The 232,844-nt window shown below is 41.5% G+C and overlaps 12 protein-coding genes across 19 annotated transcripts in view; 4 read left to right on the forward strand and 8 right to left on the reverse strand.

The window, feature by feature from the left end:
- Positions 1-8,874, reverse strand: part of sos2 (son of sevenless homolog 2 (Drosophila)) — a 35,251-nt gene extending 26,377 nt beyond the window's left edge. For both annotated transcript variants that reach the window (XM_063909493.1, XM_063909492.1), the window contains exon 1: positions 8,095-8,874. In XM_063909493.1, coding sequence (XP_063765563.1) covers positions 8,095-8,178 — 84 coding nt within the window. In that variant the 5' untranslated portion in view covers positions 8,179-8,874. The remainder of the gene's footprint in view (positions 1-8,094) is intronic.
- A 1,251-nt stretch (positions 8,875-10,125) lies between these two features.
- Positions 10,126-20,403, reverse strand: l2hgdh (L-2-hydroxyglutarate dehydrogenase). Its single transcript, XM_063908623.1, is given in 11 exon segments — positions 10,126-11,482; positions 11,800-11,931; positions 12,013-12,170; positions 12,849-13,016; positions 13,180-13,214; positions 13,718-13,753; positions 13,756-13,879; positions 13,965-14,096; positions 14,642-14,793; positions 16,997-17,112; positions 20,181-20,403. Coding segments are annotated over 11 exon segments (1,329 nt in total). The 5' UTR covers positions 20,261-20,403; the 3' UTR covers positions 10,126-11,286.
- A 14-nt stretch (positions 20,404-20,417) lies between these two features.
- On the forward strand, positions 20,418-23,856 carry dmac2l (distal membrane arm assembly component 2 like). The gene is given in 6 exon segments (XM_063908625.1): positions 20,418-20,518; positions 20,641-20,737; positions 21,441-21,649; positions 22,787-22,958; positions 23,287-23,312; positions 23,315-23,856. Coding segments are annotated over 5 exon segments (591 nt in total). The 5' UTR covers positions 20,418-20,518; positions 20,641-20,642; the 3' UTR covers positions 23,404-23,856.
- Positions 23,456-36,928, reverse strand: cdkl1 (cyclin dependent kinase like 1 (CDC2 related kinase)). The gene is made up of 12 exons (XM_063908624.1): positions 36,892-36,928; positions 36,288-36,339; positions 36,131-36,187; positions 34,799-35,005; positions 28,413-28,534; positions 27,059-27,131; positions 26,419-26,509; positions 26,045-26,245; positions 25,866-25,948; positions 25,669-25,725; positions 24,989-25,141; positions 23,456-24,754 (listed from the first exon to the last, which is right to left on the reverse strand). The coding sequence occupies exons 4-12, from the start codon at positions 34,964-34,966 to the stop codon at positions 24,653-24,655; spliced, it is 1,050 nt and encodes a 349-aa protein (XP_063764694.1). The 5' UTR covers positions 34,967-35,005; positions 36,131-36,187; positions 36,288-36,339; positions 36,892-36,928; the 3' UTR covers positions 23,456-24,652.
- A 954-nt stretch (positions 36,929-37,882) lies between these two features.
- On the reverse strand, positions 37,883-77,568 carry map4k5 (mitogen-activated protein kinase kinase kinase kinase 5). Of its 5 annotated transcripts, none has more exons than XM_063908109.1 (35): positions 77,388-77,568; positions 75,538-75,765; positions 69,900-69,957; positions 65,551-65,641; positions 62,869-62,933; positions 62,726-62,781; positions 62,601-62,648; positions 60,651-60,693; positions 60,488-60,560; positions 59,333-59,464; positions 59,085-59,147; positions 58,909-58,990; positions 58,495-58,611; positions 56,490-56,568; positions 53,692-53,750; positions 53,508-53,575; positions 52,373-52,411; positions 51,320-51,364; positions 51,196-51,238; positions 49,813-50,026; positions 49,704-49,727; positions 49,537-49,622; positions 48,937-48,978; positions 48,222-48,306; positions 47,839-47,918; positions 47,114-47,174; positions 45,030-45,144; positions 44,759-44,817; positions 44,078-44,181; positions 43,773-43,950; positions 43,599-43,667; positions 42,133-42,225; positions 41,905-41,975; positions 39,792-39,847; positions 37,883-38,566 (listed from the first exon to the last, which is right to left on the reverse strand). In XM_063908109.1, the coding sequence occupies exons 2-35, from the start codon at positions 75,643-75,645 to the stop codon at positions 38,479-38,481; spliced, it is 2,694 nt and encodes an 897-aa protein (XP_063764179.1). In that variant the 5' UTR covers positions 75,646-75,765; positions 77,388-77,568; the 3' UTR covers positions 37,883-38,478. The 5 variants fall into 5 exon arrangements, with proteins under 5 accessions (XP_063764179.1, XP_063764180.1, XP_063764182.1 ...); XM_063908110.1 differs by having other exon boundaries at positions 75,538-75,803; positions 77,388-77,552; XM_063908112.1 differs by lacking the exon at positions 52,373-52,411.
- Positions 77,569-78,837: 1,269 nt separating this feature from the next.
- Positions 78,838-91,408, forward strand: atl1 (atlastin GTPase 1). Of its 2 annotated transcripts, none has more exons than XM_063908115.1 (14): positions 78,838-78,964; positions 81,881-82,131; positions 82,760-82,894; positions 83,335-83,439; positions 83,911-83,961; positions 84,481-84,537; positions 84,728-84,820; positions 85,045-85,183; positions 85,440-85,567; positions 85,759-85,815; positions 86,258-86,329; positions 86,594-87,025; positions 87,568-87,582; positions 88,684-91,408. In XM_063908115.1, the coding sequence occupies exons 1-14, from the start codon at positions 78,931-78,933 to the stop codon at positions 88,798-88,800; spliced, it is 1,686 nt and encodes a 561-aa protein (XP_063764185.1). In that variant the 5' UTR covers positions 78,838-78,930; the 3' UTR covers positions 88,801-91,408. The 2 variants fall into 2 exon arrangements, with proteins under 2 accessions (XP_063764185.1, XP_063764184.1); XM_063908114.1 differs by having other exon boundaries at positions 78,907-78,970.
- Positions 91,409-91,628: 220 nt separating this feature from the next.
- sav1 (salvador family WW domain containing protein 1) lies at positions 91,629-99,731 on the reverse strand. The gene is made up of 5 exons (XM_063908116.1): positions 99,375-99,731; positions 97,403-97,894; positions 94,558-94,828; positions 93,134-93,289; positions 91,629-92,986 (listed from the first exon to the last, which is right to left on the reverse strand). The coding sequence occupies exons 1-5, from the start codon at positions 99,466-99,468 to the stop codon at positions 92,782-92,784; spliced, it is 1,218 nt and encodes a 405-aa protein (XP_063764186.1). The 5' UTR covers positions 99,469-99,731; the 3' UTR covers positions 91,629-92,781.
- A 680-nt stretch (positions 99,732-100,411) lies between these two features.
- Positions 100,412-127,535, reverse strand: nin (ninein (GSK3B interacting protein)). The gene is given in 29 exon segments (XM_063909723.1): positions 100,412-101,272; positions 101,837-101,953; positions 106,955-107,047; positions 107,285-107,386; positions 107,473-107,592; positions 107,717-107,895; positions 107,958-108,117; positions 108,474-108,545; positions 108,926-109,042; positions 109,118-109,285; positions 109,786-109,855; positions 109,936-110,034; positions 113,794-113,885; positions 113,975-115,162; positions 115,574-115,695; positions 116,047-116,182; positions 116,295-116,384; positions 116,821-116,931; positions 117,015-117,189; positions 117,295-117,435; positions 117,518-117,654; positions 117,924-118,088; positions 118,340-118,486; positions 118,820-118,998; positions 119,343-119,388; positions 121,457-121,629; positions 122,192-122,285; positions 123,674-123,877; positions 127,268-127,535. Coding segments are annotated over 28 exon segments (4,677 nt in total). The 5' UTR covers positions 123,857-123,877; positions 127,268-127,535; the 3' UTR covers positions 100,412-101,071.
- An 842-nt stretch (positions 127,536-128,377) lies between these two features.
- Positions 128,378-133,375, forward strand: LOC134882056 (lysophosphatidylserine lipase ABHD12-like). The gene is made up of 12 exons (XM_063909722.1): positions 128,378-128,648; positions 129,524-129,626; positions 129,735-129,854; positions 129,947-129,977; positions 130,564-130,609; positions 130,804-130,933; positions 131,028-131,065; positions 131,171-131,250; positions 131,346-131,428; positions 131,903-131,981; positions 132,070-132,203; positions 132,688-133,375. The coding sequence occupies exons 1-12, from the start codon at positions 128,546-128,548 to the stop codon at positions 132,713-132,715; spliced, it is 975 nt and encodes a 324-aa protein (XP_063765792.1). The 5' UTR covers positions 128,378-128,545; the 3' UTR covers positions 132,716-133,375.
- pygl (phosphorylase, glycogen, liver) lies at positions 132,745-147,862 on the reverse strand. Its single transcript, XM_063909721.1, has 20 exons — positions 147,558-147,862; positions 145,958-146,059; positions 145,757-145,835; positions 145,353-145,456; positions 143,372-143,503; positions 142,605-142,716; positions 140,761-140,843; positions 140,531-140,668; positions 139,534-139,626; positions 138,678-138,824; positions 138,341-138,504; positions 138,014-138,128; positions 137,585-137,686; positions 136,656-136,803; positions 135,916-135,974; positions 135,680-135,821; positions 134,978-135,185; positions 134,644-134,778; positions 134,483-134,549; positions 132,745-134,120 (listed from the first exon to the last, which is right to left on the reverse strand). Exons 1-20 carry the CDS (start codon positions 147,798-147,800, stop codon positions 133,932-133,934), a joined length of 2,562 nt encoding a protein of 853 aa, XP_063765791.1. The 5' UTR covers positions 147,801-147,862; the 3' UTR covers positions 132,745-133,931.
- A 1,874-nt stretch (positions 147,863-149,736) lies between these two features.
- trim9 (tripartite motif containing 9) lies at positions 149,737-187,589 on the reverse strand. 2 transcript variants are annotated; one of them, XM_063908024.1, is made up of 11 exons: positions 186,709-187,589; positions 174,571-174,666; positions 171,569-171,691; positions 162,577-162,687; positions 162,351-162,504; positions 161,635-161,780; positions 160,181-160,319; positions 155,724-155,762; positions 154,275-154,578; positions 153,981-154,143; positions 149,737-153,039 (listed from the first exon to the last, which is right to left on the reverse strand). In XM_063908024.1, the coding sequence occupies exons 1-11, from the start codon at positions 187,579-187,581 to the stop codon at positions 152,962-152,964; spliced, it is 2,226 nt and encodes a 741-aa protein (XP_063764094.1). In that variant the 5' UTR covers positions 187,582-187,589; the 3' UTR covers positions 149,737-152,961. The 2 variants fall into 2 exon arrangements, with proteins under 2 accessions (XP_063764094.1, XP_063764095.1); XM_063908025.1 differs by lacking the exon at positions 155,724-155,762.
- Positions 187,590-200,581: 12,992 nt separating this feature from the next.
- Positions 200,582-207,071, forward strand: tmx1 (thioredoxin-related transmembrane protein 1). The gene is made up of 8 exons (XM_063909052.1): positions 200,582-200,802; positions 201,842-201,957; positions 202,436-202,481; positions 203,311-203,439; positions 203,654-203,699; positions 204,029-204,130; positions 204,216-204,282; positions 205,162-207,071. The coding sequence occupies exons 1-8, from the start codon at positions 200,612-200,614 to the stop codon at positions 205,383-205,385; spliced, it is 921 nt and encodes a 306-aa protein (XP_063765122.1). The 5' UTR covers positions 200,582-200,611; the 3' UTR covers positions 205,386-207,071.
- Positions 207,072-232,844: the final 25,773 nt, after the last annotated feature.

The following is a 232,844-nucleotide window of genomic DNA, read 5'->3' on the forward strand; positions in this document are numbered from 1 at the left end:
TCTGACATTTTATAGACAAAATAATTAACTGAATAACCTGAGGAATAAAAAAGACAATCAACAGATCAAATCAGTAATGAAAATGTAACTGAAGCCGTCTGAAAGTCTGCAGGGAGGAGACCTTCTTTTCTAAAATAGACACTAAACGGTCAGAGGGATAACATGCAGACGTTGCTTAAAAACACCCTCAGAAAGTAGGGTATAAAAAACCCTGGTTATTATCAAGCCATTTATATCATGTTTAAAAACCCCTTTTTTAAACTAATGGAACCGTCACATGAGGGCGTCTGCAGACACTTTGCTCATGAAATAACAAATATTACATGCACACAAGTGCCTTAGTTTGACACTGTATAAGCAAACAGTATCTCAAACATAACACTCTGAAAAAAGGAGATCTGACGGAGGACAAAGAGGCCGACTGAGCAGCTCTAAGTCAATGTTTAGGGAAAAATTCTAAAGTGGAAAAAGTAGATGCAGCATTTTTATAAATCTCCAAACCCACAGATATTTCACCTCAAAAATAAGATTATATTACCCTCAAATTGCAACTTCATCACTAATATTAATCCTGGAAACTGGCACAGATTATTTGACGGCAAGAACATGTAGCAAGGAGCTGAAACTTGCACACAAAGTAGTCCAGATTCTGTAGAAACTCAAAGCATTAAGCAATTAAAAGGTCACAGCTGCAAAAATGTGGCTCTTACAATGCCCTCTATTTATTGATTGAGCTTTTAAATTTCCAATGTACTTCTGAAAACACTGTCCAACTAAGTATTTCAGAATAAAAGCATTGTGTTTACAAATGCAAGGATTCTATCCCAGGAAACGCTAAAGGGCTTTTATTTTGAAAATATTTACATGTCTTTAATAAGTGTGACATTAAAACTGTGGTTATGTTTCTGGGATGAGGGGGGGGCGTCTCCTCTCCTCTGTCTGCAGGACTTCTGCCCCCGTGTACCGGGTGTCTGGAGGATCTGTAAATTAAATCCATCCTTCAGTGTTCTTGGGAGGCCGTCGTATATATCTGTGACTTTGTTATACTTGCTGCTACTCCCGTTAACTTCCAGAAACTTACTATGGCTCGCTCAACCTCTCTCTCGCGCTTACACTTGCACACACGTACCCCCACTCTCTCTCTTAAAGGGATAGGCTGCCTAAATCTGCACTGTGCTACCATTACAGGTTACATAGTAAAACACCGGTATCGGCCGACATTTTTGCAATCGGTGCATCCCCAATAGAAACTAATAAATAAGGAATCACACACACACACACACACACACACACACACACACACACACACACACACACACACACACACACACACACACACACACACACACACACACACACACACACACACACACACACACACACACACACACACACACACACACACACACACACACACACACACACACACACACACACACACACACACACACACACACACACACACACACACACACACACACACAGTAATGGAGGCCGGGCGGTGTTAATACAGGGTTAACGTTTTCTAATTCAATTGATTATTCTCCTGCTTGTGTGCATGGAGCTGCATCAGGCTCAGGTTGCAGGTGTGTGTGTGTGTGTGTGTGTGTGTGTGGGGCTTGTTATTAAACCTGAGCATGTGTCACTGTTTGTGATTCATACCATGACATCATCTGCCATTACAACCAGACTGTCTGGGGAACAACAGGCCAGAGATCAACGCTCAGACAACACACACGCTAACAACACTGCGCAAATGATGCATGGTGCAGACATACAACACACACTGTAAGACAAAGAGGCAGAGGTAATCCTTGGGACACACAGAGAAATATAGAGATACTGTCGACGAAAAACAGACATGTTCACAACAAGGATATAGAAAGGAACACACACTCACGCACACAACATACATGGTGCAACAAACACACTAAGACAACGAGACAGAGGTAATCCTATGGACACACACAAAACTAGTGCACAGAACAACTTAAAGAAAACACACACACACACAGCCCTTCTCATCACAAGCACACCCTGAGTGTTGTGCCGTCAGCAGTGTGTATGTGTGTGTGTGTGTGTGTCTCCTCTCTCCGTGACCCCAGTCTGACCCGACCTGATGACCCCCGCTGCCCTCCCTCCTTTCTCCGTCTGAGGAGACACTGATGTCACACTTGATTTGATATTGTATGTGTGTGTGTGTGTGTGTGTGTGTGTGTGTGTGTGTGTGTGTGTGTGTGTGTGTGTGTGTGTGTGTGTGTGTGCCGGCGGCTGGTGCATAGGAAGTGCAACCTGTTAGAATATCCTGTCCGAACACACAGCTCGACCCGGAGATGAGAGCCAAGCGAGGGGCACTATGTCCCTTTAAGCTGTATTCTTCATTAAAATAGAGTCATTGTTTTATATTCATGATATTTCATGAAAGCTCTCCAATAAACTTCAAATGCTGTCATGTTTTCTGACGTCAACACAATAAAACAAAGGCAAGGAGATAGATTTTTTTGTGTTGTAAATGTAGTTTAGGGTGCTCTTAGTTAATGTGTGTGTGTGTGTGTGTGTGGGGGGGGGGGGGTCAAACAGGAGAGCACACTTTTGTTGACAGCAGTGAAAAAGAGTTTTTTGAACAGCTACTAATTATATTATCTAATTACTTTGAGGCATTTTTCCCAATTTTCTAACACATATTGACTTGACAGATATTTGTCCTGCTTTTTAGGACATTTTTAAAGCCATGTTATGGTATTGTTCTTAGACATTTTTCAGTTGCTTTACAGAGGGTTTGTTTCATTTTTTTTAGGCGTTTTTCAGGTTTTCTTCAAGACTTTTCCTTTTTCTGTTTCAATTCCATGCTTTGTTGCAGGAAAGAGAAAGGCATCCACAGTGAAAATGAACCAAAATATCAAATTTGATAATATTTTGGACCAAATACCTGGGAAGAATTGCTCATATTTACACAATGAGAACTTTGATAAATATTAAGAAGTTAAACACAAATAAAAAGTCTGGTAAATTCAGAATTTAACTGGACTCAACTGCAGCTTTTAAACCCAGTTAATATCTTTAATACAGGATACTGAAAACAGGATTTAGGACATTTTCTAATAAAAAATAATAGTTGAATCCTGTTTCAGAACAGCCGTTGTTTAACTGTATGTCAATCAACTTATTGTTGTAGTTTTAACATCAATCTGTAATGCATTTACTCCATTTTTGATTCAGTATTATTAATGTGCATCTGCAAAGTCAATGCAGTGCGTGTGTTAACAGACTCCTCCTTGCAGCTCCTGTGGTGAACGTCACTTCCTGTCTACCTGTGACTATTCCTTAATCTCGCCTCCGAACATGCATCTAAAATCTTTCTCTGAGGTGGAGTCCAGAGAAACCCCCCCTCCCTTGGTGGACAGCTGTGAGGAACAGCGAGTCAGAGTCTGTGAAAAACCAAAACAAACGTCTCCTGCGTCACCGAGAGGCCGGCTTCCCCTCCGGCGCTGAGCAACATGTTCAGACAGTCAGAGCAGCAACACCTGCTCTCAGTTTCACCTCAATCCTCCACTCTCTGATACCCAGCAGGGAGGGGGGAACACGGGTCATTTAGGAACACACAATGCTGCATAAATAAGTGTATTGTTTACTATTATGAGCAGAAATCTGGTTTCTACATGAATATCCTTTAAAGTAAAACACAACTGTTTATTCAATATGCACTTTTTCTAGAAAAATATAGCATGAGGCGCCAACGTCACCTCTGGTCTAAATTAAGCCCCGCCCACTTTCTGGCAAAAATAACGCTTCAGGGCGAAGCGTTTGTTCACGTCTTAAAGCTGGCGAGTCATATATTGCACCTCCAACAACACATAGATCCAGAGCTCCGGTTCCTTTACTTCCTCTCCAGAAAAAAGGAGAGTAACAGAAAGGATCAGAAATCTCAGTCTCACTGTCAGCCTGCTGCCTGCCACTCGTCCCCCGCAGACCCCCCGGACATCCATCCCATATTTATTCTCCTTAAGCACAAAGAGGTCTCCGTTTGGACTAAACCCTGCAGCGTGCACGTTTTTACTTAATTATGTAAATCAGATCTTCATTTCTTGTTAACATTAAAACATTTTCTAATTGATTTTGTATTTTTAGCCCGTTTTGCTTTACTTCTGTTTAATTGCACATTTTAACTTTACTTTTATTGATCATACAACCATTTTTATATTCTCTTTTTATTGCACACTTTTGATGTAACTTCTTATGTTAATATTCATCTTTTATTCCAATTTCATTTATCTTTCTATTGCATATTTTGACTTCACCCCCTCAGAAAAATGTCAATGTGTTTAATCTTAAATGTTGGTAAAAGTAAAATAAAAACCTGGTTGGTTTTTCATTGAAGTTCGTCAAATGTCGTCATATTTTCTGACGTCAACACAACAAAAGGAAGGGAATAAAACAGATTTGGGTGTTTTGAATATAATTGATGGTGCTGTTGGGTAATACAGGTGCAGGCCTTCCTTTGAGTGCTGTACGTTTGTTTGCTTTTTATAAAAACCCTATAAAAAAAAAGGGAAGGAAGAGCAGATAGTGTGCCAATAACTGATCTCAGAGCAAGAGTTTAAGCACACGCTTCATCAGCTGCAAAAAGGGAGTAGTTTACCCAGCTCAGTGTCAAAGGTTTGTCATCTATTTTGGAGAACAGACGTGCATCTTTCATACTTTAGAAATAAACTAGATGTGCGTGTACTTCTACCTCTATTCGGGGAACTCCTTCACTATTTTTATCAGCATCCTTTTCTAAAATAAGTCCACATGCTGAGACCGAATGAGACCGACTGCATATGTTATTCTTTCATAACACTCAAAGCCACCAAACTGTGGAGGCTTTGAGTGCTATGAAAGAATAACACATGCAGTCTTAAGTTCAGTTTTCAGACTCAATTTGTGAGTAAACAGATTAAAGGACATGTTCTGTGTTTGCATCAGTCAGGGGATAAGGTCAATGTTGGAGGGGATGCTTTCTAAAGGGAGAAACATCAGCAATGTCCCGGTAGGATTTATCACAAATAAATCCATTGCTTTTGTAAATGAACTAATTTTAAAGAGTACTCAGTACTGCCTTTTTGGGACGTTCAGTACACCACTACAAAACAACAAATAGGAACATCAGCAGGAGAGGACTCTTTAAAGTAGAGACGCTACATACTGATATACACCTGAACATCAGCAGGAGAGGACTCTTTAAAGTAGAGACACTACATACTGATATACACCTGAACATCAGCAGGAGAGGACTCTTTAAAGTAGAGACTCTACATACTGATATACACCTGAACATCAGCAGGAGAGGACTCTTTGAAGTAGAGACTCTACATACTGATATACACCTGAACATCAGCAGGAGAGGACTCTTTAAAGTAGAGACACTACATACTGATATACACCTGAACATCAGCAGGAGAGGACTCTTTGAAGTAGAGACTCTACATACTGATATACACCTGAACATCAGCAGGAGAGGACTCTTTAAAGTAGAGACACTACATACTGATATACACCTGAACATCAGCAGGAGAGGACTCTTTAAAGTAGAGACGCTACATACTGATATACACCTGAACATCAGCAGGAGAGGACTCTTTAAAGTAGAGACACTACATACTGATATACACCTGAACATCAGCAGGAGAGGACTCTTTAAAGTAGAGACGCTACATACTGATATACACCTGAACATCAGCAGGAGAGGACTCTTTAAAGTAGAGACACTACATACTGATATACACCTGAACATCAGCAGGAGAGGACTCTTTAAAGTAGAGACTCTACATACTGATATACACCTGAACATCAGCAGGAGAGGACTCTTTAAAGTAGAGACTCTACATACTGATATACACCTGAACATCAGCAGGAGAGGACTCTTTAAAGTAGAGACACTACATACTGATATACACCTGAACATCAGCAGGAGAGGACTCTTTAAAGTAGAGACACTACATACTGATATATACCTGAACATCAGCAGGAGAGGACTCTTTAAAGTAGAGACTCTACATACTGATATACACCTGAACATCAGCAGGAGAGGACTCTTTAAAGTAGAGACACTACATACTGATATACACCTGAACATCAGCAGGAGAGGACTCTTTAAAGTAGAGACTCTACATACTGATATACACCTGAACATCAGCAGGAGAGGACTCTTTAAAGTAGAGACACTACATACTGATATACACCTGAACATCAGCAGGAGAGGACTCTTTAAACTAGAGACACTACATACTGATATACACCTGAACATCAGCAGGAGAGGACTCTTTAAAGTAGAGACTCTACATACTGATATACACCTGAACATCAGCAGGAGAGGACTCTTTAAAGTAGAGACTCTACATACTGATATACACCTGAACATCAGCAGGAGAGGACTCTTTAAAGTAGAGACTCTACATACTGATATACACCTGAACATCAGCAGGAGAGGACTCTTTAAAGCAGTTTCTCAGAGCCCAGCAGAATGGAAACTTAGCAGAAGAAGTCTTGTCTCTACTTTAAACAGAAACCCTGCTTTCCCACAACAGCCTGTGCCCTCCTCTTAACCCATCAGTGACTCTTTTTGAGTTTCCAGGAAACATGAACATTAGAAAGGTCCTTGTGGTTTTACACGCAGACACATGCCAAAGGGAAAGCAGCTTGCAGAGCATTGTGGAGCTTCTGGTATAAAAACAGTACAAGAAAATGCCCAAAACAATGGGGGGGGGGGGGGAAACAAAAAATAAACCTGGTGATGACAGGGAGAAGCCAGGATGATGCAAGAAACAAGAAAGAGGGACAGTCAAAAAGGAACTGATACGCTTAAAATCCTGCTGAGCAAGTACATTCAATTAAAATGTTTCCCGTCTTTAAACTTAGAGAATTAGAAAGTTCCATTTCTTTAGAAAAAAGGGGGGCAATCTGCAGCGATGAGACATATTTACTGTAACACCAAATGAAGGAACACATTTAAAAGAAATGCAGCATAGCCAAGACGTCAAACACGTCTACAGCTCTCTGGCACTCTGAGATTCCCTTGGAATGAAGAGTGCATTACAAATTAAATATATTATTATTATTATTATTATTATTATACAGCTGCACTTTGACTCGCATGTAGCATCATATGTTATCCGTGTAGCTCTCAAAAAGTCTGAAGCACTACCAAAAGATGAAGACATCATACAGACTGAACTCATTGTGGGAGCTTAGGTGAGAGATATTGAGTAAAAACAGCTGCAGAGAAGAGAGCATGGACACTTTACATTACTAATGCTGGATTCAACTGGTAGAAATGTTGGCCCACGGCGCTTTAAAATATCTTAATCAGTGAAGCCTTTTGTTTAAGCTAGTTTGCTCAGTACACAACATTTTAGATTATTTATTTAACCTTCATTCAGCCTTCACCATCCAGTACCTGGTTTACATGTATTTTAAATCATGTCATGAGATATATTGGTTATAATTCACCCCTTTTAGTAGCAGATTGTGCAAAGAAAACCTACCTTTTCATCATAATAATTGTGTATTTGCACTTTTAGCTGTTGATGAGACATTGTTTGGTGACAGGGGTTTGGATAAGCGATGAAACCATCGCCATTCCCTGGTTTGGACGGCATGTGGTGAATCAGATGTACCCGTTTTTAACAGCCTATTTTGCAAATGCAAACCGAAAAACTGAATTGGCTCTTTGCTTGCAAAAGGAAGACAGTAAAGTTATGTAATAATACAGTTGACTTCTATCGCACCAAACCATATCCTTATGTTTTGGCTGTTGAACTTGTATCAGATGTTTGTGTTGGTAAGGGGACACAGTGCCTCCATACCTGGTGCTATGCCATGTCTAGATTTGATATGATGTAAATAATGGCAAACGCAAGCAAGAACAAAACCTACCCTTTGCATGTAGAAGGAAGATATTTCCTGCCGGTGACATTACGATTTAGATGTTGTTACAGATGTTGACTGTTGACGTCTGGGTTAGTAAGAGCTTCATTGAATCAGTGTATCTCCTGTATGTGAGGCAGTTTGGGTGACTTTGTGAGGTTAATATAGAGGTAATAATCACAGTCTTACCTTCCGCAGAGCTTGCACGAAGAGGCCTCTCCATTTGTGACTGTTCTCGTCACTGGAAAAGTCGTATATCTGCTGGGGCTGCATGGCTCCTGGCGTCCGGGCTGAACTGTCAGCATCGGCCCCGGATAGAGAGTCCTGTGGGGGGGGTCAGTCCGGGGCAGAGGCACAGTCGGGAAAAACTCCAACTGCCTCGCTTGCAAACGTGAAGAAAATCACCGAAGTTGACAGTGGAGTCCAGTTAAAGAGCGAAAAATCAGCTACAACATAAAAACAAGCACATGTAGCTATAAAGTTAACTCGTTAGCTTTGGATGCTAAGTGAGGCTAGCTACTGTAAACAGCGGCTCACTGAAAAAGGAGCTAACGGCTAACAACAATGTTTCTAAGTGTTATACTTGCTACTTGGCGTTTGCTTAAAAAAGGCGAATAATAGGCACATTAAGTTCAGTGTTAAGTCATGGGCTTGTTTTCCCAGCTAACTAACAGCTACACGTTGTGTTTGGTTGTTTAATGCCTGAACACCTGTTAGCAGCGTTAGCAGCTAACAAGATGCTAACTAAATGCTAACTAGATGCTACAGGCTGGCCTTGTGTTTTATGTTGCGGACCCGTTTAGCTCCAGAAAAGGCACTCTTTCTCCAGCGCTGGACACCTCACATTCAGGCATCTTTTTCCGCGGTGATCAGACGTTAAAAATCCACCGTAAATCCCCCCAAAAACAGCGGCGAGTCCGAGGCATTTCGTGCGGAGGTCGAGGTGTTTTTTTTGGTTGAGAAGAAGTCAGAGATGTTCGTAACTCCGCTGACAGGCTGCGGAACTGAGCTCTTTATTGGACAGAGGAGAAAAACAAGGCTGGACTTTCTGTCTCTCTGCATATTGGAGTCCCAGCAGGAGACAGAAGACAGTAACAAGAATACAGATTTAGAATCAGAATCCGTTTCCCTGCAAAGTAGGATTTCATAACGAGGAAAGTATTTTCAAAAAACACAAGAAACATAAATAATGATTTTAATTTCTAAATAATATATATTTTTAAAAGGCTGGACTTTTATTCTCTTTGCATATTGGAGTCCCAGGAGGAGAACGAACATAGTAACAGGAATACAGGACTTATTGCAAAGTGGGTTTTTATAACAAGAAAGTATTTCAGAAACCATAAAGATAAAAAGAAAAAAAATACTAAAATCAATAAACTAAAATATGTATGATATATTTTTACATGTGTTTATTATTATTAATATGTATTTCATTTAGGAAATATTGGCAAAATCAAGAAATATTAAAGAAGATTTTTAAAAAAGGACATTAGAAAATGCTGTTGTGGTAGTTATATTAAATTAATACAGTTTATTTTCTATTGCATAAAAAATGACTGTCAAAATGTATTTCAATCAATAAATAAAATAAAGCTGAGTGCTCTCTTTTTTGCGTATTGTAGTCCAAACAGAACCCAAATCATCAAGTTTCATGAATAAAAATCAGAAACAGGTTTGTGTAAAATGTTCACCAGAAAAGAAAAGAACAGCAAAGTTTTGCGAAAAATCAACAATCATGTAAAAAACATTTGAGAAAATAAAAAAAGTGGGAAAATACATACATCTAAAATAAAGTGGTGACTACCAGCTGGGGATTATTTTTATACGTTTCTATTTATTTTATTTTGTCTTGTGTATTTCTCTATACCGATATAGTAATGTATTTTAGAACAGGAGAAATACTGTACCTAATTAAAAATGTAAGGAAGTAATCCGTGATGATCTAACTAACAACGAATTGCACATTTACAAACATCAGCATTAAAATAATTGAAAAGAACACCAAGTTTTAGCATCAAACTTGGAAGTATTTATGCCTCAGATTGTTTGTTACTGTGACTGCCCCGTTGTGGAGAAACTGGAGAAGTGCTTCATTCAGAAGTCCTGATGCAAACAATTACTGAACCAAAAGAACCAAAAAGATAAAGATATATATAACTGAAATAAAGTAAAGTTGTAGTGTATTCAAAAGTCATGAAGCAAAAACACAAACAGGAGTACGTTTGCTCTTCAAAAATATGTATTTATGGTACAAAATACTTTATATTCATTGGCAATAAATCGCATGAAATAAAAGCAATTTCACATTAACATTGTCTGCAATATGTGAAGCTTTTGAAGCTGTAAAAAAGAGCAAATTAGGCACCACAACTCCTTACATTAATATGAATATGACATTGCACTATATTGTTAACTGTTGATATGATTTGAAGATAAGACAGATTAACTTTGCGTTATGACATTCGATAATACAAAAATAAATCCCATTTTCATACAGAGTGTTGACAAAACACTACAAATCATCACCTTTTTTGCAGTGACTGATAAGGGTACATTTTTTAGGACAAAATCCTTCTTTTTCATATTCTTATTAATTTCTGGGTTATCTTTGACAAAAAGCAGAAGGCTTTACAGTATTCAAATATTAAAACACAGAGTGAGAAGTCAGAAATATAAACCGCATGTCATCAAAAGTACCACACAAGATTTACAGTCTTAAAAACCCTCATTTAAAATGCTAAATCTCTTATGTCTAAAACGTTAAACTGATAAGACTTGTTCTCATCTGAAACATGTAGCTTGGATGCTAGCCCGCTGCTACTGTAAAATGGCGGCTAACTAAAATGAGCTAACGGCTAATCACAATGTTGCTAAGTGTTTAACTTGCTACTTGTCATTTGCTTTAAAAACAAAAAAATATGCTAATGAGGGTCAGTGTTAAGTCATGAGAGCTTCAACTTGTTGTCAGCTAACTAAGAGCTAAGTTATGCTTAGTTATTTCCTGCCTGAACACCTGTATTATTAGCATTTGTAGACTAGCGTTAGCAGGCCAGCTAACCAAGTCTAAAGGCTGTACTAGTAGTCCATGTTTTGTTTAACATCACTAAAAGTAACTCCTTTTGCACTTTGTTTTTGACAGACATATAGTGCAGAACAACTATATTTAGCTTGAAATGTGGTAAAGTTAACATGTTAAGCAACTTAAAAACTGTTTTTAAAAAGTGAAATATGTCAATTCCTCCTCACAATTAAGGCTTGAGACAAAAGCATTCTCCACGATGGCAGTAGTGCTGAGGTAGGGACAGTTGGATCACACATATTTTCACCCTGTCAAGATAAGGAGGATTTTTGGTTTTCTATTCATTCTGTGATCTTGCTCTACAGCTCGAAGCGTTTCTCCACCTCGTCAGCCACCATCTCAGCGATGGCGAGTGATGAGGTGGCGGCGGGTGACGGGGCGTTTCTCACGTGGAGAACCCGGCTGCCCACATCCCCGACGCCGCCGTCAAACACAAAGTCGTCCACCAGGTTCCCATCTCTGTCCAGAGCCTGAGCCCGGACCCCTGCAGGACCCCTGCAGAGGAAACAGGAAACAGGATTAAATCATACTTAATCCTAATTACTGGTTCGCCGTTTTTAGTGAATGGTATTCTGCTCAGACGTATTTTTGATTCATTTCATATGTAAATAATCATGATCAGGATATATTTATTAGTCATTTAATTGGGTTAATATTTGACCTAACAGATTACAGGCATTTTCGAGCAGCCCTACATGTGGGTTGTGTTGGTAGATCAACCTCCAGAGTTCATTGCACCTGTTAATAAACCCCTGATACTGGGAATATACTTTAGTGTGCATGTGTTCATTAGGTCTTGCATAACATCCTACCTGAGCACGTCACTCAGTGAGAGTTCGGGGATGTACTTCTGCAGGATCTTCACCTGCGCACCAATGAAGATCCCTCGATACATTTCTCCCATCCCGTACACCACGTTCTTCATCACCAGCTTCTGAAGACCCCTGCACAACAGAGCGATCCAACACTATGAATCACTCTAACCACATTCCTTTACAACAGATAAAATGTTCCTGTTGTTGTACCTGAACGAGAGAGCGTCTGCAAAGTCCCGAGCGTTGAAGTCGTAAACTTTGTAGCCCTCCCGTTTGAAGGCCAGCACGGCGTTCGGACCGAGCCAAACACTCCCGTCCATCCTCGGAGTGAAGTGGACTCCCAGGAAGGGGAACCGGGGGTCAGGGACCTGTACGGATGGGAGCATTTTGCACCTGATTGGTTAATATTTATTCCATATTTATACAGAACTGTCTGTACCTTGCCTCACATTTGCAACAACCGTGACACTGTTATCAAGATGTGAAAATACTGGAACCTGATGCACTTTATCTGCTCTTTGCACGTTCTGGTTCGATGCAAACTGCATGTGCAAGAACAAAAAAGTAGTAGAGATCCTCCAAATTAAGACAGAGGTATATTTACAATTCTCTATGTCAGTTTTACCCAGAAATCTTCACCGGGAGCAGATTACAGTGAAGGGGAACTACAACTAGTACCTTTATGCAGACTGATTGCCCAGTTGCATCAATTTAACTGTAACATCAACATGAATACGTATCCTCAGTCAATGCTCTTGACCTCATGTCAACACCTCCAGGTCAATTCTTAAATCGCCAATAGATTATTTTCTTTAGCAACAGTCCTACAAAAAGCTGGATTCATCTTAAAATGTCAGCAACCTCTACCTAATTCAGATAGAAGAGGATGTAGAGTAAAAGTAAAATGCTCGCTACACTTAAGAACAATATACTGTATGTCCGTTTCTTTCTGCCACTTGGGGTCGCCACAGTTTCCAGATACAGTCCCGGTCTGTGACTCTAAGGACTTATAAATGTAGAAGTTGAATATTCCTGCTCAGACTCACAGGGTAGATGTTCCCCTTCACCAGGTAGTGTTTCTCGGGCTTCAGCACCAGGTAGTCTCCTCTGAAGGGAACGATCCTCGGCTCCCGGCTGCAGCCCGAGATCTGAGAGAGGCGGTCCGAGTAGAGACCCCCGCAGGTCAGCACGTAGCGGCACCGCACCTCCCTGCCCTGGAGAGTAACTGCACTTGTCTTTATGTTTTATTGATTACGATTTTCTTATTTCTGTTTTACTACAACATGCTGAGTATGAGCTGCAACCTGTGCATGATAAACGGTGTAAATAAAGCTTTATTGTCCTTATTATGTGCTGTTACTGATGCCAGTGTCTTACCTTCTTATCCCTGATTGCAATAGGGTATTTCATACCTGCAAGTAAAACCAAAAATAGAATGACTTGTCTTGTTTAATTATGACTGTGTTGCCACTAAAGGTGGAAGAAGTACATTTTTTGGCACATTTATATCGTCTAAATATTTATTTATATATGATTAAAGTATAGCTTATATATTCTGCTGCAGTAGAACAACAGTGGGGAAATATTCAGGTTAAGTCGGCAGCAAATCTCCAGATAAGAGAAGCAGGAGACAGACTTGGATTATCAAAATAATGGTGATTATTTGTCAAATCAACACATTTTTGCAGCTAAATCTTAATCTGCAACAGAATACAAGTTATCAAATAAATTCTGTGCAGGAAAAGTCAAATATCTGCTTCTAGAATGTAGAAAAGTAGTGGATAAATGTGAAAATACGAGCTGAAAATTGGATGAAAGATCAGATTTATTACTTTTCAATGACAGAAGGTCAAAGTAGAACTTTGAGTAGAAGTAGTACTTAGTTACACCCCCCCCCCCCCCCCCATGTTTTTACCCTCAGTGCTCCCGGCCTGGCTCTCCGGCACGAGCACATGTCGTTGACCTCGGACTCCGTCACTACCGTCCCCCCCGCCTCCTCGAAGTCCTGCCCGTACCGCAGAGCCACCATCCTCCAGTCCACGATGCCGGTGTACGGAGAGTCCAGAGCCATGATGCCCTGCAGGGGGGGGGGGGGGAGCATCAGGTCTGTACTCTGACTGAAGGGCAGCAGACAGTGTGTGTGTGTGTGTGTCCTCTCTCACCCTGCAGTACGGCTCTCTCTCACGGATGCCCTTGGCGTCCACGATGCTCAGGTCTCTCACGTTGTTCTTCATGCCGCGCTCGTACAGAGCCTGCAGCCGGGGGATCTCCTCCTGCTCTGTGGCCACGATCAGCTGCATGAACACACACATCAATAACAACACAATGACACACACTGCAGACCCTTAAACACAGCTGGTGTTGCATGCATTTTGTATTTAAGTGTATGGATGTACTAAAAGGTTTTAAGCATCATTAATAACGTTGATATTTTTAAATCTCCATATTTTGAGTTAGAAAGTGGTGGCTGCGCAGGACTGTTTCAGACAATAATTTATCCTTTCAAAAATGTAAAAACTCTACATTTATTGAAAACTCTAAATCATATTTTACACATGTAAAACATTCAAATATATAAAAAAGTTAATACCCATAATTTATAAAATTCTAAAAAGTCAATTTTACTGAAAAAGATAATTTTAATACTTTGTAAAATTCAAGGAAATTCAACATTTATTGAAAAATCATCTAGAAAATGTAGAAATACTATTTTCTATTTATCAAATATTCAGTTTGAATCCATATATATATATATATATATATTAGTATTTAGACAAAGGGACCCTCGCTCCAGCCTCAGTAATGTACAGTTAGTATTTTATCTGGTATCCATACAGACCTTTCCACATTTCTTGTAGGGCAGGCCCTTCTTGTCGCAGTACTCGTATGCTAACGTGGCGCCGCGCACACACAGCCGGGCCTTCAGAGAGCCGGGTGTGTAGTAGATCCCGCTGTGGATCACTCCGCTGTTGTGACCGCTCTGATGAACCGCTGCAGACACAGGATTAAATGAATAAGACATTAATACATCTATGATCAGCCTGTAACAGGAGCGAGCTGAAAAAGAGTCCGAAAAATACCATGAAGCTAAACCCAATACATTTCAAAATGTGGAATTGCTTTAATTAAATAATTAGAAATAGTTTTCCCTCTTTACAGCATCACACATCAAAGTCCTGGGAAGCTAACTCAAGGCGCAAACGATGCATGTTAAATAGTTGTATTTACTTTTTTAAAACAGCATTTTCGGACAATTTTGCATTAAAGAAATCCTTCATTAAAGAGGTATCGAGGGGAAAATGTTGGCATGTATTCTTCTGTGGATGCTTGCATACATGTCATTGCAGATCTACATAATGCATGGATAAATAATGTGAATATTAATCAACACAATATGTTGTGCAAAATGAGAAATGTTCTCTTTGGTACTCTCATTATACAGTGGTATGCAAAAGTTTGGGCACCCCTCTGAGATTTCATGACAATTTGCTTTTCCTTTATAATAGAAGATCACAGCAACAACATTTGTTTTCCTACAAAGATGTAGACGTTTTAGTGTTTTCCAGACCAAAATTCTTAGGGTAGCATTACATAGTTTTATTATAATAAAATAAAATGCAAAAAATGGGATGTGCAAAAGTTTGGGCACCCTTATAAATAGCATTCATTTCAACACCTGTACGGATTTATAGCTGACAGGTTGCTGCACAAAATTGCTTTGATTAGCTCATTAGACCTTCAATTACAAAGACAGGTGGAACCAATCATGAAAAAGGCTATTTAACATAGGTAATAGCTGGCTGTGCCTGGCCTAGGTTCTTTCTTAGGGAGTGGCAAGATGGGGACCTCAAAACAACTCTCCACTGACCTGAAAGCTAAGATAATCCAACATTATAAATTAGGAGAAGGGTACAAAAAATTATCTGACAGGTTTAAACTGTCTGTCTCCACAGTCAGAAACGTAGTTGTGAAATGGAAGGCCACAGGAACAGTCCGTGTGAAGGAAAGATGTGGTAGGCCGACAAAAATAGGGGAAAGGCACAGGCGAAGGATGGTGAAAATGGTCACAGAGAAGCCACAGACCACCTCCAGAGAACTACAACAACATCTGGGTGCTGATGGTGTAGTTGTTCACCGTTCCACAATCCAGCGTACTTTGCACCAGGAAGAGCTCATTGGAAGGGTGATGTGCAAAAAGCCTTTCCTGAGTGTTAATCACAAGAAGAGTCGCATGAGGTATGCAAAAGCACATCTGGACAAGCCAGAAGCATTTTGGAACAAAATACTGTGGTCAGATGAGACCAAGATTGAGTTATTTGGTCATAACATGAACAGGTATGCATGGCGAAAAAAACACACTGCATTCAATGAAAAGAACTTGTTGCCCACTGTAAAATTTGGTGGAGGATCTATCATGTTATGGGGCTGTGTGGCTAGCACAGGTACTGGAAAACTTGTTAAAGTTGAGGGCCACATGAATTCCTTACAGTACCAGGAGATTCTTGACAAGAATGTTCTAGAGTCAGTCACAAAGTTGAAGCTACGCCGGGGTTGGATTTTTCAGCAGGACAATGATCCTAAGCACCGATCAAAATCCACCAAGGAATTCATGCAGAAGCACAGGTACAATGTTCTGGAATGGCCATCCCAGTCCCCAGACCTTAACATCATTGAAAATGTATGGATTTATTTGAAGAAGGCTGTCCATGCACGGAGGCCAAGAAACCTGACTGAACTGGAGACGTTTTGTGTGGAAGAATGGGCCAAAATACCACCTGCCAGGCTTAAGGGACTTGTCTGTGGCTACAGGAGGCGTCTACAGGCCGTTATTGCAGCAAAAGGAGGCAATACTAAATATTAATGGAATTATTTCTTAGGGGTGCCCAAATTTATGCACATGCCTATTTTTGTTTGAATGCACATAAACATGTTTCTGTTTGACCAATAAAAGTTATTTCACTACTGAGATGTTTCTGTTACCATAAGGTATAACATATGTTAAAATGAAGTTGCTGCTTCAAAAGCTCAGCAAGTGACAAACTGATGCAGTGGTTTTCCTAAGGGGTGCCCAAACTTTTGCATACCACTGTAGTTCATTGCCAACACATTTTTTGCTTTTACTGTTAGTATTAATACTCCCTCTCGTGTCTGCCCTGTTTAAACCCTTCTTATCTCCTCCTCTGGACGGACATACCGAGCTCCTTCTCCTTCTCCAGCAGGATGAAGCTGAGCGTCGGGTGTCTCAGGATCAGCTCTCTGACGGTGGCCAGACCCACGATCCCCCCTCCCACCACCGCCACGTCATAGGAGCTGAAACACACACACACACACACACACACACACACACACACACACACACACACACACACACACACACACACACACACACACACACACACACACACACACACACACACACACACACACACACACACACACACACACACACACACACACACACACACACACACACACACACACACACACACACTTTATGATCAGAATAAATACTGATACAGAAACAGGTTACAGGAGGTGAAACAATGAGGTCACTGGATTAATGTCCAACGAGCAGACAGACCTGTGACTCTGATCAGACACAGAGAAATGTTTCAGGAGAAAAATCAGCTGTGTCTGAAACCAATTATTTACTACTTTAGTTTTATAACCATTTATTATTATTAATAATATTTAGAACATTTATTTAAATGTAATAATTTAAATAATTAAATCCTTTAAAAAATTATGTTATTTATTTATGAAAATATTAGATTGAAGTTGTCTTGATGCTTCAAATAAGAATTCTAAACCAATGAAAATTCAACCTTTTTTACACTCCTCTCATACAGTGTATATATGTCCGCCTGCAGCTGGAAGGACAGCAGAGCTCCTTCTCCAACAGACTGCTCCAGCTCCTCACCAGGACAGGTTCAGGAGAACCTTCCTGCCCTCTGCAGTAACTCTGTACTATAACTCCCCTCTGGCTGCAGGACTCTCTGCTCCATAGCCTCTCTGTGAACTGGACTTCACGTGCACTCCTTCACACTGAACATTACACTCTGTTATTATTATTGCCTTTTTGTACATTTGTATATTTCACTTTATTCACTTTATTCATTTAGATTTTTTAGTGCAAATTATTTGTTTTGCTTCTCTTTGTTTTTCGCTGCTGCGACGCAAACATTTCCCAGTTTGGGATAAATAAAGCACTTCTGATTCTGATATAAATCAAAACGTCCTCTAAAGGGAGGCCAAATATGGAATTGTATTCATTTATTTATATAGATTTATTTTCATGCTCATAATCAGCCCTACGAAGCGTCGGCGGCCCCCCCCAGGAGTTATCAAACTTCAGTGAGAGTTCAGACTGTGTTTGGAGAATCTCCAGCTCTGTCACAAGACTGCATCCTCTAAACACTTTATAAAGTTAAAGGCTCATAGTTCTGAGAATAAACAGCAGTTCTAGGGAAAAGGGAACTGGAGATTCCCCACTCTGAAGCTGGATAAACACATTGTTGAAGTCAGGGAGGGAAGGGCTGTAAATCACAGAGCTTCACTCCCACCGGACACTGGGAACAGCTTGTTTCCATATCTGAAAGATGGAACCAAACATGCAGTTCAGGACAAAAAAGCAGCACAGTCCGCTTATCTGACCTTAAGTTTGAATCAGGACAACACAAAGATGCAAGTGGTAATGTGCAGAGCTGTTCCTGCTGAATCCTGAGGGACATCTTATCGGTTCTGAAACTTTTAGCCGGTCTTGATTACGAGGTAAAAGAGAGGGGCCCTTTTTCACAAGCTGCATGCCTATAAGAGAGCCTGCAGCTTTGTGAAGTCTAACAAGAAACACATGCTAGAGACATTCCTTAGTAAAAGGAAGAGTGGGCTCAGAAACAGGGATGGGGCGACTGGTGTAGCACTCAGTATCAGAACAACCTTAAAGGGTTAAATACGTCTCCTCGTTTTGGAAATGAAAAAGCATTGGATTCAGGCGAAGAAGACCCTTATTTACGTCGCGTTTTGATGCAAAGATCTGCAGGAAAGCAGCTCAGCGTGTAAAATGTTGATTTCTTTTGGGGGTAAAAAGATTGAAGAGCATGTAGGAGGAGACGCCCTGTGAGTGAAGAGCAGTTTCATTGTGCTAAACATGCAAGTAGTCTATTGTGTCTATTTCAAATGTGAGTAAACAATATAAATATCCTTAAAATATGAGTATCTTTTTCTTGAAGTATTAATAAGTAACAAATAGTTAAAGGACAACAATGCAGGACAAACAAAAGGGTAAACAATAGACAGGACAGTTTGCACATATCCGTGTTCCCTCACGTGTATTTTATTCCCTTCCCTGTTCCCGTTCATTCATTGTATGTCACTGTGAGCGCATTGTCACCTTCAGGTTCTGCAGAGCGTGCTGCAGGTGTTGTGTAATCTGCAGCTGAATGCCCTTGGCGGTGACGGCATTCATTTAAAGTTAGGTTCTCACTTGTAGTGTTAAAAAACAATGGTAGCAAAGTGCAGGTTATTCCTCCACAGCGTGCACGTTGTCCTGCATTAGTATTTGAGTCGAGTTTTCTGTACAATTTGTTCTGTTTTGCACCGGGAGCGAATGTTCCTCCTCCATCAACTGCATACATTAATGAAGTTTCTCTGATCTTATCTTGGCTTTTTTAACCGTTTTTATTAACTTATGTTATTTAATGTATACTCTTGTTCAATTAAAGGTGCTTTATTTTAAAAACTTTACTTCTCTTCTTGTATTTGAAGCTGCTTTTATTGATCTTTTTGAAGCCTGTCAGTGTTTCCTTGTGACTGAATATAACGACAAAGTTCCTGCGTGCATTGATGTTTGTTTTGTGTTATCTTTATGGTATGTACAGCATTATTATACTAGGGGATCATGATGGAAATAACCATGCAGACAAAGTCTAGCCCTTAAAAAACACTACAAGTAAACAATGACTACAAACAATTACACAATCCTGGCGTTTAAAATCTACGTCTGTGCACCAAAACATTTCAGAGTTTCAATTAAATAAAAGATAAATGGTTTATTATGATAGATAATTATCAAAGGACAAAAACTGTGATAATGAGTTTTTTAAGCTGCCTTGTTTTTGTTCCCCTGGGTGCAATTAAACCTGAAATTTGATACCATTATAAGATAGGTATTACATAAGATTTAGAGCCATAAATGTGCTTTATTTAAATATATGTTTGGTCATTTTGCTTCAAAATATCTCCCTCTAAAAAAGCACGAATCTCTTTATATTACATGTGTTTAAATCATCATAAAAAACACATGCATTATTATCCATGCAGGTAGTCTGCTAATTCTCTATCCTACCTAGTAACACCTGATTAGCATTAGCACGTTGTACCTGTGTAGCCGTCTGACCTCCTTTATGGGCCTCGCCGTCCCGACAGCCTTCACAGTCGCTCCACAAAAAGTCCGGATCATTGTCTCGAAGTTCAGTAACCCTCACAGTGGCGTCTTCATTGTACAACTGCCGGAAACACCTCCAGAGTTTCAGTTTTCTGTTCCCTCCTCCCTCCTGTTTCCTGCTCCCTGCTGTTAGCTCGATGCTACTTCCTGAAATCGGAGACGCAAACACGCCCCCTTACGCCAGCCAATCGGAGAGCACGCTGTTCCTGTACGTAATAGCGTCAGAGGTCACAGCAATGGACGCGCCTCAAATGTAAACAGAGTTGGAGGAAGGTACGATTGTTCTGAGTGTAACGCTTTGCAGCATTTATTTGTGTACCTGGTTAACCAATAGCATTGAAACAGATATATAAGTGTAGTTTGATAATGTCGTTTATTTTCGTTGTGTTCTTCAGATATGAGACTGTTATCTCGGGCAGTGCAGTGCGCAGTGTCTCAGAGGGAGAGCAGCCGCAGACACTTCTGGGGATGGCTCAACGCAGTCTTTAACAAGTAATATATATATGTATATATTATTACAGTATGGGTTAGTGATAGAGCTGCATGTGCTAGCTTACGAACACACAGCAATGCAGTACCCGTTAATATCGACGTTACTATCTACAAACTGACACAGTTAAACGCATAAGTTAACATGAACATACATGTACAAAATAAGAAATAAATAACTTATTACAGCAATAAAATACAACAGAGTAATTCCTTTGAGTATGTGAGAACCTAACACTAGTGCGAAAATAAACCATTACAACAGTAGGATAAATGAAGTTCAAAAGAACCAGTGTATGATATTCAGTTCTTTCACCTGTGCAAAATAGAATATTAAAAAGATGTGAATGTAGTAAAGTAAGTTAATTAAAATAGAAAGAGAGTGATATTGGCATAAATTGAAAAACGAATTAAATAATATTATAAATGGAATATAACCTTCATATGTTTATTAGCATGTTATATTATACACACTCAGTCCTTTCTGTTTTATCAATCAAATATTTGTATTTAGCACATTCCAGACTAATTAAAGGAAATCAAATGCACCAAAGTGCAAAACTCAGAATGTAAAAACCCTATAAAATACAAAGAGAGTCAGAGTTAGTCAGCAGTGCAATAGTAAATACACTAAGTACAAAATAAATAACGATGATGATCGAATAAGAATATCCTGCTCTTGTCTGATACTTTATTCCCCCCTCAGGGTGGACTATGAGCGGATCCAGACGGTGGGTCCGGACCGGGCTGCTGCAGAGTGGCTGCTCCGCTGCGGGGCTAAGGTCCGGTTCCAGGGTTTGGACCGCTGGCAGCACGACTACAACGCGCTGCCGCCCGGACCCCTGGGCCGCTTCAAGATCCAGGGGATCGACGCCACCGAGTCCTGCATCATGTACCGGGGCTTCGAACACCTGGGTCAGTCAGGATACTATATTAATAAAGACGTTTACATTTCCCTCCACAGGGATAGAGTCAACACCACTAAAACCAGAATGAGACATCGACTGAGAAATGAAGTGCTGATCCTAAAGTGTAGAGTAAATATCCTGCATTCAAACTTTTATTTTGGTAAAGGTATTTAAGCTTTTGAAAAAGCATTGCATTCAGGCGAAGAAGAACCTTATTTACGTCTCGTTTTGATGCAAAGATCTGCAGGAAAGCAGCTCAGCGTGTAAAATGTTGATTTCTTTGGGGGTAAAAAGATTGAAGAGCATGTAGGAGGAGACGCCCTGTGAGTGAAGAGCAGTTTCATTGTGCTAAACATGCAAGTAGTCTATTGTGTGGAATGTACTCCCAGTTCCTAAACTAACAGCCCATTTCAAAATAGAAAATGTTAAATACCTTTTATGTTATTACAATAGTAATACTTGTATGGTATTTTTTAAAGTATATATTCATGTTTTTTATATTTTGTATTATTTAATATTTTTATTGCAGTTTTTATTTATTTTTAAATCTATTTTTCTTAAACTTTTTGTATTCATTAAATTTTTCATTATTTAAAACAAAGTATTTATTGTTTCTTTTAAATCTAAATATTTCTTTTATGTTTTATTATATTCCATCCTTATGTTTCTATACATTTATCTTACATATGTTTTTATTGTATTTTCATTTGAGTAAATATTCATGTTGAAAAAATGTCCCAGTTTGGGATGAATGAAGTAGTTCTGACTCCGATGTTGCTGTGAAGCAGAATCTTCCCGCTCGTTTTGACAGAGCCTTACGTTTACCCCCGGGTCCGTTAGCAGCCTAAAGCTCCAGATCACTCAGAGATTAACGCTCCGCTCTGAAAGTCTAAATGTTGCGTTAACCTGAGCTGAGCTTCAACCTGAGAGAGATTCTCTGTTAACAGGAAAGTGAATCTCTCTCTGATCGCCCAGAAGTGACGCACGCCGCCGGCTGTTTTACACCGAGCGTTCAGAGATTTATCAGGTGTTAAATCCCTCTCTGTAAACCTAATCAGTTAAGAGAGAGACTGTGTGTGTGTGTGTGTGTGTGTGTGTGTGTGTGTGTGTGTGTGTGTGTGTGTGTGTGTGTGTGTGTTTGCAGACGGTCTGCAGCACCTGGAGGAGATCAAGCTGAAGCGGTGTATCTACATCGAGGACGCGTGTCTGGAGAGGCTGAGCTGCATCGAGAACCTGCAGCAGAGTCTGCTCAGCATGGAGGTGGTGTCGTGTGGAAACGTCACGGACAAGGGTCTGATCGCGCTGCACAAACTCAGGTGATTACTGCCTGAAACAAAGCAATACTTCCCCCAAAAAATAACCATGTGGGACCATGAATTCCTGAATACAACGTCATGCATCCACAGAGAACGAAGGGTAGAAAAAAAAGTCTTGATCAATAAAGTTTTAACAACAGCAAAACTTTATGAAAACTTGGGTTTACAAACTCTCACACGCCTCCTGCAGATAATACTGACACAGGGTTCGTCATCCATAGACTAGTTCTCCTTTAAACTATCATATCTGCTTCTTTGCAAATAAATATAACTGTTAAATGACCCCATTTTAGTTCCTAATTTAAATGAAAGTATGATTTCCACTCAGGAATCTGGAGCGTCTGCTTCTGAGCGACCTCCGGGGATCAGTGACAAACAGACGACGGTGACCCGGCTGCAGACGGCGCTGCCTAAGCTCGACATCTCTCTGGACCTGAGCGATTAAACCTCTAACAGGCCCTTCAAAATAAAAGACCCAGGCGGCTACACGTTCCTGCTTCAGCTTTAAACGAGCACTTTATTGATGTTTTTTCTTGAACAAATCTGTATTTATTATTATATTTTCAACATTCAAGATATTAAAGGTGACTCTGTGTGTTTGTACAAAGGATTCAACTTGTTCTCTTTACATTAATTTGGCATTTGTATGAAATCTGCGGAGAGATGGCTGTGAACATCCTTAGCACCTTGTAAAAACACAGCATGTAATAAATGCTCATTTCATTCAGCAATAAACAGCCTAAATACATAAATCAAATACACACAGGATTTTTAGTCATTTGTTCCTGATGAGAAATGTATATACTCATGCATTATGTACTAGCCAATCAAATCCAAGCGTTCGTTGATCAAAATACATGTTGTTTTTATGCATTAAAGCATTCATTTAAATAATCAATTCATTCAGAAGATGATCTTTTATTGAGTTTAGGCTTTATTTGTTATATATTTTACTATATTTTATTGGCCAAAACTACACCCAAGTTTCACTGTTTTCCTTCCTAAAAAATACAATCTGTGATTAAGACAAAGATTTTGGTTGTTTACAAAATGCGTGTATTTTTTGCTGAAACCAACAATTATTTTAATATAAATTAAATATTTTTAAGTCAAGAAAATGTCAGAAAATGTGTAAAATGCATCCCTGCTTCTAAAATATAGAGTATTCACTTTATTATGATATGAAACAGAAAAGCAGCAAATATTAAAGTGTTTTAGTTTTCAAATCAGTGAAAGTAAATGGTCTCAATAATTGGCACTTATTTTTCTAATGATCCACTAGTCGTTGAGGTTTTGCAATATGTGATCATTTATTTGTAAAAATGCAGGGGAGTGTATAACATATTGCATCCAGGCTGTTTATTATCAAATGAAGTGTAAATATAGAACAATTCATCAAATGATTACGCAACATTACAGGACTACTCCGTCCTGACGTCAATAAATAGTTTCAGAAATATCAAAGTTTGTGTCAAAAAGTCCCTAGAAACGTTTCTTTATAAAGAGTCCGTCGTTATAAAAATACATTTGGCAAACAAAGGAAAGGCAGCAAACGGACCTTCAGTTCACACGCAGAGCGCCGCTCCTTGTCTTTACAAAAACTACAGAAATGACACGGGAGAATCAGATACAAAACTGAGGACACGTGTCTGGAATAGTGCATAGACTGACATCAGGATCAGAGAATCCTCGGCTCAGATGTTGGGCAGGTGGTAGTTGAACCGGCGCAGGTTGCTGTTGTATTTCTTATTGTCCAGCGACGGGAAGATGCTGCTGCTCGTCAGCTGAGGCAGATACTGCAGAGAGAAGAGAGACAAAGGACAGAGCGTTTCAAAGAGAGGTCCCATTATGCTGTTCTATGTTTTAGTGCATGTAAACGGTCTGCAAAGGCTAACATCCCTGTGTTCCTTCAGATAGAGTTTCTCTCCCAAACGCTTCCCAACAAAACGAGACACAAAATGTGTACAAACATCTGTTGTTTACACTGGAATTCCTTTGAAACACCTTTCTGCTCTACGGAGGTTACTGACCCCGGGGGGGAGGTGCTTGCGGGTCAGTCTGGTCCTCCTGTTCCCGGAGCGTTCCTGAGAGGAGCAGCTCTTCTCCTGCAGGCTGTTGAAGTACGGATGCTGCAGCAGCTGCTCACAGGACAGACGCTCCGAGGGGTCCATCCTCAGACAACCCTGCACCCGGGAACAGTAGAAACTGTGATGACCTTTCCACAACATTCAAACCATCAGCAGGACACACACTCATTTCATTTCCACTGTTCTTTTTATTCAGACTTCTTTTTTATTCAGACTTCTTTTTTATTCAGACTTTTTTTTATTCAGACTTCTTTTTTATTCAGACTTCTTTTTTAATTCAGACTTCTTTTTTTATTCAGACTTTTTTTATTCAGACTTCTCTTTTATTCAGACTTTTTCGTCACAATTTAAACTTTTGATGTAATTTCAACTTTTTTCAGAATTCAGACTTTAATAAAATAATCTTCCTCTTCTCATGTTCCCCTAACACACTACCCTTCAGACTCCGTAACGTTTTCTTTGACCTGCAGCTTCACCAAGACTTTGAGTTTTGCCTCTCAGAGTAAATATGATGTATTGATCTTTAAATACTAACTAAAGCTGTAAAACCTGCAGATTCCACTGGATTAAACTCCAACCCTACATTCCCTAACTTCAGATTTATAACTCAGATATGAGATCACCTTCATGAGACTCAGAGCCTGGTGAGACACGCTGGGGTATTTCTGCTCCAGAGGTTCCTGCACAGAGAAAAATAAAGTGAAGCACTTTCTGAATACCTGAACCAGAACAATGTCCAGACTCTCAGAGCCTTCATTATCCCGTCCAAGCTTTCTGAGTTCAGCTATTTCAGATCAGAGTGTCTCTCCTCCAGACTCACCATCTGCGGGGGCTCTGGGATGGAGACTCCGCAGAAGAACTGGTTGCTGCTGAACACCTGCTGGTGTCGGGGGGTCAGGTCTCCTGCAGGAACACACAGGTCTTAGATTAGTCCTGTGAATGTGAGTCAATATTCTACTCTTTAATCCGTCTGCCATAAAGACTTTCCGGAGCATTTACCGAGGGTTCTGCGGATCAGGTAGAGCTGGTCCATGTCAGACTTCCCGGGCCACAGCGGGACCCCCGACAGCAGCTCTGCGAACACACAGCCCACCGCCCACACGTCCACCGGGGGCCCGTACTGCGTGTCGCCCACCAGCAGCTCGGGGGCCCGGTACCAGCGCGTCGCCACGTAGTCCGTGTAGTAATCACAGGGGCCCGCTGGTGGGGGGGCACAGGATATATACTGTATGTCAGATGTGAAAGTACTTCAGAGTCAAAGACACATTAGTGTATTATATGGGCTTCATATTATCTGCGTCAGCTGACGAGCAGCAGCCTTGACGTCCTGAATGGCATTCTGGGTAATATGTTTCAGTGTTTATTAAACTCACTGAGTATCCGGGCGAACCCGAAGTCGCAGAGTTTGATGACCTGCTGTTTGGTGATCAGGATATTCTCCGGCTTCACGTCTCTGTGGATGCACTGCAGGGAGAGGAGGGGGACATTAATGAGATCACTGAGTAAAAGCACTGACATGATGGAGAGCTGAGAACGCGTCTGATGTTTTCAGAATCAGGAGTTTTAAAATGTTACTATTTTTTCAGATTTTTGGGGATTTCTGACTTTTTGAAGAATTCCAATTTTCCTTCAGAATTCTGACTCAAATTATTATATCGACTATTTGTTTAAAATATTTTTTAGAATTGTTCCTCTATCCAGATAAATACCAAACCATAATGAATGATATTTAAAATGCTTCTCTCAGGTGAAGAAGCAGAAGGGTTTTGAAATGTCTCAATGAACACGATCAGGTCAATGAGAGCAGCTCAGATGGTTGTAAGACACAGAGAAAGGGTCAGTGTTTTAACGGCTGTTGTTCCCTGTGTTTTTGTCTCAGTGAATCCTTAGCTGCTGCTCAGCTGAGGAGGAATTCTTGTTAAAGAAGGAGTCATAAAGCAGGAGGAGGAGAAGCGAGGGTTTAAAGAGGAGCTGTGACACACATTCACTCTCAGAGGAAGGAAAGTTACTCACGTTCTGTTTGTGACAGAAGTTTACAGCTTTCAGAGTCTGCCACGTTATACTCCTCACAAGATGCTCGGGAACTCTGGAGACGAACAGGAAACCAACTTAAAGAATTCATTGATCACCAAAAACACAACAGGGTGTTTTGGCCAGGTTCATATAAATATGTAGTGTCCGTGCTCTAATGTTCAGAAGCTCTTTATGTCTCTCTCTGTGCTGCAGCTCCTCTTTCACCCTCTGTCTGAAACCAGAGCCCAGTCTGCTCTGATTGGTTAGCTGTCTCTAGCGGCTCTGTTGTGATTGCTCAACCGCTTTGAGATGTCCCGCCCCTTAGCCTATCACGTGCAGTGTGTTGGAGCGCTAGCCAATAGGAGCATGAGTGTTCCATAGTGATGTCACTGTTTTCTAGGGATTCTAGCCTCTGCAGACCATTTACATGCACTAAAACCTATAGAACGTGCTATAAGTGCTATAATAGAAAACCTAGTTGGTATCGATCCTGTTTGGAAGTTCCCTGTCCAGAAACCCTGCAGATGATCAGCATGTAGATTCCGTCTGTATTTCCAGAAACGCTGAGGCTTTGTTTCTGGTGTTGCCGGGGAGAAGCTAAATCGAGCCCTTAGAGCGGCCATTAATAACCCCCCACCCCCCCCACCCCCAAAAAAAAACGCTTTCTTTTGAGCCTCTGTGTCCAGCTGCAGCAATGCATTGTGGGAGCACGGTAAACATTGCTCAGTGTGCCGGTCGGCCTCCCGGGAGACGCTGCGGTGCAGACATAGAGCGTGGACCTTAAAAAGAGTTCATTTCTTTACCGCTCTCATGTTCTCTGATTTATCTCAGGCTGCAGACTCAGCTGTGTGTGCTTCTTCAATAATGAACAAAGTCCTAAAATAGAGAAACGTATTCTATGTATTGCATTCATAGCACATGGCTCATGCTTTTTAAGGCTATGATCCTAAACATAAAACTGCCTCCTCTCGATGTCTGCTCTCTTGCTCCTGTTTCTTCTGCTTTCTTTTTGAAGCTGTAACGACAACCTGGTTATGATCCCCTAGTCCTAAGATTGTTTTGAGGAGTTTAAAGAATGAAATGGCATTTTTTACGATTTATTCTTAAATATTTGATTAATTCTTGTAATTTTTTGATCCAATATTATTGTTGTTTGATTTTGCATTGGCTCTTTTTTATAAATAATATCTGGATGCTATTCATTCACTAACTATTCAGTCTTTGCACCCCCGCTCTTTTCTCCAAGTTTCTGCATTCATAAATCTAGCTTAAAGTTAAACATCAAAAATAATCTAATATTTTAGATGTTTTTGAAGTGTGTGATCTTGCTGTGTGTCTGCAGCGCCTCACTGACCCCCGGGGGTGTCGGTCGAGCTCGTTGAGCACCGTGTGGTCGCAGTACTCGAACACCAGGTGGAGTTTCCTCTTCCTCCGGAAAACCTCCAGCAGGTTCACCAGGTTAGCGTGCTTCAGTTGCTGCAGGAAGAAAAAAGGTCTAGTGTTTGTACAACCAGGGCGCTTCAGGGTCAGGAGGGAAATAAAGGCAGACGAGGAGGTTTGTTTCTAGGTTTGTATTTAAAGAATAAAGAGGAATGTTCAGTATTAGGTAAACATATATACGTGTGTTATAATGCAATAAGAAATGAGCTGAAATGTTGACGAAACATTTTCAGTATTTGTCGATTTTCTTCACATTTTCAGTAAAAAGTTGAAAGCTTGAAAAAGATTTCTGTGCAAAATAAAGAACACCCTCCTCTCTCTACTTTTGGCACTAAAACTCTTCCGTGCGTTTGTCTCGTTCTGCATCAGAGACACAGGAGCGACTGAAGCGGCAGGTCTCTCTGATCAAACAGCTGACCGTGATAAACATGCTGTTCCCCCTGACAACCTGCCCCCCCCCCTGCATGACTAATTAAACTGGTTCTGCTCTGATGATCCTGGTCCTGCAGGAGACACACCTGATTGTTTAAATTATGTGGAGATAATCCAAAACTCCTGCGGATGTTTTTGTTGATGTCCACCTTTAAGAAGTCTCTGGGACGCAATAAACTCCCTTTGTTCCAGATTGTTTTTGGGGAGGTCATGTGAGGCTTTAATAGACTTCATATGTAAAATAACTGAGGGACCAAAGAACAAAGTGTAGCTGAAGATTTCTGTTTATCCCCCCGTGTTTCTTCATGCTGTGTGTTTGAATGTGTTTGTTTGTGACTTTTAGTTCATGAATCCTCGCTGTGTGTTTGAAGATAAAGGAAATATGTTTTCTCTTAAATCCTGACTTTAAACTTTAAGGGAAAAAACAAAACCTAAAAAGCTTTTCTTGTTCTAGATCACAGACACTGCAATGTCAGGGCGTCTGTGATTCCTCCCTGCCTGATGCTCTTCTCTGTTGTCTGCAGCAGTTACCCCCCCCCCTGCAGAATTTACTGCATGCTGCCCCCCCCCCCTGCAGAATTTACTGCATGCTGCCCCCCCCCTGCAGAATTTAGTGCATGCTGCCCCCCCCCCCCGCCCCCCCCGGCTGCAGAGAGACACTAAAACAGGATTTGCATTTTAAAAAGGTCAAAATAAAGCGCTTTCAGAGGGTTAGGGTTTCATCTCTTTAATCTCTTTAATCTCTCTGTGTTTTCTTTAATCTCTCTGTGTTTTCTTTAATCTCTTTGTGTTTTCTTTAATCTCTTTGTGTTTTCTTTAATCTCTGTGTGTTTTCTTTAATCTCTTTGTGTTTTCTTTAATCTCTGTGTGTTTTCTTTAATCTCTTTGTGTTTTCTTTAATCTCTTTGTGTTTTCTTTAATCTCTTTGTGTTTTCTTTAATCTCTTTGTGTTTTCTTTAATCTCTTTGTGTTTTCTTTAATCTCTTTGTGTTTTCTTTAATCTCTTTGTGTTTTCTTTAATCTCTTTGTGTTTTCTTTAATCTCTTTGTGTTTTCTTTAATCTCTGTGTGTTTACTTTAATCTCTTTGTGTTTTCTTTAATCTCTCTGTGTGTTTTCTTTAATCTCTTTGTGTTTTCTTTAATCTCTGTGTGTTTTCTTTAATCTCTGTGTGTTTTCTTTAATCTCTCTGTGTTTTCTTTAATCTCTCTGTGTGTTTTCTTTAATCTCTTTGTGTTTTCTTTAATCTCTCTGTGTTTTCTTTAATCTCTCTGTGTGTTTTCTTTAATCTCTTTGTGTTTTCTTTAATCTCTGTGTGTTTTCTTTCATCTCTTTGTGTTTTCTTTAATCTCTCTGTGTTTTCTTTAATCTCTCTGTGTTTTCTTTAATCTCTTTGTGTTTTCTTTCATCTCTTTGTGTTTTCTTTAATCTCTTTGTGTTTTCTTTAATCTCTTTGTGTTTTCTTTAATCTCTTTGTGTTTTCTTTAATCTCTTTGTGTTTTCTTTCATCTCTTTGTGTTTTCTTTAATCTCTCTGTGTTTTCTTTAATCTCTTTGTGTTTTCTTTCATCTCTCTGTGTTTTCTTTCATCTCTTTGTGTTTTCTTTAATCTCTTTGTGTTTTCTTTAATCTCTTTAATCTCTTTAATCTCTTTGTGTTTTCTTTAATCTCTTTAATCTCTGTGTGTTTTCTTTAATCTCTTTGTGTTTTCTTTAATCTCTTTGTGTTTTCTTTCATCTCTTTGTGTTTTCTTTAATCTCTTTGTGTTTTCTTTAATCTCTTTGTGTTTTCTTTAATCTCTCTGTGTTTTCTTTAATCTCTTTGTGTTTTCTTTAATCTCTCTGTGTTTTCTTTAATCTCTCTGTGTTTTCTTTAATCTCTTTGTGTTTTCTTTAATCTCTTTGTGTTTTCTTTAATCTCTTTGTGTTTTCTTTAATCTCTGTGTGTTTTCTTTAATCTCTGTGTGTGTTTTCTTTAATCTCTTTGTGTTTTCTTTCATCTCTGTGTGTTTTCTTTAATCTCTGTGTGTGTTTTCTTTAATCTCTCTGTGTCTTTTCTTTAATCTCTTTGTGTTTTCTTTAATCTCTTTGTGTTTTCTTTAATCTCTGTGTGTTTTCTTTAATCTCTTTGTGTTTTCTTTAATCTCTGTGTGTTTTCTTTAATCTCTTTGTGTTTTCTTTAATCTCTGTGTGTTTTCTTTAATCTCTCTGTGTTTTCTTTAATCTCTTTGTGTTTTCTTTAATCTCTCTGTGTTTTCTTTAATCTCTGTGTGTTTTCTTTAATCTCTTTGTGTTTTCTTTAATCTCTGTGTGTTTTCTTTAATCTCTTTGTGTTTTCTTTAATCTCTGTGTGTTTTCTTTAATCTCTTTGTGTTTTCTTTAATCTCTTTGTGTTTTCTTTAATCTCTTTGTGTTTTCTTTCATCTCTTTGTGTTTTCTTTAATCTCTTTGTGTTTTCTTTAATCTCTGTGTTTTCTTTAATCTCTCTGTGTTTTCTTTAATCTCTTTGTGTTTACTTTAATCTCTTTGTGTTTTCTTTAATCTCTTTGTGTTTTCTTTAATCTCTTTGTGTTTTCTTTAATCTCTTTGTGTTTTCTTTCATCTCTTTGTGTTTTCTTTCATCTCTTTGTGTTTTCTTTCATCTCTTTGTGTTTTCTTTAATCTCTTTGTGTTTTCTTTAATCTCTGTGTGTGTTTTCTTTAATCTCTCTGTGTCTTTTCTTTAATCTCTTTGTGTTTTCTTTAATCTCTTTGTGTTTTCTTTAATCTCTGTGTGTTTTCTTTAATCTCTTTGTGTTTTCTTTAATCTCTGTGTGTTTTCTTTAATCTCTTTGTGTTTTCTTTAATCTCTGTGTGTTTTCTTTAATCTCTCTGTGTTTTCTTTAATCTCTTTGTGTTTTCTTTAATCTCTTTGTGTTTTCTTTAATCTCTGTGTGTTTTCTTTAATCTCTTTGTGTTTTCTTTAATCTCTCTGTGTTTTCTTTAATCTCTTTGTGTTTTCTTTAATCTCTGTGTGTTTTCTTTAATCTCTGTGTGTTTTCTTTAATCTCTTTGTGTTTTCTTTAATCTCTTTGTGTTTTCTTTAATCTCTGTGTGTTTTCTTTAATCTCTTTGTGTTTTCTTTAATCTCTCTGTGTTTTCTTTAATCTCTTTGTGTTTTCTTTAATCTCTGTGTGTTTTCTTTAATCTCTTTGTGTTTTCTTTAATCTCTTTGTGTTTTCTTTAATCTCTGTGTTTTCTTTAATCTCTCTGTGTTTTCTTTAATCTCTTTGTGTTTACTTTAATCTCTCTGTGTTTTCTTTAATCTCTTTGTGTTTACTTTAATCTCTTTGTGTTTTCTTTAATCTCTTTGTGTTTACTTTAATCTCTCTGTGTTTTCTTTAATCTCTTTGTGTTTACTTTAATCTCTTTGTGTTTTCTTTAATCTCTTTGTGTTTTCTTTAATCTCTTTGTGTTTTCTTTAATCTCTCTGTGTTTTCTTTAATCTCTTTGTGTTTTCTTTAATCTCTCTGTGTTTTCTTTAATCTCTTTGTGTTTACTTTAATCTCTTTGTGTTTTCTTTAATCTCTTTGTGTTTTCTTTAATCTCTGTGTGTTCTCTTTAATCTCTTTGTGTTTTCTTTAATCTCTTTGTGTTTTCTTTAATCTCTCTGTGTTTTCTTTAATCTCTTTGTGTTTTCTTTCATCTCTTTGTGTTTTCTTTAATCTCTCTGTGTTTTCTTTAATCTCTTTAATCTCTTTAATCTCTTTGTGTTTTCTTTAATCTCTTTGTGTTTTCTTTAATCTCTCTGTGTTTTCTTTAATCTCTTTGTGTTTTCTTTAATCTCTGTGTGTTTTCTTTAATCTCATTATCAAGTGCATTAGTGTTTCATCATGAACCACCTGTTGATGGCAGAAATGACTTTCCTCTAACTCAGTTTAATGTCAGAGGAAAACAGGGATAGAAAACACTTTGAAGGAGAAGAACTGCAGGATATTAGGGACATTAATGAGGATCACATTAAGGCTAATAAAGAGGGTAATATAGATAATATTAGGGACATTAATGAGGCTAATAAAGAGGGTAATATAGATAATATTAGGGACATTAATGAGGCTAATAAAGAGGGTAATATAGATAATATTAGGGACATTAATGAGGCTAATAAAGAGCGTAATATAGATAATATTAGGGACATTAATGAGGATAATAAAGAGCGTAATATAGATAATATTAGGGACATTAATGAGGCTAATAAAGAGGGTAATATAGATAATATTAGGGACATTAATGAGGCTAATAAAGAGGGTAATATAGATAATATTAGGGACATTAATGAGGATCACATTAAGGCTAATAAAGAGGGTAATATAGATAATATTAGGGACATTAATGAGGATCACATTAAGGCTAATAAAGAGGGTAATATAGATAATATTAGGGACATTAATGAGGCTAATAAAGAGGGTAATATAGATAATATTAGGGACATTAATGAGGATAATAAAGAGCGTAATATAGATAATATTAGGGACATTAATGAGGCTAATAAAGAGGGTAATATAGATAATATTAGGGACATTAATGAGGCTAATAAAGAGGGTAATATAGATAATATTAGGGACATTAATGAGGATAATAAAGAGCGTAATATAGATAATATTAGGGACATTAATGAGGCTAATAAAGAGGGTAATATAGATAATATTAGGGACATTAATGAGGATAATAAAGAGCGTAATATAGATAATATTAGGGACATTAATGAGGCTAATAAAGAGGGTAATATAGATAATATTAGGGACATTAATGAGGATAATAAAGAGGGTAATATAGATCATATTAGGGACATTAATGAGGCTAATAAAGAGGGTAATATAGATAATATTAGGGACATTAATGAGGATCACATTAAGGCTAATAAAGAGGGTAATATAGATAATATTAGGGACATTAATGAGGCTAATAAAGAGCGTAATATAGATAATATTAGGGACATTAATGAGGATAATAAAGAGGGTAATATAGATAATATTAGGGACATTAATGAGGCTAATAAAGAGGGTAATATAGATAATATTAGGGACATTAATGAGGCTAATAAAGAGGGTAATATAGATAATATTAGGGACATTAATGAGGATAATAAAGAGCGTAATATAGATAATATTAGGGACATTAATGAGGCTAATAAAGAGGGTAATATAGATAATATTAGGGACATTAATGAGGCTAATAAAGAGGGTAATATAGATCATATTAGGGACATTAATGAGGCTAATAAAGAGGGTAATATAGATAATATTAGGGACATTAATGAGGATCACATTAAGGCTAATAAAGAGGGTAATATAGATAATATTAGGGACATTAATGAGGCTAATAAAGAGCGTAATATAGATAATATTAGGGACATTAATGAGGATAATAAAGAGGGTAATATAGATAATATTAGGGACATTAATGAGGCTAATAAAGAGGGTAATATAGATAATATTAGGGACATTAATGAGGATAATAAAGAGGGTAATATAGATAATATTAGGGACATTAATGAGGATCACATTAAGGCTAATAAAGAGGGTAATATAGATAATATTAGGGACATTAATGAGGCTAATAAAGAGGGTAATATAGATAATATTAGGGACATTAATGAGGATAATAAAGAGGGTAATATAGATAATATTAGGGACATTAATGAGGCTAATAAAGAGGGTAATATAGATAATATTAGGGACATTAATGAGGATAATAAAGAGCGTAATATAGATAATATTAGGGACATTAATGAGGCTAATAAAGAGGGTAATATAGATAATATTAGGGACATTAATGAGGCTAATAAAGAGCGTAATATAGATAGTCAGGATAATATTTGTGATATTCTTCACCTTGAGCATCCGGATCTCCCGCAGCGCGATCTTCTTGATGATGGGATCGTCTTCAGACTCCACGAACTTCTTGATGGCGACGATTTGTCCCGTGTCTTTGTTCCTGCACTTGAACACAACTCCGTACGACCCCTCCCCGATCTTTGCGATCTTCTCGTACTTCTCCATCACTGAAGAAAACCCAGGAGAGAGGAGGGTCTCTGCAGCCTGGACATAAAACATGTCATGGTTAACTGGGACGGATACCATGACGCTTTGCACCTTTCTACTCCTCTAACTCCTGATGTTTGTACCAATGTTTTTGGAGAAGCCGTCAGAGAAACTGAAAGCTGAATTTTCTTATTGAAATAAACATTTAGTTTTATTTTGAAAATGAATCAGAAAAGGTTTGTATTTATTATTTCCTTTTTTGTTTTTATGTGAACATTATTAAAGCTGGAGATACAAAATTATTTAGTGATTTCTTTTGGTATATTTTCACATTTTAAGAGACTTCATTTTTAGGTTTCATCAGATCATTTCTCTCTTATTCAGTCTTGATTATCTCATAGCTGTGACTCAACAGATGTATTTCTTTTTTGAGACAAACATGTCTTTGCAAAACAATTAAAAAGGAACACAAATCGAATCCTTTAGTGGTTAAATATTATTTGAGTTAAATCACTTTCTTACATCCACACACATTTTGAAGGAAACAGCTTAAAGATGTGAGAACATTATTATATTTCATGTTTGATTATCTTGCACATTTCTGCACAACACTACCACTTTAACCAAATACACTTTGCATTTTTCCAGACTAATTCGTATTTTCTTTCTTGGATATTTAGGTTTGGTACACCTTCTTCACTATTTATAATGTATTATTGATTATGATTTATTTCCCTCACTATTGTTAGACCTCTTCATGAGTTTTAATAAAAAGATGAGAAACTGCTGAGAAGAATCTTCTAATGGCCTCCTGAAATAGATGTGAGTGCTCAGAGGAACAGTACACCTGTCTCTCTACACTTAGATTGCGTAACCAAAACATTTGCAATGCAAAGTACATGCATCTCCCTGAGGGGGGGGGGGAACAGAGAGGGAGGGAAATCAAAAAGAAGCACTTAATGCACATTTAATACCTGCAGGAAGTCTGAAGGAACAGCAGGTACATGCATGCTTTACACTGGCATTTGATGCATAAAAACAGTCACTAAAATCCAAGTCTGAGCAAAGTTCCAACCTGAAAGTCACCGATTATTAAAGCAGGAACATGTCTGAGTTTCTGTGAGAAATATGAAAGTAAAAGAACTTTTAGTCTGCAGCATAAATGTTGAAATAAAAACTTACTTGATTTGTAAATGTTGCAGAGAGATCCAGAGCCTGAGAGGATCCCAGCGAGACTGTCTGCAGAGAGGAGAGACCGAGGCTTATAAGCAGTTATTAGGGGAGTAAGAAACACAAACATCCGGTAGTGCCTTTCAAAATAAAACACAGAATGAGTTACCTCCTCAACTCAAGCGCAGCAACTCTTAGAGCTGTAGAACTCCGTAATCCTCCTGGAAATGAATAAGATAAACATGTTTTTATATATATATATAAATATATATATATATATAAATACAGCCAAGTGTTAATATTCTTTCACGTATGTTTTGTGACGTAAACCCTTTTTATTTATTTATGTTTTGAATTATTTATGTAAAAAAGTAACTTATCCATTAAATCTAATTGAGTCAAATTATAAAATTGTGGAAAATGTAAATATTTAATGAAAGTATAAATACTTCCACATCGTACATGAGAAGATGATCTGTAGAATATGTTTTAATACAACGTGCATTAAATATAACCTTTAAATTCCAGTTTGCAAATTGCACTACATTTATCTTAACTAATTAATATATTTACACATGTATGACTTATTTAATTGTTTACCAACCTGTGATTCATTGATTTGCTTAGGGATTAAATAAAGTAAAAGGTAAAATAACTGATTTTATTGTGAAAATAATTGAAATTTAAATGTAAACAATTTGAGTCAAAATACAGAAATCGAAACAAAGGGAAAGAGACAATGAAAATGAATACAAGTCAAAATCAAGGATTACCTTCTGATGCGCAGAAAAAAACGTCTTGATTTTATTTTGAAGGTGAGACGCCTAACTTCCGGTGTTGTCCTCGCTCTCTCTCCGGGTTCCCATAGGAACAGCGGAGCGGCTCCACCTCCGTAAGGAAGGAAAACAGCCCCCGAGGTTCTGCCGAGTCTCGCTCCTCTCAGTCAGAGTTAAAGAGGTTTTAAATATGGAATAAAAAGGACTGGAGACCCTCCGGGGGCGAACAGGTTTCCCTCAGAGGGCCCCCTTTTATTTTAAAATAAGTAAATCAGTTCGTATGGAAGAAAAAAAACAGATGAAAATGAAGAATTTCTAAAAAGCTAAAAAAAAATCTCAAATCAAAGACTTAAAAAAAGAGTAAAAATGAAGACTCTATAGATGTAATGAAATACTTTCTATAAATGTAATGGAATACTTTCTTTAAATGTAATGAAATACTGATAATAATGAAAACGTGTTTTATGACACAATATTTAGAAACCTCAAAACACACTTTGCTTTCTTTGACTGAGAATCTTTCTAACAATAATAAAAGACTTCCTCAAAATGGAGACACGTTTAATATGTTGACTCCATGTCATCATATAAAAAGCTTCTCCAAACAAGATCACAAATAATGTCAAACTTTACTTTTCTCAAAACTGGAGAAACGTTCGAGAAAAGATGAACCTTTCTTCAAATAAAGACAAACGCTCTCTGACTTACAAAGCTGCTGTTGTTGCTGTTGTTGTTGCTGTTGTTGTTGTTGTGTTGTCATAAATGTGCTCCCTTACTTATTGCTTTAAAGCAGATCATATTTTTAACTTCAGTATTGATTATTTATCCCACCGGGACATTATTATTCATTATGATCTGCAGACGGCTGAGAGGCTGAGCGGATAATCGGAGGACAGACTGAACGGGAGATAATAAAAACTCACCTTTACCTCCCCCCCCTCCCCCCCTCCCTTCAGACTCTCACACACACCCCCCCGAGTCGTCGGTATGTTGTTAACAGCTTTTTTTATTACAAAAAACAGCATACATTAAACATCGAGCGAAAGGGAATGCAGAGATGTTAACAAAGACCGAGCATCGTCCCTCATTTTGTCATTTAATTTTAAATAAAAAAATGTACAAAAGTGCTTACATGGTGCAAATAATGAGGAGGGTCTATAAAAGAGGAGGAATAATGTACACGGTATGTAACTTCTAAAAACGCTGCGGGATATATTACAAAGCGGAGAATAACCTCTCAGGAACACTAGGCAGTTAATCCTCAAACAAACCTATAACATCAGGTTAATAAATACCGCTCAAACTACCCACAATGCACCTGGGTTTGTGTTTAATCCGTTAGTTTGAGTGAACCTAGGCTTTGATTATGACACGGTAACAGAGACTCTCCCGCTGCGCTCTGCTAATACAATCACACTTTGCTGTGAGTAAATGGCACTGTGAGGGCTAGTAACACCTGGAGACACCTTCAGTCTGGGGGGGGGTGTCTCCTGCTGGGGGGGTAAGGCTGCGGATGAATCCACTCGGTAACACGACGCTCCTCCTCCTCCTTCTCCTCCTCCTCACAAGAAGTCAGAGCTCCTCTCAGTAACTGTTCTCGTGTCCCGCCAGGATGTACAGGTTGCTCAGGGAGGTGTGGTTGTCTGTGGGGCGGCTCTGCAGGACCACCACCCTGAAACACAACACAGGACAGTGAGAGGTGTGTGTGTGTGTGTGGGGGGGGGGGGGGATGTTCTGGAGGAGAGCAGCTGCAGCGGCTCCTCTTCAGATGGAATTACAGAGCAGAGACACTGAGCAGCTGGCAGTGCCCGGCAGGTGAATAAAACATGGAGGACACTCTGCTGGCACCGGGGGGGCGAGGGAGAGAGAGTGAGGGAGAGAGAGAGTGTGTGAGTGAGGGAGAGAGAGTTTGAGTGAGGGAGAGAGAGAGTGTGTGTGAGTATGAGAGAGACAGTGAATAAGCAAGTGTGTGTGTGAGTGAGTGAGTGAGTGAGTGAGTGAGTGAGTGAGTGAGTGAGTGAGTGAGTGAGTGAGTGAGTGAGTGAGTGAGTGAGTGAGTGAGTGAGTGAGTGAGTGAGAGGGTGAGTGAGTGAGAGAGTGAGAGGGTGAGTGAGTGAGAGAGGTGGAGCTAAATCACATCCTATTATACTCTCTCCCTCACCTGCAGTGTGTTCTATAGTGCAAGTCAATGGTCTGCAGAGGCTAACATCAGGGAGTTTCTCTCTCACATGTAGTGGTTCCACTCCCAGTCCCACTCCCAGTCCCACTCCCACTCCCAGTCCCACCAATTCTCTCTTTTAATATTATTTACATTTGAGGGTTTTAATAACCAACACTTACTGTTACTACTGGAGTCACAGAAGCTCAAATCTTTGCTCCCTCGTTTTTTCGTGATTTCAGAAAACGTTGGTTTTACTACGATTCTGAATTGGACTCTCACTCATGTATGAGAAGCTTTCAGTTAACGGCCAAACTCCAACAGATCGAGGATTTAAATAACAGCTGGGACTTTTTGTGAGCTGTTTGGACCTTTTGCTGCCCCACCAGCGAGAGGGCATTCAGGGACAAGACCAGCGGTGCGTTCAGGGACAGCAGTAAAGATCAGACTCATTGGAAAGTATAATTTAAAGAGGAGAGGATGGTTCAGGTAATCACACCTGAGGGAGGACTGAGGTCCTGGAGATTATGAATCACACCAATTATAAATAAAGGAGAGTAAACAGGAAGTGAGCTGCGTCTTTATGAGGTGATTCATTTCTGAGATATTTCTCATTACACGAGGAAAGTACGAGCTGCAGAATTCAGGTATATTTTCAAAATAAGAGCACGCTTGAGCGAGTAAAGGAAGTGTGTGTGTGTGTGTGTGTCTCTACAGATCTGAGTCTCTGAGCTCCTACCTGTCAGACCCGAGCAGGCGGAAAACTCGGCTCGGATCACAGATCTCCTGGGTCACCTGAGGAAGAAAACTCAAATAAAATGTCTGACAACAAACAGCCTGCAAGCGTCAACAAGCAGCGCTGTAAACCACACCGCAGATGTTACTCAGATACATATAGAGAAGTATTTACACAGGTATTGCTTTTCAAAACATAAAGTACGTTACGATATTTCATTTAGCCGAGGCTTTAATCCAAAGAGACTTCAGCCTCCTCCTGCAGAAGCACGAGGCTCAAAGACGAACCCTCTAAACTCCAGAAACGGGAAGTCAATATTCAAGACTTAAGGGGCAGTGGGGACAGCAGGGTGAGACTTGGTGCTGTCCTGATATCTCGTCCCACATTTCAGAGCGTGCAGTGAGGGAGCCGGTCAGAGTTCTGACGAGTTCTAAGAAAATAGGACTTGCCTTTTTATTATTTCAGATATCATATTGATGCATTAATAGAACAGCCCTAGAATTATGATGCGTGTCTACCCTTTGCTCTTGTGGGGGGCTCTTATTGTGAAAATCTAACAAATATTGAGCTTTCTGCAAATTGGATTTTGAACCGGTCCATATTTTTACTATGATAGAATTCTGATTAGTGTGCAAAACATTGCGCTCTGATTTACGAGAGGATGCTAAAGGGTCAAATACCTGAAAGGATAACATGAATTGATTTGATGGACAGAAATAATCATTGTGGCCAATTTTAAAACAAAAAGAGTTAATATTTGCTAAAAGAAATGGATTTGATTTTTCATTGTTTAACATAAGATATGAATTGAGGAAATCTAAAAAAAACATGATTTTCTAACCGTCAGGTTTCTCGTGGGGGGGGGGGGCTTTTATTGTGAAAATCTCTCACCGACTGTGTGTTTGAGTATAAAACGTGTATGTTTCTGAAGGTGACCCTCTCTGCAGCGCACACACACACACACACACACACACACACACACACACACACACACACACACACACACACACACACACACACACACACACACACACACACACACACACACACACACACACACACACACACACACACACACACACACACACACACACACACACACACACACACACACACACACACACACACACACACACACACACACACACACACACACACACCTGTGGGGAAAGCATGTGGACAGATGGGAGATAGTGTGGGTGTGTGTGTGTGTGACACCTGCAAGGTGTGAGAGCCTGGCCTCAGGAGATGTGATCTGTCTGAAGGAGCTCTGCGGTGCATTCAGGGCCTCGGCTTTGAGGGGAATCATAACGCTGCATAATTGATGCGCGCCCACTGTCCTGTGACGGCTTTATGATGGAGCATCAATGTTTCATAGCCGCTGACATTTCAGAAATCTCTCCTCAAACGGAGCTTTTGTTGCCTCTGACACTCGGGCTTTCTGCAGCGCTGTATCACTTTCCTCTCACACACACCGCTTCACCTCCCCGCGAACCCTGACACCGTGTTCAGGGCACGGAGGACAAGTCCATTACCCGCAGCGACAGAGTCTAATCTGCAGGATCAGAGACGCCCTGTAGACACCCGCCGCCACTCAGAGGCTTTGTGGACCAGGTGTGTGTGTTGGTGTGTGAAACAAACACACACACCTGTACTCAGAGACCTGACAAACACAGCGTCTCCTCCAGAGAGAACAGCTGGTGTGTGGGGATTTTAAAGAAGCCAAACACTTAGAGACTTATTGAGACTTAGTTTGATGTGTGTATGTATTAAGATGTGTTGTTGCTGACTGACTGACTGTTTACCTGTAGTAAATATACAAAGTAAATATGAGTGTCGTAGGATTCTGATCTTTTTGACGTTAAACCAGAAAACAGCATCCAGTACATGTACTTCTACAGATGATTCAAGAGGTTTTCTCCCCCCTTAACGCCGGTTTCTCTGTGCATTAATTCAGTTCTCTTTAAGACTATTTCAGGACTCAGGAAGCCAGGTAACGCTTTGTGTTGTGAGTCAAATATCCCCTTTAATCCAGAGGGTCTCCTCTTTGTAACGATGCATGTTGACTTGGCAAGTAGACATACTTTTGTGAATTCCAGAATAAACGCCTTTGTACCTCGTTAGACTTGAAGCTCTTCCCCTGCATGCCGTGTTTCCAGAAGGCCAGCACGCTGTCTTGAAGGCACACTGTCAGGAGGGAGAGGGAGGGTAAGTTAGACACAAAGACATTTCAAAAAAAGGTCCAAGTTTGTTCAAACCACGTCTGCAGTCTCCCTCAGGATCAACGGTGCTTCTGTTCCTTCACACAGACTTTAATCTCTGAGCCTTCCCGTCTGAAACGTACCCACAGACCCGATGCAGAAGTCGAAGCTGAGCTCAGACGCCAGCTTCTTGTTGGACTTCAGACGGCCCTGGAGGTTCACGATCTTCAGGTTTTCTGAGGAGACAGGGTGTGAGGATGAGGAGGCAGAGTGTGAGGATGAGGAGGCAGAGTGTGAGGATGAGGAGGCAGAGTGTGAAGATGAGGAGGCAGAGTGTGAGGATGAGGAGGCAGAGTGTGAGGATGAGAGGCAGAGTGAGGAGGATGATGAGGAGGCAGAGTGTGAGGATGAGGAGGCAGAGTGTGAGGATGAGGAGGCAGAGTGTGAGGATGATGAGGAGGCCGAGTGTGAGGATGAGGAGGCAGAGTGTGAGGATGAGGAGGCAGAGTGTGAGGAGAGGAGGCAGGAGGATAGGCATGGGAGAGCAAGTGTGAGGTGGAGAGAGGGACAAGGGGGTGTAATGGTTTAAAATCATTATGGATGAACGGATGTCCCCTGCTCTGGGTTTCTGTGGATGGGAGGAGGTGATGACTTGATGACATGAACCCTGCATGGGCTGTACATGCAGCAGCAGATGCCGACTGCAGGCCAACAGGACTATGGCGGTGTAGGTTCTATGGGAACAGAGTGGAGTGAAGAAGCAGAGATGTGAGAGTTGAATGCATTTTGGTATTTTATGATGTTAATTGATTCAGAGTTTGAATATTATTCGAATTTCGCAAAATAGTAATATATTTGATCGATACCATTTATATGAAGGCCAGGCTTAAGAGGTGAGGAAAATCTATTGAGATCGAGGGTTAAAATCAGATTTCACAGGTAACAGAGTGTTAAAGGATGAGTGTGGTCAGTGTGAGATGATACGTCACAGTAACATGAGTTTATTTGCAGTTGAGCTCGACTTCACACAAGCATGTTTGCAACAATAAAGTAATGCAGAAATTAGAGAATACGAGAGGTCTCTTATTGGGGTGTACTCACATTACCTCAAACGATCCATAAAGCAGCTTAGAGATAACAATACACCCAAGATTCTGGGCAAAAATGTCTAATAGAGCAGTGTATTGAGACAGTGGAAGATTGATGGTGTGGGTGGTGAGGTGAGAGCAGGTTGTGGAAGCATGGTAGGGCAGAGTGTGAGGATGAGGAGCAGAGTGTGAGGATGAGGAGGCAGGGTGGGAGGATGAGGAGGCAGGAGGATGAAGAAGCAGGGTGTGAGGATGAGGAGGCAGGGTGTGAGGATGAGGAGGCAGGAGGATGAAGAAGCAGGGTGTGAGGATGAGGAGCAGGTTGGGAGGATGTGGAGGCAGGAGGATGAAGAAGCAGGGTGTGAGGATGAGGAGGCAGGAGGATGAGGAGGCAGGGTGTGAGGATGAGGAGGCAGGAGGATGAGGAGCAGGGTGTGAGGATGAGGAGGCAGGAGGATGAGGAGGCAGGGTGTGGTGATGAGGAGGCAGGGTGTGAGGATGAGGAGGCAGGTGTAACTCACGGTCCAAACACACCAGCACCGTGTCTCTCTCCAGCTGCGTCACATGGATGGCATCCACCTGCTGATGAGCTGCGGAGGAGAAGAATACCATGAAGCTTCCCTTTGAGTCTTACATCTCCTTCCACCACAGGTCACATGACTCCCTGAGGTGCGCTCCCCCTGTGTTTGACTCACTTGCTCCCATCTCGGTGAACCAGGAGGAGCAGGAGTTCAGGTTGATGGTCTCGAAGCGGACCACCTGGCCCGGCTCGCTGCCCTGACTGATGGCCACGCACACCAGAGGATACTCATGCTCCGGGACCACCAGCATCTCAAACACCTTCAGGGGGGTGGGCAGGGGGAAGTCAAAGTGCTGCAGGGGGGAGAGAGGGACGACACGGGGGTTAATGGTCTTCATAATATATCACTTACTGGATGAACCGGATGTCTCCCCCCTCGCCTCTCTGGGTTTCTGTGGATGCTGGAGGAGGTGAACTGACCTTGATGAGCATGAACCTCTGCATGGGCTCGTACCACTGCAGCAGCACGATGCCCGACTGCAGCGCCCCACACAGGTACTTATGGCCGGTGTACGGGTTCCTCACTGGGAACCAGAGAAGAGATCATGAAGAAGAGCAGAGCAATTTGAAGAGTCTGAATGTCCCATATTTTGTATTTATTTTATTGATGTTTTATTGATTTAAGAATATTGAATACTTTTATTCAGAATGTTCTCAAAACTAGTAATAATATTTGTATCGATAACTCATTTTATTGAAGCGCTCAAAGACGCTTTACAGAGGTGAGAAAACTCTACTTTAAATCGAGTTGAAATCACACATTTATCACACGTTAACAGCTGGTCTAAAAAGGTGAGTGTTGGTCAGTGTGATGAATAATACTCACAATAACACACTGAGTTTATTTAGCGCTTTTCAAGCTCGACTTCACACAAACATTTTATGCAACAAATAAAAACGTAATGCAGAAAATTAGAGAAAATACAGAAGAGGATTACTCTTATTGGGGTGTACTCATCATTACCCTCTCAAACGATCCATAAACCAGCCTTAAGATAACAATATCACCCAAATGATTTCTGGTGCAAAACATCGTCTAACTAGAGCAGTTTATTGACACAGTGTAAGATGTGTGTGTGTGTGTGTGTGTGTGTGTCTCACCGATGCAGCACTTGTGGCAGCCCTTTGTGTCGGGGATCTTGGTCGTCAGGGCGAACCTCCTGAGGAGAGACGTTGAGAGGACAGTTTAATAAAGCTCTGACGTCCGGAGACACGGAGCTCTGCCAGACGTTGTGTGGATTTCACTGAAGTACTTTCACGGTAGTTTGTCGGGAACAGAAAGCCGGCACAGCGTGAGAGAGGAGGAGAGCTCTGACCTTCTGGTGGTTACAGGAGGTCTGGTATAAGACCATGAGCCTGAGTAGAGTCTCACCTGGGCAGGATTCTGTCGGGGAAGCGGTGCGTCTGGAACTGAGCGGCGAGGCCGGGCTTCTTCAGCTGCTCGAAAAGCCCGATGAGGTTATGGGAATACAGCTGGAAGGTTTTCCCTGCAGCACAGAACAGATTCATGAGTGAAAACAGGAAGGAGTGCAGAACATATTCAACATATACTTCCTAAAAGGTGCTTTCTGGTGGGGTTTGTATGGGTTTTAGTGCATGTAAATGGTCTGCAGAGGCTAGAATCCCTGTGATGTTGTGAGGATTGAAGTATTTGGTTATATAAGATATGTTGTGACTTTTGGAGATGATAAATCCATCTTTTTTCAGTTAATGTTGACGTTTTGACTCTAAAATGCTCTGGAGTTATTGGAAATGTTTGGATCATACGAGTCTGAATCAATCCTCGTCCAGCCTCCTCTTTATCTGAGCTGAAGCACTGCCTCTAAACACAAACACACAGAGGAGCTGAAACACCTCCGCGATCTGGCGAAGCAGCTTGTAGAAACGTTAGATGTGAACAGAAGTAAAACAGCAGTGTGACGACGATAATGTGAAGAGGATTACCTTCTGAAGAAGCCGTTAGTAGAAGATCAAATGAAGCCAGGCGAGGAAGAGGAGGAGGAAGAGGAAGAGGAGGAGGAGGAGGAGGAGGAAGAAGAGAGAACAGAGGTTAACGGCTGGAGGTAAAACTGACTCTGTAACAGGATCTGAGTTCCTGACAACAGATCAGAGGTCGAGTTAGACTTTCTCTTTCGGGGTTATTTTAAAGGACAGGGTCGCAACCCTTCCATTCAAATCTGTTACTAACCCTCAACTTTAGATGTGTTTATGTTAATGAGCTTCACTGAAGAGCATTTAAATGTACTAAAGACCTACGTGCACTACCTGATATCTGTAGATATTACTTAGTTCTTTTTACTCCCCCTATTTTTTTCTAGGCTCTTCTCTTTTTAAGTTTTATGTTCTTGTTTTTATTCGCACTGTGGGACTGCCGTATTTCAATGTTCTGTATGTATAACACATGTGGAAACTTTGACCATAAAGTGGACTTTGACTCTGCAATTAATGCATTTTATTTTTAATAATTAGTACAAAACTTTTCATGTCAACCATTTTTATTGTTCAATTGTTATTAAAACATGTATTTACAGTAAAACACTTGGCCCCCTTTTTAAATGATTTAAAATATTATTATTGATAAATAACAATATTAAATAATAATATTATTTAATATTATTAATTAATATTATTATTATTTAATATTGTTATTATTATTTAATATTGTTATTATTTAATATTGTTATTATTTAATATTGTTATTATTTAATATTGTTATTATTTAATATTGTTATTATTATTTAATATTATTATTATTTAATATTGTTATTATTTAATATTGTTATTATTTAATATTGTTATTATTTAATATTATTATTATTTAATATTATTAATTAATATTGTTATTATTTAATATTATTATTATTTAATATTGTTATTATTTAATATTGTTATTATTTAATATTGTTATTATTTAATATTGTTATTATTTAATATTGTTATTATTTAATATTGTTATTATTTTTCTCCCCTTATTTCATTATCATTTTTTTAATTACTAGACTAAATTATTATTTATATATAGATTTTTGTCAACCATTTAAAAAAGGTAGTTATTACATTATACAATATTATTTATCCCTCTTTAAATTTTACTTCGTTTAATGAATCTTTATCTAATAAGTAGAATAATGATTCAGTCTGTTTTCTTATTCCCTGTCTTTTTTTCCTTACTTAAACTGTTTTCGAATTGATGCATACTCTTAATGCAACAAAATAGAATTTGCATTTTGAACAAAGCTAATGTTTTACCAAAATAAGTCACTAAAGGTTTGCAGCTCCTATATAGTGTCTACAGAGACCAGTGTGAATGGAACAGACTGTACAGCCACTGGTCTCCCTCCGGACTCTCTGTGCTGCAGGGACTTCCTATAGAAGCTGCCGGTGTGGAGAGACGGTTCCTCAGAGCAGAGCAGCAGCAGGTATGACAGAGCAGCAGAGGCTGTGACGGTCACTCACCTGACAGAGACATCAGGTCGTTGTTGATGACGTACAGCCATGTGCATTTCCTCGGGAACAGCTGCAGAGGGAAGTAAACAATCAACGTCCCGTTCATGTTAACAATATCAATCCACTTGGTGCATTTGAGGTCTGTAGTGAGAGCAGATCTCTGTATTCAAAGAAGTTAAAGGGACACATTTAGCTCTTATATAAGCTGCAATAATTAGCATGTCTTGCACTTTCCAGAGCGTCTTTATTACCCACAGATTAATTTCAAACACACAGATTTAGTGAAGGAAAACTCTGTCAGTTTGCAAACATGACATGCAATACAGAGAAGATGCATGCAAGCTAAAGACAAAACAGGTATGAACATTTTTAAGAGTTTAAGATCATTTTTTGGGACCAAAATTTAATTTCTTTGTGCAAAAAATGTTAAATAATAATTCAATATTTATAGCGATATTAAATGTAAACCTTTGGGGAAAGTAGAAATCAACCTGAGCAGAGATGAGTTTTTATTTGCTATAAAAAAAACTTTGTCTTGAATCAAAGTTCACATGATTTCTAAAAGGAATTGATTCTATCTTCCGCACAGTTTTGTGTTTCTGTGGCTAAAGTGTGTTTGATTTAAAGGTGTGGAACAACATATACCTCCAGTACACGTGCAAAGTCAAAAGTAAGTATCTTATTGAACAATACGAATCCTAATAAACATTTGGGTTGATTCCAGCCGCTGTTACCTGCTCCATTGTGGCTTCGTGCAGCTCGTTCAGATTCAGCGTGTAGATGCCGTCCTCCGTCCCAAAGATGAGGTATTGATCTAGAAGGAATACATTTAAAGAGGTATTTATTGGCTTTAATTTAACATGGTTTGGGTGCACCTCCTAGGCCCTGCTGTGGTGCCCTTGAGCAAGGCACCGGACACCTCCAATCCCCCCCCTCCCCATTGCTCCCCGGGCGCTGCACGATAGCTGCCCACTGCTCCTAGTACTAGGATGGGTTAAATGCAGAGGACTAATTTCACTGTGTGTGCTCTGCTGTGTGCATGTATGTGACTAATAAAGAGGGTTTCATCCTCCGATTCTATCTATCTATCTATCATTGCTTGATGTTGAATCCGTACCTTTAGTGTCCGGATGAATCCATGACGTGGCACAGTTAATCTTCAGAGGACAACCGTCGAACACTTTGGAGAAACACGCTCCCATCTGAAATACAGAAAGGGAACACGGCTCAGTGTTTGGATCAGTGAGTCAGATATTGCACCTCCAACAACAAATAGATCCAGAACTCCGGTTCCTTTACTTCCTCTCCAGAAAAAGGAGAGTAAAAGAAAGGATCAGGAATCTCAGTCTCAGTGTCAGCCTGCTGCCTGCCACTCGTCCCCTGCAGACCCCCCGGACATCCATCCCCTATTCATTCTCCATAAGCTGTCTCTGCCGTCTGACCAGACATCTGACCCCATCTTCATATCTCTGGACTCAGTAAACCCTTTCTGACCCACAGAGAGATTGATTCCTGGCAGCACTTTCACATTTTACAGGAAGAATCTGTATTTTGGTTTGAGGGCGCACCCAGAGAGAGGAGCAGAGCCCCTGATACTGGCTCAGACTAAACTCTGAGTCAGGATAGATAAGCGTGGTGTGTGCAGGTATGCAGAATTCCCAAATTTGTGCTAATTTTGAAGAAATAAATCTGAATTTTTTAAAAGTCGACATTTAGACAAAAAGTCCAAAGATCTGCATTTTGGTTTGAGGGCGCTCGCCCCCGGAGAGAGGGAGCAGAGACCTGTTACCCGGCTTACACTAAACCCTGGTAATGCAAAGACATCCACTCACCAGGACCTTAGGCGTGGGAGGAAGACCGTTGATGGCTGGTTTCTAACGAGGAGACAGACAGAGATGATTGAGAACACAGACGGAGCAATCACTTTAAATCCAGTAGCTTCATTTAGATCAACAACAACAAAACAAACCATGTTTTCCTTTGTGTGTGTGTTCTAGTTTCACTGTATTCAGCTGAGCGTTTGGATGTTAGGAGGACTTATTGTTGAACATACCCGAGGTTTCAGTGAGAGGAAACCGTCCCCACATTTGATTTATGACGTCTGATTATTCCCTGTGTGTTTATATATAGATTTCCTCTTTATCCTCGTGTCTGCTTTGTTGTAATGTTGTCCTCTCTTTGGGTTGTGTTTCTGCCTCGTTTAAGTGCTTTGTTGTTGTTTGTTTTCTCCTTAAACTAAGGGGAGGTTGGTTGGATCATCATGTGGCTTCTCCTGTCACATTTCTTATTGTATCGTCTGGATATGATGCAGTCGTTTGCGTGAACACCTGAACTATCACCTCCTTACATTTGAGTGAAGCGGCACAGCTCTTGCTACAGTTGCATCACATGCTAAAATACATAAGTCCTATAGACTGGACTGAATCACTCACAGGGAACTCCTTCTTCTCCTTGCGCTGCTGCCTGTTGGGCGGCTGCTTGCTTCCTTCTCCGTTCAGGCTGTCATCCGAGTCATTATCTGCAGAATAAGAGACATGTAAACATCAGATGTGTGCAGTAAACAACAACACCTGCATCCATTTCCATCCAGCTGCCTTACCTTTACACACACGCTTACTGAGAGCTTGTGAAGGCAAAACAGGTTCTTATTTAGAGACGCTTATAAACAGTATGATGACAGATGGGTATATTCAGACGGCGGGACTCACCGGGGTCGGAGGCGTGCGACAGGAGGCCGGGGCTGCTGACGCTGACGGACAGGAAGTCTGGAGGCGAGTGCTCCAGCTTGTTGCCCAGGTGCTCAGGTGTGCTCTGGATGCGGGACACCTGGGTTGGTCCGTTCTCAGACTTGAGGAACCTCTGCACCGTCAGGAAGCACTCGTCATTCAGACCCAGCTCCTCAGACGAGCTGTTTAACCTCGGCTGGGAGGGGGAGACGGGGGGGAGGTCAATCAGAAGTCTAGATACTCTTTCAAAGCTTTTTGTTATTCTTGAGCGAGACACCGCGGTGCTGGCATCCTCAGATAGGCTGCATCTACGAGCATGCACATCAGGGCCGTAGAAAACTAAATCCCCCCCCCCCGGGAAACATGAGTTATACTCCACTGATTACCTGATTAAGGGTACTTCCTAATTGCTCTCTCTTCACTCTGTCTTTGTGGCAGTAACGTCTGAAAAGTTGGTAAATGTTCTGTACTTGTACATCTCTTCATCAGGTCTCTTCGACCCTCAAAGCTTCACGAGTCTGAGCTTTGAATCTGAGCTGTGCACTACGCCCGTTTTATATGAATTATGTATCTGTCCCTCACTAAGAACACAGACCAGTCCGAGCAGCAGGATTAATTGAAAGTGTTGAAGCTAAACACCTCAGCTTCTCCGCTGTGAGGGTTCTTATTTTGTTTTAAATAATAAGAATACTTTTACATTTAGTATCTTTAATGGGATCAAATTAAACATTTAAGACCTACAACTGGCTCAGAGGAAATAAAGAAGAGGGTTAAAATAACAGTTTTAATCGATTTATCCCCAAAAAGGATACATCTGGTTTTAAAATGAATCATTTTATACTAAATATCTTTGAGTTTTAGCCTTTTAAAGAAATCCCCTCTGGTTCAGACACATTTCTTATAATGGTTAATGTTCTGTACTTATACAGCTCTTCATCAGGTCTTCTGGACCCCTCAAAGATTCAAACACTACGAGTCGTTCACACCTCATTCATGCAGCGCAGCCCCAGTTGCTCTAGGGAAGCTAACACACACACACACACACACACACACACACACACACACACACACACACACACACACACACACACACACACACACACACACACACACACACACACACACACACACACACACACACACACACACACACACACACACACACACACACACACACACACACACACACACACACACACACACACACACACACACACACACACACACACACACACACACACACACACACACACACACACACACACACACACACACACACACACACACACACACACACACACACACACACAGGGAGCAGCTCAAGGTTCAGTATCTCGCCCGAGGATAGATCCACATGGCTCTTACCTTGGGGGGCAGAGGAGGAGGAACCCCGGGCTTCAGAGTGGACCTGAAACACAACAATATATCTTTATAAACTACAGTCATGAGATTTAGAGGCGATGATGTAATGTGTGGTGACGTCACTCACAGCTCCACTTCTTCACAGGGGTCCTGCAGGTGAGCGATGTGTCCCCTGCAGAGCAAACAGGGATCAGTGGAAGATATGAGTCACACGGCTCACTGCGGGGGGGGGGGTTAATGGTGGAGATGTTTATGCAAAATCCTCCTGAGATGAACAGAATGACTCTAAGGAGGAGGAGGAGGTCAGGTTGTCTTCCTTTGAGCATCATGGGATGGAAACTACAAGACGTGTCCTGTAAACGTCTCTGAGGTCTGTGTTCACCGCCTGCAGATCGTCTTCAGGATTTAATCCAGTCCTCCATGAAACTCAAAGGATGCAACTTTCACTGCTTTGACTTAAAGGACATTAATATATTTTAAATACATAAAGGTTTAACTCATTAAACTGAGCCTTTAGCTTCGAAAGGATATTTGAACACCTTTTCATATTTACCAAAAACACTGACAGTTTATATTCATTATATTTCAGTTCGATTTGATTATTATTTTATCTAAAATATTCTGCTAAAGTTCATATTTTGGGGAATCTACCAAAAAATATGTTGAGGACGAGTAAGACTCTGACAATCAATATCCAGTATTTCATTTTAAATGCATTTGTTTTACTGTTAATTTATGTTTGATTATTTGAGGGAACACACACATCTTTCAGCTCCATTAATCACGGTTTTGTTGAGGAATTTCTATTTATTTATATTTACTTTTGTGACTTCACAAAAAACATACAACGCTTCATTTTAAATCAAGTAAATTGAAGCGTTGTATGTAGAAAAACATGCCTATCTCAGTCTCAAGTCAGCACACTGACCCTGATAAAGAATTCATCCAAAGAGGAGATTTGATTCTATTTCAAAATATACATTTGGGATTTTTAGGTCAAAAGAAACTGACGACTCTAAAAGCTTTATTTAAAGCTCAATGCCGGTCACACCACACATGGTGAATGAGGGAGGGGCGGGGGGAGTGATTTGTGAGCACTAAACCTCTGTGAAACGATGGGGGGAGCGAGAGGTGGATGACGTGAGGGGGGGGGACTACATCTCTACAGTGTTAGTGTTACCGTTGGAACAACTCGTCCTCAACGCTTTTGAGAAGACTCCTTCGAGGGGGAGAGAGAGAGACAGTGAAAGCAGACAGACAGGTGAGGAGACACTTCAGACTGCAGGAGGGGTGGGAGGGGGGGGCATGCACACAGACAGGTAACACTTCAGACTGCAGGGGGTGGGGGGGGGCATGCTCACAGACAGCTTAGATCAGTAGGTTAAAGTGAGAGAGGGAGGAGCATCGGGGGAGAACAAGGGTCAATAAGGGATATCAGATCAAAGAGATTACCCAACATGCATCTGGAAGTTTTCCTCAATTATTTCAATACTTAATTAGGGGTGCACATCATTCTCACACACCACACTGTTGATGACTCAAAGAATATCTCGCTTCATTTAGGAGCTTCACAGATCCTATAAGCGACCTATAATTCCAAAAAGCAAACGAGCTTTAAATGATATATTTTCTAAAACGTTTTAGTATTTTAAATGATTACCAAAAACACATTCATGTTAAGTTAGGTTTAATTAAGCATTCTACCAAAACTCATGTTTGTTGGAATTTATTGATAAAGAAACAATATTTCATTTCAATGCATTTTTGTTTAAATGTTCATTTATTTAATTATTTGAAGAAAAACAAACTCAATCACGAGGACAAATTTAGCATCTTAATACTGAGATTCAAAATATAAATAAATAGAGGTTTCAGTTATAAATATTATCCTTTAACTGAAATTAAATATTTTCAAACTTTTTTAGATTTTAAATTATTACAAAAACATAATAATCAGCGACTATATTTCCAGAAATCAACCAAGGACCAATTTAGCAACTTCTTAAGAGAAAATGCAAGAAATCAAATTAGAAATCAAATTAGAAGTTCCTTTGATTGTGACTTATATCTGATGGTTTCATTGAATGCGTTTTAAAGTTCTCTATAAACCATTCAGATTTTAAAATATCATCAAATATTTTGTAGTAAATTGTTATTTATTTCCATGCAGCTCCAAAACATCTCTCTCACTCACACACACACACACACACACACACACACACGAAATAGCAGCACACCCTCTGAGTGGAGTCTCTGGAGGAGCGTGGCTCTAATGACTCGGGTACAGAAACAGTGACAACCGTTTCCATGGTTACCTGCTCGTTATTCCTCCGTCTGCAAACGGACTCCAGGGGGACGAGAAGTCGTTCTCCTTGCTCACGTCCTGTGCAGACACACAGGCACAAACACACAGGTTTTTATTGTTAAACTGTCGTCTGTGTTTTTCTACACTTTAAATGAACTGACTCCAAAAGAAGTGTTTAAGAATGAGACCGTCACCATTTCAGAATGAGCCTCGGTCTCTTTCCGGAGCGGGGGCTCGAACTGGAGCTTATCGACTGCAGGAGACATGAAGTGATGTTCATTATTTCATTGTCTTTCTTGCACACACACCTCCAGCACTAGAGGGCATCAGTGCACCACACACACACCCACCCACCCACCCACCCACCCACCCACACACCCACACACACACCCACCCACCCACACACACACACACACACACACACACACACACACACACACACACACACACACACACACACACACACACACACACACACACACACACACACACACACACACACACACACACACACACACACACACACACACACACACACACACACACACACACACACACACACACACACACACACACACACACACACACACCAGTAGCAGCGTTGGAAACAGCTTAACTGCTTCCTGCAGAGTATCTGCCAAACACCACACGACTCCTTTCTTTATTTATGATTCTGCTCTGAGTATTTGGCCTGGAGACGGAAACAGATTCCTCTCAACACTAACCAGACCAGACGCAGGAATAGAAATACATCACGGTTTCCGCTCAGTTTACGTCTGAGGTGCCGCTCTGCTTCAGGATCAGTAAACACGCCGCTGCAGTGATGGAGAAACAACGCTCCGACCGGCCAATAAACACTCCAACATAATCAGCTTTCATTTACAAAAGGACTCAGTATGCAGGGATCAGGATGCAGGCTTGTTCTCCTGCCCGAGGTATGCTGGGGGAGCGGCAGCATTAAGGACATAAAACAGAGATGGAGAAACTAAACGACCCGTTAGGATCTGATTAAAGGGTTTGTGTCCACATAGCGCCTTTAAGCGAGTCCTTTCTCAGCCGTTTCCAATATAAGAGGAAAGCTTCAGGGTCTTTAGCTCAGGTACCGTCATGTGTCGTCCCCTCTGTCCCCCTGAATCTGTCTCTACAATAAAGGCACTAGTTGCCCAAAAACTCTTTAAAAAAACAACAAAACCCCTCATGACGTCACAGGACCAGACCAAGGCTAGACGGCCCAGTTCCAAACCGACCCCCAATACCCTCCTCCTAACCCTCTTCCCAGTCCGCCACAGTAAGTGCTGCTGCAGACCAACAAGTGGGGAGCTGGAGTGTGTCATGCTGACCAGCTGCACGCTGTGTGTGCATGAGCTGAAACACACTGTTAGCAAACAGTTCTGATAATCTGCAAAACAAGACAGATCTTTAATATCCTCACACAGATGTTCACAACTTCAAGGTAACGACGTTCTGTAAACAAGGAATTCAATTAATCAATTAATGCATTGTTTTTCCTCAACTGTTTCTACTGTTTGTCTGTTTCTTTTACAATGTGTGTCACAACTGGATGGTAATGAAGAGAAAGGTTTGAAATAGAGTTATTTGGTCCAGCTTTCACATGTATATTTACAGGGACAGATGCAAATCCAAGAAGCTCTCAAACATCAGATTTAAAAACTAAAAAACAGGTTTTTTACAATTAATATATATTTTTAATTGTCTGTGAGATAAAGTTCTGACTGTCCCATTTCTGCCGGAGAGAGGGGAGTTTGTCCTAAAGCTAGCTGCTGTATTTACACGCCCCCCCTGACAGATGGGAGCCTCGTGAAGCTGAGGGTGAGACTACAGTCAGAGTTTACCCGGCAACAGAGTGGGAGTGTGTACGGGTCAGTTTGGAGTGATGCAGCTGGAGAGTGTGTGACTTTTATGGACCGCCTTCCTCGCTCTAAGGCTCTCAGACTGAGCTCATTCAGACAAAGTGTGAGAGCAGGCCTCTTCACGCTGGGGCTCATGGGGAAAAAACTATTATAGAGCAGCCCCAGTAGCCTTTAAGAAAAAGAGGCTATGAGGACACTGCACTCCTGACAGGAACAGAGATGTCTGAGCTGTAAGTATCCACCCCATGCACCTTATTAGTGACACTACAGTCTCACACACACTCTGTTATGTGCGGGGGTATGGAGCTACTTAAGGGGAGGTAATACAGACACACAGCGTCTCTACACTGACCTGCGTCCCCCCTGTGTCTCTGCGGGAAGCTAGGGCCTGAGCACGGCCTTCCCGGGTCCGTCCCATTGTTCGCTTCAGGAGGGAGAGTCAAGGCGGCATCGTGAGAAATAAAAGATTAAAACCACGTGTGTCATCTCTGGACTGTCACTACATCACACTGAAAGTACATCTGACAACTGACGACACACACGTTACACACAAGCTGCAGCAGCACCACATTTGAATCATTTTTTTATTGTAGTTTCTTCTAAATATTTCTTCTATATTGTTTTATCACATTCCCAACTTCAGTTTCTATACATCCATCTTTCTTATAACTGTAATTATAGTTAATATCCATGTTGCTGTGAAAGTGTTACGTACTGATGAGCAGCCTAAAGCTCCGGATCACTCCACAAGAGGAAGCACAGCCACGTGTGTCACCTCTGGACTGTCACTACATCACACTGAAAGTACATCTAGGACTACTGACGACACACAACGTTACACACAATCCCTTAAGCTGCATCCACACCATGTTCCCCCGTATGAAGACCTCTGTGCAGCTTCACACATCATTCACTCAGTCAAAAGGAGGCAGTTAATGGACGTCCACTTTCTCCCCGGTGAATCCCCGGGTTATTTTTATCCTCATTACAACACGCTGTGGTTTGGAGCAGGGCCAGACTGTGCTGCAGGATTACAGCGAGGAGCGTCTGACCGTCAGCCGCACGTCTATCCACTGACCAATCAGCGGACAGATACACCGGGGGGCAGTGTGTTTACTTACAGTCGATCTCTGAGCGCGTCCTCTCAGCTCGGGCCTGTTTGTTGGTGGAGCGGATCGTGTGTCTGACTGCAGAGATGGGCTGAAAGGAGATTTAGAGAAGGAAAGGAAGGGATTTTATTCAGTTTATGGATTCCAAAGCTCATCAGAAACATGACCTCTGACCTACAGAAAAATGGGAACAATAATGTGCGTTTTTATTAAGAAACACGGGAGTATGCAAAGATTACAAAACCCAATGCAATCATTATAAACGTATAGCTGTTGCAATGCATGCATCACACTAAAGAGGGGTGGTAACACATTTATGTGTCGGCTTGATTAAATATTACTCCCTGCAATAAAACTTTATTCTTTGTTCAAAAATAATCAAGAAATTAAAGCCTGAACCAGCTTTAAAAACACGAATCATTGAAATGATGAAGAATATCTCTTTAATTGATTAATTGATTTGATTTTTAGGCGGCAAATAAACTGAATGCAGATCTTTTGGGCAGAACTGAAGCCAGTGGGAAACATCATGAGAGCATGTCTTGGTGTCCTCTGTTTTCACTAGTTTGATTTCACTTTGGATCATTTTAATATTTAATTTGAGTTTTTGTTTTTATTTATTTGTCTTAATTAATGTAACATCATGAGTTGTATTTTGAGTGAAGTGAATCTGATCCTGCAGTTTTTTCCAGGTGTTTTGGGCAGAATTTACTGATAATTTACATCTATCTTTAATTTTGGGGTTAAATCGGGAATTCAATTAATCAATTAAAGGAAACTATTGATGCCTTTTTCTCCGAGCGAGTTTCACTGTTTCCCCCGTCTTTTCAAATTGGCTTCTCTCTGTCCGTTTGTCACCACTGGATAGGAATGAAAAGGTTTGGAATATCAAAACAACTGTTCAAATAAAGGAACATTTGGATATCACGCTGTCACACAATGCATTGCCTTGAGTGATTTATCCCAGTATTGACTTTGAGATTTAGAATATTCTGTAGAAACCAGTCCTGAAACTGGCATGAGAGGCTGGAGCAGAACTGAGAGCTGCTTTCTGTCCTGCACGGTCCCATTATCATGCAGAGCGGAGGCTGCTGGGTCTCTGGAGCCGCTCCGCTTCAGCTCTCAGGCTGTTCTTCATTCAGAGTGGCCAAGAGACAGAGCTCTGCTGTCAGAGGGAGGGGGGCACAATGGTCTCTGAGAGGCGCTGGTACCACCTCTCTGGCTGCCACATACGTGTGAGCCGGGTCCAGCAGGAATAATGATGTCCATGCACAGAATCCAGAAGAGGGGGAGGGGAGCTTTAGCATGGAAACTGCAGCTGGGATCAGCTTCAATCCTTTATTACAGCCTTTTGTTTGATTCAGTTGCATTTTTATGGACCTTTCTTGGTACAAAGTGTATTTGTTTAATCAGAAAGTTATCTTTACTCTGTCTATGGATAGGGGGGGGAGGGGGGTAATATTGTTTTTATATTGTTCTAGTGTACTTGTACCGATTAATTTAGCCAAACTGCTCCAGAAGTCGTGTGTTTTTAGACATGTTGCTGTATTTCATCATAATGTTCCTGCAAAAACAGTCACATCATTGTTTGTACTTCAAAAAGCTGTCAACATGTCTTTGTAGGCTCGGTAGACTTTCAATTTCCTTCTTGATTTCTTAGGAAAGTTGCATTGGCCTTTCTTCGTACAGTGCATTTTTTTATCAAAAGGTTATGTGTTAATCAGCCTAAGGATTAGGAGGGGGGGTAATATTGTTTTTATATTGCTTGTGTGTGCTTTATTTAGTTTGTGAAGCATCCCGTTACCTTTTGTGTATGAAAAGTGCAATAGATAGTGTTTTTTAACATTTTGCTGTATTTCTGTATCATTTCCCTGCAGAGAGACAGTCGTATCATTGCTTATGCTTCAAAAATCTGTCGATATATCTTTGTAGGCTCGGTAGACTTTCAATTTCCTTCTTAATTTCTCAGGAAAAAGTGAATTTCCCACAATCGTGGTGCTTCCAGATCAGCCGTTACCTCCAGGTAGTCGTCGTCCACCTCGCTGTAGTGCTGGTGGTTGTCGGGGTTGTTCATCTTGTCGAGGAGATCCACAGCGAGCCGCCGGGTCAAACCCGTCTGAGCCACGTACACATGCTGCAGGAAACAGGAAGCATGACAAGTTAGCAAAAACTGTTGCATCATTTAGGAAATAAACTTTATATTTGTGCTCCAGCTTCCTCTGATGTTGGTCTTCACTAAATATTCTGTAGCTGGACTTTATGCATCCTCTCTGAGATCCTCTACTCTGTTTTGAAGGCTGATTCTGAAATGGTTATAATACTAAGAGACTGAACTCAGGCAGGACTTTGGCTTTCATTCATTTACTCTATGAATTCGTTTCTCTGCTCCTAACATTTCCATCTCCCGCTGCATTAGAAGAACAGTGATTACCGATAGCAGCTTCTCTGCAGTGGGTCTCTTCTTCGGGTTCTTCGTCAGAGACACTTTGACAAAGTTATGGAAGGCAGTGGACCTGAGCAACGAGAAGATTTAGATTTAATGCAACGGTTTTAAAAAGCATGAAGCATCATAACGTGAACAGCTCTCTCCTAATGAGCTGCACTCACCACTTGTTTTTGTCTTTTAGCTTCGGAGGCTGGAAGCTGCTCTTGGACATCAGAAACAAAACCCTACAGAAGAAGAACACTTGGATTAAAAGGGGTGTAGACAGACTTAAAAGTGACCATAAAAGAAAGCCTAAAATGTATTTCCTAACAGCAGGATGACTGGGTAGGAAACAGAGAAGATGTGATGAAGTATGGAGCCTCAGCCTCATCAGAGGGAGGTTTATTGGATGAGGTAATGAAGGTCTTGCCTCATGGGGTGCAGGTCGAACATGGGCGGCTGCAGCTCGGCCAGCTCGATGGCCGTGATGCCGACAGCCCAGATGTCACACAGCTGGTTGTAGCCGCCGTTCTTCTCCACCGCGGCCACTTCAGGAGCCATCCTGCACACAATCAGGACCAGGACTCAAAGCTGAGACTAGCTCCATGTGGTATTTGTTTTTATACGCATTCCCAGTACTGTGAGACTTTATGTTGCATGCTGTAAATTACCAGTGTTTGGAGGTTGGAGAGGATTCATCTCTAACTCAAAAACACTCCAGCTAAAGGCAGATCTTTAAATACATGAATATAAGATGCGTTTAAAATGTTCCTCGATATATCACAGTAAGTTTACAGTTTGGAAGCTTAACTTAACGGGAGCTTTATCAACGTCATATTAGAACGTCTTATTCAAAGTTGAATGGAAAGAGACGAATAATGTAGGAGGAGAGGTTAAATGAGAAGCTGGAGAGTAAGTATTACAACTATTGGGAAAAGACGAGTCCACACTATCTGGGGACAGCAGAGGGAGAAGGGAATGGTCTCTGGTGAATATACATCCTGAGTGGGTGATTGGACACTTTAGTTTAAACATACTTTTGTTTTTTTTTATTCATATTCCATTTCCGCCTCTTTTACAAAGATGGTTAAAAGGTGTTGATATAATCTTAGCTTTATAGTATGCTATGCCTCTCTGTGAACATCTAGTCCAAATGTGGGGACAGTCTGATCATTATTTCCGGAGATCAGACGGCCCCCGTCAGAGGAGCCTACATTTTCACTATTTTAGGGTTTGGGAAAGTTCCCAACATTAACCTTATTCTTACACAACCATCCGTTTCATGAACTAGAGTAGGGGCACCTCGACTTTTAGGGGCCTTAGTTCCTCTACTAAACCTTCCTTCTGCTGCTGTGAGAAACTTCTATATTTCAGGGGAAGTTCATCATCACCTCTAAGGAGATCTGTCGGATAGGGAGTGACTCAGACAGTTCACTGGAATCTGATTCAGAGTATGAGCCAACGCTTGACCTGTGATGCCAAATCCTCTTCTTCATGACCTTTATTCATGAATATGTGTCTGTTTGGTGTTGCAGCCAATCAGAGACAAGCTCTGGATATATCAGAGACCTGTCCACACACTCACCAGTAAGGCGTTCCGATGAAGGACTTCCTCTTGGCGATGGTGGCGGTTATTTTGGCGGCGACTCCAAAGTCGGCTGTAAGAAGGATGGACAGGGTTTCAGATTATGTCATCGACTCAGAGCTGCAGACGAGTTCAAGGCCTCTGGATTTAAGATTTCATTTACCTAACTTCACATCCCCGTTGTCTGTGAGAAGTATGTTGGCACCCTGGGAAAAAAAGATCCAATTAATAAGTATTTTACTGCAAGGAATCACATTGAAAAAGAGACCAGTCGCTCCATTTGAGAATATACAATAATTCCTATTTGTTACATTTATTTAATAAAATGTAAAAAAACAGAAGAAGTGAAAATGAACAATAACTTAAAATAAAAAAGTGAATAATAGGTTTATTTAACAAAAGGCAATAGGAGATAAAATAAGTAAAAATATGCAATAATTGTAATTAAATAAGAATAAACTTATTTAAATAAACATTATACATTTAATTAAAACGTGCAATAAGAAGAAGAATAAAACTGAATAAATAAATGTATATAAACATAAGAAAGGTAATAAAATGTGCAATAATAACACACAATTAAATAATAGAGGTTCATTAAAATAGGCATTAAGCAAATACAATTAAATAAAACAAATAAATAAATAACACAAGAAGTTAAAGTAAAACCGTGCACATTGTACTGGAATATATCACAATAACAAATGTCAAACTGTGTATATTATAATATATATAGTGGTGTATAAGTATGAGTATGAGACATAAAAGATATCAATCTGACTGTGGCTTGAAATGCACGCTGGAATACAGAAATAATCCTGAGTGTTTCTGCACAGGTGAGGCTGGGGCTGCAGATACTGAGGGATGTTTGCCTGGTTTATAACAAAGAGCCAATCACGTGCAGCCTAAGGTGACGCATCGACTGCAGCTCTGAGGCTTTCTGACCGTTTCTGTTTCTGCCGGCGGTGACTGGCGGTCTCTCTCATCCTGCGCTGAGCGGAGAGGAAACAGGAAGTGCTCGCTGCGCAGCGCCGAGGAAAGATAACAGGTCCGGCCCTGACCTCCTGCGATAACACCAGAGAGCGAAACAGCGGCCTGATCTCAGCCTCGAAACCCCAGAGTGACACCATTGCTCTAGTGATCACACGCTCTTCCTGTGACTGCAGTTCACACCTCTGAGCATCAGACCTCTAGACAAGCAAAGTCCTTCTCACACCTCTCTGCTGCAAGAGTATCTCCAAAACAAGTAGTGCGGTCCATATTCACATCATAATTATGACTTAAATTATTCTGATGATTGATTTGATTAAGACAACTAGCCCTGCTTTCACTTCCATGTTGTGATTTCTTGCTGCTTTTACACAATGCATCTCCTAAAAGCAAGCTATAGAAAAATGCACCCATATTTTCTATGCAAATCCCAGAGCACTGCTTATACTTTAATGCTGAGCAACATTCCCTCAAATCAGAAGCTTTGCATGAAAATAAGACTTCAAATCAGGTTCTTCTAAATCCAGTGCATTGTGTTTGGTTAGTACTCCTCTTCTCTGGGATGCATTTAAAGTGTCAGTAGTGCAGCTGATTTAAATATGAGAAGCCTGAATAAATATGAGATTAAATGCACAGCCCTCTTCTCGTTTCCCTTCCTGTACTTGCATTTGCAAAGGCTGCAACACCCTCTAATTAAACCCCAGTCTGTTGTTTCCGTGACCTTGGATATAATATTTGGGAACATAAGCTCCTCTTTAAATCCAAAAACCAGAGACAATCTTCAAATCTGGAGCTGCTTCATAAAAACATGTATGTTCATTTATCTACAGACTGTTTGTTTCTTTTCTATACATCAATCATCTTTAGAACACATCCCATAAACTCAGCACACTCCCCTGGGTGCTCTCAGTGTCCACTTCTTATACAAAGTTGAGTTATTTGGGAGAGAGCAGTTCATGATTTCTAACACCTTAGGACTCTCTTAAGGCAGAGGAATACAACAGGAGTTCCCCTTAAATCTGCATGTGTTTGCAGGATGCACCAGGTCTGCATGTGGCACATAACACCGGGATGAGTTAAGGCTTAAAAGACATAAAAAAGCAAAGTACAGACGACATCATACCTTGATGTCACGGTGCATCTTGCCCTTGGTGTGCAGATATCCCAAACCCTGTCAAAGAAACCATAATTAGTCCAAATAAACCCTAAAACATTGAAATATTCTCCTTAATGTTGTCTTTAGTTTACCTGTATGATCTCTCTGGAGACGTACGCTATCTGCATCTCCGACAGAGGTCCCGTCACTATACCAACAGGGTTCATTTAATGTTTGCACAGTGTTTAAAACCCCTTCATGACTGCGATGCATCTCCGATGTATAAAGAGCTCACCGTGATAGATGTCCTGCAGAGATCCTCCGCCGCAGTACTCCATGCAGATCCACAGCTTCTCTCGACTGAGGAGGAACACAGAAAGTTAGGAACGGCTGAGGCACTTCTTACACGGCTTAGTTGAACATTACAGAAGCTGCTAACACTCGCTAACAGACCGCTTCTAACGAGGATCAAGAGACTCTGTGCAGTCATATCAATCCACAGGAAGTCCGGTCAACAAACACTGGTTTTCGCCAACAGAAAACACCAGGAAATACTATTTGTTATATTTTTGGAGGAGGAGGAGGAGGAGGAGGAGGAGGAGGAGGAGGAGGAGGAGGAGAAGAACAAGAAGAAGAACTAGAAGTTGTTTTTTAATTAATGACTGCCTCGTTGCACATAAGTAGTAAAACCTAAGCAGCAGAAGCAAGGCTTGTTGATCGGGTTACAAATAAGTACAACACATTCAATATTAGTACACAGGTAAGGCTGGTCGATATCGGACCATATGCACATCTTCAAAATGACATCAAAGAGTCAACCGCTGTAATATCTATGGAGGAAACAGCAGCAGACTCCCAGCCACTCGGGTCAAAACTGAGGTTACTGAGGTTACTTAAAATCTGTAAGCATGTCTTGAAGTGAAGCTCAGTCACTTTGGGTAAAAGCACATGCTAAATCACATGTAGGGATGCCATAGAGGCGCTGTGTGCTCACAGGGAGAGAACCAGGCGTGCAGGAGCCGTCTCTGACTCAGCCGGCCCAAACAAGAAAAGCTCGTTCAGAAACTCAGACTGAGAAGAGAAGCCCCTCCTGCAGAGACACAAACCTGTCCCAATTACTGCAGGAGACCTTCCCTTCGTCAGTCACCGGCTGTGTGTGTGTGTGTGTGTGTGTGTGTGTGTGTGTGTGTGTGTGTGTGTGTGTGTGTGTGTGTGTGTGTGTGTGTGTGTGTGTGTGTGTGTGTGTGTGTGTGTGTGTGTGTTTGCTTCCTTATGGTAAAGGGGCAAACTATGGTTCACAGAAAGGAAAGGCACTGTTTGTGAGAGGGTAAACATCTCAAAACCCAGATAACACGTCACTAAATATTAAGTACTCAGATCTGTACACACCTGAGAGGGGAAGGGTTTCAGTAAAAGTAGAAGTACTCAGGTCTTATACTTGAGTAAAAGTAGAAGTACTCAGGTCTTGAGTAAAAGTAGAAGTACTCAGATCTTGTACTTGAGTAAAGTAGAAGTACTCAGATCTTGAGTAAAAGTAGAAGTATACTATAGAGTATTTGAGCTGTGAGGTGAGGGTACAATCACAGCTGTGCTACTTCTCACAGCTTCTCAGAGAAACATGGAAGGGGTTTGAGGCAGGGAAACTGGAAATTTCCCCCAATAAAACCTGTGGTTCTTCTAATATAATTAATGTAGTCTCATACATGATGAAGGCGTGTTGGTGGGCTGCTCATTAACCGCTTACAGGAAGCCATTGTGCTCCTGTGAGAGGAGACGGGTCCTGCTGTGATAAGACAGGCGGCTCTGGACGTATAAAACACTTCAGAGGCTGGAGCTCCAGTTAAAGCAGCTGGAAGTCAGAGGCCGTGGTGGGCGGACTGGTGCTGCTTCCTGTCAGCCAAAAAAAACTGAGCTGCTCAGAGGTGGGAGGGACATTTACCCAAGTACTGTAGAGGTACTCTTTGATGCTACTGTGTACTTTCACTCCACTACATTATTGAATCCCTGTAGTTGCTAGGCAGATCTGGATTACTGATGGTAAATATAATCTCCCTTAAATCAGACTGTAGTTCACCTGCAGTAAATCCAGCAGCTACCCTGCAGTATACAAAGCCATTCAAACTAGCTGCACCTTTACCAGCTCTGAGAACACTTTAATGATCAATCATTATAAAACATATCAGAGATATTATTCTGAAATGGACCAATCAGACAATGACTACTTTTACTGTCGCTACTTTAAGTACATTTAGAGGAGAGTACTTTCTACTTTCACTGGAGGAACATTTAGAATACTTTTACTGTGACAGAGTATTCCTACACTCTGGTACTTCTACTTTACTCAAGTACAAGACCTGAGTACTTCTACTTTACTCAAGTACAAGACCTGAGTACTTCTACTTTACTCAAGAACAAGACCTGAGTACTTCTACTTTACTCAAGTACAAGATCTGAGTACTTCTACTTTACTCAAGTACAAGATCTGAGTACTTCTACGTTACTCAAGTACAAGACCTGAGTACTTCTACTTTACTCAAGTACAAGACCTGAGTACTTCTACTTTACTCAAGAACAAGACCTGAGTACTTCTACTTTACTCAAGTACAAGACCTGAGTACTTCTACTTTACTCAAGAACAAGACCTGAGTACTTCTACTTTACTCAAGTACAAGATCTGAGTACTTCTACTTTACTCAAGTACAAGACCTGAGTACTTCTACTTTACTCAAGTACAAGATCTGAGTACTTCTACTTTACTCAAGTACAATATCCGAGTACTGTAACTCAGAATAAGACCTGAGTACTTGTCCCTCTGAAGGTCAGTCGGAGCTCTGACTCACCCTTTCCCTCTCAGGTGTGACTCAGTAATTAAACATCATGTGTTTAAGTCCTCCAGTCAGAAGCGTGTGAGTCTCAAACAGAGGAGAAGCACTGGGAGTAAAATGACAAAGCAGGAGTATTTTCAGCTGGCTCTTACCAGAGGTAGCTGCCGAAGTAGGCCACAATATTGTGGTGCATGCATTCCTTCACCATGAAGATTTCCTGCTGAATGATGGAAAAGTCGTCCCCTGGAAACAGGAGAAATCACAGAGGCACGGACAGAGAGTTAGGTTCAACGTTGGGAACATTTAGAAATAAACACCACATGAAAACGCGTTACAATCCCAAGTATTTGGTTTAAGCTTCACGTGTAAAATCTACAGGGTTGACCACACAGTTATTCTCTGGTGATGGAAAGGTTGTGCACTCTCTTATAAATAATTTTCCGTTTAGTTTGCCAAACTGAAACCCAGAGAACAGACTCGTCCCTCGGACCTTAAATCTCTGAGTAAATACAGCGGATTATTGAACAGCCAATAACAATAGAGAACACCTTGTACTCTGAGCTTCATGGTACCGGCTGATATCCAGCTCAGCACTCTCAGACCCCACCAGCAGGGAGGAGGAGGAGGAGGGGATGTGTGGGGCCAGAGAGAGCTGGGGTACATTAATGTTAGGAAGAAGACGTGCCGGGTTCAGCGCTCTATCGACTGACTGTCATTGAAGGCATCACTCCAGATTAAACTCATTTTCTGGACTCTTAACAGAGTCTTTAACAGAAGCCAAAATTGAGGAACAAAACACCAGTGACGCTTTATAGCTCGGACAATTTTGCACAAAATGAAACGTAATAAAGCAGTTCCTTATTTTGCTGCTAGCAAGCACACAAACTAAATGACATATGTGTTGTTCCACTATCCGGGTTTGAATGAAGTAAACACAAGAAACGTTGGTATATTTTGTTTTAAAAATCCGTGTACAACAACATTTGGTTATTCAGAGTCGAAATGTAATGTTTTATGAGACTTTAGAAAGGCTTGACTTAGGGATAAATAATACCAATTACACACATATTTGTAGATGAGATAAAATCAGTGCTTTTTAAGACTTGTTAAGGATATTAAGGAACGCTGTTAAGTCATCTTGAAGGGTAGTACTACTAAGAACGAGGCAAAGGACTAACTTTAAACTTGGGTTTACCCGAGATGTGCTCATAACTCTCTATGAGATAAGTCAGCATGAAAAAAGCAAAAGGACAAAAACTAAGGGAACTGAGACTGAAACACCTAGACTTCTTTACATAGTGTTTAAGATGCATCACCTCAGACGTAAACAAAGGTCTGTTAATGGATTCAGTCTGTTATAAAACTGTCAGAGCGAGATTTGGCAGCGTCTGTGACTCCAGCCTGTTGTTGAGCTGCTCTTCACTCCGACACAGAGCTCCAGACATCTGAACTCTGGCACAAAAACAACCACAGATACATCCTGGACCGCAGAGCAGTTTCTGAGCACACAAACAACATTTCATTTGTATGAAAAAATGAAAGAGCGGTCGTGTTTTCAGTGGGAGGGGTTTAGACTCTCTGTGAGCGTCTGGATTAAATAATAACCAAATATACAATTATAAGCAACCTTACTCTTGAAGAACGGGAGGAGACATGTCACAAGCTATTTTTAGCCTTTAAACAGCTGTGATGATGATTGTGCATAAGGAGTCATCTGTGGGAGATTATGAGCCCACGATGTACTGTAAATGGGAGGGAACAGCTCCAAAACCTGACATTCAATAGCTTGACTCAACTTCCTCCTTCAATCCTCTTCATGCATGGTCTCTCATGTGTTCAGCAGCCTCCAACAGTTCATCCTACAAGCTCATCAGATCCAGGCTTTAGTCTAAAGCGGGTAACAGGGTCTCTGCTCCCTCTTGCTGTGGGCGTGCGCCCTCAAACCAAAACACAGATTTTCCCCGGAAAATGTTCAAGTGAAATAATAACTCAGACTTTCTTTTCTAAATTTGGACTTTTCAAAATGTCCCTCTATTTTCTCCTTATTCTCCTTCTTCACATGGCCCTGATCATCTTCTTTAACCCATTCAGGCTTAAAACGCCTGGGAAACCTATGGGCGATTTTAGAAGAACCCCTAAAGCCTGAAGTGTTTCTGGAAATTCAGCAATTGTGTGAACGCCTACTAAATAATGGATTTCTCAGCCTCTGTAGCAGATAGAAACAAAATTCTAAAAGTATTTGAGAGCTTACAGCTGTGGCTTTCATGAGTGGCCTCTGCAGGTAAATCGACTTTCACTCCTGGGGTGCGGTTGAAAAAAATCAAACTCATGGTCATCGTCGTCTTCAAACAGATGTCTTAACCATAAATCCCGGTCGATTGGTTCGACGGGTTCAAAGTAGTCAGCAGTAATGTCATCAGCGCTGTGCAGATCGTCAACATCACTACCTTCACTAACTTCAGTATTCTAAGTCGGCCATGATTGTTCGAAAAAAATCCAAACAATGCCACGTGTATATTCTGATGCATTTCATTGGCTAAGAGGCCAAAAATGTATGCAAAAATATACCACAGAGCTCTTGTACCAGAAAACCACTTATCCGCTATCCCGGCTTCAATGGGTTAAAAATCCACACTTTCTGTCTCCCAATTTCTTTCCCTTTTGCTCTTCTTTCAAACTTCAGATTTTTTTCTCCAAATCTTTCTTCAAAATGATCCCTTTTTCCCAAAAGGTTTTTTTCTAAATGTCACTTTATTGAAAGTAATATTTGTAAATTCTGCAAATCGCTTGAGTGCACATTCAATATGGCCATGTAACCAAACATCTAAACTTCTTCTTCTAAGACCTTGTGTGCAGGCAGCCCTACTGCATGCTGGGACGTTGTTCCACACCCAAACGGCTTGCAGCTACCTCTAATACAAACTGCCAAGGGGCCGGTCCCTATCTCCACGACAAAAGGACCCGTCATAGGACTGAATGGAGGCTTAATGACGGTGTTTATAATAATTGACTCCTAGGAGTGTGTAAAGAGCAGGAAGCGAAAGGTGAGTACACACATATTCTCTCCGTCAGTGACCAGCGCTAATTAATCCTAAATGGTTGTTTACCATGCAGCTAATCAGATTATGCTGCAGCCAGAGGGTTTCTCCACTCCCACCTCCTCGCTCCTCCCGTCTAACCGGTTTGATTCTACCTCCGCCCAAAGCTGTTTACCTGAGGAACCGAGGAGTGACTCTGGCTGAACGCGGAGGTAAAGAAAGGAGAGTCCTGCTAAAACAGGATGACCCGGGCTGCGGTAATCCTAAAAAAATTAAGTAAACAGGAATGGAATAAATGTGAGAGCTGTTTGAACTTGGAAGCATTCCAGGACTATGAGGCTGGGATAACTGTACAGGAACAAAGGACCTTGGAATACAACTACTATTAAATGAAGCTGTAACACTGCTTTAAATCTGAGCTGTGCACTACGCCTGTTTCCTATGAATTATTTAAAATGAGTTTAGGATTTAAAGTTTTCACAAATAATACTTACTAAGAATACAGACGAGTCAGTGCAGGAGAACTCATTGTTCTAGTCACTTTTCAACCTAAAAATAATTCAGCTTCTCCCGGGTCAGGCTCCTCTATTTAGTTAAATAACCCCTCCTGCTATTCTCTATGTGTTTAACTACGAGTTAAAGAAGTCTACAGGAAGTCAGATTTCTAATGAATCCTCAGATACAGAACCAGAGGAGACCCCCCCTCCTTTCTCGGACCCCGGCAGAGAGAAAGAGAAACCGGACGGCTGATCATCTGAGCTCAGTCTGGTCTCTGGTGCTGCAAAGCTCATCGTAATCCCACTAATCTGATTCCACTCTGCCAGTAGGTCAGCCTGCTCTCCTGAACCAAACATCTCACACCACTCTCCGTAGGATTTCATGACTTTTATGATGCGTTTCTCCCCAGATTTTTAAGTAAGGGGTTGAATAAGACGACTTAAACTGCTTAAAGTTGAATGAATATGTGAGCGTCACATCAAAGGCAATTTGGCGGGGAATTAAAGCACTTTCGAGGAGCCTGAACGAACACATCGAGCCTTTATGTTCACATCTTAATTGTTGAATTGCAAGAAATATAGTTCATAGAATTCCTTTATAGGAAAACAATCAACGTTTAATAACCAGCTGTTGAATATTATTCTGACAGGGTGTTTTTATCGGGAATATTGAAAGGTTTTGTGCTAAAATACCAGATTATGTATTTCTAATTTATCCAAATTCCTGGTATTCCTCACGTGGAAAACATAAGAACATTTTTACCAACACAACTTTGAACCACTATCATTATTTCACATATTAGAATAAGTCCAGCAAACAGGGTCTGATAGCACATGCATGTTTGAAATCAGAGGAGTATTCGCCCGGTTCTGATGTTTTTGAGTATTCCTTTCAAACCCCAGGAAAAATACCAGACTCTCTCCTGACTTTGATGAGAGACACTGAGATACAGGAAAGACTCTCACCTGGTTCCAGCTTTATGATCTTCACTGCAGCCAGCTCCCCAGTTTGAAGGTTTCGCGCCTGAAATAAACAACAACAGAACGGTCAGCAATACTGCCACTATAACTGCTTTAATCTCCACTTGGGGTCCAACTTCTAAAAAGACAGAACGAGTATTTTAATGAGTGAATGAACAGAACCATAATTGGCAGATATTTTAAAAGCTGAGTTTTCTGTAAAAAATACAAACATTTCAGGGATTCAAATGTGAGGGTTTCATCTCTTTGAAATGGTTTTATTTGATAGCAATTCATATGTTTTAGGTGTTTGACCATCAGCTGACCTCAATGTACGATTGAAGGACAATTTTCCAAATGTTCTGACATTTCTAGACATGAATGATGAATAAATTCAAATGTATTGTTTTCTTTTAACTATTATTCTTGATTAATAAATAACAGATTCATTAATACTGAAAGAGGTTGTCTGTAGCCTTGAGCTTTCATAGAGTGAAACTGTATTCTGACAGTTCATCCCTCACAGTTTTGTCCTACATAAGCATTAAACCAATAAATGTAATTTGGATAATCCTTTCGCCTCGGAGAGAAATGGAGTGGAGATATTGAACTGTGGGACACGACCACATCTCCATCAGTCAAATCATCAGTACATACTCTTGCTAAGCTAAAGGCAGCTAATGTTGGGCTATAAAGGAACTACAGCACGGTCACATGACTTCAGCTCACCACCGCTAAGCTAAAGGAGGCTAATGTTGGGCTATAAAGGAAATACAGCACGGTCACACGACTACACGTCACCACCGCTAAGCTAAAGGCAGCTAATGTTGGGCTATAAAGGAACTACAGCATGGTCACATGACTTCACGTCACCACCGCTAAGCTAAAGGAGGCTAATGTTGGGCTATAAAGGAACTACAGCACGGTCACATGACTTCACGTCACCACCGCTAAGCTAAAGGAGGCTAATGTTGGGCTATAGAGGAACTACAGCACGGTCACATGACTTCACGTCTCCACCGCTAAGCTAAAGGAGGCTAATGTTGGGCTATAAAGGAACTACAGCACGGTCACATGACTTCACGTCACCAACGCTAAGCTAAAGGAGGCTAATGTTGGGCTATAAAGGAACTACAGCACGGTCACATGACTTCACGTCACCACCGCTAAGCTAAAGGAGGCTAATGTTGGGCTATAAAGGAACTACAGCAGGATAACAACCAACAACACATTGAGTTCAAGACAAGGGAACAGTTAGCATTTCTGGGTTTAGGACTCATTCCTGCAGCTCTCTTTGCTGCACGACGCGGGTTAACGGACCCCCATCAGGGTGGCTTTAAGCGTAAACATCATAATAATCCTAAATAAGATCAAATCAGCTTAAACAGGCATCATCCCCAGACATCATGCTGGGCTTTAGAACTCTTTAATATCCCTGTTGTAGATTATGAAAGTCAATCTGAAGAGCAGCAGAGTTTAGTTCCTGTATATCTGTGCAGAAACATCTTCAGAGTTTAATATTAAACTGCACTAACATCTACATCTCAAAGGCTCTAGACAGATAAATCCATCCTTTGTGAACTTTCCATCTTGCAGTAGGCTGCACCGACATAAATCCAGGTCAAGACGGGATGCTCCCTAATCCGTGGGAGTGATGGGACGAGCAGCTAAACCATAAAACCCTCTCAACACGGGGAATGTGCTGCTGATTCAGACACATAAACAGATCGTCCTTCCGCTGACCACCCCGTGCATACACACAACAAAAACAGAAGTAAACTCTAGGAAAGAAGTGTTTTCACGTGGGATATTTGTGCAGCTTTTAACCACGTAAGAGTCGCTCTTGCTTGGAACCTGTTTAAGTGTTGACCACATTCTTTCTGACAACCAGTGGCTATCTGCATTTCCTGAGACCTGAGAATTACCCAGAAAGAGGAAGTTTGTGCAGCTACCGCTCAAATATGTGATGCAGCAGACCACCAAAGCTGTACACAATCTGAGACCGGAGGAAGCAACAGACAGATTCAGCTTTTAACATTTTCATCTTATTCTTCAAACCATAAAGAGTGAGACCAAGTGAAGAGCGAAGGTTAAAAAAACCTTAACCCAAACTGTGTGACCGACAACATGAAGCATGCACTGGTTCCCTTTTTGTCCTTTAGCTTTGACACCAGTGTTAGTACACTTACTTATATTACTCACCTTTTATAGATACTGACACTGGTTTAACTAGCGTGTATTTCTTTAGATTCTGGGGCTTTATGTGTAGGAAACCATTAAATAATACCGATTCAAAACAAATCCAAGCATGTTAAGTAGAGCTGCAGTGAAAAGGTCATTCTTCATGCAAAAATGGCAGGAAAATGCAGATTTCAGCCTCTTAAATATGGAGATATGCTACACATTCAAAGCTATAATATACATACATCTTTTATTAATTATATAGATTATTTGCTTGGTGTATAAATATAAAACCCAAAGATATTCATTTAAATATGACAACAAACAGCAGTAGATCTGCATATTTCAGAGGCTGAAACTCAACAATCAAAACAAAATGTAAATAATTGACTATGTTTTCTGGTAATCGACTAATTGTTGCAGTTCCAGACAAAACAATTTAGAAAATACATTATAAATGAATCAATTGTGGGAATAAATGTTAGTTCCTCTGAGTTTTGGTGTAGAAAATGGGAGAAAATTGTGAAAATGTCCATCTGAGTCTCTAAAAAGTCCTTTAAATGGCTAAATATTCACTTTAATGTAAAATAAACCAATAATAGCAACATATATCCAGATAAGAGAGGCTATTCCTGAATGAAAACTACTTCTATGGACTCATCCCTGCAGCTCCAGCCTGTCAACAGGTCTGATATATTACTACAGAATGAATCATTATGACCATTAGAGCAACACCAGAGTATAATCAGCTGTAATAAATCAAAGCGAGGAATGCTCGTCCCGTTAAAAGTCATCCAAGACAACTTGTCCCTCTCGGAGGTGTTCCTGAACACACCCTCAGTGAACGCGTGTTTGGACAGGGCCGATCGGATTTCAGCCTCCGCCTGCGAGCGGCTGCAGAATACCAGGCGCTGCATTCCTCCTGCTGGAGGGGGGGGGGGGCTGCCACAGAGGCTTTGTATGGGGAGGGACCCTGACAGCATGAACTATCATCAGATCAGACTCTGCTGCACGGTGGCACACGCATCAACAAGGAGATCCTGCAGCCGACACTCAGGAAACACTGCGGACACAGCGCGTGTTTCAGCTGCATTCATACCGTGCACATCCAAAATGCATCCTCAAATTCCTTGTTTTATGCATGACCCCGAGAGGTCAAAGCCCTAAAGTATTTCATATACTCTAATCTAACATACTACTCTCATATATGGCCAAACAAAGAGGCACATTTGAGAAGTGTTAAGGAAATGTTTAACTTGAATAACTAAATGAATGAGTAGCTGCCAATTCCTTTTAAATGTCAGTTCTAGTTTTGTTCGTCAGTCCAAACCCCAAAGACATTCCCTTTGAAGGATTCAAAACTGAGAAAAGACACAACTCTCCAAAGTAGAGAGGATGGAAACACTATTTTCAGTTTATTTTTGCAGAAAAACTGTGATTAAAACAGTCGCCAATTACTTTTCAATGCTGCTCCATTTTGTTTTGGTTAACCTGTAATAGTCTGTCATCTCATAATCAATATTATGTGTGTGTGTTTCAAGCTGGTGTTTGCTGCAGTTTAAGATATATCAGGCTTATATTAACATTCTGCATTATTTGGAATTGTCTTATGCATCCTAACTATTCTGCAGCCATCACATCTTCTTTAGTAATAACATCATCCTTAATGATATCAAACAGTTCTGCATACTTCTTGATACATATACGGTACAACTTGCAGTTATACTCTAACTTCTCCACGTTTATAAAGCCTATATATAAAACAATGTATTTCCAATTTGCTTCAAGCATTAATGAATGGTCTCTTATTCTGAACAACATCGAAACAGAGTCATCTCATTCGTAGATGAAGATGAAACTACACTTTTGGTGTCAGTATTCTAGCATCAGCAGCTTCAGACTCCACTGGTGCTGCGCAGGATTGATTCAGACATGTCCAATAACTCCTGAGCCTGCATTGCTTTCATCGAACCAGATATTCAGCTTCAGCTCATTTTTGTTGACATTAAGGCTCTCAGAATAACAGACTGTAGCGCAGAGACCTAAAAGAGCAGAAGCCCAGTGGCATATTCAGAATAAACACACCCTCCTACAATACTTCTCCTCTGACACTAAAACTCAAGTTGATCAAAAAGACAACAAAGCAATATTTTCTTTGGTTATTAACCGGTCATTCCTCACAAATAAGCTGCTAACCTACAGGTTCTGTGCACAGTTGGGCTGCTATCAGTCAGAAACATCTCACCCCGGGGTCAGTCCAGTTTCGGGCAGCGCCGTCTGACCTTTGAACGGTCGCACATGTTCCTGTCTGAGGGTGAAACTGACTGCACCCTTACCCAATGTCCTCTGAGCTTTCACCTCAAAATGATGTGATGACACACCTGATGCAGCTTCCAGAAGCCCCGGATAAAGACGACCCCTTCTATTTCCTGTTTGGATTAGTAGACCTGCAGACTATGTACCAAAATGTATGCTTAATATCATGTCTCAATAACTGATTGTGAGCCAGATGCTGCTTCTTCACACTCAGGATTGGGACAAAAAGTTATTTGAGTAAAAAGGACAAGCCGGTACAAGCCGTCTCAGACAAACAGGTTCAGGAAGTTGTTTAATTAACTGTAAAGCCGTTGCATAACGAGGGAAACAACTAGACCTGCAAACCAATAATCTGCTGATTTCCTTCTTGCTTAACAGACTGATTAGGTTCAAGGATTTATGGGAATTTCATTGATATCGCAATATGGATTGAAGGGATTCTTCTAGTAAAATAAAGCATGAGGCGTTAACGTCACGCCTGTCTAATTTAAGCCCCGCCCACTTTGTGGTGAAACTGTCACAGGAAAGAGAAAATTCCATATTTCATTTCCTGACATATTTGGTACTATTTTAAAGCTGGAAGCAGCAAATGTTTGGCATTTGACTGAATGAATCAATAACTGTGATTATTCATTTTATTATAAAACACCTTAGTGTATAAAATGTCAGGAAATAGTAAAAAGCTGTCCATCATACTTAACATTCCTAGATGTGGTCTCTAAATGTGTTGTTTTATCAGTCTAAAAGCTCTTCATACTCACTTTTATTTGATATCAAACAGAGCTGCAGGTTTGAGATTCTGGAAACAGCCGTTAAAGACATTTCAGTTGCTCATTACCTTGCATTGCAGCTCTTTTTCTTCTGATCCGCTAATCATTGTGTTATATCTCATGACTAATATGCTTTTAAATGTGACAGTTCTGTATGATGACTTACGGTGTGAAATCCAACCCTCATGTGCAGTTTATCCTGCTAATATCATATATTTTAGTAGCTGCAGACGGCCGTAACAAAGCATGCAGAAACCTGGCACTGGTTCAGCAGCGACTGCCAGATGTGTTCGCCACATGTCATCTCTGAAACCAAGCAGCACTCTAATGAAGCCGTTAGTCACGTGACGGGGGAGTCGGATATCTGCAGACTTTACCTTGTATACGTCTCCATACGTGCCGCTGCCCACCTTCTGGATGAGCTCGAAGTCGTGCTGGGGGTTCCTCCTCTGGATCTCTCCGCTGGGCCGGGGGAAGATATCCATGCTCGCTTTCCACCGGACGCTGCTTCACATTTAGTTAATCCAATCCCCGGGGTTCGATGGAGTCCTGAAGTTCTGAGGGAATCACTGAGAGTCAGACGGACCTCCTCCGTGCTCCATGTCCTGATGGAGAGACGATGTGGGAGGAAAGAGTTACGAACCTGACATTTAAAGGGTGGAAAGCACAGAAAATAATGTCCTGAGTATTTCCTTTAATGCCACTACATTTCAGAGGAAATATATTGTTCTTCTTACTTCAAAACATATTTCCAACAGCTGGAAATGTAATATTAAACTAAACAAGAGGATTCGATTCTGTGCAAGAGACATGGATATTGAAATGTTGTCTGCATCTTTTTGTACTTTTACTTAACTGATATCTTGACTTTTCCTGAGCAGTACTGCAATATTTACTGTATAAAAACATACAAGAACTTCATCCACAACTGTTGACATGAGCATTTCAACTTCATGCTACTCTGTACTTCATCTCAGAGACCATACTGTACATTTTACTCACTACATTTACCTTTCTCACAGCTGGAGTTACTTTGCAAATGCAGATTTTACAAACCAAACATGGTCAACTTCTTAAATATGAAGCTGTGGTATAGATTGAACTGTCAGACATGGATATAGACATGCTTCTTATGTTAAAGCATCAGAAATATGATTTGGATATATAACCCTCTTTAGCACTTAAGGTATATTTGCTGTTAATACTTGTGCACTTTTACTAAAGTTCAAGATGTAATAGTGTACTTTTCCAGAGCTGTAAGTTGAAGATACGAGTACTTGTTTTACAACTGGTTAAACAAGTATTTCAATTGTATTCCACTCAATACTTCATCTCTACTTCTGGAGGTACTGTTTTACCATGAGGAACTTCTAAAACTGGGTGCTGTGTTATAGACTAAACAGAAATGCTGCTTTAGTTTTAGTGAAGCTTCATTAGATGAAACATTAGTAAGTATATCACTTTCTGTGGCTTTAATGCAATACTTAAACTAGGCTGCTGTCCAACTTGTTCATAATACTTTTTGAGAAAATGTTTAAAGCTGGAGTTAATCTAAGAGCAACTGTCACATACCATCCGTTGATGGCAACTGTCACATACCATCCATTTGAGTACATAAGTAGAATATTTGAGGTACTTGTACTTCACTTGAGTATTTTCATACTACTTTTAGAGGCATTTCCTTACTTTTCACTCCCCATTTTTCTCTCGAAATGTAATTATTAGCTTCTCTGCAGGAAGGGCTTTAGATATTACCGAGCATTATATGATGAATAAATAGTAATCCCCCCTTTTACCAAGTTCAGTTAATATTCAGAAAACAACAGTTTAATATGTTTAAATGTGATATGGGCCATAGTGGAAAATGAGTTCTTGTAACAGAGTGTTTTTACTTTGTCTGAAGTAAAATATCTTCGTACTTCTTCCACCTGCATGACATGTCACCCCACAACAACAGCAGAACCTAGGAGTTTGATTTATCGTAAACTCACATTAAAGTTACTAAGAGCTCGTTCTGCCCATTAAAACAACATTAGCTGTAGTTAGCTTTCAATCTGTGGTCACTCCAGTAAATAGCCACATCCAAATATTACTAACAGACAGGCTTGACACTGGGGGACATTCCAGCAAATAGCCTTCTCCAAATATCACTATTAGACAGGCTTAGCATCCAGGCTAAGCTAACAGCTAACGAGCTACCTTAGCTTCGCCCCTAACTTTAACTCACCTTTCACAATGCAAACACCGTGGACGACAACGCCTTGGATTTGAACTGTTCTTCCCGTGCGATGGCGTCGAATAAAAGTCCAGAACCAGAAGGAAAGTGTCCCTCTTTGTTGACGAGGAAACAGAGATAAACTTCAGTTGCCGTTCCGTCTCTTAACTCTGAAACCTGCAGGGAGAGACCGAGCCGTTAGAGGGCAGTAATGCAACGTCACGGGTGCAGGCTACCGTTAATAAAACAACAGAAGAAGAAGCAGAAGAAGCAGAAGAAGAATACGAAGAATACGAAGAAGCAGAAGAAGAAGAAGAAGAAGAAGAAGCAGAAGAAGAAGAAGAAGAAGAAGAAGAAGAAGAAGAAGAAGAAGAAGAAGAAGAAGAAGAATACGAAGAAGAAGAATGCTGTTGGCCCAGCAGGAATTCCAGGATGAAATAAAACGAGTTTTAAAGAAATGAGTGTTTTTAATCAATGCTAATGTGAAGGCTGCACTCTAACAGTGATGTTGATTTCTGTAAATGATCAGGCACCAACTGTTTTTCATCTTAGGGCTTTTGTGTTTTTAAAGTTTAGTCCAGTACTTTTACTCGAGTACTTAATAACTTAAGCACTTCAAGTATTTACACACCCTGCTATTGTATTAAGAAGAACTAATTGTACTTTTTTGATATAATTCCGAATCAGATTCACCTTTGGACATTTTTTCAGAATTTATTTTTTTCTGCAGACATATTTTTGGTTAACTCAGATTTTGACAGTTTTTAGAAATGTGACTTTCCTAAGAATGTTGACTTTTCTGATGTTGATATTTTCACAGAATTTTGACTTCTTTCAGATTTTTTCTTATTTCGACTATTTCCTGAGAATGTTGACGTTTTTCAGACTTTTGACATTTTTTCACAGTTCGAAATGTTTTCAGATTTTGACCTTTTCAGATTTTTACTATTTCCTCCAAATTTTGACAATTTGAAATGGTTCCACATTGAAAAACTAAAACATTAAAATGCTGATAATATAAACAGCATCCATTGATCTTAGTGCATTTATTGCATATTTAGTTTGAGTTTGAATATTTACGACAGTCCTTGAAGACAGCACCTATTCCATAATATGTGTAACTACCGCCACCTGCTGGCGATAAACGGGACGTTCTTCTCACAACAGCCTCAATCAAAGACCTGCATTGCAAACATACTTTACATACTCAGTGGTTGCGCTCACTTTAAAACGTTTCCCGCGGAACCACATTCATTTTCCTGCATTATTAGGCTGCTACATTAGCAGGATCAACAGACAGCAGCGCCCCCTGGCTGCATCCTGAGATCCTGCAGGAATAAAAGCTCCATCATCCTTCTCCGAGCATCGAGCGTCGCTACGGAGGAGATGAGCATCCTCCCCGCCCTGAGACACCCATGAATACGGAGTAGGGTAGCTGACTCTCGCACACACACACATATACACACACACACACACACACACACACACACACACACACACACACACACACACACACACACACACACACACACACAGGGATATACAGGACGGAAACATGGCCAAACACCGCAAAGAGAGAGACAGCTGGGGTGAGTGTACGTACCGATATTTCATTTCTTTATTCTCTCCTTGACGCACATCTTTTCTTATTCCTGTCGAGGCGTGTAAGCAATGCAGCCAATTACGTGTTTACTCCAGATTCCTCCGTTACCGGCTGGTTTTTACCGTAAATATATGACCTGTTTGCAGTTATTTTTCCCCATAATATCGAATGTAACCCCTAACGTTACATATATTTAAACCGCTATTTATCCCTGCATGCATGTCGAGCTAACATGCAGAAACGAGCAGACATGTCCTCCAGTAAAACCTGTTGGGACGTTTTTTTCATGCTGGAAACCCTCTGTTTTGGGCGGTCCAGGCCCCAGAAGGCCTGAAAATAACCTTCTTGTTTCTCTGTGTTTGTCACACTGAGCTCCTCTGATGCTCTGTGCTGCACCTGGCATCACATTATGTAATAATGCATCAGGAAATATCTCTGATCAGCTCCAGATCTGTACTGATCATCCCTGCTATCATCACCCTCCAGGTGTTAGTCAGGCCTCTGTGTTCACTTCCCTCCTCCTGCAGGAGAGGGGGAATCAGCTGGTTAAATTTGAGGATAAATGGGTTAATGCAGCTGTTTAGTCGTCAGAGTTGATCTGGTTTGACCCACTTCTAGCAGACGCCTTGGCTTGTTTCTGGAGAAGCACAGTGTGCTGGGTTAACCAGGGGAAGGGTGAGGCCTCTGCACGAGGACCGGAGTCAAACTGACAGAAACCTTGGCTTCTGGTTCCTCCTTTAATTATTCACCAACGTGCTTTCTTTACACCCTGCATTAATCTTACCAGCTACTCCTTAATGTGTCACAGGGCCTCGGTGAGATTTAGGATTCTCTATTTGCAGAAAACATCCTCAGAATGAATCAGACTCTCACATTGGAGGAGATGATTCTCTGCAGGATTTAAGTGGTGACTTTTGCAGACTGACGTTTAACCAAAAGCTAAATCAGTCACTTTCTAAAGAGGCTTCAAATATCTGATCATTTTCATCTTTTTCGGAAAGACATTCTCTGTTTTCAACATGGTAGAGTCTTTGATTATGCTCACTGTTTAATAAAAAAAACTGCATTTAAAAAAATCAAATGTCTTATTTATCTTAGGGGGGGGGGGCGGGGTCGATTTCATCCAGTTGCTCCATTTTAGAATAAAAGTAACAAATATTACAAATTAAAAACAAGAAAGAAATGTGCAATGAAACAAAAAAACTGCTTTAATAAAACATACGTTAAAATAGAAGATATAATTTATAAAATAGAAGATGTAATTTATAAAATAGAAGATGTAATTTATAAAATAGAAGATATCATTTATATTTTTTCATACAAAGTTGATGTAAAAATGTGGAATAAAACATAAAATATAATATTTAATAAACACAAAAGTTAAAAGGCTATAAGAAAAACCTAAAATGAAATTTAAAATAAATATGAGAACTTACATTTAAAACATGCACCATAAAAGTCAAATATATTTTAAAAATATTGATATAAATAATAAAACTGTGCAATAAAACATAAAATAAAATATTTAATAATATTTAATAAACACAAAAGTTAAAAGGCTATAAGAAAAACCTAAAATATTGATATAAATAATAAAACTGTGCAATAAAAGGAACAAATAGAATACAAATATTGAATTAAACATAATAAATTAAATGTAAAATGTGCACCTTGTACTACAATAAATAACAACAAAACAAATGTAAACATGTTTGTATTTCAAAATAAAGTGTGGAGATTTATTGTTATAATAAAGACAGGTTTAATTTAAATATCTGAGTTCAGTGCTGCAGCGAGTCAGCTCTGCATGACGGCAACACAATGAGTCAGTGCCAGGAAACACACAGGGTGAGCTCTGAATGATCTCATCACACACACACACACACACACACACACACACACACACACACACACACACACACACACACACACACAGATGGATGGATTCATTATTATTATTATAACAAGGTTTCAGGCGATGCTATCGATCTGCCGCTAACAGGAAGGAGTAATGGACTCAGCTTCCTGCTTCCTGTCGCCTTAATGGATCTCCGTTTCCTTCATCCAATCATATGATCATATTTCCAGGCTAATTACAAGTGGTTTTATAGGAAAAAATAACAGCAGCGTCATTTCTCTGCATGGGGGGGGGGGAGGTCACTGAGCAGGCAGAATGGGAGGGCATCAGGGGCCAAAGGTTTCAGAGGCCCGCTGGCTTTCAACTGCAAAACATCACAAAAAGATACACATACTGACCAGGAAGAGATTCAGAATCCCCATAGAGAGACACAACATCAAACATCTAAAGGAGCCATCCTTGGTCTCATAATCCACTAATGCATGCAACAACACACAGGGAAATATGTTTCATTTAGGATGGTTTTACCCTGCGCTCAATAAATGAGGCATCACAAGAAACACATGTTTTTGAAATGACTACAAAGGAACTCAAAATGACCTTAAATAAACAAATGGACTGAAAATCCATAACGTTTGGGTTTCTCGCTCCTCTGTAGTAAAGAACATGGGACTTTTGCATGTCTGATCCCAGGGGCCCATTCATTGGTCTCAAAATCAACAAGTGAAAGATTTCAAATGAAGCTTAATTTCTGCTGCACTTATAGATCAATAAGATTCAAAACCACCACAAGAGACAAAGTGAATTTAAGGAGGCACAAAATGACCTTTAAATGACTGGAAATGGCCATAAATAGACTCCAAACCTCAACAAAAAGAGTGAAAACAACCTCACAGTCTGGTTTGGCTCATATAAAGTGGAGATGATGGGGCCTTTTGCATCTGACCTGAGGGGCCCATTATTGGCCCCCCAATCCACACATGCATGCATCAACAGACAGTAAAACATGTTAAATTAAGACAATGTTTCTCTCGTGTTCTGCAGGGTCCCTGAGCGACAAGCCGGTGTACGACTGGAGCTCGGAGGAAGAGGAACCGGACGGACGGGCCCGGCCGGTGCAGGTCCTGCTGGTGAAGGATGACCACACCTTCGAGCTGGACGAGGCGGCGCTGAGCCGGATCCTGCTGAGCGCCGAGGTCCGTGACCGGGAGGTGGTCGCCATCTCTGTGGCCGGAGCCTTCCGGAAGGGCAAGTCCTTCCTCATGGACTTCATGCTGCGCTACATGTACAACAACGTAAGACCTGGCAGTATTATTTTATTTATTATTTATTTATTATTTATTATTATTATTATTATTATTATTATTATTATTATTATTATTATTATTTATTATTTATTTATTTATATTATTATTATTATTATTATTATTATTATTATTATTATTATATTGTTATTATTATTATTATTATTATTATTTATATTATTATTATTATTATTATTTATATTATTATTATTATTATTATTATTATTATTATATTATTTATATTATTATTATTGTTGTTATTATTATTATTATTATTATTATTATTTATATTATTATTATTATTATTATTATTTATTATTATTATTATTATTTATATTATTTATTATTATTATTTATTAATTATTATTATTTATTAATTATTTATTATTATTTTTATTTATTTATTTATTATTCATTATTTTTTCATTTTTGTGATTATTATTTCATTGTTATTTTCATAATTCTTTTGATATTATTTTGTTATTATTTTATTATTAACAAGGACAAAAATATCTCAAAATATTTGATTTTTAAAACGTGTTTTCATACATACATACATTCCTAGGAAATGACTATTTATTTAATTGACTGAAAGTAAATCCAATAAAAATGTGTGCAGGCGTCGGAGGGCTGGCTGGGCGTTGCAGACGAGCCTCTGACCGGCTTTTCCTGGAGGGGGGGATCCGAGAGAGAGACCACCGGGATCCAAATCTGGAGCGAAGTCTTCCTGGTGGACAAACCGGACGGCACCAAGGTGAGACCGGACTACATCCTGCAGAGAGAATACATCCCACAGAGTTTAACGAGACATGAACACATCCCACAGACTCTTAAAATAAGCTTTTTTACCAACCTTTGTATTTGTCTTTGCAGCAGGTCTTTATAGTCATGCTACACACATCTAAACTAATAATCTGACCGATAAACCAGACATATAGTAGATATGCAGATATAGTAGAAGTACTCATATCTTAAAGTAAAAGTAGTAATATCACTGTTTAAAAATGCTCTGTGAAAGTCCTGCATTTAAAAGTGTTGCTTCAGTTCTTATTGTGCAGAATGACCTTTGGAACATATTGATTTTATATTAATGCAGCACTATTATCGATGCATTAATGTGCACGTCTATAACAGCGGGAAAATGTGGGTCTAAAGGTGTTTTATTCTTATTGAGTTATTGTGTTTCCTCCTCAGGTGGCGGTTCTGCTGATGGACACTCAGGGAACGTTTGACAGCCAGTCGACTCTGAGAGACTCGGCCACCGTGTTCGCTCTGAGCACCATGATCAGCTCCATGCAGGTACGCCTCGCTGCAGGAGAGAAACGGACATTAACGTCATTAACACACTTTGGTAGAGACTGGGATATCTCAACAGGTAAAGGGTTGATCGTCACAACATTTGCAAGCATTAATCTCAGCGAGGGAATCTTAATGAAGATCCCCCTAGAACCACCATGACGTTGATATTTATAGTGAACCTATTCAGTTTATAATTCAGATATATTATATAATATATTTTTTTACATATTTGATTGTATTTAGATTTTTAAATATATTTTTCTTCATATTTTCTTTAATTATTTGATTTTATTTTCTATACTTTTGCATATTTCATATTTAAGTATATTTTATAAATGTAATTATTTTGTACATGAGAAAATACGGCCTCTTATATGTGTTAATGTTCCTGTTTTTTTTACACATCAACAATGATTTTAATGAATACAAACATGTTAACTTCAATTAAAAATCATTTTAAATGTTGTTCAGGTTTACAACATCTCACAAAATGTACAAGAGGACGACCTTCAGCACCTGCAGGTAAAACTATTAATGAACGCCATATAAACCAGAATCCTGGATGAATATACCCCCATAGACTCTCAAAGGGATAGTCTGTATGTTTTATAGACCTGTATTCTCTGTTAGCTAAAGCCACCAGACTCCATTCCCAAAACAGTCATTTTAACCTCTCAGAACACAGGAGCTGCTGGAGTACCACTGCAATGATGGGTTAGTTATTTAGTGTTACTGTAAGACTTAGGGGATTTAAAGTGTTAGTTTAGATGCACAGAAGACACACAATAACACAAACTATCTAACAGCTAAAGGCAGTGGCAGACAAGAAACTTCTGATGTGTTTTTTTCAATGGAGTCTGGTGGCTTTGGAGAGAGCCGTTCCCTGTCAGAAAGCTCTGTCTGACAGCAGGATAAAGAGCTGAAAATACACCACAACCCCCTTTAAAACACCCAAACTATCCCTTAAAGGTTCCTGTTGATATTTAATTAAATTAACTGCAGTATTTAACATTTAACTTTGTCTTTTCTGTCTTCTTCCAGCTCTTCACTGAGTACGGCAGACTAGCAATGGAGGAGACGTTCCTCAAACCCTTTCAGGTAAAATAAAAAGTATTTGCAAATAAAATACTTTATTCATCCTGAGGCACTTTGGGTTTTCGTGACAGTTGCTCCATTTGTGTATTTTAAAATATATAAACTGGTGAATTAGCAACCATACAGATATTAATGCTGTATCAGGTAACATGTATGATTTTAAGATTCACATGATGTGTTTTTTGGTCTTTAGTCCATGATCTTCCTGGTCCGAGACTGGAGCTTTCCCTACGAGTTTCCCTACGGACAGGAGGGAGGCATGAAGTTCCTGGAGAAGAGACTGAAGGTCAGATTCTACTAAATAACATGCATTTTAAATAACCGCTGCACACAATCCTTAAACCCTCACGCTTGTGTGTGTGTGTGTGTGTGTGTGTGTGTGTGTGTGTGTGTGTGTGTGTGTGTGTGTGTGTGTGTGTGTGTGTGTGTGTGTGTGTGTGTGTGTGTGTGTGTGTGTGTGTGTGTGTGTGTGTGTGTGTGTGTGTGTGTGTGTGTGTGTGCGCGCTGCAGATCTCAGAGAACCAGCACGAGGAGCTGCAGAACGTCCGGAAGCACATCCACTCCTGCTTCACCAACATCTCCTGCTTCCTGATGCCTCACCCCGGACTCAAGGTGGCCACCAACCCCAACTTCGACGGCAGGATTAAAGGTTAGTTTACACTGCTTTGATCAGGAGAGGAAAATCACTTGAAGTACAAGCTGAAATACTAGGGTCTGTACACAAATGTAGCACAGCGTGGTTTTCAGTTCGGACAGGATGCAGGATGTATAATGCATGAAATTGAACATACAGATGTGAACAACTTTAAGGTAAAACACATTAAATAAATCACCCCACAGACAGAGGTGTACGGCCACATGCATGAGCTGAATATAAAACACTTTTGTAACGTCTACCCGTGCAGAGATCGACGGGGAGTTCATCAACAACCTGAAGGTCCTGGTGCCGTGGCTCCTCAGTCCTCAGAACATCGACGTGAAGGAAATCAACGGCAGCAAGATCACCTGCAGAGGTCTGCTGGAGTACTTCAAGGTACAGGAAAAACATCAGACTTCGTACAGCATTTTCTGTGGTGCTCCCTCTCCTGTAGTGTGTTCTACAGGTTGTAGAGCATGTAAAGGGTCTGCAGAGGCTAGAATTGTTCTGCACATCACTGGGAATAGATCCAACATATTTATTCTGTTAATGTAATGTTTTTTTGTTCATCCTCTGCTTTTTTTCAGGCGTACATTAAGATTTACCAAGGTGAGGAGCTGCCACATCCAAAGTCCATGCTGCAGGTACGTCTTCACATCCTCTTTATATTTAACTGCAATACTTAAGTATTTATGGGCAACTGAAAGTTATAATGACTCACTGTACAGTTTTCTAGCTGATGTATTTTCAATATGTTCCCACTTTCCCTAACGTTAACACAGAAATCCATTCAAAACATTATGTTATTTGTAAAAAAGTTAGATTAAATCTAACATTAAGATTCAATATTTGAGATCAATATTTTTTGGAGGAGTGTAAACATATAGAAATATACCTAACATCTCATTTACATGAATTACTTTCTCAAATAAGAGGATAGTGAGCTATAAAAATGACCATTTCACATTAGGTGCTCAATTGCATTTAGTACTGGAAGTGTTTTTGTCTTACTTCTGATTCGGATCAATACAGTTTATCTTGTATTCCCCTAAAATAATCCACATTTTTATATCTGCTTCCTCTCAGGCCACAGCAGAGGCCAATAATCTGGCCGCCGTCGCTGCTGCAAAGGATCTGTACAACAAGAAGATGGAGCAGGTCTGTAGAAACTGGGGTTCAAATTGAAATCTAAAACTGTCCCCTGTGCTCTCATCCTGTTACATGTTATATGGTTGTGCAGGAAAGAGGTATTTGATGCGATAATCCAAAATAAATCCAATTGAACCAGAGAGATGCTGCCTTCAGGGTCTCAGTGCAATCACAAGACAGATTGGAGATACAGTGTGTAAGCTGAGAACAGGAGCACAGACCCAAAACAGAGAGTATTTTAAATATCTCCTCCCATCCCATCTCCCTCTCCAGGTGTGCGGTGGGGATCGGCCCTTCCTGGCCCCCAGCGAGCTGCAGGCGCGGCACGGGGCCATCAGGGAGGAGGCGCTGCAGGTGTTCAAGGGTGTGAAGAAGATGGGGGGCGAGGAGTTCAGCCGGCGCTACCTGCAGCAGCTGGAGACCGAGGTGGACGAGGTGTTCGTCCAGTACATCAAGCACAACGACTCCAAGAACATTTTCCACGCCGCTCGCACCCCCGCCACCCTCTTCGTGGTCATCTTCATCATGTACGTGGCCGCCGGCATCACGGGCTTCGTGGGCGTGGATGTCATCGCCAGCCTGTGCAACATGGTGCTGGGCCTGGCGCTCATCACGCTCTGCACCTGGGCCTACATCCGATACTCTGGGGAGTACCGTGAGCTGGGGGCCGTCATCGACCAGGTGGCCGGGGCCCTGTGGGACCAGGTGATGTGGAAAAACATTAAAAAAGTTAGGAAGAGAGTATACTGCAGGAATGAGTCGTCAAACCCAGATATAAGTCAGCTTTTTAGCACTTCCTGTTTGGAAGTCAATGGTTTTTGTTCTGAAGCCGGTTTAGTGATGTCATCTTTTAAGCTTGAATTAACCAAAGACCTTATTTCAGGCTTCTGAACAAAAACCTAATCAAAAAGCTTCAGGAATGAGTCCTAAAACCAAGACGTGAGTTTGCATTTTAACACTTCTGGAAGTCTGGAAGTCAATGGGTCACTGGGACCAGTTCATCTTTGCTCAAAAAGTGATTTAAACAACAAGGCATTATTAAAAGTATTTAACATCAGTAAATTGAATCATCGGTTACTTACATTATGGAGTACCTTTAAACCACCAGGGGGCAACAACCTCCTTCACATCAGTGGCAGAGAATGAGGATGGATCTGTTTCAATCTATTGTTGTTAAAGATGCTTTATATTATATATTCATGTATGTTCTCACACTGTATGTTTCTTTCTTTTTAATGCTTCTGCAGGGGAGCACAAATGAGGTAAGTGGAGAAATAAAGTGGGAAAACTGAAAAAGAAAGCTAAAGTTTTTCTAAAATGTGTGTATAATAAGTTATGATTTAACAGAAACATTATGCAAAGAAATGTGTTTTTGAACCCTTATTATAACTTTTTTTTATTGTATTAAGTTAGCCTTTCTTATACTAGTTCAATGTTAAACATGTTACATTTCTGCAGTAAAAAAAAGCTTTCTGTTTTTTTATTAAGTTAAATTGTGTACTTCTTACCTATAACTTGCATCCTAAATCCACCAAACTGCATCAGAAAAAAACCCGATTTTAAAAGTAAAACAGTTATATTTGCTGTTTTAAGGATTACAATCATATATTACTTTTACTTTGGAGGAGATGAGACCTTTTGTATATGATTCGGCAGCTGATTAAATCCTCGTGAATTTTGGATTTTAAGATATTACAAAAACTGCCGAGCTAATGTTAGCCTTTAGCTCGTAGCAGTTCTTACCTGCTTCTATAGAGGAAACACTCATTTTCAACTTGAAACTTCTTTATAAAGTATTTTTCTTGGTTTAAGTAACACAGTTTGGTTGTTTCAGAGAGGAAGAGACGTATGTCAATAATTCAGCAACCAGTTTAATCATCCTTCACTTTTGAATCTTAACTTATCTGAGAAACAAGATGAGCTAACGTTAGCCTTTAGCTCGTAGCAGCTCCGACCTGCTTCCATGGCGGAAACAATGATTTTAAACTTGAAACGGATTTATTTATTGTTTTTACCGGTTTAATCACAAAATCTGCTTGTTTAAGAAAGAAGGAGATGTCTAAGGTCAATTCAGCTTGATTTAAAGACCCCTGCGAACCTAAAGAAATACATAAATTCCCCCTTTTTAAATTGCTTCTACTTGTTTTTAGCCATGGTTGTGTACTACATGTTTTTTGTTTTTTTATTACTAATGTGGGCTTTCTTGTCTGTATTTAATAAGTTAGCCTCCTCTTTATTATTGCATAACCTACTGCCAGTTTTGCTGTAACACTGTACATTTCCAACCAACCAATGAAGGACTTCTGATTCTAATATTATGTGTGTAAATCCTCCACTTGTAAACACCTGTCTCTGCTCCTCAGGCTCTCTACAAGCTGTACAACGTAGCAGCCAATCACAGGCACCTTTACCACCACGCCTTCCCCGGTGGGCCTGAGGTGGACGAGGCTGCAGAGGAGCCGGACAGGAAGAGGAACTGATCACTGAGACAGCAGGGACTCCATCAGACACTCTTTTACTCTGGTGTCGGCCCACCAGTATATCCACTACTTAAAGCTAATAAGGGACTGTGTATTGTTCATGTAAAGGCAGAGCATCTCTTCAGTGGCGCCTGGAGCTCATCTTCGTCTCTTTTGTCCATTAAATATCACCTGTACAGAAGCTCCAGGATCTCCTCGGCATATTCGACCTCCAACAAAGTGACTTAAAATGACTACATTGTGACTTATAACGACCGCAAAAGGCAAATTGACAGCAAAGTGACATACAAAGATTACCAAAAGGCTTAAAATGACCACGAAATGACAACAAAGTGACTCAACAGGACTACAAAGAGACGTTAATGACCACTTTAAGACCCAAAATCTCTGCAGAGTGACTTCAAATGACTACAAAAAGACAAATTGCCAAGAAAGTAACATCAAATGATTACCTTAAAGGATTAAAATGACCACAAAAGGACTAAAGGTTATTCAATAAGACTACAAAGAGACACAAAATACCCAGTCAATGACATAAAAAGACTAAAAGACACACAAAATGCATAATTGATATCATATATGGACTACAAAGTCAATGAAAATGACTACAAATTGATTCAAAATGACTAAGTAGTGACTTAAAATGACAACAAAAACACAAATTGACTTCAAAGTACCACACAATTATTAAAATGACCACAAAATGACAAGAAAGTGACTCCAAATGTCTACAAATGGACTTAAAATGACTACAATTAGACAGAAAATGATCACAAGAAGACTCAAAGTGACTATTAAGATACAAGGGTGGTCCTTCACTTGTCTGAGCCCAGGAGCCCCTGCCTCCACTCTGTCGTTGATCTCCTATCCAACACGTTTTTTCCTCCGTCACAACGCTGGTTTTCAGAGTAAACTCAGATGTGTGAAACCCATTCGTGCCGATGGTTCTGTTCTTTGGAGTTTAGTGCTGTTCATCAGAAACCATGTGTATGATCTGTACTGTGTGTTTAAAAAACAACGCTCCATCCGCATGGTCCGTCCTCTCTGGAGCTCTGCAGCAGGTCGACTGCTCTGTTTTAATGGTTGTGATTCAGTGGTTTAGTGCCATAACTACATGTAGACAATGGTTTCACCGCGGCACTTTCACTATGATTTCTGCATCAGGGAGAAGTTTACACATCACATCACCATCTGCTGTCTGTGTGTTCTCTCTAAGGCTGAGGGAATGAGTGTGCTTTGTTTTTTATTGGATGTTTGAGCAAATCTGAGGAATGTAGCTTCACACAGCTCTTTGTTTTTTCACTTATTCCACGTTGGTGATGTTTTAACGGTGCGTTTACTTTGGGTTTATACACTTAGATGTTTAAATCTGTCCACTTGTGAGACTTTTTGCATAATATGGCATCAGCTTCTGCAGGAATGAGTCCTAAAACCCAGGAATGAGTCGGCATTCTAGCCCTTCCTGTTCTGTTTGTGTGGAAGTCAATGGGTTTACTGAAGTAAAAGTAGAAATACTACGGTTGTAAAATACTCCATTGAAAGTAAAAGTCCTAAATTCAACGTTTTACTGAAATATCAGCCTCAAAATATAACTAAAGCATGCAGAACTATATATTTAAGTACTGTTATTATTACTGAAGACTTCATGTTCACTTTGTAACGGGGGGTTTATTTTAAGTGCTTTGTATGCTGCTTTACCTAAAATAATATATCAAAATGTTAACAATCTCAAAGTACGTGTAAGTTATTGAACAAATTATGATTTTACCCCCAGACTATTTAAAGAGCTTGTAAAATATATGGTTTTAAATTACCTTAATCTGCAATATGTTAAACCATTAGTACGTTAACAGACGTTGTACAGTACGTTAACTTAAACTACGTTGGCACAGTTTAAGTTTTTAGGTTTCATTTTCAGCTTCTTAAGTCTGAAGAGTTGCTGCTTTAATTTAATTATTCTTAATTGATTTCCAAAATAAGATCTGGTAATTGCTGTATTTCTTTCTGCAGAATAAGACATTTTTAATTCAATGTTCCTGATTACAAAATAAATACATTCTCATAAAATGTTTGAAATGAAATGCTATTAATATACAAACTATCTAATAGTGTCATTATATGTTGTACATAATAATATCTATGAAACAGACTTTTCTTTGCAGACTGATTCCTTTTACTTGTATTTAAGGATATCTTCCTGACTATACTTGAATACTTGTAATGGAGTATTTTCAATGTAGTATTTGTACTTTAGTTTAAGTAAAGGATTCTTCCTGCAGCACTTTTTTTTTGCAGCTTCTGCAGAAATATGATATTTCTTGTTGCACATTCAGTCTGTTCTGACGTTTGAGTCGCAGTGTGTCACAGAAACGTCCGTCCATCAGGAAGGTAGCATCAGTTACTGTTGCACTTACACTCTAAATCTGTTGAATATGTATCACAACATCTTTATCTTGTAATTTTAATCAATTCCTGAAATCTTCTCCAGATAGTTGTTGTGTCAGAGCACTGAAAGACAAACACCGCCACACGCTTTGTTTCTGAACACGCTCTGCAAAACATACAAAACAAAAACATAAATAATAAAGTTGGACCAAATTAAAGAAAACCAGACTCCAGTTCCTTCTTTTCCAGACAAGTTTCAACACTTAATAAAAACCCACCACTCTGCTCTGATTGGTCAGCTGGCTGGCTCTGTTGTGATGGGTCAACCACTTAGAGATGTCCCGCCCCTTAGCCTATCACGTACAATGTGTTGGAGCGACAGCCAATAGGAGTGCAAGTGTTCCATAGTGATGTCACAAACAAAGCAGTCTGACGGTCAGGTGTGTTTTTTTCACTGCAGACTTTATTGCTTTTGTCTTGTTTATGAAATGCAGAAAAAATAAGATATATACAAACTGATGAAGAGCACTTCTCCTCTTCCTCATCAGAGAGTGTTTGGATTTATAAGCACTGATCATCAGGTCCTGTTAAACACCGTTAGCTCTTTATTTTCTACATTTTGAACGTCTTATAACATGTCTTTTTCTCCTCAGTGAGCTGATAGGGAAGTTAGCACCGTCTCCACCAGACAAACATTTCTGAGCATCGTAACGGATAGATCTGATTTCTGAGTGTTAAATATATATTGCTTTTAATAACCTGCACCCCTCCTGCAGGAGAGAGACGTCAGTCCATAAAATAAGGCAAAACCAGAGCGAGGAATATCCAGAGAGAAGCAGAACGAAAGGAAAGGCAAACGTAGTGTCTTTAAGAAGTGTGTTTTAGGTTCCAGTAGCTTATTATTTTTCATCACACACACACACACACACACACACACACACACACACACACACACACACACACACACACACACACACACACACACACACACACACACACACACACACACACACACACACACACACACACACACACACACACACACACACACACACACACACACACACACACACACACACAGTAATGCCAAGAGTCTTTCAATAAAGACGTGTTTCATATCAAAACTTAAATATCGGTCAAAGTTTTGGTGGATTGTCATAAAAAGAGAGAAGCACCCTAAAGTCAGAGTGTGGTTTAACGAGGCGTTCAAAGCAAGAGGAAAAAATAGCTTTTCATAAAGAGAGTAATTAGAAGAAGCTGCCTGTCCCCCCCCCACACAGAGAGGAGTGACGGGTGTAGAAAAAAAGCTGCGTTTTATCTGAGTATTTAAAAAAGAAAAGGCACAATGTCCGGGTGTTTCTGAGCACGCTCTTCTTCATGGAGTGTTCTTCAGTCGTCACTTCCTGTCGGATATATTTGGATCCAGCGAAGGCACACGTGTGTTTGGTAAAGAGGCTCCGAGGAGTCCGTCATCTTTTCAAAGTGAAGCTGCGACCGCTCCCAACCGGCTGAGACCGCAGAGAGGCGTGGTGTCCCCGCTCTCACTCGCATACACTCTCACACACTCTCTCACACACACACACACACACGCTGGGGTCAGATGTTCCCGCTGTAGTTCTGCTGCTGGTACCAGCTCTGCCTCTGCTTGCGGGCCTCCAGCTCGGAAAGCAGCGCCTGCCGGTACGCCTCATAGGACTTGACGATGTGCTCCAGCTCCTTCATGAAGAGCAGCTTCAGCATCCCCTGGTATGTGTCCAGGTCGGCCAGCTGGAACAGCTCCCACTTCAGGATGTGGTCGTACCTGCGGGGGGGGAGAGGTGGAGAGTTGGAGCAACACCTGAGCAGTATAATGCAACACACCTTAAATAAATACAACCTTAATTTAATGCAAAAGCTGCGCAGGAATGATCCCAACATAAAGGCCTGTTACTGAGCCGTCAGAACTCACTTGAGCGGGGCGCGGGCGTACACCTGCAGCCAGTCCGGGATCTCTGCAGTGTGGTACGGGTTTGCTGGGACCAGCACTGGCTGGTTCCTCTCTGCTGGGCGGGGCTGGTAGGTGACGGGCGGGGGCAGAGGGGGGGGCTGGTCGTATCGAGGGACACTGAAACACACGAGCATTTATGAAGGATATAATAAAGACTGCTTTGTGTGTCTAAAGAGCAAAGAATATTATAAGTTCAAGGAAGAGGAAGGACTACAACTCCCAGAGTGCACATCAGGAGCCACAGGTATGCAACCTGTGCAGGAAACGTGACCATGTGTCCCCAACGTTAGCCGCCTTTAGCTTAGCGGTGGAGACGGGAAGTCTTCTTCATAACTCTGAACTTATTTTATGTTTTATTCCGTCTCCCTCAGTGTGTCTCCCTCCCTCAGTGTGTCTCCCTCAGTGTGTCTCCCTCAGTGTGACACCCTCAGTGTGTCTCCCTCAGTGTGTCTCCCTCAGTGTGACACCCTCAGTGTGTCTCCCTTAGTGTGACACCCTCAGTGTGTCTCCCTTAGTGTGACACCCTCAGTGTGTCTCCCTCAGTGTGTCTCCCTCAGTGTGACACCCTCAGTGTGTCTCCCTCAGTGTGTCTCCCTCAAGAGTGTCTCCCTCAGTGTGTCTCCCTCAGTGCGTCTCCCTCAGTGTGTCTCCCTCAGTGTGTCTCTCTCAGTGTGTCTCCCTCAGTGTGAAACCCTCAGTGTGTCTCCCTCAGTGTGTCTCCCTCAGTGTGTCTCCCTCAGTGTGTCTCCCTCAGTGTGAAACCCTCAGTGTGTCTCCCTCAGTGTGTCTCCCCAGTGTGTCTCCCTCAGTGTGACTCCCTCAGTGTGTCTCCCTCAGTGTGTCTCCCTCAGTGTGACTCCCTCAGTGTGACTCCCTCAGTGTGTCTCTCTCAGAGTGTCTCCCTCAGAGTGTCTCCCTCAGTGTCTCCCTCAGTGTGTCTCCCTCAGTGTGTCTCTCTCAGTGTGTCTCCCTCAGTGTGAAACCCTCAGTGTGTCTCCCTCAGTGTGTCTCCCTCAGTGTGTCTCCCTCAGTGTGTCTCCCTCAGTGTGAAACCCTCAGTGTGTCTCCCTCAGTGTGTCTCCCCAGTGTGTCTCCCTCAGTGTGACTCCCTCAGTGTGTCTCCCTCAGTGTGTCTCCCTCAGTGTGACTCCCTCAGTGTGACTCCCTCAGTGTGTCTCTCTCAGAGTGTCTCCCTCAGAGTGTCTCCCTCAGTGTCTCCCTCAGTGTGACACTCTCAGTGTGTCTCCCTCAGTGTGTCTCCCTCCCTCAGTGTGTCTCCCTCCCTCAGCGTGTCTCCCTCAGCGTGTCTCCCTCAGTGTCTCTCTCTCATTGTGTCTCTCTGCTGTTACCCTATAAACGTCCCCCTGGGGGGGTTCTGACTGTACCTGGGGGCGCAGGGGTGTCGGTACTGCGCTCTCTTGTTGATGTGGTCCACGTAGTAGACCCCGAACTCTGCCGACTCCACCTTCTCCCAGCCGGGGGGGAGGCCCTCCCTCTCCAGCGGGTGGCTCCAGTGCGTGGTGTTGGTGTTGTGGTCGATGTAGTACTTCCTGCCGCGGATGGTCCAGTCCACCGTCCAGCCGGGGGGGAGGGGCACATCGTCCCCCGTCAGGTTGGACAGGTTCCCCAGAGACTTGGCCTGGATGCGCCCGATGCCTGAGGAAACAAACAGAGCGGGTTTTATTCCGCCGGAGGGAGGAGGAGCAGGAGCAGCTCTGGGAGAGGGAAGTATCTGAGAGGAAGTTCCTAAAAACAGGCTGTGTGGGAAAGTGTGGTTCAGAGGGGAGAAGACGGGGGAGGACGGGGGAGGCTGGGAGGTCGCTCTGATGCTGCAGCTGAGGGTGGATCAGGAGGAATGCAGTGACTCTATTTAAAGCAGAAGACTTTAAATGCCTCTCAAATCTGGAGACTTCTTTCACTGTCTTCTGAAATAAAACGATTCAACTACAACTCCATCGTTGCATACATCCGAAACCAAAGAAAGTAAAGGAAAATGGACCCGAGAACAAAACCGTTGACCAACTAAGAAGAATTTATATTGGATTATTGTTCCTCTTTTATCAGACTCTTAAAGAGGCTTTCTGTGGTGTTCCCTCTCCTGTGGTTTGTTCTACAGGTTTGAGTGCATGTAAATGGTCTGCAGAGGCTAAAATCCCTGTGTTCCTTAACATAGAGACATCACTATGGATCCCAAATACATCCAAAAGAATCCAGAAAGTACACCGTTTAATTTAGGGCTGTACCGAAAAGTGTACATGTGTATTGATGCTGTTTAAAGTGACATCACTATGGAACAATCAGGCTCCTACTGGATAGCGTTACCAATCACAACAGAGCCAGCCAGCTAACCAATCAGAGCAGACTGGGCTCTGGTTTCAGACAGAGGGTGAAGAATAAAGAGCTTTCTGAACATTAAAGCATGGAGACATGTCCCACACACTGAACTCTCCTCCAGCTGCTCCTGTAGTCTGACTCCTGCTGAGTAATGAGAGGAGGAGCAGAGAGATCCTGACTCAGGAGGAGCAGAGAGGGATCCTGACTCAGGAGGAGCAGAGAGAGGGATCCTGACTCAGGAGGAGCAGAGAGAGGGATCCTGACTCAGGAGGAGCAGAGAGAGGGATCCTGACTCAGGAGGAGCAGAGAGAGGGATCCTGACTCAGGAGGAGCAGAGAGAGGGATCCTGAGCAGAGAGGGATCCTGACTCAGGAGGAGCAGAGAGATCCTGACTCAGGAGGAGCAGAGAGGGATCCTGACTCAGGAGGAGCAGAGAGGGATCCTGAGCAGAGAGGGATCCTGACTCAGAAGGAGCAGACAGGGATCCTGACTCAGGAGGAGCAGACAGGGATCCTGACTCAGGAGGAGCAGACAGGGATCCTGACTCAGAAGGAGCAGAGCATTTTGAACTCTGCAGAACGACAGAGGAATGAAGTTTCTCAGCAAAATGGCCGCAGCAATCTGATAAATTCTGCAGAGTGACAGCAGCTCAACTCAGCCAGCTGCAGAGGAGGAGGAATGTGAGCCACTCCTCCTCTTCTTCCTCCTCCTCCTCTTCATCATCACTGCCCTTTTCTCAGAGAGAGAGACAAACCCTCTGCAGACCAAAGCTGAATGCAGCACAGTTTCTCAATCTTTTCTCTTTCCCTAAAAACAGTCAGATTTAAACACAGGTCAGGTTTCCCTGAAACAGCTCTCAGAAAACAGTACTTTTGCACTGAGCACAGTTCCAAATGTTCTGGTTATAGAAATTAAAAGGCTTACAAACAAATGAAATGCTCACGATGATTCGGATCAACAAAAGCATTCCAAAACATTGTGTAAATCATTTAAAATATGGGATATTTCTAATTAAAATGAGTAGATGTAAATCAGCAGATGACCTGAGTGAAGCAGTACTATAAAAAGCGCTTCACATATAAAATATTAAACTGCATTTATTTATTTAACATCATTTTCTTGGGAAACACACTATGCTCATATAGGAATAAAAACAGCGGCACCACACCAGCAACTGTTCAAATTAAAAACTGCAAACTCATTCTCATTGAGACTGTAAAATGTCCTGAAGCAGTCCATCACACGGATGTTTCCAGAGCAGAGCAAAACTATGTCATCCCTCAGGAGCACTGAAATCAAAAGCTCTTTTGAGCGCTTGCATTCCTTTCACAGAGGCCCATCTATGGCCCAAAAACAAATCCATAACACTAGACATTTGAAAAACAATTATACAATAGTATCCAGCCTTTAGTCTGCACCGGGTATCGGGGTCTCTGCTCCTCTCTCTGGGGGTGTGCGCCCTCAAACCAAAACAGCAGATTCTCCCCGTAAAATGTTAAAGTCCTGCCAGAAAACAATCTCTCTGCTGGTCAGAAAGGGTTTAATGAGCAGAGACAGCTTACGGAGAATAAATAGGGGATGGATGTCCGGTGGGTCTGCCGGGGGACGAGTGGCAGGCAGCAGGCTGACACTGAGACTGAGATTTCTGATCCTTTCTTTCACTCTGCTTTCTTCTGTATTGTTTTTGCAATATTCAACATGTTAGAATATCATGTTATTCCTCATATTTATAAAGCCATAATTATCATGCATCAAAAGCCATAAAGGAAAAGCACTTTCCAGAACTACGTCGGTAGATAAGCATCCCTCCCCTGACCTGAGTCACATCTCTCCCTCAGAGTTCTCTCCCTGCTTCTTGCTGACTGTCTTAAAGAATAAGAAGCCAGTCATGTTTACCTGAGGGGGGTCTCCCTGGAGCGGGGGGTGTGTGTTGTCGTGGAAGTCTCTGGAAGTTGTGTTCATTGTGCTCATAGTATCTATAGTCCTCGGGGAAGCGCTCGGGGCCCCTCCTGGTGGGGGGCTGCTGCTGCTGCTGCTGCTGCTGGGGGTCGTAGTAAGGCTCGGGGGGGTAGTAGTACCGGCCGGCATCTCCGTTCTCAGACAGGGGCCCCACGTCAGTAAGGAAGGACTGCGAGGAGCCCCCATACTCGTGGGGCAGGTCCCCCAGACTGCGGGGCAGGTACGGGGGGGCAGACATGCGGTGGCTCTCCCGGCGGGCCACCTCATGGGGGGGCCTCTGCACCGGGGCCCGGAGGAAGCTCTTGTTGCGGGACACCACGGGCTCCCGGGCGGGGGCCACAGGGTAGGAAGAGGGGCCCATGTCAGGCAGAGGGACCTCGGTGCGTCGGGGGATCGTGGGGCCATGACGGATGAACGAGGGCATCAGATCTGCAGGTGAAGAAAGAACGGTCAGGAAACTTCAAGATAAAAACACAGGAGAGACAGCACAATACTTTAGGGTCAGAGAGAGTCTGAAACTTCAAGATAAAAACACAGGAGAGACAGCACAATACTTTAGGGTCAGAGAGAGTCTGAAACTTCAAGATAAAAACACAGGAGAGACACCACAATACTTTAGGGTCAGATAGAGTCTGAAACTTCAAGATAAAAACACAGGAGAGACACCACAATACTTTAGGGTCAGAGAGAGCCCGAAACTTCACTTCCATCCCAGCAGCTTTATTTGCATCGTCAACAAGGAAGCAAACACTTACCAAAACATCAGTCAGATGAGAGGATCAATACCATGCTATCTACTAGCACTTTGTTTGAAAGATCTATATACAGGTTTAATATCAATCATTTAGCAGGATTGTTTATGTTTTTGAAACTCTCCTATCTGTGACAAACAGTACTTATTTACTGAATGTGAGTTGAGTTATTCAAGTATGTTTTAATGTCATTTTCTGGGTGTTTTCTAATGTTTTTTTCCATTGTTTTGATGCTATTATCAATTATTTTGTTCAGGATAAGCAAACCATTACATTTTAATATTGCACCATGCCTACTTGTACTTCACTTGAATATTTCCTTACTCTTGTATCTAATGTTGATTGTTTAAAGTGTTTATTTTACACAATACATAATGTAAAGTGATCAAACTAATGGGTAAGGCACTAATCCACTAAATAAAGCATATTAGATGTCAGTTAGAGTCACGTTTCTGAACCAACAGTCAATTTAACAGACGATAACACTCATACCATTTCTACCAATGGCCAAATTAAAGCTAACCATCAACACATCTGACTCTATTTAACTATGAAAACAGCATATAGAGTCAGGAAAAAGTTACAAATATATAATTAATATAATAGTTTAGTATTATTGCCATCAATGTGAGTAGTAACCGTTATCTCTGGACTTTCCTCTGACTGCAACTGACGTTAATGCAGCCAGATGATGCTAGCTAGCATTGTACCTAGCATTTGGTGTACAAAAAAGCTATAGAAACAGTTTGTCACAAGCTTTAAAATGACAAAAATGTGGCATTTTACTCCCACTCATTAATACAACCATGTTTGCTAATGTGATGTAACTCAATGCTTCCTTATTTCTCATACTGCCTCTGCTGCAGCACCTCTTTTCAACCTCTGCCTGAAACTTTGAGCTACGGGCTGTTTGATGCTAACGTTTAGCTAACAAGCTAATGACAGGTACTAACTTTGAGCTAGCGTGCTAACTGATGCTAACGTTGAACTAACGGGCTCATTAATGCCAACTTTGGGATAACAGAGTAACTGGTATACATTCTGAACTAGCAGGCTAACTTTAAACTAATAGTCTGATTTACGCTGACTTTTAGCTAGCAAGGGGAGCTAACGTTGAGCTAACGTTGAGCTAGCATGCTAACTTGTTGCTTACTTACTTCTCAGCAGCGGAGAGGTTTCCTTCTTCACATATTTCCCGTGAACCTCGGCTGGTTTCGACGCTTCGTTTTTACTTTTCTTACGTGAGAGCATAACTCCAGGCTCGGGGAAAAAACATCAACAACAACAATAACAAAATAAGTCATGGCAAGACCCTCCGACCCTGCGAGCCTCCCGTTCAGTTTGAAGGAAAGTAAACATGTTTTAAAGCTTTTTACATTAGCTAGCAGCTAAGTTAGCCGGCTAGCTTTTAGCTCCCTTTCCTTACGGCGGTCCGGTCCGCTGTGATCCCAGCTCCACACCCACAGAGAGTCCTCCTCTCCGGGGCTGGAGCTGCAGAGTCCTGCCCCCCTGGAGCGAGCTCAGCCTCCGGGGGGACCAGATGTGAAGTACTCAGAACTTGTTCTTGAGTAAAAGTAGAAGTACTCAGATCTTGTACTTGAGTAAAGTAGAAGTACTCAGATCTTGTACTTGAGTAAAGTAGAAGTACTCAGATCTTGTTCTTGAGTAAAGTAGAAGTACTCAGGTCTTGTACTTGAGTAAAGTAGAAGTACTCAGGTCTTGTACTTGAGTAAAGTAGAAGTACTCAGGTCTTGTACTTGAGTAAAGTAGAAGTACTCAGGTCTTGTACTTGAGTAAAGTAGAAGTACCAGAGTGTAGGAATACTCTGTCACAGTAAAAGTATTCTAAATGTTCCTTCAGTGAAAGTAGAAAGTACTCTCCTCTAAATGTACTTAAAGTAGCGACAGTAAAAGTAGTCATTGTCTGATTGGTCCATTTCAGAATAATATCTCTGATATGTTTTATAATGATTGATCATTAAAGTGTTCTCAGAGCTGGTAAAGGTGCAGCTAGTTCTAATGGCTTTGTATACTGCAGGGTAGCTGCTGGATTTACTGCAGGTGAACTACAGTCTGATTTAAGGGATTATATTTACCATCATTAATCCAGATCTGCCTAGCAACTACAGGGATTCAATAAATGTAGTGGATTAAGAACAGTACTTGTAAAATAAATCACAGACAGTAAATTATCGGAGGAGACATTTACATTTTATTTATTACAAACATAACCCTGTTTGAGTTTTAGAGCTTCTGCTTCATTAATAATACAAGGTCCTTCATTTCAAAACACAATAACTCATAATGGCACAGCTTTACATATTGCATCCTTTAAAGTGTTTTTAAATAACAGGAAGTAAAACCACTTGACGTTCACCTATATAATTCAGGACGTGAAGACAGACAGACTGAAAGGTCTCTTCTGTTTCCATATCACTCACCTTTCTCTTTCCCATAATACTTATATATTTACATTATAATTATATGTATATAAAGGCGAGGACGGATTACACACAGGGAAAATAACTCCTGTATCAAAGTGCAGTTTTCTCTTTAGATCATTATCATGTCAACAAACCGGAGAAATAGGATTTAAAATGTATAAATGATAAAATCCATAAACTGGATTTGGTTCTTCATAGGCCAGACATAATGGGGTTAGAAAATAAAAAAATCTAAATACCGCATATATATATATATATATATATATATATATAGCATATTCACAAGTTCACGGTTTAGGTTTTGACAACTTTTGGGGTGAAAATAAAACTGACCATTTGGAAATAATACCTCTGATGCATTTGGTATGAGTTGAGGGTCCTGAGTACCTGCCTGTTTATGTAGTGAATGCATTAGTAATGGTAAGGCAGGGAGGGCGGGGGGGTCAGGTCACACATGATCTTGTTCAGGCTGCAGATCTTCTCCTCCAGCAGGAAGTTCTTCTTCTCTGAAATGACGTGCCGCTGCTTGGTCTTCTCCAGAGCCTCCAGCAGCACCTCGTTCTCCTCGTACAGATCCCTGATCAACACGTCCGCCTTACCGTTCTTATGAAGCTGTGAACGACACAGACACACGATGATAAGGGCATCCTTAATCTGATTAAAGTTTGCAACTACAGCTCAAAAAATAGAAAAGCTGCTACGACTGATCGATCAAAATTAAATTGCATCTTTAAAGCTATCTTCTTATTGATGACTTTTTTAAAATTGAAAATCAAAAGTGCATCTTTCTCATCTTGCTCTCTGTTATTTATATTCAGTTGAATATCATCATTATTTATTTTAGTGAATTGTTGATCATTTTATTTATTCTGTTTTATTTGAACATTATAATGTATTTAATTCTGTTTATTAAATGTACTGTTGAATACTGTCATCTGTTTTATTAACATTTTAATATTATAATAATTTATTTCTATTTTTATTAAACTTTTACTGTTGGATTGTTTGCTAACTGTTGGACCATGCATACACAACATTCCTTTCAAGAGATGATTAACGCTAGGTTTGCAATGAGACACAACAATTCCAATTCAAGCATTACATACGATATCACACCAACAAATATAAAGACAGATAATAAATCAGAATTCATTGATAGATATGAATACTTCTGACCTGGTCTTTGAGCTGAGCCACTTTCTCTCTGAGCAGCAGTTTGACGTTCCTCAGCGAGAGCTCGATTTCCCTCATCCTCTCCTCCATGATCTTCATCTTCCTCTGCCTCTCATCCTGCTGGGACACAACGACCGGTATCAACACAAGGATGCCAATAAGATATGAATAAAATATGAACTTTATTCCCGTTAACAAACGGATTAATAGTGAGTGAGAAAATAAAACCAACCAGCAGACGATTTTCTAACGAGCTACACCTTTATTGAATCTTAATGTCAGCGTTAAAAGACTTCAGGTACATCTTTAAAAAAGGACAGGGGAAACGCACTACAAAAACAAATGACATTTAAATAAATAAGGTAGAAAGTGATGCAATGTATTCCAGATAATAATTTAAATCATAAAATAAATAATAATAAATAAAATACTTGAAACAGGATTCTATGAAAAATAAATAACCAAATAAAATAAAATGCATTTGAGTTTATTCACGGTTCATAAATCACTACTGGGGACAAACAATGATTTCTAATATTAATAATAAATACCAGATAAACAGAAATAATAAAGCAGGAATCTGTGGTTCCCTTTGGTTGTGCAGCAGCAGAATCAGGTAGTATGTGTCAAATAAAATAACAATCACAGGCATTAATAATCAAATAAAAAGGAACGCCAACGAATAAATCTCATCGTGGACGCAGAGAGGAACGCCTCCTGATTTTTACACATCACTTTGATTGTTAGAAAAGGCTCCTCGATGATCGTAAGGCAAAAAAGCATTCAGCCCCTGAGGATTTATTCTAATAGATACCCTGTCTCAGAATAAACGGTACGAAATTCACCCTGCGTTAAAAACCCTGTATTCAAAGCACGTCATATTGGAACACATTAAGAGCTTTAAAGGATTGAGTATAAAAAGGTAAAAGACCAGAAACAACTGATGTTTCATGAGGCAAGTGAGGATTTCATTGAAAGTGTATTTTAAATGTTGGGTTTTTACGACTTAAATAACGGGAATTTATTTCGGAGTTATTTTTAAATGAATCTGCAAAATCATTTTCCTCAAAGTGATCCTGATAAAAATGTTGAATCCACTTCATTTGTTAATGATGGAATAATAATTAAGGAGTGAAAAACAATAAACTCTTTAATGTTTTTGTTTTTAAATAAACTATTTTTACATTTTTGTAATTGGTGTTTAATTTGTAGCTAAACTACGGAAGCCCAAAACGGCCACATTTAAAATATTCCTGCTGTTTTTCCACAAAACAGAGGGATTATGGGATTATGATGTTGAATTTATACAAAATGGTCCTAGTTTTCACAAATTCATTACATCATTATCTCATATTTCATAACTCTGTTATAATGTGAAACATTCAGGAAATACTGCTGTTTGTGGCTTCCATTAAAAACTCCATCTTACAAAGATACAGATGGTGGAGAAAACGAGAACGTTTTAAGTTGTTCTTGAATTTATTTGTGATATTTTAGTAATCTTTTCTTAAGTCTGAAACTGAAGTGTTCATATTTATTCAGAGTTTTCCTCCTCACTTGCCTCTCAGAGCCTCCGTATATACATTTCATATGGCTTCTCCTTCAAACTTTAAAAAAGGTCACCATCATTTCCATGGTATTCCCACTGGGAAAAACTTCCTACTTCCACCTTTTCTGTGTTTTCCTGCCACCTAGCAGCAGAGAAACACCATTACACATTCAGCAGCAGATCACAGTCTCCCAGACAGAAGCAGACAGAAGAGCCACACAGCAGAGGAAGAGGAGCAGGACGGAGGAAGGGCAGCAGTATAAAGAAGAGGAAGAGGAAGAGGAAGACGGCGCTGTTAGAGTCCTCCGATCCTCCGGTAGCTGTCAGAGTGAGCGACCCACTGATCCGGCCCCGGCGCCTGCAGAGAGAAGCAGCAAACTTCACCAACGCTCCAGCCTCGCTAAAACACGCCTTCAGACATCTAGAGAGTTAAACATGACTAATGATCATGTGAATACACGGACAAAACATACAACTATAGATCTGTAAAATGACTCAATGAGCCTCATGATTCTGATCCCACTGCTTTATGGCATTGACTCTTTGAGTTGCACTCGCCTCAGAAGAAAACCCTGTGCTTGTATTTATTCAGCAGTGAGATGTTTTCTGTAGATTTACTCTGCAGATATTCACTTCACCTTTTCTGTCTTTATGTACATTTCTATTCTGTGTTTCCCTCGTGTGCGACGCCTTGCTAACCAAGTTTCCAAAATGGGATCAATAAAGTCTATATCATTTAATCCAATTCATTTCAGTTCTGTTACTTTTTACTGTTTTAATTAAGGATATTTTATTGCATTTTTTGGAATCTAATTTCCAACATTTAATCTCAAATGTTAAAATGTTTAAAATCCAATAATTAAAGCAAATGCATTCTTTAAATAATTGATCAATCCTGAAACGATAAAGGTTTCTCCTGCAGAAACGTTTCTAAAGTCAGAGCAAATCTTTATATTTCGCATCATAATATCCCACTTTGTCTCAGGTGTGTATGTTATACTTTGATATTGTGAAAAGGCCAAGTCTGATTAACTGCTCCTGAGTTGTGCTTCCTTTTAGCTTCATAAAGTCGTGTGTTGCTCCGGTGTTTCAGATATAGGAGTTCATTACAATGCTGAAATGCATTATGGGAATACAACCTGACAATACATAGGATACTAGTGACTATAAGTGAAGACATCAAGGCTTACATGTATAATTCTATGGATGGATGTCTAACTGGTGATGACTCAGTGGTCACGCTGCAGGTGAGAGCAGTCAGGTGCTTTTTAAACACTAACGAGGAGACGATGCACCTGAAGCTACTCAAGGTGAGACGGAGGAGTGTGTAACGTGACAGATGGAGAGAAACACCAAGAGGAGGAAAGGTAAAGAAGGAAGCAAAGACAACACACACACACACACACACACACACACACACACACACACACACACACACACACACACACACACACACACACACACACACACACACACACACACACACACACACACACACACACACACACACACACACACACACACACACACACACACACACACACACACACACACACACACACACACACACACACACACACACACACACACACACACACACACACACACACACACACACACACACACACACACACACACACACACACACACACACACACACACACACACACACACACACACACACACACACACACACACACACCAGACCCAGAATGTAAACACACACTTCACACACACTGGATGAGCAGGTGAGGACAGACAGGTGATCAGAGAAACAAGCAGCCAAGCAAACCCAGCACCAACACACTCTAACAGGGGATGTGGAATTAAATAAAGAGGCTCAACACACTCAGGTAATCAGCTGCAGAAAATTCAAGGACTTTTTGAGGATTTTCCAGGTTGAGAATTCCTCAGTTTCAAGGACTCTAAATTTAAGACTTGGATTCACTTTAATTCCTCTAATAATAAAAGGTTCAATAGCTGCTTCAATTTCATTCTTGCACAATAGATATAAAATAATAAACAACAATAACAATAATAAATCATAAATGATAATAAATAATAATAATAAATGATAATAATAAATGATAATAAATGATAATAATAAATAATGATAATAAATAATGATAATAATAAATGATAATAATAAATAATGATAATAATAAATGATGATAATAATAAATGATAATAATAAATAATAATAATAATAAATAATGATAATAATAAATGATAATAATAAATGATAATAATAAATGATGATAATAATAAATGATAATAATAAATGATGATAATAATAAATGATAATAATAAATGATGATAATAATAAATGATAATAATAATAAATAATAATAATAAATGATAATAATAAATGATAATAATAAATGATGATAATAATAAATGATAATAATAATAAATGATAATAATAAATGATAATAATAAATGATGATAATAATAAATGATAATAATAATAAATGATAATAATAAATGATGATAATAATAAATGATAATAATAAATGATGATAATAATAAATGATGATAATAATAAATGATAATAATAAATGATAATAATAAATGATAATAATAATAAATGATAATAATAAATGATAATAATAAATGATGATAATAATAAATGATGATAATAATAAATGATAATAATAAATAATAATAAATGATAATAATAAATAATAAATGATAATAATAAATAATAATAAATGATAATAATAAATGATGATAATAATAAATGATAATAATAATAAATGATAATAATAAATGATGATAATAATAAATGATAATAATAAATGATAATAATAAATGATGATAATAATAAATGATAATAATAAATGATAATAATAATAAATGATAATAATAAATGATAATAATAAATGATAATAATAAATGATAATAATAATAAATGATAATAATAAATGATAATAATAAATGATGATAATAATAAATGATAATAATAATAAATGATGATAATAATAAATGATAATAATAAATAATAATAAATGATAATAATAAATAATAAATGATAATAATAAATAATAATAAATGATAATAATAATAATAATAAATGATAATAATAATAAATGATAATAATAATAAATGATAATAATAATAAATATGAAATTCAGTTTATTTTCCTGCAGAAAAATACCTTAAATTCTGTTTGAGCTTTAGATTTATTTGACTTTCTACACCACAGTGACGGAGCTCCCAAATAAATCCTAACACTTTCCACCATGAGATGAGGTGCATAGCTCCCATCTTATGACCAGTGAGGCAGAACGTACACCTGACTGTAATGGGACCAGTGAGAGAAACCGAGGAGATGAGAGTGAATTAACACCGCGCAGAGACGCAGGGACAAGGTACGCTCAAAATGTAAAAAACAAGTTCAATGAAAGACTTTTAAGAATGAAATACCAATTTGCATCATGCTGTCAGACATATGGAGGAGAACGACTTCCTGTATAGAGACTTTTTGGCCATACATTACAATAGTAATGCAGGTGTGTGTGTGTGTGTGTGTGTGTGTGTGTGTGTGTGTGTGTGTCTGTGTGTCTGTGTACCTGCATGTTGTCTGGCTCCTCCCCTCGGTGATTTCCTCTGGGGATCCTGTGAGGAGACGGAGGCAGCAGACCCACCATCTGAGCCTGATACGACTGACACACACACACAGAAAAGGGGATAGAGGAATCAAAGCTCCATTCTTCTAATATGAAGCTGGAAAAGTCGGTGGAAACATGTTTAAACTTGCAGTAAAAACTGTTTTGCTTCTGATTCTTCTGGACCTGATTGAATCCCGGTGGATATTTACTTCCTAATTTTTTAAGAGCTCCTCTCCACACGTCCTCAGAAGCAGGACAGAGACTACATGAAGAGGCTGGACGTGTCTTTACCTCCATCAGCTGAGTGGACAGCTGAGCCATCTTAGTCCGGAGAGCCTCGTTCTCCTGGTGCAGAGCCTCGGGATCTGAGAGAGCGGGGGCTGCTGTAGAGCCCTGAGACACACACAGGAGATCAGAACACACACACACACACACCGCACACTCTGCATGTTTACAGGGTAGGTCTGAGGAAGTTGTACCTTGTGGAGGTCCCTGTGAGCCTCCAGCTGCTGCTTCAGGTGAAGGTTCTCCTGCTGCATGGCCTCCAGAGAGGACGGAGTCTGCTGCAGGGAGAGCAGGGAGGCGTCCAGCTCACACACCTGGCACCAGAGAGGAGAGGAGAGGAGAGGAGAGAGAGGAGAGGAGAGGAGAGGAGAGAGAGGAGAAACAATAAGACAGTGTTCGAAACAGAGGCAATGCAGCAGCAGACAGTCCCCCCCTCACCTTGTCTCTGGAGCTGCGCAGCTCTCCTCTAGCGCTGCGTAGCTCCCCATGTAGCCTCTGGTTCTCCCCCTTCAGCAGCGTCTGCTCCTGCTGCAGCAGCCGGGACATCTCCTCCCTGAGCAGCTTCCTGCTGCGGCTCTGGACCCCGCTCGAGTGCAGCGCCATCTCCAGACCTGGTTCTGAGAGGGGGACAAACGTCAAGGATACGGACAGGAAAAGCCCTCAGTTTCTGGATCTGAACGTATTTACGGTACCTTCTCGTTGCTGTTCTGCAGCTGTTTGTGCAGCACGCTGACTTCCTGTTTGAGGGAGTCCCTCTCCTTCTGCAGGTGACGGAGGTCCGACTTCAGACGAGCGCTGTGGTGCTTCACCGTCTGCAGAGCTTCATCTGCCGACTTCATCTGCAGGAGGAGAGGAAGCATTTAGACCGAGCTTCAGGCTCTAATGGCACAATGAGTGATTCAACTAAGCAATGCATGCACATCTTGGTCCGCTCCTCTACCCTCTATGTCTTTATTACGCATAAATTGCCGCACATAACTGCATTGTGTCCCAAACTGTCGCACAGAAACAGAAAAGGTATCTGTGCACCATGGATTGACTCTCCTCCAAATGGCCAATCACAACGGACAAATCCTGCTCATTAGCCTTTAACTTGTCCCAGGGCTACCTTGGTTATAAATGAGTTTAGGATGAAAGCTCTTGTAAAATACCTGGATATATTACCAGACATGACTTCCTGTTGCAGCAGACTCACCCTCTCCTGAGCTGCAGCCAGCTGATCCTGAGCCTCCTTCTCCAAACTCTCCAGGGAGTCCACTCTGTCCACCTGAGCACCAGAAAACCACGCAAGATTAATCAAAATAATCCTTTAAGTTCACCTTCACTGCTGAGGCTAACCCACAGCACAGCTTCTCAGCAGGTTCCTTTAGAGGGGACATTTAGTTTTGTTTTCACCTGGACCCTATCTTTCTGAGTGACTAATGCGTGTGAAAATGTAATTCTTCATCACTACGTCAACTAAAGGTTTGTTGGTGCATCATGTGAAGGATCCTGCAGAGAAATAAGCTCTGTCTGAGCCGTGAGAAACAGAGAGCATTAAGGGAAAGCAAACTAACACGGTGCACGTTAAAAAACACCAACGTTTCCCTTTAAAGACGGGACATATTCCCAATGTAGCCTTAGCTCCAGGATTAGCCTGATGCTCACCTTGTCCCTGAGTTCACAGATCTGCAGTGCATGCTGGGAGTTGATCTGCTGCAGCCGTGCAGATTCTTGCAGAGCTTTGGTGAGCTCCGAATCCAGAGCACACACACACGCTGCCATCTAACACAAAACACACATTAACTACACACTACGCCCCACAGCACAATGAGCAGTGTGTGACAGAGCTGAGTTTACCTTGGTTTTCTCCCGGGCATTGAACGCCTCCCTCCTCCCGTTCTCCTCCAGCAGGTCTGAGATCTGCTGCTGCAGGTTCTCCACCTCCGAGACGTTCTGGGAGTTCTTCTCCGACAGCTTCCCGTTCTGCTCCTCCAGCAGCCGGCTCTGGGAACGCAGCTCGGAAATCTGCGGTGGGGGGGGGGCGGGGGGGGGTGGAAGACTTATTATTAACTGATTTCAAACAAAGCAGCTGGATTTTGGTAAACATTGATATAGAGGTGATTTATTTTTAACCCTTTTTACTAAAGAAACATGCCTTTCTGACCGTGTGTAGTCTTGTATTTTTAAATGAAAAAATAATATAATAAAATACATTCAGTCAAAAATATGAAAATAAACAAAATAATGGTCCAATAAAAAAGTAAAATCCAAACATAAATAGTTAATTAAAGAACATATAAATAAATAAAGTGAAACATCTGAAAATAAATAAGGAATGAACTTATGAATAGAATACAATCCTAGTTGATCAACAATGTGATTTAATGTATTTAGGAGTCATTTGTGTCGCATGCACTGCCACGACGTACCTGAGAAGATCTTCACATTTATTGTTGTTAATTGTTGGAGTCATTCTTTAGGTGTTTGACAGAAAACGCACTCTTGTTTTGATCACTTTTTCCTACCTGTCTATGGAAAGTCTCCGCTGCAGTTTGAGCTTCAGTCTTCCCTTTCTTTAAGTGCTCCATTGTTTGTCTAAAACCAAAGACAGTCATTCAACAACAATGCACAGAGGTCAATATTAAACATGAGTTCATTTAAAACATGTTTCTTACTTCAACTCTTCCTGGACTTCCTTTAGATCCTCTTCCTTCAGAGCGGAGATCTTCTGACGCAGGAGCACGTTTTCCTCAGCGAGGCGACCGGCTTCAGATCTACAGACGCAGAAAATATGTTTATTACAGGAAACTACAGCTATAATAAAACATAAATAACTCAGCTGGGTGACGTTACTGCATATGGATTTAAATTAGTGGTGGACCAATTAATGCCAGGAAGGATATTTCTTATGCATTTTATTTTAGGTTTTCCACAGCCTCTCAGGAACCCTGAGATGCTTTTGTTAAATACACTCAAAATCAATTAGTTTGACATTCTGACTTCTACATGGTTTAGTTATTTAACTACCTGTTGATTTGTGCTGCAATATGTCCAAAGTATTCCATCCTAATATTGCCAACTTTTATATAGCTTTGTTTTCTGGTAATTTAATACATTAGCAGTCAAAAATAAATAAGCACAAGGTAGAGCTTATTGATAAATAATCCTGTGTGAATTTAATACTAAATATGAAGTTTTTTCACATTTAAGGAAAATGAACATAACATTTTGAAGTCAAATTATAAAGAACAATATTAAAAATATAGAAGTTATAAATGTTTTTACATAAATCTTATATAAATGTATTTTAAAATATAATTGTCATATTGCCCACTGTAGCTTTTGTATTTATTAATATATGTTTAATTTGAATCAGTGTACGGGAGGCTTAAGCAAACATGTAGAGAAAAAAAACAGTTAAATCAAAGAAATTGTTATTATATTTGATCAGATGCAAAATCAACATCAATGTATCAGCATTATTATATTTCTTTATCGGCGTCCTTTGCGCTTAATGCAGCGTGCATCGTTCGACCACTCATTTAAAGCCTCTGATTCTATGATCCACACACATCCACTGCACAAATGGTCAACATCTGCAGGACTGAGGAGGCTAATCATGAGGAGGTGCTCGGGAACGAAAGGAGGAGCGCTGTTAACGCACCACGGGGGGGGGAGCGAGGAGCCACGGCGGGACGGGATCCTACTGCTATTTATCTCCGTGTTACCTATGAGCCTGGGTGGAGTGATCTAGCGTCAGCGACCTGTCCTGCAGGTCTGTGATGGCTCTGCGGAGTTTGCTGTTGTGCATCTCAAACTCCTCGCAGCTGTCATGCAGATCGTCCTCTGAGAGAGCCTCCTCCTGCCTCTCAAACTCACAGAAAAACGTGGAGAACCTCTCCTTCTCCTGGAAGTCACGGTTGCTGTCCAGGCTCCACGCCCTCTTCTCCAGCTCTGCGTTCTGCTCCTTCAGCTTGCCGTTCTCACACATGCAGTCGTCGTATTTAATCTGCAGCAGCTCCGTCTTTAAGGCGTTCATCTCCAGCTCCTTCACGTGCTCCATCAGCAGCAGCACCTTCACTTTGAGGCCGTAGTTCTCCTCCATCACCTGGCGGCCGTTCTTGACCTTCTCTGCGTTATAGAGCAGGAGATTCTCCAGGATCTCCGTCTTCTGCTGCAGCAGGTACACCTTCTCGTGCAGCAGGGTGTTCTCCTCTGTCACAGGGCTGTACAACGCTTGCAGTTTGAGGAGAGAACGACCCCTGACCTCTGCACACTCGGCATCATGTGCACGCTCATCTGGTGCTTCAGCGGTTAGATGTTCCCAGTCTGTTAAACACTGAACCTCAGACTCCTGCAGTTCACCAGGCTCCTCCGGCTCTGCAGCATCAACCTCAGTCTCATGATCCAGCTCCTCTTCCTCATGAGAGAGGATCTCACAGACATCTTGAGGTTTGTCCTCCTCCTCACATGATTCAAGAGCGTCTTCTTTCTCACAGACTTCACCTCCAAACGCCTCGGGGGACGAGACCTGTTCAAACGACATCTCTTGGGAAGCAGCTTCCTTTTCTGATTCAATATTTGCACCTTCATGAGGGGAACCTGAGGATGTAGATTCAGGGTCTGCATGTCCAGTTTCTGCAGCACAACACCCTTCTTTCTCACGGGGTGATTCCCCTTTCCTGTAATCCTCAAAAGCAGCTATCTGATTTACTTCCGGCATGTTTTCTATTTGACTATGCCTCTCTTCATCAGCATTTCCTCCAACAACTGCATCTAGAGCCTCAGTTAAAGTGTCTAAATCAACGTCTCTTTCGAGCAGTAAAGGAGTCAGACCGTCCGGATTAGAGGCGTCATTAGGAGCTTCTTCCATTCCTTCCTCTGCACGAGGCAAACCCCAATTCAGTTTCATCTCCAGCTCTTTGATTAATTGGATTTTCAGAGCCTCTCTTTCTGCGTTGATCTCTCTATTTCTCAGCTCCTCCTGCAGAGAGCACGAGTGCTCCTGCAGCTCCTTCCTCTCCAGCTCAAAGTCCTCAGCCGCCTGTCTGAGCAGCGCCTCCAGCTCCTCGACCTTCACCCTCAGGTGGTCGCGCTCCGTCAGCAGCTCCATCCTCTCCTGGACCTGCAGCTCAGACGTGCAGAGCAACTGGTTGTGTTGCAGCTCCATCTCGGTCTGGATGCTGAGCAGCTCCTCCCTCTCGTGTCTGAAGTCCTGCACGCTTTGGGTCAGCAGGAGCTCAGTGTCCAGCACTCTCTGCTCAACCAGAGCCAGGAGCTCGTCTTTGGTTTCCAGACTCCCCTGGAGGCGGGTGTGGAGGTCGTTGAGTTGCTTACTCAGCGCTAACTCTTTAGTTTGAGCCTCACTTCTCAAATCCTCCAGCTCCTTCTGCAGCCGCGCGTTTTTCACCTCCAGTTCCTCTACTTCCTGTTTGTGAAGGAGCTCCATCTCTTCTCGCTCTTTAGCCCACCTCTCTTTCTCTCGCTCCACGTCCTCCTCCGTCTTCCTCCTTTGCTCCTCTGCGTTAACGAGGACTTCCTGTACCCTCTCCTCCCAGCAGAGCTCCTGCTCCTGCTGTTTGTCAGAGAGGCTCCTCAGCTCCTCCTGGTAGCTCTGCTCCAGCTTCAAAACGTCCGCCTGAAATCGCTCGGCGACTGATTCTTGATCGCCTGAGAGACGGCTCTGCACTTCCTGCAGTCTCCTGTTGAAGCTCACCTCGAGTTCCCGTCTGTGCACGGTTAACGAGCATCACAGCAACACGGTAAGATAAATCAAAGCACTTTCTTTAAATAGTGCTACTCTGGTTGGCCAACATTCACCTTGTAGAATACGATCGGTGAATAAGAGGACATTTACTTATCAACTTATACCAGTATCAAGCTGCTGATTTGGCACGACTGTGCAGTGAGCATTAGAGTTAGTTTTACAAATGAAATATTAAAAAAGATGTCGTCTCACCGCCGTCTTTCAGCAAAATTAATATTTTAAGGTAATCTTAAGAAGAGTTAGATTTAAGCTTTTTAAGGACAGTCGTAGTGAAATCAAGACCAATTTTATGCACCATTTTCCAGATCTATTCGACGTTAATGCAAGATGTATCGGATTAAGATATGCAACGTGAGGAAATAAATGATGCAATCCAATTAGTGTGGGATCTTTCGAGGATCTGCAGCTTCACAGTCCTTCATCCACACATTGTCCCTTTGGGCAAATATTGAACTTACTGTGATTTAAATATTGCACTAGCTCATGTTTCTAGGACGCACTTTAGGAGGAAAGCATGTTTTTTGATCAGATAATAACTGGATAAAAGCACCGTACAAAACAAAAGCCTTCACATTAGCCTTTTTAACTGAAGGGTTTGATGTAATACCAATTAAAGCCTTATTTTTAGATCAATTAACTAGGTATCTTTAAGACGTGCAACATCTGCGATATCCAAACTTTAGAAGCATAGCATGGTTATTAAAAAGGATGCACGTCAATGGAAAGAAATCAATACAGATGAAACTTTGATCATTAAAAGCCTCACCTCTCCTGAGCGATGTCCTCCCTCAGCGCCTCCATCTCCCCGCTCAGCGCCTCCCTCTCAGCAGCGTGCCTCAGCATCACCTCTCTCATCACCTCCTGGTGTTTCTCCTGAAGACGACTCCTCTCCTCTCTATCACCTCCTGGTGTTTCTCCTGAAGACGACTCGTCTCCTCCTCCATCACTTCCTGGTGTTTCTCCTCCAGACGACTCCTCTCCTCCTTCACCCTCCTCTCGTCCTCCTCCCTCTGGGTCTCCAGCTTCTCCTTCTCCTCCTCCACCCTCTCCTGCAGCATCCCCTCATAGTCCTCCTCCAGCTGCAGCCTCTCCATCTCCAGCTCCTCCCTCAGTCTCGTCTCCCTCTGCTCACTCCTCTCCTGCAGCGTCAGCCTCTCCTGCAGCAGCGCCTCCTGGTGGAGCTCCTGCAGCCGGGTTTTCTCCTCGTCCCAATGCAACCTGAGCTCAGCCTCCTTCTCCTGCTGCTCCCTCACCATCCTCAACACCTGCTCTTCCAGCACCACATTCACAGATTCGTTGCTCTGCTCCTCCAGCTGCACCTTCTCCTCTTCAAACTTTACCTTCACCTCCTCTAGTCTCACCTTCAGCTCCTCTTTGTGTCTTTCTTGCAACATCTCCTTCTCCCTCTCAAACTCCTCCTGCAGCCTCCTCTTTGTCTCCTCTAGCTTGGCCTCAGAAACCTTCACCTGTTCCTCCTCAAACCTCACCTTCAGCTCCTCTTTGTGTCTTTCTTGCAGTAGCTCCTTCTCCCTTTCAAAGTCCTTTAACAACCTCCTCTCAAACACCTCCTTTTCCTCTTGCAGCTTCCTCCTCACCTCCTCTAGCTTTGCCTCAGAAAGTTCCTCCTGCTCCTCCTGAAGTTTCCTGATCTCCTCTGCGTGCTTCCTCAGCTCCTCCTTGTGTCTTTCTTGCAACACCTCCTTCTCTGTTTCAAACTCCTCCTTCAGCCTCCTCCTCTCCTCCTGTAGTTTCATGTCCGTCTGCTCCTCCTGCAGTGTATTGTCCTCCTCCCCTTGTTGCTTCTTCAGCTCCTCCACCTCCTCTTCATCCATGTTGGTGTTGATCTGCTCCTCCAGGTCAGCGGCGTAGGAGTGCGCCTCCTGCAGCTGCTGCCTGAGCGCTGTCAGCTCCTCCTCCTGCAGGACGTCCATCTCCTCCCTCTCCTCGGTGAGCCTCCTCTGTAGACCGGAGATCTCCTGCTCCAGGCAGATCTGCAGCTCCTGTTGGTGCTTCTGGACACCAAGCATCTCCTCCCTCAGAGCCTCCACCTCCTGCTGGTGCTGCAGCGCTAGAGACGCCGTCTGCTCCTCCTGCGCCTCCTTCTGCTTCACCAGCATCTCATCAAACACATTCACCTGAGGAGGAGAAAGAGAACTATTCCATTAAATGTTTGTGACACGAAGTCTCAGGTTGGAATATCTCCGTTTGGATCTTAACGATAATCGATAAATGCAAATCTGTGAGATTGATTAAAGAGGCCCTGCTGCTCTGTGTGGGGTCCCTCTCCTGTTATACGGGTTTATGTGCATGTCAATGGTCTGCAAAGGCTAAAATCCCTGTGTTCCCTCCAGACGGGAGTTTGGCTGCAACACACTTTCTCAGAATTTGATTTTTTTTTTCTTCAGATTTGGACTTTTTTCTCTAACTTGTTATCTTGAGCTAAGGGGCGGGACCTCTTTGACTTTTCCCTTTTTCTCAAAATGTTGAATGTGATTCTGTTAGTAGTAAAAATGCATGCAAATTTAGCCAACAGGTATCTCCTATACCTTGCACTCCAGCTGGTTCTGCAGCTCCTCGATCTCCTGCAGGTGTTGCTCCTTCAGCTGCTCCAGCATCATCTCCGCCTCCAGGCTCATACTGAACGGCTGCACCTCCTCCGCCCCGATTCCTGCAGGAGGTAAACGTATACATTGAAAGAAGCACATGGTCCACCCGCTCCTATCCTGCATCTCAGTATACAGAGCGAGCAGATGCAGTTAGAGCTGTGAAATGAGCTCTGCAGGGACTGTGTGTGTGTGTGTGTGTGTGTGTGTGTGTGTGTGTGTGTGAGTGAGTGAGTGAGTGAGTGAGTGAGTGAGTGAGTGAGTGAGTGAGTGAGTGAGTGAGTGAGTGAGTGAGTGAGTGAGTGAGTGAGTGGTGAGTGAGTGAGTGAGTGAGTGAGTGAGTGAGTGAGTGAGTGAGTGAGTGAGTGAGTGAGTGAGTGAGTGAGTGAGTGAGTGAGTGAGTCAGTGTGTAGTACCAGGATCAGACTCCATGCCGGGGCTCTTGCTCTCCAGCTCCTCAGACAGCGTTTTGTGTCCAGGCTGAAGGACTCGTCCCACGCTGTGAAACTCCTGCAGCTCCATCTGCAGCTCGTCGATGCGATCCTGCAGCTCCTGCACAGATCACATGATAAAACCATCAAGACGTTATCAGCGTCCACACTTCTGATGAGTCTGCATGTTCAGACGAGCGTCACACAGAGTGATCCAGACGCTGTGTCGTTACCCTGTAGTGAGCTTCGTAGCTGCTGCGTAGTTCTTTGATTCGTTCCTCTTGGAGCAGGAAGTCAGCACTGCTGGGGTCCAGGTCTCCAAACTGAAGGAAGTAAAATACCAAGTTATAAAGGAGAGAGAGCTGCAGCTTCGTGAGTGACACTGCTGATGTTATTTCTTGCAATTCAAACACTTAGTGAGTCTGAATGTTGTTGTTGTTGATGTTGATTGATAGTGATTATTTACTCGGTTCATTTCCCTACAGACCGATGTCTTTCTCACTCTCCTTGTCCAATGAATACGGACGTAAATATGAATGAATGAATTATCTTATAGTTCATTCTGGTACAGACGAGGATCGCTGCACTGTTTATAATAAATAAATAAAATAGAGCATCATTTTAAAGAAAAGTCACAAAAAATAGCTAAAAAAGTAGAAGAGAGAGAACATATAAAAGCAAGTATGTGCATATTCCCATAGCCAGAGAAAGTCAGCATTCAAATGTAAATTATAAAGATCCATAAGCTGTGTAACGTACCTTCTCCTTCATCATGCTGTCCAGGCTCGTCTGCAGTTTGGTGTTCTGACTCTGCGCCTCCACCAGGCTGTCGTTGCTGTCCAGCAACTCCATTTCTAGGCGTCTGTTTTCCTGGAAAAATAAAAGATATCAAACATTCTGTGTGTAGGAACCACCAGATAGTATATCCACAGAGTGTGTGTGTGTGTGTGTACCTGCAGGGAGATGGACAGGTGGTCTCTGAGGAAGGACTCGTCCTCCCTGATCTTCTGCAGCTCGGCCTCCAGCGTCTCTCTCTGCAGAGCGTTCTGCTGCTGCGTCAGCTCCATCTCCTTCATCAGGTCGGAGCGCACCATGCTCAGCCTCTCCTTGTGGTCCTGCTCTAGCTTCCTGCTCACAGAAGCACACACATATTATAAAGACATTTGCTTCCATTTTAAAGCCACAGATCTTCAGTAATACTCAACTTGAATGAGCCCTCTATAAGTTAAATACCGGAGGTTTTGGTTGTTGGTTTGCTCGATGGCAGCGTGTCTCTCGTCCACCTCGGCAGCGAGCTGAGCTTTCAGTTTCTCAGTTTTCTCCAGATCAGAGCGGATCCTCTCCTTCTCCCCGAGCTCTCTGTCCACACGCTCTCTGAGAACAACAACAACAAATCATGATGACACATCCGACTCCTGCAGGTTTGAAATGGCTTCCTTTCAGACGTGGCACTCACAGCAGGTGTCTGATCTCGGCTCTGAAGCTGGCGAGAGCCGCCTGGTGGATCCCGTTCTTGGTGACCAGGAGCTCGTTCTCCAGAGCCAGAGTCAGATCGCTGAGGCTCACCCGCCCGTCCAGGCTGAAGTTCAGAGCCTGCAACAACAAAAACAACAACAATATTAAACTAATAATCAAAATAAAATAATAATATATTTTCCTTTTTGCAAATATTTGAGAAAACTATTTGTTTTATTTGCATTTTTTTAAAATAAGGTCAGAAATGAAGTAAATTCAATAAATAAATTAATAAAGTAAACTAAATAATTAAATAAAGAAACAACATAAACTTTCAAACAGCATGCACAACTTTCACATCACTTGCACTTTTAGTTTTTTAAGTTCTTTCAGCGACAGTGGTGTACCTGCAGGATCTCCATGCTGTTCTCCACCCCCTCCTCCAGCCAGGCGTCCAGCAGGGTCTCCACCGCCGTGAAGCCGGTCCCATCGTCCAGGCTGGAGAACAGACGCAGCCCGATGGAGCTGCTCAGAGGACAGGACGCTGTGCGACGCCCGCCCTCATCAAACGGCTGCACGGGGGGGAAACAGAGAGGTGCAATCTGAGATCTCAATAAGTTAGATTTTGAATCAGGCAGCGCTAACGAGGAATACAGCAGCAGGAACACAATGTGCAGGAAGACTGTTTGAGTAAAATCTGACTAAAACTATTTAAATTGACTAAAATAAAAACATTAGGACAGACCAAACATATAGTTTAGAAGTGGCATTAGTATGACTGAGGCCTTACTCTAGATACCTGACATCATCAGCAGCTGTGTACCTGTGTGGAGTGGAGGCGTTTGAGCTGCCTGTAGGGGGTGGAGGCTGACGGGGTTGGAGGTTTGTTCTGGTTTAAAACCCGGGAGACAAACTCCTGGACGTTCATCTCTGCGTCACCCGCCAGACTCTGGAGGATGTCCACGTTTCTCTGGAAGACACACACAGGGGTTTTGTGATGATTCCCTCAAGACAGACAAGTTTACTTATAGATAAAGAAGTTTATGAAAGACACAAAAAGGAAATAATATATAGGTAAACAAATAAATGAAATGTATTTTTTAAATCATTTTATTTTATTTGTCTTATTTTATTCTGAAATAGATCTAGTGTCAGGAAATCCAAATGATTTCTTTTCACAGCTATTTCAAGATAAATAAACTACTACAAACATTAATGTAGAACATTAGCCTTTGAATTGTCTTACTGGACGAAATGCCTTTACTTCTGTGGGACTTCCCCCTTCTACATCTTTGAGCCTCACCTCCAGTCCGAGGTGCTGGCAGAGCTCCATCAGCTGGGTGTGATCTGCAGACCCGTCCCAGCTGATCTGCAGCTGGGCGCAGGCGTCCTGCAGCCTCCCCTCCATAGCGGGGGAGAGCAGGGGGAGCCGCGACCCCCGGGGGGTGATGGGCTCGTCAGGGTTCCAGAGCTGCATCTGACCTGCACACAGGAACCAGGAAACCAATCATCTCTGCTGTGGATTTAATAACTTGTTTACAGATCCTGTTTCCTGTTTCCTGCTGAAGGGTGTAATGGATGGTCTGAATCTCCAGTGTGACTTTGGTGAGAGAAAGTATAACATCTGTAAGGTTTCAGTCTTTAAACTCATACTTTTGGCTGACGTGTGTGTGTGTGTGTGTGTGTGTGTGTGTGTGTGTGTGTGTGTGTGTGTGTGTGTGTGTGTGTGTGTGTGTGTGTGTGTGAGCCCACAGATCCACCACAAGACATTAAAACCCAAATATCTGTTGAGTGAAGTTTCTTAAATTCCTGAAACCTGGACGTACCTTCAGCCTCGAACTCCTCTGTGCTGGTCTCATGAGCGTTCCAGCGCTGGAAGAGAGAAACACAGAGGAATCACAAATGATGCAAATGAGCTTTAGTGTTTCATATTAAGGTTAAAAACTATTGATTAAAAGGTGTTATAAAGAACGATATGATCGAGGAAAGTAGGTTTGATTTCATTAAGCCTGTCTCACTCAATTTCAGTTTGATATAAAATATATAAAGAACCAAACGGATCACTGGCTAATTTGAGGCCTTTTTCTAAGCAGCTGTCGATTAAAAACACTAAGCGTTCATTAAGCTTATTTTTATTCACTTCAAACTGTGGGGGGGAATATCTCACCGTACATTATGACCGAAGAGTTTTGAATTCATCGGACGCAAACACATTCCCCAGTTTAAATGTGGGAACAGTGACCACATCAGGGGGGGGAGGGGGGGGGGTGTCCTGACAGAAAGCACAAAGAGCTTTTGTGACGGCACGAGGGCGTCGGGGAGGGTCAGTGTGGAGATGTGCAGCGGAAACTCTCGAGTTTTTACGCTAAAATATTTTGCATGAATTGACTTTGCTTTTTTTGCTTCAAAAAAGACTTAGATTTCCCACATTTACAAACACAAGTCAAATGTACTAAAATAAGGTGTTAAACGTAATGATAAATCAGTAACAGTACTGATTAAAAAATACAAAACAAATCAAATAAATAAATGTAGAAATGTTTTCGCACCTAAAACTTCTTCTGTAGGGCTGCAAAATTAACTAAACACACAGGTTTTTGCACATGCATCACAGGAGTGCACCACAGCATGGGAGCTAAAGCAGGCGGTGTTAAAATGAATGGTGTGGTTATGTTTACATTGTGTTTCCAGCTCTGCAGAAAAGGAGCAGTCTCATTTTTCTTAAATAGTCTTTTATAAAATGTTCTTATTAAAATTGTAAGGTTTTGAACACTAAGAAGAAGTTTTTAATAAATATAAAACAAATCCACTTTTATTTTGAAAGCAGAGCTCAGTTGCTTTCAAAATAAAAGTGCAATAAAAATAAAAGTGTGCCTTAAATCATCAATTGAATTAATGATGACTCTGCAGCCCTTTAAACTCTTCTTTCTGCTTGTTTAGAAACATAGTGTGTGTGTGTGTGTGTGTGTGTGTGTGTGTGTGTGTGTGTGTGTGTGTGTGTGTGTGTGTGTGTGTGTGGGGTTAGGGGTTATGGGGGTGTGAACGGCTTTTGTCTGAAGGCAAACACTGAGGGAATGAGGAGCAGATGGGATGCTGCAAGTGGCGTTTTGATGCATGGTGCATCGGCATGCATAGAGGGGGGGGTTCATTGTTCCTCTCTCACCCTGCTCCTCCCCCCTGACCCCACCCCCATCTGCTCTCCCCCACTGGACACTGAGGTTTCCTTCGAGACACGCTTCAGCTCTGACAGCGCTTGCCTTCAGACAGAGCAGGGTTTACACACTCCCATCAGGAACCCAGCTTCATTATAGAGCTCCAGAGAGCAGAGACTCTTTGGGTCGTAAATTAAACTGCTGCAGCACAACCCAGCCTGCACGGTCATGAGAGGGAACGCCGACCGCAGCAGTCAGGAAACATCATCCCTAATCAGGCGCGAGATTTAGGGCTCTGAATGGCAGCTCAGTAGACCACCGTCTCTGACAGATACATGATGAATGTACAAGTTAACAGTACTTTGGGCCTGCTGAGTTAAGTACCGTTTTGGATCTAAATTGAGGAATGAAGTAGGAAATGGAAATATGAAAAGTGTAAAACACCTTAGTTTAGACAAACATTGCATTATGTCTAAACTACAAGGGTTCTTAAGACAGGAACGATGCTCACAGTGTCATTTACAGACAGTCCTGCACTATGCAATGACCTAGGAATGTTCTTAAAGCTTCATAAACCTGGATCCAACGGCCAGAAACCCTTTAAATAAACGCTGGATGAAGGTTTGAGTCCTGACACAGCAGTTTATCTATTGCTGTCTGAATGGTCTAAATAAGTTCTCCTTGCCTTGACAGTCTCAGTCTGTAAGCAGATTATCTAAGAATAACGGCCTCCAGGAGGACAGGCGGTGATAAGGAGGCGCCGGAGAGTCTGCGGGTCCATCTCTTACCTCACGCTTCCTGGGAACAGCCGAGTCATCGCTGTCCCGCAGATCCTCCTGCTGCGCCGCGTCAGCGCTCATGACATCGGGGAAGTCGTGGTGATGCTCGATGAACCCCGGCGTGGAGCGGCGGCCGTAGCGCTTGCTGCCCTTCACGAACTTTGGCTGGATCTCAGGAGAGTCTGAGGAGAGGCCGTGACACTTTAAAATCAAATATGCTGAGTCATGATTATGCGTATAACACCACAGAGGATGTTATTGAATCCAGATCTACTTATTCAGCACTACCTTTAGTAAACCGACAGTCATCATTCATTTGACAGGTTTTATTCTTATTTTCCACATGTTTGAGTTCCTGTATTTACAGGTTTTATTCTTTACATAGTTCTTATGTTTTATTCTTGGTTTTTTTATACGTTTTATTCCTATTTTTGACAAGGACCTTCAACTTCCCCCTGTGTGAGCGAAGCTGTATATAGAGTGTTATTATTACTCATGATTAATACGTGCCGCGGCATTTAGCAGCTACTTCTCCAAAAGTAACAACTTCTCCAAAAGTGGTAACTCCAGAAACTCCTAACCTACATGTTCCGTTTGCTTTGAGAAAGAGAAACTGAAATTCAAAAGGTTTACAGATAATGAGTAATGTTCTGTTCAAATAGAAGAAATACATGAATGCATAATAAGACTTTTTAAGGAACCGTGTGTGAGACTTCTTTAAACGTGCAACGTGAGAATCTGTACCTGGTTTGGACAGAGTCTCCTGTTCTGCTGCTGCCGGCTCAAAGGATGAGGATAAAGCTAAGATCAGGGCGTTCTTGAATTGGTCAAAGTAGACCTGCAACAAGAGAAGAACACACAGAGGGAGAAATGTCAGAAATGTGGAGCAGACGTTCATGAGATTCCTGAGAGAGAGGGTGGAGGAGGACGCTGAGGGTCTGCAGGGTGGAGGAGGAGGCTGAGGGTCTGCAGGGTGGAGGAGGAGGCTGAGGGTCTGCAGGGTGGAGGAGGACGCTGAGGGTCTGCAGGGTGGAGGTGGAGGCTGAGGGTCTGCAGGGTGCAGGAGGATGCTGAGGGTCTGCAGGGTGCAGGTGGAGGCTGAGGGTCTGCAGGGTGCAGGAGGACGCTGAGGTTCTGCAGGGTGCAGGTGGAGGCTGAGGGTCTGCAGGGTGGAGGAGGAGGTTGAGGGTCTGCAGGGTGGAGGAGGAGGCTGAGGGTCTGCAGGGTGGAGGAAGAGGCTGAGGATCTGCAGGGTGGAGGAGGAGGCTGAGGGTCTGCAGGGTGCAGGTGGAGGCTGAGGGTCTGCAGGGTGCAGGAGGACGCTGAGGGTCTGCAGGGTGCAGGTGGAGGCTGAGGGTCTGCAGGGTGGAGGAGGAGGCTGAGGGTCTGCAGGGTGGAGGAAGAGGCTGAGGATCTGCAGGGTGGAGGAGGAGGCTGAGGGTCTGCAGGGTGGAGGAGGAGGCTGAGGGTCTGCATGGTGGAGGAGGAGGCTAAAGGGTCTGCAGGGTGGAGGTGGAGGCTGAGGGTCTGCAGGGTGGAGGAGGAGGCTGAGGGTCTGCAGGGTGGAGGAGGAGGCTGAGGGTCTGCAGGGTGGAGGAAGAGGCTGAGGATCTGCAGGGTGGAGGAGGAGGCTGAGGATCTGCAGGGTGGAGGAAGAGGCTAAAGGGTCTGCAGGGTGGAGGAGGAGGCTAAAGGGTCTGCAGGGTGGAGGAGGAGGCTAAAGGGTCTGCAGGGTGGAGGAGGAGGCTGAAGGTCTGCAGGGTGGAGGAGGAAGCTGAGGGTCTTGCAGGGTGGAGGAGGAGGCTGCGGGACTGCAGGGTGGAGGAGGTCACTCTCTAACATCCACCAGCTGCTCATCCTGAATATGGAGATTATTTTCTTTGTGCCTGAAGGCTGCACACGTTTATTCTTTCTGAAAGCAATCAGTTCCCTAACATCACCCCCCACACACACACACACACACACACACACACACACACACACACACACACACACACACACACACACACACACACACACACACACACACACACACACACACACACACACACACACACACACACACACACACACACACACACACACACACACACACACACACACACACACACACACACACACACACACACACACACACACACACACACACACACACACACACACACACACACACACACACACACACACACACACACACACACACACACACACACACAGAGGACTGACCCGGTCGGTGTGTCTCTGGGGCTTCTGCAGCAGTGACTGCAGCACGGCCTCGTCCAGCTGCAGGGAGCAGCACAGGTCAGAAAGCTCCTCCGGACTCAGGGAGCCGCAGCCGCTGGAATCGTAGCTGTGAAAGACGTCCTTCAGACGCTCCTCGTACTCATCCTGCTCCTGGACCTCATCCATCCCACAGGACAGCAGCCTGCCCTGCGAGAGGAGACGAGATACTGGTTATCGATCAGGCTTTATATCACATTTCAGCTGATGTGTCTTTCCAGACGGGTGGGGCAGAACAAAGCATAAAATATTCCTGCTAAAATTCATTGGTACTGTTCTGATCCTTATTTCTTACTGTAATCTTTTACATGTTTTATCTTTATTACCTGTCTTTAATCATACTTTCCTCATGTTTTAATCCTTGATTTTCACATATTTTATTCCTACTTTGACATGTTTTACAAAGTTCAAGTCGTACAAAGTAATGATACCCGTCATCTAGACAAAATTGCTCAGCTTAGGCCAGCTGCAAACTGAAATAAATTACACACAAAACAACAACTTTTTTGGACACAAATTACACGATACATCTCGACTTGTGGGAGTAGGTTTACTGTCCAGCAGTAAAAAGAAAATAGCTGCTTTTGAGGAGCCATTTTCTGGATGTGAATCGACTCAGAATCTTAGCAATTATCCAAACCTCCAGTCTGACGTGAATCCATTCCTCCCCCACCTTTATCGTGCACCCTGGCAGTGTTGGATATACTCACAGAGAGCGTGGACACATCTATCTCTCCGTCTGTGATGCTAACAGCTCCTCTTTAAACTCCGCTGAGCGACTGAGCTCCTGAGTCAGAGTCCAGCGTCACCGCGGCGCAGCTTTGGATAATCCCATTACAACTCTTACACCACGGAGAGACCAACAGGAGTCAAGCTGAGCATGACTCTCCTCTACCCACTTCAGATGGGATGTGTCAGGTCTATATTTGGCACTAGAGATATGCAAGTTCACCTTTTGCCGAGGACAGTTAGTTAGGGCAAGGCTATAGGGAGAAAATGAGCTGATATCTCAGAGCAAAAACCTTTTTTGGATCAGGAACTAAATTATTAACACTGAGATTTTGTGGATATTTTGACTAATTTGGTTAAAAGTTAGTCTGCAAAGTTCACAAAATAACCAAAACTAAATGCAGTAGTCTTTCAGAGCAGGAAAAAGACTGATATCATATATAGCCTAATGATTTACAAAACCTAATAAGAAACATCATCATGATAATAATTATACATCACTGATTTCAGTTAAAAGAATCAATGAATATATTTAATTTAACTAAATATTTCCTTATTTTGCTTTCTCTACTTTAATATTATTATATATATTTTTATTATTATATTATAAAATATTTTAAACCTTAATTATTTTTATTTATTTATTTTAAATTATTATTCTATTTTTATTTCTTCGCTACAAAATACATCAAACATTCTAGGTCTGAAAGTATGAAAATTTTGTAAATGCTGACTAACTTCTTGAGTTAATGATAAAATGATAAGAAGCCGCAGTTTTTGGGACTAAATTCTCCTTTAAATTCTCCAGACTGATGATAGAGACGAAGGTCAGCAGAGACACTGAACATCAACCAGCCGCCAGGAATGAATAAGGAAGGTTACGATAAGAAAAAGAAAAATCCTTGAGCCAAATATTTACTCTCTGACGGCATGGGTTACAGAGACACAGCGCTGCACGGAGAGGATTAGAGCCACATGTGGAAAAGGCTTTTGAGATCTGGCCGAAAGTCACGAATAATTAAGGCCCTTTTGAGGCCCCCAAAACCAGTTTGGAACTTCAGCACAATAAAATGCACATTAAAGCCATGCATTCTGGGTAAATATGAAATGTTTTAAAGAGAGATTAATCCAAGACATTACTAATAAAGAAAAGATGAAGTCTGACTCATTTAAGCAATGACAAACCCACAACTGGTCAACCACCTGAAGCCTCAACGATGCAAAGCAGAGCAAACCAAAACCCATGATTATATCGCACTTTTAAGACTTTAAAAAAGGTGGATTTATGACATTTTAATGCAAATTAAGGCCTTATTTCTTTATCAATCAGTTCAGGACATTTAAGGCTTTCTTAAGGATCTGTGGATTAAATCTAATGAGTGGATCTTTGTGCAGAAATGTCTCCACAAAGAGTCCTGACCCTGCTTCTCCAGCTGCTCTCAGCCAGGTGTCCCCCCCCACCACACACACTTGGAGTTCCCATTCACATCACACAATAGGGACAAAAACCAGATCAGTATTCTGCATCTGCACGTCTGAGAGGCCTTCATGGCAGGTTCTCTAAAACTCAAGTCAATACACACAAACAAACGCAGGGAAAACAAGTATTAATAATTAATGATTAATTTCACTACCAAACTGATCTTATTAATGATCATTCTACTGAGGAGGTGTCACAGCTGCTGCAGCCGGAGAATCACTGGCGTAGGGGTCACTATGAGGGGGTTAATCCCTCACTCAGACACCGCTAATTATCACCAACAGATGTCAATATGCAAAAGTAGAAACTCCTTACTGAAACAGCAGCCCAGTGAAACATGCAGGGGCAAATACCAGCAGACATCACTTTGTTTGTGAAATCAATGCAGTTGCTTCAGAGTGTGGCTTTGCTAAGAAAAGCAAAGGATAACAGAAGTGCATAAAGAACATTTTGCATGATGATACAGATACAGAGTTTGTGTGTTTGGCTCAAGACATGGATTTCGCAGAGAGTTCTTAAACATTGTTGGAGATGAGAGATGATGACAATGGGACAAAAGGACGTTTCCTGAAGAGCTGCACATATTAAAATAATGAAGATAACACGTGACTATTCTGAGTGTCCATTGTTTCGAGTCAGTTTTTAGTAGAAAAAGTCAAAAATTAAACCATAAAAATCATATTTTGTGTAAAATAAGCAATTTTTTAAATGCCACATGTAATTTATAAAACTTTAAGAGATTCTCCGGACAGCTGTTGCTTATGTTAACATGAAAAGGGCATATAAAAGCAAAAGCCAAACTTTGGTTAAAAATGACCAGTTATCAGAATCCAGTTTACACATGGAATCAGCTGTGGTGTTTGGTGGTGCAAACATAAGAAAGAAAATCACTTTTAAGAGCAAGTTTAAAATATAAAGATAATAACAAAATGTTTTAAATATATATATTTAACATTTAAACGAATAACAGATAAGTAATTACAAATATACTAAATAAATACAATGAATTGATATTAATTTATTAGTTATTATAATTCAACTCTGGTTCATTTATCGATATAATATTAATAAATGAACCTTTTGGAATCACTTATAAATGCCTGAATGCAGTTTGCCTACATTTAAAGTCAGTTCTGTATTAAAAACGTTCCCTAGCTTTAAGGTAGTTTAGCCAACAAGATAGAAAAAGTGAATGAGGATTTCCATTGAAAGTGATGCTAAGCTAACACGGCTACATTGGGAGGAAACGGTTAGGTCTCGCTCCAAAATGACCCTAACTGTTTTTATTAAAACCCTAAAAAAGCCTTTTAAAGTGAATTAAAATCACTCACCGCAGCCTCAGGAGTTGTACGACAGTTGGCTCCTTTCCCAACGGATTCTGGGGATCTTTGCTGACTTTAAACCCGTTTTAAAATAAACTTTCCAACATTTGTGCGGTTTAATCGCGGCTATACTCCTCTCCAGGAAGATGTGATGAATCCGCCGTTAGCTGGGAGATACAGCCGGGTTTCTGAGGCTTGTTTCGCTCGTTTTATCCCCAGAAAAGTGCTCAGTGTGGGGCTGGCTTTGTGAGCTCGCTTCATCCATGGACTGACTTGGAGCGGGGTTTGAAAAGCGTCTGCCGGGAGGAAGGGGCGGTGACCGGGAGAGGACAGAGGCCGGCCCCCTGGGGAACAAACTCTAAAAAGTATTTAATATAATGAAATAAATTACAGTTTCAATAAAGAAAAAGTGAAATATGTCTAAAGATATTCATATAAAGAGAAATAAGTCAATACAAAGAGGTGTGTTGTCCTGGTTGGTTAGTATAGAAATCCAATGCTGCAGTGATTGCATTGATTGGAGTTACTGGGTCATGTAGGGGAACACATTCAGTCAAAGAAACTGCTTATCTATCATTAAAATATTCATGAAAAATGCATTTAAAGCAAATTAAAAGTGTAGTCAGCAATACTGCATTACAAAAAAGATAATGTTAATAGAACATTTTAAAGAATCAATCAAAGATAAATAGCAAATAAATAATGAAATAAATGATGAAATACAAGTAATAACAATAATACTCATAATATTAACAATAATATGTGTTATTATATTTAAAAATAATAATTACATATATGTTTGATTATTAATTATTATTAGAGTTTCTTTTATTTCTTTTCTTTTATTATGTTTTTAGTGCATGTTTGTTTTATTATAACGATTATTTTTAACTGAATTTATGTATATTATTTCTCTTCGTATTTATTCAGTACTTGGCATCATTTTATAGTCAAATCATTATTTAAAATCATGCTTTAACCAACCTATGAATGCAGCCACTATCTCCAATGCCAAAGAACCCCAACACCCACAATGCCTTGCAGCATACCGTTGTCAGTGGGCTGTGTTCTTGAAAACGCGAGCCAATCACAGCAGAGGAAACGTTAATCACACGAACTTCGACCTGCTTTTTTTTCTCTTCTGCATTTCACAACAGTCATGCTGCCAGGAAGAGCTCTGCAGGCTTTCCTCTCAGCTCTCCACTGACACCAGGAAGAAGCTCCAGAACACAGAACACCGAATTTATTTATCATTCCTGCAGAGAGGAAGACTTTGAGCAGCTCAGGATGAAGAGAGCTGCGTGTTTCCTGCTCTCTGTGTACGCAGCAGCTCCTGTCATCCTCTACCTGCTGCCCTGGATCCTGGGACATGTCATTTTCTGTCACTTCTGTGAGTAGTGCATGCTAACACCCACGATAAAGCACTACATCTGCATTTGCATGGTTGAAGTCACAGGAAAATAGCTGTACCTAATGCAGGAAACCACTTGGAGGATGCACAGTGTTGCGTTGACTTTTTCATCAAAATGTAAAAGGTGTTATGGTATTTCTAATTCAGAAACACACAGCTGAAATACATGTGTCCTCTGCAGGGGACATCACGCCGAGGCCTTTATTCCAGGACTCGCTTTTTAGAGACTGAATATTAATGTGAAACAGGAGACTCCTCCTGTTCAAATAAAGGTTTAACAAAAAGAAAAAACCCACGCAGTTTAAAGGAGTCCTGATGACCTGTGCAAACGGGATCCTAGCTTTGCAAATGAAATTGTGTGTTCTTCTGGAGGATGTTGTGTCTGATTATGGAAGTTCGATATGTTTTAGTAAACATTAAAAGCATATGTTTATTCTAAGCCCTGAAAAATACATCATTTGACCGATTTCTCTAATATTTTTCAATAATTTTCTAATACTTTTCAACAGACCTTAGTGGGGCAGGAGCATACATTCCAATGGGTTGTTTATTTGATATATTTATCTGCATTTAGGGTATAACAATGAGCACAATAAGGCCCCTTTTAACATTGATCAAAGTCAAATGTGGTGTCTTTTGGTGTCGTGTTTTGTGATGAATAAAAACACCAACATATTAACTGAAAGTTGATATAAAACAGAGCACAACGTATCCAAAAGTCCAAGTGTTCGGACTTATTTGCATGAAAAATCACAACAAAATGAAAACAGTGGACTCCTTGTTGCAGCTGTTGGTATATATGTAAATACAGTAAGAGACACACACATGTTCCTGACCTTGCACGCTCTCTGCAGTGAGGTTTCCATACTCTGTGGATCTGAGCCGACCTGCAGACGTCCTGAACCACACCTGCAACTTCTACCTGAGCCCGGAGGAGGGGGTCTCCGTGGGGGTCTGGTACGTGCTCTGCTTTCTGCTGTCACCACAACGAGCTCTGTCTCTTGCTCCTTTGTCTGCACTTAATAAGAAACGTGTTAACCTGGAGTGTGTCTTTGTGTCTCCCAGGCATACGATTCCTGCCAGCCAATGGGAGGGGTCCGAGGGGAGGGGCCCCGAGTGGTACCGGGAGACCCTGGGGGATGGACGACCTGTTATTATCTATCTCCATGGAAACTTAGGGACCAGGTGAGTGTGTGTGTAGAGAGGGGGGGTAAATTGGTCCTAATGGAGTCTGTGGGGAGGTCTGTTTGTGTTCATGCTGTCTGTTGTTTCTGCAGAGCCATCCATCACCGAGTGGAGCTGGTGAAGGTACGCTCAAGGGGCTTTATTTCAAACCACAATTTTATTTAGTGTTTTTTATTAAAATGCCACAATATTCACATGTTTCTAAATTGCATTTTAAGATAAAGTCCTTTTTTTGTTTTTTTACATTTAAATGTAACAAATATGTATAATTAATATCATTGTTAGTAAAGTATTATGTTTTTAATAACACTCTTTTCAAATCGATATAAATCTAAAGAGTGCTTTTTAAGAAATTCATTTTTAAGAAATTCATTTTTAATTCATTTTCTAAAAATACAATTTTAATAGAAATTATATAATATATTACAAATATATAACAATAATAATAACAATAATAATAATAATAACAATAATAATATATTTTTAAAATGAGACTTAAAATTAATGAAATACTTGGGATAAAATGTCCTTTATAGGATTCCTATTATTTATCATTCATCATAATATTAGCATGGCAGAGACATTTTTACACGGACAAAATAGTGAAAATAATTCAGATTTTTCCAGGAAACAGTTGCGTGTCACAGTTGGATTTGAATCAGTTTATGACGACACGCTTTAAATTCAGTGAATCTTTTGTGTGTTTCAGATTTTAAGTGCTGCAGGGTACCATGTCCTATCTTTAGACTACAGAGGTGAGACCAATTTTCTGCTAAATAATTTATTATCAACACTTATCTCATTTTTGGGGTCCCAAGGCCCTGATTAATAATGAAAACTACATACTTCACATAGTTGCATAAGAGAAGAGCCTCACTGATCAGACACAGGCTCTCTCCTGTAGTTGAAGGCTGGATTTGACCCTGATTTTAAATGTTTTTATTTTGAGGTTTTGGAGACTCCATTGGAGAGCCCAGTGAGGAAGGGTTAACCAGTGACGCCCTCTGCCTGTACCGCTGGGTCCTGCAGCACAGCCGGGGCGCTGCGGTGGCTCTGTGGGGGCACTCTCTGGGATCAGGGTACGTTCATACCCTTAATATCCAGTCTGCAGCGAAACAGACACTGAGAGGATGACTCGTGTGTAACACCTGCTCTGCTCCTGTTTTATTATAGAGTGGCAACAAATACTGCCGTGAAAATCCAGGAGCAAGGTGGGTTACAGTCTGGCAGTACAATTAATAATCATACCATCTAATGTTTAAATTTAAACGTCAGCCATGTGCTCTTATTGATTTGTTTTACCGTCTTCATTTCAGGCTCTGCTGTCGACGCGTTGATCCTGGAAGCTGCGTTCACAACAATCGGAGAAGTGGTCGCCATCCATCCGGTCACTAAGGTCAGTCTGCATGCAAGTGTTTGTATTTGTATTGGTAAAGTACAAAGGAAGTAGTGAAATAGTAATAGTATTTGTCCGCTGTGGTTCTCCTCCAGATGTACATGTTCCTGCCAGGATTCGAGAGCTTGATTTGGAGCATTTTGCACATGAACAACATTGTGTTTGCTAGTGATAAAAAGTAGGTGCACATATTTATAGTTATCTTATTGTACAACAATATTTTCAGGTTCTATGAAGTCATAGTAGTGCCGTAAACAAATACAGGAATAATAAATCAAAAGACAAAAAGAACACGAGTAAAAATAAAATGTATAGAGAAATAAAGAAGAAATTTGAAACCATGTTTTTATTAATATACACATCTTTTTCAAATAAAATATTTACATTTATGTATGTTTGCATATAAATAATTGTTGGTGTATTTTCTTTATAATTCCATTTATTTTATTTTTTAGATTCAATTTTATTTCTATTTTCTATTTTTTTAAACATATTTATTCTGTATTTTGGCACTCCTGTGACTCCATACAGGATCAATTGTACCACCTTTTATTTAATCCAAAAGAGGTGTTCAAAATATGAGGATAAAATTGCACTAAATACATTTCATTTAGTCAATAAATCCTCTCTGAATTGATATTTATGGCCCCAGTTTGCAGACGTTGAGCAGCCCTCTCCTCGTCCTGCACTCAGAGGACGATCACGTCGTTCCCTATCACATGGGGCTGAAGGTACTCTCCTTATTTATGCTTTTCATCATTTCCTCGTGCATATTCTTCTGCTTCCTTGTGGAATGACTTTGTTTCTCCGTGTCTGCAGCTGTACGAGATATCCCTGCAGGCTCAGAAACAGTATAAGACAGATGTCCAGGTGGAGATGATTTCCTACAGCGCAGATCTGGGATTCTCCCACAACAACATCTACCTCGACCCCAATCTGACCAGCAGGCTCGGGTGAGTTCCCCTAAAGCTGATGTGTGCACTGACGACTTGTCTGATAAATACAGAGGTTCTTCACTCACAGGAAAGAGAATGCATATATATTAATTTTCAGGTTCATATTAGTCTTTCGTGCCTCTACTGAGACACCCATGATTTTGATTTCCACAATGTTGACTTTTCTCAGCCTTTTTTGACTCAGAATTTTGACCTTTTTTTATATTGAATTTTGAGGCTTATGAATATTTTTCAAATTTCATCATTTTGACTTCTTTTCCAAATATTGAGTTTTTCCAGTAAAAATTAAATTAAATGTTTTGAATTTTAACTTTTTTTCTAAAACTCTAAACAGTTGGTTGACCAATCCCATGTCCCAGGAGCGCACTAAATACTAAGATCCACATGAACATCAGCAGGATAGGACCCTTTAAGTGTTAAACCTAAATCCCTCAGGAAACCACAGGAGACTAAAATAATATTTCATGTGTTTTTGTTGCAGGAATTTTCTACAAACCCTGAGAAAGTAGAGCGTCCTGCAGAGTAAAACCACATCGAAGAGATTCCAACATACAGATTTATTTTTGTCACAAAACAAAAGCACTGATTATACATATTAAATGACATGTGTTTACCACTGAGACAAAGCACTTTAAATCATTAATGAAGTTTTATTTGGCTAAAGGATGCAGAGGTTAATGCATGTTTGTTCTGCCTGCAGTTACTGAGGCTCTGTCGCTCATTAAACGCAGCATGAATTTGCAGGACTGTGATTTAAATCCAGTTTATTTCGCTGCTCTGTTTCCGACGTCCCACTGAATTCCTGAAACGCAGAAACTCCCACGACATGAACTCCAGGAATGTTGAATATGATGAAGTTATTTAACCTTGTTCTCCACTCTGGCTCTTTCTCCACTGTGTGTGTTGATGTTTAAGGACTAACACACATTTATATTTAACTGCTGTGATTTGTACGGAAGCCCTGAGAGGCAAACAAGAAATAAAACTCTGGTTATCTAAGTGTGATAGGTGTGTCTCCCCTGTGTTTCTGAATCAAACATGTCAAATCATTTCCAACGTTTTTGGGAGTTTTTTTGGATGCATTAAATATTTCCTGGATTTAGAAAAATATGAATTTACTTTCTATATTTTCTGACCTGTGATAAAAAAAACAGTTTTGGCAATTATTTCATTTTTTCTTGAATAATTTTTAATATTTATTTTCTTCTGATTAAAAAGGTGGATTTCCCTTATTACAGTTTGTTGTTGCAGTTCTAATGTCAGCCATCAGATGGCTTCAGTACCCCATGCACTAAACAGGACTAAAAGCATCACATTTCTAGTTTCAAAAGGCGAGAAAACATTTATTAAATGAAATTAATTCAGAGAATCAGTCAAAAGAAAAGGTCAAAAATAAAATTATTCAGGGGAAATTATTCTTGCAAAACTAAGACCAAAACATTTCAAAAATCAAAAGCATTTCCCAACATCTGAAAGTGTCATAATATAACGATTAAACGACTCACTTTCATTTATTTCTCTGGCCCTTAAGTCACAAACACCACAGAGGAAACGGTTAAATCCCCACCCCCTTTGATCGTCAGGGCTTCCGTAGTTTCTGTGCTTTGACGATAAAAATGGTTCAAACAATAAGAAGGTAATTAAAATGATAAATAGGTAAAAGAAATGTAACCAAAAAAGATTGGAAGACAAAGAAGTGAATAATGTCTAAACCCGGAGACGGCCTCACATTTTCTTCAGGGCTCGGGCCTTTTCCACCACGGCCTCCCGTGGCTCGTTGGGGGGGGGGATCTTCAGGTCGGTGGGCTGCACCCCCCACACCTCGGTGGCGTACTCGGTGATGGTGCGGTCGCTGGAGAACTTCCCCGTGGCCGCGATGTTCCGGATCACCATCTTTGTCCACTCCTTGGGGTTCTGGTACGGAAAAATACAAGCATTTTATATTTTCATAATTAATTCATAAAAATAAACGATATTTATTACATTTATTAAAAACATAAATAAGTAAATGTTTTAAAAAGAAATCACATTTTTTAATCTCGCTTTTACTTTTTTTCATTTATGTTTTTTATTATAAAATAATTTTACTTAAAAAAACGTTTCTAATAAAATGTATTTGTTTTTAATTAAATTACAATTTTGGTTTTATTCATCTCATCTTTTTTCTAATATTATATATATTTTCTTCCTGCTTGATCATTTAAAACTTGTTCTATATTTTAATAACTTATTGATTATCCTTTATAAAACACAGGTGTGTTGGAGGTAAAGGTCACCTGGTACAGCTTGCTGACTTTCTCCTGAGTTTTCATGTAATCCTCAAAGTCTGCAAACACCTTGAACCTGAGCAGAGACACAGAGGGAATGAATACGTAAAGCCTGAAGTCTGAAAGTGGAACTGATGTAGAATGAAGGACATGTTTCTGAGCGCTCTCACCGGTCGTATTGGAAGAGCATGTCCGTGAGGTCTTTGAACAGGTCGGGGTTTTTGGGGCAGAAGAACCCGCTGGTGATCTGATCCATCACCTGCTTCAGCTCCGGGATCTTCTTGTAGTACGACATCGCATCGTACCTGAAAATAATCGGAACACAAAGTATAGATTAATAAAGGCACTTCATCACCCCCCCTGTTTTCTGCATTCAACTGCACCACTGTGTCACCTTTCACAAGAGAGCAACACAGCCGCAGTTATTTTAGTATCAACTTTTAAAGTAAATACCAGGAGGGAAAATGCAAGAAATCTGAATTTAAAATGCATATTCATATTCACCCCGTCTTGTCCATGTCGGCCACGTCCTGCACCCTCATGCCGAAGATGAACAGGTTCTCCTCGCCCGCCTCCTCCGCCATCTCCACGTTTGCGCCGTCCATGGTGCCGATGGTCAGGGCGCCGTTCAGCATGAACTTCATGTTCCCGGTTCCCGACGCCTCGGTGCCCGCCGTGGAGATCTGCTGCGACAGGTCGGTGGCCGGGATCACTGAGGAGGAGGAGGAGGAGGAGGAGGAGGAGGAGGAGGAGGAGGAGGAGGAGGAGGAGGAGGAGGTGGGTGATCTTCTCCAAAACCATCTCAAAATAGTGACTCTCTTCACATCCTCATAGCATTTATTAAATCAAAGGTTTTGTAAAAATAAGTAAGACGTCTGGTATCTGAGGCTGATTCAGGACTTTAATAAGTCTGTCCAATTATATTTGAATGAACTCATAATATATAAAAACAGGAAGAGTTTAAACATCTTATAAATTGGGGAATTTTTTCTTTGAAATGTTAGCCTTCAAATGTGAATGTTAAATATTAATGATAATAATGAACTTAAAAACACAGAAAATTCAACAGATTTTTAACTTTTTCTCATTATTTGAGCGTCAGATTAATCATCTGAAAAATAATACCACTCCCCACCAGGTGCAGGTGAACTTAAACCCCCCCACCCCCCTGGTGCATGTTTGAATCATGCAGATGTGTTTGGTCACCTTTCTCAGCCAGAGACACGCGGTAGTTCTCCAGGAAGATGACCTTCAGCTTGCTCCCCACCACCGGGTCGTTGTTCACCACCTCCGCCACCGACGTGATGAGGCGGATGATCATCTTCGCCATGTGGTACCCGGGGGCCGCCTGCAGGGAGGGGGGGGGGGGGGCACACTCACTGTTACTCTGCACCATCACACCTCTGTTTACTGTTCAACATGGGAGGTGCATGCTGGGATACCTTCCCCCCGATGATCACGGTCCGCGGGACAAAGTGTGCAGCAGGCTTCATCCTGATGCCTTCAGGGACAGAGACATCACACAGAGAATAAATACAAATATAGACTCCTTAAAGAACAGACTGTGAGCGCTCGGGATGCAGTAATCACTTTATCTCAACGCTCTTCTCTGATTTATTTCCAACTCTTTGCAGAAGATCGTTAAGTCTCTCCTGCAGCAGAATAACCTTACTAATGATGACCCTCAGATGCAGATCACACATACGACCAAATTCATGCAAACTGAAGACATTCCCATCAGCCTCCACTGTACCGTGTGTTGTTTGCTATTAGCATTTAGCATGCCAATCTGAGATGGTCAACACTGCAAGCCTTTTGGTGTTGGCATTTAGCTCAAAGCACCGCTGCTAGCAAGACCGTGAACCCTTGTTTGTGACAGATTGGTTCTTATTATTGGTATTCTGCTGTTATTTTATGCAACTGAAGCACACTGACTGGCCCTTCTTAATGAATGCACTGTGGAAATTAGTAATGGGAACATTCCTAAGGAAGGGAAGTGAGCAATAAAGTAAGCTGCATGTTGCGTAAAACTGATTTCCTGTCTGTCACAGAGGTGGAAAGTTCCCACACTGGATCTGGAGTCAGATGCATGTCCCTCTCTGTTTTGACTTGTTCGGAGCAGCGGTCAGGCGGGGTGTTATTAACGCTCGTGAGACTCAGTACTGAGTGTTCCTGCACGTACGGTTATACATGGCGATGATGTGCAGGCAGTTGAGCAGCTGCCGCTTGTACTCGTGGATCCTCTTCACGTGGACGTCAAACATGGAGGACGGGTTGATCTTCACCCGGTACTCCTTCTCCAGGTACTGAGCGAACTTCACCTTATTGTCCTGAGAGAGAAGCAGAATACGTGACTTGGCAGCAAACTAAATTACTGACTGAGCTGAAACATCTGAATCAGACTCCTGTCCTGACACGTACTGACAGTAAATCTGCAAGATGAGATGATGAGTGTGATGTCTGTGCATGCGATGATGAAACAGCTACAGGAAGGCAATCACGGTGGTTTTGAAATGCACGTTGTCATGGTGCAACAGCACACTTACAACAAGCCTGTTCTCTGCAGGTACAGCAACATCATGCAAACATGAGGCTAACATAAAAACAGGAACCACTTACAGTCGTTTCTGAAGTTCATCTACACAGTTACACGCCTTTCCTACCAGGAAAAGCGTCTAAATGTATTAATGCACCCTCTTTATTCAGCTTATGAACACAGTACTGAATACTTCCTGGTTTTTCTGGTCAATTTTGGATTCTCTGGTGCAAGAAAAACACTTTGAATCTTGACGAAATGTTGTTCCGTGACACAGTGCAGGAGCTTGTTGAGCAACATAAATGAGCTTTATTTTTTTGAATTACTCCAGTTTTGCATCTCTCTTACAATAGTGGATGATTTCATCTTCTTGCAATGAATCCAATAATGACGTTGAAAGGATAAATCTGCTAACCACTCATTTGAAACATTTGTTGGAGCCACTGGTTTGATCTTTGACATGAACCTGGTTGGTTTTTATTTAAATTCCCTCTGAAATGCTGTGGCATGGAGCTATAAAGCGCTTCAAATGCAAACACCTGTATGTCAGTACTTAAACAAAGGTATTTATTTACCTGTTTGACTCTGGAGATGTCCCGGATCAGAGCGGCATCATCGACAAACTGTTTGAGCTTCGTCAGCTGACCGAGGTCCTTCACATAATCCTCTCCAATCACCTGAAAACAACATGAAACCTCACAATAAAACACACATCCACCTGGAAATGTGTGTGCAACTGGAGCTGTGAAACACTGAGGAGGAGAGAAGCCGAGCAAAAGATTGAATATGCAAAGCCAAAAGCAATGTGGGAACGCTAATAAGGAAAAAGGGTTATAATAAATGAATCAACAAACTGTAAATGTTGTTTAATGAAAGATAGAAATACATATCAAATAAATGGAAATGCTTTTTCCACATGTAGTTCAGTACTGTTATATCTCTGCTCTGCTGGGATTCAATCCAAAGGCAGTGACAGTATTTGTTTGTCTCTGTTTCTAACAGACCTCAGCGATCAGCTCGGCCAGCCCCGGGTTGCAGAGCAGCAGCCAGCGCCGCGGCGTGATGCCGTTCGTTTTGTTCTGGAACTTCTGCGGCTCCAGTTCACTGAAGTCACGGAACCTGTGGAGAGAAACAGGAGAGGTTGTTGAATACGGTTTCAAACACAGGTCCTATTTTATTTACGATGTATATCAATAACTGGTGTTGCATTGTTAGTAATGCCATATTTAATTGTGTGTGTGTGTGTGTGTGTGTGTGTGTGTGTGTGTGTGTGTGTGTGTGTGTGTGTGTGTGTGTGTGTGTGTGTGTGTGTGTGTGTGTGTGTGTCTTACACGTCCGTCTTGATGATGTTGGAGTGTATCTCGGCGACTCCGTTGACAGCGTGTGATCCCACGATGCACAGGTGCGCCATGTTCACCCTCTTACAGCCGTCCTCCTCGATCAGAGACATCTTCCTCAGTTTGTCCATGTCTTTGGGGTACAGGGTGGCAATCCTCTGCACACACACACACACACACACACACACACACACACACACACACACACACACACACACACACACACACACACACACACACACACACACACACACACACATGAATAAATACAAAAACTGTTTGAACTTGGTCTCCTTGTACAGCATGCCATATTGTGTTTGTGTGAACGTACTTCCAGGTGCAGCTGGTTGATTTGGTAGATGATCTGCAGGTGTCGGGGCAGCAGCTTCTCCAGCAGCTCCACCGGCCAGCGCTCCAGAGCCTCGGGCAGCACCGTGTGGTTGGTGTAGGCGAAGGTCCGCCGTGTCAGACTCCACGCCTGCAGAGATCATTTTTCACTTATTAAATAATACACCTTAACTTTGCAGGTACGGAGTCATGAGAACGCCATAAAAAAAGGATGAATCAGTAACTAAAAGGAGAACATGTCAAAGGGGATACACAACAGTTCAATTGAGAAATGCAATGAATAAAATAAACTGTGATTCCACAAAATAATTAAATACAATGAATAAAATAATTACTGCAAAACCATGAATGAATGACATTGAGATGAATAAGGTCTTATCATTATTATCTAATCATTCAATATTTTAGATATTTCTCTTTGTGTTTTCACATTTATTTAATGTACTTATATGTATGTATTCCTTTGTGTATCAACACCTTTATCATTATTTATTCCACATTATAAAAAATACTTATTCTTTCATTTCTTCCACATTTATTTTCAATCATTTTAAGATTTATTATTATTTGTACTTCTTTGGCACTCCTACGCCTCCATATGGAACTACTTGCAGCTTAATATAAATCTGAAGATTTCCGGCTTCCTGATTTCTGATCTACATCCCAAATGTTGCAGCAGAACATTTCTCTTCCTGTCTGGTTTTTATTTCCTAACCTTCCTGAGTTTCCATGTGTGATTAAACATTATGCTTCACAGGAATAATCATACCATGTTGTTTTAGCCTGCTGTGATTTCCGAATGCCATCCCGTTGCACTTAAGTGACCCTCAACCACTCACCGTGTCCCAGTCCAGCTTCTCGATGTCCACAAATATCCTCATGAGCTCAGGGATGGCCATGGCGGGATGAGTGTCGTTCAGCTGGATAGCGACCTGGAAAACAAGACATTATGCACTTATACTTTTATTCAGCTGCTATAAATTAAGAGTCAAGAAGCTGCTGTGGGGCTGCAGGAGCAAAACCCTTCAGTGGTTTCTGTATCCCAGGGGGAACAAGTGTATAATGGATGTAATAACAGTCTAACAGGGTGTACAATAGGTGTCATAACAGTGTAACAGGGGTGTAATATGGGTGTAATGTAGAAAATAGCAATCAATATATTATCCAAAATATTGAAAGCCCGTTTAAGGGTTAATATCTGACTTTCCTTTTCAATTCAAGACCCACATTGCACAAGGTGAGCCACACCTTTCACAACATCACACCGTTATATCTGCAGAGTTTCTCACACTGAAAAAACTCTGTTGCACAACCTTCAGTTGGCCGGTGTGTGTGGTGCAGGAGTTGTGTCCATAAATATTTCATCATCAGTGCGTTTCTTCAACAGTGTGCAGTCTTTCCCTTGTTTTCAAGAGTGCACTTTCTCCAGCACACCTCTCACTCTTTGGATTAAATTCGCTTCGATATTATTTTAGATTGGTAATTGTTTTGTTACAGTTTTTATACGTTGCCAATAAATGTTTTAAAGTGTGTTAGTATTTTAGCCCCTGTATATGAACTTGTAATTATTCATTTAGATATTTATTTATTTATTTCTGAATTTTGAAAGTTTTGAACGCTTTAATTTAATATATATATATATATATATATATATATATATATATATATATATATATATATATATATATATATATATATATATATATATATATATATATTTTATATCCTTTTTTAAAATAATATATTCTTACATTTTTTCTAAACATTTATTTAACTTTCTTTTTTTATTGATGATTTTTTTTCTACTTGTACTAAACGTCTGATTCTGCAGCTCACTTTGTCGGGGAAGCTCTCAAAGGACGTCCGTCCAGGGGATCCCTTCTTCGTGGTCTTGAAACGACGGATGATGTCCTGCAGCGTCGCTGCCACGACGAAATACTCCTGCTTCAGACGCAGCTCCTTTCCTTCAAAGAACTACAAAGTGTATAAAACACAGAGAGTTTAGCAGCACCACTCCAACATGTAGAATGCGTATTTCTGAAAATACATCCAAATAATGAACTCACATTATCATTGGGGTACAGAACCCGGGAGATGTTCTCCGCCAGATTTCTGTCCAGAACCGCCTCGATGTAATCTCCAACATTAACTGCAGACAGAGGAAGAAGCTTCTAGTTACCATGACGATAAAAAGTGGTGCAGGAATGACTCCTTAAAGAACTACAGCACGGTCACATGACTTCACCTCACCACCGCTAAGCTAAAGGAGGCTAATGTTGGGCTATAAAGGAACTACAGCACGGTCACATGACTTCACCTCACCACCGCTAAGCTAAAGGAGGCTAACGTTGGGCTATAAAGGAACTACAGCACGGTCACATGACTTCACGTCACCACCGCTAAGCTAAAGGAAGCTAATGTTGGGCTATAAAGGAACTACAGCACGGTCACATGACTTCACGTCACCACCGCTAAGCTAAAGGAGGCTAACGTTGGGCTATAAAGGAACTACAGCACGGTCACATGACTTCACGTCACCACCGCTAAGCTAAAGGAGGCTAATGTTGGGCTATAGAGGAACTACAGCACGGTCACATGACTTCACCTCACCACCGCTAAGCTAAAGGAGGCTAACGTTGGGCTATAAAGGAACTACAGCACGGTCACATGACTTCACGTCACCACCGCTAAGCTAAAGGAGGCTAACGTTGGGCTATAAAGGAACTACAGCACGGTCACATGACTTCACGTCACCACCGCTAAGCTAAAGGAGGCTAATGTTGGGCTATAGAGGAACTACAGCACGGTCACATGACTTCACCTCACCACCGCTAAGCTAAAGGAGGCTAACGTTGGGCTATAAAGGAACTACAGCACGGTCACATGACTTCACCTCACCACCGCTAAGCTAAAGGCGGCTAACGTTGGGCTATAAAGGAACTACAGCACGGTCACATGACTTTACCTCACCACCGCTAAGCTAAAGGCGGCTAACGTTGGGCTATAAAGGAACTACAGCACGGTCACATGACTTCACGTCACCACCGCTAAGCTAAAGGAGGCTAACGTTGGGCTATAAAGGAACTACAGCACGGTCACATGACTTCACGTCACCACCGCTAAGCTAAAGGAGGCTAATGTTGGGCTATAGAGGAACTACAGCACGGTCACATGACTTCACCTCACCACCGCTAAGCTAAAGGAGGCTAACGTTGGGCTATAAAGGAACTACAGCACGGTCACATGACTTCACCTCACCACCGCTAAGCTAAAGGAGGCTAACGTTGGGCTATAAAGGAACTACAGCACGGTCACATGACTTCACGTCACCACCGCTAAGCTAAAGGAGGCTAATGTTGGGCTATAAAGGAACTACAGCACGGTCACATGACTTCACGTCACCACCGCTAAGCTAAAGGAGGCTAATGTTGGGCTATAAAGGAACTACAGCACGGTCACATGACTTCACCTCACCACCGCTAAGCTAAAGGTGGCTAACGTTGGGCTATAAAGAACTACAGCACGGTCACATGACTTCACATCTCCACCGCTAAGCTAAAGGCGGCTAATGTTGGGCTATATAGGAACTACAGCACGGTCACATGACTTCACGTCACCACTGCTAAGCTAAAGGAGGCTAATGTTGGGCTATAAAGGAACTACAGCACGGTCACATGACTTCACTAAGCTATGCTAAAGGCGGCCTAATGTGACCAGGGAGAAGCTGCCTTCAGGTGCTTATAATCTAAAGTGAATACTAAAGTCTACAGCAGAAGGAGAAACAAACATTTGAGCAACACAGGCGTCTTCATGCAACGGGCCAGAGTTGCAGCAGTTTCCTTTTGTCTTGCAAAGTTTCTTTTGAAATGAGTGTTTTGTAAAAGTCATCAGACAGAGTAAACCCACTCACAGTCCCTGAGGTTGAAGTCGTTGGGCGCCTTGGCGGACCACAGCCTCATGGTGTTCACCGTGTTGTTCATGTACCCGGGGATGGGCGTGTCGTAGGGCATCGCAAGAACCACCTGCACAAACAGAGGCGGGAAATAACGTCTCCGTAATCTCACTCAGACGCAGGAAATAACAATAATTCGAATCTCTTTCATTTCGAGTCTTTTCAATCTCTTAGAGTCATTTCAGTCTCTTAGAAGTCATTTTCAGTCTTTTCGAGTCTCTTGAAGTCATTTTGAGTCTCTTTGAAGTCATTTTCAGTCTCTTTGAAGTCATTTCGAGTCTCTTTGAAGTCATTTTCAGTCTCTTTGAAGTCATTTTCAGTCTCTTTGAAGTCATTTCGAGTCTCTTTGAAGTCATTTTTAGTCTCTTTGAAGTCATTTCAAGTCTCTTTGAAGTCATTTTCGGTCTCTTTGAAGTCATTTTCGGTCTCTTTGAAGTCATTTTCGGTCTCTTTTTAATTGTTCTGCATCTCTCTGTAATCTTTTTGAAACATTCTTTGGTAGATTGGCCACTTCTCATAGGCACATCGAGTCCCTCTGTAGTCTCTATCTAGATGTTTTGCATCTCTTTTTTACAGTTTGTGTTATTTTATAGATGCTTTTTAGTCAATGGATGTAAAGTTTGTGGTCGTTTTGTGTCACTTTGTAGACACTTTGCATCTCCCTAAAGTCGTTATGCAACTCTGTTTTTTTTGTTCTGCTTTGTTGTCGTTTTGCCGTTCTGTACCTGAGTGTCGACCCATTTGGATCCGTCTTTGGTCTCCTCCACGTGTCCGTAGAAGTGGACGGGCAGCATGTACTCGGGGCGGGCTTTCTCCCAAGGGTTCCCGTGCCTCAGCCAATCATCGGCCTCCTCCACCTGCACAGGTCACACAGGGGAAAGTAAACAGCTGTTTAACGATAAAGCAGAAGAAGATTCAACTTTATTGTCATTGCACAGAGTACAAGTACTAGGACAACGAAATGTGGTCTCTGCATTTGACCCATCCTAGTGTTAGGAGCAGTGGGCTGCCATTATGTACGGCGCCCGGGGAGCAGTGTAGGTAACCAGTGTCTTGCTCAGGGACACCACGGTGGCACTTGGTCTTTCGGGGACTTGAACTGGTGACCTTCCAGTTCCCAGGCCAAGCCCCTATGGACTTCGCCACCACCGCCCTCAGCAGAGAGAGAAGAAGTGTACACACCAGCACTCATCTGACCTCTGACCTCTGCACACAGCACTGTGATTTATTAAGTAAATGTGATGTTATGAGGTCCAGATGCAGAATTAAATGCACCAAGCTTCTCCTTTGGTAATTTCTTGTCTCTTTATAATGGATTTTGTGTCTCTTTGAAGTCATTTTATGTCCAATTGTGGAATTTGTACATCTCTTTCAGTCATTGAATGGCTGTCTTTAGTCATTCTATGTCTCTGTAAAGAAGATGTATGTCTCTTTTGGTCATTTCATATCACTATATATTCATTTTATCTCTTTTTTTGGTTGATTTACGTTTATTTCTAGTCATTTTATGTCTGATTAGGGTACATTTTTGTCTATGTGTAGTAATTTTCTTTGTCTGAATGTCAACTGTAGATAGTTTGCAACTATTTTTAACAATTCTGTTTGCATTGCTTTTCTCTTTGAGGTGGATTTGCATCTATGTGTGCATATTCATGTCTCTTCTGAACAGCTTCATTATGATACAACGTGTTGGACCTCAGAGAGGAAGAAGAAGAGTTGAGTAAGACCTAAATCTGACCTCTGCACACAGCACTTTGAGGTCAGTGATGTGTGATTTCCCAGATTATTTTAATGCTCTATGAGGTCCATAATTAGATTAGATTGTATGGAATTGAATGCACCAACTTTCTCCAGATTAACTCTCCATCAGCTCATCCTCCCCCAGTGAGAAACATCCTGTTCATGGTGCGTGTTGACACTGAGGGATGAACAGCAAACAGCCGGCAGGATTCAAAAGGGCAAAGGCCTTTATTTTGAGCGTCTCTTATCATAAAATACAATATTTATTTTGTTTTCTTCATCTGAGACCAGCCAACAGCAGCCGGGAGCGTGCACTGCTGCAGACTCTGAGTGGAGGGGGTTAATGATTAGCTTTAGTGTGATGTAATTCATTCCTACTTTGGCCCCCGAGCCCCTCTGACTCCTAAGCAGCGGCAGGAGGATGTTCAGAGTAACAGATAAGGTGGGGTTGAATCTGGTTATTTCAGGTAAAACTGAGCCTATAAAGTGTGTATTTTAAAGGTAAAAAACAGCTGATAATGTTTTAAAAAATACAGTAAGGCCAGGGATAAGGGAGACACATATAAGAAGGACCATTTCTAATTCTAAAAGAGAGAAGGGGGAGAACAGTTTAGCCTTTATGCAGTAGTTTCATTTACTCCCAACGTTTTGACGCGATTCGCAAGAAAAGTGGGAATATTTTTTCAAGTCAAGTGTTCAGTATATGTACAAATATACTACTGTATGCCACAGCAGTAGTTTGATGTATTCCCCAAAACTCTATTCTCATCTGCTTGATTTAAAAAAATGCAATAAATACAAAAATAAATATATTTTTTGAAGATTTTACAAATGAAAAAATGTAAATAAAATAAGGACTTTATTCTGAAATGATTGTGTACTGTCCTTATCCTCAACATGCATGAGAATTAAAAACCCTCTTCTTCCTCCAGGGCCCTTTAGCAGTGGTTGTTACTCTGCAGTTACCTGCCAGCCGTCCCTGATCTTCTGGTTGAAGATCCCGTACTCGTACCGGATACCGTAACCGTACGCTGCCAGCCCCAGGGTGGCCATGGAGTCCAGGAAACAGGCTGTGGAAAACACGTCATAATTACACATTAAAATATGAACTCTCCTGCTGCATAAAGGACTCACTGCACGTTAGCTGATTGAGTAATATTGCCTAACACATGCTGTTGCAACATGTCTGCGGCTGCTTTAGACGGCAGAGGACTTTAAAGGAAACCTGAAAAACATTGAAGTTATAACAGAGTTTTGTTGCACTACAGGTAGCATGTTTAAAAGTAACAGTTCAATTTAAAATGATAATAAAGCATTACCACAAATGTAAAGTATGTGCAAATCAAATAAACTTCACGTCTGTTTTTTACCTGCCAGTCGGCCCAGGCCTCCGTTCCCCAGACCAGCGTCCTCCTCCATCTCCTCCAGCTCCTCCATGTCCAGCCCCAGCTGCAGGGATGGAACAACAACAACAACAACAACCTTAAACGTGTTTATGCAGAAACAGGAAGTTATGGTGAGCAGCAGAGTGTGTTTAACTGTGTGTTTGTGGCTGTTTGGGGTTTCCTGACCTGGTAAATGGCCTCGTCGCAGGCGTTCTGCAGCCCCAGGTTGATCATGGTGTTCTGCAGCGTGCGGCCCATGTAGAACTCCAGAGACAGGTAGTACACCCTCTGCACAAACAGGACACTATGTTACCATGCACACATCACACATAAGTTAGGGTGCAGGGAGAGTGTTGCAGGAAAACTGGAACCAGGAAGCAAACACTTTCCTGATGCAATGATGTTCAAAACTCTGCAACTCTGGAAAATCTGGAAGGTTTTGAGCAACAGGAACGATTGCACAAGAAGACCACTTTGTTTTCAAATGATTTTAAAGAAACATGCAGAAGATGCATGCTCCAAAACAAACACAAACAATGCTGCTGGAGGATCTTAAATGCAATGCATGCTTTATGTCTCCTTGTCCTGGTTTCCTTGCAGTCGTCTGGTCTCTCTCTGCAGATGTGCTGTGGCTATCTTTGGCTGCTTTGCATCTCTGTGTTTGAATTGCATCTGCGTGTCAATTTTCATGTGTCTTCGTAGTCGTGCTTCATCATAACTCAACTTGTGTCATAGAAAAAGTTCGAGTGTCATCGAAATTCACATATTTTTGGTTGTTTTTTGGAAAATCAGAAACTGATTTCACAATTTCAAAAGTCATAAACTATCAGAAACATTTTTCTGGTGATTGAGGTAAAAAGAGAACATGTTATTTAAGCAAACATCCAGAAATATCAGAATGAACCGGTGCATGTTTTGCCTGAAGTACAGAAATACACACGTCGCAGCCTTCAATGTGACACTTCATGACAGACATGACGCTCTGAGCTCTGCAGTAGATGATCTGCATATTTTCAGTACGAGATGTCATTTGGATCTTTGTGTGAGTTTTCATGTGTCTTAGCTTCAAATGTGTGACAGATATACATATTTCCAGTCAGTTTTTAACACACATGACAGCCTTGTTTCAGGATTGTGCAATTTGAAATGTCTCGGACGTTTTTAAATCCTATCTTCCATCCTAACCTTTCTCTGTTCACTTCTAGTGGAAGATATGATTTAGATCCACGTGTACAATTTCATGTCTCTTAATGGATCGTAACTTAAAACATTAGTTTTATAGGAAATAAATAAATATATGTTCTAGTTTAAAAACACAAACCACAGCAGATTGTGCATCTGGTGTTGCTTCAAACATGAAAACCATATTTATGGGTCTTTTTTTAAGTCTCGTTTTCCATCTCTGGGTACATTTAAATGTCTCGGTGAATCGAGAGAGAGGAAATGAGTGCAAAATACTTCTGTCCTTTATCCCACCTCTCAACTGCACACACCTCCATGACTTCTGAGGGTCTCACAACATACTTTTTTGTTCATTTTAGTTCAGTTTTGTTTCTTTTTCAAGTCACTTTTTGGTCGTTTTTCTTCTCTGTGTACATTTGCATGTCTACTTGTGGTCCTGGTGAATCGTAAGATGGACATGAGTTTCTTTAATTACAAAAATACCAAACCTTTGAATCGTTCACACCTTCATGACAGCCTACTCTCAGGGTGTCACACTTTAAGGGTCTCCAACATGTAAATACTTAAGTAGTGGACTGTTTATCCCCAGTGTTCCCAGCCTCACCTTGGGGTCGGCCTCGTAGTAGAACTGCTGGGTCCGGATCCAGCGGCCCACCAGGTGGTCCCTGACGGTGTGGGCCAGGGCGAAGTAGTAGTCCCGGGGCGTGGCGATGTTCCGGTCCTTCACCAGCGTGAAGTGCAGGTGTCTGTTGAAGCCCTTCTTCAGCTCGGCCACGTTCTCCACTCCCACGATGCCCCTGATGCTGATCTGCTTCCTCTTCTCCTGGTCTGTGAGCGGGGTGGCCATACTGAGGCTGGAGAGGGGGGGCGGGGGGCAGGGGTCAGGTGTGTGCTGGGAGGCTCTGCAGAGTGCAGAGAGAAGGAAACATGCTGGAGGTTTTTACTGAGGAGGCTCCACCTGCTGCTGCTGCTGATTGGAGGCTGCAGGGGGAGGTGTTTCCTCAGCCCCCCCCCCCCTGCAGGATCACAACAGGAAGAGAAAGTATGCAGGTTTCAGAGCTGCAAACAATAAGAGCTTTTACTCAAGAACTGTCGTCAAGCTGAGCACATTAAAGGTGATAATAGAGCTGTTGCACCACAGAGGAAGTCATGCAGAAATACTCCGTTTCAGATCTGTGGATCAACGCTGAACACCTTTCTGTTTCTGTTGTCTTTAATTATTATTATTATTATTATTATTATTATTATTATTATTATTAATAACCTACTTCTTTTATTACATTTGAGCTATTTCTTTTACTCCTTTTCTGCTTTCTGTGGTGTTCCCTCTCCTGTAGGTTTTGGTGCATGTAAATGGTCTGCAAACGCTAAATCCCTGTGTTTCTCTTCCACCCAGTTGGAATTTTATGCTCTTGGACAAAATCTTGATGGGAACACAGAAATTTTACTCTTGTATTAAATATTTCATGGCCGCTCCTCTGCTCAATGAACCCATTAAACAAAATCAAAACTAATCAAGCAGAGCGACTCCCAGAGGGGATTGTAAAAATACTTAACTCTAAGGAAAGTAAAGTACCTTTAGGCGGTCCCAGGACTAGTTGGTGCAGGTACAGCGGTCAGATCTTTGACTCAAGGTGAGGCACTACAGGGTAAAAACTGCCACCATGATCACCATGAAACTTCCCCACTTCTTTACTGACATTAATACAATTATTTTAGTTCAGTTTTCTGATATTTAAATATGCAAATGAGTCGTTATGTGACACTAACTGCTGTAGGATATATCCACAGACACAAACAGACAGTGAGTAAGGGATGACCCTAAATGACTGAACTTTAGAAATCTGGAGGGCCTTGCAGCCGGCTGCTCACCATGTAAATGAAAAACACATAGTTGCATGCTGGAATAAATAAATGCCGCCATCCAAAACAAACACAAACAACGTCAGCGGATATCATTTGAAATGCAACGTATCCGTGAGAACAGTATATCTACTTTGTTGTCTGTTTGCTCATTCTGAGGCTGAAATTACAGTTTTACGTCAATCTTGAAGGTCCCTATTCTGCAAAATCCTCTCAGGAACAAAGACCCCCCCCCCCCTCGCTTTCTGTCCTCATCCATCTCTATCAACACCTGTCTGAAAATCAGCTGATCAGATTTCGGTCACTTTGTGATGTCACTATGTTTTTTTTGCGTTGTGCAACCATTAGCCAATAACCAACAAGGTAGCCCCAATCACCTGATCAGCTGACTCTGCTCCCAGAGCACCATTGTGTGTCTTTAAACCAATCACCTCTCAGAGGGGGCGTGGCCAGCAGCAGCTCATTAGCATTTAAAGCTGCAGACACAGAATCAGCTGTTTGTTTGGTGTTGGCTGGCTGTTGTGATTGGTCAACGGTGAGATGTCCCGCCCCTTAGCCTCGGAGCGCTAGCCAATAGAAAGTGTTGTAAGGCAATCAAATATAAAAACACAAGAGAAATATAGAAATGCATCATCAGACTTTGTTGACACCTATTTATTGAATATTCACACATACAAAAGAACACAGCGGCTCATGTTACACTTCATCTTCATCATCATCATCATTCATCATCATAGCAGTAATGTATAATAATCTGTTAAAATCAGAACATGTTATCTTTATTAAACTCTGCAGATGATCCTGTTTCACTGCCAATAAAAATATCCAGTGATCACCCCCCCCCCCCCCCCCCCGCATCAAACAGCTAAAATAATCAGTTAAATGAGGCTATAATGCAACACACACACACACACACACACACACACACACACACACACACACACACACACACACACACACACACACACACACACACACACACACACACACACACACACACACACACACACACACACACACACACACACACACACACACGTACATTTGGATATATAACACCCAGTGTCGCCCAGCGACTGTGTGCAGCGTTTTTAATAATAATTGATAAAAGCTTGTCTAAATACTCCGGGGTCTGAGTTTAGTGTCTCTAAAGTGTTTTTGGCTGCTTTGAAATCATAAATGTGACAATCACACACCTTTGAATCATCCGCACGCTCTTGTGTTCAGAACAGAAACACAGTTATGGGATTGTTCAGTCAGAAACATCATTTATTCTCACAGAAGGGTTGTTAATCTGGTTAATGATCTGAATTAAAACCATTTGTTTGTTATTCCTGTTTTCTGAAGTGGTCTGATGTCTGCTTTTGTATTTACGCTCAGATATAAAGGCCCTGTCTTTAGAAACCTATATTTAAATGATGCAGAAATCAGAGCTTGAATCCAGCCGTGCAGCGTTCTGCAGTCTGCACTCATGCACATCAGCTGTAAATGAAATATCCTGCAGCCGTGTCTTAAAACATTTACAATCAATATCTATCCTGGGGGAGATAAAACAGAAATGCTGGAGGAGTTATAAAGTTAAGAAAGACACCTGACTGAAATCATGTTCATCACAAACAGGGTCAGAATTTGCTCCTCTTGGCCGATAGAAAAATAGCAGCAGGTGAAGTCAGGCATCAGATGTTACAGCTCCTCTGCTGAAGCTGGGATTTATTCCTGAGCAAAGTTTGAATAAATCCTGCGGGTACTGAAGAGGGGAAAAGGCACGCCCATGAAGCTTAAACACAGGAAAGCATTTTAATGTGAATGCTGGACGATGTTCAGGAAGAGGATGCACCGGGAATCTGGGCAGCAGTCACCTCGACCTGACCTCTGGACGTTCTGGATCCAGGTCCCCGGATTCATTCAATTATCTGGACAACTATCGGATGGATTCCTCGGATATTGAGCACAGATATGCATGGTTCCCAGAGGAAGAGTCCTACAGACTTTCATTATCCCTCTACATGTTCCACTGCTGCATAACGGAGAAACAGGCATAATAGTGCTTTTCTTTTTTAAATACGTCAATAAAGGTACTGTACATATCAACCCACTTAGAGGATAGGATAGACGGACGAGAACACATGACGTGCGATCCATATTTTGCCCTCTGACATTTAATTTAAATGAGACATAGAAGATTAGACTATCTGCCAAATAAAGTGTCACTAAAACGGTTAAATTACCGTACATTTTGGCACTTTTTGCATCATTTCAAAGCACAAATACCATAAATATCTGGCAAAGTCCCTCATTCTGTTAAACATGTTCAAATGTACTTTGGCACTAATTGTTGTTCATGATACCCAGAGGTCAGGTCCGAACCACGAGTCCAACCACCAATTAATCATTCCAATTAAAATGATGAGTTTGGTGAGAGCTGGATCGATAGCTAACAGCCGATAGCTATAGCTTCCTGTATTTGTATACTGGGGCAATGTATACTCAGCATTGCCCAGTTAGTTGAGGAGGCTGTTGCCCCTCCCAGTACATCGTTCCCTTTCCTGTTTGCTTCAGCGGGACTCAATCAGTTTGATAAACAGTTTACAAACGACATTTCTTAAAGCGACAACATTAAGATTCTCTCCTTCTGTAATAACTATACATCTAATAAAGGAACGAGGATAAGTTCTCCTTAAAAACTCTGAACATCGATAACTTATTTAGCTATGCACCGCTCTGCGTCTCAGTCACAGCATTACAAAACTACCAGGATTAAAAAAAGCCGGGATGTAGCGCGCCGCCGTAGCACCTTATTGAAAGAGCTTTAACCATTTACGACACACTGTAACACACACACTCGCCCCCCTTCATTATAAATACACCAAAACCCCCCCTGTTGACAGAGCTGCACCACAGAGAGAGAGACCGCACGAAGCGTCCGAGAGCGCCTCTACGCTGACGATACCGTGCTGTTCATTGCAGACGATACAGAAGCTAAGCCACGAAGAGAAGCGCCTCATGTGCACGGGTGAGGATATGGCGGTGATGCAGATCTCCCAGGGTTCATTGCAAACAATACACCCCCCCACCTCACACAGTAATGCAAAAAACACAACCTCTCACGCCCTCCATAACCTGTATACTGATGGGGACTACTTTTCCTAAGGTCAGTCCGTTTACAAAGCATCCTACACACAGTCGTGGTTCCCAGAGGTTCAACCCTGCAGACGTTTCTGAATCCCAGGTGTTTTTAATCACGCAGGACACTCATGATCGCTGGCAGGAAAATAAATATACCTGATGGTAGAATAAGATCTAATTAACCGTGTAAAAAACTGGACTTTCCAGAGGAAGAATCCTAGGAAATGTTGCAGGATTCTCATGACTGTGTGTTGATGGTATAACTTGTGATAACTTGTTCCATCAATTTGAAACCCAAAGTCCTTTCTTTTGAAGTGTAATATTTCATGAAAGCTGGCTTACTTTCTTGTTGAGAGTCAGATAAAAAGAGCCACCTTCATGACTGCATGGGAGGCTAATGTAGCTTAGCATAAAGACTCTTAACAGCTAGCCTGGCTCCAAAGTGAGTAAAATGCTGCAACAGCACCTCTAAAACTCACTGATTAACTTCAGAAATGAAATGTAAAAGCGTCACGTTGCACTTTCGTGTGAATATGTTTTGGGCCTGTTTTTACAATCCTGTTTTTGCACTGATTATACAAATTACAAATCATTTCCAGGAGCAAAAAGGCTCCAGTCTTGATGCAGAACCAAGCTAACTGTAGCTTCATATTTAGCGCACAATATGAGTAGAGCTGTGAAAGCAATGTAATTTACTCTTGGGTTTTGTATTGATATTAATAAGGAAATGATCTGCAGCTCTTAAGAGAGCTAAATAGAATTACTCCTTTTAGCAGGTCATTGCACAAACATTTCAGGATCATTTTCCAACCTTATCCCCCCTTCTCTCCCCCTCTGTAACGGGTCAGAGCAGACTGCAAAGCACGGTGCATCTCAGTTAGTCCAAGTGTTCAAGGTTTATGCATGATAAAGGCATGGCTCAGCTGGAGAGTGGGGGGTGGGGGGGGGGTGATAGTTACTGACAGGCAGGATGAACCCTGGGAAATCCCGGCGAGGTTTCCCCCCGCCGCGGTCAGCCTTCAGCAGACTGAGTTGGCGGGATCGGCCTCCCCGGTGGTGTAGAAATCAGGGATGGGCAGACCAGTGTGCAGCGTGATCTGAGGAGAACACATTTACAGACCAACCATGAGACTCTACACGACACATGAATATTTAGGGCATAACACTTATCTTTTCATGCAGAATCCACGGCTAGGAGCTTGTTTAATGAACTTTGTCTGTTTGTTTCACACCTCATTTATATATTCAAACATCAGCTGTCAGAAAACTTGCAATACAAAAAATAACTGTGTTGATGTCAGTGATGAAGTGGAGAAGTTTCATGATGATATCTGGTAGTTTAATATTTCCCCCTGCAGTGCCTCAGTTGTAATATGTGTCCGGCCTGCAGGGGGCGCTGCAGGATCACCTCTCAGCACACAGAGCAATACCACATTCAGAGCCATGACTGATGTAGAGGCTTTGAGGCTGCCTCCTTATATCTGAATTATAATTTCTGCCTGCAGCGTAAAGACGTCTCCATCACCTGCAGCTGCTTCTGCAGGTGATGGAGCAGTGCACGGATCAAAGAGTTCTGAAGTCACCGAGATAATACATCCTCAGGTTAGTGAGGAAGAGGAAGAGGAAATGCCATGTTCTGATTGGTTTAAAGTCTCAACATCCTTTGGGTTTGAATTATCTAACAAAAACACACACACACACACACACACACACACACACACACACACACACACACACACACACACACACACACACACACACACACACACACACACACACACACACACACACACACACACACACACACACACACACACACACACACATCTTATTAAACCTCTGTGCGGATCATGATTATTTGATGTAAGTCAATGGAACATTTCAGCACATTTTTGCAGGAATTCTACTTTTTGGAATTCCTGCTTTATGATGTAATTTGTAAAACAGGTGCAGAGCGTTGTGGGGCCTCTGGGATCCTAACAACACATCGGAGGAACCCGGCAGGTGAACTGAACGACAGAATAATGTTCCACCCCACCTGGACGTTCCTGTTGAGGCTGATGGCGGGGTAGTAGACCCCCTCCAGGCCCTCGAAGGCGACGGGCCCCTGCTGCTCGTCGTTGATGAGGAAAATGAGGATCCCCCGGGTGAAGTCCATCAGGATCCCTATCGTCGCTCCTTTACTGATGCCGCCGTCTGTCCTGCACACACACACACACACACACACACAGTCAGTGTGTTCACCTGTTGGAGTGTGTGTGTGTGTGTGTGTGTGTGTGTGTGTGTGTGTGTGTGTGTGTGTATATACCTGTTGGTGTGTGTGTGTGTGTACCTGTTGGTGTGTGAGTTGTTGTGCATGAACCAGGACCGGTTGTTGTCCACGTACATGGCCCAGGCCTTGTCGTCCTTCCCCAGCATCACGTCCTTCAGCACGTCGCTGCGCGCCACGCCGAACGCCGGGTCGGGGTGGTTGTCATAGCGATCCACCGTCATCTCCCAGTAGTGCACGCCGCGCGACAGCGCCGAGTTACCCATCACCACCCGGTCGTCATAGCTGTTGCACGACACGGTCAGGTTGTCGTTGGACAGGATGATGTCCTGGTGGGCCGACACCGGGTCGAAGGTGAACCAGGAGACTGCACACACACACACACACACACACACACACACACACACACACACACACACACACACACACACACACACACACACACACACACACACACACACACACACACACACACACACACACACACACACACACACACACACACACACACACACACACATTAGTGACATCACAGCAGTTGGTGATGACATCACACTGCAGGTGAGACAGCTGGAGGAGGTGAGTTTCTCTGTAAACTAAACAGAGGAAGGTTAATCACTATCATGTTTGCTTAATATCTTAACGTTAGACTCTATAACTTCACTTATCACTTATTTATATTCATATAAAATCACACCTGTGTCAGACAGTCTGCAAATATTTCGCCGTTGGTTTCTCAGCTGGGAGAGTCTCTCCATATATCTCCATATAACATTATAATGAACTGATTCTGAAATACATCCTTCAATTATGCTTATCATCTCTCATCAAAAATGTCAGTTTTGCACAATTTCAACAAGAACTGAATTAGAGCACCGAAACATTAAACGGGTTGTTGTGATTATTTGGTGTAAGTCAATGGAACATTTTTGTAGCATTTTGACTTTTTGCATTTCTTTTGTAAAATCTGTTCAAACGGACAATTTAAAGAAGGTCTAAAGTCTGATAGTGATCTCTGCTAAAGGTCTGCTTTCCTATGATCTTTATGGGATTATGACGCAGCTGTGAGGAAACCGAGGGGCAGACCCAGGACCAGGTGGAGGGAGAACACCTCTACGCTGGTCCTGGGAGCGCCTTAGAGTCCCCCAGTCAGAGCTGGTTGATGGGGACTGGGGAGGGGAGGTGAGGACCTGTACCCCCATGACCCGGCTCAGATACACAATAGAAGATGGAAATGTTACGGATACATAATCCTGCTTTAAACACAATCTAACGCACGACCACTGCAGACTGTCGGGCTCAGGGTTTAATAACGTCCTCTACACACTGATGTGGGGGGGTCCACAGAGGGGCTGTTTGCTCCCCCTCCCTGTCACTGTGAGCAGTAAAGTTTATTACAGATCTTTATTTCCCCCAGGACAGAAAGAGCTTTAATAACAGGAGCAGCAAACAGACCCTCTGCAGGGGGGGGTGACGAGGAGGGGGTTAAGAGAGGAAGCGGGAGAGCCATACCTGAGCCTAGAGACTGTATATCACATGGAGGGAGTCCGGCTGGAAGAGGAGAGGAAGAGGGGAGGAAAGGGGAGGAAAGGGGAGGGAGAGGAGAGGAAGAGGGAGTGCAGCGAAGCCGGGGAGAAATCGGTGAAGACGAGGAGGAGGAGAAGTAAAAAAAAAAGCAGGTAAACCAGCAGCAAACACTAAAGAGGCATGGGGGGGGGGGGGGTTATTAAAGGGCAAAGACAGGCGGCCAAAATAACCCAAAACATACAGAGCATGAGTCTACAGAGAGAACAACAACTACAGAGAGAACAACAACTACAGAGAGAACAACAACTACAGAGAGAACAACAACTACAGAGAGAACAACAACTACAGAGAGAACAACAACTACAGAGAGAACAACAACTACAGAGAGAACAACAACTACAGAGAGAACAACAACTACAGAGAGAACAACAACTACAGAGAGAACAACTAGAGAGAGAACAACAACTACAGAGAGAACAACAACTACAGAGAGAACAACAACTACAGAGAACAACAACTACAGAGAGAACAACAACTACAGAGAGAACAACAACTACAGAGAGAACAACAACTACAGAGAGAACAACAACTACAGAGAGAACAACAACTACAGAGAGAACAACAACTACAGAGAGAACAACAACTACAGAGAACAACAACTACAGAGAGAACAACAACTACAGAGAGAACAACAACTACAGAGAGAACAACGACAACAGAGAGAACAACTACAGAGAGAACAACAACTACAGAGAGAACAACAACTACAGAGAGAACAACAACTACAGAGAGAACAACAACTACAGAGAGAACAACAACTATAGAGAGAACAACAACTATAGAGAGAACAACGACAACAGAGAGAACAACAACTACAGAGAGAACAACGACAACAGAGAGAACAACTACAGAGAGAACAACAACTACAGAGAGAACAACTACAGAGAGAACAACAACTACAGAGAGAACAACAACTATAGAGAGAACAACGACAACAGAGAGAACAACAACTACAGAGAGAACAACGACAACAGAGAGAACAACAACTACAGAGAACAACAACAACTACAGAGAGAACAACAACTACAGAGAGAACAACAACTACAGAGAACAACAACAACTACAGAGAGAACAACAACTACAGAGAGAACAACAACTACAGAGAGAGAACAACAACTACAGAGAGAGAACAACAACTACAGAGAGAACAACGACAACAGAGAGAACAACAACTACAGAGAACAACAACAACTACAGAGAGAACAACAACTACAGAGAGAACAACAACTACAGAGAGAACAACAACTACAGAGAGAGAACAACAACTACAGAGAGAACAACGACAACAGAGAGAACAACAACTACAGAGAACAACAACAACTACAGAGAGAACAACAACTACAGAGAGAACAACAACTACAGAGAGAACAACAACTACAGAGAACAACAACTACAGAGAGAACAACAACTACAGAGAGAACAACAACTACAGAGAGAACAACGACAACAGAGAGAACAACTACAGAGAGAACAACAACTACAGAGAGAACAACAACTACAGAGAGAACAACAACTACAGAGAGAACAACAACTACAGAGAGAACAACAACTATAGAGAGAACAACGACAACAGAGAGAACAACAACTACAGAGAGAACAACGACAACAGAGAGAACAACAACTACAGAGAACAACAACAACTACAGAGAGAACAACAACTACAGAGAGAACAACAACTACAGAGAACAACAACAACTACAGAGAGAACAACAACTACAGAGAGAACAACAACTACAGAGAGAGAACAACAACTACAGAGAGAACAACAACTACAGAGAGAACAACAACTACAGAGAGAGAACAACAACTACAGAGAGAACAACGACAACAGAGAGAACAACAACTACAGAGAACAACAACAACTACAGAGAGAACAACAACTACAGAGAGAACAACAACTACAGAGAGAACAACAACTACAGAGAGAGAACAACAACTACAGAGAGAACAACAACTACAGAGAGAGAACAACAACTACAGAGAGAACAACGACAACAGAGAGAACAACAACTACAGAGAACAACAACAACTACAGAGAGAACAACAACTACAGAGAGAACAACAACTACAGAGAGAACAACAACTACAGAGAGAACTCTTATCTTATCTTATCTTATCTTACCTTACCTTACCTTACCTTATCTTACCTTACCTTATCTTATCTTATCTTATCTTATCTTACCTTACCTTACCTTACCTTACCTTACCTTACCTTACCTTACCTTACCTTACCTTACCTTACCTTATCTTATCTTATCTTATCTTATCTTATCTTATCTTACCTTACCTTACCTTACCTTACCTTACCTTACCTTACCTTACCTTACCTTATCTTATCTTATCTTATCTTATCTTATCTTATCTTATCTTATCTTACCTTACCTTACCTTACCTTACCTTATCTTATCTTATCTTATCTTATCTTATCTTATCTTATCTTATCTTATCTTATCTTATCTTACCTTATCTTATCTTATCTTACCTTACCTTATCTTACAACTCTAAAGTCTGGAGATCACAAACAAAAGTTTCTACAGAGACTTAAAGACAAAGGCAAGAAATTTCTAGAGAATAAAACTTAAAACTAAAGCAAACACTGAGGGTTAGAGAGAGTGTGTGTGTGTATGTGTGTGTGTGTGTGTGTGTGTGTGTGTGTGTGTGTGTGTGTGTGTGTGTGTGTGTGTGTGTGTGTGTGTGTGTGTGTGTGTGTGTGTGTGTGTGTGTTAATGCTCAAACAGAATCCACTTCCTGCTGCTTCTGTTGATCGTTGCCAGTAGAGCTCAGTTGTCCTCGTTTGATTTCAGTGAGAGAGGAAACTGAAAGAGGACCTCGTGTTTCTGAAAGTCATAGTTAAAAACTCAAAGTGCATATTTTAAAATATGCCCAAATAACTTCTCTCTTTTCCCCAACATGTGTAAGAAGTGTTTCTGAAGAGGAAGGTTCGAGAGTCAGCAGCACTTTGTTATTCTGTCAGGGTTTATTCAGCTCTGATTGAACACTGCACTCAGAAGAGGAAGGAGCCGGGACTCAGGTCCACTGAAGTGATAATAAATACAAAAACTTTATCATTATTATTTTTTATTCACCAGAAACTAAATACCTGCCAGCTGTTTGCTAAAATTTTAATTATGACTGCAATTGTTTTACTTAAAAGTCATTTAGAAAATGATCCAGGTGATTTCTTACCTTTTTATTATAAGTTGCAGAAATCAGAAGTCAGCGCCCCCTGCCGGACAGACTGTGTACTGCACATCTAATATCAGCCTCACACTTAAGAAGTACTCGAGTAAAAGTAGAAGTACTCAGGTCTTGTACTTGAGTAAAGTAGGAGTACTCAGGTCTTGTACTTGAGTAAAGTAGAAGTACTCAGATCTTGTACTTGAGTAAAGTAGAAGTACTCAGGTCTTGTACTTGAGTAAAGTAGGAGTACTCAGATCTTGTACTTGAGTAAAGTAGAAGTACTCAGGTCTTGTACTTGAGTAAAGTAGAAGTACTCAGATCTTGTACTTGAGTAAAGTAGAAGTACTCAGGTCTTGTACTTGAGTAAAGTAGGAGTACTCAGATCTTGTACTTGAGTAAAGTAGGAGTACTCAGATCTTGTACTTGAGTAAAGTAGGAGTACTCAGATCTTGTACTTGAGTAAAGTAGAAGTACTCAGATCTTGTACTCGAGTAAAGTAGGAGTACTCAGATCTTGTACTTGAGTAAAGTAGAAGTACTCAGGTCTTGTACTTGAGTAAAGTAGGAGTACTCAGATCTTGTACTTGAGTAAAAGTAGGAGTACTCAGATCTTGTACTTGAGTAAAGTAGAAGTACTCAGGTCTTGTACTTGAGTAAAGTAGGAGTACTCAGATCTTGTACTTGAGTAAAGTAGAAGTACTCAGGTCTTGTACTTTAGTAAAGTAGAAGTACTCAGATCTTGTACTTGAGTAAAGTAGAAGTACTCAGGTCTTGTACTTGAGTAAAGTAGGAGTACTCAGATCTTGTACTTGAGTAAAGTAGGAGTACTCAGGTCTTGTACTTGAGTAGAGTAGAAGTACTCAGGTCTTGTACTTGAGTAAAGTAGGAGTACTCAGGTCTTGTACTTGAGTAAAGTAGAAGTACTCAGATCTTGTACTTGAGTAAAGTAGGAGTACTCAGATCTTGTACTTGAGTAAAGTAGGAGTACTCAGATCTTGTACTTGAGTAAAGTAGGAGTACTCAGATCTTGTACTTGAGTAAAACAATAATAAGAACTGAATTCTGTTTGAGAGCATTTCCTTAAAACATCTTTATAATTATGCTTATAAATATCCATGTATGAGGAGGAGATGATGCTTAGCGTACTCTTGGAGGTAGTAGGAGTATTAGTATTTGAAGTAGTATTCTGGTGTATGTACGTACTCTCGGAGGTCTGCATGACGAGGGTCTTGCTGTACTGGCCGACCCCGCTGTTGTTGAACGCCTTCACCCGAGCTTTGTAGGTGCTGTTGAAGTGAAGCCCGTCCACCGTGCAGATGGTCTCCGTGCCCACGTACACTTCCTGCAACACACACACACACACACACACACACACCCTGTTACAGACACATGCAGTGCGCAGTGATGACACACACAGACTCTCTGAAGGAGTCTCTTTAAGATTTATTTTGTGAAACAGGAGAGAGTTTGTAGAGCAGAGAGTGGGAGAGGAACCCACACACTGTATAAATAGAGAAACACACACACAGACACACACACACAGACACACACACACACACACACACACACACACACACACACACACAACCTGTCAAACTGTGTGTGTTGCAGCGTTGGCGAGCATCGTGAGTCAGAGGAGCAGAGTTTGGTGTTCACAGTTTGGAGTCTTTTTGGTCACATTAACCCGGGACAGGACTGGAGAAGCGAGTATCTTCAAACACATTAACATATATATATGTTAATAGGGTAGGGGGGCTCTACAGGCCCTCAGGTCAGTTTCCAGAGAATGAGGCCCCTCTGTCCTGCAGGAGGAGCTCTATGGTTCAGATATCCTCGAGCATTGAGGTACATTTATTGTTCAGGAGGTTTAAAGTTTCTATTTGACAAAGAGCCGGGGCCCCTCTGTGTGTACAGAGAGGCTGGGGGGCCGGGGTATCTGGATTACATGTCGGACCCCTGAGAGGATAAATATACGCCTCGGATCCTGCAGGAGGATCCGGCTGCAGGATCCTGGATCACAGAGGTCTGAAACTTATCAGCGCTTTGGCCAGTTATTAAACTAAAATCACTTCTGATCATGCTCGTGTTATTTAAAGGGCTCTGTTGTGATTGGTCCACCGCTCAGAGATGTCCCGCCCCTCAGCCTATCATGTACAATGTGTTGGGAGTGCTAGCCAATAGGAGCGCGAGTCTAATACAGTGATTTCACTGTGTTGCTGGATTAAACCAAGGGGGGGGGGGACTCCCTCTGGAGGGGATTTTAGCCTCTGCAGACCCTTTACATGCACTAAGGATGTCAAATCCAAAGACTGTACAGAGAAGGTTGAACATACAGTATATACAGACAGATGCATTGTGGGTATTTCAGACACAAAGCGTTCCTCTTAAATTCCCACTGGTAGAACTGGTAGAACTGGTGCCCCCCCCCGACCAGTGAATAAAGGGGTCTTTGTTGCAGTGTTTCTGTAAAGGTGAGTTATTACTGTACCTGCTCCACCCCCCCCCCCCCCCAGGACTAATAAAAGTAATGTCTCCTGTTAAAGAGTGTGTGTGTGTGTGTGTGTGTGTGTGTGTGTGTGTGTGTGTGTGTGTGTGTGTGTGTGTGTGTGTGTGTGTGTGTGTGCGCGTGTGTAGGGGCGGGGGGGGGGGTGACGTACCCTGAAGGGCCCCATGTTGCCGTCGTCCAGCTCCAGGATGTAACCGTCCACGGCGATGGTGGACAGCGGCGGTTGTTTCCATGACAACGTAGCGCTGTTGTTCTGCGTGCAGCACTCCTCCAGCTGCAGCATGGGGGCCGCCGGGACTGATGGGAAATAAAGAAATAGCATATTACTGCCTGGGGGGGGGGGGGGGGGGGTAATAATCATATAATGGTGCAATTTGGAGGTTTGTAAGCCGGGCCTCCCCTGCAGAGACCGTACTGGGGGCTCTTACTGCAGATGTTTCAAGTTGAAAGTTGAAATCCATTTTAATCATCAAGTGCTCAGCTTTTGGTATTTTCATTTGTATTATTTAAATGCATTTTATTACATTTTTTAAAATATTTGAACATACTTTAATGTATGTTTGTGATTGATTAAGGCTTTGAACACCAGTTACTATTCAATCATGTTAGAAATCAAAGTGAATCAAAAAAATCTAAAATGTAAAAACTGCAATAAAAATGTTTTTTATTGAAAAATATAAAAACATAAATTGAAAAAATTGAAAAAAAAATGTTAAATAATTAAATAAAATAAAATGGAAATTCTGAAATTGAAAATGATTATTTTTTAAATAAAAATAGTTGTCATCGCAGGTAATATACCATCCCCACCATCACACAGTCGAACCCTCGTGTATCTACCTGCTGTCTGAACCCCCCCGCTCTCACCTTTCATCTGCACGAAGTCCAGCTGGTGAATGGTCTGCAGGAGGGGGCCGCTGTCCAGAGTCAGGTCAAAGTCGCTGTTCATGCGGGGGGTCAGAGTGCCCTTCCCCCACTGGCCCTCCGTCATGTGCACCCTCCGGATCAGCGCGTCCGAAATCTGAACACAACAACATATCTATAAACCCTGATCAACAACAACGCCCGGTGTGACGCTGGAGGTGTGTGTTACCTGCAGGAAGCCGCTGGGGTCGTTCTCCTTGATGACCTCCAGGCAGTACTCCATCAGGCCGGTGGTCTGACGCAGCTTCACCGTGCAGTGGGAGATCTGATCCCGCACCACCTGCAGAAACACACACACATAACCAGGGGGGGTGTTAGTGTAAAATCCACGAGGGAATCAAAGTCTGCAATGTATGAAACAACAACAGGCACCCAGAGGATCATCACATGTAATCAGCGTTTCCTTTAATCAGTCTGCAGTGAACACGGATAAAGGAGGGAATAAATACGGCAGAAGAGGAGGGGGAAACTGAAGGTGCATTAATTAAACAGATTATTCTGAATGCATCAACTTTTCTTGATTGCAAACGTGGATTTTCCTTTTTGTATGCATTGTTTGTAATTATGATTAAATGCATTATTTATTATGTTGGATGGACAAAAAAAAAAGAGTATTTTATTTATCCCGGCTAAATGGGGTTTCCATTTTAGAATAAAATAAATACATTAAAAACTTGATAATTACTTTATGAATAATACAACAAAAATAAATACAACAAATACTAATAACTAAATAAAACACAAAATAATTACTTTAACAATAATAACAAGTAAAAAACAAATATATATAATAATGAATAAATAGAAAATATGCAATAATTACTTAAAATAAATAAAATAATATATATAAAAAATAATAATAATAAATAAATAAAATATATTGTGAAGGTGTCACTTCAAGTTCTAGATATTGGTAAAATAAATACCTTAAATATAATTAAATAAAGAGGAGTAAATATGCAGAAACGTTGATATAAGAGGCAGAAAAGCAGAGAGAAATATGGACGCAGAGAGAAGAGGAGAACATGAATAAGAGATGGAGGATGCAGTCTGAGATCAGAGAGGCTGTTGTTGCATGAAGAGAAGCTGCAGGAACACCAACACTGAGATCAGCATCAGAGAGATACAATGAGTCCTCTTCCTCTCGTGCACGGACTGAGGAGGAAGAGGAGGCTGATCTGTTACTGACGTGGCCGGAGGGAAAGTGACATTTTGTTTTCACGCGTGTGGAAGCTGTGAGCATCACCACTTACATCAGAGAGGCGTCTGAGCAGCAACAGCAAAACAACAACATGTACGCAGTTTGGATTCTGCTCAGAAAATTCTGGGAAAAAAAATCAATGACAAATCAGTTTCTATTTCCCCTCCCACTATTCATCATTTACCACCCAGGTGTGGCATGCTCATTATTAATTATTCATATATTTAAGTACTAATACCTGATGGATGTATTATAATATACAGTTTTTCATATTTATTTGTGTTTATATTGTTGTATAATGTGCATATTTTTACTGCATTCTTTTTAAATGTATTGTTCAATAAATAAAATAATAAATATTAGTATTTTATTTTATATTACATTAATTTCATGTTTTTTAATTCTATGAAATGTAATTGTAATTTAATTTGACTTTATTTTATTATATTATATTATATTATATTATATTATATTATATTATATTATATTGTATTTTATTATATTATATTGTATTATATTGTATTTTATGAAACTGAGTTTCCCCCCGGGGTAAATATATTAGTTGATACCATAATTTAAATGTTACATTCCCTTAAATTTGACTCTGCAGCACGGGAGCCTTTCTAAACCCTCCTTCCTGCACATGCACGCATCAACGTTTCCTATAGATTTATTTTGCATAGCCTCTCTGTCAGATTTGGGAGACCCTCGATGCTCCTGATGTCTGCAGAGCTCGGTCGCCTCGGAGAGGAGGAATGAGGCGGGGGAGCTGGACCGAGGGTTGCTAGGAAACAAAAACTTCCCTGTTGCTATCGGAAAGGAGAATCCTGCAGACCGACAGGAAACAGGAAGGTGATTTACTGACGGCTGCAGGCAGCCGAGTGAAATACTGCGCCACAGAACCGTTAACGAGGGAGGGGGTCGTTAGGGAGAGCCCCCTCTGAATGCATTATCGAACTGGAAACCATTTATACATTTTAATATATTTTTCATTTCTTTTCCTCCTAAATTGTAATTTTTATTTGGTTTTGATTCATATTTGTTAAAGGTATAGGATGCTACAACTGCATTAAATCTGCCTTAAAAAAATTATGAAAATATATTTTTAAAAATGATCAATGAAAGAAAAACATTTACAAAAAAATAACAAAATAAAATGTTTTAGAAATAAAATATTATTTCATATTTTATTTACTATTACAAAAATTACAAATAAATTATAGATATTATAAAATAAAATAAAAAACAATATAAAACATATGAACAAAGAAACTAAAGAAACTAGAGAGAAATTAATTTGGTGAAAAGCTGTGCAGTTTCAGAAGTGGTAGTAGTGTGCAGGAAGGTGCAAAATTGTCATTCAAATCCATTGGCACTGAGACGATGTGACCTGAAATGCTCCTAATAAAACAAACTGCAGGTCTCAAAGGGTTAAATATGAAGTTCATAAATTCATAGACGCACGCTGTGATCAATCAGCTGCAGACGCTTCCTCTCTGTTTAACAATCCTCTCCACGCAGCTGAAAGCACAATCTCTAAATTCATCGAGGACGATTCCTGGGCCGACAACTTCATATCGTCCTCCTCCCTTTCCCTTTTCCTCCTCGAACACTCGCTGCATCCTGAGCAGCTCCTCTCTGCAGCTCCTGACTCCTGCCTTCAATCAGCCTCCGAACATCCAAGCTGCCAGAGGCGCCGCTCAGCGGATACGCGTTAGCGTTCATTCACCTGGAGCTAACAGCGGTGTGAGAAAATGAAGCATCTTTAGAGAGGAGACGTGGGAGTAATGAATGAAGAGAGAGAGAGAGAGAGGGGTGAGAGGAGGACAGGGGCGGAGGCAGAGCAGGACACAGTGTCTGCAGGGGGAGACAAACATATGTGGCTGTCCTGGTGAATAAACCCAAAGCAGCACAAACAACCCCAGACAGAGAGACAAAGCAGCTGAATTCATTCAAACTTTTCTCCAGCAATGACCCCGGAGATTATTTTACTCTCCTGCTAATTAAACTCTTCTGATAAAAGGAGCATCTTTTCCTCAAAAGGCCTTTGCTGCTGTCTTTGGCATCCCTCAGTTGCCTATAGGCTCCATCCTACGGAGGCCGACAGGTGCTAACGTTCTTCAACGACTCAAAATTCCATCCAGAGCAACGTGCTGCAGCTTCAGAAAGGATGAAGGTATAAAAACACAGATCAGAACTCCTGCAGAAACATCTGCAGAAACATCTGCAGCAGCTCTTCAACACATGCAGAAACATCTGCAGCAGCTCTTCAACACATGCAGAAACATCTGCAGCAGCTCTTCAACACATGCAGAAACATCTGCAGCAGCTCTTCAACACATGCAGGAACATCTGCAGCAGCTCTTCAACGTCATGCAGGAACATCTGCAGCAGCTCTTCAACACATGCAGGAACATCTGCAGCAGCTCTTCAACACATGCAGGAACATCTGCAGCAGCTCTTCAACACATGCAGCATCTAGAGAACATTCAGCAGAGGAAACATGAGCAGCGTTTACTAAAAGCTGCAGAAACCAAACGCTGCAAGAAGCTCCAACACAACGGAGACCAGGGGACACTAAAGAGAGACGCACACAGCTGGAGACCAGGGGACACTAAAGAGAGACGCACACAACTGGAGACCAGGGGACACTAAAGAGAGACGCACACAGCTGGAGACCAAGCGACACTAAAGAGAGACACACACAGCTGGAGACCAGGGGACACTAAAGAGAGACGCACACAGCTGGAGACCAAGCGACACTAAAGAGAGACACACACAGCTGGAGACCAGGGGACACTAAAGAGAGACGCACACAGCTGGAGACCAGGGGACACTAAAGAGAGACGCACACAGCTGGAGACCAGGGGACACTACAGAGAGACGCACACAGCTGGAGACCAAGCGACACTAAAGAGAGACGCACACAGCTGGAGACCAGGGGACACTAAAGAGAGACGCACACAGCTGGAGACCAGGGGACACTAAAGAGAGACGCACACAGCTGGAGACCAAGCGACACTAAAGAGAGACGCACACAGCTGGAGACCAGGGGACACTAAAGAGAGACGCACACAGCTGGAGACCAGGGGACACTAAAGAGAGACGCACACAGCTGGAGACCAGGGGACACTAAAGAGAGACGCACACAGCTGGAGACCAGGGGACACTAAAGAGAGACGCACACAGCTGGAGACCAGGGGACACTACAGAGAGTCTGCAGCCGGGCATGGCAGGTTATTTAGAAAGAGGTTAAGTCACAGGAGGAGCCGCCTGTGAAATAAATGACCCATTTCTGCTGGAGTTACCAGGACACTGCGGCACTGCAGACTCTCACCGAACATCACCTTTACAGTCAGACAGCAGCATGCACTACAGCTGAGAGGAGGAGCATTCAATGGTACTGACAAGGAGAGAAAGAAGAGGAAATACAAGGGGGGTGACATGTGTCACTTCCTATGACGCTCAGCTGTCAGCGAGCATCAGGGAGCTTCCTGTTAGCCATCAATGTGTGCCTTTATGTTAAGAAAGAAGACATGGTAAGAATAAGTGAGAATGGACAACCGCGTGGTAGCTACCTGTCAATCACAGGTAGTCCCGCCTTAAAGCATACACCGCCTTATCGTCTATTTCAGCGGTTCACAAACTTTTTTTGCGGCGCACCCCGTGCTACGTCCCAGTCGGGTTGACGCACCCCCCAAAAAAGAAAACGCAACAAAGCTTTGTTTTATCAGCATATACATAACTTTGTCCTGAGACGTTCCACTGACCGTGTCCCTGATTTCAGCCAGTTAGTCATATTTGAAAGAATGAATGAAACGAGTCGGCGCGCATATATCCCAGGCTACAGTGAAACCTTTCTAACAAAACTAATAAATTATAGTTTTTTGATTTAAAATAAAAGGGATGACAAAGGAAATGTGTATGGTTCCTGTTTTGTATTGTAGCCTATGGAAAAATCCCAGTTAAAAAACAACACTGAAATATTTGTACACCAGACCACCATTACAGGTTTCATCTCGCGCACCCCCTGGTGGCAGCTCGCACCACACTTTGGGAGCCCTGGTCTATTTGAATAAACTGGAAACATTATCTACTAAATGAACATCATGCTGTGTTGAAGAAGGCTTGAAACTAGAGGGTGACATCATCAAGTCATCTGGGAAATGTTGACTGATGTAACAAATCAAGAGAGGAGCAGGGATGGAATGCTATTACTTTGCAATTGGCCCATTGGCTTTTTGTGGAGGGAACCAGGGAGATGCTGCCTTCAGGGTCAACCTACAATAAAAAGTAACTCTTGCGTCACTATTTGCTGAATGCTAAAATGAATACTGAGCAACCAAAGTGATTTTTGCACTCGGCACACACGGGCAAAATTGTCTCAAATATCTTAAGTTTAATAAAGACAATTTAGAATGTCATCCCGTGTTCAATTATGCTCATTAACCCTTTGCATATTCTGCATTTCTTTGCAGATGGAAAGCCTCTTGTTGCATGGATCAAAATGCCAGCTATGCATTTTATGTGTGACCAATTAAGAAGCTAATGAGGTGCCCTGATTAGCCCTGCTGATTCGGTCACATGCAGCTGGTCTTTATGAGGATGAATCCACAAATAAGGACGTGAACCGCTGCAGGAAAACAAGCCTCTCGCCTCTCCTCAAGCACCCTGTAGCCATGGTGACTTGGACGTGTTACGCCTGTAGTTTAGCGCCTTTTCTGCGCACTGTCACACTCAAAAATCCATGTCATCCAACCGTTCTTCAGCAGCTAACTGTGTCTGTTTCCAGCTGATGATAAGCAGGTAACATCACAAGGGTTTTCAGATTGTTTCAGGGCTGCTCTTTTTACTCTGAAATGTTCGCAGAACCTGTGAAGCCGAGGGTTTCCTGCACCCTGACGGACACTCCTATCATGGAGGCAGTGTCCCTGAGTGAGCATCGCAGTATAAATGGAATCAGCTTCTTGATGCATTGAGATTCAGAGAGCAGAGTCTCTGATCTGCAGGCTGTCAGCAGGCATCAGATCTGCACCGAGATGCATTCAAATTCCTCCGTCTTGGAGGTGTGAATGTCAGATTCCCCGCGTTAATCATCCATCAGTCGCTACACGGCCAATCAATCATTAAGGGAACAGATCTTGCATCTTAAGCGAGCACAAAATGTCTCTAAAGTGAGAGAGCAGCGGCAGTATCTGCAGCTGTGAACACGCCGCAGTGTTTCCCTCCTACAGCAAACAGAAAAGCAGATTTCTGCTGTAATGGAGACATTTGTGTCTCTGCAGGCGATGAGGCTCGAGTGTGGGAGGAGAGCTTTTATATTTATAACCTGCACAATGTACGAGCGTGTGGATGGAGCATGTTTGCAGATAAATGCTGGGAACACTACACACTGCTCAGAGCGAATGTGTGTGTCTTTTGTCGTTGGAGGAAGGGATGGTGGTCCTATCTTTGTTGTCTATTGATAAAAACAGATAAAGGATTCAGCTCTTTCTGTGGCACTAAATGAGTCAATTCAACACAAGGCAGTGTTTACACCGAATTACTTTTCTCACCAAAGATAGAGGAGAGGATTCAGGCCCTGTAATGATGTCTGAATGCTAACTATGAAGCTACAACTACCAGCTAGTTAGCTTAGCATGAAGACTAGGAACAGCTAGCATTGCTCCGTCTAAAGGTAAGTAGACCTGCCTTCAAAAGAAACTCAAAATCCCATTAATTTACACAATATATATCTTGTTTTAGGAGATACTAAATCCAGAGAGGAGCAGGAACATTTCCTCATAGACTTCTATACAATCTGAGGTAATAACTCCAGAGAGGAGCAGGAGCATTTCCTCATAGACTTCTATTCAATCTGAGGTAATAACTCCAGAGAGGAGCAGGAACATTTCCTCATAGACTTCTATACAATCTGAGGTAATAACTCCAGAGAGGAGCAGGAACATTTCCTCATAGACTTCTATTCAATCTGAGGTGATAATTCCAGAGAGGAGCAGGAACATTTCCTCATAGACTTCTATTCAACCTGAGGTAATAACTCCAGAGAGGAGCAGGAACATTTCCTCATAGACTTCTATACAATCTGAGGTAATGAATTCAGAGAGGAGCAGGAACACTTCCTCATAGACTTCTATACAACCTGAGGTAATGAATTCAGAGAGGAGCAGGAGCATTTCCTCATAGACTTCTATACAATCTGAGGTAATGAATTCCAGAGAGGAGCAGGAACATTTCCTCATAGACTTCTATACAACCTGAGGTAGTAACTCCAGAGAGGAGCAGGAACATTTCCTCATAGACTTCTATACAACCTGAGGTAATAACTCCAGAGAGGAGCAGGAACGTTTCCTCATAGACTTCTATACAACCTGAGGTAATAACTCCAGAGAGGAGCAGGAACATTTCCTCATAGACTTCTATACAATCTGAGGTAATGAATTCAGAGAGGAGCAGGAACATTTCCTCATAGACTTCTATACAATCTGAGGTAATGAATTCAGAGAGGAGCAGGAACATTTCCTCATAGACTTCTATACAATCTGAGGTAATAACTCCAGAGAGGAGCAGGAACATTTCCTCATAGACTTCTATACAATCTGAGGTAATGAATTCAGAGAGGAGCAGGAACATTTCCTCATAGACTTCTATACAATCTGAGGTAATGAATTCAGAGAGGAGCAGGAACACTTCCTCATAGACTTCTATACAATCTGAGGTAGTAAATCCAGAGAGGAGCAGGAACACTTCCTCATAGACTTCTATACAACCTGAGGTAATACATCCAGAGAGGAGCAGGAGCATTTCCTCATAGACTTCTATACAATCTGAGGTAATGAATTCAGAGAGGAGCAGGAACACTTCCTCATAGACTTCTATACAACCTGACACATTTTTGCCACCAGCACCATAAACGGATGTTCCTGTTTGTGGAGAACTGAACGTGACTGAAATGAAAACGAGTCTGAGTGATTGATGAAGCCCGGCCAGGAAATGCTTCACATTTAAATATCTCGTACACGGGAGAGAAATGTGTAATGAGTGTTTGAGCGATGCACAGCGTGTTTCTCCGCCTACATGTGTGATCCTGCAGAGCGGCCGAGCATGAAATTGGATGCTGTACAGCACAAACCTATCTCCTCCTCCTCCTCCTCCTCCTCCTCTTCCTCAGTTATGTTGCTGTTCAACGTGTTGCAGACGTGTAAAGACAAACGTTGCTCTATGTGTCTTAAATCAGTCGAGCCCTTTTTCGCCCTCTTGCTTCTGATTCTGGGTTTACGTTCAAATTTAAACTCTAATTAGCGTCTAATGTAAATTTAAGAGGTGGGAGAATTCATTTGTATTTTAGACTGAGAATGTCCTGATGTTTTGTTTTAAATCATTCTCCAAACGGGTTTTTTTCCACTGAATGTTTTAATATTTGCATCCAACTCCCTCCCTGACTACAGTGCATTCTCACCCAGAGCGCTACGGTGGCTGACAGGTGCCATCGTGCTACAACAGCCCAACACATTTCAATTAGGAGAACACGCTGCAGCCTCAGAAATGATGCAATTATAGAAACACAAATGAGCCAAAACACATCTTCTTCACCAGCTTCTTAAAACAGGACTTCTGATTCTGAGTTTGTGTTCAAATTAAAACCGTAATGGTAGCTCAATTCAAAGCTGAGTGTAAAAAAACTCATTTGGATTTGCCACTCTAGAATGTCCAGATTTTTTGTATTATAAAGCATTTTTCAAACGTGTTTTCTCATGTAAATATCAAAACCTCTGCATGAAGATCGTTTTAGAATAACCCTCTTCCCTTCTTCAAAGGGAGCACTAATATACTACAGTATGTTTGTCTTCTACTCGGACTGTAGCCCCCACATTCAGGACAGAACGCTGTATTCACCACACACAGAGTTGCAGGAATTAATGTCACATGATGAGGTGTATTTTAATCATTTGAGACTCACGTTGAGTTTGTGCTCGTGCTCCTTGTTGACCCGGGACAGCAGCTGGGCTTTGCGTCGGTTCAGAGCCTCGATAAGAGCGTCGCACTGAGCCACGAGACATGCCTCGAACTCCACTCCGTTCTCCTGCAACACAACAGGAACAGGCTGAGAGGAATAACACATCTACAGTGGGGCAAAAAAGTATTTAGTCAGCCACCAATTGTGCAAGTTCTCCCATTTAAAAAGATGAGAGAGGCCTGTAACTTCTTCTTTAAGAGGCTCCTCTGTCCTCCACTCGTTACCTGTATTAATGGCACCTTTTTGAACTCGTTATCAGTATAAAAGACACCTGTCCACAACCTCAAACAGTCATACTCCAAACTCCACTATGGCCAAGACCAAAGAGCTGTCAAAGGAGACCAGAGACACAATTGTAGACCTGCACCAGGCTGGGAAAACTGAATCTGCAATAGGTCAGCAGCTTGGTGTGAAGAAATCAACTGTGGGAGCAATTATTAGAAAATGGAAGACATACAAGACCACTGCTAATCTCCCTCCATCTGGGGCTCCACGCAAGATCTCACCCCGTGGGGTCAAAATGATCACAAGAACGGGGAGCAAAAATCCCAGAACCACACGGGGGGACCTAGTGAATGACCTGCAGAGAGCTGGGACCAAAGTAACAGAGGCTACCATCAGTAACACACTACGCCGCCAGGGACTTACATCCTGCAGTTCCAGACGTGTCCCCCTGCTTAAGCCAGTACATGTCCAGGCCCGTCTGAAGTTTGCTAGAGGGCATTTGGATGATCCAGAAGAGGATTGGGAGAATGTCATATGGTCAGATGAAACCAAAATAGAACTTTTTGGTAAAAACTCAACTGGTCGTGTTTGGAGGAGAAAGAATGCAGAGTTGCCTCCAAAGAACACCATACCTACTGTGAAGCATGGGGGTGGAAACATCATGCTTTGGGGCTGTTCTTCTGCAAAGGGACCAGGACGACTGATCCGTGTAAAGGAAAGAATGAATGGGGCCATGTATCGAGAGATGTTGAGTGAAAACCTCCTTCCATCAGCAAGGGCACTGAAGATGAAGCGTGGCTGGGTCTTTCAGCATGACAATGATCCCAAACACACCGCCAGGGCAACGAAGGAGTGGCTTCGTAAGAAGCATTTCAAGGTCCTGGAGTGGCCTAGCCAGTCTCCAGATCTCAACCCCATAGAAAATCTTTGGAGGGAGTTGAAAGTCCGTGTTGCCCAGCGACAGCCCCAAAACATCACTGCTTTAGAGGAGATCTGCATGGAGGAATGGGCCAAAATACCAGCAACAGTGTGAAACCTTGTGAAGACTTACAGAAAACCTTTGACCTCTGTCATTGCCAACAAAGGGTATACAACAAAGTATTGAGATGAACTTTTGTTATTGACCAAATACTTATTTTCCACAATCATTTGAAATGAATTCATTAAAATCCTACAATGTGATTTCCTGGATTGTTTCCCCCATTCTGTCTCTCATAGTTGAAGTGTACCTATGATCAAAATGCAGGCCTCTCTCATCTTTTTAAATGGGAGAACTTGCACAATTGGTGGCTGACTAAATACTTTTTTGCCCCACTGTACATGAATAATAAACTACAATCATAAATGCACAGAACACCGCAAAACAACCAGGGGATATACGAAGGAGGGGTCAGGACTCCAAGAGGAAATCCAGTTTACATTAAGTTGGAGTTTTTCAAGATTGGATTAGGAAGTATTGGGTTCAGTTCAAAGAGGAGCTGATGTCTGATAAAGGTGGAGCTCACTGATGGCATGGCTTTGTTAAACGCTGCATTCAATAGGAACGAGATGCACTGCATTACAAACAAAACACAAGTTCATCATTTTCAGAAAAGAAAGAAAATTCTCAAAACCCCTTTTTTAGATTTATGACCTCAAAAAGATTTGGGCAAATATTAGAAAGTCAGAGAAAATGAATCTAAAAGAAATGTAATTATTTTCAGGAGAGACGAAAGCGTGTACAAATCTGCAGATCAGACAAACTGTTAAATATGTTGGTTTCATTTACCCAAAGTTAGGATTACATTTTCCTGGCTGACACAGTGGTAGGATGAGGTACACTAAGTTGTAATATGTGACGTACAATTCTCAACTCCCCAAAAATGATCATTATTTTTCCCTGAAAATAAAAAAGATGTCAGCAGATTTTTTATTTCTGAAAATGTTTGTTTGAAAAATAATTTCCTAAAAATTGAGAATTTCTTTTCAGTCAAAATGTTTTCTTAAATAATTACACCTTTTTTTATTTAGAAAAATAAATAAAGTGTTTCCCCCAAAAAAAAAATAGTTCAATTATTTTCAGAAAAAGAACAAAAGTTAAAATGAATGAATTTTTATATTTTGGACAAAATGTGAAAATCTCCAAAAGAAACCCCAGACCCCCGTCATCTCCACAACATGTCTGGTTTTTGAATGACAGTGGAGTCCTGAACGTGGACTGTATTTAGTGAATGCACGTAGTCAACCCGACAGGATGGAGCTCAGAACCAGAAGAAATTACACTCAACTATGAAGAAGTGGAACCTGCAGAAACCTACAGAATAACATGAGGATTCTGACAGAAGTCAGAAACAGAAAAACTGTTTTATAAAAACAATCTGAATTTTTAGTTCTGAAAATAATTTCCCCAAAATATTTTCTTTTCAGAAATTGAAATATGTGTTTTAGGAGCAGAGAGACGCTGCCTTCAGGGACCACTACGACCTCCTGCAGCTCTCCATTGCACGCAGCGTCTGACCCCCCCTCTAATCGCCTGTAATCCCTCGGCAGCAGCAGGTTGTAGATCTATTCCTGGTCGATGAGGTGTGCTCCCACTAAGCGCTGCTCATGTGATTCCCCTCAATGCAAAATCAATGTCCTGCTGCACACACACACTCTGCTGTTACCATGGTGACGCAACAGTTTGATTTGATAACGAGTGTGTGTGCGTGTGTGTGTGTGTGTGTGTGTGTGTGTAGTACCTGGATGTGCTGCACCATGTTCCTCAGCTGAACCAGGAACTCTTTGGCCTCGGTGGCTCGGTCTGTGAGTCCGGTGAGAGCCTGAGACAGCTGACCCTGTAGAGACAGAGGGGGGGGGGGGGTTAGAGATACCTGCAGATATTTGTGTGTGTGTGTGTGTGTGTGTGTGTGTGTGTGTGTGTGTGTGTGCTGCAAACACATTAAACTCCATAGATACTACATGCTGCATCACAAAGAGGAAGGGCGTCAGGAGGACAGAACCAGGACTGATAGAGGACAGAGGACCCTCTGCAGGAATCAAAGCAAACATTTTGGAATCAGATATGTGTCAGAGTTCAACCAGATGATTATAATGATCACATGTCATGTTTTAACACATCTGTAAGTTCTGCTTTCATTTCTCATCCAAAAAGCACATTTTTAATCTGATTTAAAATCAACTAAATATTATTCATAAAGACACATCAGCAGCTGACCCTGTGCAGGAAACTACAGATGAGTTCTGAGAAAGGTCAGAACTCAGTTTAATCTCAGAATGTAATTCATACATTTTCAGATTATTTTATTTTCAGATGAAATAATTCTCTTTTTTTTGGGTTGAGAATTTTACGTGTGATGTTTCACATATTACAAAACTAATCATCTGGTAAAATGTAATCCTATGTTTGTCATCAACATATCTAACCAAATACAAATCAATGAATGGATCTGCAGAGGTTTATATGCGTTACTCGAATTTGGACATTTGGTTTTAAATCGGACAAGTGTAAGAAATGCAGATTTCACGAGACCTCTGAGACCGACAGGAAAGACACATGGAGGCGGCATCACGTTCCCAGCAGAGTTATTTTAGAGGCAGATTCCTCAGTCAGTGTGACCTCTGCAGTTCATGCCTATACAAACAAACTACAAACAACTGCATGCTGGGAAAATCTGCTGACAAAAGTCAAAGTCAACTTTCAATTTGTGTGTACAGAAAGATCTCAATGCTGTTTCTCAGTCCCGATGTATTAACAGTAAAAATATACAATATATATAAAAACATGTGTATAAATACTATAACCACAGACTCCAAACACATCAGGTTTATGTTGTGGATGAGAGCGGTCACAGCCTGCAGAGACCCTCACCCTGAGACGCAATTATATCCCAACTACTTTATTATCTGGTTAATAGACCCTGCACCAATTCCTCTAAAATCTGCTGATTTCAATCATATTGAAGTCAATTTAATTTTTACACGTATCCTTTGGATATTTTTTGATATTTTTCTGGACATTTTCCAGATTTTTTTTGCCATATTTTCCTGACATTATCCAGAAAACTATTACACCGAACCGTTGCTGGGAGACATCAGCTGACTCTAAATTTGTCCGTTTTGAAGTTTTGAATGAACTCAGAGCGGTCAGTTTAAACACAAAGCAGCTTTTTATCCTGCAGAGACCCACACCCAGAGACCCTCACCCAGAGACCCTAACCCAGAGACCCTAACCCAGAGACCCTCACCCCGAGACCCTCACCCCGAGACCCTTACCCAGAGACCCTCACCCTGAGAACCTCACCCCGAGACACAATGAAGCGTCTCTCACACAGAGTGGCATCTAACACTCAGATGATTTACACACCATACATCTGCTGCATGGATTTATTATTGGATTACAGTCCGACGTGCATGAGCAGAACTCCGTGCACGAGACAGGAAACACACTCTGCTGTTTGTTCAGAGTGATGTGTGTGTGTGTGTGTGTGTGTGTGTGTGTGTGTGTGTGTGTGTGTGTGTGTGTGTGTGTGTTTGAACTCGGAGGTGACGGAGCGAGAGGACGTGTCCGTGGGAAACTCCTCCGCTCCACTGGACAAACCGTCACTTTAGGGAGCGTTTGTCTTCTGGGAGGAAAAGAGCGGGAAGTCCGTGAGAACTCCACTTCCACAAACCTGAAATATTAATGACCCGAACAGCAACACAGGTCCTCAATCAGCTGTTCTCTACTGTGAGGCATCCAAACTGCCTGGAGAGGACTGGAAAGAACCAAACACATCTAAGGATCTCGTGTTGTAAAACAAGCAGAGCTGGAGTTCTGCAGCGGAAGGAAGACGAGGAATCCTCTCCGGATGAGAGCAATAAAAGCTGTATAAAAGCTGATCCAGTGGAAACAGTTCTGAGGTCAGCAGGTCAGGGTGAGGGGGTACAGCTGACCTTTGACCCTGGCGTTTGGGAAAGGATGACAGCTGCTAACATGGTTCCTCTGCAGAGAGATAACTATAGCTGCTAACAGCTGAGCAAAGGCGGAGAGGAACTGCTACTGCTCTCAGGAGAGGAGGCAGGAACTGCATGCGCTCTCACATGCTGTTCATTTATCATTTTATTTGGATAATTATTTTGTATTTTGTAACTTATTTAGTTATTTGTTTAGTTATTAATTATTTTTATTATTTAATTTACATATTTTAACTGATTTATTTATTTATCAAGTTATCTTTTTATCTTTTTATTTTTGATTTAGTTCATTATTATATTTTTAGTTTTTTAGTTAGTTATGGATTTGGGTAATTATTTAGTCATTTATTGATTAAGTGAGTATTTGCTATACTTCTATTTTTGTATTTCATATTTTCTCATATGTATAGTTGATATAATTATTTAGTTGTCTATGGAGTTAGTTAGTTAGTTGGACAAGTCTTTTTTTTCTAATCCCACCGACAGACAAAGAGCAAGCTGAGGAATGAACGGGATGGGAGGGTAAAAAAAGAAACCATGCCCCTCCCATCATTGCCTTCTGATCACAGACTGTAAGGTAAAGACTGCAGGTCATTTCTCTGAGAGGAGACGTTTGAATCTCTGAAATGAAACTCTCTTCTCTTAAGACGCTGCTCATCCCTCCGCTTTCCTGGGGTCAGTGCAGCTGCCCTCTCCTCTCTTAAACCACACATCGCTCCCTCTCTGAAACACTGATGGGTTTACAGGCAGAGAGATCAAATGAAAAGCTCTTGATTGTCTGCAGGCATTTTTCCACAGAGGCTGCAGAGCTCCGTCCTCAGAAACCAGGTCAGAGCGAGGCCTGACAGACAAGGGTTTATTCCTCCCTGCTACCTGCAGGCTGGAGACAACAGGACAGGTGGACATATGGACGCCACAGCATCACGTTCCCAGAGTTATTTTAGAGGCAGATTCCTCGGTCCCTGGGAGCTCTGCAGTTCATGCATAAACAAACTACAAACCCCTGCAGGCGGGGACAATCCGCTGACTCTAAATATGTCAGATTTTAAGTTTTGGATGAACTCTGAGCAGCTTTTCATCCTACAGAGAATCTGTTCTGCAGAGACCCTCACCCTGAGACTCAATTATATCCGACTCCTTTGATAATTGATTGATGGGTCCTGCAGAAGGGCCTCTAAAACCTGCAGATTTGCTGCTTTTCTGTTTTAATCATATTAAAGTACATTGTATTTGTTCACACATTCTTTGGACATTTTTGGGGATATTTCTAATATATGATATTTATCAGTTGTTTTCATATATTTTTTGGAGAGACACTTCAGAGACCACATGTCTTGAAGAGCACCAGGCGACCAAAGCTTGCACTCCTTTGAACAGTACATTTCACTGTGTTGTGTGTAAGAGAGGCCCTACTCTGCTTTCTGTATGTGTTCTCATTGTGTCTCTGTACTACATTGAATATTTGTTAAACTAGATCAGCACGTGAAGCGCCCGATCGTCTGCAGGAGTCTCCGCCTCGCTGACGAGAATAGATCCCGTCGTCCCATTTCCCGCCGTCCTGTCCCCGGTGTCCGTCAAACAAGGACTCCCACACACCCATCTCTCTTAATGCCTCGCTCTGCATTAAACATGCCTGCAGAACTCACTGATGAATAATGCACACAGATCAGTCCTCAGGGATCTGTTGAACATGACACCTCTTCAGGTGAGGGAGGAGAAGGGAGCGCTTCATTCCTAACAACAGGAGGGGGGATATCCCGCTTTAATGCTGGAGCCTCTGAAGGCTGCAGAGGGCTTCCTGTCCCCGCGGGTCGACCCCACGCTCGCTCTACTCCGCTGTGTTTCTGCATATTGGATTAAAGGAGGCTAAGGAGAAAAGCCCGCAGCTTTAAAGAGCAGGAACTTTCTCTGAGAGGTGCTTTTAGAAAGTAGGTTACTCAGATCTATGTTTACCGGGGAAATGTAACGTACGTATGTTTTAATAAGCCTGCAGAGGAACGCTGTCAGAGCTGAGAGCCGACGCTTCACCTCCTCTTCCTCCTCTTCTTCTCCTAGCAGCTATGGACAGTTATTTTGCACTCTTGGACTCTACTGTCATAGAGTCTAGTCTTCCCAAAGTGTCCTGTTTTATGTTTGCATGCTGATTATCAAAAATAACGACCACTTACAACGAGGGGACTTCCACTCGTTCGAAGCGCCCAAATACCTTCAATGGATACCACGCAGTCACTGAGCGTCTTGAGGGTCTTATTTATGCAAATTCCAAAGATCCTTTGGCCGCACAGTACCGGCTTAAACACTTTAAATGCATATAGTTAATAAACACAAGACCCTCAGTGTGCGACCACTGGAGCATCATTTCAAACTCACAGACCTGCGCACAAGAGCCATGAAACTTAGTCTACCCATTAACAAACATAGCCTCACACACACACAGTTGACTTTGACCTCTTGCCCTCTCCTGGAGGATTTAATCTGAACCGACGTCGATCTCCCCCGACTCATCGGACGATGAGGAAGCGCTGAATGGCCCCGGAGCCGCTGCTGAATTATTCATGCCGTGCACGAGTTCCCACTCGGATTAATTACTGAGATTATTAGTGCTCCCATCATCTTAAACTCACCCCAAACAAATCCTCTGAGCTCTCTGCAAACAGTCCTCCTCTCCTCCTCATGTTGCACGATCTCCTCTGATGCTCGACAACAAGCTCTCAGGGACATGTCACCGTTAATCGGTTACTCCTCCCTGAATTCTGGGATACAACGTTGTTTTTCTCTCATGCCGTCGTGGTGAGAGTCTCGATAGATTGGAGTAAACGAGGAGCCGTGTTCACCAACTTTAGGAAAGCATCGGTTCACAAACTGTCACACAACTTCTGCAGGATGATGGAGAGCATGCTCAATAAAGCCCAACCTTTTAAACATTTCTGCATAAAGTTTTATCCGTCAAGCAAAGAAGTGTTTTAAAGAGTCATGCTGCGGCAGGAACGAAGGCCCTATCCTGCTGATGTCCTCACGCTTTGTGATTGGTCAACCGCTTAGAGATGTGTTGGATCTAGCCAATAGGAGCGCAAATGTTCCGTAGCGGTGTCACTATGTTCAGGAAGTAAACAAAAGCAGTCTCATGACGTGTGTTGACAAAGCCTCCTGGCGTTTCTATGGACTGCGTTTCAGCCAAATGAATGCGTTTGAATACACGTTAGTTATTTCACAGCTCTTTAAATTTCCATTTCTTCTATTTAAATGAACGGGGCGTGGTTAGCGCACAGATCCAGACCAAAGCAACAGAACCACAACTCAGTCCGGTTGGTGGCGGTAAGGCTTCATAATATCTCAGATTTTCAGTCCAAAACTCCGGGAAGAAACGGAGGATAACTTCAACACAGAGCTAATGACCTCATCTTCGTTATGAACACACTGACACCTCTTCCTCCTCCTCCTCCTCCTCTCCTCAGCTGCTGCTCAGATCCAGGTTGAGCTCCCTTCCTTGTGCCACTGTGTCCTCGTTAAATGTGGGCCGACTTTGTGACACAGCATTGTAAATGATTGTGCTCAGATCTGATGGCGCTCTGCTGGGCCGCAGAGGGAAGCTGGCACATTATCTCTGAGCCTGGAGCCATCTAAGACATTCAGCCGTCTGCGTTCCCCTGAAGAGATACAATACCTTGAGCCAGAGTTTTCTGGAGTGACCCAACGCCTCTCTACAGGATCATTGTCCTGCTCCTTCCTCCCAACATTTCCACAGCTCATCCCTTTACTCTCTCAGAGGCTGACTATCAGCGCCGTCAAACTGAGCTTTTATCCCCCTCTCTGCAGATATCTGTCCCGCCTTCATCCCCCCGTCTCATCCCTCTTCAATGCACAGGTCTTTATTCTGCAGAAGACGACGTATTAGAGGTTGATTGTCGTCAAAGATAGAGGCAGTGGTAAATAGTATAAATCCATTTGAATGAAGTTAGACGGGGAATAAAAACGCTACTACAAATCATATGCTTTTATGTGCTGGCCTACGATTGTTCAAATCTGCAGCTGAACTACATCTCCAAACTCTCCTGTTGCTGATTATTTCTACAAGGAAGAATTGAGTTGCCGGGCAGATTGTCACGGTGCAGCCGGAGCACGTTTGACTAAATGAAATTCTTTAAATGTCTGCAACGGACAGGTGCATGCTGGTCCTGGTCTGGGAAACCTGGGTGGAACAGCAGCCTCATTACTCTGAGCAGACAGGCGTCAAAGCAGGACACACACACACACACACACACACACACACACACACACACACACACACACGCACATTTTAAAGGAGGGAAATTCCTTCAAACCTCTTGCAGATTCCTCAAAAACCTTCACTTCTTTAGGGCTGCACGATATGACAGGGTAGGTAATAACGTGTTTGCATTTCACAATAACTTTGATTTAACTTGCTATAAATACACCGAGTCAGTTTGAGTGAGCTGCACAAACACAACTCACTGCACGCTTAGAGAAGAGCCTTTCTGCAAAAGCTGCGTCCACGCATTCAAGCTAATGTGGTCGCCAGAGGGTGGGGAAATGTCCCTGAACCAGCAGGAGAGTCTATCTTTCATTTAAAATACCTGAACACAAACTAAACACACAGCCAGACCCAGATTACATTCTGGATTCATGAGCGGCCTCTCATCACAAACCATGACGAGATGGAGAGCAGAGTTTGGAGTTTGGACTCAACAGTTCCTCTTTTTAATGAGATTTACTGAGATTAACGCAGACTCATGAGGACCCTCTGACACAGGCTTTGAATTCTACTTTAAGGCGTGAAATTGATCATAAACACGGCTCAGAATGAAGCTTCATGTAGAAGATAACGGTGCAGAGTCAGTTTCTGCCTTTCCAGTTGGACGGCAGCCTGCATGTCCAAAACTAAAAACTAAATATATTTGATCTTGCACTTTAAAAGAAAGGACAGGATGAGTTTTAGAGAGACAACACAAAACTAAGGGAGACGTTGTTGAGGTTGTCAACGAGATCACGGTCCAACCTTTTATATAGTAAGGAAAGCAGGATGGATTTTAATGAGCAGGTCCTCTCCTCTTTGAGACATGTTTACTCCTTCCCTCAGAGGAGAGAGGAAGGTGCATTTGATTTCAGTTTCTATTTGTCTTACTGCAATAAAAACGCTTCAGTTTCACAAAAGCATTATTTTATTCCAACACCTTTTTATAGATCTTTCTTCAATCGCTGCTAATTACGCCCCCCTGCAAGTCGAATTTCCTGTACAGTGAGAGGAACAGAGAGTACACACACACACACACACACACACACACACACACACACACACACACACACACACACACACACACACACACACACACACACACACACACACACACACACACACACACACACACACACACACACACACACACACACACACACACACACACACACACACAGGGATTCAGTTGCCATGGCTGCAGGTGCTTCAGCTCCACACACACAGATCGAGTGAGAGCACAGCTTGTACCGACAACACTTCCCTGATGGCGCAGATAAAAAAAAACCTCGAGGGAGAAATCCCAGATCTTATTGAATGATACGAAGGAGAGCGAGGGATTCAGGAGTTTCTGTCGGAGGAACAGGTGTCTGCGCTTCCTCCTGCAGGAATATCAGACAGGGAAGATCTAACAAGCAGATGTGAGGGAAAGCGAGATGTTACCATGTGTTCAGGAGCGTGGCTCTGGAGTCAGAGAGGAAGCTGCTGGTCATTAAACCCGTGCAAATCAGTGATGTTTTGTCTGGTTTGCAGCAGATTATAAAAAAGCTACACGCCTGATCTTCATAAAACTTGGTGGAAGGGTGAAGCACGAGCCAGGGTACAACATAGTTAGTTGAAGCTTCATGTAGAAGATAACGGTGCAGAGTCAGTTTCAGCCTTTCCAGTTCGACGGCAGCCTGCATGTCCAAAACTAAACACTAAATCTATTTAATCTTGCACTTTATATCCAACCTTTTATATAGTAAGGAAAGCAGGATGGATTTTAGAGAGCAGGTCCTCTCCTCTTTGAGATCTCCTTCCCTCAGAGGAGAGAGGAAGGTGCATTGGATTTCAATTTCTATTTGTCTTACTGCAATAAAAACACTTCATTTGCACAAAAGCATTTCTCTAATTCAACCCTAACACACCTCGTTAGAGACAGGGACGGCAGCCTGCATGTCCAAAAGTAAGACCCATATATATTACAGGCACTAAGGAAGAATCCATGCATGTACAGTAAGTGACACGTGAGCGTCTCCAGCTGGTCTGCAGGACGTGGAAACATTGCCTCCCTGCAGAGCGCTGAGAGGAACACCCTGGAGCTCTGAAACATGTCTGTCCTGCTCGCTGCCATCTGCTGCCAAGCTGCAGGCTCCACCGCTCAGGGGCGAGCAGGTGCTGTCCTTATTATTAACGCCAAGCACAGAACCAGCACCAGGATCTGCTCCGCCACCGAGCAGCTTCTAGAACACACTCCACGGACAGAGCTTTAGTAATGAGTGGAAAACGCCTCTGGGTGCACCTGCTATTTGTTCAGTAAATGTGTATATGTGTGTGACATCCCATGGATAGATTTCCAGCTTTCAAAAATTATTTTCAAAATCCGTTTTTCCGTTTTTTGTGTGATTTGGGTCCAAAATGTTAATATAGAATGTCAAAATGAAAACAATATCTATCAGGTTGTATAGGTGAGGATGACCTCAAAAAAAGAGACACCAAACATTGACATGCTAAACGTTTCTTAACGAGTTTAGTGAGACAAAAAAAAATTACACAGTAGCTTGAAAAACGGCCAAATTAGCCAGACTCTGAAGGGTTGAGAGAGATGGAGTGGGGGTCACTCCTCAGGTGGGGGTCACTCCTCAGGTGGGAGTGGGAGTCTGATGGGAGTCTGATGGCAATCTGATGGGAGTCTGATGGGAGAGATATGATGAATTTTCCCCATCAGTTTTATGATTGATCTCGCCTCAGTGAGGGGGGTGATCTGCAGGACGGTGTCAGGAGGGGGGTTGCTGCAGGACGGTAGGAGGAGGGTGATCTGCAGACGCTGTCAGGAGGAGGGGTTGATCTGCAGGAGGGCTGTCAGGAGGAGGGGTTGATCTTGCCAGGACGGCTGATGCAGGAGGAGGAGGGGTTGATCTGCAGGATGGCTGTCAGGAGGAGGGGGTTGATCTGCAGGACGGCTGTCAGGAGGAAGGGGTGATTGCAGGCGGTAGAGAGGGATTGATCTGCAGGATGGCATCAGGAGGTGAGCAGTGGTCAGGAGAGGGGGTTGATCTGCAGGACGGCTATCAGGAGGAGGGGTTGATCTGCAGGACGGCTGTCAGGAGGAAGGGGTTGATCTGCAGGACGGCTTCAGGCGGGGGGTTGATCTGCAGGACGGCAGTCAGGAGGAAGGGTTGATCTGCAGACGCTGTCAGGAGAAGGGTTGATCTGCAGAGGCTGTCAGAGGGGTGAGGGGGGTTGATCTGCAGGACGGTCAGGAGGAGGGGGTTGATCTGCAGGACGGCTGTCAGGAGACACGTCTGACTGCGAGTGACGAGTGTTCAGTATTATATCAATACCATGATATTAGAGCAGATATGGTCCTGTTTCTGACCAAGTTTCATTGCACCAGTGGTTGTACTGGTTTTAAAAGCTGCATCACATTAAATAGAAGCCGTTACCTGGACATACTGGACCCTCACCTGCCGTTACCTGTCAGATATCCACATTTCTGAAGAGTACAAAAACGCATGTCAGAGCACAACACTGGTGCTACACCATCACTACACCCCCTCCCTGTGTGTGTGTGTGTGTGTGTGTGTGTGTGTGTGTGTGTGTGTGTGTGTGTGTGTGTGTGTGTGTGTGTGTGTGTGTGTGTGTGTGTGTGTGTGTGTGTGTGGCAGGGGGATTATATTTATAGAGTGCAGGAATCTGCTGTGTGGCTCCGGAGACAAAAGGAGCTAAATTGACTGTCTTATAGGATCCTGATGTGAGTGCGGAAACATGAGCACATTACCCCCATTCTCCTCTCACTCCACCGGCTTCCCGTCTCCACCAGGATTGAGTACAAGGCTTCCCTCCTCACACACCAATGTATCCATGGACATGCCCCCCCTACCTCAAAGGACTTCTCAAACCACAAAACACAACACGCTCCCTCCGCTCCACTCACTCCTCCACGTACCCAGAACCAGACTCAGGACCACGGGGGATAGGAGCTTCTGTGCTGCTGCCCCACGTCTGTGGAATGCCCTCCCTGACGCCCTGAGGGCACCACAGTCCGCTGACTGTTTTAAAAAAGGTCTTAAGACATTTCTTTTTAGCAAAGCTTTTGGTTCCCCTTCGATGTTTTTAAATCCTTTTTGATTCTTTAAGAAAAAAACGGATCATCTTGTTTTTATTTCCTTCCATTTTTTGTTCCTTTTTTTAGTTTTTAACCTGAAAGCACTTTGAGATCTTTGATGAAAAGGGTATTATAGATCAAATTATTATTACAGTACACACAGTACACACAGTACACACACAGTACACACAAAGTACACACAAGGTACACACTGCAACACAACTGTAATGTAAAATGCTTAATATGTGTATTACTGTCCGCTCCTTAGTGTACACTGTTACCTATTTACTACTGTGTTTACTGGCTGCTCTTTCAGAAGTACTATTAGAAGTACTCAGATCTTGTACTTGAGTAAAGTAGAAGTACTCAGGTCTTGTACTTGAGTAAAAGTAGAAGTACTCAGGTCTTGTACTTGAGTAAAGTAGAAGTACTCAGGTCTTGTACTTGAGTAAAAGTAGAAGTACTCAGGTCTTGTACTTGAGTAAAGTAGAAGTACTCAGGTCTTGTACTTGAGTAAAGTAGAAGTACTCAGATCTTGTACTTGAGTAAAAGTAGAAGTACTCAGACCTTGTACTTGAGTAAAGTAGAAGTACTCAGACCTTGTACTTGAGTAAAGTAGAAGTACTCAGATCTTGTACTTGAGTAAAGTAGAAGTACTCAGGTCTTGTACTTGAGTAAAGTAGAAGTACTCAGATCTTGTACTTGAGTAAAGTAGAAGTACTCAGGTCTTGTTCTTGAGTAAAGTAGAAGTACTCAGATCTTGTACTTGAGTAACAGTAGAAGTACTCAGGTCTTGTTCTTGAGTAAAGTTGAAGTACTCAGATCTTGTACTTGAGTAAAAGTAGAAGTACTCAGGTCTTGTACTTGAGTAAAGTAGAAGTACTCAGGTCTTGTTCTTGAGTAAAGTAGAAGTACTCAGATCTTGTACTTGAGTAAAGTAGAAGTACTCAGGTCTTGTACTTGAGTAAAGTAGAAGTACCAGAGTGTAGGAATACTCTGTCACAGTGAAAGTATTCTAAATGTTCCTCCAGTGAAAGTAGAAAGTACTCTCCTCTAAATGTACTTAAAGTAGCGACAGTAAAAGTACTCATTGTCTGATTGGTCCATTTCAGAATAATATCTCTGATATGTTTTATAATGATTGATCATTAAAGTGTTCTCAGAGCTGGTAAAGGTGCAGCTAGTTTGAATGGCTTTGTATACTGCAGGGTAGCTGCTGGATTTACTGCAGGTGAACTACAGTCTGATTTAAGGGAGATTATATTTACCATCAATAATCCAGATCTGCCTAGCAACTAAAGGGGTTAAATAAATGTAGAGTATAAGTACACAGTAGCATACAAAGTGATATTTGACGAGGGTCAGTTTCCTGTTGATGCTCTGAAGTCTGAAAGGCAGCAGAGTTTTGGATCTGTGAGCATTTCAACAACCCGCCATACATCCCCTCTACCTGAGCAGTATAACCCACTGGGACAGAAACCGCTCAGAGGAGGGGAGAGGAACTGACAGGGAGCACCTGTTGCTCCGAGCAGGCACACACACACACACACAAAGGACGCAGAAACAAACATGTTATTTTACCTTGTGCAGTTTCCACATGGCTCCCAGAGCTTTGACTTCGTGCGTCCCGTGCCTGCCCTCCTCGAGACACTGGTAGCACACGGGCATCTTGCACTGCACGCAGTACATGCTCAGGTTCTCCAGCTCGTGCTCCGTGCAGGTGGAGGTTTTGCGGGGGCTCGTGCGGCGGCTGATCCGGCCCTGCGCAGGCGGAACCAGGCGGTGTTTGGCGAGCGGGCCGCGCGGGGGGTGGCAGCGTACGCGGCACGGGTCGCAGTAGAAGACGTCGCACTGCTCGCACATAACCGTGGCCTCGTGGGGGGGGCTCTTCTCGCACAGCTGGCACCGGAGCGCGGCCGCCTTGCTCTGCTGGTACCGGTCCACCACCCCCTCCAGGACCCGGTTCCTGGCGAAGCCGCGCAGCCCCCGCTCGTCCAGGATCAGGCTGCGGTGGCACTGCGGGCATGTGATGCAGGAGTTGCGGGGGATGGGGGGTAAGGACCCGGGCTGCAGGAGGTTCGGGGATAAGGGTCCGGGCTGCAGGAGATTCGGGGTTAAGGGTCCGGGCTGCAGGAGGCTCTGGGGGGGAGGAGGCTGAGGGAAAACACGCACCCCGTTGGGGGACTTCAGGCACGGGGTGGTGGGCGCGCTCACGAAGCCCCCGTAGGATCCGTACCCGCTGTCCGCCTCGCTGTACAGGCTCATCTTGTCCAGGTCCAGGTAGTCATAGTCCCCCCCGGACCTGCTCTGCGGGGAGTCCTCCGAGTCGGGGGTCTGCACCAGGATGTTCCTCGCGCAGGCAGAGCAGATGTTGTGGGAGCATGGCAGGATGATGGGCTCGCGGAAGAAGGAGCCGCACACCGGGCACTTCAGCTCTTCCTCCATCTCGTCCATGACTCCTGTCGGCGCTGAAGATCCGGACTGATCATCTGCTGCCCGATCTGCGCGAGAGACCTGGAGCAGAGAGGGGACTCTGCAGATCTGCACCAATAGGAAGCGAGTAGCAGGTCACGGTGCTCTCCCATTGGTTGATGAGGCGATCCTGAGCAGCCATTGGTTGGATGAGCTGTCAGTCAGCAGAGTCTGTGGACACTGACTGATTGTTTGGAGGATTATACGGACTAGACTTTGCTGTAAATGCATCATTAATCAAATCATGCATCTCCTATATAAAGATAAAACACTGTTTTAAGGATGCCCTCTCAAGCTTAACAAATACAAACAAAGAAATTAAAACTATGTGTATTTATTTAATTCAAGCTAAAGTACTGAAGCCTTGTCTGCAAATATGTAATGATGTTTAAAGGGGCCAAATTCTGCAGATATCCTGGTGGATATTTGTATTTTGAACCTATTTATATAATATAATATAACATAAAATAATATAGTATAACAACATTTTATAAGATACCATTTAAAATAATATCATAAATTATAATGTGATTTTCAGGAAATTAGGACTTTTACTTTTTGTGAATTTAACACATTTTTAAACTTTTACTTTTACGAGTAAAAAGTATACAAGTAAGAGTTTGAATGCAGGACTTTTATTTTGAAAAACTAAATGAAATTCTTCTATATTTACAGGATTCTGATGTTCTGCCAATTAACCAATTAGTGTTCCAGGAACGTACAGATGTAAGGTTTGGCAGACCTTAAAGCTTGTTCCTTTGCCTTTAATTTAACTGTGTTTCCTGAACAGGTTGCTTCAATAATCTGCAGCTACTTTTATATTTCCATCCTCCTCGTTAGTCCACATAAGGTCACATACAAAGCCCCAGCTCTCAGGCTTCAGGAGCATTCTGGGATGTTAAAAACAGGAAGGTATAAATAACCCTGTACCGGAGTGTGTGTGCTGGCAGCAGCAGAGCGTTGGCACCGACACAAACAAATATAATTCAGAAAAATTGGCCACTTTCTGAAATCGCAGGCGGCTCACAGGAAGCTGGGAGGAGATTACAGTCAGAACAAAGCCATCCAGGAATAACTGGGGGGGTTCGGTGAGATCCAGGGAAATATTTACAGAGATGAAGTCGCCATTTGTTGCATATTTACCAAAATCTGAGGCGGATTCTGAGCGGGAGCAGAAACGCTGTTAGAGAGACACTGCAGACCCCCCCCCTTCAGCACCGACATTAACACAATCCTTTTTTTTGTAGAATTTGTATTTATTAAATGTATTTTACCCAATAGTTTAATTTAATCACTACTGTATTTATTCTTATTTTTGAGGATATTTATTTAAAACTATTTTGAAGAAGAGATCCGTGTAATATAATATCACTTCTTGATGTTGTGTGATTAGTTTGGATTACTTTGAATTGTGTTGTATTTTAGTGGGAGATATTTATTTATTCCTTCCTGTTCTTCTGTGTTTTCTGTATCTTTGTTATAACACACATTCCTGCCGGATTTTCTCCCTCACACAAAGACGTGCATATGAAAGCCCTCTCTGCTCTCAGAGTATCCAGATGTAATCACGCTGAGTGGCCCCACGTCGCCCTCAGAGAGCGCCCTGTAAAATAAGATTATTTAGACCAATTCCCCCATGAAGACCCTCACAGAGGACCCACTCTGGGACTCGTGTTGCCTCTGATGGAGACGTCTTCGGCTGCAGAAATGTAGAGCAAGAGAAAAACCTCCTTTATCTCTCGACGTGTCCGTGTGCTGAGGAGAAGCTCTGCAAACAAACAGCATAAACCCAGAGTTTACTCTCAGACGCTGAACGCTGCACGGCTGTTAGTCTGCACAAACTGGCTCTGAACACTCCGTCCTGCGTCTCTCAGTCAGGAAAATCCATGTCCATCCACCCATCTTCTACGGTCGGGTCATGGAGGTAGCAGTCCCAGTAGAGGGCTCCAATCCTCCCTTTCCCAGTCCACATCAACCAGCTCTGACTGGAGCGGATCCAAGGCGCATTTTACCTAAATCATTTGGATATTTTTCTGGGTCTGCCCTCCTGATGTCACAATTGTTCGGAACTAAACAAAGAAGTCTGATGCAAGAGGTGTGGGAGACAGACAGAGGGATTTTAGCCTCTGCAGACCATTTACATGCACCAAAACCATCAGAATAGGGCCTCTTTAAAACATTTATGGAGTGCTTCTGCAGTTTGCAAAGTTCACGCCTTTAATTAACCTTCATAAACTCTGCAGTGACTTTTATTTATTCAGCACTTCACATTTTCTCCATCTGCAGTTCTTCTATAAAAAGCCCAAAGTCACTGCGACCTCCGATCTCAGGATTATTTATTCTGCTCCATCTGCGCCCTTCACACCCACCTGAACCAAAAACAGTTCTTATATATTTCCATCATGCAGTGTTTTAAATTAGACCTCCAGGGGGAACCTAAATTTATGGTTATTGTTTCCTGCAGAAGTAATGACGGTAAACACGACGCAGAGATGTGTTTCCAGAAGTTATTAAAGCGTGATTTAACCCGAAGAACAACGAGAGGGGGACGCTGAGGGGAGGTAATAAAAACTGGAGAAACGAGAGGTTTGACACACAGCTCACATTATCAGTCTTTAAAGAGTCCTCTCCTGCTGATGTTCAGGTGTATATCAGTATGTAGAGTCTCTACTTTAAAGAGTCCTTTCCTGCTGATGTTCAGGTGTATATCAGTATGTAGAGTCTCTACTTTAAAGAGTCCTCTCCTGCTGATGTTCAGGTGTATATCAGTATGTAGTGTCTCTACTTTAAAGAGTCCTCTCCTGCTGATGTTCAGGTGTATATCAGTATGTAGAGTCTCTACTTTAAAGAGTCCTCTCCTGCTGATGTTCAGGTGTATATCAGTATGTAGAGTCTCTACTTTAAAGAGTCCTCTCCTGCTGATGTTCAGGTGTATATCAGTATGTAGTGTCTCTACTTTAAAGAGTCCTCTCCTGCTGATGTTCAGGTGTATATCAGTATGTAGTGTCTCTACTTTAAAGAGTCCTCTCCTGCTGATGTTCAGGTGTATATCAGTATGTAGTGTCTCTACTTTAAAGAGTCCTCTCCTGCTGATGTTCAGGTGTATATCAGTATGTAGAGTCTCTACTTTAAAGAGTCCTCTCCTGCTGATGTTCAGGTGTATATCAGTATGTAGTGTCTCTACTTTAAAGAGTCCTCTCCTGCTGATGTTCAGGTGTATATCAGTATGTAGTGTCTCTACTTTAAAGAGTCCTCTCCTGCTGATGTTCAGGTGTATATCAGTATGTAGAGTCTCTACTTTAAAGAGTCCTCTCCTGCTGATGTTCAGGTGTATATTAGTATGTAGAGTCTCTACTTCAAAGAGTCCTCTCCTGCTGATGTTCAGGTGTATATCAGTATGTAGTGTCTCTACTTTAAAGAGTCCTCTCCTGCTGATGTTCAGGTGTATATCAGTAAGTGGTGTCTACTTTAAAGAGTCCTCTCCTGCTGATGTTCAGGTGTATATCAGTATGTAGTGTCTCTACTTTAAAGAGTCCTCTCACATGGTGGAGTATCTCAACAGGACCTGGATCTTCATCATCAGCTCCTTCCTCTTGGGCTCAACAGCCCAGAAGTGTCGGTGAAATGAAGAGTAATGTTGTTGTGCAGGGTGTAAATGGATTCCCTGAGGAGTAACTTATTGTTTCCCCTTCTCCATATCCCCCCACCCCCACACCCAGCATCCTACAGGGACACCCCCAACCCCCCCACCCTCTAATGGAGTCAGCTCCTGTTACAGCAGCTTTGTTAGAGGACTCACTGAACAGGTGCGGGGAAATGGAGAATGAGCATCTAAAAAAAGCTCTAACTGAATAGTTTGCATTTCTATTGATTGAGTTTAAAGACAGTGTTTGTGCAAGGTGCAGATAAAGATGAAGCTACACTAATATAGTGGCTCAGTCAGTAGGGGCTTGGACTGGGAATCGTAGGGTCGCCAGTTCAAGTCCCCAAACACTTGAAAACATGGAAAGTGGACTGCTACTTGGAGAGGTCCCAGTTCACCTCCTAGGCCCTGATGTGGTGCCCTTGAGCAAGGCACCGGACACCTCCAATCCCCCCTCCCCATTGCTCCCCGGGCGCTGCACGATAGCTGCCCACTGCTCCTAGTACTAGGATGGGTTAAATGCAGAGGACCAATTTCACTGTGTGTGCTCTGCTGTGGGCATGTATGTGACTAATAAAGAGGGTTTCATCCTCCCATTCTGTTAAAACCCTTTTATTTTGTCCCAAAGTTGGGAAATTGACGCCGTTACAGCAAAAAATACAGCGCAGTATAAAGTAGAACGAGTAAACTAACATATTAACGAGGCCTTATTCTTATTCATGGGGTTTGTCTTTGCCTGTAGTGTGTTATATATGTTGTTGTGCATGTAAATAGTCTATATTAGCCTTAAAATAAGCATTATATGTCCTCTTTAAGCTCAGAATCACCTGAAAATGATTGATTGCATGTCTAGAAATGTGAGGAGAACATTTTTTGCAACAGGAGAGCAGATCCACCTCCTGCTTGCATTAAATTAAATATTACTCTGTGGTTTTCAGACAGTTTGCATGCAGACGTGGAGGTGCTGCTGCACATGGAGACCTTTCCTGCTCACATGTCTCTTCAGTCAGCCCACACACTCAGAGAGAGGACACACTTCACTGTGCTCTCAGTGATAGACATGCAGCAGTGATGCTGTTGTTTTGTAGAAACTCACAATGACTCTGACCCTGAAGCGAGTGTGCAGAGAGAGACGGAACTCTGCAGAATAATCGAAAACACAGCAGGCAGTCAAATCATATTATTTTATCTTCCTGTTGTTCTGCATATCTTTGAAGTAAGAATCACATATGTGTTTTGTGTTTGAGAGAACAAACTATTATCATTTTATTATCATTATTATTTTATTATCATTTTTGAATGTTTCACTTTTTATTTCTGTAACTTTATTGTATATTTGATTTAGATTATTTAATGTTTTCTCTAAAGACTTTCTCACTTTTGGTTTTGGACCTAAGGGATGCGATAAGGCGTATTGTTTGTTAAATCAATTATTATTAAGGTCAATAAATAAAAACTTAAATCTTGTGGACAAATAGAACCATTTTTATTTCATTTGAATTATTTGTTTATTCTGTGAAGTTGATTTTTTTTTTAAATTTACGTAAAAATAAAAAAATGCTTTCGGAATTAATGCATGTTTCCTTGTTTTGTTTTTAGGAAAACTGTCTGTGAAATATATGATATCTGTACTTCAGAGTCATTAAAGGTGCCATAGAGTGTAAAACTGTATTCACCTTGGCAGAGTGGAATAAGGAGAGCTCGGTACATTGAGCTGACATAGCGTGAACCTCAAACACCGTGTTTCCTCCTTCACGTGCAAATCATGAATATGCGTATCACAGCGGCACAACGGGCGAATTACAACGCTCCCTGTGTGTGACGTCACACACGGTAGTCCAGCCCACACACCAGCTGCTGGAAACACTCACGCTAACACTCACCACTCTGTAACGCTGCTCTCCCATCTCCGACCAACTGGCTGTTCTTCAGATCATCGGTTCCCTCCTCCGATAAAGGCTCAGACTGTGAGGTTGGAAGTGTTAGAAATAATCAATATATTGGAGCGGAACATTAAAAGATAATTCACTGTTTCTGGACGGATCATATATGTCCAATTCCGGTAGTACCACCGGATGTTGTTTTTAGCCTCAGATAGCATAAAGCTAATATTGTATTGTATATACGAGTAGAGGGAGAAGGACGCGTGGAGTTACATACTAAACACACCGCCTCTACCTCTCACTCATTGATGCTGCAATCATACTATTGCGTGTTTAATACCTGATGAACCTCAGAAGGATTGCATAATAGAATATCGGAGGTGAGAGCTTCAGGACATCGCTAACAAGATGGCGACGGTGACGTCATAAGAGGACCCGCCCCCGATGACGTCAGCCAATAGAAGAGTCCGGAGAACCCCAAGCGGCCAACAGGATCCAGCCTGAAGCAGCCATGGATTGCTCCTTGTAAACCAGCCAATCAGAGCAGAGCTCGTCATCATTATTTAAATGAGCCCCAAATAAGGCAATGCAGTTCGTTTCATAGAGGACCAAATCATAGGTTATAAACGGGTCTGTAAAACCACATCTGGACCTTTTTTGGATCAACCAAAGTGTTATACCTTCTTTGTAGACATCAGAGAACATTTGAATACCACATAGATGCTTTCTGTGACTCCTTTAAATACAAATCCAAACATTTTGAAGTGATTTGGCAAGTGGACAAAAAGGACCTTTTTATTAGTTTTTTATAAACGTTTATTATTTTATTTGTATAAAAACATGGCTTCGGTTTAAAGACATTTGATGAGACACGTTTCATTGTTTGGTTTTACTTATACAATAAGTGCTAAACATATATTTGAAAAATGTGTACATTTTGCCCCTGCTCTTGAGAGGAAGGCGGATTCTCTTCATGCACTTTGTGTGTTTTTAGCGTGTGCATTTACATAACCCAGAAGATTTATGCTTCCCATAAGAAATATATCAAATCAAACATTACTGCCGACCCTTCACTGTGATTTATCCTCCAGACCTGCTGCTGGCTTCCTAACGGCCTCTCAGTCGGACCACCAGCCTCATATTGCTCCCCAGGGAGGCGTGGGGGGTTCTATGTGCAAACCAGTGATCAATAATCACCAAACCAAACCCTCCACCATCTCTCCTGTAGAGTCGCTGGAGGTCAAGGGTCAACGGCAAGAAGGAGGGATTTACAATTAGAGGCTGAAGTGACTGGGGGAGGAAATGAAGGACAGACAGAGGAGATGGAGGAGACGGAGGAGACGGAGACAGAGGAGACGGAGGAGACGGCGACAGAGGAGACGGAGGAGACGGCGACAGAGGAGACGGTGACAGAGGAGACGGAGGAGACGGAGGAGATGGAGGAGACAGAGGAGACAGAGGAGACGGAGGAGACGGAGGAGACAGAGGAGACGGAGGAGACGGAAGTTTGAAGTCTTTACCCTTTTGCTTTTATACATCGGAAAAATCCTCAAACCACGAAGATATCTCAGAATAACCCCGAGTGTTTTAGATCTCGCTAAGTCTAAATACTGTGAACCTTTAACGCAGTGGTTCCCAACCAGGGGTACGGGGACCCCTAGGGGTACATGAGGCGATCGCAGGGGGTCTGTGGAAAGATTACTGATGGCATTTCCTCCCACAGTCTGGTGTCCCGTCCAGTCTGGAGTTACAGTTCCTCCCGGGATGGTGTTGATTGTAACACCACTGTGGTTCATAGCAGTTGGCTCACATTAGCTGCAACGTGGCGGTAAGAATGCATGCACGGTTAGGCAGGGATACACACACAGCTACGGGTGGCTAATGAAGGACAAGCAAGTGCTTCATTAAAAGTTCTCGTCTGAAAATGTTAGAAGAGCGCCGTACATCTTTATCTCACTCACAATAAGTGTAAGAGCCGTCATAGCATTTCATTGTTCATGGTCATTATTTATGCTTTTATTTTGAAGGCCTCTTTGGGCACCTGGTGAAATTGTATTTATTGGAGACAGGTGGTGGTGGGATTGGCACACCAGTATGGCAGATGGTTTTTCACCAGGGAAAGCACAAGTAGATCACGTGAAGTGTCTTACCCGGGGACACAACCACATGCTGACTGCAGTGGGGATTGATCCAATGCTCCCTGATCCGAAGAACAGCGCACTATCCCACTGAGCCACAGCCTCCCTTTCCATTTGTGTTAATGGTGAGTTATACTTGGGATCTTCACTTAAGGAGCGGTTGGGTTTAATACGATTACAAAGGGTTTACCACGAGACAGGAAAGGTTGGGAACCAGTGCGGTAACGCATGATCATACTGAAGGTCTCGTTAGTTTTCTGCTGTCTTCTGACGAATCAGCTGGGAGGGACAGCTTCTGACGGAAATAAAGGGGGGTCTTTTATTTACAATGATATAAAAATGTGAACGACTTCAGCATTACGTGATGACGAGAGGAAGCGTTTACGTCACGTCCCGGAGATTAGTCAGTCTCAGGTTTATTTTTATGAAGGAGATGCATTTATATGGACTTTGCTCTAGGCAGGAACCTCGTTACAGAAATATATTCTCCAGATGAGTGTGTGTGTGTGTGTGTGTGTGTGTGTGTGTGTGTGTGTGTGTGTGTGTGTGTGTGTGTGTGTGTGTGTGTGTGTGTGTGTGTGTGTGTGTGTGTGTGTGTGTGTGTGTCCTCCCACTGCTTCCTCTCTGTGACTCATGAAGGATTTTACTTACATGGGCATCGCAGCTCATCGTTATGTAAGCGTCTCGTTCTGAGTGAAACCAAGTAAACGGAAAAACATCTTTTGAAACAAATAATAATAAATATAATCATTTTTAAAACAACAGATAAATAAATGATCCCTCCGCCACAAGAAATGAATACAATACTATAATTAATAACAGTAATACAGTTCATATACATTCTATAGTAAACCCTGCAAACAAATGCATATCCAATAACAGGAAATACTAAATATATGAGTAATGATAAAATAACATGTCAATAAAAATAAACAGACGTGATTCAGTGAACAATAAATATAGCATTAATGAAGATGTGTTAATAACAAGCAACAAATAAAATAAATGGTTCAGTATACACAGTAAAAAAAACATACAAATAGAAATGAATAAATGAAATAAAAATCTGAATAAATGAAATGAAATGAAATGAAATGAAACAGTTACCAGAAAAAATAAATAGGCAACAAAGATAAACGACAGAAATGGCCAACAGTGCAATCCAAACGAACATGATTTCCCTCAAACTGTATTAAATCTACCAGACCTCTCTCTGATAGCAAAGGCTAATTTCAGGACAGCGTCTCCTTTAACCCTGTTTTGAAGCTTTGTTCTCCATTATTCTGAAGCCTCTCCATTAAAGACTCCATTAGCAGTAAGTGAGTTTGCAGAGCTGTGATTTCTCGCACTGTTTATTAATGTCACTCGTGTTCCTCTTAGTGTTAATGTGTGAAGCTAATGGGCTCTCACCGTTAATGCATCTGAGAGAGAATCACAGAGAGACGCAATCTGCTTTGAAACGAGACGACTGGAGGAGAGATCGGGAACATTGACAGCGGAGATGAGAGGTTCCTTTCTGTTCTGAGGCTCACAGTGTTCAGCCTTTCTCTCAGACATAAAGACGTGAAGTGGAGAATCAATCGAGCCACAAGACGGGGAAATAAAGCATGCTGTTTGTTCTGTGGTGTGCAGACAGAAAGGGTTCCTCATTCTGTGCAATGCTTTGATCAGGTTGTGTTTTCAAAGAGAAAAAGAAGCAGATTGGATAAAAGAAGACAGAAACACACATTTACTTTACAGAGGAGGTGGAAACTGTTGCCCTGCTTTAAAACAGCCAAGGTTCACATTACATTTGATGTGGTTATCAAAAATAGTCCAGAATATGAATCAAATAAGACCATTCCCACCCTTTAATTGTGCACAGGCATCCCTGTTGCCTGAGCAGAAGAGGGCCCCTTTGAATCAAAGACGATGCAAAAAGTGGAAATTTCTCCCAGAATTTTGACTTTCTTCTCAGTTTTTTTGTGAAATAAGAGGTTCAGAAAAATGTGGAATTCCAGAAATACTGAATCATTTTTCCTCAGAATTTCGATGTTTTTCTTTTTAAATTAATCCAGATTTGAACTTTTTATAATTGTATTTGTTTCCAGAGTTTTTACTTTTTCTCAGACTATTTTTTAGCTTTGAACTGAAGTGTGAGATAAATCACACTCACACTCACACTCACACTCACACTCCTGTTTCACACAGTAACAAGAAAGCAACACTTTTCCACTTTTTCTTGTCAGCTAATATAATTTCAGACCAAACTATTAAAAATGCCTTCATTAACCACTCATTGTCTCATAATTAGCTTCAGATTTAGTTATCCACAGATGCTCTGTGATGTGTGGATCTCTGCAGCCCTCGTTAAGAGAGGATTAAGATGTGCAGAGCTCAGGTGACAGAATGCTTTCCTTTGTTTCTGCTCTGCTGCTTCCAGATGTTCCTGCAGATCCTGACAGATGTTCAGGTGTGATTTCTTTCTGCTCTCAGGTGAATCTGGTGTTCGTGGCTCCTCTGGGAAACAGCTGATTCTGCTAACACAACAACATGATAGAGACAACAGCATGCTCTCGCTCTCGCTCTCGCTCTCTCTCTCTCTCTCTCTCTCTTTCTCTCTTTCTCTCTCTCTCTCTCTCTCTCTCTCTCTCTCTCTCTCTTTCTCTCTTTCTCTCTTTCTCTCTCTTTCTCTCTCTCTCTTTTTCTCTTGTCCACCAGTGGCTCAGTCAGTAGGGGCTTGGACTGGGAATCGTAGGGTCGCCGTTTCAAGTCCCAAACAGACTTGAAATATGGAAAGTGGACTGCTACTTGGAGAGTTCCCAGTTCACCTCCTGGGCCCTGCTGTGGTGCCCTTGAGCAAGGCACCAGAAACCTCCAATCCCCCCTCCCCATTGCTCCCCGGGTGCTGCACAATAGCTGCCCACTGCTCCCAGTACTAGGATGGGTTAAATGCAGAGGACATATTTCACTGTGTGTGCTCTGCTGTGTGAAGAGGGTTTCATCCTCCCATTCTATCTCTCTCTCTCAGTCCAGGTGTTACACCATCTCGACCGCCAATCCAGCTTATGTTACTCCACCATCTCACCCACATCTTGCCCATCCCAACATTGCTACAGCCTCATTTATAAAGTGAATAACTCTGGTTGATTTAACGCATTGGATTACTCTCTTGGATTTCTTCCAGTGAACATTTTGTGTTGGATTTCAAACATTGGACCATCTGTTGTCATTCTGCAAAATCCATGTGGTACATCTCCTACCCCCTCCTGGCACAGTAATACACTTTGAAGGACGAAGCTCCTCTTCCTCCCCCGACATGCCACTTACTCTCCTCGCTGCCACGTGAAGGAGGAGGAGGAGGAGGCTTCATATAAGTGGAGCAGAGCTGCTGGTGTGTCCTCTGCTGGGTATTTATAGAGCCGGAGGTGACAACTGCTGCTGATTCCCCATTGAAACAAAAACTGCTGTCATTCTGCGGAGCGAGGAGGAGGATGCTCCTGCAGAAACACACGCCAGCTGAGTGATGGTTTTACACCCTGTGGCACACAAAGTATGGAGGCTTGTAAGTGACAAACTAAGTGAGCATGAGAAATACATTCAGAGTGAGAGTCTGCAGGTCCGGATTTGAGAGCTGTGCAGAAGGTGTTCCTTTTTAACATTCTTTGCATGTTTTTTGGACATTTTCAAATTCTGGAAAATGTTGGGATATTTTGGGGGAATTTTCATGCTTTATTTTTTTATTTCTTCACATTGTTTTAAGCATTTTACTCCTTTTATTTGCTGTTTGCTGGTTCAGCCTACACCAACACATCATATCCTATAAGATCATGCTCTTTCTATATATTTGGATTTAATCATAATTATCCGAAATACTTTAAATATTTTGGGTAATTTGTTGAGCATTTCACAAGGTACAATAATGGTTCAATCATTTCAGACATTTTTCACTTTTTCTTTTAGAATATTTTTTCTGGCTTTTCTAAATATATTGTAACATTTATATATTTTCTGTAATATATATACAAATAAAATAATAGAACGCAATGACTGATATTACACTAAATAAACAAGGAGAGATAAAAAGTGAATTATATTTACTAACATCTTCATGAATTATGAATTATATTCTTTAACCTGCTTGGTTGTGTTTTACGTGTTTAGTACATGAGAGGCTGGAAAAGCACATTTAAACATTGAGACAAACAAAAAGTCTTGAAGGAGAATCTGTGTAGACATTATTAGCAGGCAGGGTTGCACTTCACCTCGGGTCAGATTTACTGGATTTCACTCAACACATCATGCAAAATATGAAACACTTTGAAGCTGCAGCTTTGAAGGTGTCTCAGTTACTCCTGGATAAAAGCGATGAATACTATCAGACTTCATCAGGAGGAGCATACACTCAAAAACCTGCAGCTTTGAAATATGGATTCATTGACGTTTGACTTTGGACTCTGGCTCTGGATATTTACTGATGCATTAAGGTCTTGGATCAGACCAGGCAAGACATATAAAGAGGCTCAGGATTTGTGGTGAAGAACAACTACATTGATTACTCAAGAACTGCCCTTTAAATACAACGTTTTTCTCACCTTGAATGCAACAGTCACCTTGTTTATGAGTCGTTTCTAATCCAATAGCGCCACCTGCTGGTACTGCACGTAAACACTGCTTCAGTTGCTATTAATCAACGTTTAACAGGATATATTTGATATTTCATCCTCTAACTTGCATGCATTTCCAGAACATATATCTGAATATTGGATAAAGCCAGTAAGAGAAGAGATTTTGAATAACTCTTTGTATATAAATCAGAAAATACTGCCTTAAAAAGTCATTTTCTGCGCGTTTTTAGTGACAAAGTGTGTATAAATGAGTGTGTGAACGTAGTAAACAGCTTCAGAATAAAGGGAGGCATGAAAGTGGACAGTTAGGTGTGTGTATGGGATTTCTGCTGAGAGAGGAGGACAGAAAACAGCTTGTAAAATCCATACCTGTAGTACACACTGCGAGTGAATAGGGTAAAATATTTAACTAACAGATATCACCATGAAACTTCCCCACTTCATTACTGACATTACCACAATTCATCTTGGTATTTGAGACATGTAATGTTTAAATATGCAAATTAGGCTTTATGTGGTTACTGTTGGTGCATTTAGGGGAGATCTGCAGACACAAACAGACACCATTAATACAATAAACTCCTGAATGTGCTTTTTTCCTACCTGTTTTTTCCTACCATGTTTCCAACATGATATAGACGTAAAATACTATTAATGTTATTGATCTATTTCAACACAAACATCCCCTCCTCTCCCCACCTGACTGTGGAACGTCCCACCGGAAGTCTCTCTCTAACAGACATGGCGTGTATGCTAGCCGTTAGCAGCATGAGCTCCACAATGTTGTCTTTTATAAAACGTCGCTCCTCGTGGATACTCTGTGTGTTCCTGGTGATTCAGGTAACGTCAGGCTCTGCAAAGCCGGACAGCCTGAGAGAAGTGACCGACAGCAGCTGGGAGGAAATCCTGTCGGGAGAATGGATGATAGAATTGTGAGTGTGCTAATGCTAACCGCTAATGCTAACTAGCCTGTCAGTTAGGTATTTTGAGAGACGGGCACGTCATCCCTTATTCCTTTTAGATTCAGTTTTAATTTAGGTTGTCTGTTTGTGTCAGCATAAATAATACATAGCATACATTTAATTAGGATTTAATGAAGATAAATAACACATGTGAGTTTATACATAGTGCTTAAACACACACACTCATTTATAAATCTCTACTGGGCACAAACAACACTTCATGGTAGGAGTAATATTAATAATAAAGGGTACATTTCAAGCAGGTTTGGGTAAAGTCAGATTTGTTCGAAAAGGTTTTCGTTGGCTGAATTGATATGAAAAGTGGGCTTACAACACATGAGTACTATTGTGTAATCTATGTTTACACGTTTATTTTAGAAGTACAACATAACACAAGCTCAAGTTTCATGTGTGGGCCATATTCAGTTCTACTGTTTTATATAATTGTACTCCTGATATGTTGTCTAAATAAGAAAAGGGTGTGTAAAGAGAACGGGCCCGTTCATTCCTATGAGAGCTAACAGCTAACTGCTAACTAGCCTGTCAGTTAGCTTTCCACAGCTACTATAAACGGCCATGACATCCGTTATTCGTTCATTTTTACACCTAGATTATCCGTTTTACCCAAATATATAATAAATAATACGATAAATATCTTATTCAGCCTGTTTTTACCCCTGAAAAGTAGCTGAATCTAAGCTTACAGCTGTCACCTTCACTGAGCTAACTAGCATACCACAGAGTTACATGCTAGCCTTGTTGTTATGCTAACTCTTAAGGTAAACACTGGGGGGTTTCAGCTTGTATCTGGTGGATTTGACAATGAACACAAACTAAATATTATATTTCACTTAAGCACAAGTAAACACAACAAATGCATAAATAAAAGACCATAAGAAATAAATAAAAATTAGAACATGATTTAAAGTATGATCCAGAAATAATAAGACCCCTTATTGTGAGGGATGTTTTTCTGGGGCCTGACTTGTGTCTATTGCCCCCCCTGCAGTTATGCTCCCTGGTGCCCGGCCTGTCAGCAGCTCCAGTCGGTGTGGAAGGAGTTTGCAGACTGGGGGGAGGACATGGGGGTAAACATCGCCAAGGTGGACGTGACGGAGCAGCCGGGTGAGACTCAGTGACCTCTGCAGCTACTTTACATGCAATGTCTACACATGCACTTCTGCAGCTACAAACGGACTTTACATTATGAAAAGTGCTTGAAATGTAGATTATATAGATGCAAACACTTTATATTCTCAATTCTCCAGAAGTGATTGCTAAATTTGATTTGTTTCTCAAGATCCAGAGTTCCTAACGTCATTATCTGAAAATAGCAAATGCTTCAAAGGCTTGAATATTGAACAGTGTGCATAACAGTTATGACATATGAGATGCAAAGTCTACTAACTACGGAAGCCCTGAACGGCAATTGTTTCCACATTTTCTAAAATCAAACGTTGTTGTCTTTTCATGCAGACTCTCAGATAAATATTGACTGAAGGACACATTAAATATAGGAGCTTTAAAAGGTGTTTTTCTCCTTAACGTTACTGTACTTTACTGTCTTCTGTGTTGTTCTGTATTAAACGCCTCTCTCTGTCAGGTCTGAGCGGACGCTTCATCATCACTTCCCTTCCGACCATCTACCAGTGAGTTCTGAGTCACTCTATTTGATCACTTCCTCTTGTGGTCTTACTCAAGAGGAAGTGCAGCATTCGAAAGATTGTACTCTTAAGATCATCAACTCTGTTCTCTTTCTTCTCCGTTTTAAAACGTCTACATCTTGTGTTTGCCTAATGTACTTCCACTAATCATGAGTCAGGAAAATACATCTAATTTGTTGGAGTAAATGAGGGTATAAATACAGGCACGTTTTAGGAAAGCAGCTCATTTTAAACCTTTGGACTGTTGAACATTAACAGTTATTTTCACCCAATCTTAACACCAAATATGACCTAATTGTATATGTATAAAATGGTAAAGAAAAGAGCAGATCCTCCCTATCTGAGAACACATAGCAACTAATAAGGTGTGTTTATGCTTGATGATAAAATGCTGCTTTGTCCTGTAGTAGTTCAAAAACAGTTGTGAAAATCACTTCCCTCTTTACTAACAACCACCATCAGACACCAACTCATGCTGTGGTGGTAGAGTTTCCTTCTTACTTTCAGTGTAAAAGTCATTTCTGGTGTATAAAAATCCATTAAATACTAATAGTTTTAAGCTCCAGATTCTGGTTAAACTTTGCAAGATGTATCGGTTCTGCAGGATCATAAAATGCTCCAATGCAGAGAAAATCTGCTCGTATATTTTTGCAGATTTACCCATTTTGCTGTTTCATTCTTAAAGCTGTCACTCAACAATAATAACTCTCCAGCTGCTAAGCAGATGTGTCTATCCAGGATGTATCCCTCACTTAAAATGAGGGTCAATAAGCTTCCCTGTTCCTTAAATATGTTGTGTTTGTTTGTTCCTCAGCTGTAAAGACGGCGTGTTCAGGAAGTATCAGGGCGCTCGCACCAAAGAGGACTTCTTGAGCTTCGTGGACGAGCAGAAATGGAAATCCATCGAGCCGATCTCCTCCTGGTTCGGCCCGTCCTCCTTCCTGTGAGCAAATTCAGATTTACACGTCTTGTTTATTAAAGAGGCACGTGATGGGGTTATTTAAATCTGATCATAGGGACACACCCTGCTTTGAACCACAGTTAAAACAACAGAACATCTATTCTGAGCGTCTCCTTTCTGTCTGTTTAATCCCCCCATTATTACATGTGGATGTCACAGTGTAGATAACCTGCTGTTGTTTCCTCCTCTCTCTCAGGATGAATTCCATGTCAGCTTTGTTCAAGCTCTCCATGTTTATCCGGGTAAGTGAGGATCCTCTCTCCGCTCTGTCAGCATGCAGGACGGTTATTATGGGAAGATATTTCCTATTAATCCATTCAGAGAAGAATACCCGGCTCGGTGAGCCATTGCATGAAGAAACCAGAGTGAATTTTACCTGCAGAACACAAGAAAGCACATGCAGTTCAACAGGATACACACATAAACATCAGACGTATTGTACGACTGAAGGATAAACTCAAAGCTGCAAAACTACATCACAGAAATGGCTGTATGCAGGAGGAGTTATTAGACGAGGCAGAAACCAGTTGGTCCTCTTCTGTTTCTGAAGAAGTGTTGTCCTGTTTTGCAGCGCTGTCACAACTACATGACGGATCAGCTGGGGATCCCGGTGTGGGGGTCGTACGTGATCTTCGGCCTGGCCACGCTCTTCTCTGGACTCGCTCTGGGACTGGTCAGTTACCATTCTTCCTCTCAAGCAGATGAAGTGCATAAATGCAATCATGTCAGTGTGTTGATGGTGATGGTTCTCTCTGCAGCTCCTGGTGTTCATCGCAGACTTTGCCTTCCCATCGAGACGCTTCTCCTCCTCGGATTATTACCAGAGTGAGTTTATTACAAACACAGAGCACCGATATAGTACGAGTTGTCACAAAGATCTCAAATCTCAAATCTCCATTGGTTTGTCGGACATATTTGTACCTCATGATAAAAAGTAAGTCTCACTTTCTGTTGTTACGTACGGAGATCTCTTAAAGGGGATCCTGAGGAAACTTCAAACCATAGCCGTCATATTTAATTATGTCGTCGTGCAAACTCAGAAGGACTAAATTAGAGCTGCATGATTTAGGCAGTATTTCTAGTTATCAGGGGTTTTATAGAAATAGTCGGAAATTCTAAAACTTTGAAATTTGCAAACAGCTGATCATTTTTTAGAAAAGAAATCTAAAGTTTGAAAAATAAAAAAGAAAGGAAAAATGATTGGGAGCCAAAAAGTGAAGTTCTAAAAGAAGATGATTAGGGCCACATGAAGAGGGAGTTAGAATAATGAGAAGATAGTGGGGACAGTTTTAAAAGTTAACTTTAGAAAAAGTCAGAAATCTCAGTCTCAGTGTCAGCCTGCTGCCTGCCACTCGTCCCCCGCAGACCCCCCGGACATCCATCCCCTCTTTACTCTCCGTAAGCTGTCTCTGCCGTCTGACCAGACATCTGACCCCATCTCCATATCTCTGGCCTCAGTAAACCCTTTCTGACCCACAGAGAGATTGTTTCCTGGCAGCACTTTAACATTTCAGGGGAGAATCTGTATTTTGTCTTCAATCTCAAAATTATAAATACCCATTTTAATTTTTGAGGAAATGAGATGTATATTTTAAATTGTATCTTTCGTTTCGTTTTTTTTTTTTGATAATCTCCAAGTTCAGATTCTTTTAGTTATTTTTCTGAAAATCCTTTCTAACCCTGTCCTGATTCGACCCCCCACAGAGAAGCAGACCCTGGAGCAGGCTCGTCTGATTCAGCGTCAGGAGGATGAGCACGAGGCGGACGGAGAGGAGGATGATGACGAAGACGAGGAGGACGAGGAGCAGGACGAGGTGTGGAGGAGGAGAAGGAGAGGTTCCCCCGAAGGCCTCCCCGACGAGGCCCTGAGGAAGAGGGTTGTGGGGACCAGGGAGCAGCGGGACGATGAAGAGGACGACGACTCCTAAAGTGTAAAGGAGACCGGTAATCAGTGTTTACAGCAGGAAGTAAAATCCTCCTCCTCCTCCTCTTCCTCCCTGGTTTCTCAGAGCCTCAGACTCCTCCTGAAACAGAAACACTCCCCAGCAGGAGGAGGAGGAGGAGCGCTGAGGAGAGCCGGTATGAAGCTGGATCTTTGCAATGTTGTTTATGCTATGCATCGTTTTTTAAAATGTGTGTTTATTATGTGTTTGTCTCCGAAATATTATTATTATTATTTTATCCCAGGCGTGTTGCTCCTCCTCCTCCTCCTCCTCCTCCTCCTCCTCCTCCTCCTCCTCTCATGTATTCAGACAGTTCTTTTATGTGTCTTATTTGCTTTCTTAACCCAAACGTAACATATTTACCCAAATAATCTCTGTGTTTGACGGAGGAAAGTGTGAACGACCTGACGTGTTATAGTCCTAAAGATTTAGCTAAGATAAAATAGAAAGGCTTCTTATTTTGTAGAAAACTTCAATGCATTTCCTTTCAATCCTTCACAATAAAGCTGCAGTTTGATGCTTTTATTGTGAAGTAGCAGCAACAGGAAGTGTTGGTTTAAGGGAAACAAACAGGGGGAAGTGAGGCTGATATCAGTCATGTTTCATGCCAAAAATATAAAACAATTGCAGAATAAAAAAAGGAAGTTGTCTTATTTAGTAGTTTCATATCCTGACACTCCTTCACAATAAAAGCCCCACTGTTTCTCCAGTTAAATGCTTTTATTGTGAAGTAGCAACAGCAGGTCATGTGATGGTGTTAGCAGTGAGGCTGATACTTGTAAATATTATTTATTTCCTGCCAGAAAAGGCAATTTAAATCCAGCAAACCCCAAAATAAATGATCAAAACTACTTTAACTAGTTAATATAATTACCTGAAATGAATTTTGCACCGAAAAAGGACCCATAAATGTGTCTTTTGTTCCTGAAAATCTTAAGGATTATGCCTTTAAATCAGACAGAACTTTAATTCGATGTGAGCTGCACTTTAGTTTGCAGAAATGCAGTGATTTAGAAGCAGATTTTATTGTGAAAGGATCTATATCCCCCTCCAAAATAAAAGCCCTGGTGTGTGTTTGTCCCCATCTCAACAATCAACCAACGGGATGTTTAATTTACTTTGTGTTATTATATTATTCTGATTCTCTAATTATTAAAGGACGTTTAATTAAAGAGCCGGATGTATCTGCATGCCGTAAAAAAAAGGAAGAGGAAATATTTAGGGACGCCTTTTTATATGAATTAACGGCGGAGAGAATAATGCTGTTATCTTATTTTAACCACTTTAACGTCAACTTTTTTACGCTGAAAAATGTCAAATTTAACCTGAATTTCTGAGGTGAGTTTATCTAAACGAGTGCTTCTGGTTTCTTTTGGAAATCTTGAACAAATTTGCACTTTTTCTGCTAATTTCTCAGATATTAACGACGCTCTGCTCAGCCTGTATTCATTTCAGCGTGTGTGTCTATCTGTGTGTATGTGTGTGCGTATGTGTGTGTGAGATATTTTAGATACACATTTCAGTTCAGATTAGGCGTTTAAGGACCGGTTTAGATTCATTTGACCCGATGACAATTTGGTGATTTTTTTTACCCGCCTCGTAGCATTCACACTTTACTCTGAGCTCCTTTTATTGTTTCAACATTTCTTTAAATAAAGATTAACTCTGAAAGTGTCTCATGTTGTGTATCCATGCTAACACATCAACTCCGGAACACGTTGCAGATCAAACACGAGAGCAGTATTTATTCCAAAGCGTTATTTAACGGCTATAAATCCAGAGTATGATTTATTACTATATCAGTCCGATGTTCTTCTGCGCCTGAGATCAGTATTTTTCTCCTCTCTAAAGCGTCTTTGAGCAGCTGATGGATGAAAGTATAGTCTGTTTTTACGTCCTATTAAATGAACAGATCTTTTGGTCGCACCTTGCTGTTTCGTCAGAGTTTCTGCTCGTTCCGTTTCTATGTTTGGATCTTTTGTCTCCTGCTGATTTTCCATCTCTTATAGTTTGGTTTCTCTTTTGGTTTGTTTTTACAGATGCTTCGTGTCACTGTTTGGTCATTTGGCTTGTTGCTTTTTGGTTATATTGTTTCTCTTCCGATGATCGTGCACCTATCTCTGGTCATTAGACCTCTATTTCTATCCCTCTGAAGTCTCTTATTGGTTGTTTTGCGTCTCTTTCTCGATGTTTTCTGTCACTTGTTGCTCTTTTTCTGCACAACATGGTGTCATCCCTTAAAAGCCAACCATAGAAATATAAAATAGTAGTAAATGTATCAGAAGTTCTCCTCTCTGCCAGCAGGTGTCCCTCTAACACTGCCTCTAGTTTCTTGTTCAAAGTTTAAAGAAAGGCAAGTTCCTTTTACATTCAACAACGTTGGTTTAAAGAAGTAAAGATCATAAAATAAATGACAAAGGGAAGATCATGATTCAGATGAAATGCATTTGAGAGTAGAAACCCCCAGATATATTCTGGGGTTTAACTTTAAGCACATCTTTAATGTTAGCATTCATGCTCAGGAGGACGTGAGACGGCGTCCTTCAGAGGACAGACGTGATGAGAGGTCTGCAGGTCGATCACAGTGATGTAGAGCGATGAACCATTCATTTTAATATTCATATCAGCTGAACACACACTTTCATACCTGCAGTTATACATCCACTTTTACAGACACAGAAAGGCCTTCAGCCATTTCAGCTCTCCGGTTGATGTTGCAGCTCTGCTTCTCTTCATGCATGAACTCCCAATAATTAAGGAAATTATAATGAATTATCTGACCTCAGACCAGCTGATTGTGTGCTGAATCATCAGTGTGAAGACACACACACACACACACACACACACACACATACTGATTTAACCCTCCTTCATGAACACATTCATTATCCCTGAGTCTTCTCTAAACACATGTTACTAACAGTCAAATCTTCTCTCACACACACACACACACACACACACACACACACACACACACACACACACACACACACACACACACACACACACACATACTGATTTAACCCTCCTTCATGAACACATTCATTATCCCTGAGTCTTCTCTAAACACATGTTACTAACAGTTAAGTCTTCTCTCTCACACACACACACACACACACACACACACACACACACAATCATTGTAATTACCTCTCAGTGGCGGACGCTTCTTCTCTCCTGCAGTAACACAGAGTCCTGCAGGTTTCAGTCTCAGATGTAAACAGGAAAATATGAAAAAATGTCTCTTATTATCAAAATGATGAATGAGGAAAACAATATTTATAAACAATAATAATAATAATAATAATAATATAATAATAATAATATTATTATTAATAATAATATTATTATTATTATTAATAATAATATTATTATTAATAATAATAATATTATTATTATTATTAATAATAATAATAATAATATAATAATAATAATATTATTATTAATAATAATATTATTATTATTAATAATAATAATTATATTATTATTAATAATAATATTATTATTATTAATAATAATATAATAATAATAATAATATTAATAATAGTAATAATAATAATAATATTAATAATAGTAATAATAGTAATATTAATAATAATAATAATAACCCAAAAACATGTTTAAGAGGAAAATACTTTATATAGAAAAAATCACAAAACTACATATGAATACTTTTTGTATTTCATAATAAAATACAAATATTCATGGGGAAAAATATAAATTAAAACATGTAGAAAATAATAATGAAAAATATCAAATGTCAGGAAAAATATTAATACAAAAATAATAAATGAGGAAAAAATATTTCTAAAATAAAAGTGATACTACGATATACATCTATTGAATGGAGCTCTCCCTGTACCCTCAGGCAGGATTTCTCTGCGTTTGTCCTTCTCGTGCATGGGAAGTTATTTCAGAATCCAGCCTCAAACCTCTGCATCCAGGCGGGCAGAGACTGAGGACTGACAACAACAACAAACTGTCCCAACTTTATTTCTGTCTCCTCTGCTGTGTTATTACTGGACCCAACAGGAAGTGACACAGAGGGTGTGTGGAGGGACGAAAACAAAGAGGTATTTCTGATGCAACACGGTGCCGTGCTGCACACCAGAACATGAGTCACGAAGTTAGAAAAGGGAATTTCACAGGAATAAAAAAGTATCCTGCATGGACCTCAATGTGACTCAACTCTTCTGCTCGGGTCAGCATTTAAAAACGGAGAGCTGGAGTAACTGAGTAACATACCTGTGTCATGTTTTCATACTGCATTTCATCTTCCATTGATAATATGCAATCTGCACAGTACTGCATTCACTTCATGAAACACAGAACAGAATGGTTAATATTAGCTGCAGAACTCCAGGGTCGATATTAAAACTTTAGTGGTTTTTATTTTTGTTTTAATGCAGAAAAGTTTAGCATTATTCCTTTAATACGTGGCCAGGCTTTATCTTCAGGTCCTGCAGAGCCTCTCCTGCAGCTTCAAAGCTCCTCAGAGTTATGTGACGCCGACACAGACTGAAGCTCTGTGAACACACACACACACACACACACACACACACACACACACACACACACACACACACACACACACCCTTTATGCATGACGGTATATATTTATGATCGCAGCTTCAGTGAAAGACAGACTGATCGTCCTCCCGTACCTCACAGGTGTCTGAACTCCTGAACTCCCAGCATGCATCTGTGCAGCATTCCTCCTGCAGCATGTGGAGGACTTATCTGTCCTGCAGACCTCGAATGCCTCCACAGGGGTCAGAGGTCACGGGGGTCTGTTTGTGAGGAAATGACATTTATGCAAATATCTGACTTTGGAACATATATAGAAAATGAAAGATCAGAATCTAATGATCTTTATCTGTATTACAGTAAACAGTACAGAATGAGGTGGTGCCTACTCTGCAGAACTCAGGGGTCGGACCTGGGGGGGTTTTAGGGAACACTGGGTGTAGTTATGTCCCCCCCTCAGGTCTGTGTTTGGAGGCGGTGCGTTCATGGCCTCGGTAAATCTCAGCTGCAGGTCCAGACACGCAGGGGCAACGTTCAGGTTCCAACAGGTAGAACAGGGACACAAAAGAGGAGTGTGTGTGTGTGTGTGTGTGTGTGTGTGTGTGTGTGTGTGTGTGTGTGTGTGTGTGTGTGTGTGTGTGTGTGTGTGTGTGTGTGTGTGTGTGTGTGTGTGTGTGTGTGTGTGTGTGTGTGTGTGAGACGTTTGTGTATTTAAGGTCTTTGCATAATCCTCACAAACCTTTACAGATTTTAAGAACGCACTGACCGCTTTAAGTCCGGGCTGAAAACATTCTCTCTATTCTGTAGAGTTTGACTCCTGATCTGGCTGATGGTGCCTTCAGTATGTGCTTCATAAATAAATGTGATGTGGAGCATCAAACATATTTTTTCTGAAGTGAAAATGTCAAGAATGTCTTTGAGGAAAAAAGAGAAAACACTTATTAGGAAGAATAATGAGAAATGATGCATAAAATAAATACAGTTTAAAAGAGAAATTAAAATAAGGTAAAAAAGAATCAGACGATTTAAAATAATATATTAAATAAAAAAGAGAATATGAATATTATATAAATGAATTGTTATATAAAATCTAAATTGAAAGACTTTAATGCCCCATATCTATTTACATACACTTTTAAAAAGTGCTGAGTTATTTTACTCAAATTCACAAAACGGATTTAAAGGCGCCTTCAGAGACCATGTTTCAGATCTCAGTTTGGAGCGTTAAATAAACACGCTTAAAATAAACTTCAGGACGTCCCTCTGACGAATGCTGCAGAGTGAAAGCTCTTCAGTAAACGGAGTCCACATCATTAAAACTCTTCCTCCTCTTTCCTCTCACAGATCAGCAGTTTTCCCACATTAAATGGTGTGTGGGAAATTCCCCCTCTGCCTCCCACATCATCATCGTCTTCATCGTCTCTGACAGAGTTATTCTGAGGTCAGAATCTGCTCCTCCGAACCTCAGAGGGAAAAACACGACGCCCAAACATCACAAGTTATTTCAGTGTTCCTGCGGTGAGGAGACGGGGTGTGTGGAGTCCTGCAGCACGGACTGGGATCTGATGAGGGACTGGGATCTGATGAGGGACTGGGATCTGATGAGGGACTGGGATCTGATGAGGGATGAGGGACTCGGTCCTGATGAGGGACTCGGTCCTGATGAGGGACTGGGATCTGATGAGGGACTGGGATCTGATGAGGGACTGGGATCTGATGAGGGACTGGGATCTGATGAGGGACTCGGTCCTGATGAGGGACTGGGATCTGATGAGGGACTGGGATCGGATGAAGGACTGGGATCTGATGAGGGACTGGGATCTGATGAGGGACTGGGATCTGATGAGGGACTGGGATGTGTGAGAGGAGACATATCTGGCTTCACACCACAGCTGCTGGAAAGGTCATGACCCCTCCTGATGTGGGCTGATGTTCAGTAGGAAATATGTCTTATAGAGGTCTCTAACTCTTTGTTAGACTTTAGATCTTCCCACAAAAACGCAGGTTTCCCACCACACGTTATCTACACACAGGTAGAAATAAGGATATTGTGCAGAGTTTGTTGAGAGGGTAACGTGTAAGAATGATCTCTGCTAATGACTTCATTCTAGTAAGAAGTGTTTCTCCTCCAGGGTGCATTAACATAACTTTGGAGATGTTTCCTCTGCAGCCCCAGCAGCGGGTCGAATGTAAGCACGCTACTATTAGCATTAAGGTCAAACAGTGAACAGAATCCTTAAAGCTTCCTTTTCTCTGTGAGTTCTATCACAGGGCGTCTCCACTCAATGCATGTGTCAAAGTCTAGGGAAGTCTATTCAAAATGATCCTGCCAATTACTGGATTTATTACCTGTGCACAGCCAGCAGACCTGTGGAAATGGCGGCTGATTGAAGCTGCAGCGATTAACAATACAATGGTCAAGTAGTGAGCAAGAAGGCCGATATTTTTGCAGTCAACACATCTGGACAAACGTTGGCCTTAAAGAGGAAGATGCTTATTTCCAGGAGGTGCAAACAGCAAGATTAAAGACCTACCGTGTCTAAAAGTACATCATGTACCAACAGAGGTATCTGAACTTCTATAAGGGCTTTTATTTTGGAGGAAGGTAGTTCATCATCCAGCAAATACTCAGGTCCTAATCTGACATATGAAAGACCTCAGCCCACTGAAAGGATAAAGAAACCCCCCCTCTTCTCCCTCAGAAACACAGAGCTCTTTCTCCTTCAAAGACTTCCTCACAGCTCTAAAGCCCTTTCAAATTAAGAGCCCACAGAGCCGGATACAGAGGGCCTCAGAGCAGGAACAGAGTCCCTGTGAGGAGCTGGAAGAGGGATGTTTGGCTGAGGCCTGAGTCTGGGATCAGCCCAACCCAGAACCCGGATCACAACAACATCTGGATCTGATTAGAGCCGGGTTTACTCCTCACGGCGAGTCCTGGAGAGTCTCTGAGCTCCGGCTGAATCAGATTTAATCCTCTCTATCCTCCGCCGTCAGATGAGATAAGAGGGGGCAGATTCCTCTCAGAGTTTGTGGAGGTTTTTAGCATTTCAGCTAACAGGGATTAGCATTCAGACTGGGGTCCCTGTTGGGATTTGGGTTTTGTGACTATTGCTCAATTTCAGAATAAAATAATAAAACTAATAAAATGAACAAATCTATCGCAGGAATCCATTAAATAGAACACACATTCGACAGCTTGTAATCCTTCAATGGTTTGACTGGAGATTGCATATTTCTGCATCTTATTGAAGGTAGTTAAATATTTACATTCTTATCTTTCATAGTTTATATTTCAGACGCAGTTTGATCCTCATCATTAACACGGAGCAGACGTCGTAATTCAGACTGAGGTCCGGTCACATGAGGTGGGTGGTTCCCCTCTGTTCTCCTTAATTAGCTCGTTAAGGATAATAAGGGGGGGGGGAGGGGGGGGGGGGCAGAGCTCCTTTGTTGTGTTTGTGTCCCAAAGACTCCCGTCCTGCAGGATACTGTAAAGCAGTTTATGATGGAGGCTGAGCTGTAAAAAACAGGCAGGAGGACACACTCGTTCTGTGAGGGGTGCAGGTTGGATGCTGTATGTTGTATTTATCTCCACTGTCTTTAATTTATCTTAATGTTATTCTCTTTATATTTCCACTGTCTTTGATTTACTTTTAATTCATCCCTTTTTTGTTATTTATTTATTTATTTATTTGTTATTTTTTTCTCATTTTTATTTCTTTTTTTTAATTGTCTTTATTTACATTTTTGCTAAACATTTTTAGCATTTAGGCAATTTTTTTAAAATGAATATCTTCAAAGATTTCTTTTCATTATTTATATTTTGTTTATTTTTTTCATTATTTTCTTGACTGTCTTTACCCTTTATTTTGTTCATGTATTCATTCTTTGTTTATTCATTCATTTCACTCTAGATTTATGTTTAGTTTCTATTATTATTTGTTATATTTATTTAATTTATTTCTCTTAATTTAAATATTTCCACATTATTATTATTCACTATTACAGATCTCCATAAATGGACACAAGGAAACGCTCCTGAACGTCTCAGGTAAATGTCCTGGTTGTGTAAAATGATTATGAGGCATTATTAATCAGCACACACACACACACACACACACACCACACACACACACACACACACACACACACACACACACGAACAAAGTGTGTAAACATCCTCCTGGGCTGCGTTATCACGAAGGTCATCATAAACGCTGCAGGAGTGTCTCCTCGTGTCTCGTCATGTTGTCTCGGAGTAAAGAACCTCAAAGCTGCATCACCTCAGAGCCAATCCGAAGCCAGAGCTGAGGAACACCTGAGGAGCAGGAGCGTCGACTCAGCAGGAAGCTGTTGGATCACGTCTGGGGAATTCTCCCTCAGGTCAGAGATTCCACTCACAGGCAGTCGTGTGCCAGGGATGATCCTGGAGATTAGAGCCGTTTTAATGTGAACATTAACAACCGTAATCAGCTCCTCTTCTGAGAGGCATCGAGACACCTGGGATATGTGTTGGACAGGTCTCTATCTGGTTGATTTACTGCGAATTAACCAGAGTTCTTTGGCACTTTCAGCACTGTAATGATGCTGTTTCCCCGCACTGTGTGGTTTCCAAAGTCTGTAAATCTGCAAAACTGTTACTTTCAACCGTCCCAAAATGTCGTAAACCGCCAGGAATCTGTCATCTATTGAGGCTATTTACACACAAATCAAGTTATTAGTTATTGTTTTTGAATTCAAACCCTAGCTTTAATTAAAGACATGTTTAGGCAGAAGTAGTTTTAGAGCTGCTACCAGGACTTAAACAAACGTTGTTATTGAAACACTGTCAATCCATCCAACCCTATGTCCTTCTTATATGGACTTTTTAAACACGCACATGCAGCTATAGATCACATGATTGAGAGGAGCCAGAACAGACTCGCTTTTAAAATGCTTTGATTGTTATAATTTATGCAAAAGCAGACAGACTTCCCCAGAGTTATTGTGAAGCTGGAGCTAATCTGCAGGATGACAATGCATCTCCCTGATGGATGCAAACACCAGCAGTCTGTGGTTGGTGTGTCTTGTAATGGATGCAGTTTAGAGGAGCAGCTGCTGCCTGAGCCTCCTGCAGAGTCACACCGCCATAACTTCCATACATTAAATCTGAAGACAAACCTTCATAATCCTTCTGTGTTGTTGGCAGCCTGTTGCACAAAACCCTCTGAGTGGATCTGAGGCTCTTCAGGTGTGACGGGACCTTGACTTTCTTTCAGAGTGGCCTTTAGGGAAATCTGGGGTATATGTGGGGGCAGCGGTGAGGAAAATGAAGACCAGATTTAATTCTGAGGCACTTTAAACAAACATCCAAAAGTGTCCAACAGAGACAAATAAAGATCAAGAGCGGCGATGAACGCAGCAGACAGAAGAAGAGGAGTCTCTGAATGAAGGAAAAGCCAATCTTTCCCGATCATTAGCTCCTCTTTTTAGCGCTGAAAGACTCATCCAGAGATGGGGATGCAGATTAAACAGGCGCTTGTGTTTGTGAGGGTAATGACAGGTGAAATTACAGAGGGAAGCATCGTCCCACGTACAAACACCATCTGCTCGCTTCCTCTGGCTCCTCAATTTGGCTTTTCTAAAAGAGGATTCTGACGAGGAATAATTTGAAAAGAGATTTCCTGAATCTAGGAAAGACATTCGGAACATAACGATGTGCCCACGCTGCACCGGCTAAAACCAACAGGATGATTAATGCTTTCATTTCACAGACAGTGGAGCCGGAAATATAAATGATAGCAATCTCAAATATTCTCCTCAAACACACGAAGCAGAATAACTTAACTCTGCAATTTACAAATTATTAAGTGTCTTGTTTGTCCAAACATCTGAGCTGCAGTTGGTCTGGCTGCATGCAAAGAGCTTAACAACCGGTCCACCGCTTGGAGATGTCCTGCCCCTTGGCTAAGAGAGCAGTCAGCATTCTGAAAAAAGTGAAAGAATCAGAGGAAACATCAGAATTCCAGAGAAAGAATTCAAAAGTATTCTTCAAAAAAAAAAAAGTAAATCCTGAGAAAAGTTGAGAAAAAGAATTCCAAAAAAGGAAGAATTCCTGAAAAGTTGAAATTTGGCCAAAGAATAATATTGTGAGGAAAGAAGAAATCTGAATAAGTCAAAATTCTGAGAAAAAAAAATGCTTCTTTTTATTTTAGCCTTTGCAGACCATTGACATGCACTATTACCTATAGAACACCAGAACCCCAGAAAAAGAGGAATAGGCTCGTTTTTGAAATAGGTCTTCTTTTCAAACGGTCCCTGCGCCCAACGGCATTACTATATGACAAAAACATCAATACCACTAAATAATGTTTACTCACTTAATGAAGTCTCAAATCTAATTTCCCACTAAACCTAATTAACAGAAGAGAATGCCTCTGCCTGGAAGGAGGGAAATAAATCTGAAAAGCAATTAAAAGTGAATTAAAGTACGGAGCAGCAGCAGGACGGGGATTTGCTGCTCGGCTGTTCGTCCTGCACATTACTGCTGCTGCATGGAGAAAACCATACAGACCTTAACCCTACAACAGCTGGACCGATGTTCCTCCAGGCCCGGAAGCAGCGCATCCAGATATTTTTAGCCTCTCCTGACCGTGCGGGACAATGCAAACATGGAGCCTTTGTGAGAGCAGACAGAACGGGCCGGGCCCTTCACTCAGATCAGCCCCTGAGGAATAAAGCCTCTCCTGCTGGGCTGCATCAGTGTCTCCATACAGAGCGTGCACACTGGGTTCTGTTCCAGCCGGATAGAGCCCGGCATTTAGTAAAGCAGTCCCTTTAACAGCATGCTCTGAAACCCTGAAATTATCTCGACGATACCCGGAGGAGCCGAATGGAGAACGAGAATATCTAAAACAGATATAATGTGCTCCATCCTGAGGGGGTACGGACTGTGTGGTGTTCGATTACAGAGATGCTCAGAGTCTAGAGATTCAAAACATAGACTTTGAATTGAACCTTCTTTGAAAAGTGGAACCACTGAAAATTCCCCAAAATGTACTTGTATCTCAAAACTAATTTGAGTGGCAGAGCAGAGATGTGTGGTAATATTGAAATGTTGTGAATAAATAAAAAGGTTTAATATTTAAAGAGTGAAAACACCAGACATTTTACAAATCTTAAATATTGTAAGATATAATAATTGGGACCTTAAATAAAAAACCCTTTTGAGCAGAAATGCAGATTCTTGAAAAATTGGTACAAAATCTTCAAAAATGGAACCCACAACCTGCTGGTTCAAAGACGAGCGCACTCCCACTCAGTCGCCCCCAACTTCCTTTTGATATCTGTTCAGTGGAGTTTAATAAAAGTCTCACATGAGTCCAGCATCTCTAAGAATAGCTCGGAGTCGGGGGGGATTAAATAGTTCCACTCAGGTGTCACATAAACATGGCGAGTCGAGCTTTTCATAAACGCAGCGTCGGGTATTAACGTTAAGAGGTGTCGCTTATATCAGTTATTCTGTGGGTTCTCTGTCAAATCCTTGGGGAAGTTAATCCAGCTGCTGCTATCTGCAAGACACAACACACACACACACACACACACACACACACACACACACACACAGGATCACACTCTGTTCCTGACAGTGTTCCCAGCCTTGACGACGTGCGTCAACACGATTTATAATCCTCGAGGCATCATATCTCTCTGTATTCGAGGCATCAGAAATGACAGCGTTATTCTCGTTCTCTCGCGGCTCCTGGAGGTTTTGTTTTTTGTTGGTTTCGGTTTTGGCTGGCCGAGAGTCCCTGGAGGTTTTACATCCTGGACTTTGGACGAAATGCCCGATACCCAAACAGCTCTCCAGTGAGGGTCAATATTTGACTTTGCCCCAGTTTCCCTTCCGCCACACAACACAGGACTCTCCATGAAGCCTCTTTACCAGGCAGGGACATCACCAAGGTGTTTCACAACTTAATTCAAGGATCAAGTTGAGTCATTTTGCCTCACAGAGAAATGTAGTCTACAAATCATACCAAAGAATAAACCCTAAAATGAACGCTTACATAAATGACTACTGATTACTAAATCTTGCAATTATTAGGGCTTTACTAATCTGGGTTCCACTCAATGTTTACGGTAGTTTGATATTTCCCTTTCGATTGATCCATTTTTAGAAATATTTGGCATTTCCAATGAAACACTTTTTCAATATTTAAGGATCTTTTATATTTCTTTGATATTTTTCATTGTGTGTTTGTGTGCAAATTAAAGCGTTCCAGGTCCGACCTTTTGCAAAATGAGTTTATTTTTGTTGAATTGTTTTGGGTCAAACTTTGGCACGTCTTTCTTGTCCTGTAAAAAGTTTGCCATATTTTCCTTTGACGTTTGAAGGTTGAAGCTGCAGCTGATGTTGAAGTGACATGCTCTCCGTACATCTTTCTTCCTTTTGATCTGTTTACATGTTTCTTTTATCTGTACACACACGTTCCCTCCTTACTTTAAAGATATGTGAGATATTTTCTGTGCAGGAACTCTTTTGTCTGTTTAAAGCGTCCTCAGTGTGCTCCGGTTTGGTCCGGCTGCAGTGTGTTGTTGTTCTGAAGCATTTAGTTTACAGGACGCAGCGAAGGACTCGGATTTAGACTCAGCAAAGATAACAATATCTTGCTCCTCAAGGACAGCGTGCCCCAGGAGACACTTCCTGTCGGTGACCCTGCTCTGCAAAAAGGGTTATGATACAAGCATTTTCTGTCTTCAGTCATTTGGAGCGTGGTTTCAGTCATTTGGAGCCTAGTTTCAGTCATTTGGAGCCTAGCTTCAGTCATTTGGAGCCTAGTTTCAGTCATTTGGAGCCTAGTTTCAGTCATTTGGAGCGTGGTTTTAGTCATTTGAAGTATCTTTTTATTCATTTTCAGTCCCTTTATAGTCATTAATTGTCTCTTTGTATTCTTCTCATGTCTCTTATTTTAATTTAGATGGTTTTGTTTCTTTTTTTAGTCATTTTGAGTTCAATTTTAGTCATTTTGAGCCTAGCTTCAGTCATTTGGAGCCTAGTTACAGTCATTTACAGTCTGGTTTTAGCCATTTTCAGTCTCTTCTAAGTCATTTTCAGTCTCTTATTTTAATTGAGTGTCTCTTTGAGTTAATTTCATGTCTCTTTGTAGTCGGTTTGTCTCTCTTTGTGGTCATTTGACTCTCTCCCTGGTTGTCTCGTTGAGTGACATATAGTAGTAGAAGGTCGGGGGGCCCCTGACTCTTTGGGCCCCTGGGTCTGTACTCGGTGTGAGTAATCCATGCATGACTGCTGCAGAAACAACACACAGATGGAAGTGCGAGGACACAGAAAGAGACAGCAGTAGTGTCAGATAATGTAATGTGAACAGAAAATAGTCTCTTTTTTATCTTACGTACTGAATAAACCACGTGTTTGAAGACCAAGTTGGCATAGAAGATGATTAAATGCATCTAAATGGAGAGCTGTTCATGGGCCTTTCCCACAAAATCACCTCTGGAAAAGGTAAAGACTTCCCTGAATGAAATACCCACATTTTAGCACTAAAAGCTGTTTATGAAATGACTCACATTACACTTCACACCACAACACTATCACCTAGCACAGCTCAGTTTGAAAACACAGAGCTGTTCAGGTTTCTTCCTGTAAGGACCCACATTCTGCTCTCAACCCCCAACTCACCAATTCAGAGAATGTTTTTATAGAGGTCGTAACAGGAGGAGGATGGGAGGGGGGGTCACACTTTAACATGCTGCAGACACTACGCTGACCCACGCTCAGCACTGTGTTTACTCGCATGCATTTACATGTATTATTCAGGATGAGACAGAGCTCGAAGCTAATGCTAAGACAAAGCTAATGCTGAAAACAGATCAGATTGTTATTCATTTACACATTTTATTTAGTTTGAGAGAATGTTAAAAAATATCCTGTAAATCTGACACCTTTGTTACTCAGCAGAGGTGGCTAGTTAGCGTTAGCTGCATCTCAGAGCACAGACAAGCTTAGACTTCATACAAGCTAACGCTAACGGCTCTTCCATGGAGCTACATCATGTTGCGTTCAAGCTCTATTCAGTTCAAATATGGCAATTGTAATTATACTTATGAATAAAGGGTATACACAAACACAGTAGAGCTGGTTAGTTAGCATTAGCGTCAGCTGGGCAGCAAAGGTCTGCTTGGCTAAAAAACGGAGCTAACAGCTAATGAATGCTCTGTGTTGGTAGGGCCTACATCTCACCAGAGGTTGTTACTGAGACAGATACATCTAACCAAATGGTCCAAAATAAGTTATTTTTCTCATTTCTTTTCTGCCTGAAAAATGTCATTTTTGTGTAAGACTGTTGTTAAGAAATGTGACCTTTGAAACATGAGTCCAATATTTAGGGGGAACAAATGATGGAGATTTTGGGAGGAATTGTAACACAGAAACAGAAACTGTTCTAAATAGTCTCTGTTCTAAATAGTCTCTGTTCTAAATGGTCTCTGTACTAAATAGTCTCTGTCTCTGTACTAAATAGTCTCTGTTCTAAATAGTCTCTGCTCTAAATAGTCTCTGTTCTAAATAGTCTCTGTCTCTGTTCTAAATAGTCTCTGTTCTAAATAGTCTCTGTCTCTGTACTAAATAGTCTCTGTCTCTGTTCTAAATAGTCTCTGTTCTAAATAGTCTCTGTCTCTGTTCTAAATGGTCTCTGTCTCTGTTCTAAATAGTCTCTGTCTCTGTTCTAAATAGTCTCTGTCTCTGTTCTAAATGGTCTCTGTTCTAAATGGTATCTGTTCTAAATAGTCTCTGTTCTAAATAGTCTCTGTCTCTGTTCTAAATGGTCTCTGTTCTAAATGGTCTCTGTTCTAAATAGTCTCTGTTCTAAATAGTCTCTGTCTCTGTTCTAAATAGTCTCTGTCTCTGTTCTAAATAGTCTCTGTTCTAAATAGTCTCTGTCTCTGTTCTAAATAGTCTCTGTCTCTGTTCTAAATGGTCTCTGTTCTAAATGGTCTCTGTTCTAAATAGTCTCTGTTCTAAATGGTCTCTGTCTCTGTTCTAAATAGTCTCTGTCTCTGTCCTAAATAGTCTCTGTTCTAAATAATCTCTGTCTCTGTCCTAAATAGTCTCTGTTCTAAATAGTCTCTGTCTCTGTTCTAAATAGTCTCTGTCTCTGTTCTAAATAGTCTCTGTTCTAAATAGTCTCTGTCTCTGTTCTAAATCGTCTCTGTTCTAAATAGTCTCTGTTCTAAATAGTCTCTGTCTCTGTTCTAAATAGTCTCTGTCTCTGTTCTAAATAGTCTCTGTTCTAAATGGTCTCTGTCTCTGTTCTAAATAGTCTCTGTTCTAAATAGCCTCTGTTCTAAATGGTCTCTGTCTCTGTTCTAAATAGTCTCTGTCTCTGTTCTAAATAGTCTCTGTTCTAAATGGTCTCTGTCTCTGTTCTAAATAGTCTCTGTCTCTGTTCTAAATAGTCTCTGTTCCAAATGGTCTCTGTCTCTGTTCTAAATAGTCTCTGTTCTAAATAGTCTCTGTTCCAAATGGTCTCTGTCTCTGTTCTAAATAGTCTCTGTCTCTGTTCTAAATAGTCTCTGTTCTAAATAGTCTCTGTCTCTGTTCTAAATAGTCTCTGTCTCTGTTCTAAATAGTCTCTGTCTCTGTTCTAAATAGTCTCTGTTCTAAATAGTCTCTGTCTCTGTTCTAAATAGTCTCTGTCTCTGTACTAAATAGTCTCTGTCTCTGTACTAAATGGTCTCTGTCTCTGTTCTAAATGGTCTCTGTTCTAAATGGTCTCTGTCTCTGTTCTAAATGGTCTCTGTTCTAAAATTGTCTTAAAATGTCATTTTTGGCAAGAAAGTTGAATAAATCCATTCATTTGAGGTGCATTTCTCAGCGATATGAAACAGATATCAGTGAGGGAGTTATGATGTTTATCCTCCTAACACCAGCTCTAATCCCTGCAACACATTAGTGGAGCAGCTCCTGTTTAACAATGGGGGAGTAAAAACATACGTGCACATTCCTTACAGCGGGGGTGGTGGTGGGGGTGTGTGTTTTGTTGCCCTTGCTCGGCCTCCGACTCGGTGACCTTTACGGGAAGGATCACAGATTACAATCGCCTCTAATCCCTGATACACACAACAGCAGATCATATAATCCCCGCTGTGACTAACCTGATGTAGGACGAGCTGATTTATGACACTGGAACAAGCGGTGACCTGAACCGGGATAAAAAGCCCGCTGACGGACAGCTGCTGCCTCACCTGAAGGTCAACATGGTAAACCGTGTTAATGGACTCTGGACGGGCCGCTGGTTCAGGAGCAACAATGAACCGGAGTCTGTCAGAAGCAGCTCATCGCCCAGATCTTTAAACAAAAACAAGGCTTTCAAGGTGTCCCGTGTTAGTGCACAACATCCGCCACAAGATCACTGCTGACTCTGGGGCTCTTCACTTAACCTTCACTGCCAGACAGACCATAATATTAATATATAGGAGAGATATTAAGAGCAAACTAATAATAACTAACTAATGTGATATTTCTATTGCTCTATTCAATAACAGCATCCTTTGAAGTTATAATGTGGAGTTTTTCTGCTGAACAAGGGAATGAATATCAGATTTGGAAAAAACAAACCCAAAATAATAAAAGCAGTAAAATTATCTTTAATATTTTGATTAGAGACACTTCAGTGCATAATCACTATTTACTGTACACGTTCTACTTTACTGTTCTGAGCCTGGCTCGTAAAACTGCTCTGTTACAGGTTTAATATGTTCATTTCAAACATGAACATTTGTATGCATAAACTCATTGTGTTCTTTATGTAATCCTCTATCAAATGCATATCTACAATAACTGCATCTCAAAACTCTTTGAATTATAGTATCTAATGAAGCTTATGAAGACATCCTTCTTGAAATATGTCATATTTCATAAACAACTACATGTTATTTATTTGGTTGAGTTGCTTACTTACACTATCCCAAATGCATCTGAGAAATGTGGGGTTTAATGAAAGCTATAGAAGGTTCAGGTTGTCAAAGACATGTTGATGAAGTCTTACATCTAATCCATGAATTGTGCAAAGAGGTGTTGACAGTGGCAGGTTCTAAGGACCTTATCTTCACGTATATCTATGGAAGAACTGTTATGTCAGCAGAAGAGGATTCTGATGTAGAGGACAAGCTGAGCTGAGCTGCATTCATCTGGAGGACAGCCATCCATCCATTGCTTCACTAACCTAGCTCAAAGGCACAACAGCAGCATCCCATCAGTCCTTCCTCTTCCTCTTCCTCTCTATCACAGAGAGGATGAACCCGCTCTGGCAGACTCAATCAATAACGGTTTTACGATTGTTGTAAAAAGCTCCATTACCATCCATCAGCAGCTGGAGAGGAAACAGCACGGATAAATCTGACACTACCAAGAACTGCTTTCAATATCTGGGATTAATTATTCAGAGCATGGACCGGCAGGAGATTTACGACAGGGATCCATAGTGAGCAGATCGGAGGATGTGAACCGTTGTTTGGGTGTGAGAGTGTGTGGTTCAATGTTTTTATAACTTCATTGAAGATATAACTGTTTACAACGTGTCTGTCGGTGCAGACGTCTGCAGAATAGATTCTTCTTGAATGTAGAGCAGGTACCAGACTATAAGAGGAGCTGACACAGAGCCCAGTGTGCGTGTGTGTGTGTGTGTGTGTGTGTGTGTGTGTGTGTGTGTGTGTGTGTGTGTGTGTGTGTGTGTGTGTGTGTGTGTGTGTGTGTGTGTGTGTGTGTGTGATTCGGGGGACGACGCCAACCCTGACAGCTGCTCATAGATCTGAATATCCTCGAGCTCGACCCCGTGCTGGAAGCCTTTTTTAAACACAACACACACAACAACAACAACAACAACTACATGCCTCTGCACCCTTAACACACTCCAGACCCTCTGAACACTGAAGTAAAAAAATACTGTTGAATATTTCAAACATTCAGAGGATCCTCAGTGATGTCAGGAGTAAGACGTTGGTGTGGCGTTGGTTTGTTTACATGGTAGGATGGTTACATGCTGCTACTCCGACATACGTCTAATTGTAGGAGTAGACGTATTTCCATTTTAAAAAAACGTGCCATTACTCCGACAAAATGTGTTCCATTGTCGGGATAGCGGCACTTCACTTTTTTTCAAACATTCCGCCAGTCCGACATGAGGTCATTAATATAAAATGGGGGCCATAGGCTCACACAGGCCTGTAGGCCATCTCTGCAAGTGTGTGTGATGTGCTGAAAGGGTGTCGGAAGGTCTGCATCTGTGGTGCGTTGGGTCTGCATAGCTCCACTTAAGTGGAAGCATTCAGAGTGGTAGTTGACATTGTCAGACACGCAGACCCCCCTCCTCCCTCATGGACGCTTCTGATTCACTGCTCCTCCAAGTCTCTCCATCGTCATCCCGTCAGCTCCGGTCTACAGCTCCGCAGAATTGGGAGCAGCCTCGATGGCTTGCATAGCTTTAGCTGTCTTTGAGCGACTCCCTTGCAGATCGGATGCAGGGCGATCGGACAACAACGAAATTGAGTGCCAACCAGTCAGTGCATCCATTACACCAACAGGCTGTATTATATTATACAAATAAACTGAATATGTTCAAAACTTATATGTTCAAAAGACACACAAACAAAAATGAACGAAAGACGATGCCCGACGCGCCTGGGTACACTGTCGGGATGGTGGTATTACAATTGTGTCGTAATAGAGGCATGCTGGAATAGAGGCATGTTGGAGTAGAGGCATGCTGGAATAGAGGCATGCTGGAATAGAGGCATGTTGGAATAGAGGCATGCTGGAGTAGAGGCATGTTGGAATAGAGGCATGCTGGAGTAGAGGCATGCTGGAATAGAGGCATGTTGGAATAGAGGCATGCTGGAGTAGAGGCATGCTGGAATAGAGGCATGTTGGAATAGAGGCATGCTGGAGTAGAGGTTGCACCTCTGGTAGGATAATGTAGCTGAAAGTGATGCTAACATGTTTTTGTGTATCAGTCAGTTTATAATGTGTTTTCCACAGCGGCCTCCTCCTTTACTCTGAGTGAAAGCGGTTTAAACACTAAATAAAACAGTTTGACTATAATAAATCAACGTTTAACAGTTGCATGCATGGGCTATGAGCTAACCGCTAGTGTTTGCTCAGCTTGTTTCTCTGATCATTTAAGATCCAAATGTTCAGGAGTCAACATAAGTAGAGCTATGATTCCTAATTAAGTTAAGCTACCTAGCTTACAAAAGTTAAGTAACGTAGCCTCATGTAGCTTAAGTTAGCTAGCCTAATGTATAAGTTAAGCTACCTAGCCCACGGAAGTTAAGTAACTTAGCCTAATGTAAGGTCAGTGAGCTAGCCTACTAAAGTTAAAGATAGCCTCATTACTTAAAGGAGTTCGTGCTGTTTGTTCTACATCAGCAGTCCTTTATTCCCGCCATGACTGATTAGTGCGGCTGCGGACCAAGCTGAGGTATTCGACAAATTGGGAGCAGCTATGAAGTTAGATAACAGTGGAAGATCCCTGCAGGCAGATTAAAGAAGGCATTGATTTACGGTATTGTGCCAGGCACTTCCTGAATTATGAATCAGTTCTCTTTGGCAGCAGAGCTGACACGGTGAGCAGGAGTAACAGATGTTCTGCTGCATCTTTTAAAGTCAGAAACTGTTTCCCCGACGTCCTCCACGGTCCGTTCTGATCAAATGTGAGACTTCATTGTTGAGCAGAAACAATAGCAGCTGTGTTTTCGACACAAAGGGACCAGCATTGAAGTCATACAAACATCTGCAGCGTCACCGACTCCTCCAGAGGAAAGTACAAACCGAGCAGAGCGTAATGGAGGAGGTGGGGGGCCGGAGGAGTCACCAGATGGTACAGTGAAAAGAATACACAATGGAAACACTACACTGGCTCCGTTCACGGTGCTTATGTAAGCCTACACCGCAGTATATACACAGTTCACGTGCAGAATGTAGCGTTAAGTTGGCATCACTGGCTCTGGACTTCGTGTGAAAAATCCCTTTAGAAGGAATAAAATGTGACATTCTGAAATAAAATGAGGAGAAACTATGATTTTCTGTGTGGAATTGAGCAGAATTGCGTAAAAAACACCTGATCTGCAGTAAATGCTCTTTATTTTTGTTATTTACAACCACTATAGAGCACTTTAATCTTCTATATACTGTATGTATACTGTATATATAGGTCTATAGATATTTATATATAGGTCTATAGATATTTATCCTTCAATATTGATATTTATATCTTCACAGTTTTGTGTATTTTGTGTCTCTTCTACTGCTGACATGTATATATTGTTTTTTATTGGTGTAATTCGTGTGTAGAAAACTATTCCCAATATGGGATCAATGAAGTACATCTTATTCCTGGTATTTACAGCCTCTTTTCTCTTCCATTTATTTTAGATTTCTTGGAGAACTTGGAGAAAGACCCGCTAAATATTGGTCAGTTTATAGACATAACAAATGTACTTATTGTTGCCCAAACCAGAGTCTTCTCCTCAACTTAACCAAGTAGTTTGACTTTTAGGGCTGCACAGTTCTTAAAATATCCCAACATGAGGAAGAATCTTCTCCAAACATCCGAGCGATCTGTATAAATATTGCTTTCCAGTAGAGCAGCCTTACTTTCACTTTAGAGCTCTGTAATTTATCTTCAGCAGAGACCTTTCCTCTATGTCCCCGAGGGAGGAGAATATTGGATCAACTGACCCGCCATCTGCCCTATCGCCTCGAAACAGATCTACATACAAACCCACTCACTTCAAGTATAAAACAACCAGAGAAACCAGTGCTGTTTCTGGCTCTGGGAGAAAGGAACCTCCACCTCTCTTGAACCGACGGTGAATTGTATTCTTACATAACGGCGGCTCCAAATGACCTCAATTACAAAACATCTGCTGCTCTTCGACTGAATGCACGGCTTCTTAGATTTCACGTCCAAGCTCCGAGGAGTTTCACAAACACATTTCAGATTTAAACTGCAGCAATTTGCAAGCATTCTTCTGGAGGCAAAGAGAAGATAAATATACTGGACGTCTGCACAGAGAACGCCGACCTCAGCCAAGGACAATCTGCTCTCACGTTTAATGGATTCCTCTCCGGTTCACGCTACACCCTTCGCTTCAGTTTTATGGAAATCCAGCCGGTAGTTGCTCTGTAATCCTGCTGACAACCAAACAAACAAACCCAAAACATAAGGAGGTAATAAAAGGGCCATCAAGTTCATGTCAAATATGCATAATCGTTGTAGCATGCATCCACAGCACGGTTTCCAGTAAATGTGAGGAATGCATTTCTTCTGAAGCAACGACACCTTCCTAATGCGATAATCACGACCACATTACGATCACGTTTGAAGTAAACAGATGCATTCATCTCTGTCCTGCGGCAAAGGGGAGAAAATCCCTGATGTCAGCTTCAGAAACCTCGTTAGCTGTTAGAGCCGCTTCGGTTTCTCAAGGACAGATTCAACAATCAGACATGGGTGTAATGTTGGGATGTCCTCAAACTTTCCCCCATATGGTTTTACTTTGAGGCTGCATCCATACTCAAAGTGTTTGTTTTTAAAAGCATAACTTTTCTTACATTCATGCATTTTTCAAACCACAAAATCTAAGACTTTTGAAAGTGTTGCAGACCCAGTTTTAGTTTTAATACTTGCTGTCACTTGGTTCGTTTATTTAGGCCTTGTCCACAGGAACATGGATAATCCTCATTTTGTACCAAGAAAAAAAATCCTGTCAACAAAAGCTCGGTATCTGCGGCGCTGGCACCAGGGTTTAGTTTGCATGTTGTTTGACCGTCTCCTATTTGTGTACGTAATCACGCTTTGGTTGCATGACATGGAAGGAGATAACATTGAGTTAGCATGGTCTGATTATACAAAAGACCCATTTCCAGTGACCTAAAACTCTGCGTGGGTTTGGATGAAGAGCCAAAACACATTTAAATACTGCACCTGTGTCAGTGTGGACAAGATCTTTACGTGGACACGTAATATCGATTAAGCAAACGCCAATGTTTACCTTTACACCGCCCCTACAAACAACCTTGACTACCATCAGTTAATTTGACATGGACTACGGATTAACAGCGTTAGTTATTTTGTGATTTATGCTCAGAGCTGTTGTCCTTCCTGCTGCTAGGGGAGGTTTTCTCTTTGCATCGACTCCTAATCTATGTTTTCTGCCACCTTAACCGCCTTTTACTTATGTTTTACTCTCAGTAAATGATCAGCCTCAGTGACCGTCTGATGGTCTCACTCTCGCTACTTCTGTAGTATTTTCTGCAAATATACATCCTTGGGCTGCTTCCTGTTTCCATTTACATGGGCATGCATGCAGGAAGCAGCCCAAGGATCATTTACATTAAACCCCTGTGTGCATGCTCACCTGTAAACTGAAACAATACATCATTTTCCTCGTGGTTTTCCTGCTGTTGTGCAGAATATTTCCTCATTACATTGAATGCTTTCGCCCACTTCATCATGCCGAGCAGCTGAGCAGGGTTTCCACTCTGCTGCTTGTGTCACATTGAGCTAAAGGACGGGCTGACGGTAAGGACTCCATGATGACTGAAGCCTCATGGTGGTGGTGGGGGGGTGGGGGGGGGTTATCTTTCCCTGGGGAGGCAGAAGACACAGAGTTATTTCAATTAGTCAAGACACTGACTGCCAACCTGCTCCACAGAGTAATCAAATCAAGAGCTGGGGGGGGGGGGGGACTGGAAGCACTTTGCGGTTAAAGAGGAAGAAGAGGAACATGTCAGATGTGTCATGTTTTGGGGGTGGGGGGGGGCCGTTACAGTGGTTTTGGGTTGTGGTGTTTTAGAGGACAAAGAGTCTTTCTATTGGCTGAGCCAAAGTTATGAATGGAGAAATCACACATGCTGCTCCACATCATACAAATACTAGAATCAAAGGCTTTAAACTACAAAGACCTGAGTATGTTTGTCTAATATGTAGTCAGAATGTGTCTTTACACTTTATATAAGGCGTATGATAAAAGCACTGAGATATTAGATCGTGTAAAAGTTGTTTTTAATACATTTGTATTGGAAAATCCCCAAAATATCATCTGAAAACTGAAAACTTTTGAACATTTCTGGCTTATTTTGTAACACATCAATAACTTTTCCCAGCTAATTACAAGATCTCATTCATCTAAACATCAAAATCATGTTTCAAGAAATCTAATTGGGGCGGCAGTGGCTCAGTCAGTAGGGACTTGGTCTTGGGACCGAAGGGTCGCCGGTTCACCTCCCTATCGGACCAAAAAAAATATGGACTGAGCTGGTAGCTGGAGAGGTGCCAATTCTCCTCCTAGGCCACTGCCGAGGTGCCCTTGAGCAAGGCACCTAACCTCTATCTGCTCCCCTGGCCTGGCCTCTCTGCTCTGCCACCTCTCCTCTGCATGTGCGTGCATGTATTTCCTCTGTGTGTTTAATGTGTGTCAACACAACAGAGAAAGCAATTTCCCTGTAAGGGATTAATAAAGTATGTCTTCTTCTTCTAACCAAGCTAATATGCACTTCATCTATACACCTTACTTTCATTCTTTTTGAACTTCTTTTTGCAGCACCATTTGTTCCACTGTCATGTGCACAGTAGCTTCAGGGTAAATATGGCAATGAAAATCTGAAGTCCCAGGCTCCTCCAACAATGCATACTGTATATAACACATAAAACCATAAAACAGAAGAAAACAAATACAACAAGAGCAAGAAGACACAGAGTAGGAGTAAAATAGTGCAGATTGTTGCAAGTAATGCACTATCAACTATAAAATAAGCTAGATGTAGCAGAGAATGTATAGTGACCAGGTAGATGCAGGAGTCTATGAGCAGAATGTAAACTTAAATACAGTACGGTGAAATAGAACCTGTTTATTGTAGAAATAAATCAATTGTGAGATGTGAGACTCACCCACTCACATCAGCCAGAACGTGTTGGGGGATATTCCTCTGCAGCAGTACTTATTGTCTCCAGGTCCACAGAGATGGAAACCTGACACCCGGGTGGTCCGAGCCTCCAGGAGCAGCGCTGGGCTTTGAAGCCAATTGGACAAATTGAGCAAAGCGTGTAATTACAACTTCAAGGTCCGTCACATGGTGCCAAAAACACTTCTTCCCATAGACTTACGGTGGGAACGAGGATCTTTTTCCCCTGGTAAATCAACTTCCCAGTGAGAAACACTTAACATGCCTTCATCTAAATCTTTAGCTCCTAATTTCTCCCTGGGATAAATACAGTATTCAGATTCTGCTGGATCAGCCGAGGAAGATTGGCTGAAGGTCGAGTTTCAGGAAACACTCAAAGATCGGGATACTTTCGTCACCTGGAAGACACGTTTTTGTTTTTCCCATAGGAACCAGCAGAGTCCAGCCTTCAAAGCTTTACCCAGCTCTCGTTAGACATCCATGGGGTGAACCAGTGCTAACTTTCTCTGGAGCGATGCTATGTTATGTGCGTTACCAAGGAGGTCCCAAACACTGTGTGTGGCGTGCTACATGACACACAGTGAAAACAGAAAGGACACCCATCTACTGGTAATGGAAAAGTGGTTTAACACATATTTTTAGCCTGTTTTTTGGTGTTTAAAACACCCAAATACATGCAATCATTTATGTAGGAGCTAATTCATGTAGGAACCAATGAGTTTTGATTCAGGTTTCGACGGAAGGATGAGCACACACGGAAACACGGGACAAACCAAAACCACGCTGAGGTGAAGTTTGGCTGCGTTCATGGTGAATGGAAATAAGATGAAGTATAATGGACACCAGTAAGTGGACAATAAATGGACTGGAAACTTTGAATGTGACTCTCTATTCATCGAGCTATAATGTGCATCCTTTATGTAAACTAAGCAGATGCTCGGTGACTCAAACCGTTGCCTCTACAGTTTAGTAAAAAGGGGTCTGGATGTGGACTCTTTCCGCCGCTTGAGCATGACAGTAACCCGATCAGCTGCTGTCTGATGCAGTGTTTAGTGACTTGTAGTCCGCAGTGTTTGGGGGAATATGAAGGTCTCTGGGTAGCTTTGTAGTCTCGGGACCCTTTCTGGTGTCACTTCAAAGCCGACGGGCCGGAGGGTTTAGCATGGCTTCAGCAGGCACACTTCCCCATGCCTTTTCATGTTTCCCACTCCATTTCTCTTTCTGACAGGCCCTTCTGCAGCCGGGGGCCCCCCAGCACTAATTACAGGTCAGCATGTCAACTCAGAGAGGCGCTCCCCTTTTTTAACCCTCGCTGATGACTTCAGGACGGGACGGGGGGGGGGTTAAGGGTCCAGATTTATCTTAATAAATATACAGATGGAGCTTGTTGCACAGCTGGTGTCCACTCACAGATGTACATGTTTCCGTCAGCTCTGGTTTTACTATTCACTACATGCTAAGGATTTAAGGATGTATGCTTGTTTATTAAGAAACAGCAGCATTCATGGGGTTATAGGTTTCTGAAATGTGAACATTTCCCCACCTTTTTCCAACATGTATTTATTCTCTCCCAACGTTGTAATGTTTATTTCTATGCACCAGCACACCAAGGCCAACTTTGTAGCATAAACTTCTGTATAATAGTACAGATGGTTGCTTTCATTGTGAATGTTCTTCTCTTAATTGGTGTTATTTTGCAAGTCAATATTGGGTCTGAAAGTCTTAGCATTTAAGTCCTGAGTTTAAACTTTGACAAATGAGTCCTAAACGAGTCTTAATGCTCTCGTCCAAACCTGCATGTTTTGCATACTGCATTTCATTGTGTGTAAAATACTTCATACTAACTGGTCGTGCTAACAAAGCTAGCCTGTCCAGAACATTCTTTACATGATCATTTGGAAAGCCATCACGTGTCTGACTCGAGGCCACACCACTGCTATTTATATCTTTTATTTTTACTGATTTTTTAATTTAAAGCCAATTTGACTTTGACCCAAAAGAACTCACTTACCCTGCTTCAGTATTTATTGAGCTAAGTGAAATGTGGCTTCTCATTAAGTTAAAAGACATCCCATGCTGCATTAATGATAATAAAATGTCCTATGATATCATATAATTGGGTCTCGGTGTCCTTCCTTTATCCTTATGAAATGTTACTGGGGTCACAGTACATCAATGGTTTTATCCCTTCACATTGCGACCCCTCAGGTCCAGAAGAGACCTGATCAAGACTTATATAAGTACAGTCCATTTACCATTACATTAAACTCTTCCTCATAATGCAAACTGTGCATTCTTGCAGATTTTCCAACAATATTGCATATTTCTTCTAAAATACATTTAAAAAACTTATTATTTAAAAGAGAAATGAAACTTTGTGATCTGTACATGGACTTGCACTAATCTGTTTTTACATTTTTTATTCCTACTATATTTTCTCCCCTTTAATTTTGCTTTTCACTTATTCAGTGTTTTATTTTTGCCCTGGAAATGAACTTCTCAAATCTCACCTGGGGATGACTACCAGGAGGGCTATTTCCTTTATCTGCCCTCCCTTCTTCTTCTATTTGTGTCTTTTGTAATGATTGTCTCTATTAATATTGGATTGAATTTATTGAATAAAAAAAAGATGCTGTACATTGTTTACATTTTATTTCGTAATATTTTTGTATGTGTTATTTTTATACATGTATGTTTCTTGTGGACAATTTTTAATTCAACCCATTCTCACAAAATATATTTTTTTAATATTTCCTTTTTGTTCATTTTAACATTCACTCTAATTCACCCATTTTAATTCCAACCAAAACCAAAATAAATGACTGATAAAAACCCACTTTTACCGCCTTCTGACTCTGATTACTACACTTTTCATAAAGACCCTGGTTAAAAACAACGTATAAAATCAGCCCCAGCAGCAGGGTGATAAAATGGGCAAAAATAAACTGCGCTAA

The sequence above is a fragment of the Eleginops maclovinus genome, chromosome 19 (assembly GCF_036324505.1).
Source record: "Eleginops maclovinus isolate JMC-PN-2008 ecotype Puerto Natales chromosome 19, JC_Emac_rtc_rv5, whole genome shotgun sequence".
Lineage (NCBI taxonomy): Eukaryota > Metazoa > Chordata > Actinopteri > Perciformes > Eleginopidae > Eleginops > Eleginops maclovinus.

What these genes read in the sequence shown, in the direction of transcription:
- tmx1 (XM_063909052.1), top strand. Translation starts at nt 200,612, where the DNA reads ATGGCGTGTATGCTAGCCGTTAGCAGCATGAGCTCCACAATGTTGTCT. An exon ending in GGACGTGACGGAGCAGCCGG is followed by an intron (nt 201,958 to 202,435) that starts GTGAGACTCAGT and finishes TCTCTCTGTCAG; the next exon opens with GTCTGAGCGGACGCTTCATC. An exon ending in AGCTCTCCATGTTTATCCGG is followed by an intron (nt 203,700 to 204,028) that starts GTAAGTGAGGAT and finishes CCTGTTTTGCAG; the next exon opens with CGCTGTCACAACTACATGAC.
- LOC134882056 (XM_063909722.1), top strand. Translation starts at nt 128,546, where the DNA reads ATGAAGAGAGCTGCGTGTTTCCTGCTCTCTGTGTACGCAGCAGCTCCT. An exon ending in GGGCACTCTCTGGGATCAGG is followed by an intron (nt 130,934 to 131,027) that starts GTACGTTCATAC and finishes GTTTTATTATAG; the next exon opens with AGTGGCAACAAATACTGCCG. An exon ending in AATCTGACCAGCAGGCTCGG is followed by an intron (nt 132,204 to 132,687) that starts GTGAGTTCCCCT and finishes TTTTTGTTGCAG; the next exon opens with GAATTTTCTACAAACCCTGA.
- pygl (XM_063909721.1), bottom strand. Translation starts at nt 147,800, where the DNA reads ATGGCCACCCCGCTCACAGACCAGGAGAAGAGGAAGCAGATCAGCATC. An exon ending in AGATCAGGGACGGCTGGCAG is followed by an intron (nt 143,504 to 145,352) that starts GTAACTGCAGAG and finishes TGACCTGTGCAG; the next exon opens with GTGGAGGAGGCCGATGATTG. An exon ending in CCAAATGGGTCGACACTCAG is followed by an intron (nt 142,717 to 143,371) that starts GTACAGAACGGC and finishes CTGTTTGTGCAG; the next exon opens with GTGGTTCTTGCGATGCCCTA.
- sav1 (XM_063908116.1), bottom strand. Translation starts at nt 99,468, where the DNA reads ATGCTCTCACGTAAGAAAAGTAAAAACGAAGCGTCGAAACCAGCCGAG. An exon ending in TCCAGGGAGACCCCCCTCAG is followed by an intron (nt 94,829 to 97,402) that starts GTAAACATGACT and finishes TTGTTTCCTCAG; the next exon opens with GCATCGGGCGCATCCAGGCC. An exon ending in TACGCCCGCGCCCCGCTCAA is followed by an intron (nt 92,987 to 93,133) that starts GTGAGTTCTGAC and finishes CCCCCCCCGCAG; the next exon opens with GTACGACCACATCCTGAAGT.
- map4k5 (XM_063908109.1), bottom strand. Translation starts at nt 75,645, where the DNA reads ATGGATATCTTCCCCCGGCCCAGCGGAGAGATCCAGAGGAGGAACCCC. An exon ending in TTCGACCTGCACCCCATGAG is followed by an intron (nt 59,148 to 59,332) that starts GCAAGACCTTCA and finishes CTTCTTCTGTAG; the next exon opens with GGTTTTGTTTCTGATGTCCA. An exon ending in AGAGCTTCAAGTCTAACGAG is followed by an intron (nt 39,848 to 41,904) that starts GTACAAAGGCGT and finishes TTTCTTCCTCAG; the next exon opens with GTGACCCAGGAGATCTGTGA.
- trim9 (XM_063908024.1), bottom strand. Translation starts at nt 187,581, where the DNA reads ATGGACGAGATGGAGGAAGAGCTGAAGTGCCCGGTGTGCGGCTCCTTC. An exon ending in ACATGGTGCAGCACATCCAG is followed by an intron (nt 171,692 to 174,570) that starts GTACTACACACA and finishes GTTGTGTTGCAG; the next exon opens with GAGAACGGAGTGGAGTTCGA. An exon ending in GGACTTCGTGCAGATGAAAG is followed by an intron (nt 161,781 to 162,350) that starts GTGAGAGCGGGG and finishes ATTTCCCATCAG; the next exon opens with TCCCGGCGGCCCCCATGCTG.
- cdkl1 (XM_063908624.1), bottom strand. Translation starts at nt 34,966, where the DNA reads ATGGAGAAGTACGAGAAGATCGCAAAGATCGGGGAGGGGTCGTACGGA. An exon ending in CGGGTTCGCCCGGATACTCA is followed by an intron (nt 26,246 to 26,418) that starts GTGAGTTTAATA and finishes CCCCCCCACCAG; the next exon opens with CGGGCCCCTGTGATTACTAC. An exon ending in CCTGATCCGCAGAACCCTCG is followed by an intron (nt 25,949 to 26,044) that starts GTAAATGCTCCG and finishes GTGTTCCTGCAG; the next exon opens with GAGACCTGACCCCCCGACAC.
- atl1 (XM_063908114.1), top strand. Translation starts at nt 78,931, where the DNA reads ATGGCCAAACACCGCAAAGAGAGAGACAGCTGGGGTGAGT. An exon ending in TCCTGGAGAAGAGACTGAAG is followed by an intron (nt 84,821 to 85,044) that starts GTCAGATTCTAC and finishes TGCGCGCTGCAG; the next exon opens with ATCTCAGAGAACCAGCACGA. An exon ending in CTTCGACGGCAGGATTAAAG is followed by an intron (nt 85,184 to 85,439) that starts GTTAGTTTACAC and finishes CTACCCGTGCAG; the next exon opens with AGATCGACGGGGAGTTCATC.